Source organism: Rutilus rutilus, assembly GCF_951802725.1.
Source record: "Rutilus rutilus genome assembly, chromosome: 19".
In the NCBI taxonomy this organism is placed as follows: domain Eukaryota; kingdom Metazoa; phylum Chordata; class Actinopteri; order Cypriniformes; family Leuciscidae; genus Rutilus; species Rutilus rutilus.
The window spans coordinates 26,261,843-26,550,200 of NC_140232.1; the positions used below are offsets into that span (position 1 = coordinate 26,261,843).

At 37.8% G+C, this 288,358-nt stretch overlaps 14 protein-coding genes across 27 annotated transcripts in view; 5 read left to right on the forward strand and 9 right to left on the reverse strand.

The window, feature by feature from the left end:
• Positions 1–39,269: 39,269 nt before the first annotated feature.
• On the reverse strand, positions 39,270–45,802 carry dimt1l (DIM1 dimethyladenosine transferase 1-like). The gene is made up of 12 exons (XM_084389907.1): positions 45,608–45,802; positions 45,062–45,135; positions 44,823–44,909; positions 44,668–44,729; positions 44,487–44,580; positions 43,876–43,925; positions 41,590–41,713; positions 41,312–41,404; positions 41,170–41,234; positions 41,001–41,064; positions 40,394–40,500; positions 39,270–40,291 (listed from the first exon to the last, which is right to left on the reverse strand). The coding sequence occupies exons 1-12, from the start codon at positions 45,663–45,665 to the stop codon at positions 40,249–40,251; spliced, it is 921 nt and encodes a 306-aa protein (XP_084246033.1). The 5' UTR covers positions 45,666–45,802; the 3' UTR covers positions 39,270–40,248.
• pola2 (polymerase (DNA directed), alpha 2) lies at positions 45,750–52,806 on the forward strand. Its single transcript, XM_084389904.1, has 19 exons — positions 45,750–45,961; positions 46,195–46,314; positions 47,346–47,470; positions 47,612–47,697; positions 47,794–47,851; positions 48,098–48,207; positions 48,426–48,619; positions 49,249–49,337; positions 49,466–49,618; positions 49,746–49,808; positions 49,914–49,968; positions 50,050–50,174; positions 50,377–50,415; positions 50,507–50,580; positions 50,673–50,781; positions 51,799–51,905; positions 52,130–52,186; positions 52,318–52,444; positions 52,542–52,806. The coding sequence occupies exons 2-19, from the start codon at positions 46,233–46,235 to the stop codon at positions 52,692–52,694; spliced, it is 1,806 nt and encodes a 601-aa protein (XP_084246030.1). The 5' UTR covers positions 45,750–45,961; positions 46,195–46,232; the 3' UTR covers positions 52,695–52,806.
• A 298-nt stretch (positions 52,807–53,104) lies between these two features.
• On the reverse strand, positions 53,105–55,356 carry cenph (centromere protein H; the record flags this gene model as incomplete). Its single annotated transcript, XM_084389908.1, has 10 exons — positions 53,105–53,475; positions 53,603–53,760; positions 53,980–54,031; positions 54,159–54,222; positions 54,309–54,365; positions 54,451–54,519; positions 54,605–54,641; positions 54,734–54,789; positions 54,958–55,080; positions 55,175–55,356. The coding sequence occupies 10 exons, from the start codon at positions 55,354–55,356 to the stop codon at positions 53,389–53,391; spliced, it is 885 nt and encodes a 294-aa protein (XP_084246034.1). The 3' UTR covers positions 53,105–53,388.
• kgd4 (alpha-ketoglutarate dehydrogenase subunit 4) lies at positions 55,337–59,159 on the forward strand. Of its 3 annotated transcripts, none has more exons than XM_084389909.1 (5): positions 55,337–55,477; positions 56,320–56,388; positions 56,758–56,821; positions 58,282–58,490; positions 58,753–59,159. In XM_084389909.1, the coding sequence occupies exons 2-5, from the start codon at positions 56,338–56,340 to the stop codon at positions 58,768–58,770; spliced, it is 342 nt and encodes a 113-aa protein (XP_084246035.1). In that variant the 5' UTR covers positions 55,337–55,477; positions 56,320–56,337; the 3' UTR covers positions 58,771–59,159. The 3 variants fall into 3 exon arrangements, with proteins under 3 accessions (XP_084246035.1, XP_084246036.1, XP_084246037.1); XM_084389910.1 differs by having other exon boundaries at positions 55,338–55,477; positions 56,323–56,388; XM_084389911.1 differs by having other exon boundaries at positions 55,374–55,476; positions 56,306–56,388.
• A 1,300-nt stretch (positions 59,160–60,459) lies between these two features.
• mier3b (mesoderm induction early response 1, family member 3 b) lies at positions 60,460–71,618 on the reverse strand. Of its 2 annotated transcripts, none has more exons than XM_084389905.1 (13): positions 71,478–71,618; positions 70,734–70,758; positions 70,371–70,516; positions 70,106–70,240; positions 69,902–70,025; positions 69,552–69,625; positions 65,402–65,474; positions 64,588–64,733; positions 64,382–64,463; positions 64,202–64,296; positions 63,310–63,437; positions 63,073–63,224; positions 60,460–62,359 (listed from the first exon to the last, which is right to left on the reverse strand). In XM_084389905.1, exons 1-13 carry the CDS (start codon positions 71,484–71,486, stop codon positions 61,908–61,910), a joined length of 1,641 nt encoding a protein of 546 aa, XP_084246031.1. In that variant the 5' UTR covers positions 71,487–71,618; the 3' UTR covers positions 60,460–61,907. The 2 variants fall into 2 exon arrangements, with proteins under 2 accessions (XP_084246031.1, XP_084246032.1); XM_084389906.1 differs by having other exon boundaries at positions 64,202–64,293; positions 71,478–71,544.
• A 29,698-nt stretch (positions 71,619–101,316) lies between these two features.
• On the reverse strand, positions 101,317–107,391 carry plk2b (polo-like kinase 2b). Its single transcript, XM_084389331.1, has 14 exons — positions 107,127–107,391; positions 106,735–106,842; positions 106,530–106,646; positions 106,287–106,416; positions 106,015–106,198; positions 105,163–105,361; positions 104,926–105,073; positions 104,753–104,847; positions 104,501–104,630; positions 104,199–104,279; positions 103,921–104,080; positions 102,739–102,868; positions 102,473–102,583; positions 101,317–101,919 (listed from the first exon to the last, which is right to left on the reverse strand). Exons 1-14 carry the CDS (start codon positions 107,316–107,318, stop codon positions 101,728–101,730), a joined length of 1,977 nt encoding a protein of 658 aa, XP_084245457.1. The 5' UTR covers positions 107,319–107,391; the 3' UTR covers positions 101,317–101,727.
• A 1,139-nt stretch (positions 107,392–108,530) lies between these two features.
• Positions 108,531–111,854, reverse strand: LOC311278580 (ATP synthase subunit C lysine N-methyltransferase). The gene is made up of 6 exons (XM_084389531.1): positions 111,736–111,854; positions 111,103–111,282; positions 110,766–110,870; positions 109,889–110,029; positions 109,322–109,372; positions 108,531–108,966 (listed from the first exon to the last, which is right to left on the reverse strand). Exons 2-6 carry the CDS (start codon positions 111,271–111,273, stop codon positions 108,805–108,807), a joined length of 630 nt encoding a protein of 209 aa, XP_084245657.1. The 5' UTR covers positions 111,274–111,282; positions 111,736–111,854; the 3' UTR covers positions 108,531–108,804.
• An 870-nt stretch (positions 111,855–112,724) lies between these two features.
• On the forward strand, positions 112,725–118,349 carry rab3c (RAB3C, member RAS oncogene family; the record flags this gene model as incomplete). The annotated part of the gene is made up of 5 exons (XM_084388564.1): positions 112,725–112,876; positions 114,326–114,547; positions 115,215–115,333; positions 117,137–117,261; positions 118,159–118,349. Exons 1-5 carry the CDS (start codon positions 112,859–112,861, stop codon positions 118,347–118,349), a joined length of 675 nt encoding a protein of 224 aa, XP_084244690.1. The 5' UTR covers positions 112,725–112,858.
• A 3,399-nt stretch (positions 118,350–121,748) lies between these two features.
• pde4d (phosphodiesterase 4D, cAMP-specific) lies at positions 121,749–241,946 on the reverse strand (the record flags this gene model as incomplete). Of its 8 annotated transcripts, none has more annotated exons than XM_084388525.1 (15): positions 121,749–122,249; positions 123,003–123,185; positions 124,354–124,476; positions 124,704–124,858; positions 126,348–126,447; positions 126,566–126,730; positions 126,840–126,938; positions 127,546–127,721; positions 128,137–128,230; positions 132,921–133,033; positions 136,515–136,564; positions 137,170–137,246; positions 137,348–137,384; positions 137,554–137,745; positions 241,762–241,946. In XM_084388525.1, the coding sequence occupies 15 exons, from the start codon at positions 241,944–241,946 to the stop codon at positions 121,758–121,760; spliced, it is 2,241 nt and encodes a 746-aa protein (XP_084244651.1). In that variant the 3' UTR covers positions 121,749–121,757. The 8 variants fall into 8 exon arrangements, with proteins under 8 accessions (XP_084244651.1, XP_084244649.1, XP_084244650.1 ...); XM_084388523.1 differs by lacking the exon at positions 241,762–241,946 and adding an exon at positions 236,186–236,882; XM_084388524.1 differs by lacking the exon at positions 241,762–241,946 and adding an exon at positions 210,870–211,361.
• Positions 241,947–259,504: 17,558 nt separating this feature from the next.
• On the reverse strand, positions 259,505–267,398 carry elovl7a (ELOVL fatty acid elongase 7a). Its single transcript, XM_084388559.1, has 8 exons — positions 267,226–267,398; positions 265,064–265,152; positions 264,022–264,212; positions 263,244–263,324; positions 262,920–262,976; positions 261,453–261,558; positions 260,703–260,839; positions 259,505–260,504 (listed from the first exon to the last, which is right to left on the reverse strand). The coding sequence occupies exons 2-8, from the start codon at positions 265,134–265,136 to the stop codon at positions 260,274–260,276; spliced, it is 876 nt and encodes a 291-aa protein (XP_084244685.1). The 5' UTR covers positions 265,137–265,152; positions 267,226–267,398; the 3' UTR covers positions 259,505–260,273.
• A 515-nt stretch (positions 267,399–267,913) lies between these two features.
• Positions 267,914–278,339, reverse strand: ercc8 (excision repair cross-complementation group 8). 2 transcript variants are annotated; one of them, XM_084388555.1, is made up of 12 exons: positions 278,013–278,339; positions 277,478–277,573; positions 277,232–277,333; positions 276,988–277,111; positions 275,877–275,958; positions 274,546–274,614; positions 273,630–273,696; positions 272,088–272,191; positions 269,893–270,017; positions 269,497–269,694; positions 269,259–269,354; positions 267,914–268,035 (listed from the first exon to the last, which is right to left on the reverse strand). In XM_084388555.1, the coding sequence occupies exons 1-12, from the start codon at positions 278,087–278,089 to the stop codon at positions 267,973–267,975; spliced, it is 1,203 nt and encodes a 400-aa protein (XP_084244681.1). In that variant the 5' UTR covers positions 278,090–278,339; the 3' UTR covers positions 267,914–267,972. The 2 variants fall into 2 exon arrangements, with proteins under 2 accessions (XP_084244681.1, XP_084244680.1); XM_084388554.1 differs by having other exon boundaries at positions 274,546–274,638.
• A 52-nt stretch (positions 278,340–278,391) lies between these two features.
• ndufaf2 (NADH:ubiquinone oxidoreductase complex assembly factor 2) lies at positions 278,392–280,409 on the forward strand. Its single transcript, XM_084388565.1, has 4 exons — positions 278,392–278,617; positions 278,902–278,991; positions 279,296–279,336; positions 279,520–280,409. Exons 1-4 carry the CDS (start codon positions 278,503–278,505, stop codon positions 279,763–279,765), a joined length of 492 nt encoding a protein of 163 aa, XP_084244691.1. The 5' UTR covers positions 278,392–278,502; the 3' UTR covers positions 279,766–280,409.
• Positions 280,410–280,504: 95 nt separating this feature from the next.
• Positions 280,505–281,649, reverse strand: smim15 (small integral membrane protein 15). Of its 2 annotated transcripts, none has more exons than XM_084388568.1 (2): positions 281,587–281,649; positions 280,505–281,109 (listed from the first exon to the last, which is right to left on the reverse strand). In XM_084388568.1, exon 2 carries the CDS (start codon positions 281,078–281,080, stop codon positions 280,856–280,858), a length of 225 nt encoding a protein of 74 aa, XP_084244694.1. In that variant the 5' UTR covers positions 281,081–281,109; positions 281,587–281,649; the 3' UTR covers positions 280,505–280,855. The 2 variants fall into 2 exon arrangements, with proteins under 2 accessions (XP_084244694.1, XP_084244693.1); XM_084388567.1 differs by having other exon boundaries at positions 281,564–281,641.
• A 447-nt stretch (positions 281,650–282,096) lies between these two features.
• depdc1a (DEP domain containing 1a) overlaps positions 282,097–288,358 on the forward strand; it is a 10,178-nt gene continuing 3,916 nt past the window's right edge. Inside the window, exons 1-10 of one of the 2 annotated variants that reach the window (XM_084388521.1) lie at positions 282,097–282,349; positions 282,833–283,098; positions 283,200–283,332; positions 283,413–283,534; positions 284,747–284,877; positions 284,974–285,021; positions 285,260–285,397; positions 286,310–287,194; positions 288,046–288,218; positions 288,331–288,358. The exon at positions 288,331–288,358 is cut by the window's right edge and continues 146 nt beyond it. In XM_084388521.1, coding sequence (XP_084244647.1) covers positions 282,302–282,349; positions 282,833–283,098; positions 283,200–283,332; positions 283,413–283,534; positions 284,747–284,877; positions 284,974–285,021; positions 285,260–285,397; positions 286,310–287,194; positions 288,046–288,218; positions 288,331–288,358 — 1,972 coding nt within the window. In that variant the 5' untranslated portion in view covers positions 282,097–282,301. The remainder of the gene's footprint in view (positions 282,350–282,832; positions 283,099–283,199; positions 283,333–283,412; positions 283,535–284,746; positions 284,878–284,973; positions 285,022–285,259; positions 285,398–286,309; positions 287,195–288,045; positions 288,219–288,330) is intronic. The other variant, XM_084388522.1, reaches the window with a different exon arrangement.

The following is a 288,358-nucleotide window of genomic DNA, read 5'->3' on the forward strand; positions in this document are numbered from 1 at the left end:
AAAAAGTGCCCACTCCCGTGTGCTCACTGCCTCACACAGACCAGGTTCCCATGGCAACGCGTCCAGAGCGCTATCTCTTAAAGCGGAAACTTTCCGCTCGAGCATCAAGTGTAGGAAATGTGCCCACAGCCCTGTGCTCACACCTGCCCACTGCCCGCTCTGCCAGACAGGTTGCAAACCTCATAAAGCCCCCAAACACTGGCCGTGTCATAAGTGCAAATCCCGCGCCAGCTCACGAGCACGCGCGCCCACTTTCAGACACCATAATCCCCACGCCGCTCTCGCGCCTGGGATGTTTGACAGCAGTTCACGCTCCATCGTCCGAGATCGAGCTACTAAATTCTGCACAGTCGGCCAGCCCTGTTCTTCTGCCCTCGTGTCCGAGCATCGGCGGCGCGCGCGCCGCCCCGTCTTCTCTGATACAGGTTCCCCATCCCGCGCAACGCGGCGATCTGAACCCAGAGACCATTCGACCCCTAGCCATGCATGCAAAAGCATGGGAGGCTATTCAGGGCGCGTCAGAATGGGTGCTCAACACCATAAGACACGGTTATTCGCTCCAATTTGCTCGTCGCCCTCCGCGCTTTCTAGCGCAGACGGAAACGAAAGTGAGTTTGGAAACAGCACATCTGCTTCAAGCAGAGATAACAAAGCTGCTGCGAAAAGGGGCCATAGAACAGGTACATCCTTCCCTGAGCGAGTCAGGCTTTTACAGCCGTTACTTCCTCGTTCCCAAGAAGGACGGAGCATTAAGACCTATTTTAGATCTGAGACATCTGAACAAGGCTCTCATGAGACGGCCGTTCAGGATGATTACAACCAGACAGATCCTCGCGCAAATTCGCCCAGGAGACTGGTTTATCTCTCTCGATCTGAAAGACGCTTATTTCCAGATCCAGATAACTCCCCGTCACAGGCCATTTTTGAGATTCGCCTTCGACGGTCGAGCTTATCAATACACAGTCCTGCCGTTCGGCCTGTCTTTAGCACCCCGTACATTTACGAAATGCATGGACACGGCTCTCGCTCCCCTGAGGAGTCAGGGAATGCGAATTCTGAACTACTTGGACGATTGGCTCGTTCTAGCGCAGTCAGAGACAGAACTTGTGTCTCACAGAACAGCGTTACTCAACCACCTGGAGGGTCTGGGTCTAGCGGTCAACTGGACCAAGAGCTCGCTCTCGCCCCGGCAGTCGATTTCCTTTCTCGGAATAGAACTGGACTCGGTGGCGATGACGGCCAGATTGTCGGAGCAGCGCGCGCGCCGCATCCAGCGCCTCGCTGCATCCTTCAAAGAAGGCAACCGGGTTCCCCTGAAGGCATTCCAGCGCATTCTGGGGCATATGGCCTCAGCTGCAGCGGTTCTTCAGCTGGGTTTACTGCGCATGCGCCCGCTTCAACGCTGGCTGAGAACGCGCGTATCCCATCGAGCCTGGGCGACCGGCGGCTCGCTAATCAGAGTGACTCAGGTCTGTGTCTCAGCCCTGCAGCCCTGGCTAGCAGCCGAATGGTATCACACAGGAGTGAATATGGGAGTGGTTTCACACCGGAAAGTTGTCTCGACAGACGCGTCCAACCTAGGTTGGGGAGCGCTCTTCGAAGGCAGACCGGTCTTTGGCCACTGGTCAGACCAGGAGAATCTCCTACACATAAACTGTCTAGAGATGCTCGCGGTCGAGAAAGCGCTCATGCACTTCCTCCCTTTCCTCCATGGTCACCATGTTCTAGTCCGCACGGACAACACTTCAGTAGTGGCCTATGTGAACCGCCAGGGCGGTGTCAGATCAAAGCAACTCTGCGCCCTGACGGAACGCCTCCTCGTATGGGCTCAGCACTCTCTGCGCTCTCTGAGAGCATCGCATGTGCCTGGCCATCTGAACGAGGGCCCCGACAGACTGTCCAGGGACAATGTTCCCCCTGGGGAGTGGTCTCTACACCCCCAAACAGTCCAGTCGCTGTGGCGCCGCTTTGGCAGAGCGAAAGTCGACCTCTTTGCGTCAAAAGACAACGCGCACTGCCCAGCGTTCTTTTCAAAGAGCGAGGACGCGCTGGCCCAGTCTTGGCCCAGCGGCCCGCTATATGCCTTTCCACCAGTCTCTCTGCTGCCTCAGGTTATCGAGAGAGTCAGGAAAGCGCGCCACACAGTGCTCCTCATAGCCCCGTTCTGGGAGAACCAAGCTTGGTTCCCGGAACTCATACAATTGGCAGACTCAGCCCCTTGGCCGATTCCGGTGCGGAGAGACCTTCTCTCTCAAGCCCGCGGCTCGATTTGGCATCCCCACCCAGAGCACTGGTCTCTGCATGCGTGGAGCCTCAACAATTACATGCTGATCTACCAGAAGGGGTGATGAACACGATCATACAATCTAGAGCCCCCTCCACGAGGCGGCTCTACACGTCTAAATGGTCTGTGTTTAACAAATGGTGCACTACCAAAGGGCTCAATCCACAGACATGTGGGGTCTCGCAAGTATTGTGCTTCCTTCAAGAGCTACTGGACGCGGGCAGGTCCCCCTCCACGCTCAAAGTCTATGTCGCGGCCATTTCAGCGCTCTCTGTTTCAGAGCCGGGCCGCGCATTAGGAAGGAACGAGTTTGTCATCCGCTTCCTTAGAGGAGCGAGGAGGATGAACCCCCCGCGACCCCCTTCGGTTCCTATGTGGGATCTTTCACTGGTCTTAGACGCACTGAAAGCACATCCCTTTGAACCCTTAGAAACTGTGGATATGAAATACCTCACGCTCAAAACCGTTTTTCTGATAGCACTGTCTTCAGTAAAACGTGTGGGAGACCTTCACGCGTTATCCACTAACGCTGCGTGCCTCGAGTTCGGACCCAATGACTCTAAAGTTATTCTCAGACCGAGGCATGGGTACGTCCCAAAAACTTTGGGCACTCCCTTCAGAGCGCAGGTCATTTCCCTTTCAGCCCTGCCGAATACTGGCTGCGAGGCAGATAGTCACCTCCTCTGCACAGTTAGGGCACTGAGAAGCTATATTTCGCACTCCGCCGCCTTCAGGCGTTCAGAGCAGCTTTTTGTTTCGTTTGGTGGGCGCACCAAGGGTCTCGCCGCCTCGAAACACACTCTGTCCAGATGGATAGTCGATGCTATCGCAGCTGCTTACGCATCTAAAAACCTGCAGTGCCCCTTGGGCATTCGGGCACACTCCACCAGAGGCATGGCCTCATCGTGGGCGTGGTCCAGTGGGATTCCCATTCATGACATTTGTGCAGCGGCAGGCTGGGCCTCCCCCTCCACATTTGTTAGGTTTTACAACCTGGAAGTTCCCGCCTTGCAGGCCAAAGTGCTATCAGTCTAAGTCTCGCGTAAGCCAGCCCACTGTCTGTGCGCGGGCTACGCTGCTGATTTAGCTCTACTGGTTGAGCTGCACTATATGGAAGTGTTAGTTGGACCGGCTGTGCCGCTCCCTGCCCCATATTATGTGCTTGTGTACTGTGGTATCTTGGCCGCCCAGCTCCGCTTCGCGTTCCCTGGGCTCCCCATGGGACTCATTCAGGATGCTGGGCGCGCGCACGGCGTTGACAAAGGTGTTCCCGCAGCGTAAGCTAGCTTACGCAATACGAGAGAACCTCTCGTAAGAGAACGTACTCGGTTACTAACGTAACCTCGGTTCTCTCTAGAGAGGGAACGAGTATTGCGTAACCCGCCGTGCTCTCGCCACGAGCTCATTTTCGCTTCATGCGACAGAAACCAGCGAAGCAGCCTCTGTTCCTTGCTTATATACGCTAAGCCACACCCCTAATGACGGGCTGTGACGCACTAAGCGCGCCAAGCGCGCTCATTGGACGTGACGTCACGCGCAAGGCTCAGCCATAGGCTGCTGCAGTTGCCGCAGAGCAGCCAATGGGCACGCGATTCGCTTGCCCTAGGTCTGCAGGCTGCCGCACTGCGTTGACAAGTTTTAAAAAATTAGGATAATTTTTGGCTTCAGTATCTCGTGAAAGGAGACTTTCCCGCAGCGTAAGCTAGCTTACGCAATACTCGTTCCCTCTCTAGAGAGAACCGAGGTTACGTTAGTAACCGAGTACGATTTCTGCCATATCAGAATAGCATGCTAGCATGTTACTCTATTTCTGCCATATTGGAATAGCATGCTATTATGTTACTCTACTTCTGCCATATCAGAAGAGCATGCATGTTACTCTATGTCTGCCATATCGGAATAGCATACTAGCATGCTACTCTATTTTTGCTATATCGGAATAGCACACTAATCTTACTATTTCTGCCATATCCGAATAGCATAGGCTAGTAATCTTACTATTTCTGCCATATTCTAATAGCATACTAGCATGTTACTCTATTTCTGCCATCCAAATCGGAATAGCATACTAAGCTATTTTTTGTGAATGGATGAGATTTCCACTCCATTAGCCGCTATAGGTAAATAACTAGAAGTATAACAAACTGCAGTGAATGATAAAACCATTTGCGCTACAAACTAGTGTGTTTAGAATTCCGTCAATACATTTAAATAATATAAAGGAATACCAGTTTGCAGTATCAAGCATCATAACGAGCCATTTCGTACAGATAAAAATAACATTTAAGTTACAAATATGCACGTATGCTAAATAAGTTAGAAAGGAATAGCATAGCATTATAATATGGAATTTCTATAATATGGAATGATCAGGAAAAGTAGATGGTTAGATTAAACTAGACATCCAGGAAAACAAAGGAAAAAAGAAAGCAAGGGATAAAAAAGAAATATGAAAGAGGATGGTTAAAATGGCCTGTAACTGGGCTCTCTCTGAAACTCAGAGCTGGATCCCACTGTGGTGTGTAGGGTAATGTGACCCAGTTGACCCTGCAGAGCTACAGCAATGATCAATAATAAATGAATGTAATTTCATCAAACAATGACAGCGCATACAGAGCTTCCCTTTCTCTCTCTGTATGCCTGAATGTCCATTTATACTGCTCCTTATAGACCACACATAAGCGCCAAGCAGGTGTGTTCTTTGTGCACACACAGGCAAACCGACTTTCCCCTCTTTCATCTCTCTTGCTGCCCTTGAATGCAGAGGTAAGGCCTATTAATCCTGTTATGCAAATGAAAGTGATAAATTCCTCAGTTTTCCATGCATACAATTCCCAGCCTCCCCTAGTCTCCCCTGCTATTCAATTAACACAAGGCTGGATGGGGGTCCATGGGGGTAGCGCCAATGTTTCAGTTCGGTTTTAGTGGCAAAGCACCGGCCATGACAGATTGGTACATTCCCTCCAGCAAACAAAAACACAGTACCAACCATTTTTCTTCTTCGCAAGGATTTTGGACCAAACAACAGAAAATGCAAACACAAATTAGGCTATACAACCCCATTAACTCAGCGTCTCAATAAAACGAAGAGCTACGTCATCTACATACCACAACCATGATTTTACATGTGATTTGTTTTGGTTTAATTTCTGTGAATTAAAGTATTTTAACTTAAGTAAACGTTTTTAACAAAGTAAAAGTATTTTAACTTTCAAAATACACTATAGTAAAAGTGACGACACCTTTCAAAAGCTAGCTTAAAACACAGCTTATATACATACAAAGACACTTATTATGTAAAAAAACCTAAATAAATAAATAAAATATCACTTGGTAGAGAATGGCACTAGCAATGCCAAAGTTACGGGTTTGAGTCCCCATACAAATAATAATAAAATTGTAGCTTTGTTTGAAAGTGTCTGCTAAATACGCATCTCTCTACTGTGCCACGTTTTATTCCACATCTAGCTTAACAAATCTTGTTTATTATGAACATTTGTCATTGTGGTAATACTAATATTGCTGTTTCCTTTGTAAGTAATGCTTTATGTTTTTCCTCAATTGTAAGCCACCTCGAATAAAAGCATCTGCTACATCAATAAATGTAAACATAAACTGTATATCAGTAAGCTTTTAAATTAATATTTTAAATTAAGGTAAAATATCCTGAAATCTGCTCTTGTGTTATATTTAAATAATAATAAAAGCATTTTAAATCAAACAACACAAGTGACGTACAGTATGAACAAATGCATAAAAGGGTGGCAGTGGGTCCTCTCACAGCCTCATGTTTGTAACACTGAACGAGGGTGTGTGCTGAGGACTTGAGGTTTAAGTTCATATCTCTCATTAACTGTATACTAAAGAAAACCCATAACTTTACTGTATAGAGCAAAGCCATACACTCATCAGTCTGCCATGTGATTTGTGAGCCGCAGATAGAGAAAGAGTGAACGTAAGAATAAGACTTCTTACTAAAGGAATGTACTGTAGTATCTCTCTTCCCTCCCCTCTCTCTCTCTCTCGGCACGACTCTAGCAAAGACCCAGATGGTCGTCACGGTGATTCACCATGTCATGCTGTCTGTTGCCGGGCAGCACAGTAGAGTCTAAGCCCATAGTGATGGTGGTGTGTTTGTGTGTGTATGTCTTTATTTTTGCAATTAATTTTGCATTGAAATACCAGTGTGAAGTATTGCTTTAATAAGGGTCATTGTAAAAGGCTATACTGTTGTATGTTCAGTAAACTGTATTCATTTGAATTGACATTCTGCTCTTACTGAAAGCAATAATTTGAATGAATACAAATCTTTAAAGTAATAGTTCTCTCAAAAATGAAAATCTTGTCATTATTTACTCACCTTCATGTTGTTCCAAATGCATATGACATTTCCGTGTTCTTTTGTCTCAAGAATATTCACATCTTTTCTATATAATGAAGGTGAAGGAGGACAGGGCTGTCAAGCTGAAAAAAATAATTATACTATAAAAGTATCATAAAACTGGTTGATATGACTAATGCATTATACTCCAAGTCTTCTAAAATTATAGGATAGTTCTGTGTGAGGAACAGACCAAAATTGAAGCCGTTATTCACCATAAACATACACTTGCCTGTTAACCGTTGTGACCAGATCATTGAACTAAACTCAAGAATGAACAAATCCTTCTGACAGGCTTTGTGAACTGGATCAATGCAGAGGTGTAAAGAGTACCAAAAAAGCCATACTTGAGTAAAAGTACAGATACGTTAGAGCGAAAATGACATTACGAGTTGCAAGTCACCAATTCAAATATGACTTGAGTAAAAGTCTTACCCCCGGTTTCACAGACAAAAGCCTAGTCCCAAACTAAAATGCATGGTTCAGCTGTTTTAACTGAAAGCAACTTTTAACTGAAAGCATGTTTATAAAACCTACTTAAATGTCCAAATTAAAAAAAGGTCTAATACGGGCTGAATCTAATAGCCTGACTACGTCAGACTTCGTACTTCCGCTCAATTTCAGTTCGCTTTTGTACTCAGTCTGAGATAGCGCCCTATCTCTCAGTTTTCCTCCGGCCTCAAAGCAGCCGGGTCAATCAACGAACAGAGGGCGGGCTGAGAGCCGTGACGTAGACGCTGATTGTACCGTGGATGCGTAGATTTACTTCACATAATCTACAAAAGTCGTTCACAGCCATGTTCACTCCGGTATTTCGCTCGATGGTTTTGTTTTCGCATCATACATGTGTTTACAGTGGAAGTTTGATGCGGCTGAGCATGCGCATAACACACGCCATAACCAAACGTTATGTGATTGGCTTACGGGTAACCAATGATTTTAAACTTCAGACAAGCGCCCCCCGCGAGAAAGAAAACACTTTTCAATTACGCCCTTCCAGACTCTGTCTACGAAGCAAAGCGAAGTAGAAGAGTTTGGTATTACCAGGCTATGAATCTAAGCCCTGTCTGTGAAACCAGGCCTTAAGAGTATCTGATTTTAAACAGTACTTAAAGGGATAGTTCGCTCAAAAATGAAAATTCTGTCATTTGAAATCATTCTTCTGTTGAACACAAAAAACATATATTTTGAAATATTTTGGTAACCAAACAGTTGACGGTAGCCATTGACTTCCATAGTATTTCTTTCCAATGGCAATCAATGGGGCTCATCAACTGTTTGGTTACAGATATCATATTTTGTGTTCAACAGAACAATGAAACTCATACAGATTTGTGGGTTAGTAAACTTGTGAGTGAGTAAATGATGACAATGTTCAATTTTGGGTGAACTATCCCTTAAAGTATTTTACTCATAGATGCACTAGTCCTCACACCTAGGAGACATGAGATTTTGCTGCCGTACCATGAGTCCAGCAGGCGTAATGATATGACGCAGCGCCTGAAAATAGTCCCCAGCTCGGTAACCCATGTCGGTAACTTCCAACGTGACCTGGACTAAGTTTGTCAAACCTATTAGACCTATTTTCAGGCGCTGCGTCATATCATTACGCCTGCTGCACTCATGGTACGGCAGCAAAGTTTCTTGATTATTACGCAGGAATGAGAGTATAGTTCCTAGCCATATCAGCCTAGAAAATCGCAACTTTTAATTTTCCGTCGGTCTTAGTACACGATGTAACTACAGAAGAGTCAAGTTTTAAATAGGAAAAATATCGAAACTCTTTGGTCATTTTTTTGAGAGAGATGCTAATGGTCTTGTCCGATTCAATGATCTATGCTAAGCTATGTTAAAAGTGGTACTGCCAGACCTGGAGATCGGCTGAATGGATTCGAAAACGGTAAAACTCAACTGTTTATCTCTGGGGGAATTGTAAAATGAGCCTATTTCCAAAAAAAGTGTAGTATCCCTTTAATGCCCTGTAGATTGTGAAATTGGCAGCAGAAATAAACTGTTGCAGAAAAATTTAAGTGCCATGCAAAATGTAACGAGTAATAGCATTACTCATCACAAATGTATTGGACTAAAGAGTACATACGTATTCAAGAATGTAGTCAAGTAGAGAGTAAACGTCGAACTACATTGAAGCCAGAAAGATAGGGTACAACGGGGCTAAAGGCGCATTTGACTTTATTCTTTTAAACCTCTAGATGGCAAAAAATTCAGCTCTTCAGCACTTTTCTTAACTCCCGCTTTTGATGATGCACGTGGAAATTTGGCTGATCCTTAACGCGACCGCGGACAGCAATGCAAAGTTGATGGGTTTTTTTTATGTTGTAGATTTATGTAGTGAATGAGAATTGATAGCCAACAATTAGGCCTATATTATTACTATATTTTGAGACAAATTGTTAATGATTTTCAGTTTTGTTCAATGTAATTAAAGCAACAGTTTTTCAATAATGGAAGAATATGTAAAAGTGCGGTATTTTGGATAAAAGCCGCCCCTGCTGTTGGGGCGAAAGGCACAATAATTAACATGATAAGAACTAGCATCGCTGACTTTTCCATTTGTTGACATGACATGGTTAGATTCAGATGGTTAGTATCATAGGCTATATCCAGTTTGGTGTCCACCTTAGAGATAATCACCATAATTATAATGCAACCATCATATTTAAAAAATATGATATTAATGAAAATATAATTTGTTACTACTGTAAACCTATAAATTATTATTAAATTATTATGGGATCTCATTCAATGCTTTCATAATCTTTCTTATAAAAAAAAAAATCTGTATTTTTAAACTGAACATTTATTTAACAACAATTAATTATTCTATTTATCAAGATAAACTGAAAATAGTACAAACTTTGCTAAAGTGATTGTTTTGAACAAGTATTAACTTAGACATTATTAAAAACACAGTATTTGTATCAATACTTTTGCCCCATGCTGGTGAGCCTTTTACCCCACACCCGCCTTGCCACCTCATACATTTATACGATTTTTAAACAAACAAACCACTTTTATGATTTATTTTCACACAAAATCTGTCGCTCCAATGTTCAATAAATAATTATTTTAATTTTTACATTGTGGTGCTTCACAGCCACAGAAAAATTCCAGAAAACATACAGCAGCCTTGTGTTAACTTCAGAAATTCACCTTTTGTGTTCCACAGAAAAAAAGAAAATGTTGGCTATGTGTTGTATTTTGAGGGTTGATGAATGCCTAATGTGAGTGCTTTTGTATTAGATAAAGTAGGCTGTGTGGGGGGTATTTGGAGGTGTTGTTTTGTTTGGGTTTTCGCATTTTGGATAGACAGAAGCTGTGTCCGGATTTCAGAGCGATTTTCAATGGATTAGGTCTTAAGGGACCTGTGAGATGGGCAGATCGCAATAAGAGTTTTAGACCATTGTGTGTTGCCTAAATGGGTGCAGTGTGTGGGGTATGATGGGATTGCGTGTGGTACTGTGAGGCCTATGGCCTGGTGTCAGACCTGCACCATCAAGCCGGGGGGCTGGAACTGCGCCAAGTCATGACATCATCTCCTGCTCCACGCTGCTCGGGGCCGCACACTCTGGAGCGATAAATCCTGCGCAGGCACTGGGCTGCGCACAGGCATGCAGGAGAATACGCCATTGTCTCACACACACACTCTCACAACCACAGCTGCTACAGTCAAATGGCACGACGGCCTCCTTCAATGCAAGTCCCATTTCCAAATGTTTATAGCCTATATAATAACCTCTTCTCAACAAGCTGCATGATTTGAGGCATCACTCATGCCCATAGCACGAACGGCGTGGATTATGTGCCTAAGTTTTATACTTCGAGGTTTGTTCAAATGCTTGACTAGAGCAACCGTAAAAGTAATTGTAAATACCACTAATTACAGTTTAATGGTAATAATCTGCGTCCCTTTTAATAAGGCCATACTTTTCACAGAAGTAAATAATGACTGAGGTCGGTGTGCATTCCCGCAAAGGACTTCCCTTTCGCATTATGGCGTATTCACTAAAATGCTAATAGGAGTTTTAATGATTTTAGCAGTTAAACTTTATAAACGCAAATACCTCTCTGGTCCAATATGCGTACGTGTGTGTTTTTTACATTAACACATCATCTGTTGCCATGGTGATTGTACAAACAGTTTCCCTTGACCTGGACACTCCAAAGCAATAATGTTAGCATGGAGAGAGGCAGAGGTTCAGACCTTTCTTCAAAAAACATCACTTTCTATCCGAGTTGTTGGCAAGCTCGCTGCTTATCCCTACAAATTGTGTTCTAAGTATATAGTTACAGTATACTGTAAATATGAATTTGTTGTGAAATTGTTCCAAAGAAAGTGATGACACGGGCCAAGGAAAATCTATTGTAAAACACTGTAGGCCTACAAGAAACAAGTATGTATTTGCAACAGTGATCTTCTACAGAACTTTTTAAGCCAATGGCCTGAACTGTAAATGCCATGTGACTAATCATTCTGGAGAAACAGGAAAATTACAACACCGATTTGCTGATGGCAGCAAAAGAAAATGCACACAATCCACTAGTGACTATCCTGAGCTCTGATGTGAAGGCAGCCGACAAGGAAACATGTCCCACGTCAAGCCCTGAGAAGGGTAAAAGAAAACGAACACTGGTAAAACATCCACTATATTACATTGAAATATTAACAGTATATGTTTGCAAACAATTAAAATGCACAGCTAATTTTAAAAGGCCATCAATCAAGAATAACAAGGCAAAAACCATTACACCGTGTCTACACCAGCAACAGTTGACACGCAATTAATTTTGAAGCTGTCTGCACTGGACGCGACAATGCAACCGTTGCAAATCCATTTGTCCTTCCTATGAGAAGTATCGCCAGTGCTCAGAGTACATCATAAATGGAACGAGGCATCAGTTTACGCTCTGCGATTTGTCGCGTCGCACCGCACCATATCTAGTGTAGACAACATCACTGATTATAATGGGTTCTTTTGTCTTTTGTCACATCACGCTGCTCACGTTCGGTGTAGACAGGGTTAGAATAACTAACATAGTAACATTATTTAAACTACATTTGTCAATAGTGTGGTCAGCATCATGACATTACCATTCCAAAGTTTTGAGAAAAACGTTTCTGAAAAAGTTTCAAAAAATATTACTGACCACAAACATTTAGGCTATATAATATATTTTTCTTAAAAAATTTTTTTTTTAATCCAGCTTTTCTGTGAAAAAAAACTGAAGATTTTTTTGGCATGAGTATTTAAGTATTTTTCTGAAAAAAAAAGAAGACGAAAACACTAGCTACGGTTATCAAACAACGTAGGTAATTTAACTGATGTGAATGTGGCTAATCCAATTAGAATTTAGAGTTGCAACTATCTTTTTATAATATAGTTTTTATCCTGTTAAATCATCAGCAGATTTCAAAACATAATGACATTAATGTAAAATCCATGTCAGACTAAGAAAACAAACCCCCACGCTCTGTCCTTTTGAATTAATATAACAAATGTTGTTCCCTTGGCCCACTTTAAACTTGACATCTTGGCACAGTTCATGTAAAATATTAAACTCTAATATGTTTAACCACAGCAAGTTCTAAGTAATCTCCTCTCTGTGCTTTGAGACAACGGAGGTGATATATTACTGAATTTTTAATTTCAAGCATGTGTTGGGTCAAACTGCAGGGTTAAACTCACACAGACGTTACGCTGCTCCTACTGGTGTGGATGCATTAACAACTCAGTGTTATTTGAGCAAACCTGACTGTGGCTGATTAGTAGGCCTGTACTACCCATCCATCACAAACTCAAATGCACCACTGACCTAAATTCAGTGCTACAGGTCTTGTGACTACTTGTTCAGGTACAATATACTTTTCAGCCACTTCAGAATTATATGGGATCACTAAAAAATAACTACTGTCTGAAACATTCCTCGTTTCATAGTCAGCATGGAGAACAGTCAGGGCTGTTGTTTGCAAAGCTCACCGCTCTGTGTTATTGCATGTGCATTTAATATTGGGGTGTTAAGTCGAATAACACCCGGTGGAGAGCTGACCCAATTAATCATGATCTAAACGCAACTGCTTGAGTTTGATTATAAAACATTTCTGCTGCAACCCCAATCTCAGATGGAGGTAAAAAAAAGAGCAGGAGCTAGAGAACAGTCCCTGTCTGTTCCACAGTGTGAATTTCCTACCCCAGGGGACAGTAATGTAAATGGAGACATTAAGCAAAAAGGAAAGCCTAGTAGTTTCATAGCATTAGTTTATTGCACGTTCTAGTTTTATAGTGTTATCCTGATGTAGCAAATAACCAGCACACATGCAGCTCCCAGAACAATCAGTGCAACAGTTGCACACATTTATAGCTGATATTATGATATTTTGAGTAATCTGAGCATATAATATGACCAGTTCTATTCAGTAGCACAATTTGCTCATTGTAGGATTTAGCATACGCAAGCAGTTTTACATTCGGCCAGAGTAGGAAAGGTAAATTTCAGTAGTTTTGAGGAAACTACATTAGCTTGTCAAACTACAAGCTGCTCATAAAGTCAATGTATCAGAATGGTAATGCGTTTTATGTATCACACCTGAATAAGCTAGTCAAGGTTCTCAGGGTTACTAGTAAAATTGCAGGTACAATTTGTTGAGTTTGATCATGGTCTGAGCTAAATTTTGCAGTGGCCCTCCAGCCATTGAATTTCCAAAGCTACATATGAGAGAGAATTGATTCACTACTTGAACGTTTTTTTTTTTCCCGTAGCAAGATTTATGCTGTTATCCTAATGGAAATACTCATAGTTGTTTTAGTACAAAAAATATCATCCAATAAATAATAACAATATAAATAAAAAAAAATATTGTCCCCTTAAAAACTTCAATGAAGTTAGCTGCTTTTTGTTAGAATCTTGTAGTGTAACTAACTTTTTAAAAACATCTTTACTATAGCTTAACTGTTTTATATTACGAGTAGCTTGTTCCCTTTCCAGCTATTTTGATGGGTTGCTTTTTTTTTTTTTTTTTATTACCCACAAACATTAATAAATCATCATGCATAACATTCGTATCTGTTTATGCTCTCCCAGAAACTGTTTCATATCAGAAATTGCATGTAGCTCCCTAATTGCATTGCTGAAGGTCCATCTGCAAAGACTTGAAGCCCTGGCGCCTCTGTTGGTTCTGTAACTCTCAAGCTAAAACTGCCTCGTTCCTCCCCCACGATACCTCCAGAGACTTGGTGTGCCCACAAAGCCCATCTGCATGCGAAACCACAGGCCCGTGATCTTAGCATGAATACGTGGGGAAACAGGAGTCTATCCAATCCCTAAAGGCACAAGAGTGTCTTTTCTAGAATAAATACAGACGCTGCTAGGGGCTTTTAACATAGTTCGAGAGAGACGCTGGGAGGCTGATGGATCCAACCTGTGTTCTCAGAAAGCACACAGCCATTTTGCAAAGCTACTCAAGCTTCATTCCCGTGAATGCCATCCGGGAGACGTATTGTTCGCAGCCTCCGTCTGTCAGAACGCTCCGTGTTCGCCTTCTGCAGCTGGAGAGCATATTTCATACTTCTGAGTGCAAGAGGAGAAATGCAGGAGGGAGAGATGGGGAAAAATGCACACAAACAAAGAAGAGGAATATACAACAAAATCCCCCCTTTGGACCGAAGGCCCATTCACTGCATATACAATATGACGGGTAGCTCTGAAAGTCTGCTTCTCTGTCTCACTAGGGCCCCTCAGGGGAGACTATTCTCTTCATCTCCTTCAGGCTTAGGACAGGCAGCGAGGAGAGGGGGAGAACGACAGGAGGCAATGGCTCGGAGAGCCTGAAGAAAGGAGAGGCCCACTGTAAACAGAATATGTAGATTCCTTTTAGGGCTGCTGAAAGGGTGAATCGCTCCAAAGGCTTGCAGATAGCATGGGGTGCCTAAACTGCAGGTAAAAGGTTTGGACATGGTTGCTGCAGTAACGTCTTACGTAAGTTCTCCGTGATGAACCTGAATCTGTCTGATTTACATGTAAGTGAGACCAGGAGAGAAAACCCAAGTCTTGTGTTGGTAAAGCTTTCATAGTTCACTACCCAAAAATTGAAATCCTTCACTCAACCTCATGTCGTTCCAAACCCATATGACTTTCTTTCTTCATTGGAACACCAAAAAGGGATGGTGCTCTCTTCCATACAAAGAAAGTGAATGGTGACCATGCAGGCTCAAAAGTAATCTATCTCAGATGCGATATGTTTTTCACTGAAAATCTTGCTTGACAGCAGTGGTCACCATTTCATTTTCATTCTATGGAAAAGTGCTGTTTGGACATTCTGCCTAACATCACCTTTTGTGTTCTACAAAGAAAAAAGGTCATCCATGTTTCAAAAGAAATGCGGTAAGTAATGATGAAGAAAATGTACACTTTTGGTGAACCATACCTGTGATTGAGTTCTTAGTTCGGCTACATTCCTTTGAGGATCAACTTTACCATCATTTTCCTTAGGATAAATAAAAACAGACATAATCTCAGAAACATTTTGACATACAGTGATTGAATAGAACTATTAAATTAATGTGGATGGCATAGGCAAAATAATTCGGTCTTGGTAGAATCTGTGAAATGTTGAAATATATGAAAAGTTGGTATGGTTTATGGTTTAAGGCACTGTTGAAATGTTTTCTGAAACTATGTGACACACAGTACAAGATTACCAGTGTCTTACCAGTATGCTTAAAGCGATAGTTCATCCAAAACTGAAAACTGTCATCATTCACTCACCCTAATTTTGTTACCCAAAACTATATGACTTTCTTTCTTCTGTGTAACACAAAATATATTTTGACTCTCATTGTGTGGACTGAAAAACACAAACATTTTTCAAAACCTCCTCCACAGTGTTCCACAGAGGAAAGAAAGTCTTACAGGTTTGGAACAACATGGAGTTTTTGAGTGAACTATCACTTTAAGTAAAAGCCAACCGCATTGCTGCCTAAGAGATGTGATTGAAATCTCAGATCTCATTTATGATTTTTCTGTCCTATGGGTATGGTGAGAGAGTGGACAAAAACTCTCCTGTTTATCCGTGGTGTTTAAGAACAGCACCAGTTGAATGTCTATGACACCTGATGTGATGCCACAGAATCAGTCACGCTGTCAAAGCCCATCTACTCCAAGAGGAGCTCTGCAGAAACCCGATATTTATCACGTTCATGAACTGAGGAAAGAAACTTTTCCTCCACACATCTTTACTGCTCTCCAGGCCCTACACCTGCCATCCACACATTGCATAGTTCCTGCAACTTGTCAGCGGTGCAGAGAATCCCTAGAGATAAATTCATAGCTGTCTCGCATAATGTCATACACACGCACACACACACACACACACAAGCTCTTACACATGGAGCCTCTGGAAAGTGTTAAGCCCTGGTAGAATCCCATATGTTATAATGTTTGACTTTAGATTGTGCTTTAACCATTACATCATATTTGAAATATGTGAGCTGAGACTCTACATCTCTCCCCTTTCCACCTTCCTGGTCTCCTCATCTCCGTCATTCCTTCTCAGCACACCTGTGGGTACGTATTTCCCTAGTAGTCGATGGGAGAAAGCTTTTCCTTTCAGACTTTTTTAAGGAGGCCTTTTCTCCTGTGTCATTGTGAAAGTGCTCTCCCCCAGAGACGCCGACAGGCAGGGGGTTTTGGGGCCAGATTTACACTGAAGCTATTGTATGTTTACCTATTAAGCTAGTTTATGGGGGGTATATTGTTCTCTCTGATGGATTCCAGAAATGGGCATCGCCAGGAAAAACAAGGCCCGACATAAAAACAGATTTATTAATGAGGACCATGCATATTTCCCCCCCTTAAGGAAACAATTTTATATCCCAAGAAAACATTGTGCACCTTTCAAGGTAATTAATGCTGCCTTAACGGTTACAACAGACGGGATATACAAACCTGACTTGTTGAACTTTTTCGTTGTGGAAACCACCCGAAGCAGTTCTGGGTATTTACAAATCTTGTCATTGACACTGTGGAACATTAGACACAGTGTAATTGGAAAAGTGAATCATTGTATTGGAAATAAACATAGTCATCGCCACATGATCTAAATGTTGCTCTGAGATATTTATTCGCTTTCTGGGCTTAGTTTTGTTCATCCCTTGAGCTTATCTGTTTAAAAATAGCACTTATTCATAGGGTAGATGATTTGAGAATGCTCATCCAATTCAATAAATATGTTGAATGACGTTTAGTATTTATACAATGAAACTGTTTTAAAAAAAAGTTGTTCTCATTTTAGCTGTTATATAAAACTAAATTTGTACATGATGTGGGTGTTTGCCAGTGCTTTGCTATACGGTAACCATCAAGCCTGTGCACCATTCAGAATTGAATTAGGAATGTTTTTTATACTCAAAGGAAGCAGAAATTGTAAAATTCAAATAAAATATTAACTGTAAAAGTGTAAGAATTGTTAAGAAAAAACATCATGGCTTGACAAAAGTAGTTTAAACATTCTCAGAATTGTTTTAGATAGAAAGAAAGACCTGCTTGAATTTACATATAATTTAAATTTAACTAAAATTTAACTAAATATCAACGTCTTATGACGTTGTGTGCCTGAGAGAGATGGCTTTTATAAATATTTCTTTGTATGTATCGTATGTAATTGTTCATTAAATTCTAAATTGTGCTTATCAGTGCTATAGCGTTCTGGATGGTTGCTTACATGCTCAAGTCACATATGATATTTGTCCTTTGACTTGCGTCTTTCCTTTAATGTATGTTTATGATGAAACTCAACAGATGGAAATCATATATGACTCATCTCTCCGCATTCAAACTACACAATTTGAGTTAACATTCATGTCAATAGGGCAGCATGCTGTAAAAAGATAATACTCAAGTGCAAAAAGAGAACTGTGGACCAATTGTAAAAATTCTATTGGATGCGATTCAAAACCAGTAAGACAGTGCATAGTCAGCATGTCTTTAATTAAAACAATAAATGAATAAAAACACAAATTTCTGTTGTCAAAGTTTACTTTAAAAGGTTCTTCGTAGAACTGCAATGTTTTGACGAAGCAATGAGTCCTTCTCAAAACTGTCTCTCTAACCAGACAAACCACTAAGCTGAATACAATCAATAATGTTGTCTTATAATCTCAGCAATTCCATACGTATAGATTGAGCTCTAGTGGTTTGCTTTCAGTAAATCATTACATAAATGTTTAGCGATATTTGTTCCATATTGAGCTGCCTTCTGTTTATGGTCTACTCATAAATCATTAAGTACTTGAGTGCTTTCTGTAATCCATTACATTTCATATCGTCACTGACAATTAACGTAGCATGATCTCCGTTAGCTAATGCTCTTTTGGGTTGAATTCCCCAGTGTTGCAGCCGAAGAGCAGTGAATTCTGGGTAAATATTCCAGACTCAGACATATACAGGTGGGCATCCGCTGAAAGGCCATTGAGCAGGTTTGCGGGGCGGGTGTAGCGAGGTCGCAAAGCAACACTAATGAGGTATTTAAACTTCAGCTCTCCCACTGCGGCCAATCTTAATGAACACAGCCTCTAAAGTCCATAAATTTGAACCCTTCAAAAGAGCTACAGCACGTTTAGCTCAAACGTCAATCACCGTACATACTCAGTATGAAGTCATCGCAATTGTGTGAGCCTTTTCTCTCAATGACCCTTTTGTTTAGCGGAGAGGTTCCCTAAATTAATTGGATCAATGATTAAGAGGTAGGCCTTGCACTCCATTGAGCAGAGACAAAAGTGGCATGGAGACGCCTATGCAAGGATCAGTCACAATCTGACACTTGAATCAGGCAGACAAGAATGGAGGGCATGGACATAGCGGACTGTGTGCGGTCCGTATTGAGCCCTCCGCTCTGTCCGACACAAGTGTTGAGTGTAAGATTCACAGCTCTTAAAAACAATCTGATATTGATTTGTAAAAGTAACAGTATGTGAGGGCTTTTCAAGCACAATGGACTGTTTCTCTTTTCAACCAGGAGAATTCATCAAGAACAGAAAGGTGACTAAAGACTCGACTGCCATCCACTGTGCCTGTGTGTTGAAATAGTTCAGCTGCACTTTGTGGAAAGATGAATTTGAAGACACAATTCTACTTATTGCACACTGTCTGACATTTTCTGTCGGTCTCTCTTTTCACTTTCACCTGACATTCTACTTTGAATTCCAGTCCTCCTTGTTACCCGTTCTTTGCTGATAAAACTGCGCTGTACGTCGATACCTTGAGTTGTCTGTGGGATTCTTTGAAATCAAAACAAAGCTCTTGATATTATAGGTTCTTCAGGTCAACATATTAGTTTCTGGGTTCTTTAAAGCTTTAAAATGTTTTGATCCCAAAGAACACCAATGACCTTGTGAGGGAAATATCTTAAAATATCCTTGAAAGTAAATAGCTGCCTTTATAAAAGACCCATTTATACTATAAAAACAAATATATATATATATATTTATCTGGAAAATATGTATTTATTTATTTATTTATGCTATAAGTTTGGGGAGATTTTTTCTTTTGAAAGAAATGTATATTTTTATTCAACAACGGACGATTAAATTGATCAAAAGCGTCAGTAAAGACATTTATACTGTCACGAACGATTTCTATTTCAAATAAATGCTGTTCTTTTGAATTTTCCAAAGAAATATTGGTTACACTTTATTTTAAGGTGTCTGTGTTCCAGTGTAATTATACATTTAAGTATTGTGTAACAATAAATATCTACATGCACTTACTATAGGGTTAGGATTAGGGTGTGGATAAGGTTAGTTGCATTATACATCATTTATAGTTACAGTATTACTACAGTAACTACATGTACGTGTAACACGGACACTATAAAATCAGCACATCAGCATATTAGAATGATTTCTAAAGGATCGCAATATTACTGTATTAAGTTTGCTGTATTTTTATCAAATAAATGCAGCCTTGGTGGGCATAAGCAACCTGAAAAAAAGCATATGATTATTAGAAAAAAGTAAGCATGAAGGTCCAACCTTAAACATGCCCGTCACTGGGGCGTAAGCCGATTGTACGAGAATGTATCCGTCCCCAAACTATTAGTGTATTTATTGGTAACACTTTATTGTGATGGTCCACTTTAGACATTCTACTAACTATAACTTGTCACTACATGTCACTAGAGAGTAATAGTAGATTGTCTGCTTAATATCTGCTAACACTTTATGTTGATGGTTCTGAACAGACATTCCAACTTTACAACTACGTCAACTTATTGTACCAACCCGAACCCTAACAACTAACCCTAACCTAACAGTCTACTATACTCTAGTTTAATGAGAAGCAGTTGACATGTAGTTGCAAATTTACTTATAGTTAGTAGAATGTCTAAAGTGGACCATTGAAATAAAGTGTGAGTTATTTATTTATGTTTTTACTATTATTTTTTTATTTTATTTTTTTTATTCTCTGAAATTTCCTTGCAGCCCCTGAATTGAAAACCTCAGCTTTAAGGTCCCTGTCCATCTAGGCGGTTATCTACTCAGTTTCCAGCACCAATTTCCCTTGCTCCCTCAAAACTGCACTACTCTACAAATACATAGATACAGAATTATAAAAGTCTAGTGGATTAAGTATCAACACTCTTGTAATGTCTCAAGTTTGAAGGCTGTAACTAACTGCATAAACAAGGATAACTTTACTTAGCTGAATACACTTGTTTAGTTGTTCTTGGTTAACACAATTCAAACCTGAGCTGGCAGCGCATGCTGTGTGAGTGTTGAAGGAGGAAAGATGTAGGAACACGTCGGTGCCTCTGTGTGCCCTAAGGCTGATAAGTCTCTCAGTGATTAATTTGCTCTCCTTTTCCCATGAGCACTCTTAATTATGCACTGCTTTTCCAGTCTGGATGACATGCACTCCAATAGCATCCTTTGATGTGAAACTCCAAAGTGTTTCATGACCCAACTATGGAAAATGACAGTTCAAGATAAAGAATATACAAAACTAAACAAAACAAACACATAAGCCAAAACACTCAATACTGAAAGCAAAAAGAAAATGCAAAAACCAATCCTGTAAGACAAAAACCATAAACACAATATTCATAATATAAAAAGAAAATGAAAAAGGTTTTCCAATTTAGTATGGAATGTGATTAAAAAATGTCTAGCCATATCGTTCACATAACTTAAAATATTGCGTTTGATTTGATCAACTTCATGCTATAAAATACATATAAAAATGAAAAAATATTATGTAATTAAATTACAAGCAGTACTTAGGAATTTAATAAAACCATTATGAATTAGTCATGTTAGTGACCGAAGGGTAGAGTCGGTGATTACCGCATTTTGCTGTATTATGTCATGCTACTATGTTAGATTATATATAACAACATTTCATTCATATAATATCAGGGACAAATGGGGAAAGATGATGAGCCTTTGGTTAACTTCAATTTTTCTACCACCACTTTGACCCAAAAAAAAAAAAAAAAAAAGTGGCTATGGTTAGATGCAAGTTATTTTTAGTCTCTGTGCTGACTCTAGTTTGCGCATTATTCAGGGTGCAGATAGGAGGAGGTGATAATGGTGTCATTTGTGTCAGCGGCTTTAATAGGAGCCATAAAGGGAACCCAGGGGCAGGGTGACTCGGTAGCGTGTTTTTCAGAGAGGTGAGAGTAAAAGCGCAGCAAAATACATTTCCCCAGCTGCCATTTTCTTCACCTGGGCAAAGGACTGAATTGAGTTTGATTGCAGGTGGCTTATTAGGGGGTAAGGGAGCATCAGACCGAAGCAAGGCACACACGGATGCAGAGAAAATGATCTATTACAGATACAATCAAATTGCACAAAGTAGCTTTTCAAAAACTTCAAAAAATATTTTTTATATATAAAAAGTTATTGATTCATGCATTCATTAGAAAATCAAATGTTTATCATAGAGTGATTATTGGTTGAACTGCCTCTGTGTAATTGGTTGGACTGGTCTCTGTGGACCTGCGTGCAAACAAGGACAAAGAAAAATAGGGAATGAGATAGAGTCCAGGGATGTGGCCCATATGGACTTCATAATACAAGAGTCATAATTTATCATACAACAAAAACAGAAAGACAAAGAGCACAAAAGAAAGCACAAAAGAAAAACTAACGGGTTCCATACAGCCAAAAGAATCAGTTGTGTGCTATTCCAATTGAAATGAAATGAAAATATGTAAGTTGGAATCTTCTGATACATGTATGTTTTTAGAACATGTGTGGTTGTAGCTCATTGAATATATTATATAATTAAACATTTAAACAATGTTTATTTTCATAAAATTATCTCAACGTTAGGGGTGCAACGGATCACAAAATTCACGGTTCTGATCATATTACTGATTTTAAGTTACGGATTGGGTTATTTTTTGGATTGGCAAACTCCAGACTTTGCTTTCCATTTACTACTTGAACACTTTTCTTCGATACCCCATCAAAAAACTACTAGCCTAACTAATAAAGTTCAATTTTATTGACAAGTTAACAGTCATTAATAAAATAAGAACAAATAGGCTACACAAATTACAAGCATAGATAAATACAATAGATCAAAGTTACAAATTCTAACAGTACAAGTATGGTCTAACAGTAGTATTCAGGTACATAAATGTAATAATTAAGTGTAAAATAACACTGCATAGTGTTCACTGTATAAATTAAATATTGATTATTCTTTGTTCAAGCTGGGTTTTGTTGTTTGATTAACATTAATGACAGACAGCAGCAGGTATTTATGGGCTACTCTCACTTTAAAGTGTTAGTTCACCCCAAAATGAAAATTCTGTCATTAAAGGATTAGTTCACTTTAAAATGAAAATTAGCCCATGATTTACTCACCCTGAAGCCATCCTAGGTGTATATGACAATCTTCTTTCAGACGAATATAATCAGAGTCATCTTATTAAATGTCCTGGCACTTCCAAGCTTGATAATGGCAATGGATTGCAACCAACAGATTGACGCTCATAAAAGTGCATCCATCCGTCATAAACGAACTCCAAACGGCTCCGGTGGTTTAATTAAAGGCCTTCTGAAGCAAAACGAGGAGTTTGTGTAAGAAAAATATTCATATTTAACACGCTACAAAGTAAAATTCTAGCTTCCGGCCAAAAGGCTAGCTTGTGAACTTATACAACTTATGACGTCGGAAGTAGCGTAGTGCGTCATGGCGTAGCATAAATCTCAGGAGTACGTTGCATTACTTGCATAAGCTGCGCTTTACACTTAAGTCGAATCTGTATGTTTGTTTGGCCGGAAGCTAGTTATTTTACTTTATAAAGTTCTAAATATGAATATTTTTCTTACACAAACTCATCACTTTGCTTCAGAAGGCCTTTATTGGAGACCTGGAGATGTTTGGAGTTCGTTTACGATGGATGGATGCACTTTTATGAACTTCAATCTGTTAGTTGCAATCCACTGCCATTATCAAGCTTGGAAGAGCCAGGACATTTATTAATATAGATCCGATTGTATTCATCTGAAAGATGAAAGTCATACTAGGATGGCTTGAGGGTGAGTAAATCATGGGCTAATTTTCATTTTAAAGTGAACTACTCCTTTATTTTTCTCACCCTCATGTCGTTCCATACCCGTAAGACTTTCGTTTATCTTCAGAACACAAATAAAGATCTTTTTAAAGAAATCGGAGAGCTGTTTTGTTCCTCCACTGACAGCTACACTACTACCACTTTCAAGCCGCAGAAAGGTAGTAAAGACATAAGTAATCCATGTGACTTCAGTGGTTTAACCTCAATTTTATGAAGTGATGCGAGATGCTTTGTTTGCGAAAAAAACTATTATTTACCACTTTATTTACAAAATATGAATCTCTGATGCAAGTTAACGAGAGCACCACGATGCGCATTTTGAACATTTTGTAAATAAAGTGGTAATAAAAAAATGTTTGCAGAAAAATTGGTTTTAATTGAATTACTTCAAGTATCCAACTCAAGAATGGAAAGAGAGTTGGTATTTCAGATGCGTTATGTCATTGTGTGCCTGTGTGTTTTTCATTTACATTACTTTTGAGGTTGTGCAACATGAGCACCAAAGGACAGTCAATGAGAACAACATGACCAAATAATTACTGATCTTAAGACTAACCAGGAGTCTGTAGTCTTAGTAAGACCACCATGGACATAAACTGTAAATGCTTTCTCTCTTTCCACACACACACACACACACGTTTGAGCATAGTAGATGAGCAAGAGCTGAAGGCCCAGTGGTTACCTTCATATCTCATTTAAAAGCTATACATCGGCAAATATGTGACCCTGGACCACAAAGGCCAGCCACATGGGAAATTGAGATTTATACATCACCTGAAAGCTGAATAAATAAACTTTCCATTGATGTATGGTTTGTTAGGATAGGGCAATATGTCTGAGATAGAACTATTTGAATCTGAGACATTGAGAAAATCGCCTTTAAAGTTCTCCATTTATGTTCGCGATTGTGCTGCATTCACTCACAATTATTATTTTTTATATATATTTACGGTATGAAATGTACAAAATATCTTCATGGAACATGATCTTTACTTAATATCCTAATGATTTTTGGCATAAAAGAAAAATCGATAATGTTGGCTATTGCCACAAATATACCCGTGCGACATGTTACTGATTTTGTGATCCATGGTCACATATAAGTAAATGCTTGCTCTTTAGGTTTGACCATATTTTGCTCTGGATCAGTCCCTGCTTAAGGCGAGACACGGCAGGCAAAAACATCGTTTTTTTTTTACTGGTCAATTTTGAGATTTGGGGATATTTGTCTTCAATAACACGTCTTCTTTCAGACTTGTGTTGAAAAAAAGTCCGAAATACACATTTAGGTCTTTATTTTATTACACTTTGTCTGTTTGCGTCTGTAGATTTCTCATAAATTCAACAAAAGTTCGCGTTCTTAATCAACGTGCTGCTCCGCGATCTCTGCCGTCAGCCTGTCATCAGAAGCACCGTTAGGAAGCTCTCTATGTTGTGTACAATCCTGTCGGATCCAAATATGGTCATTTCCTTTTTATCAGCAACCAATCGTGAAAGTAAAAGGGCTGAATGCGCAATCTCATTGGCTGATGAAAAATCTTTAAAGCCCGTTTTCTCAAAATGACTTTTCTCTCATTCTCCAAGTCCGAAATCTCCACTTCAGTAGCACCTATATACACCAAACTTTCCAGACTTGTACCTAGTTATATTATGAAGACATTTACAGAGGGATTTGTAAATATATTATTCCTAGCCTGATTTATATAACATTTTATTCCAAAAAACATGGCGAAAATCTTTTTTTTAAGGCTATTGACAGTATTTTCTGATTTACAGGATAACAAAAGTAGATATCCATAAATCCCTCTGTAATTTTTTTCCCATCTAATATGTGAAGACAATGAAAAAATAATTTTTAACCTGGCTTTATCCAATACTGAGATATCGTTTTTTAAAATATATGCAAATTAGTGCATATTTGATTAGATATTGCCTGATTTGCATATTTAAACATTAAATTACAGAAAACTTGTAATACATTTTTTTCTCATCTTAATGTAGGTAATCAACTGGGAAAGTTTTATGGTGATATCTGCTAGTTAAAATTTTTACCCTATTCACCTGTAGTGTCTCGCCTTAAGAACCATAAATTCACACCAGAGACTGAATTTGAGAAGTTTAGCTGCGTCTGCCGAAAGGCTGACAGTACGAGTTCACTGGTATGGGAGAAATCTGCTCAATTGTGCAAAAACATGTCAGAGGTCGGTGGTTTCAGTAAAAATGTACTATAGTGGGAGTGTTGTAAGTTCAGTAAATAAACTGCATAATATGCACAATTACAGTTGAAAAAAATGCTAATTGTATATCTGAATGCCCATCAATCGAATACATCTTTTTTAACCCAACCACTGTAACCATGCAAACTGCTTTTGAAATCTGAATTAAATATAATATGTAACACTGTAATTTAAGCACTAAATCCACTACACATTTTAAGCACTAACCCACACTACACATTTTGCACATTTTCTTCATTGACTTCAATGAATAATTGAATAATAAATCATTCAAAATAAAAGTTTTTGCAAGCTATATATACAGCTAATTTTTCATTACATTACAGCAGATTTTTACCAGTGCCCATTTTTGTTATGTGCGGCTCTTAAAAGCATGAAATAGATAAAAAATTTTCACTGCTCTGATTTGGGATTGTACATGTTCTTGTGGTGTAATCAGCCAATCAGCAGTATCATGCCGGCAGGGGCGAGCAACACTTCAAATTAAATTGAGTTTGCTTTTTAAATTCTGAATCAATGATTAAATTTGAATTGAGGTACTAAACAGGATGCAGAATTAAAATTCAAAATTAAATGTTAGGACGTAGAAATAAAATGAATAAAAAAATTTAGACAGGACAGACAAACAGACAGATAGACAGACAGACAGACAAAGAATGACAGAAAAAAGGACAGACAGATAGGAATGACAGAAAGAATGAAAGTTAGATGGATAGACAGATAGATAGTGCAGACAGACAGACAGACAGACGAACAGATTTCCTAGCAGAGTTCCGAGGGCAATGACCGCGACCATCTGGCAGTACTATTTTATCAACCCGCAAATGAAACATTTTATAAGCTTCAAATTTATGTTATGCTGATGCACGTCACACCTCATTTACAACAAGGGCATTTCAGCGATGAATCAAACCTGAGCGCTGGCTGCATTACTCCAGCTAAAGCCAGGTAAAGAACAAGCACGGGCAGGACAGTGTGATGGGCACAGAGTGTCTTAAATGGCAAGCGGAAAAAACATGGCCCATTAATTTTTATTTTACATATCAGCTTTACTGGAACTGCTTTTGTCCTTAGTGATAAAAGACTTGATGTCAAAGTCATGGCTTCTGTGTGGTCTCGGCTTCTCTTCTTTCTTTTTTTTTTTCTTTTTTCACTTTCTGTCTCCCTCTCTCTCCCTACAGATTAAATGCCATTAACACACAGCCAATTATGGTTGGAAAGTTGTGAACGAGACTTCACGCACAGACCGATATCTGCCTCAACCTGCCTGCCCATCCCCACCAGTTTATCTGAGCGTCACGCAAGGCCAGATGTCTTTGTGCTGAGTCTAAAAGACTCTTAACAACATCAACTCTTTCCATTCACTCAAAAAACACTCAGAACAAATTATCTTGACAATGCAAAGACACATATTTTAACACAGTTGGACAAGAAATCATGCAAGACAGCAATGCAAAACTTTTGCCTGTATCAAAACCAACCAAGATTTCCACAAAGACATGTTCACAGGATCATAGCAGGTTTTTTCAAATCCAGGATTTGAGGTTGACAGCAGGTGAGTATCGGGGGAGGGGAAAGGTGAAGGAGAAGATGGGAGAAGAAAGAGCTCTACAGATGAGACGGTGTGACCTTGGCTTGATGTTCTTGGAGGGGATCCTGTCCACACCCACCTCATAAATTCAAGGCTGGGGCCTCCAGATAGTTTTGATGATCAATAAAACATAATTGAATTTCTTCATAGATTTTACTAAATGTGTTATAAAACCCAATGGAAACAGTAAATTCCTGGTTTAAATGCCAGTCACTGATACCCTATACTAAATAAATCTTCCAAAGTAGCTAAAAATTCTCACTCTTGATATTTTTGATACTATAATCAATTTCACATAAAGTTCTATATACCACTAAAACAGGTGATCTGAGAAATCACACAAAGTCTCATGTGACAGCCCTATAAACAGCAAAAATTTGTCTTAGCCAATCAGAAAATCATTTTGTGCATTAGGGATTGCTGACATGTATTTGGTGCGTGTAGCATTCCTGTAGCTCAAACAACTCTAGCAACACCAAGGTCATTGGTTCGATTCCCTGGGAACGCTTGAATTGATCAAATTCATAGGTCTACCTTGAATGTAAAGTATGTGAATGCAGTTTGGATAAAAGCTTCTGTCAAATGCAACTACATGACTGAAATTAAGCAATATTTTCTATATTGTAGCTGATTTTAGGTAAAGTAGCTGATTTTTTGCTGAGCCCCACCTTAAAAACACCTTACTGACTACTTTACCAACTATAGAGCTCCGGAGGCTGACGTCACGTAATCTAATCTCTGCCATTTTGGCGCCAGAGCGGCTGTATCGTATCGGTACTCGTATGATCGATAGTACTCGAATGATAATTTAAAGGGTTAGTTCACCCAAAAATGAAAATTCTGTCAGTAATTACTCACCCTCATGTTGTTCCAACCCCGTAAGACTTTCGTTCATCTTCGGAACACAAATTAAGATATTTTTGATGAAATCTGAGAGCTGGCTCACTCCTCCATAGACTTCTAGGTGACCGAAACTTGCTGGCCCAGAAAATGTATTAAAGAGATCGTTTCTCTTTCCTTCTATATGGGCCTCGAGTCTTTTCACGTAGTGTTTTTGCGCAGCGCGTCTGTGTTACATGTCACCACGTAGGCTCACTATTGGCCGACGCTGGTCATGTGTGTGATGCGTGTGACGTACAACACAGACGCGCTGCGCAAAAACACTACGTGAACTCACTCGAGGCCCAGAGAGAAGGAAATGAATAGTGGAATAAAGTCGTTATTTTTGTTTGTTTTTGCGCACAAAAAGTATTCTCGTCGCTTGATATACTTAAGATTGAGCCACTGTAGTCACTAGGACTAACGATCTCTTTAATACATTTTCTGGGCCAGCAAGTTTCTGTCACCTAGAAGTCTATGGAGGAGTGAGCCAGCTCTCAGATTTCATCAAAAATATCTTAATTTGTGTTCCGAAGATGAACGAAGGTCTTACGGGGTTGGAACAACATGAGGGTGAGTAATTACTGACAGAATTTTCATTTTTGGGTGAACTAACCCTTTAAAACCAGACTGTTTAAACCTTACTATCTCAACAATCAGCCATCCACAATTTTCTCAGAAAAACTTTTGTTGTTTTCTAATATATTGAGGATCAGTGAGTTTGGATAGAATTAAATACAATTTTACAGAAATTCCAACATATATAAAAAGTAATTGCTGGGTCACTCATAATGACTCAAGGTAAGTAGACAGGTAAGTAGAGGACCCAGGTGGTACTTTTTTTATTCTGCTTGTTATCAGTTGCGATCACTTTAACATTAGGCTTTTCTTGGTTTACTCTGGCAAGTGTTCTTTTTTTCTCAATCCTGATTTGCAGTGTTTGCGATTTTTAATCATGTTAATTCCACAATTTCTCTCATGAAAATGCCAGATAAAAATGCTTCACAGTTCATTCCAGCCCACAAAAGAATGTCAAATCCAATTTGACTACTTCATGAACACTAAAATCACTCTGTTCACAGGACTCTCCTGTTCATAAAGCTGGTCTACAACAGTAGCCAAGGTGGGCAGAGCTTAGATAAAGGTCAATCAACTTTTTGATTTAAGAAAAAAAAAGAACTGTCAGTTGCTTTTCCTTTCACTGCAATCTGCAGATCCCACGCATTAGGCCTTTTATAAGAACGGTGCTACAAAAACTCAGACATCCCCCACCCCACCACCGACAGCGAGAAAGAGAAAAAGCAGCTCTGGAAATCACATCTGACATAGTTTGCTGACGGAACACAGTGATCAGAGACAGTAACGATGTCTGCGTGTGGCGGCATGCTTAGTTTTTGCTTGCATGCTTGAGCGTGGGTTGAGACGCGCCTTAATGAAGCACCCCTGTGGGACAGACATCCTTCAGAAATGGCAGCTGTCTGCGTGTCATTAAAAAAATGGAGTCAATGGAGGCAAGAGGAAATTAGCCTGAGGTCAACATCCTCCCCACGCACACACACACACACACACACACTCACTCACTCACAGACCAATGACGCGCAGTGATGGAGAGTTAACGAGGCGGCTTAGCATGAGTTTGACCTTCAGTCTTTGAACCTCCAGAGAAAAACTCTGATTCGAGGCTTAGCAACCAAACACCTCTGCTTGACGAACACCTGCCTTTGAACTGCACAGCCTCCCAGACGGCAGGCCTGACTGTAACAGTCACCTTGGAGTGATGTTTCTGTAGTCTAAAGGGTTGAACTGGAATAATTTTACATATTTATACCTTGCATTAAAACTATGATCGAAAACCATGCTTTAAAAGGCACCATGTGGGCATACATTAATGCAACATGAAATGTTAAAACACTTATTTAATTTTAATAAATGTTGTAAAACTATTCTTGATTGCTAGTTACAATACATAATGCATGCTTTGTGTTAATTGTAACCCAGGAAGTTTGGGCAGGACATATCAAATGGAATTTATAGGTATTTGGCATTAGTTACACGACAGCTATGAATTATGATTTTCTACTTACTAAGGGGAGGGACTTTCTCAAAAAGCATTTGATTAGACAAAAACTGTGTAGTGCAGCATAAGTCAAATATTTTTGGTCCATTTTCCTGGAAGAGAAAGAATTTACATTCGAAATGCATGCAATATTGTTCAAACGTTTGGGGTCAGTCATATAAAAAAAAACTAATAAAAAAAAAAAACTAATATTTGTATTACTTTTTATTGCTTATCGAGGAAACATTAAATTGGACAGAAAGTGACAGTATAGAAATGTATAATGTTACAAAAGATTTCAATTTCAACTAAATGCTGTTCTTTTGAACTTTCTAGTCAAAGAATTCAGAAAAAAAGAAAAATTTAGCAGCAGTTTTTAACATTGATAAGAAATATTTCTTGAGCACCAAATTAGCATATCAGAATGATTTATGAAAAACAGAAGACTGGATTAACGGCTACAGAAAAAAAAAATATACAAAAAATTATATTTTAAATTATATTAATTTCACAATATTACTGGTTTTACTATATTTTTGATAATATATTTCAGTAAATGCAGAGATCATAAGAGACTTAATAAATCTCTAAACTTTAAGAGATGGTAAACACTGAACGGTAAGGTTCATCTGTTAAACGTTAATTTAGTCAACTTTTAGTAATGTGCTAGCATATAAATGGCTTCAATGCTAATATAAAACACATGGAGCAATCTGTGCAATTTACCTCAAACTGGCCCGCTCACGATCTGCGGGACGCGGAACATGTCCGATTACAGTAAGCACACACGCCGCAGCTATAGCAGTCTGACAGTCAATTAAATGAGCGAGATTCCCTTCCACTTGCTCTCCTGGAGACATTATTGCTAACTAACAGCCTATAGGCCTTGGCACTCAGCTCTCCCGGAGCGGATTTAATGGTGTTATTCAAGAAGAGAGCTGACATTCCTTCACACCTGGATTTTATATTATCAAGAAGATATGCCTCTCATAGACAGGGAAAAATGACTGCATTTTTGTTTGCTCAAGTACACTTACCTCAAGACAGAAGATTAATATCATAATGAGATGCATAGCATGAACCTTTTACAAGTAAAGTACTATGCTGAGAGCGCTTTATATGTAGAGAATGTTGTAACAGGCCTACAATGTCTCTTTCTTTATCTAATATGTTTGTGCTTCTTGTTAAAACGTCTGCTAGGGTCAAAGAGAAGATTCACAGTGAATAACAACTTAAACATTAGCCTTTTCTTCACACAAAGCTACAGTATCAAATGACTATTATGTGACCACCAAGTCATACTATGTTGCTTAATTGTCATTTTTTGAGCTCGACATCCCCTGGTCACCACTCACTTTGATTGTAAGGAAAAGAGCAGCGTGAACATACTGCATAATTGTCTTTATGTTCAATGGAGAAAAAAAATAAATAAAAATTATACAACAACATCAGGGTGAGTAAATGATGACATTTTTCATTTTCTCATTATTTCTACGAAATAATCTCAATTCTAGATCTCTCAAATCCAACTGTGAAAGATGTGTCCCAGTTTTGGCCGAGCTGGGCGCAAGAATTTCAGAAATCTTAATATGAATTTAAACTCATCTCATCTTTGCCACAGGGGAGAGTTTATCCCCCTTAGTCAGGCATGAAATGCATACCCGGTGGCATTCTGCAGCATTCTAGAACATTCTAGACGACAGTTCTAGAACTTGTATCCGGGCGAGTGGGGTTGTTCCGGCTGGCAGAGCGCGGGCTGCTCACCCGCTCCCCAGACGCCTGTCCCATCCCCTCTGGAGGTTCAGAGGCAGCCTGCATTAACCACAGCCAGGGGCAGCTGGGCGTCTAGAGGACAAGCTTTCAAAGCTTCTCGCCATCAAAGAGGGAGCTAATTCATTCAGAACCACAGTGTGAAGAAGAGGAGAGAGAGAGAGGAATTGAGTTTACATGGCAGGTTCAATTTTATTGCCAATTTTAAAAGCTGAATCCTGATTGACTGGAAGTGGAAATTGTGTAAGTAAAATGAATAGTGAATGGAAAAAAGTGCTATGTTGAAGAAAAGTTGATAGCTGCTAAAATCTTAGTACATTAAAATGGAATCTCCTTTAAACTTCTAAAGAAGCTTTCAGAATGTTTCTTTCCTTTTTATAATTTTTTATCACAGTGGCAGCTTATACCATAGGTTAAGCAATAACTGTAGCATTTATGGTATTTTGACAGAAACTACATGCTCACAAAATGCACACAAAAAAGACATCATTTTGAGTAAACAGTGGTAAATGGAAACTATAACAAATATATTTTTTGCATTCGCATTTGCTCGGAAAGAAAAAAAACAAAACAAAAACATGATAGCATTTCTATTATGACTTCTCAAAAGAGGGGGAAAAAAATATTGCGAGTTTGATTACAGTGGTAAATTGACAAATTTGGTGTCACTCCCTCAGACGTTCTACAAGAAACACTGACGCTAGTTTTCTGAAATGTAATGCAAAGGTAATGTAACAAAGTACTGTGATAGAAATTAACATTAAAATATATTTTAAAAAAACGTAAAGATAGATTTACAATGTTAATAACTCTGGAAACACGTCATCAGTCTGTGAAAAGGGTCGATCTCCATAACTATTATTTTGATATGCTGGCCAGCAAGACTGACAAGAAGTAGACTATGTTGGGAATGGCATCCCAGCAGTAATTTTAGGCTGAACAACTAAACAATAAGCATTATTCCACATTTCAAATGTCACATGGCCTCATCATGTTACATTATTGCCATCCAGTTATCATCTTCAAAATAAAATAAAATAAAAATAAACTATTTTCTATTTTGAATTCACACTGATCAAACAATCAAACTTGATACAGAGATTGCATTTGTAATGAGTTCTGGTTCTGGAAAGGTGAGGTCAAGTTGAGCACACTGGATTGTGGGAAACAATAAACTGTGCAGTGTTATACAGAACACATTGCAAATGCATCTGGGTATTCTAAGCATGAGAGATATTTGCACTCTGTGCACAGTATGCATACTATGCACTGCAGAAGTAGTAAGAGAAGTTTGATAGTATGCTATTCCGAACAAAGCTTGAGTTTATTCTTGTGCCTAAAGGGTACTGATGTTTAAATCATGAAAATGGAAGTTGCAGGGTTGAGAACGAAAACACTATTTCCATGGAGTGTGTGCTCTAACTGATTGAGCTTCACGGTCTCATAAAAAGCGTGCCTGTTATAGTCAGTGAGGCGAGCGCAGGAAATACGGCTCTCCATTCAATCTGTCTCTCTCTCTCTCCCCCCCCTCCCCCTCTGAGAGACCGCCATGCCATAGCCTCATGACATCCCTCAAACCTGCTTGAAAGGGGCTGCCCTGACAGGTTGCTGTGGAGAGGCCTGTCACAGCAAGGCTGGCTCTCAAAAACTCCAGATCATCGTCTCCCATGGGGAAAATCTTTCTCTCTCTCACTCTCGCTCTCTCTCTCACACACACACACCTGTCAGGATCTCTTAACTGGTGTCTGGCTAACCTTGGGCAGCTGAAAAGGCTGAACAGCATTTTTTCTCTCTCTCTCTCATCCCTCCCTGCGGACCATCAATAATGCAGCGTGAATCCCTCCCTTATATGATTTATCAGAAGCAGGAGGGAATGAGGCTGGCCTTTTTGTACGTGAACATCTGCAGACATCAATATCCGACGGGGGGCCCAGGTCAGCCCCCCAGCCGCGCTCCTGTGCCACGTCCCACTGAGCACGCAGGGAATACCTCAACGTACTGTACATGCGTTAGACAGAGAGAGGAAATGTATGAAGAGAAGACAGACAGTTGCAGGCTTAATCATCAGTGTGAAAAAGCTCTTAAGAAATGAACTTGTCACAGGGGTATCATTAATTCAAAGGTCTAGTGTGGGATCACATTAAATTAACAAGGGAGTAATGTCAACAGCATTTAATATTAAAAAAAGTGAAATATTTAGAAAGAGAAGAAATTCTCACAGTAGTTCAATACATTGCAAAAAAAGACTTCTTGATGGGGTTTTAATTAGTCTTGAGTGACTTGAGTAAAAATCCTTAAAACAGGATAAATTTACTTAAGAAGATGAGCTGCATAAGATATTGCAAACTTGTTCTCATAGAGTATCTTTATTATTGGTGTATTTTTGTCTTGCTGCGCTGGCAGACTTTTTCACTTGTTTTTAACTAGATTACAATTAAGCATTAAGACAACATTTAATCGTATTAAAGATCCATTCTCTGAAAAAAAATGTAATTTTAACTAAAACGTGGACAAAAAAAAAAAAAAAAAAAAAGTACAATGTTTTGTAGTGTACAATGATTTATCTAGAATAATTGATGTTATGCACAGGGGGGGGGGAATTGCTTCATTGCTAAGTATTTTTTATGTTTTCCAGTAAAAATACATAAAACCAAATAAATGTACTTGATAAGCAAAAGTGCACTAGATATTACAGCCCCCCTTGTGGTGAAAACCAAGTTTTTATTAGGCCTACACTATTTAACTTTTTTGTTCAAAATCTACAAAATTTATATAATGAGCAATCCATCTTCCAAACCGTGTTTGCATAGTTACATAGTGTACCTTTAATGTTGTTTATGTCTATGTGGTGTTTTTAATATGCTTTAAAACAAACCAAGTGAAAATTCATTCATTGCTAATTATTTTCTCCTTAAAACTGCAGTGTACCAAAATACGGTACCAAATACGCAGTTTGAAACCGCCCCTAATTCCTACGTCACAATCAAGTAACCAATTCCATCAATGTGAGGGAAGGGCTTTTCCACAGTGAGCACAACAACACCTTAAAGAAAGGACAGGAAAGTTATGATGAACTATATGCCATTCTCCACTGACTTTCAATGAGGTTTCAAAGAGTTTCTAACGATGCTGATTTTTAGAAGGCAGCTACTGACTTTGAGATGGCGAACGGGAACATGGTGTAAAATTAGCAATACATTATTAGCTGTACAATAACGTAGTCAAACCAGAAGGCTAATCATATGAATTACCGTTACGTGTACAACGTTGTAGAGAGCGATACATAAAATGCATCACCATTCTGATACATTGACTTGTAGACTACCCTGTATAATTCGCTCTTACTCTTCTTCTGAATCAGTTTCTGGTTCAAACATATATGACTGAATTAAACCGATATTTCCACTTGCCACTGTGTAGCGTTTACTACAGTTGACCAAGTGGATCAGGTAGTCCAGGCTGGTGTGAGTGAGTTGAGGCGGGGTCTAATTTACATATTATGGATCCGTGTATACTAAATGAAGCAAGGGTGTAGAGTTACATTCAAGCTATTTTAAAGGCCCACTGAAGTGCCTTGAAACATGCAGCGTTATTCAAGATTTATGCTCAAAACAATAAAATTATTTGCAAATAACCTGCCAACTTGGAAGTCACCCAAATATGAATAGATATTTAGTTCACTCAAAAATGTAAATTCTGTCACGTACTCATTTCGGTCCTAACCTGAATTGGCTTTCTCCTGTGGGACACAAAAGAACATATTGTGAAAAATGTCTGAGAGGGTTTTTTTTTTTTCTTTCATACAATGAAAGTCAATTTGCTCCGATGTTTTTTGGACCCCCAACATTCTTCAAAATATCTTCTTTGGTGTTCAGCAGAAAAAAACAAAAAAGTCATACAAGTTTGGAATGACATTTATAAACAGAACAAAAAAACAGACAATTATACAGCTTTAATATGTTAACACAATTTTAAAAGAGAAAAATATGAAGAAACGTACTTTTGCGCCCATTTCAACGTATGTGAGCAAAGCGAGTTTTAATCTGATTCATGTCTTCATCATTCTATGCACTTCTCCACATCATTTCCTTTTCTCTCTTCCCTCCTAAAAATAATTAAAAAGGCCAACTATGAAAAAGAGAACTTTCACTCTCAAGCAGTACTTAGGGACTATATGGCTACCTAAAAGCCACCTTGCTAAATGAGCTTTACAGATAATATCAGTAGCGACACAAATTTACAAAAGCACATTTTGACACATCTAAGACGGATCCCAATATGATAGAATAAAATCATCACTGGCAGCCAGGAAACAAATTCAATACTGTGATGGACGTTTCTTAGTGAACCCTATGATGGAGACCCCTGTAAGACAAGCTTATTATGGCATCATCAGTGTCCGGGGGTCGTAAGGACCGGCCCCGCACCATTGACCCTGACAGGCGCTAAATTCTACAGTGAGTATTTATGGGACACAACCACACCAGCCAATCAAAAATAGCCACTATCATCTGGCCAACAAAACATTAAGGTCAGCGAAGGCAAGAAAAACTTCTTTAACTATAACAGTAAGCAATAGTGGAGTTGAGTCATCAAATGAAACCCTTCAACAACAGCTTGACCCACAGGTCAGATATTTCCCATGGCCTCCAGTCGCTCAGAGTTCTGCTTTATTCTCTTTTAGAGACCGTGATCAAGAGAATCCAAGCGTCTGCCTCAAGTGAACAATTTAACAGGATAAAAGAGACAGATACAGTAGCTAGATAGATAAATAAATAATTAAATCTCAAAGTCAAACACGTTTCGCAGGATCAATGTGTAGATACGACTGGCGTGTCCTCCGGGTGTCAGACTCAAAAGCTCTCTCGCTTTACTTCAAAGAAGGAAGACATTTGAATTTCTAATCGCGATCCTATCAGCTGGCCCAAGGCTCAGCGACTGGCAAGAACCTGCGTATACAGGAAAACTAGGACAGTATCTGGGCTACATGAGAGGGATTCACACCTAAAGCCCAATTAATTATCTTCATCAGGACTTTAGCCAAGCAGAAAACAGAGAGTCTGCGCTATAGGATAATGGAGGGTGTGTGACTCAGCCGGAAAGTTTGTAATACCGCTGAAAGCATTTTGCCGTAAGGCCACATACATTTCTCAGACAATTCAGTCACACCTGCAGACAAGATAAAGCGATACGCTGTGAAACAGTTAGACAGGGATCTGAACAAATGAGCAGGTGTGATGCAAAAAAAAAAAAAAGCAAAGTTGCACAGCAGGACGTCCTGCAATAGGAGATACACCTGTTCATGTGACATTTAGCTCTGGAAATGTCAAACATGACTGTTTATGCTTCATAATTTCATGTTTTATGCATCACTTCAAAATGTGTGCTTTGTGAAAAGTGTTGAGTCAATGTGGGAAGTTTCTAGAGTTTCATAAAACTGAATATTCATCTGCATCTCCGTCTATGCACCACTGATGCAAACATTTTAAATAAGAGATGGAATTAATACTTTTAGACATTTCTTATGTTACAAAAGATTTCTAATACAAATAAATTCTGTTATTTTGACCTTTCTATTCATCAAAGGATCTCGAATAAAAAGGTATCATGGTTTCCACAAAAATATTAAGCAGCACATCTGATAATATGATCATTGATAATAAATGTTTCTTGAGCATCAAATCAGCATATTAGAATGATTTCTGAAGTATCATGTGACACTGAAGACTGGAGTAATGATGATGCTGAAAATTCAGCTCTGCCATGACAGGAATAAATTAATTTTTTTAAATATATTTAAATAGAAAACAGTTATTTATTATAGAAATATTATTTCACAATGTTACTGTTTTTACTGTATTTTGATTAAATAAATGCAGCCTAGGTGAGCTACTTTTTTAATCCTACCAACCCAAAATGTAATGTAGATTAATAAAGTACAATTCTGTCTTATCCATCGATTCTTCCACAGACCCTTACAATGATTGACAGTAGAGGCCATTGTCACTCATGTGAGGCTGTACAAGAGTGACGCTCCAAATCTTAAATCAATTTCTTCCTGTTCCCTGTAGAGCAAGACACTTCTCCCTATAATACAAGTCCCTGCCAGATATCAATAAATAGGATCTGTCAATACTTCTACGGTAAGAAACTTCAGCCCAGACATGCAGTGGCATTTTGGTGTTGGTAGGAGTGAAAAGAGCCACTCTTGTGAGCGGAAAAGATGCAGAATTTAATTTCGTTAAGTTCAACATCAAGTCAACATCTTCTAATTACACTATGTTGTGACAAATCTACTTCCCTTTTATCTTTATTTATTTTCTACAGACATCACTGTCTTGTCCACATTTTGCTTTCTTTAATCATGTACAGTAAAGAGAGAGTAAATCATGAAAAAGCTAGAGAAAGAAAGAAAGAAAGAAAGAAAGAAAGAAAGAAAGAAAGAAAGAAAGAAAGAAAGAAAGAAAGAAAGAAAGAAAGAAAGAAAGAAAGAAAGAAAGAAAGAAAGAAAGAAAGAAACTGGGTTTAGCTGTCATGTAAATTATGCTGTACATAAAATATCTGTGACGGTACTCGAGAGCCATCTAGTGGTCAAATAACGTATTGACAAAAAAAAAAAACTGGAAAGGGTCTAAACAGCCACAGGAATAATCCACTCATTTAATCCAACAACCACACAAAACAAATTCCACTCATTTAAACTTGGCATGTGAGTGACCACCATTAGCATTTTGTAGTAAATCTATTTAGCATTAGCAGTCTGGAGAGTGTGCTTGACTGAAAAAAAAGAAAGAAAAGGGTTTAAACGAGTCAGACCAACTAAAATGTGCCCAAAATCCTTTCAAAACTGTCCAACAGACCAGATAAGACCAGGTCCCAGTTTCATAAACATAGCCACTATGTTAAGACTAGACTAGCCAAGAGCTAATATGTCTTACTTTTGGGATTCAAATTAGACCAGTCTAGCTTATGGTTTATGCTGTTAGATTTTTTTCCTTTTTTCAGCAGGGTACGCTCAGTATCTGAGGGATGGTCCACATTAGTATGGAGCACAAAAGGGCCTCATTAAAGTCATTCATTTGTATTCATACACAACATAACACAGAGTATGCTTATAGACTCCGCAAAAGGTATTGGTCAGCCTAACATAACGTAAGCAAAAGCTTTGAACTTTTTCCTCTGTGAGAACAAATCACTGCACCAGTAGTGTATTTAAGATTTTACTGTCAACTCAAGTGTTGCTTATCATCATAGAGCAGCAAGAAAAAAAAATTTGTTTAATTGTTGCTTCAAAGCAAATTTTTCTGTTCAGATTTCTATCTTTAACTTTCTTCCCAGACCAAATCGGGAGGATCTGAAACAACAGTTCAAAGTGATTCATAATAGAAACACACTACTGAAAAGTCTCACATAGACTTTCTCATTATTTTATATGATATTATATTTAATATCAATATATTTAATACTCATTATTGATATTTCTCATCACTTTTACATTTATTTCATGGATTTTCTCACATAGCAAAACATTTTTCTCAAGTTTCTTTTAAATTTGAAAGCAACTTTACACAAAACACGATTATTCATGGTTTTATTGAACTTGTACAGCTAAACCTTCCTAAGAAACATGCCTTAAATTAATCTGAGAATAGGTCAATCACCTATTACATAATTAGCTATTATATTTACACATCAAAGTTGACATAGTACAGTAACATTAACCGTAGGTAGAATGTTAATAAAGATTTATCGGCATCTTGGCAATAAGTTTCAACTTGTTAACAGTTAATGCAATAGCTAACATGAACTAACAATGAATAATACTTTTACACCATTTATTAATTTAAATTTTTCATAAACAAACTTGAATTAGCAATTAGTATAATTATAAATTAACATTAACCTAAAAATGCTGTAAAAATAGCTGCTCTTTGTTAGTTGTTAACAATGAGTTCATGACACTTAATACATTATCTAATGTTAACCAACTGAACTTTATTGTGAAGTATTAGTTAGCAGTTTATTTCTCAATTTGACAGTTCAATATTGAGCAGTAGTGGGCAGGATAGCGTTTTGTGTGTATACTGCTGAGATTGATGGGGATGAAGACTAATATTCTTTACAACAGCATCAGTTATATCAAAAGTAAACTGGTGTACTCACAACTGATGAGTGCATATAAATGAAAGTTGTAAGAAGCCATTACATATGTCCTCCTTAAAGCTGAGGGGAATAAAACAAAAGTTTTACCTCAGAAAGAAGTCCGGAAATATTTCATCATTCCGCAAAAGGCACAAAACATTGCCAGCCTGAGAGATTAAGTGTCCCACTGCATGTCCATTGAAAAGAAATGCCATTCATTTCTTCACATGGATGAAAGCATTAACCAGAATACGAGAAGACTGTGACATCACTTCCTGTCAACCTAGTAGCTGTTCACTGTTCCTTAAGTCTTAGGAGAAGTGTATCCCGGCAGAGTTGAAGGCATGAAGAAGCCTACCATAAAATATGGATGCAGAAAAGAAGCTTAATGAAACGCCCTCCTAAAAAACAAACATTTAAAAGCATTTTTCATGTAGTGAAGCACGTCATACTTACACCATGAAATCATCAATATCCATGGAACGTGCCCTCTTTTCATTAAACTTCGACTCTTGAAGGATGCTATCAATTTTCTGAGTTATGCTGAAATCCTGTTGTACTTCCTGTAGTACAATTTGGAAATGTATTTTAATATAATTGTGTATCAGGTCAAGTGTCTAAAGCCTTGTTCAGAATGTCAGTCCAAATCCGATTTTTGTGCATATCCATTTAAAGCTAAACTACATTTATATGTGGTATGATTTCCTATTCAAATCCCATTTCCCATTTCTTTTTTTTTTTTTGCTTTTGTCACTTTCTCACGCCACATAAAACGTATTAACACATCAGACGTTGTTGCAGAAACACATGGTCATATTATAAGACAACATTGCAAACCCCTCCATGTTATTTCTGGCGTATGCCTACTAACACAACATCATTGCCATAGAAACTAACTCAGATTTTCCAGGAAATGAAACAGCGCCACAGGACATACAAATCAGATCCGAACAGTTAGGATACAAAGTGTGGACAGTCAATCATTTAGATCAGATTCCAATCGGATACACAAATAATCGGATTTCGACTGACTGTGAACGTAGTCAAAGAGAAGCAGACTCACTATGTTGTGCACAGAACAGTGGATTCTGTAATTCTTCTCTAATAATTGCTCAACCGCAGAAGACCTGCGTTGAAAACACAAAAACATCAATCCATTATCAAGACTGGCCAGCTTCTTGAATTCATTACTATTTAACACTCAACAAAAACACAATTTAGTGACGTCTTACTTGAAGGCAGCACTGAGCGTTTTGTTCTTTCGGACAAATGCAATTCTAACAAGACCATCCCATTCCTTTAAATGTGGGAAAAAAACTGTTATATAATTTCCAATAACTGCACAGACAGTATACATTTTAATTATACACTTACCTGGAAGTTGACAGGTGGCGGAGGATTTTTGGGCTCTATCCTCACCACGCTGGACTCTACTTTTGGAGGTGGTCTGAAATTGTTCTTTCCCACCTTTATAAGCATAAAATTACATATAACAGTTACAAACTATGCATTCCACACAAACTTGAGGCTTTATCCATTCTCAAGCAGCAGTCATTACTTGTTTTAACATATTTTAATATGCAAAAGAACAGTAAATAAATGAATACAGGCACCAATAGCAGTCAATTAATGAATGTTGGGACTCTCCAAACCTTCATGAGATGGTCCACGCGGGATAGGAGCTGTGTGTTGATGGACAGTCTGCAGTATAGCTTGTCTCCTGGTTTAGCCACCAAACGCATGGCAAATTCCCTCTGAAACATCAGCACGGCACACCTACAGACAGAATAGATACAAAACTCATCACTATTACAGGCATGCCAATAAACTCATCCTCATCTGGCTCTGATTCATGCTTTCACCATTTATGTTCCATTGTAATGCAGTGTGTTTTAACTGGTTTGTAAAGTCATAGGGTCTCATTCATGAAACATTCGTAAATATACGAGTAAATATGTGAGAGATTTGCGCGTAAAGAGAAATTCCCGAAAATCCTTCTCCTGATTCACAAATACTTCATAAACGTCAGATTTGATAGTGAAATGTGTGTGTGTGTGTGTGTGTGTTAATGAATTCCAATCAGTCGTAAATGGGACGCGCGTGCACGCTCATTCTCTCAATTACCATAAATCCCGCCCATTAAAACCGACTGACAACTATATATGGGCATCATATTATGACACCAAACGAAGGATTTCAACATGTCTTCTCAAAAGCGAATGAAGAAGAGAAATTTCTCAGATGCAGAAATTGAAGTTTTATTATCAGAAGTTCATTCAAAACGCCACATTTTATTTTCAAGCGTAGGCTACATAGTGGCGTATCAGGTCCTAAAAAAATGTTTGTTTTTTTTAGGTAATAATAATGCTTTTACCTAAATGCTTTAGGTAAAAATGCTTTGCAGCATATTACAGATGCAGTTAATGGAGTTTCATCTGTTAATCGAACAGTCCCAGAAGTGAAAAGAAAATGGTTCGACATGAAGCTTGGCTGCAACACTTGTGACTTGCGGACTTGTAAAATCTCGGAGTAACGCTTGATGACCAGCTGTCCTTCACAGATCACATTTCAAAGACAGCTCGATCATGCAGGTTTGCACTGCACAACATCAGGAAGATCAGGCCTTTCCTAACTGAGCATGCAACACAACTTCTCGTCCAGGCCCTGGTCATCTCTAGGCTTGACTACTGTAATGCTCTTTTGGCCGGACTTCCAGCATGTGCAACAAAACCTCTACAGATGATCCAAAATGCTGCAGCTCGTCTTGTCTTCAACGAGCCCAAGAGGGCCCACGTCACTCCTCTGTTCATCTCTCTGCACTGGCTACCTCTCGCTGCTCGCATCAAATTCAAGGCATTGACGCTTGCTTACAGATCTATCACAGGCTCAGCTCCCTCCTACTTTCACTCACTCCTACGAGTCTACATCCCTACCAGACGCCTACGATCGATCAACGAGCGACGCCTCGTGGTTCCATCACAGAGAGCCACAAAATCACTTTCCAGAACATTCTCATTCACAGCTCCATGCTGGTGGAACGCTCTCCCCGGCCTCATCCGGAATGCAGAATCACTGGCAACATTCAAAAAACAGCTAAAAACCCATCTCTTCCGTGAGCACTTAACCTTATAAAAAAAAAAATAAAAAAAAGCCTTCTTATCAGGCTTATGCTACTCTGAATAATGCCTGAACTTTGTATTCTGAGCACTTCTTGCGTTGGTGTTGTTTTTGCCTCTTCATGATGACTCGCTTAATTTAGTCCTAATTTGTAAGTCGCTTTGGATAAAAGCGTCTGCTAAATGACTAAATGTAAATGTAAATGTAAAAAAATAAAATAAAATAAAAAATAAGAAAAATGATTCAACAGCTTGAATATAAAAAAAAAAATATATATATATATATATATATAAAAAAAAGACTTGCGGACTTGTGTTCCGTTTGCAGATGCTATAACTGGCTCTCGTAATTAAAAGTAAAAAGAAAAACCGTATGTAATTACTATATATAGCCTACTATTTTTTCAAAATTCTGTGTAAATATGTACCCGATTAAGGTGAATTAAAATGCAGCCTTATTAATGAGCAAACCGTTCGGATGTTAAATGCACTATTTACGCGTGGCTGGGAGCAGGTGTAGATTTCTTTCGTACCAACTAACATTTGGAAAATACGAACATTTTAATGAATCCGAAAATTTACGCCAGAACCACTTTACACACGATTTACACAAAAATTCGTTCTGCTCGAGTTTCATGAATGAGACCCATAGAGAGTACAAGGGGAGAAGACAAGTCACTCTCACTCGCACAAAAACTTAAATTTGAGAAATCATAACACACAATCTGACAGCAGTAGGAATTAAAGTCCCATCGTTTGTTTTCTCTATACTGCACTTACATTTAATGAATCAGCCAAAAAACAGTTTATACAATTTCTTACCTAAAAAATGGCCTGTGAAGTAACAGCTTGAACACAAAAGGTGATGATATCTAGAAGGAAAAAAAAAAAAATCTCAGTGTGATTAGCTGTGATTGTGTAACACTTTACAGTAAGGTTTAATTTGTTAACATTAGTTAAAGGTACACTATGTAACTTTTTTGTTCAAAATTAAATAAATTTAAATAAATCAATACAATATCAATCCTTCTTCCAAAACGTGTTTTTGTCTTACCCTGATTCACTGTTAAGCCTTTTATAGGTGTTTATATTTTAGACCTGTCAGGATGGTTTTAAAGAGAAATTGCGTACACGTCACTGGCCTGTGCGTGTCTCGTCATATACGCAAATAGAGAAAAGTTGCTCAGGCTCGGGTTGTTGTAGCACTGTGCTAGAATTGATCTTTTTTTAAACTGCTAGAGGGCCAAAAGTTACATAGTGTACCTTTAACTACATTAACATGAAATAAAAATGAAAAATACTTCTAAAGCATTTATTCATCTCAGTTAATGTTAATTTCAACATTTAGAAATAAATTATTAACATCAAATGTTGTATCTGCTAATATTATTTAATGAGCTAACATGACAGCAACCAAAGAGCAACCAAAATACCTGATAAGGCAAGTTAGCCACGCACACGTCAAAAAAGGGGAGCGCTGTCTTTAGGACGTCCCCTATGAGGATCTGAAGCTTGTTCTGCATTGGACTGTTCGAGAAAACAGATTTTACAATCAAACAGATGTTGAAGTTGTTGCTGGAGTTTTAACAGTGGTAGCAATGAATGTGTATTTACGTGCACTGGACTCTTTTCTGAAGCTCAGCAACAAGCCTGGTATCCAACTCACATGCAACCACCTTTGAATTGTTTGGGGAAAAAAAAAAAAAGAATAAAAAAAAAATCATCACTGCTTAAACTCTAGCAATAAACATTCAGTGTAAATTATTTACTTTCTTGGCTTTCTCCAGGAGTTTGACAGTCATGTTACCAGTTCCAGGACCAACTTCCAAAACCACATCTGTTGGTCGTAGTGCTGCCTGGAAAGATATTTTTGTATTAACTCAATACAACGATTATATTGTGCCGTGACAATGTGGTCAAGCATTCAGAAAGCTCATTCAGCTGTCACTTTCTTTGAAAAGAAAATGACAGAAATTTGCCAGAAAAAGTCACATTCCGCATTACTGACCTTCTCTATGATGGCATTGACAACCAAAGGGTTTTTCAAAATATGCTGACCAATACCAGTATTGAACATAATTCCTGAAACACATGAAGAAACAGATATTATTTGTGTGTATTATTTATGGGTGGACTCTAACAAATTGTATAGATGTGTGTCAAAACATAATCCCATCAAACGTTATTTTTTTTATCTTTGAAAAATTTAATAAAATTGTGACATTATTGTCTTTAAAATAAAGCACATAAATGGTATGTGTGTGATATTGTTCATAACATCAAAAGTAAAACGTATTTTACGCGTTATAGTGATGAGACTGTGAATGAAAATGTGCTTAACTGTCATGAAAATAATGTCACAATGTTCTATGGTCAGAAAAATAAGCTTCATTTCAATTATGTGATCTGGACGTGTTGTTGACAGGTTTCTAAAAGGCTCTCCCTTAATCCAAATTAGATTTATAACATGTTTAACTTTCACTACAGATCTAAAAGGACAGACTTCATTAAATCGTCAGACAGCATGACTACAAAACATCTCAACGAAACCTACCTTGACTCTTCACCTCCTGATGTTTTCGAGATTTTTTCTCGGGTTTAACCTTCGGCATTTTGATAAGTAATGGCTGAGATTCCAAAAAGTGAAATTTACTGTACAAATACGAGTATAAATTCAGGATATTGTAAACACGTGTAGCACCAACAGGCTTTGGTTCCTTTCAGCTGATCGGATGAAAATTCACGCGACAGTCTCGAGCTCCCTCTGGCGTCCTGGAGGGCGCGGCGGCAGGAAACCGGAAGTGACCTTTCAGTGCTGTTTTGCTGGTACTTTTTCGCGGCAATCCAAACGTGATGCTAAGACTGTTGAGAGGAATATGACAGCTGATTTTTGACGTTAATATAGAAGGTAAACTTTCATATTATTGTATTATCCGTGTTGAAGATACATTTGTTAATTCGAGCTCTATCTTCAGCTGAATAAAATTGTATTTAGAAAGCAAAATATGTTCAGTTATTTATTGTATTTAGCGCCAGTTCAGTGAGACTCTAAAATTTCGTTCTGTTACAATTGCGATTAATGAAATGTGTGAATCGGAAGGTCTAAATCTTCTTGAGAGCGTTTCTGTTTTTATTTTACAGATTTCTTTTATATTTGAACATCAGCGGAAACAACAACAATGGCATCAGTCACTGCAGAGGACATCATGTCTGAACTGGACACTTTCAACATAGCCTTCAACAATGACACTGTGGACAAAAGTAAACGTCAAGTTTCTTATGTATTGTTTTTTGTATATAATATTATAACATTGTTAGCATGACATAATGCTCTAAAAATTAGTATATGCCTTATTGTGAAATATAAATGTGTGTGTGTGTGTATATATATATATATATATATATATATATATATTTACCGGTCAAAAGTTGTACTATTTTTTTATGTTTTTGAAAGAAGTCTCTTATGCTCATCATGCCTGCATTTATTTGATCAATGAATACAGAAAAAAAAAACAGTAATATACTTCAAAATATATTTTATTTCTGTGATGCAATGTTGAATTTTCATCAGTCAATACTCCAAGCTTCAGTGTCACATGATCCTTCAGAAATCATTCTAATATGTTGATTAATTATCAATGTTGTAAACAGTTGTGCAGCTTAATAATTTTTTTTATATCTGTGATACTTTTTTCAGGTTTCATTGATGAATAAGAAGTATCAAAATAGAAATCTTTTCTAACAATATAAATCTTTACTATCACTTTTTATCAATTTAACACATCCTTGCTAAATAAAAGTTATAATTTATTTCCAAAAAAAAAAAAAAAACACTGACCCCAAACTTTTGAACGGTAGTGAACATTGTTACCAAAGATTTCCATTTTAAATAAATGCTGTTCTTTTTCTTAACTTTTTATTCAAAAAAATATTAAGCAGCACAGCTGTTTCCAACATTGATAATAAATCAGCATATTAGAATGATTTCTGAAGGATCATGTGACACTGAAGACTGGAGTAATGGTTGATTAAAATTCAGCTTTGCATCACAGAAATAAAAAGGCTATTTCAAAGTATATTCAAATAGAAAGCCATTATTTTAAATTGTAATAATATTTCACAATATTACCATATTTTCCGTATGTTTGATCAAATAAAAGCAGGCTGGTTTAGCATAAGAGACTTCTTTCAAAAACATTAAAAATAAATAATGTTAATGTTTCCAAACTTTTGACCGGTACTATATATATACACCTTTCAGTCATATCTGTAATTATTCTTTCTTGTAGTGTTGGAGCAGTGTTTGTGTCACAGGCTGAAGGGGGATGAGATTGTATTCGAGTGGTTTGCTTTCAGCGCCTCTAAAAACCAGCTGCTGCTCACTCTTGATAACCTGGACCAGTTTGAACATGAAGTTAGTACAAGACCATTATAAACACATACTGCTGCATGTCAACCGCAACACAGATATTCTGGGATCTCTTGAGATGCCTTAATAAATAAGATACCCAATGTTTCCCTGCTTGATTTGCATACTGCTTATGTACTCTTTCAGATACTGAACAAGAAGAAAAAGTCAAAAGGCTCTTCAAAGGGAAGCCAGCTTAACAAGACTAGAGACATCAACTCTATCCAGGAACTGTATCCTTTTAGCTCAAACCATCACTAGTTTTAATTTGACATAATTTCAATTGGTCCCTAAATGTTCACAGTGGTCTTCTTAACAGAGTCTCACAGAATCCGAGCAGAAGAGGAAGAGGAGAACTTGTTGGATTCCTATTCAACACCTGCCAAGGTGAGAAAAATGGGAGACAGATTAATGGGGGAGACTTGCTGGAACAGATAGAAATGCATTATTGGTTCCCAATGAGAAAGCATTGTATAGCTCACCTCTTAAAATTAAATCAAATTTGGTCTTAACCCAACTTTTATTTGAACTGCTGTAATTTGCAATATATTGAAATGTGCTTCCTTTGTAACTGGATTGGTAAGAAAGTGCAAATGTAAATGTATTACTGTCTTCATCTCTGTGTTACCACAGGGCTCTCAGAAGAGAGCGTTGACCACCCCAGAACATCCTCAGTCCAAGAGAGGTGTGGCCCGACTCGCCAGTCCCAGTCTAATGCTGTCACCTGCAAGCTTCTCACCAAGGTAACCAATTAACCAAACTTTTATTTAGATAGCTTTAAATATATGAGGTCTTTATAAGGCAAATAAACCATTAACAAAATCACCAAGGCAACCAAAAGTTTGATTTCCCAGTAAGTACCCTAAAGACAACATGTAATAATTACCATGACATGTCTTTTCACTTCAAGATGATACAATACATTTAATCTAATATAAAATTGTTTTATTTGTTTGTGTAGTGCAACGCCTTCTCAAAAATATGGCATGCGTGGGGGACGAGGAGAGGTGGTTTCGTCGTTTGGGGCGGTGCAGGGTCCTCGCTGGACGGGTAAAGGACAGACAAGTGTGAGGGTGGAAATGCTGGGAGGAGGAGACAATTCACTCATCAGCAGCTACAAATACATGTTCCAGAGACTGAGAGACGTGCGGGACGGTGAGTCCATGTTCTCATTGCTGCCGTCGTCAGCACTGAATCAAACCTTCATACAAAACTTTGCTCTTTCCAAGATATGCATTGTCATGATTGTTTTACATGACAATTGCTGAAACACTTCAACGTTCATGTCATGAAGTCAATTCAGTTTTTTTTTTTTTTTTTTTTCGTGTGTTGCATGACATACAAATGGTCATATATGTGTATATATATATATATATATATATATGTGTGTGTGTGTGTATATATTGTATATATGGTTGTGAATACTGATGTTAACTAGTACTGCTATTATCTTTTCTTACATTGGATTGATTATATACATATAAATTGTTATTTTATCTATTTGGTTATCTTACAAAATTGTATTGCTTATTATTAGTATAATTTTTAACATTATTTTTACTTATCGTATTATTGCATCTAGTGTGGAAACTGCAAGTGAAATTTCATTGAATGGGTGCAATGACAGTTGTATGCATACAATGACAATTAAGAAATTAAATTAATTGTATATGTTTACAAATTGTATGTATGTTGTACATTTTGTAATTGTATGTATATTACATGATACGTACAGACTGTCTCTTTATATATTCTTATACATTTATTTATGTTCTTGTCTGTAGTTCTGACTGAAAAGATTGAAGAGCTTGGAGAGGAATTGCGGAGTCATTTTAACATAGAGGAATTCTCTCCAGTTTCATTGCCAGTTCAGGTACAAGCACAGATATCATCATAATGGCTCAATAATTCAGTTTTATCAAAGTGATAAAAGTGAACTTATTTATGGCTGGTGTGCAAAAGTTAATTTTGGAGTCTGCGTATTCATGATCTCACTCTCAGGATAGCATCACAGTACTGGGGCAGGTGTGTTGTGACAGTAACGGGAAGCTCAATGCCCAGTCTGTGCTGCTGGAGGCCGGACAGGAACAGGGAGGCAGACAGGTGCCCGTGGATCTGTCTGAGCTCAAAGAGTTCTCACTCTTCCCTGGACAGGTTAGATATACACCTATTGGATGCACATACTGCTTTTTTTCGTTTGTTTTTAACCTATTGCTAAGTAATATACTATTATTAATCTTTATTTTATTTTTTTGGCATTCATTCTACGTTTGTTTTGTAGGTTGTTGTCATGGATGGGATGAACACCTCTGGGGAGAAATTTGTAGCTACCAAAGTATACGAGGTATCTCACTAATACCCTTTTTAGGTCAGACTTGTTTAGGCTAAGTTTACAATTTGTTTCATGAATTATGAATTATATTTATTCGGTGATTTGTTTGTCCACTAGGGTATTCCCCTGCCTTTTTACTGCCCTTCTGAAGTGAAACAGGAAATGGATGAAGGTAAGTTTGGTGAAAATGTATCAAGAACATCTCTGATGAGATCATGGCTCACATTAAACCCTTCATAACACACTTTTTCAGTGTCTGAGCCTGTGATGGTTATGATGGCTTGTGGACCGTACACCCCCTCTGAAAGTCTGACCTATGACCCTCTGATTGACCTCATTACTATCATCAATAAAGATCGTCCTGATGTGTGCATTCTGGTGGGTACAGCGTTGTGCCCATTTCTGTGGTGTTTTGGTCCAACAACCAGCTTGTTGTGATAAAACCTCATTTATCTTTGCAGTATGACTGCTTTTCAGTATGACTGCTTTTAAATATGCAGTATGACTGCATATTTAAAATATGTTTAAATGTATAAATTGGTCATTTTGACTAGTAATTATCTGTTTATTTATCTCATAGTTTGGGCCATTTGTTGATTCCAAGCATGAGCAGATTGAGGTAAACCAGATTTTCTATGCATTTGAAATTCCTGTATTAACAATTTTTCGTCATGGCCACAAATTTAAATACTTTCTACCTTTTTTAACAGAAAAACCAGGTAACAGAAACATTTCAGTCCATCTTCAAGAGATGTGTGGACAGCATAGTAGAAGGAACCAAAGGGTGTGTGTCTATATTTTTTTTCCCCACAGCTTTATAGAAAGTGCTCACCAATGTATGATTGTGTTTTCAACGCTTGCATTCTTTTACTATAGGTCAGGATGCAGGTTGGTGTTTGTGCCATCTCAGAGGGATGTCAATCATCATTACATTTATCCTCAGCCACCCTTCAACCTGACCAACCTCAGCAAAGATGATACAGCGGTGAGATGATAAGCTAAATTCTCTGTTTATTTGAATGCATATGCCTCTCTTTCTTCAGATAAACGCTAACGCTAACAAAGATTTTTAGGACAATAATCTGAGCACATATATTGCAAGTGAATGTCTTTTTCTCCATTGACGCTTGAAAAACCACACACTGCGATCGTGACTGATTCATCCACTGCGGTCGTATGGCTTACAATGTCCAGTGTTTCCCCTACCATTGTTTTGGGAGGGCGGCCCACCGGAATTTACTGTATAACGCGCAATTTCACGAAATAAATAAAAAGCAGTTTAGTACAATTGAAATCAAATCTCGATATAGACTAGTGTGTGTGAATATTAAACTGACTATTTAAATACAAATCCTGCATGTTCTGTGTGAATGAATGGTACAGACGACACACAGTTTCATTTACCACTCACACACACACACTAAAGCACGTGTGACGCTCGTTTTTTGCCTATATGAGGACACGAATGCATGAACTTCATCTCCAGACTCTAGATCCGCTCTGAAAGTCACTTCGTGAGCATTTAACTGCTTATTCACTCGTCACAACACCCCTCTCGTGAATGCTTATATGACAGTGGACTGGAAGCATTAATTCTTAGTTAAAAAAGTGAAAATAATATTTTAAAAAAATGTACGCACACCTGTCGTTTTGCTTCAGAAGACTTTGATTCATCCACTGGGTTCGAATTGATTAGGGTCACGACTCATGATCGCTTTGTGTAGTTTTTCAAGCGTCAACCCGAGCGGCACCATTCACTTGCATTATATGGACTCCGAGATTGATTATTTTCCTAAAAACATAGTTTGTGTTTTTCTGAAGAAAGTAATACTTTAGGTGAGTAAATGAGAGAATTAAAAAAAAAAATTAGGTGATCTGTCCCTTTAATTAGAAAGACATGATTTTCAGTTATATTCTATTATTTTTATATTATCTTATACTGAATAAATTAAACTGTTTCTATTATTTATCTTGTTGTCCAATATTAATTTTCCACCCTTAGCGAGTGACCTTGGCGAGTGACCCCTGCACGCTCCTCATTGGTAATGTGACTTTTGGCCTGACATCTACAGACATTCTGTTCCATATGGGAGCTGAAGAGATCAGCAGGTAATACCACTGAACCAACTGGTAATTATAGCATGAAAACAGCCTACAACTGACATGCACATTTACACTGTGGCTACTTTAGGAACAAGAGTAAATTCACTTTTGTATAAAGTGTACCGTTTTCTGATTCATTATTTAATTGACGTTCATTGAATTTAAAAATAAATACTCCTTCAGAGGGATGAGTGCGCAGAAGCACTGATTTGTCATTACCGTTTTTGCAGTGGCACTGGCACAGAGCGTTTCTCACGGATCATGAAACACATGTTGACCCAGAGAAGGTTTGTAGAACATTTCTCATCTTTAAATGAAATGACCTCGGTCTCGAGTAGCAGTAAAATGTTTGTCTGTACTCTTCTTTGCTGCTACAGTGATATGCAGTTGTAAATCTTTAGTTTATTTGTTCTTTTAGCTACTATCCTCTATATCCTCCTGCGGAGGAAGTTAACATGGATTACGAGAAGTTTAAACAATTCAGCCAAATGAACCTCACACCTGATATTCTTATCGTTCCTTCTGAACTTCGGTATTTCATCAAGGTAATTCAATCATATTTCAGAAAAGTTTATTTAAATACCATGTCAAAAATTTTTTAATTTCAATTCTGACTGGAACAAATTTGCCATTATTTCCTAGGATGTTATTGGTTGTGTATGTGTCAATCCTGGCCGTCTCACTAAAGGACAGGTGGGCGGGACTTATGGACGTTTACTCGTTCAGCCAAACCCTGTGCTGGTGGATGGGAAGAGAGTGACCCCATGTATAGCAGGACAGGTGGTGAAAATATGATACAATATACCTTTCTACTGCTTGAACTTTATTAAATCATGTCTATATTTTTTTGTCTGTATTCAATCTTTTCAGTTAAAGTGGATGGAAAATAAAATGCTTTGTAAAAGGCTGTTTTGTCCAGTTTATGTCTAGTTACAATGTAAAAAAAAAAAGAACCTATATAGAATCAAAACTGATCTTGCACATTCTCTATTGTGAACAATTTATCAGTGCATGTTATTCCAAAATAAATTCTGTAAAATTTAATGAAAATGTAAAAACTTGCTATTCCTTGTTGATGTTGTGGCAGACCACACAAGGTATTGAATAATATTATCCAAAAGCCAACTAGCCATTAAGGCCGTTTTTCTTATTGAAACACATGTTTCACTCAATTGCATGACATTACAGAGATAAAACTCGTGAACATGGTTTCATGTTACTTTTATTAAGCATCAGTTTGAAGGTCATTTCATCTGTAAATGGAGTTGATTTAATCTAATATATCTCATTCAGGATGTTTCTAAAATATTCTCTACAGATTATATATAAAATGAGCTGTTATGAAAATCTTAAATATACATTGTGCATGTTTCAGTGAAACATCTTTGCCATAGTCCTTGACATATATGTACAAGAAACCATTACACTGAACATGGTAACAGGTGAACTATATACATTAATCAGAGAACTGTGTTCAAATAGGTCCTCTTCAGTTAGGTATGTTTTCTAGTCCCATCGCAATGTCTCTTAATTTAGGATCATCCCTCCAGTTGACTTTACTAGCCAGTATAATTCCCTGAAAAACAAGATTTTTATTACAAAGAGGTTCAAAATGCATAGTGATCCTAAAAAACAAAACAAAGCAAGACAGATTAAATAAAAATGAAGACAAGTACACAAGCAAACATTGAGAAGCCACGTACCCGGAGCACATTTTGTAAAATGGTGGTGACTTTCTGGTATTTCTGCAGAACCGCTTCAGCTCTTTCCTTGGCTCTCTGCTGGACCTCTCCCTGATTTTCCTTCACCTGTTTCAACTCATTTATCTCCAGCATTTTTTTCTTAATTCGTCCTTTAAGCTCTAGGAAAACATGAATGAGATATGGTTGTTTTCTACTAACCCGCATACTGAAAACATGAGAGTAGCTTTCTTTTTTCTTTTACAAATTGACCCATCCGATGTTACATCTTGTCAAAATATAACATTAACCAAGGTTAAAGGGCTTTCGTTTGAAAAATCAGAGCAGAAAATACTGTGTCTGAAAGGTCTATATGATTCCATCTGGGCCTTAGTAAGTACCAAGTCTTTCCTTTTGAACATCTGTGATCTGGTCCTGAAGCTCTCGTGTTTCCTGGAGAGAGAGAAAAAAGATCAGCAATTAAGTATTCCATGGCCATAAAACCGTTTAAAAATGGAATTATTCATATATATGAAAATGAATTTTTCTAAAACCTATAGCAGAACATGGAATGTCCCACCTTTAAGATTTTCATGGTCTTTTCACAGAGCTCAGTGTTCTGATTGGTCAGTTCCTTTAGTGCCCTGTATGATGAAAGATCGGCTTACTGTTGGGACAACTGGATATCAGACTACATAGATTCGATTTATTTAAATTAAGATTCACTCACTCAGCATCTGCATCATTCTGAATAATCTTTTCAATGATGGCATTCCAAATCTGCATTCTAGAACACACACAAAAAACATTTTAACATGGACACCATATGAGATTGTATTGCAAAAAGAAGCTTGATACCACAGCATCTTTACCTGTTTAATACCATTGTTTTGTTGAAGTATGAGAGTCTTGCCTGCTCTATTGCACTTTCATACTTGGATCTACAGATTGGTAAAAAGATCAATGTTGGATTATTTTAACACAGTATAAACATACAGATGTATTAATAAATTCAAACACACTTACAAATCTGCATCAGCTTCACATGACTCCTTGTGTTTTCCTAAGAATTATACACAATTATCATTAGGATAATTATTAGTGGTTAATCTTTAGATAAGTGTGTTGTTTATTCACATATAAATGTAAGCTTACCCATGCTGACTTTAACGTTCATTTCAAAACACTGATTTTCCATTATTTCTTTCATTCTTGAAAAAAAACAAGACATACAAGAAACAGAATGAGTATAGTAACATTGTTATCTATAACATGTTTATAATATATAGTACATAAAGTTGTACACTGTTCATTTGTACTCTACGAATTGGTGCAAGACGATAACAACAAACCATACAAATAAAACAATAGAAAATCACTTTAGCAAACGTGTGGGTGTCACTCCATCAGAAGCTGATGATGGATCGGTCAGGCCGTTTATTTCAGCAGGGTCAGGGTCTGAGGAGGGTCCATCATGACTACTGGAACTCATCTTTGTATGTCTGTGCAGGGGGGGGGGACATAATCCCATTCAGACATCTGTTGAAGAGACCCCAGACATAAAACCTATATAAATAAATAAAAATTATCACTTACTGTCGCTTCCGGTTCTTGCTCTGGATGTTTTTGTTTACTAATATTACTTTTTTTGTTACAAGATTCCAAGCCGCGAACCTACAATCATGTCCGAAACTGCCGCCAGGAAGTCTTGGCGTCACGTGACGATCATGTGACTGGGTGATCCACAAAACCCCGCCCACCTGCATCAAACCCAACATGAGCAGAAATAAAGGATTGGCCGTTCACAGGCGACTATCTTGACGGTGTTCACTGTACAGTGTCTCGGAGGTCAACATGGAAAAATAAGGTTATATTGCTCAACTAGATAGCGTATTGATGGTAAGAATGTATGTTTATTGTGCTTATTATAAAGCGTGGATCTATATATTTGTAAATGTAACGGTATTTTAATGCCAGAACCACTTGTAATGAATATTAGCAGGATGAGCTAGGGTAAGGGTACAGTGAATTCATTTTGTGTTTTTTTCTGCAGTAATGTATTATTGATGTGTGATATTAAAGCTCATGAATTCGCATGTATATGTCAATGAATTGACAGACTGTTTCAAGTTCATTCATTACGATTTACTGATGCAGCTAATTTGACAGCTTCTCTGCCACAGAATCGAACATGACGGTTGTTGTTACTTCTGAATAATTAATGCGATATTTAAACATTAATTGCCTTTTATGATAGTCCTTACATGACCTCGTCTGGTTGCCAAATGTCAACTCTTTATTTGGGTCGAATCTTTTCAGTGACTCATTTAAGCCGTTTCGCCAAATTGGTCTGAACAATTCGTTCGTGACTGGTTTGTTTGATAGACCGTTGGCTGTAGCATTATTATTAATATTATTAACATCAACATTATCATAATCATCATTACTACCACTATTTTTAATATTAAAACATGTTTTTTATCGTTAAAACAAGTCAAACGATCACAAGTAGTAAAACCAAATAGATTTTTTTAACCAGTTCTTTGATACGAACTGTTCAAAAGAACCGATTCGCGAAAATGACTCGAACTTCCCATCGCTATTTGTCTGTCGCGTTTGTCCCATAGACTGTAAAAAAAGGTTTGTCCTTTTAAGTTTTAATACAACAGTGCCCTCTTCAGGTTGATAATGTATTCATAATGTAAGTCTGTCTGTTTGAACTCTATGGTTTGAACCGGAAGCAGTGATCGAATGTCGTCATGGGAAGCAAAGTGAGTGGCAAGATGGCAGCTGCCAGTCGGGTCGTGCAGGTAAACACTTGTTTCAGCCTGTATACCGATCTTTATTGATGTGACATCTCGCTCAATTTTGCTCATTGTTTAAACGGTGATCTCTTATCCGCATAGTATTCAGTCATTTTATTTTTGGGTGTTTTTACTTCACCAAAATGCATTGATTTCACTGGTTTGACAGATGCCCTTGTGGACAGACCCAGTTTCGGCTCTGTTTATCGCTTTATTTAACATCTGTAAAACACAATATAATCTCAGCAACACGTTAAGCATTATGTACATCAAATGCAGTCCCTAAATATGACAAGTATATAAGTCTGTGGTTGTAGAGAAGTCACTGCAGAACTGTTTTGTTAATTTTTTCTCATTACATTTATTCCGTTGCAGGTTGTGCGACCTCATGCACCTTTAATTAAATTTCCAAATCGAAACAGCGTCCCTAGGCCGAATGGTAAGTAATAACCTCATTGTAATTATATGTAATGCATCCGTTGTTCTGTGAAATATATCGTTTTTATTTGTGTAATGCATTAACTGCTCCTCGTAATAGGTGGAGTAAATTTAAGACACCAAACTTTTTCTCTTTTGTTTACCTAGTTTCCATTGTGGTACATGTTTAGCATACTTGCATTGGTTTAGTTTAGTTTAGTTTAGTTTAGTTTAGTTTATTTTTTTATATAGCACATTTCTACTGCCTCAAGTGCAGCCCAAAGTGCTGTACAATTCCATCAATAAAACCAAACAAAGAGAATACAAAACACAACAACAGAAAATTTATATATTTAGGTCTCTCCTAGGTCGGAGTTAAATGCCAAACTATAAAAGTGCTTTTTTAAAGCCGTTTTAAAAGAATGTAATGTGGGGATGGAGCGGATGGCAAGAGGTAAGGAATTCCATAACCTAGGACCGGCTATCGAAAAGGCTCGATCACCTTTCCGTTTGAGTCGGGACCGCGGTACCCGGAGCAATAATTTATCTGCCGATCTCAGATTCTTTACTGGCTGGTGCAAAATAATAAGATCAGTTAGATAAAAGGGTGCGAGATCATTTAAAATTTAAAAAATGAATATTAAAGTCTTGAAATCGATCCGAAATTTGATAGGTAGCCATTGAAGGGATGTTAGAATTGGAGTGATTCTATCACTCTTCCTCGTATTGGTCAATAGTCTGGCAGCGGCATTTTGAACCAGCTGCAATCGGTTCAGCAATGACTGAGAGAGTCCCAAATATATCACGTTACAATAGTCCAATCTAGATAATATAAAAGCATGGATGATCGTCTCCAAATCCCTCGATGAGAGCATAGGTTTCATTTTCGCTATTAATCTTAAGTAGTAGAAACTACTTTTCACCACAGCACTCACTTGTTTTGTAAAATTTAATTCTGAGTCAAAAAATACACCCAGATTTTTTGCACATGGGTGAACATTTCTGGATAGTGGTCCCAAATAAGTCGAGATAAGTGGTGAAAAACCAAAAGGGCCAAAAACAACAACATCAGTTTTGCTCTCATTTAAGTGGAGAAAATTCTTAGCCATCCAGCACTTTACCTCATCGAGACACTTTACAAGATTGGAACAAGACTTATCAAGCGGATGTAGTGGGACGTACATTTGAGTGTCATCCGCATAACAGTGATATGTGATCTCATATTTCCTGAAAATAGAACCCAAAGGTAACATATATAAGGAAAATAGAATAGGACTCAGTATGGACCCTTGTGGGAGTCCACATGATAATGGAACTGAAGGTGATGAGTAATTACCAATTTTAACTGAGACAGACCTATTTGAAAGATATGAATAGAAACAGCGTAAGACCAGTTTAGTTTTTAAAGCATGGTAGCAAACTTTAAAGCTGGCGCTACGAGTTTGTTGGTAACTTTTTGTTTTTTTCCTGCTGTATTTCCAGTACAAGAGGCACTGAAGGTGCTTTCAGCCAGTCTCCCACAGATCTCCCCATCCGCACCTCCTCCTGCAACGTCAATACCACCTCCACCCAGACCACCGGCACCCATCAGCCGACTGCCGGGAACCCCTGACAGCGTCTCTGTAGTTAAAGATTTCCCTCAGAGATACCGCAGAAGAACCCTTGCATTAGATGAAATGGACTACATCCAGGTTAGTGTTCATTCGTTTGTTCAGATTACACCATTTGAAAAGACACAATCTTTTTTCATTTCATTGAACCATGATTTCACAATCATTTACATTTGAGAGAATATGAAGAATGCATTGCATTTCACTTTTAACAGTCTTTATATCTGCACTGTTCTGGAGCGTGGAGAAATATAAACACCTTTATAAATGTTGTAATGTTTAGAACAAAAATAGACCAGAATATGAATAAACCACTGACCTTAGCTTGTTTTCTCTTTTGCAGCGAGGCGGACCAGAGTGACTCGTCTGGTCCAGTTTATTCAGACTCCTTATTTGTGGAAAATCTGTTGACTGGTATTTTCTTCTCAGTATAAGAGGAGTTCATAATGTCATCTAAATATAGTTATATTGTACATACAGATTATCATTTAACAATTGCTCTGTATTTACATTAAAATGCAAAACTCTTTGCCTTCCTATTCTTCAATCCATCTGTGTTGTATTGGCCACTCTGTCCAGCACCTCTTCTGACCATCATGAACAGAGTTGATGAACTTCCTCTTCCATTTCATTTTGTATTCTGGATTCAGAAAAGCATTCAGTGCCAGCTGTCTACAGATCTATGAACAAAATAGATCACAGAGTACTGCAAATCGGAACGATTAAAATATGTACTCATTTTTGAAAGTTTTCAGTTGTCTTCTCTTATTTAATCTAATCATAACCACCATCTCTGTATTTTTTTTATTTTTTTTATTTAACTGAGTAGGATATTTTCAGTCAAATTACCACATTTGTTTCCAGAGCTTTTATTTCTGGAGCTTTTTACACCAAGTAATAAAGTACAACAAAAATACAAAATAATGAAAAACCAGCCACAAAGCAATACAATTATATGTACATATTTTATAAACAATAGAGATATCTGAATAATTCTGTAATGTTATGATTGTCTGTGTATTTATATATATATATATATATATATGGATATACATTTATAGGATTTGTTTGTTTTATTCACAAGTTTTACCATTGTCATCCATGGTTGAATGTGAAAACCTCTATTTAATAATTCTTTAAATTTCTAAATTAAATACATAAAACACACATCCACTTTACCAAACTTTTCGCAATATTTTTAAGATGTAAAACGTTTACTTCGATAGGTCAAAACAACCTGTACATTCTGGTATTTTAGTTCGTCTTTAAAATGAAACAATAGGCAAAACATTTGAGGGTGAAATTACTGTCAATGTACTTCAGCAAATCTTGCTGAAGTGTACGGTTTCATTTATAAAAAGTACTAATACAGAATAGTAGGAGCACAGAGACTTTTTAAGTATGAAAATAAAAAAACTTTTTATATGAGCACCAAGTACTACATTTGTTGTGCATGATAAAGTTCTATGCTTGATGTACAGACACTGAAAACATTTTGAACAAAAAAGATTGACAGAGATAAACTCTTTGTAGTGCTTTCTATCCCGTCAAGGAACAATAGCATCTATGGATGTATTTCAATCAGCTTTTGTAATCGCAGCTCCGAACATGCTACCAACGAGAGTACTTCCCGATGTCTCAACTATGTAGATGCACAAAACTCTTTCAACTCAAATTATAATTGGAACTGCAGTGCATTCAATAGAAAATAGACTCTTCACATTACTATTAGCAGCCGGTAGGTATCAAGGGTGTGAGAATCACTGTGAACGAATGAAAGCAAAGAGATGAACAAATGGGTTTAAATGCGAGTGTCCAAAAATCATGTGCCATTTATACACACCTCTCTCTCTCTCTCTCTCAAAAAAAAAATGGTGTGGTATTTTTGCAAACGACAACCATGAGCATGCATGTTTTTGACGTCTCACTGCAGTAAAGAAACAAAGGCAAGAATAAGATATGGATACTGTAAGACTTACAGAAGAATAACAATCTATACATATCTACATATTATTGCCATAAAACAAAAACTTTTCTTTTTTTTTTTGCATTTTTGCATTACCCCAATCAAAGTCAGGGCTTTTAGCATACAAATTAATTCTATGGTAAATTGTTTTAAAACGCAAATAACAGGAAGGACTCGAGCTCAGAGGCAGTATCGGTTTTGATACAGTGCGGCAAGCTGATTGCTTTTTGGCATTTAGTATTAATCAGCTTGAAATATGTCAAAGGATCAACAAGAGTCCAATCTGCTTCATGCATACAATACACAACAATGGTAAAGAACTTAAGATAGAGAGCTTAACATAAAAAAGAGGTCCAGAGTGATTAACAATTAGCTCAATTGACATTCAGGTGTTCTCATTACCCCTGGCAGCTACAAAATATACATAATGCATAGCTGGAAAAAAAAAATAACACTGGTTCAATTGGTACTAAAGCGCCTGCAGTTTAAAGCAGCAGACGTTACTGATGATTTGTTAAAAAAAAAAAAAAAAACCTGTGTAGGTACACTAGCATGTATATAGCTTTGCATGTTCAAAGGGGAATCATAAATGTCCTGCACACTTCTCACAGTTTAATATTTATACAAGATTTATGCTAATACTGTAGAGTGCAGGCAACTGCCCCATAGAGCCAATCAGTCTCATAAAATGTTATTGGAGGTTATATTATTACTTGAGTGCCAAATCTTGGACCAAAAGAAACTTTGGGGGCTGGAAAATCTACAATTCTGAGATAGATTCAATTAATGTTCTTCTCAGTCAATTGTGAAATTTGAGAATAAAGAAAAATGTAAATAAAAGCAAAATTTTGGTAATGCACAAAATATAACAATTCCGCAAAAAGATCAGACCCCCCCAAAAAAAAAAGTTATTAAATGTTCAGATAACCACAATTAATTGAGTTATTAAAGCTTATACTTAAAAAATCCTAACTCGAACACCAACCAATAACGAGATACAAAGTGCTCTGTTTAAACGTAATACTCCTCCTCACTATTTTCACTTACAAAAGCCAGTTTCCTGATATACAAAATGCTACATTTCCCAAGGCTTAGTCTATCTCGGGCGGTGTAAACTCTGGAAAAAAAGTACCCATTTTTGAAACAGACACACATACATGAAAAGCCTAAAACAACAACAACAAAAACGCAGTTTTGGCGGCAGCCATTTTTCCGTGAGACAATAAAACAAAGATGCAGGCGTTGGGATGAGTACAGTAAGAGACTTTAGCTCCAGCATTTAGGTTTAACTGTATATCACCAAAGACAAAAAGGATATTAAATATCTGAAGGACCAGAAAAATAAATGGCTATTTAAACTCTTGAGAAATCAAGATTTCTTAGCTCTGTACAATAAAGACATCACTGATGTCATATTCCAAAAACAAATCAAAAACAACCAAAAGGTATATATATAGATATTTTTTTCTTAATTTAAAAAAGAACTAATAGTCAGTGAGCAGATGAGTCAGTGTCTGGATGGCAGAAAGGAGTCAGTCAGACTGAAGTGCAGTGTGTTGGTGGTGTCGTGAATGAGAGCTGATGAAACCGTTGGCTTCACCGCTCCCTATGCTGCTGAAGTCTGTGACCGACACCGCCATTGTGGTGCCCGTAATGCGATGTGCGCGTCTGCCCTCGAAGTCCACGCCCAGGTTAGTAACAGACACATCGTTCATGAAGGACTCCGAAAGGCCCATCTTGAGCCTCTTGGAGGGCCGTTCGCAGTCTTTGGTGCTGCACACGCTGATCTGACCCAGATCTGAGCGGTAGAAGCCAGAATCCAGCATGTTGAGGCAGCCGCTGTCTCCGCTTGTGGCGTAGCTCAGCTGGTCATCATGGTTCATGGCTCCTCTGTGTAAACTCTCCAGAGGGGGGAAATAAGGGGAGTCCATACAGCTCATGTCTCCTGGACCGTTGCACACAGTTGCTACGCTGTTACTAAGGGCTGCAAGAAAAAGAACAAAAAAGCATTTTTATACATCAGACTATTTATCATTTTGTATCTTGTCAAAATGCATAACTGCATATGTTAGAATTCTACAAATATACACTGGCGGTCAAAAGTTTGGAATAATAAAATTTCATGTTTTTGAAAGAAGTAATTTATGCTTGTCAAGACTGCATTTATTTGATCAAAAATACAGTAATATTTCACAATATTACTGTTTTTGTTTTATTTTTGATCAAATAAATTCAGCCTTGGTTAGTATAAGACTTTTCATAAAACCCCCCAAAAAACTCATTCAAAACGTTTGACCACCAGTGTACCATTATACACATTATACAAAAAACAGTTATGTATGATAAAGAAATTCTTGCTGACAGCATTACAATAGTGTTTTTACAATATAATTTATTTTAATGTTAAAAAAAGTAAAAAATTAAAATAAAATAAAAAAAAGACAGACAGACAGTGGCAAATGTATTTTTAATAACCTTTTGTTATATGAATGAACAATCAGTCAGTAAATTAGACATGATTTAGTAGCTGCTCTGAATGATTCAGTTAACTCAGTGAAGGGCTCATCTGATTCAAACTGCTAACAATCATTTTATCACCTTTTTGAGTGATTCATTAAAAGAACCAGAATAAATGACTAATAAATTCCTAAGAATAAATCATCTGTGAATCATGACAACTGTGGCAGCTGAGCTCACCTGTGAGGTCGCTGGCAGTGATGGAGTTGAGCAGTCCGAGCTGTTGCTCCGCTGACGCCTCCATCCTTCCCCCTGCTCCTGCTGAACACACGGATAAAGAGCTGTCCACCGCCAGACCCTCCGCCTCATCCACCAGCCTGTCCATCAGGTCTCTGAGGACACAACCAACAATTACTTTCTTTGAAACACACATTACTCAACAGGCAAAAAGCACCAATTTCGCATCCCAGCACTTACGTCACACCCGGGTAACAACTGTACTTCTTCTTGCCGAATCGGTTCTGTTGAGCAAAGTAGTCAAAACGTTCCGACTTTTTCCACATGTAATAAAAAGCCACACATTCTGCTACAGTCCGTGTCTGAACCTGAAAAAAAAAGAAAAAAGCTATGAGAATATAGCCATGGACAACAATAAAAAATAAAATAAAGTGCATAATGTCTGCATAACTAACCAGAGTTACTTTTACAATGTACAGTTATCACTGCATACTAATTTATGCATATTTATTGCGTATGCATTAATTAACATAAAAGGGCCTGAAAACTACAAACTACAAAAAACACAAATTTGTGAAAACGGTCATGTCATACGCATGCTTATGTGTTCAGTCTATAGGCATATTATGTTACTTTACAAAGTGACCTCACCAACATGCATAATACAGCGTTTTTAGTCTTATTTGCCAATCTGTGTGAACGGGATCATTTGACAACATTGTTGTCAGTGCGCGAAAAACGCAAAGGAAAAAAAAAGTCTGTTTTTAGTACATCGGTGTCTTTTATTCAGCAATTACAAATTAAATAGATCTAAAGATACTTTTACATTTTTCAAGTCAGCATATTAGAATGATTTCTGAAGGACCATGTTCATGTGACACTGAAGACTGGAGTAATGGGTGCTGAAAATTCAGCTTTAAGGATTTTTTTTATATTTTTTATATTAAAATAGAAAACTGCTTTTACAGTATTTTTTGATCAAATAAATGCAGCCTTGGTGAGCATAAGAAACTTTTTTCAAAAACTTCAACCCCAAACATTTAATCTTTACTAAATTTTTGAACAGTAGTGTAGATAGAAAAAACAACAACAGTTGATGAGCCCAGTGAAAAAGACAACACACATCACTTGCCTTGTGTTTCTGAATAAGATGGAAGTTTTTCTCATAAATCTGCAGCGCATGTTCAAAGTTCCTACATTCATCCTCTGACCATGGTGGGGATTCTTCTATCAAAACAACAAAGAAAAGTGAACATTTATGCCACTACAGGTACAAAAGCTTTAAAAGCTGATACTGTACTGAACAGCCTACCCTTCAAAGTCTTCACATTACTGCGGTATCGCGTCAGTGCCTCGCGGGTGTTGTAATTACATTTTAAAAGCTCAAACAAGGCCTAGAAATGAGTTCATGAAAAAAAAAAAAAAAAAGCAATTAAAACCATAGCAGCAGCTCTCACATGGGCGGAAGATTTTTACATGAATTTTTTTAATTAATGGGAGCTTTTAGAGAGCACATACCTGTTCGTTATCTCGTATGTGTTCAGATGTGGAATCTTGTGTGCCGTCATCTGTAGACTGTGACAGCGCTTCTCTGAGGTAGTCTCTCACTTTACACTCTGACAGCACGTCAGGACACCACAGCAGCTGATCGTCCTCCTCGTACGCTTTAAACAACAACACACATTCAAATTGGTCTCATTCACAGTGATTTATTTGTGATTCAATCATTTATCTAGCTATCTAACAAGTTTATTGACATTGAATGGCTTTTCTGAGGTAAATGTAACATCACGTGACATTTGTTTGAGCTGTTTTATTGATGTCTTTTCACGGTTATAACACTGATTGAGTGATTTCATGAGACGTGATACATTTCGGTAAGTACTATTGTATCTTTCAGCATACCTTCTGATGTTCATTCATGTTTATTTTGTGCTATAACTAGAAGTATAGCAGAAGAGATGATCCTTTCACATGCACTCAGCAATGCCGCTTTGCTTAAACTCTGGGTTAAACAGCGATCTGTCACGTCACATTAAAGAGTGCCAATGCGCTATTTATTGTTCGAATTTCCTGATCAAATTGACAGAATTTGAAAGCTACGACTTTGTGTCGTATCAAAAGTAACAAGCACAAAACCTATTGCGAGTTTTTTTCACCCATCAACTGAAAACAGCATCGATTCTTGGGATTTAAGAGTCAGTATCGGTTCATCAATATAAGAATCGATTAAAATCGAGACATCAATATTTTCAACCCAACCCTGATGATTCATAGTGTTTACTATGGTTTATTTCAGTTAAAAGTCTCACTAAGCAATTTAAACACTCACCCTTTTCATCCTCATTATAGTGGCTAAGCCCCATGGGAACTTCTGCTTGATGCTGAGACCCAACCATTATTTCCTGAAATAAAAATGATTAAAAAGATTAAGACTAACTATCAAACTTTTTTACTTACATGAACCACAACATGCACTATGGTTCAAATGTTTGGGGTCAGCATGATTTATAATACTATTATTCAACTAGGACGCATTAAATTGTTCAAAAGTGACAGTAAAAACATTTATAATGGTTCAAGAGATTTTTTTTTTACTTACAAATATAGTAATGGCTGCTGAAATTTAGCTTTGCCATGATGACAGGAATAAATTGCATTTTTAAATATATTAAAATTGACAGTTCTTTTAAATTGCAATAATATTTCACAAGATTGCAGTCTTTTCGTAGCCTGGCTAACGTCAGACCTCTTTCTCATTGAGACGTGGTCTGGGAACCACATGTTCATTTTCTCGTATTTGAGGCGTGGTTTACGAATGCCCAGAGCTGTTTATTGGGCGATACGAATGTCTATCAAATGCGCCTGCACGTAGCTCATAGCCAATCGTTTCAATTATACCAGATGACGTATGTAGAGCGACAGAAATTCGACGAGGAAGAAGACGCAATAAACTTGCGTTCTAAACTACTTAGAACACTATCTAAGGCTGCATCGAAAGGTAACTTCGCGTCTGATGCCATGTTGGATCCATAGATATAAACAAACTGCTTCGGTGTGTCGCATAGACGTCGTCATCGTCTTGCTGCTCCCTCCCCGTTCTGTGATTGGTTCCCTTTTTGAGGGGCAAATCTGGTCCATGGTGTCCAGGCTGCCTAGCAGCGTGAATAAAACTGCGCTGCGCGCAAGGCAGCATGGGGAAACCCAGGCTAGTCTTTTCGTATTTTTGATCAAATAAATTGTGCCATGGTAAGCATAAGAGATTTCTTTCAAAAATATTTTCAATGAACAATTAACCTAACACACCTGCAAGTACTTGATAGTTGCGTAGGACAAAGGCAATTATCAAAACCCAATTCAATAATAATCTAGAAAAAGAAATCACACACACTATCCCAACTTGCAAAAGTTAATTTATTTAGCGACATTTCAATCCTATGACCTTCATCAGGCATTTACAGTCCAACAAATGCAAGATCAACTAATTTAAATACAACATAGCCAATCCTCACATCCGACTATTATTAAAAGGTACACTATGTAACTTTCACCCCTATAGGAGATGTGACTGTGCGGATGAATATGGTTATCCTACTGCTCATAAATCACCTATCTTAACACTGGTACCTTTCCCACAGCATTTAAGCAGGCTCAAGTAACCCCACTGCTTAAGAAACCCACTCTAATCGCATCGAAGCCTGCCTGACAGACATTTCTTGCTGGACGAAAGACCACCACCTTCAACTCCACCTTACAAAGACAGAACTGCTTGTGGTCTCAGCCAACCCAACACTTAATCACATCTTCTCCATTCAGCTAGGTTCAACAACCGTAACTCCATCCAAGACGGCAAGGAACCTTGGAGTTGTGATCGATGATTAGTTAAACTTCACAGACCACATTTCTAGAACTGCCCAGTCCGGCAGATTTGCCTTGGACAACATTAGGAGGATCAGGACCTTCCAATCAGAGCATGCTACACAACACCTTGTCCAAGCTCTTGTTCTATCCAGACTGGACTATTGTAATGCTCTCTGGCAGGCCTTCCAGCATGCACTGTCAAAACTCTGCAACTGATCTAGAAAGAGTGCTCTTTAACAAGCCGAAGAAAGCACACGTCACACCTCTCCTCATAAACTTGCGCTGGTTGCCAACTGCCACTCGCATCAAATTCAAGGCACTGATGTTTGCTTACAGAACAACCACTGGCTCGGCTCCCCTATACCTAAACTCACTACTTCAGCGTCCTGCAAGTGCCACAGTGCCTTGTGTAAGAAGGTTGCGCTCTATACGGGCAAGAACACCTAGGCTCAGGAACAGTTTTTTTTACCAGAGGCTGTTCGACTGACAAATTTTTGTTCTTCTACTTTGCATGCAACAACAGACTTGCATGTGTAATACGGTTTCAATGTTTTTAAAATAACAGTACTATTTAAACTTTTTATGTGCAATACTGTCTACTTTACAGATTTTTTAGGTGCAATAATATTTGACTATTTATGTTATTTATTACTAATTTATTACTTATTCTTGCATTGTTTATTCTAGTTTTTATTGATTATGCTATTTATTGATGACACTGCTTAGACATATTGGTTAATGTTTTATCTTGTGCTTTTGACTAGGATCTTAGTACGTAGTTTCATTCCTTCATGTAACCGTGTATTGAATGACAATACAAATCCTTGAATCCCAAAGAGGAACAAAATCACTTTCAAGAACCTTTACCCTGACTGTTCCAAGCTGGTGGAATGACCTGCCTAACTCAACTCGAGCTGCTGAGCTGGCTGAAGACACATTTTTTTCCGTCAACACTTGACCCATTAATACTAACACTTACTATTATATACATCTACTTAAAAAAAAAATGTCTATATGTATTGTGCTGAAATAACTGGGACTAGTCACAGCACTAGCATATTGTTGCCCTATTGTTGGCTTGATTGCTGCTTTTTCTCTCCTTGTTTATAAGTTGCTTTAGATAAAAGCGTCTGCTAGATGATTAAATGTAAATGTACTAGTACTAGGCTTAAGAGATATAACCAGTTAGATCTAAACGATTTCAAGCTGACTAGCTAAAGATGTTACTCCAGCTATTCTCATTAATTTACAGTACTTCCTTAAATAAATTCTAGCATGGAACTACAACAACCATAATAAATGACCTTTCACAATAGATAATGCTTTATAAGGAACTGTTAAGAGAGCTACATATGGCAATTTATCAGTTCAATAAAATACCTTACTCAACAGTTGAGTAATAAAAACGCCATTTCCACGTCACTTTTACATTTCAAATCCCTAAGTTCTCTTCTCACCATCTCCAAAAAGCCAAGGCAATGTTGATTGATTCTGTCTTTATTACAAGCTCATGTCTCATTCTTTTTTTGCCAGCAGAGACTCCTCTGTTTGGATGATTTGAGGTGATTCCCTGGAGGTTCTAGATTTAGTGTGCTCTGTCAACCTTTCTCGCTCTTTATGACTACTAACCTATGCCACTCCTATACCATACATGCTGCAAAGTAGCCGGAGCAATTTTTCTCTATTAATGGATATGACGAAACACGCACAAGGCCAGTGACGTATGTTTCAATTTCCAATGAAAACCATCATGACAGGTCTCAAATTTAAACACTTATAATACGCTTACCACAGCGAATCAGGGTAAGACGAAACATATTTTGGAAGAAAGATTAGCCACGTTTCCACCGCAGGAACTTTCCCCAGGGACTAGTGACTTTGGGGTGGTACTCTGTGTTTCCACTGAAGGAACCAGGGTCTAAATGAAGTTCCGGGTAAATATTTCCCCCTCCGAAAATCCCTGCTTGCGAGGAAGTACTTTTTCAAAGTTCAGAAACTTTCAGGGGTGGGACTTGGGCGCTGAACATGCTGATTGGTTGAGTTCATGCCGCATTTTGATTGGTTGACTCCGTTGCGGTGCGTGCAGTAAGAGTTGTTTTCTATTCGAATCAACAATGGAGTTTAAAAAATATGACCGGTGGACCGACGACGAGGTTCACACTTTATTAAGCTTAAATTTCAGAGGATGAAATCCAGTGGGAAGTCCTACTTCACAGGACTAAATTTGCCTAGTCTTCACGGTACTTTGGGCCGCAGTGGAAACGCAGACAGCAACAGGTCTGGGGGAAAAAAAGTTCCTGGGACAAATTGGTCTGGCTAATTTCGGTGGAAACGCGGCTATGAACGATGTATTGACTCGTTATTTAAATTTTGTTAATTCAGAAAAAATACAAATAAAAGTGTACCTTTAACTTCACAATATTCGGATATGGGGATTAGCTATGTTGTATTTTAAATTTGTTGATCTTGCATTTGAAAATTTTTTTTTTTTTTTTTTTTTTTTTCGTACTGACCACAAACCTTTGAACATTAGAATATAAAAAAAATAAACATTTATAATCAAGGATGTATCTATATATATTAAGAGAATGTATACAACATTTGAATAATATGATACTAACCTTTCTAGAATCTTCACTGCTCACACCGTCCTCCTCCCCCTCAGATTCTTTATCACCATCATATGTTGCGTTGGCTGGAGCAAAAAAAAAAAAAAAAAAAAAACCCAACCCCTTTTTTAGTACATTAAATATATTTGCATATACCTTTAAAAAGCAAAAAATATGCTTGAAGGAGTCTATAGAAGTTTAAGAAATGCAAATATAATTATTATGACCCCTTACCACTTTCTATAAGTTTATAATGAATTAAATGATTAAACTTTAAAACACCTCCAGCATTCAGAAGAAAAAAAAATTAACATGTAAAAACCCAAACTGATCTAGTAGAAGATAGTAATGATTCTTCTCACATCTAAGTGTTCTAGGGAAGAAGTCTGTGGCATCATGGGAGGTAACAGAAGGGGTCAGATCATCAGCAGAGGACTGGGTCTCCTCCTCATAATCTCCTGACAAGAGATCTTTCGCTATCTCCTCCTGCAGCAGAAGACAATTAGTGATTTCATCTTGTTGGAAATTTCCCCTGGCTGGCCCTGAAGCAAAATCATGTTAATTACCTTATCAAGGGTCATGTCAGGCAGATCATCAGCTAGTTCAACAGAAGAACTGTCCATGCTAGAGCCTGCCCCTGTACTGACAGATGCCTCATAACGATACATAGCCAACAACTCCTCGATCGGCATGTTCCCCTCCTGTTCGTGTTAGAAAATAAATGTATCTCAGCAGAAATATGACCCTTATCATCCATTGATTGTAACAGTTAACACAATGCATACACTTTCAAATGAGTTAAAAAGTGAATTGTTATGAATGCATCAATACCCTCTCCAAGTCTGACAATTCTGCACTGAAATTCTTCTCTCCATCCAACTGCTCTTCCTCCTCCAAAGTTCTCTCGTCGTCATACTCATGAATTAACATCTCAGCTGTTGGATCAAAATCGTGATCCTCTGAGGACAAAGAGCCAACTGGGAAGAGAAATGAAACACTGTTACTGATTTAATGTATATAGAAATAATGTATTCCAATATCTACCAAAAACTGTCAATTGATAATGCAAATTTTCTGATTTTAAGTATTTCTTAGCTAAGACAGCAGTATGGGAAACTTAAAAACCCATATCTTATTAATACTAACAATACTATAATAAGAATAATAAACAATTCACTAAAACAATGAACCTACCAGGGCTCGAACTCCCAAAGGAAGCCTGTACAGACAGATATAAAGAAAAAGAAAGCAGAAAAATAATGGATTATAACATGATGCAAAATAAATTATAGTAGCCTACATTTACCAGCACAAACATCTGACACCGAATGAATTTTCAATTTTAGACCCGTCTGCGTGCAAATTTCTTTTAAATTAAAACCCGTGACAGCAAATGTACATCAACGTAAATTCAAGACGATGTCCCCTCTTATAAAACATCATAACACTTATCTATTTATTAATGCAACAAAATTACTGACACAAACCAAAAAGCTATCATCTATCGGATGCTGTCATCCTCTCCAAACACTGCAAAATCCCATTTTGCACACACTATAAACAAACCTTTCCTGCAAGTTAACAGCCATATGCATTCCCACAATATATTAAAACACGATTAAACCTTTAAAAAACAGTCCAATGTGTCATGAAAACGATTTTTATATCGAGCAATGTATCAATTACAGCCGACGATTTCTTGTTTGTTTGTTTTTTTCCTGTGAGCTAACGGGGATGAAATTCAGAGGCCTCTCCGATCCTGATAGATCACTCTTCAATTAAACCGGTTTACCATCGTCAGTTTGCACAATTATTACTAAAACTCCAGCCGTATACACATGATGCTCTAATATATATCAACGAAAGCCATAGCTATCATACCGAATCGTAAAAGAGATGGATTTAAAAACGAATACTTTTTCCAGCTATCCAGCTTACCTCCGCCATATTGGTGTCTTCGGCCTCATAGGTTGGCTGTGTGCTGCAGTACCCGGATGCGCACAGGGAGCCAATGATCCACGCAGAACTTTTGGCACACTTTTCAAACAGATTTACAGCAAACAGGGGTTTAGATATGGCCTGTTCATGGACCCCCATTAGTCTGCATGGTTTATAGCCTACTAAATAATTGGCATAGACATTCACACATTCATACGTTTGTCACTTACACATTCTTACAAAGGTGTTTTCTGCAAGCCCCCAGACTAAGCAATGCGAAATATAAGGCTAAGGTAAATGAGAATAAAATTAGTTAAGCCTATATATTAGTTCTAAATAAAAACAAGCTTTATCATACTATTAAAAGATGGAAACGACCTAATATAATCAGAGTACATACAAGTTATAATGCAAACTAAGCAAGTCTGTATGTATGTGTGTATTATATAAGCTATACAGTATGCCATATATATATATGCCATACATTTACTTAGTGCAATAGTATGTACACAATAATAGCATATAAGTTTATTATTTGTACTGACAATTAATATCGTTGATTGACCTCTGATGACATCAATCACAAGAATGACCATTTCATAGTATTCTATCTAGAAATGTCTACATTCTTTAAAATTTCTGATTTCTCTTTACACTGCCCAAGTATTCAACGACATAACACTTATAAAACCTTAAACCTGTAAAAAGGCTTTGTCAAGCCAATTTTCAAAGTTTGTCTTAATCTTTTTGTAGATTTTACTTTACAGCATGATTAATATAGGCTAGTTAACTAAACCCTATGCCATAAATACATTTCATTAGCCTAAATAATAACTGAAATAAAATATATATTTTTTAAAACATTAACTTATTTTTATTTATTATTTCAGTTTTCATTTATTATTTAATGTTTTAAAATAACTAAAATGTAATAAAATAAAAAGTAATAAAAAATGTAGGCTACAGGCATATTATAAATTGAATAAAATGAAAAAAAAATTTAATAAAAACCTTTAATCAAAATAAAAAATATTTCATAATATTATTAAAAACTAGTTTAATCAAACAATGTTAATTCATGTAAGTGTCACAGCAGAATTATTCCATGGGGTGGCAGTAGTAGCAAACACTCAGAGGCAGTTTTTCATGTTTTCATCTTATATTTCATATGGTCTTCAAGAAGAGAAGCACTTAATGCATTTATTCGTTTGACAGTTGTCCTTTACCAGTTTCTTCATCTGTAAAATCTGAACATTTGTCATCTTCTTGAGAAAGGGCACAGCGTCACTTCTTGTACCATTGTACTGTTTTAAAATCATACCCCTATAATTAATCTCTGCCATGACTGTTGTCTGTGATTACTCTGACCCTCAGTGCACAGGAACTGGCTTGATATGTTATTTTGTTCTGCAATGACGTCAGTCCAAGATTGTATAGTACAAGGTCATGCACACTTAATACAGATTTATTGTTCCGTCGAGCATGAAATGTATTGCTGAAATCACATTCTTATAACTGTATGAATATAAGCATTATTACATGTACAGTAGTTAGACAAAGAAGTGTGTGTCAAAGAGAGTGCATTTAATGAAAACATCCTGGCCATCTAATGCTGGCATCTAATGAAAACATCCTGGCCAATTCTTCCATTTGGACAGATTTGTATTTCAACCCCAACAAGATTGATTGATTGATTGATTCATTAATTCATTCATTCATTTGTTCATTCATTCATTTGTTCATTCATACATTCATCCATACAAATTGAAATGCAAGAAACTTTCAAATATTTTCATTTCCTATTTTTCAATATATTTTAGAATATTTTTGTCGAAACATTCACTGGATCAATTCAGGTTTTCCATGGAACTTAAAATGACCAATTCATCTGTATCAATGATCCCGTATCTGCATAAAACAATTGACAAGGACAGAAAGAATTATAATCAAGACCCGGGTATCTGCATATCAGCTTGTGATTTTGCTTCAGACATGCTAAATATAGACCATGCCCTCCCTTATCCGTGAGAAACAGGAGGTCTTTATTTTAGCAACACGTTCCCCTCACCGGGTTTAGACACTAATTGCTACTTTTTGTGCACATTTCCTCTCTCAGTATTTGTTTATATAAGCGCCACTGTAATAAAAAAAAAAAAACTGAAAATATATAAAAAAAAAACCTGTTGAAAAGACCAGCATCAACTGCAATGTCAGTCAAGGCTACTTTAGGCTGGTTAGTGCTGTTTTGGTACTGGTCTAGCATGGTGAACCAACATAGCCAAGCTTGTCTTCCTCTGGTTAACCAGTTTGGTTGACCAAAGGAAGTATTGCTGGTTAATCCTAAAAAGCCTGGTGAGGGCACCTGCACATCAGCATCCCAAACACAACATGGTATTGGAGTTGAAAGTCTTTTATGCTCCCCAAGGTTCCATTTATTTGATCAAAAATGTTTTTATATAGATATTATTTAAAATGTAATTTATTCCTTTTATGGCAAAGTTGAATTTTCACCATTACTCCAGTCTTCAGTGTCACATGATCCTTCAGAAATCATGCTGATTTGGTGTTCAAGAAACATTTCTTATTATTACCAATGTTGACAACAGTTGTGTTGCTTATTTTTGTGGAAACATGATAATTCTTGGAGTTCTTTGGTGAATAGAAAGTTCAAAAGAACAGCATTTATTTGAAATTATATTTTGTGTAAAAGGCTTTACTGTCACTTACTGGACTTGAAAATCACTTCAATCACTTGAAAATGTATAAACAGCTTGGCTCACTCATGAATTGTGAATGCATCCAAAGCACAACTGGATGCTGGTTACATTCCACACCACTGTGCTGTTCCTTGCGGAAGCTAGGAGGTCTTGCTGCACACTGTCCTGAGCTTGGACCCCACTGTCTCAGGACACCTCGCCCAGCTTTTGATGAGCAGGGAACGGCAGAAAGACCCCCGCCTCAGCTGAGGTTATCATCACGCATGTCAAAGTGTCACATCTGTTCTGTCAGGCTCTCCGGTAAGACTACACCAGCCCCTTTATGTTCCTATTATACCGGTATACCACCAATATGTCACAAAAGATGTATTATTTATGCATGTAAAAGCGGTAACTATAACGATTAAGTGCACACCCCAACAAACAATAAAGTTTCCTTTTAAATTAGAACAATTATTAAACTTAAAGTTGTAAGTTGTTATCATCCTTGGAGTGAATGGCCCTTACTCATCCCACATTTGTTGTGAATTGCATCTCAATCGTGCAGCTTATTGAGGAGACATGTTCTATTACTATTCTACGCGATCAACCTTATGATTTTCACATGGCAATAGATAAAACAGGCAATACATCCCGTATACTTTCAGTGAAAGATCTACGTTAAAGTACCAGGATATCATAATAGGCCTTGTGGGTGAGCTCTTTTGACTTGACCCAGTTCAAAAAATTACCCAGAAATCTAGAAATAAACTAGTACGATCGTTTTTCAGTCAAGTATTTCCATTCCCGTTGTATAACAGCATATTATAGCAAAGGAAGTAAGGTACAATTTTACCGCACTTTCTAGTGACAAGATGACACAATGATGATTTGAGGTCTTAACACTCAGCGTTCTGAGCTTAAAATAGGGTCTGCCTCACAGCGAGAAAACATCAACAGATTGTCACTTGCTTCCTGTTTGACAGTTTCCCATCCCTTATCCTCCCAAAGCTGTCTAAATTTGTTGAGTTGATAAATGAGACTCTGGCCTAGATCGAGCTTTTGTGTGACCATTTTGCCCCAGTAATGCTTATAAACAACAGAAGTCCCAAGCCAAAAAATATCTCAAAAACAATATGAAAAATACATGCATGTACACAAGAACATTTAGTCACATAACAAAAATATATAGATAGATAGATAGATTTTCATGTCTGTTTTGCTTTGTTTTGCTGTTTGCAATTGACGTCCTCTCTTTGGATTCATCACATGAACTTCCTCCAGGTTTCCGTTCGTCTGTTTCCCGGACAATGAGGAAGGATGCCACACAAAATTACAAAGTTCTGCAGATGCTTCCAGCTTCCTTTACTCCCTGTGTGTGTGTGTGTGTGTGTGTGTGTGTGTGTGTGTGTGTGTGTGTGTGTGTGTGTGTGTGTGTGTGTGTGTGTGTGTGTGTGTGTGTGTGTGTGTGTGTGTGTGTGTGTGTGTGTGTGTGTGTGTAAGAAACACCCACTTCCTGTCATCAATGCATAAACAATGTCTAGAACACAAAAGCATCCTCATGCATTTTCCCATACCTGTGTTCTTTATAATAGGCCTGTGTTCATTCATGTAATCAAATTACAAATAGAGTCGTGATGTCAGTTTGTAGCCCGCCTGAAAGGGTAATTCAACACAGCTTCTCCAGAATTGTTAATGGGTTTATAGAACAGGAAAATAAATTGGGTCTGAGGTTAATATACCATGAAGAGAATTTTGTGCTCCAATATTTTCTCTTTTTTTTATTATTATGCTCACCAATACTGCATTTATTTACAATAAAATACAGTAATCTTGTAAAATATTATTATAATAAAAAACTGTTTTTGTATATTTGGGGGTTCAAGCATGAAATGCTGAAACCCTATTGTAATTGTAAGGATTTGTAAGGCCTAGAGACTTGAAACCTGGCCAGATGGTAGGCCTCAATTTGGGGACAACCTATCAGAGTATGACCCCGATTGGCAAATTTGCATACCGGAAATGAAATCGGAGATATACGTTTTGTTCTTCATGAGGTCTGGATTCCAATGGTATAAGCCTCTTGAGTCTATGACATACGGTCTAGGCCTCAATTTGGGGACAACCTATCAGAGTATGACCCCAAATGGCCCATAGGTGGGCAACACTATGGCTACAGCAACCAAAAGTACAAAATCGCTCATAACTCTTAGACCGTTTGTCCGTTTGGGTATCAACAAGTTCATTTGTAAATTGCCTTATCTGCTTAAAGGCCTTAAATGCTTGAACCCCGATAAATGCTGCTTGCAGCTTTAATTTAAAATGTAATTTATTCCTGTGATGTCAAAGCTGAATTTTCAGCATCATTACTCCAGTCTTCAGTGTCACGTGATCCTTCAGAAATCATTCTAATATGCTGAATTGGTGGTCAAGAAACATGTCTTATTATTATCAATGTTGAAAAGAGTTGTGCTGCTTAATATTTTGTGTGGAAATTGTGATGCATTGTTTTTAAGGATTCTTTGATAAATAAAAAATTCAAAATAACAGCATTTATTTGAAAGAGAAATCTAACATTACAAATGTCTATACAGTCACTTATGATAAATTTAATGTATCCTTGTTGAGCAATAGTATAAAATTCTTTTAAAAATTCTTACTGACACCAAACTTTTGAACTATAAACAGTTATATTGTTACTGTACAAACTGCTAATTGCTCTCTGGGTTTAAGGTGGCCCTCTCACAAATCTTGTCCCGAACCCTGTGAATTTCAGCGACAGCTGTGATGAAGCAAGAATAGTTGAGACTACAGTACATAAAGAACTGAGAAGAGAAAGAGTAAAATACTGTTGAGGGTTACTGGGTTTCTCATCTGTTTCACTGGAACATCAGAGAGAATGTGGGCTGGTGAATCTCCCTGTTGTATCCATAGAGATCAGATCCCTGACAAAGCCCCAGTTTACAAAGATTGCCTGCAGTCTCCAGTGTCCGCGCTGCTCCTCTCAGCCAGTCCTTTATGAATCACAGCACTGCAGGCTATAGAGCTGGGAAATTCATATCTAGATGAACTGTGATACTATGTACTCGGCTAGTGTAGGTGTAGGAATGCCTATTTGTACATGTTGTGCCAGTTTAAATCATTTTTATGCTGTGAGTCGTTAATGTATCCCCAGGTATCTCAATTAAGGCAGGGTTAATGTCTGTTTAAAGGAGTAGTTCACTCCAAACCTGTACTTGGAACACACAAAAAAAAAGATATTTTGAAGAATGTTTAAACCGTTTTTGTCCATAAATGAAACAGTGGGGGTCCCAATGTTGTTTTGTAAGTATTTAATGCATTAAAATACATTGCAGGTACACAGTCATCAAAAATAGCTGTATACATATTGTAAGACAGACAGACAATTTGGAAGAAATACCCATTTAATACTCTTTGAGATATAAGTTCAAATGAACTTGCTGCTGAAGTTTAAAAACATTTCTAAAGATCAGCCATCTGTGTTCCTGGTGTGACCTCACATAAGTGGGAATGTCTTGAGAAAGCACCGTGGAGGAACGTGTGACTTACACATGAAACTGTGCGCACACTGGTTAGTCATCATCACTTCCCGAGCGCAAACGGGGAAGCCGTTAATGCGCTGATGTCATCTTTTCATGCAAGCTTGTTGTCTTGCATATATTTGCCTTTGGTTGAAAAGAGAAGAAAACATGTCTAGCTGAGACACTTACGATGAAAGTTGAATAACTACTGAAGTTTTTCAATGAATTGACTGAAGATCATAGAGCAGTTGATCAGCATTTCAGCTCTATACCCAAAATGGGAAATGAAAAATGACTGTTGCACTCATGCCACAATCTATGCCATCACAGGTATGTTCTCACGAGGAAAGCTGTGAATGACTCTTCTCACAGGCCAGGAATGTAACTTAACTTGATTAAGAGTAGTTTGCAATCCATCCGATGAGTTTACGGTAACCTTTAACAATGCATTGGTAGAGTTGATTTGTGAGTAAGCTACCGACTGAGGACAGAAACTAGCGTTTTTCATTTTTCAGAGAATTGTGATTCCATACATTTTCTATTTGACAGAGGAATCCGGTAAACTCTTTCTGCTCTGTCCGCTTCTGTTTCAGCTAAAACAAATAATACATGCAAGTCTGACATGTACAGCATTGTGAAATCCTATTAGTGTATTTTATAATGCTAAGTATATTGAGTCATTGTGAAGTCTTTTGTACTGTAGAAGACTTTAGCCCTGCGCACATCTGTTTTAATATATTACCTGTTATAAATGAATCTTGCAATATTGGTTTGTTTGTTTATTTATTTTTACAATTGCACTAAATGTAGCTACTTACATTGGCTGGTATGACAGGAAACATGTCCAGTTATTTGCACATCATGTCTCAGCGTTCAATGTATTTCAATGTAAGGTCGAACAATAGGTGAAGTCATCCCTTCGAGGCAATGTTCTGAGTGTGCTGGGAAAAGAAGGCCAGGCCGTGGTGAGACCTCCTGACCATCCAGCATGACCGGCTGCTTCAGCAAACAATGATGTGAAATGAAAAAGGGAAAACAGGATCCAGAGTTTGGGAACTCCCTTTGCCTGCAATTAAAACACGGTTATCTGGGTTAGAAGCCTCTGGTGGGAAAAAACAATGACACCAGATCACAGCAGGTCATAGTCAGTGTTTATCACAGGTTTATCTTCTGCATATTTAAACCCTTTCCAGCAGTGACTGTATGATTTTGAGATCCATTTTTGCACTAAGAAAAACTAGGGACTTATATAACTATTACAAAAGCTGGAAACATTCACTGATGCTCAGGGTGACAACACGATGCATTAAGTGCCAGGGTTGTAAATATTTCTTTTTTTGTTTAAAGAGCTTTTTCTCCTCTCATTTAGTACTGCCCTTCAGAAGCTATTTCCCAGAACACAAAAAAGTACAATTTACCCATAAGTTTATATCAGTTCATAAGGAATGTTAATAAAGACTCATTTCAGAATGTATTCTTCCTTTTCTTCCTTATTTTGTCCCGAATGAAACAGCTTCTCAAACACGAGAACTTCTTTATTTTGTCCATCAGGAGTTGATTGGATCGTTGGATGGTTGTGGTTTGCTATTGCTGTGAGTGATGTCATGTGATTGACAGGTTGTCTCGCCCTCACGCCAAAATGTCAATCTTAATTTCATGGTGACTTTAATTATGGTTCAAGATACAAAGCATAACTCTCCATTCATGCAAATATTTCTAGATCTGAAAACAGAGATTTCTAGAGACTGAAACAATAAAACTCGCTTGATAGTTTCCACTACATTAACCTTCAAGTTAGAGTGCCGAACGATGCATGACGATGTGTAGTTCACACATGTTCCTCATTGGCACTTCTTTCTCACACTGGCATTTCTCTCTCACACACAAAGATCTATGTGCAATTCAACTCTGACTCAGTGCCACTGAGCTAAACTTTTTCTCCCTCTGTTTGTTTTGGCCTGCACATGGTGAAGAACACCAACCTCAAGTTATACTTGAGTTATAGGCTACTTGAGTTATACTTGAGGTTGATCTCACAAAGACGTACTGTTTTGGTACTTTGGTATGATGCTGTCAGATGGTGATATATACCATGATACTGAATGATTACTGATTCATAGAGAATTTACTCGCAATACTAAAAGCTAATTCAAAGACTGTCAAAGTATTTCAACGGTACATATGAAATATCTCATGGAGGTACAAAATAACGTTTTTGCAATTTAGGTGGCATGCACAAATTGAAATTAAGATTGACATATACACTCACCTAAAGGATTATTAGGAACACCATACTAACACTGTGTTTGACCCCCTTTCGCCTTCAGAACTGCCTTAATTCTACGTGGCATTGATTCAACAAGGTGCTGAAAGCATTCTTTAGAAATGTTGGCCCATATTGATAGGATAGCATCTTGCAGTTGATGGAGATTTGTGGGATGCACATCCAGGGCACGAAGCTCCCGTTCCTCCACATCCCAAAGATGCTCTATTGGGTTGAGATCTGGTGACTGTGGGGGCCATTTTAGTACAGTGAACTCATTGTCATGTTCAAGAAACCAATTTGAAATGATTCGAGCTTTGTGACATGGTGCATTATCCTGCTGGAAGTAGCCATCAGAGGATGGGTACATGGTGGTCATAAAGGGATGGACATGGTCAGAAACAATGCTCAGGTAGGCCGTGGCATTTAAACGATGCCCAATTGGCACTAAGGGGCCTAAAGTGTGCCAAGAAAACATCCCCCACACCATTACACCACCACCACCAGCCTGCACAGTGGTAACAAGGCATGATGGATCCATGTTCTCATTCTGTTTACGCCAAATTCTGACTCTACCATCTGAATGTCTCAACAGAAATCGAGACTCATCAGACCAGGCAACATTTTTCCAGTCTTCAACTGTCCAATTTTGGTGAGCTCGTGCAAATTGTAGCCTCTTTTTCCTATTTGTAGTGGAGATGAGTGGTACCCGGTGGGGTCTTCTGCTGTTGTAGCCCATCCGCCTCAAGGTTGTGCGTGTTGTGGCTTCACAAATGCTTTGCTGCATACCTCGGTTGTAACGAGTGGTTATTTCAGTCAAAGTTGCTCTTCTATCAGCTTGAATCAGTCGGCCCATTCTCCTTTGACCTCTAGCATCAACAAGGCATTTTCGCCCACAGGACTGCCGCATACTGGATGTTTTTCCCTTTTCACACCATTCTTTGTAAACCCTAGAAATGGTTGTGCGTGAAAATCCCAGTAACTGAGCAGATTGTGAAATACTCAGACCGGCCCGTCTGGCACCAACAACCATGCCATGCTCAAAATTGCTTAAATCACCTTTCTTTCCCATTCTGACATTCAGTTTGGAGTTCAGGAGATTGTCTTGACCAGGACCACACCCCTAAATGCATTGAAGCAACTGCCATGTGATTGGTTGATTAGATAATTGCATTAATGAGAAATTGAACAGGTGTTCCTAATAATCCTTTAGGTGAGTGTATATACAACAGTTTGTTGTTGTTGTTTTTTCTTTGTTGTTGGGTTTTTTGTTGTTGTTGTTTTTTTGTTTTTTGCTTCTCTCCGGTATTCAAATAAGTGATGAATAACAATATAGTGAATGTGAACTTGAACTTAAAGCTGTTTAAATAGCAGTAGGGCAAAACAGGAACCAGCTGCAGTAATGCATAAGAGAGGAAGACAATGTTATTGTTGAAAAAATATATGCGTCATCGTTACAAGGCAAAAAGAAACATAAGACTGTTTTTATGAAAGATTTCTGCAAGGCTTTGTTTGTATAAAAGCTAGGGTAACACTTTATTTTACAGTGTCCTTGTTACATATGTTACATGTACTTACCATAGTAATAACAGTAAATGATGCATAATTACATGCAACTGACCCTCAACCAAATCATAATCCTACCCTAACCCTATAGTAAGTACATGTAGTTGCTTAATATTACTCAGTACTTAAATATATATCTACACTGTAACAATGACACCTTAAAATAGAGTGTAACCAAAGCTTGTATGAAGTAATTACCAGTATAGGAGCAAATCACCAGCATGAGCTAATCTGCATCAGTTGTCTTCATACTCTCTGAGTCCTACCAACACAATAATGCAATCCAGAAACTAATGCTATGAAAGTACTATGCTGCTTGAACACCGACTACTAACATCAGAACATTTTGTTCCCTGGACTTGTTAATGGTATCAATACTTGAGACACAGCAGCTGGTTGGTTCTGAAGAACATTAAGGATACAGACAATCTCTCTCTTGTATCTCTGGGCTCAGATTTTCTCCTACTTGTGAAAACATCACGTTTGTATTCAAGTGGAGCATTCTTTGGAAGAGCACAACATAAAGGAGTCATTTTCGTTGCAGGCCAGTGATTAATGGATCTGTAAGAAAGCTCCAATCTGATATGCTATAATTAAAGCAGCAGAGAGTGAAATGGGTCACATCAGGTTGTAATCCAAGTGGTACTACTTTAAAAATATGTATGCATGTGTGTGTGTGTGTGTGTGCCTGTGTCTTTAATTTTACGATTGCAATTTTATTTATCATAATCATGACTTCATCTCACAATATGACTTTACATTTCTAATGCAACTGTTTATTTCCCACTTGTGACTTCTTTGCACTTTTGACTTTGTCACAATGTAACTTTATCATTTCAAACCTTACGTAAATGGGCTTCCATACTTTTAAGTCAAAAAAATTATTCCATTGATGATTGCTCATAATATTAATATGTGCAAAGGCTGTTTCTTAAAAATGTTTAAGACATTTAAACTTAATTTGCAATCACAGTTTATTTAAAAGTCCATGAAATGGAATGCCCAATATGAATATCATAATTTTCATATATAGTGCATTTTACAAGTTCCACCTGTTCATCTACGCCTTGAAATACAGACTTGCACACTGTAATGTAGAGACTTGTAATGACATTTAGAAATGTATGATTTAGATATTAAAAACAACAAGAGGGCACAATATATATATATTATATCACATATTAAAAATCTACACAATACTGTTGTAAGAATGAAAGATAAAAACATCAATGTGACATATGAATTGTTTTTTACTGAGCCGAATAGAGATATTAAAAAAGGTGTGGTTGTGGTGGTATTGTCTCAGAAGTAAAGTAGCTGCTTATATATTTCTGTTATGATTGACAGGAATAGGTAAATAAGTTAGCTCTTCCCAACTATTAATTTAACTATGAAATATAAAAATAATAATTTTGAACATGAGCATTAATCAATTAGATAGCAAGACACATATTTTACCAGCTAGGTCAAGTGAGATTAAATACTTCCTATGTTTTATTAGTCTTGTCCCAGATAAACACTTCTCAATTCACCACTTTCCTCACCTGGTCCTCGATAAGTAGGCCAAAATGTTTCCCAATAGCTTTACTGCTTATCCACATAATGGACTACACAGGAATAATTAAAGGCTGGGAATCTGTGCTGCTCAAAGGAGTCATTAATATGGAAGATACTTGAAAGAGAGGTCCATATTAATGACTGTTGAAGAGCAGGCCTATAATGTCTTCTTCATCTCAAACTGACAGACGCACAAACAAAGCTCTCCATATTTAACGAGATTCTTCCTGTCTCTTATATAACGGACTGCAGCCAGGTTTCAGACATTACGTTCTTATGGAAGGATGGAAGGAACGGAGAGACGATTGGAAAGGACTGCACAGATCTGCCCTGTACCCATTCCTTTCAGTTTTGATTATCAATTTAATGAGGGTAAAGACAAAGCACATAATTGCTATGAGTGCAGGAAAAATGTGTTCAGTTTGGTGTTCAAACACTTGGAGACACTTTTTAAGAGCAGATCTGTGTCTCATTATCAGTAGTAGTAATCTTGTTCTTGTTCTTCATGAAAGTACATTTGGTTCTTATTTTGACGACAAAATTGATTTGAAACTAAAACCTATAATATATCTATTATAGGAACAGTTCACTCAAAAAACAACAAATAATTTGCTTGCTCTCATGTCGTTCCAAGACTATTTCTTGTCTTTTCTGCATAAAATAGATATTTTGAAAAAGGTTCACTTTCAAGCCCCATTGCAATTGAATTGGCCACCATGGAAGTTCAATTGGAATATGAATCAGAATAAAAGAAAGAGAAGAGAATTTAGGGTGAATTCCAGTCTGAAATGCTTTAAAATTAATTACGAAGACTCTGGGTCACATGACCATATACGATAAAATTACTTTCTTGAAGTGACCATAGCATGTACCCTTCGCTAATGAACTTGTGCAAGGGCCCTTTGTGAAGGGATTTAGTTGTTCCCTTTGGAACGCCCCTACAAATGCCATCCCCTTCTCGAAGTGCCCTATAAGGGTGCAAAATTGCCATTTGGAATTCACATTTTACATTTACATACATTTAGTCATTTAGCAGACGCTTTTATCCAAAGCGACTTACAAATTAGGACTAAATTAAGCGAGTCATCATGAAGAGGCAAAAAACAACAACAACGCAAGAAGTGCTCAAAATACGAAGTTCAGGCATTATTCAGAGTAGCATAAGCACGATAAGTGAGGTTTTAAAGGGAAAGGTTTTTTATTTTTTATTTTTTTTATGAAGTTAGGTGCTCACGGAAGAGATGGGTTTTCAGCTGTTTTTTGAATGTTGTCAGGGATTCTGCATTCCGGATGAGGGTGGGGAGAGTGTTCCACCAGCATGGAACTGTGACTGAGAATGTTCTGGAAAGTGATTTTGTGGCTTTCTGTGATGGAACCACGAGACGTCGCTCGTTGATCGATCGTAGGCGTCTGGTAGGGATGTAGGCTCGTAGGAGTGAGTGAAAGTAGGAGGGAGCTGAGCCTGTGATAGATCTGTAAGCAAGCGTCAATGCCTTGAACTTGATGCGAGCAGCGAGGGGTAGCCAGTGCAGAGAGATTAACAGAGGAGTGACGTGGGCCCTCTTGGGCTCGTTGAAGACAAGACGAGCTGCAGCATTCTAGATCATCTGAAGAGGTTTGGTTCCACATGCTGGAAGTCCGGCCAGAAAAGCATTGCAGTAGTCAAGCCTAGAAATGACCAGGGCCTGGACGAGGAGTTGTGTTGCGTGCTCAGTTAGGAAAGGCCTGATCTTCCTGATGTTGTGCAGCGCAAACCTGCATGATCGAGCTGTCTTTGAAATGTGATCTGTGAAGGTCAGCTGGTCATCAAACGTTACTCCCAGATTTCTGACCGACCTTGATGGGGGGATTGATGATGAATCAAGCTGGATGGTGAAGTCATGCTGTAGAGATGGATTGGCAGGGAGGACGAGCAGCTCAGTCTTTGCCAGGTTGAGCTGCAGGTGATGTTCCTTCATCCATGTGGAGATGTCTGCCAGACAGCTCGAGACCCGTGCAGCTACTGTGGGATCATCTGGTTGAAATGAGAGGAGGAGTTGTGTGTCATCAGCATAGCAGTGGTAGGAAAAACCGTGTGCCTGTATGATGTGTCCCAGTGATGTAGTGTAGATGGAGAAGAGGAGGGGACCAAATTCACCCTTAATGAAATACAAAGTTCTGTCATGAAACTCTAGATGGTGCAAGCTGATAGGTCCTTAACTCAAACTGCTTGCAATCACATCATTCTCTATAGGGCACAGCTGATTGGTTCCTTAGCATTTACTTTAGCAGTGCAGCGCGCTTTCAGGAGCCCTCCACCTTAGATCTGCTACGGGTAAATCATGTACACTATATTGTACAGCAGCAGCATGTCTTACTTGTTCACAGCAGCGTGTCATGTATGTATTGACAGTAGCAAGTCCCTATCAAAGAATTTTGATACAAGAAAAGTACACATTGATGGCCTAAGACACGAAACGAGCGGTTTGTGTGAGAAAACGAACAGTATTTATATCGTTGTTATCTCTTGAAAACAGCACACGTCCAAATGATCTGACGGCGCGGGCGGGTATAGATATATACATAGATGTCGCCTTGGCTACGGTTTCGTTCCAATGAACTGCAGTAGCCAAGGCGACATCTATGTTTATATCTATACCCACCCGCGCCGTCAGATCATTTGGACTCTGTGCTTGTGTTTTGAGACAATGACCATCGACCTGCATTATATGACTGACAGACAAGAACGGTTTGACCTAAAAATATCAAAATTGAAACTACTGCGGAAACAAAGACACCTACATCTTGGATGCCCTTGAGGTAAGCTAAAACATATCAAAAATTAATTTCAAAGTGAACTATCCCTTTAATGAAATTCAAATAAACTTAATCCTCCCCTCTAGCCTGGATTTCCCCATGCTGCCTTGTGCGCAGCGCGATTTTATTCACGCTGCTAGGCAGCCTGGATTCCATGGACCAGATTTTCGCCTCAGCGAGGGGACCAATCACAGAACGGGGAGGGAGCAGCAAAACGATGACGACGTCTATGCGACACACCGAAGCAGTTTGTTTATATCTATGGATCCAACATGGCAGCAGACCTTTCGATGCAGCCTTAGATAGTGTTCTAAGTAGTTTAGAACGCAAGTTTATCGTCTTCTTGCTCGTCGAATTTCTGTCGCTCTACATACGTCATCTGGTATAATTGAAACGATTGGCTATGAGCACAGTACAGTACGTACAGGCGCATTTTTGATAGACATTCGTATCGCCCAATAAACGGCTCTGGGCATTCGTAAACCACGCCTCAAATACGAGAAAATGAACATGTGGTTCCCAGACCACGTCTCAATGAGAAGAGGTCTGACGTTAGCCAGGCTGCCTCCCCTCAGTTCTAAGCAGCGAGTGTGGCAGACCAATAAATGGAGGGATGAGATTTCAGTAACAGTCTCTAAGGAACAAACAGTCCAGTCTTCATTCTCTCAACTTCCTGTGTGACATGTTTACTTCCTTTCATGTCTTGTTTAGAGTGAGAATTCTAATTTCATAACACCTGCGAGCGTTACATCAATACAAGCCATTTTCTGACTAGAGTAAGACAGAAGTGCCTGAAAATGTATTCTAATTATGTCTCTGTTCCCTCTGTGACTTTCTCAGTCGCTTAAAATTGCTGGTTGCCGTGGAGCCATGTCGTCACTGTGATGTGGTGGATGACTGCAGGAAAGTGAGGATGACTAACTCAAAAATATCACAGCTGTATAAAAAATAAATGCTCAGAGAGATCTGGTCTTCTCACGTGATCACATTAGTATTCTGCTCATCCAGTCACCGTCTGATCCTGAGACCTAAACGTAAATCCTCTCTTCTCTCATCCCTCCTCCTCATCTCGCTTTTCTGCTTGGACCGGAAGAGCTAGAAAAATGACAAAAATCTAAATTTTGAATTCATCTCCAAACTTGAAGCTTACAGAGAAAGATTACAGCTCAAATAAAATAAAATATAATAAAATGTAATGTCATGTAATGTAATGTAGTATAATATAATAGTATATATAATATGATATAATATAATATAATATAATATAACCTCTAAAAAAAATCAGAACCAAAAAAATATGCTATTTAAAAATACAAAAACATCTGAAATTCAAATGAACAAAGGAAAAATATGCCACTACAAAATATAGTTAAATGAAAAATATCCAAACTTATTATAAAAATCCCAATCTCTTTGTTACAGCTCCATAGAGTTTGTGCCATTGAGTTTGTGCAAGAAGGTTCTATTCATGCCTGAATAATTAACAGGCTCTCTTGGATATTGGGTGAGACACGAATCAAGAAACATGCTTGATTATAATGAAAATGCTTCTCTGCTTTTGTCTGGCAACTGGGCCAGCAGCTCTACCTTGAAACCTATAGTCCAAACAATGCCAAGTCCCGCGGGACTTCTGGTTCTGACAGTATACAGACACAATGGCAGAGCAATAAATTGAACATGTTTATTCTTGTTGAACAAGTACGCACGAACACAAACTCCCCATGCTTTCCTTAGCAACACAATTATCCGTCTTTCCAGAACCCTTAGATGAACTGCAACATTTTATCTTTTAAAACCCACGAACTCAAAGGGGTTGCGTCATGCTGGTAACTTCAAAAAGCAGCCCGGCTTTGCATAATACGTTAAATAATGTGTACAAGAATTATGTTCAGGCATGAGGAGACGGTTTTGATTATCTACCGTATAAAAAGAATGGTTAAAAGTGCGTACGTCTTTGTGAAAGACACAGGGAGGGACAAAGGCCAGAGCAATAGAGAGAGTAATCGGGAGCCCTATTGAACAGCAGCACAGTGTGCTTTGGAGTGGATGCTGGTTGTTCTGATGAGTCACGAGAAGAGAGCGAGCGAGAAAGCACCACCCCCAGTCGACTCTCTTCCTGTTAGACTCACAGAAGGAAAATATCCTGGCCATCCCACACAAACAGGAAAATCGGAACTCGACTGATAATGGCAGCGTGAGTGGGGCAGCACATTTACCTGAATCAACAGACAATAACAAGAAAATACCTTTTATCCACAAATTGCTGCTAGACTATTCTTGTGTGTTTCATTGAATCCTTTACTGCTGTGAGTATCGCACGTATTCAGTGACACAGAATAACCACGAAATGTCCTCAATTAATGAAGCCCATGTAGGGACTATGGATGCCAGTTTCCGCCTCAGAAAAAAAAGAAGTTGAAAAAAAAAGTCACATTGATGGATATAAAGTTGCAAGATAAAACTGCAGGATATAAAGTCACAGAAAAAGAATTAGGGCCAAGACCTATAACTATAATGATAACTAAGCGTCCACACCAATGGACAATAACGCTCTGCTTATTATAAGCAGTTATAGCCTACCATGGTCTGTATTTTGATAGGCTGGAAGGTGTGCATTAAAACCGTTTAATGCACAGGTAGTTCAAAGTCAGTTTAATAATCCTTCTATATTAATGCGCAGTTTTCATTGAAGCACACACACGCTTTGACACACGCAAGATCGCGCTGCGCACACAGAAACATTCAGGAGCACGGAAACTTATCAACGCTGCCCTGTGGCTTCAGTATTGTATTTCTTGGCAACGAGGGGTAACATCGCTGGTTTTAAAGGAATTAAACTCAAAGCTTCGATGTTAATAGAGAGACGATAAACAGACGCAGCTAATTCACACACGCATCTCTCACCTCTCTCTCAATAAAGAATTCATTATATATAACTGTATGTTATTTATGTTGTAGATTTAAGTCGTGTTAACCACATTCTATAAATCCAAAAGGAGCCAAAAGCAAATAACTGATTTGACCAGCAAAATGACAGATCTGTTAACTAGACTTTTACAGTAACCTAATTGAAAATGTGAGTGTATGCCCACGCCATAATCGCAGCCACAATGTTGTAGCTAACTGTTGCTGAGTATTCTGTGCCGTTTTAAGCACATTGCTATGCAGTTGCTATAGGGATTTCTGGGTTATTGCTAAGGATGCTTTTGGTTGCTATGTGGCTGATTACCCATCCTCAAATCTCTATAATATTATGTTATCTACTCAAGACTCTTCTCCTTAAATGTAAGCCTATGGGATTTTTCCCCATATGTTATCATTGAAAAGTCATAAATTTGATGGCTTAGAAAAGTAGAAGCCTATGATTTGAGGTGGCCACAGTTCAAACGGTATAGGACAAGTTTCTAACTTTGATTCTAGGGTAAGAGGTTTGTTCAGATCGCTAACCCTACATATGAGCAATAGAGACGCTTGCTTGAGCAATCGCCACCAATACAGTAATATACAATAATACATATTTTGTTGATCCTGGAACAACATTGCTGTCTAAAAATGTAGTCCTAACCATTATGTCTATCTCTACCCCTAAACCTAATCATTACTTATCCCTAAAACCAGAGGGAAATGATAAGTGAATAACACTGCATACTGTAAGCATAAACTTGACATAAACTGTAAACCCTCAAATCTGATTGGTTGATTGGAATGTTGTTCCAACAAAGATGTTGATCCAGGAACATGTTGTACTTGGTGAAATCACATTCATCAGGGATGGACTAAGGTTGGCTTTGATGGACTAATGACAGCTTGAAGACAGGAGCGTTGATTGCTGTTTGTGTGTGTGAGTGAACATGTGCTCGTCTGAAGTACTCTCACTCACTCTCTCCTCTGCGTCATTTCTGACACCTGTTTCCTGCCCCTGCCACACTTCTGTATGACCCTTATCCACCCACTGCAATCCATAACAATCCACAGCTCTCCAGCACTCAGATCCTGCCGCCCTGCACTGCTTCACGCTGGGACTCACTGACTCACGGTCTGCCGTGGGAGACGCATCGGATTTCTGCTGCACATTGCGCTTCTGAGCTCATGGAAACGAAGAAAAAAAAACGTGCTTTAGCACGAGGTGTGATTATGGAGAAATTTACATAGTCAATCACGGCTTAATTAGAATCACACATAAAAGGAAATGTGTTCCTGAGAGGATTATTGCTGGCAGCTACCCTTCTCACACATGACTGGCACCTTGCTACACATTGCTGTCATTTCATTCAGAAACACTGCTTATACCATTACAATGTAAAAACATTACCATATATAAAAAAAAAAAAAAATATATATATATACATTTATTGCATACCATACCCAGTTTTTTTTTTTTTTTTTAAAGAAATGTGATTGGTTCTTGGCACGTTGCTATGTGGTTGCTACGTTGCTATTTGGTTGCTAGGGCGTTGCTATGCAGTTACAAAGGTTTTCTGAGTGTTTTTTAACGTTTTTGTGTAGTTCAGGGTGGTTTTTGGTGCATTGCTATTTGGTTGATAAAGTATTCAAAGAGACTGTTGGCACACTGCTATGTGGTTGCAACAATTTTTTACATGTTGCTATGTGGTTGCTAGAGTGTTGCTATGCAGTTACAAAGGTTTTATGAGTGTTTTTAACATGTTGCTGTGTAGTTCAGGGTGGTTTTAATGCATCTCTATGTGGGTGATAAGGTGGTCAAAGTGCTTGTTAGCACATTGCAATGTGGTTGAAATGATTTGTTTTTACATGTTACATGTTGTTGCTAGTTAGTTACAAAGGTTTTCTGAGGGGTTTTTGAACATTTTGATGTGAAGTTCAGGATGGTTTTAATTCACTGCAATGGCTGTAAAGGTTTTTTAACATATTGCAATGTGGTTGCTAGGCCGTTGCTAGGGGGCTCTGAGTACATCACTCCACAACAAGCCACACGATTTGACAAACACAAAGCAGTTACCACAGTATCAGTAACGTTATTTTGATGAAAACTTGGTTTAACAAGGTAACGGCATTCTCACACAAACACAATTGAAGGGTTTAGTTGCTCTGAATGCCAGAGGAACTGCAGCTTTTTACTGTAACAAGTTAACATCCCATGGCTTCCTAAACCAGAATTGTCTTTGCTTTTTTTATTTGTCAGCCAAGCCAAATCGAACCATATATGCTAAGACTGTAACATTGCTTGAGCCCTCCAAACACAGGGAAGATAAATATTTCATAAACGTGCTTACACAAAGTGTCTCATTATTTAGATAAGGTTTATGAAGTACATAAAGTTGCTGAACCCGCTGCCGGTGCTGTATGTTTTGTTCTTTACAGTTTCCAAGCACCTGGGCTGGCACACCAGAGTGCCAGCCATAAAGTATTTCATAAGCACGGCTGTGAGAAAAGTTTATTGAAAGATAAAGCCTCTGGCCACAGCGTCTGAGCTCACAAACCAGATGTGACACACTGACACTGCACCACAGCTCCCGGTGTTTTTGCAGCGTTTCAGCTGCTGTTTGCGTTGTGTGTCATTTGAGGGGGGCTTCAACATGTCTGACATTCCTGACACATCCTTCCCAGACCTTAATGAGGAAGATCCAGTATTCTGTCTGCCTCCGTTAAAAGCTCAAACAGACATGATAAATTTCTGCCCACAGACAGAGAGCTCTGTATGAATCACATACGCACACACACCCACCCCCTTGCGTCAAGGTAAGAGCGATGTGCTATAAGCAATGATGCATAATAAGCATTTTATTTACCTAAATCCAGTTTTCTATTAATATTGGCCAGATTTGGGGTTGTACATGGGCAACAAAAGGTCACATCTTCAAAAGCTTCACAAACCTGCCAGGGGCACCATGTTGTCCACAAATCAGTGAGTGGGCTAAGCATCATCTGTGCTTAATTATAGAGCTTTAGCCCTGCAGATCGCCAGATCCAACTTGTAAAATTTGAGCTATCAATATGCCCTCAACCAACATTTCAGTAACGAGAAACTTCCCCACAGGACAAAAAGTGAAACCTAATGAGAAAGCAAAAAAGCTAAAAATCTGTAAAATTGGGAGATCTGAATAACACTGTATGCATAACAAATGCATACAAGACAAAATTATCCTGAAACTAAATGTACCAGCTGAATGCCACACACACACAAACACACACCCACGGTATTGTTCTCCCCTCCAACTGGCAAACATGGGATATCCACTAGGATGCATGTCCAGGATTTCACAGAATAAATACACACTTACATTGTTAGTTCTGCCACTGTTGACAAAGACTTTCCAACTAATATGTTTGTCTTGGGTGTATCCAAAGCTGAGAAGTGAGTGGTTGCGCACAAATTCTTCATGTTAGGCATGTTTTCCAGTATTTCAGTGAGAATTTTATCTAAGCTGGCATGTGTTGTTGGGAACTTTCTTCTGTAAGCTAACACAGTTTGACAACAGGAGCAAATTTATAGCTCAGAACTAAGATCAGTCCAGTGTAACCATTCATAACAATTAAAACAAGTTTCAGAATCCACAACATTTTGAAAGTATTTCAGATTAAACATTCATTCTGCAAACATTATTGCATTGCGCTGCAGATTCCCATATATGCTGCATGATTCCATCCTTTTTTGGTGGAATGTGGCAGCTTTTCTCCTGTGAGCAACCGCTGGACCTTCACTGGTAATTAAATGGCAATCCTCTGAGATGTGTTCAGACCACAGTTGGCCTACGGAGGATCGCTTTTCCCCAAAGCCCTGACAAAAACAGACACACATTAAACTCTGTTCACTGATAACATTTGAAATGGTATTTCTCTGAACTCATATGGTTCAGAAAGTCAACATGCCTCTGGGATTTGGAAATCTAAGGTATTTTAAGAGTGAGGAAGCTAGAATAGAAGAAAAAGAATAGTAATAGTAAGTTTGTTTGGTGCTTGTTCCACTAGCAAAAACATCTGTTTTGTACATGTAGCATATAATACAATTGTATTTTTACCTTGTTACCAAATTATATGGTAATCACTTAGTACCATGATATGCATTAATGTACCATGGTATTACCATCATTATACCATGTTTTTTGGACATTATACCTTTACAATAGGCCTACCATATTATTTTTGTAATAATAATAATAATTCATTACATTTATATAGCGCTTTTCTCGGCACTCAAAGCGCTTTACATAGAAGGGGCAACACTACTTGTACACTACTGCATGTTCAAATGTGTGGGGACAGTAAGATATGTTTATAGCAATTAATACTTTTATTCAGCAAGCATGCATTAAATTGATTAAAATGTAAAGACATTTAGCTACAGTGTAACAAAAGGTTTCTATTTCAAATAAATGTTGTTCTTCTGAATTGATCAAAGAATCCGAAAAAAAGAAAGAAAAAAAATATCACTGTTTCCACAAAAATATTAAGCAACTCAACTGTATTAGATTGATTTCTTAAGGATATCTGACACTGAAGACTGGAGTAATGCTGCTGAAAATTCAGTTTTGCCCTTACATGAGTAAATTACATTTTAAAATATTTTAATACAATATTACTGGTTTTACTGTATTATCAAAAAAATTAAACTTTTTAAAATAATCTTACCAACTATCATGTTTGGTTTTGGTTTTTTTATCACGTTTATGTTTCATGTTTTTTATTTTGTAATTTGGCTAAGTCTAAGTTCCTGTGTCATGTGAGTCCATTCCCGTCATGTGATCATGTCATGTGTTTCCATAGTTTCATGTGTTATGTTCCTATTGGTTTGTTTAGTCATGTGTCCTGTGTTTTCATTGGTTCATTGTTTGATTGCGCACAGGTGTTCCATGTTAGTCATTGGTCTCTGTGTATATATAGCCCTCATGTTACCATTGTCCCTTGTCTAGTATTGTCTGGGGTGACTGTTAACTGTTGGTGAGGTTGTTGTGCTGTTTAAGGTAATGTTTTGTTCATGTTTGGAGTTAATAAACTGCACAATGGTTCTTCTGCAACTTGCCTCAGTGGACTACTTACACCAACCCTTAACTTTTAAACATATATAATGAACCATGGTGTTCTTGAAAGAGCAGTTGATTACCATGGTAAATAAATATGCTAATCATTCAATAACAAGATATATGAAGTAGCAAGCACAACATAATTTTTTGTAAGGCTCCGCTCTCTTTTAACAATGAAACCATGTTCAGCAGTTTATTAGGTTAAAGTAAGACATGACATCATGATGTACAATTTCAACAACTGTTCAGACATGCCTTATGTTGAACATCCTTGACAATGTGTTAAAAAGAAATGTCAAAAAAAAATGTGTCCGTTTTATAAATAAGTTACTTCGTTTTTTCAAAATATGATTTCAGACGTCAGCAACTAGATTGGGCTTTTAAGGCAAATGGGAAGCCACTGTGTGTGCGTATGTGGGCAGCTTTGGCATTTTCAGAGACAAGAAAGTTATTCATAGTAAGACAATGTTGCCAATTGGGTTGGTTCCACATGGAATACATGTGATTTTTGGCCCAAAGGAATTCTTCTCCCAAAACTGAAGGCAAAGGAACCAATGTGAAATGTTGAAATCCTTTTTGAGTTTTACAGCACTGCTTGTATAAACCTATTTTCCTGGTATCTGAGAGCATTTTCCTTTGATCGAAATCTCAAGTATGTTGTTGGAACTGATTACTCGAGTGATTGCAATCCCTTGTCCGAATTCAATTTGAAAATGTTTCATCTTCCTACATCAGATTGCTTTAATGTATCCTCCATGCACTTTTAACTCTTTCTTTACCTTCCAGTCACATGATATATCTCCCTAAAGCAAACTCACAGTGTGGTATAGAGTGGGCTTGTGAATATTTTCAGTTGAAGTTCAAATGCCTGAACATTTCTGATTATTGATTTATTTCCCCTTCTGCTTTCCTTTCAAGATGTGTTCCACCCTTACAGGGTCAAATGTGAAATCTGAGGGATGGATCGGTTTGGGAAATCATAGAGAGCTTGAACCAAACAGTGTTTCATTAGATTCTCTAGCCTGCAATGAATCTGTGAAGCCCACACATCAGCGCAACACATGCGTAACCAGCACAGCTGTGTGACATGACTTCAGAAGGTTTATCGCACACATGCACATAAACGCACGCCAGAACGAATGCTGGTGTACATATGCGCACACACAGCAATACACATGCAAACACACATCTTAAAAGCATAATTGGCAGAGAATTTTTAAGAATATGTGAGTCATCCATGCCAAAGATTTGGGTTGTTAAAAGTCTGCCAGATTTATTTTTTGCAAAGGTCAGTGAGTAACATAATTTAATCCTTTAAAAGAGAATGCATGGTGAAGAACCAAGAAATGAATTCCTGAAGGACTGTAATAATGCTTGAGATGCTTGAAATTCACAAGACAGAGAAAAGTTTGTAGAATACTGCTGATGTCAATTTGCTTATATTGAGATATGTAGTGAGCAATAACTTTCAGTTTGTACTGTATTTAATTCTGTACAAACATCTACTGGGAGTATGTCGAGGACAAAAACTAACCTATTAGTTTCAGTCTATTTTTAATATTTTATCTGTAGTTTTAAATTTACCTTTAATAGCTAATTCATTTCCTTTTAAGATAACATGTCAAATGGGCTGATAAAAGAATTTCACATTATCACTGGCATCAAAACATTGGGTTTTGGGTTGTCTTTCAGACAACGGCTTGATTGTGTAGTTTTGGATCCTAAGATAAAAGTGTCTAAATATACTCCACTGACATAAGATGTGCCAGTAATATTCTTGATTCTCTGTTTGAGGTGTGGCTTGGTAATATCCTTACTCTTCCTGGGAGTTTGCCTCAAAAGCTTCCTTTTATTGTAAGATGGAAGTAGTTTATTTGTTGTGTAATGCCATGTCATTCATTTGACTTGTTTCAAAATAATAGTGTAATGTTTCCACCTTTCAATTATCCATCTGATGACTATCTAGAAAGTTGACATCATAGTTGTTTAGCATGTGCTTAAATAGTCCTTTTGATGATGGGCCTTGCCCTTTTTATCTATGTAAACTGTCTAATTATGTTACTTAAAGGGTTCATGGAATGGATTAAAAAAAAAAAAAAAGGATTCCTTATAATGTTAATAAAGTTTTTTTGCTATATCCAGAAAATCACATTGTATGATTTTTAAATAATTAATTTGCATTTTATTGCATGACATAAGTATTTGATCACCTAACAACCACTAAGAATTCTGACTCTCACAGACCTGTTAGTTTTTCTTTAAGAAGCCCTCCTGTTCTCCACTCATTACCTGTATTAACTGCACCTGTTTGAACTCGTTACCTGTATAAAAGACACCTGTCCACACACTCAATCAAACAGACTCCAACCTCTCCACAATGGCCAAGACCAGAGAGCTGTGTAAGGACATCAGGGATAAAATTGGAGACCTGCACATGGCTGGGATGGGCTACAGGACAATAGGCAAGCAGCTTGGTGAGAAGGCAACAGCTGTTGGCGCTGCGCAATTATTAGAAAATGGAAAAAGTTCAAGATGATGGTCAATCTCCCTCAGTCTGGGGCACCATGCAAGATCTCACCTCGTGGGGCATCAATGATCATGAGGAAGGTGAGGGATCAGCCCAGAACTACACGGCAGGACTTGGTCAATGACCTGAAGAGAGCTGGGACCACAGTCTCAAAGAAAACCATTAGTAACACACTACGCCATCATGGATTAAAATCCTGCAGTGCACGCAAGGTCCCCCTGCTCAAGCCAGCGCCTGTCCAGGCCCGTCTGAAGTTTGCCAATGACCATCTGGATGATCCAGAGGAGGAATGGGAGACGGTCATGTGGTCTGATGAGACAAAAATAGAGCTTTTTGGTCTAAACTCCACTCGCCGTGTTTGGAGGAAGAAGAAGGGTGAGTACAACCCCAAGAACACCATCCCAACCGTGAAGCATGGAGGTGGAAACATCATTCTTTGGGGATGCTTTTCTGCAAATGGGACAGGACGACTGCACCGTATTGAGGGGAGGATGGATGGGGCCATGTATCGTGAGATCTTGGCCAGCAACCTCCTTCCCTCAGTAAGAGCATTGAAGATGGGTCGTGGCTGGGTCTTCCAGCATGAGAACGACCCGAAACACACAGCCAGGGCAACTAAGGAGTGGCTCTGTAAGAAGCATCTCAAGGTCCTGGAGTGGCCTAGCCAGTCTCCAGACCTGAAGCCAACAGAAAATCTTTGGAGGGAGCTGAAAGTCCGTATTGCCAAGCGACAGCCCCGAAACCTGAGGGATGGGTCTGTATGGAGGAGTGGGCCAAAATCCCTGCTGCAGTGTGTGCAAACCTGGTCAAGAACTACAGGAAACGTATGATCTCTGTAATTGCAAACAAAGGTTTCTGTACCAAATATTAAGTTCTGCTTTTCTGATGTTTAAAATACTTAAGTCATGCAATAAAATGCAAATTAATTACTTAAAAATCATACAATGTGATTTTCTGGAATTTTGTTTTAGATTCTGTCACTCACAGTTGAAGAGTACATATGAAGAGTTCGGTTGCAAAACGCGATAAACGCCATTTTTTGACATTTGGATTTTATTATTGGAAATCACTGTTCAGATGTACCTTAATCTATGTGTGAATTGCTGCCATTAATAAGATTTAAAAATGTACATTTTAAGCCTACTACAAAATGTATTTTTTCACAAAACGCGATATCCGCCAGCCCAGTTTCTTTACAAAGTGCGATATAACGGTTAGGCTATAGAACGTTCAGGATGCTGCGCGAGCTCAGGATGTCAAGCGAGGAGAGAGTCACCGCCGGTGAAGTGCTCCGAGTTTGCTCAGTGATTTAAATTAACGATAATATCAAAACATAAAACATATATTTTTAAAAAGAGGATTCAATAGGCTAACTAAAAAACGTTTACCATTTAATTGTTTATACTGTAGGCGGCGAGCTGTCAGTCACGTAGGCTACGTCACTGATCAACAGCTGTCTGTCAGTCAGAGAATCAAAGCTTCAGAGTCAAGCTAACGTTATGGATCTGATCATACAGGTTTGGTTTTCAGCAGCGGTGTGGAAGGAGCCTCCACTCTTTCTGTAACAAGCTACAAGTCGTTTATCTATAACTAACTTAATCTTACTTATCTAAATTGTAACTAATCACGAAGCTGTTTAAGGATGGTTGAACCTGCAGTTTGTTTGCTCTGACAGCTCAGCTAGCCAGGCAGCGCAACGGTGTTTTTTTTTATTTATTTTTTTTTATGCCCACTGTCCCTATGTGAAGCACAAGCACACAGACGTCCGTACGTTGTTATCCGACCTTTTCATTCAGGGACTGCCCTGGATTACTGGCACACGCCATAGTCACTCACATTATGTTTATTATGGCATTATGTTTTTGAATATTATGAATATTTACGATTAATTGATAAATTATTGTTAATTTTCCCACTGATGATCCAAAAGATTTCTTCAATGGTATTACAGTAGTAGAATATAGCCTATGGTGGATATATAGCGTTTTGCAAAAAAAAAAAAAAAAAAAAAATGTTATGTTATGTTATGTTGTGTATGTTCTGGCCAAAACTAACTCAGAATCGTATTATTATTAATCAATCTTTGTATATACTATTCCATATATTTATGATGTATTTTTTTTTTTTACCAATTTAAGATGTTTGACAATGTTAAGATAATTATGTTGCATTTTGGCATGGTTTTTGACTTATTTATGATCTATTTATGGACATAAAATAAAATAATAAATATCCTGGATTTGAAGAATATTGTGTCCCTGGCCTTCACTGAGCTCAAGTAATAGTTTAATGTACAAAAAATTGTGAATGAACTTGACTGTTGATGTCTTAAATAATAATGTCAAATAACCAACATTTCTCAAAATGGATATATCTCGTTTTGCAACGAAACTCTTCATATGATAAAAATTACAGACTTCTACATGCTTTGTAAGTGGGAAAACCTGCAAAATTGGCAGTGCATCAAATACTTGTTCTCCCCACTCTCTCTATATATATATATATATATATATACATACATACATACATACATACATACATACATACATACATACATACATACATACATACATGTGGAAAAACATTCAGACCCTCCGTCTGAAATTATCCGTGTTTCCTACTTCAAGGCTTGTCAGTAAACAGGCACTATTATGATTGGCCAATGTCATTGCATAGGAAACAGTATCAATGCCTCCTATTATGCACAACTATTGCACATAAGTGTTTTGAAAACATTTGCCATAAAAAAACATAATTTACAGACAAAGCATTATGAAATCATTAACTTACGGTTTGTGATGTAGCTACTGTCAGATCCAATCCAGTTGCTGCTTCATTTTTCAACAAATTTCTTTGTGAACTCGCTATTACACTGTGGCTCATTTACAAAACAAAATGCTCCAAACAAACATATAGTCCTCCGACATTATGAACACTATGAACGTTCTTTCACTCTTTCATTCCTTTTGTTGACAAACTCAAGTGCGTGGAGTAGCTATGTCAGAAACTAAACACGTATCTGTATACTGTATCCAGTGTAGACAGTGTCAGTGATTATAATGGATTCTAATGAGGACACTGGCAAAACCAGCAATGCAAGTTTGAGAGGTGGCGCCTCGCCAAATCTCGCGAGAATCACAACTTGCTTTACGGCACGATGTCAAATACATCAACAACATATGAAGCAGGCTCTAAGACACTAGCACGCATTTCAGGCGTGAATCATGGCAGAGTCGATGAAGAAAGCGCGGTCAGTAGACATCTTCTGAGTCTATCTGTGCCTGTTCGATGTCCGACGCTTCCATCCTACTGAACAGGTACCGGTATACAGGGGATCAGGCCGCGAGTGCAGAGACGGCTCTGTGTGAGTGGTATTTACGACAGTAACATTAAATACAAGTACTCCACAGCTACTCTAGGGGTCGCTGTTTGACAAAAAACGGAAACTGCATAGTATGCCTTTAAAGAAATCGTTTTTTAAGGACTACAACAAATGGCTGGTAGGGACTACACGACATTACTCCCGGGTTAGTGACATCACGAACCCTAACATTTACATTAACCCCGCCCCCAGAACACGATTTATAGATGATCAAGACAGAATATGCTAATCAATGACTAGAAGATAACTACAAATAAGCTACATAAATTCATCAACTAACCATTCAGAATGTTGTCTACATGTTGTCACTTCTTCTTGAGTTGTCACTTCGGTTTGAATATAAAAGGCTAAAAGTTTTTGAAATTTTCAGTGCATGTCTGTGTGAGGTAATTAAAGCTTCTAAGAACGAGCTGTTGTAGCGCCGCCCTCTGTGCTGGGAGCAGCAGCTCATTTGCATTTAAAGGGACACACACAAAAATGGTGCGTTTTTGCTCACCCTCAAAAAGTGACAATTTGAACATGCTATATAAAAATATCTGTGGTGTATTTTGAGCTAAAACTTCACATACACGCTCTGGGGACATCAGAGACTTATTTTACATCTTGTGAAAAGGGAATTATACCACCCCTTTAAGCAACTGAATGTCAGTGGGTGGGGCCTATGGTGCAATGCTGTATAACTCTTCGTCAATGTTTTGCTCATTGTTAGGAGACACATGACAAATTAAAAGTGTTCTAAAATCGGCTTAAAAGCCAAAAATCTTTGATATCCTACTACGACATCATACACTACTACCGGAATTTATGTGAAATATGTCTGACTGCCCAAACACGAGACACAAGCGTTCATAGCGCACAAAAAGCCGCACTGATAAGTCGCGTGTGTATCAGTCAAACTGAATTCGGAATAGAATACAATTCTTTCTATTTATCCATGCCATCTCTCGCGACCGAATTTTGCTTCGTATACCTTGACCCTGCGTGTATGTTGACATGGTTACTTACGAATCATGAGTTCTTTGTCATTTTGCCGTTATTTTTATAGAAAACTAAATTAACTCAAATTTCCCAGCAGTCTGAGAACACAGGCTTACTTTTCTGACCAAGTGAATGTGATGTTCATTCTACTACAGCAGTGGCAGTGACGTAGCTTACTTGTTGAATGATTGGCTGTGAATATCTGTCACTTAACTTGACCACACCCACTTGAGTAAAAGCCCTCATAAATCTCTAATATGATTTAATAGAGTGGTGCAGATATGACGTCAGAACCCGGAAATCTAATTCGCCACTGGTTCCTTCAAGATTTTCCTATAGGGTTTTTCAATTTATGAGTAAAATAAAGCCTGTGGTAAACATAACTTGAAGATACATAGGCCTAGATGTTTTGTTCTACAACGTATACTGCACACACTCCAAGCTGTCTTATCTAGTTACTTATTAAAAACTTATATTTTCAAAAAAGTCTAAAGAAAAAAAATCATAATGTTAGAATTTGTTTTTTTTTATTAATTAAATAAATAAATAAATAAGGAAATATGTACACAATAAATATTCTGTAATGACAGGGGAGAAAAAACAATAATTTTTGCAGATTATTACATGCATGTGTGTTCCATAAACATTTTACCACACAAACACACAAGAAGTCAGTTTCTTGTCAAGGTATCCCTGGTCCCAGCCCAGATTTTCTTTCCTCCTTATAATCTTTTCATCACATCATTCCTCTTCACTACAGTCTCTGAATTTCAGCATTTGTAAATCTACAGAGTCTGTCTCAGTTACTGAAGACCTTTCCATAGCTCCATCCAGTTCACATCCAGTGGACTTTCAGTTCAACAACTCCTCTGTGCCCTTGCATTGAAATAAATCATAATTTCTTGCTGAGTCAGTGGCCAACTGTTCTCCTCATCTGTCAATCTCAGTTGCTTCGCTGCAACAGCATGTTCAGGGCATACTCCAGACGACTGCGCAGGTCCGCGGTGCAGCCCGTGCCGAGCAACGTGCTCAGTTGGAAGGTGGTGGAGGTTCGCTCCTCGTTGATGTACGTCAGCAAGTATTCGTCCTGCTGTGTGCACAGGATGAGCTTGGTGTGGTCGTGATAGAAGTTCACCTGTTCGGAGATGAAGAAATAACTTTTGTTATTCTTGAACTGACGTGAAACACTTACATCCCGTAGCAGGATGTTATTACAGCAGGGTTTGTGACCTTCTTCTTCCCACAGTGCTATAGTGTACACAGCTTTTTATCTGAACAGACAGACCTGACTGATAACTACCCAGGGCTTTTGATGGGCGTAGAGAGCACTAGGCAGTAGCTTTTTACATGGGGAATAAAGCTCTACCAACGTTTGCAGGAGTATGTGTTATCTACTGCTGCATTAAAGAAATAGTTCACCCAAAAATTACAATTCAGTCATCATTTACCCTCATGTTGTTATTTTTTGGTGATGTTAGGCAGGATGTTCAAGCTTATCTTTTCTATACAATGAAAGTGAATGGTGACCAGCTGCTGCCAAGCTCCAAAATGACAAAAAAAAGCTAAAAGTTATGGTACTTCGATGATGCTTTTTGCTAATCGTCAGAATGATGAAATAATTTTAATTTATGGGTGAACTATCCATTTAAAATCTGCTTTGTAGTAAATATAAATGACCATAATATTACCTGGAATGTGCCATCATTGAAAAGCATCAATAAAGCTCTGTCTGATTTCAACCACTGCAGAAGATATATTCTGGTCTTCTGTGTATCTGGTTCACTTATCACATCCCCTCCCTGAATGAAAAATAAGGATAAACAATGCATATTAACACAACAGCTTCTTGTACAGCCTGAAATCTAGACCAGAATGTCAAGTCTATGACTTTAAGACCTGTAACAAATTCAAAGCTAAATACAAACAGAAGGGGTTCAACTAAGAGTGCACTCACATCCATCAAATTCTCCTCCATGTAGTGGGCAAAGTACTTGAGGATGGTGACCTGGGCCACAGCACACTCGGGAGCCTCAATAACAGAGAAAACAGACTTCTGGCCGAGCGCAGCATATTGATGAACAGTCCTAAAAATGAAGATAACATATTTATCAAAAACTACACAATCAATGCAACACAATCCTCACTGTTTGATTCTACAGTTATATATACATATATATATGGTCTATGACTAATGCTTGCTCTTGATGTGTAATGCAATTTGTCATTCAACTGACATTTCCAGGATATTGGTGCAATTGTTCTTCCTTTTAGAAGATCATCTAGAAACTATGCTGAAGACTATGGATGGAAATCATAAGGAATACTATTGGGTATATTAAATATGCACTAGCGTTCAAAAGTTTTTTAATGTTTTTTTTAAAGAGGTTTCTCATGCTCACCAAGGGTGTATTTATTCGATAAAAAAAAAAAAAAAAAAAAAAAAACAGTAAAACAATAATATTGTGAAATATCACTACAATTTAAAATGATTGTTTTACATTTAAATATATTTTAAAAAATCATTTATGGGCAAAGCTAAATTTTCAGCATCATTATTCCAATCTTCAGAGAATTTATTCTAATATGCTGATTTGGTGCTCAGGAAAATATATTATTATTATCAATGTTAAAAACCATGATTTTTTTTCCACAGGATTCTTTATTGAATAGAAGTAAGTAAAAAAAAAAAAAAAACAGCATTTATTTGAAATACTATCTTTACTGTCATTTTGATCAATTTAATGCATCACTGCTGAATAAAATTTTCAATTTCTTTATTTTTTTTTATAAAATATCATTTTATACTGAACATTATAGTTTTGTGATGTCTATATTGACCAGTAGCATTTATTTTGAATTTAAATATTTTTTTATTCATTTGATAAAATAAAGTGTATATATATATTTTTTCAAATATATATATAAAAAAAATATAAAAAAAAATATTATAAAATATTGGTGCATCCCTAGCTTATGCATATTGGTAAGCACCTGCTTCATGAATATGTATTGCATAACGTTTGCCTACTTCAGATATGAATCAAATTGGCATTACACATGAACACTAGTATAGGGTTGAATTTTTTTTTAATTTGAGCGGAAGTGAGTTAGCGAACAGTCAACTTGAAGCACCTACTTCTTGTCAGAGAGGAGACTCATGTGCATTCCGTTGTTGAAAAGGACGCCCACTGTGTTGTCAGACAACTGATAGCCAAAGCCATATTTGTTAGAGTAGTCCACCCACTTAGTCACCCACTTCAAACTATTGCAACCATTTCCTCTGGGAAGGCTATCCGCTGTAGGGAAAAAAAGTACTTTTAGATGCAAAGATCACACATTTTCTTTACTCTACAGAATGGATTCGGTATAGAAAATCCTGAGTGTGAAGTGTGAAGTGTAATATGTCTTATTCACCTTTAGGCATGTGTTCAAGACAGCCTCTCAGAACACTAATAACAGCCTCCGCCACAGTGCCAGTGGTGGTGTCTTCAAGACCTACAGAGAGACAGCGGGATACATTGCATCAGCTAGCGATACTAATGAGCTGGAATCAGACCAAACAGGTGAAACACACACACAGACACACACACAGACAGACAGACACACACACACACACACACACACACACACACACACACACACACACACACACACACACACACACACACACACACACACACACACACACACAGACAGACACACACACACATGCTTACATTCACTGCTGCTACTGCAGCTGCCCAAGCTGCCTCTAACAATCAAATGAATGGTATCTCGTGTCTGCAGCCTTCCGGCAGTTGCCTGGGTAACAAGCTTTCTTGTAGGTGCTGACGGATTTCCTCCTTCCTAAACAGGAGAAATTGCAGCATATGTGTGTCATGAATGACCGAACACTTAACCTTCATTAATATCTCTGAGCTGGTGATGAATTCCTTATTATAGTCTGCTATAAAGAGAACAATGCTCACCTCGGATAAGTGTGTAGTAATCTGATGACTGATGGCAGTCTTTCTGAAGTCTTGACGGAGCTTGAATATGTCTTCCTCTTCTTTGGCCAAGCGATCTGTCGGAAGATAGCAACAGTTATTAATAGGTTCATCTGAAAAGAAGGATGCTATAGTTACATAAAGCAAGCACTTACTTATATTCTCATAGTACTTGGCTTTGTCCTTCTTGCCGCCGAAAAGAGCCGCCGCTGCCTTTTTGAAGAAGCTCTTGGCTGGACTGGAAATGTGAAAGTCTGGGGCAGAATGGCAGCAGCTGACAGGTAGAGTTTCTGGCATGAAGCCCTGCGGCGAAATCAAGACAAAAACATTGACCAAAAATCCAACTACTTGGCCGGATATACTGAAACCTGCGCTGTGACAAATAAACTTACCTGGGTGAAAAATTCATGCTGAATGATGCCGTCCAGGTGCGGGCGGTCCACAGGGTTCTGTGCGAGCATGCCGGAAATGAGCTGTTTGGCAGGGAGAGAGAGGGAGGCCGGGAGGGTGTACCGGGCCTCTCGGATACAGTGGTACGTCTCCTTCAGGTTCGTGGTCTCGAATGGAGGTTTTCCCAGGAGCATGGTGTACCTGAAAAGGAAAATGAATGTAAGATTAATAAGGGTTTGGCTCTTAAAATAATAGTTCAGTCAACATTTACTCAACGCCATGTCATTTTTCATGTCAATAGGTTTTGAACTATTTTTTGATAATATTAGGGCTGTTCTTTTTAATATAATTAACTGAATAAGGAGGACTGGGGCTGTCAAGCTTAAAAAATTATGCAAAAGCACCATAAAAGTATCATAAAGGAAGTCCTCTTTAGTCATATGATAGCTAGTCTGGCAGACAGAAGTTGTTATTCACTTATTTAACAGTAAATAACAATATAAAACACAACTTAAATCTTCAAAAGACTTTAAATATTGCCAAAGACCACTTTTATGGTGCTATTTTAGAGCTTGACAGCCTCAGTTTTCATCTTTTGTGTTCACCGGATGACAGAAAGTACTCGAACAGTACAGAACAGCTCGACACTCACAGCTCAAACTGTGCTACATGTGCTGCTATTATGATATTCAATCAATAAGCTAAAGCATGATCACCAAATACAATCCTGAACAAAAGTAGACATTCATTCATAGAGAGTGAGTCTGAATCGGCAATCAATGCCTATTAATACTGAGCAGTTTCTAAATATATTGCATAGAGGAAACCCTCGGATCTGATGGTGACAAACTCACATGACGCAGCCCAGAGCCCACACGTCAGACTCCCAGCCGTGGCCCTGTTTGTTCAGCACTTCCGGGGACAGGTAATTGGGTGTACCGCAGATCGTTTTGCGTCTGTTGCTGACTGGCTCTAGTTTGGCTGCCAGCCCAAAATCTCCCACTTTCAGATCCATTGAGTCACTCACAAACAGGTTGCCTAGAATGATAAAACATAAAAATTGTAACTACTTATGAACTGATGGAATGTTAATATACATCATACGAGTGCGTAAATGCATGCATACCTAGTTTCAGGTCACGATGCAGGATCTCTAAATCGTGAAGGTATTTTAAAGCAGACACTGTCTGTTTCAGGTAATACCTGACTTCAGGTTCTGTTAGGACTTTTCGTGCCTTCAGTATATGGGCCAATGACTAAAAAACAATACCAGGAGTCAGTTAGGGAGAACACAATCATTTGCATTATATATTATGATAGAATTCCTCACTTTAAAACACTTTTTAAAAAAAGAAGAAAAGATACTTACTCTTCTACTGCAGTACTCCAATAGAATATATATGTTGTCTTTGTCTTCAAAGTGGTGGTAGAAATGCACTATGTGTTTGTGGCTGAGAGATCTGTGCAGGTCAATCTCTCGGTTTATCTGGATTAACACAATATAAAACATCAGTAAGAGGTCTCGATCAGTCACTCATGCAATCGTATTTACATATGCAATGTGTCTGTCCTACCTTCTCTCTCTGGTGCGGTTTTGACACGCGCGTATGCGGGATGATTTTGGCTGCATAGACTTTACTTGAAGACAGGTCGGTCATTTCATAGCACTTTGCAAAGCCTCCCTGTGGCATATAGAAAGTATAAGATAAGTATAAAGTTAACCAACTCCAAGAAAAAGAGATTTTCAAGAAGCAATGCAGTCATAACCAGTGCACCGATAGATAGATAGATAGATAGATAGATAGATAGATAGATAGATAGATAGATAGAAAAGCAATGCAAACATGCACAAATACAATGAATAATGTTTTTTCCCCCACATAAAATAATACAATACTTTTATATAAAAAATAAAATAATTAATTAATTAAATAATTAATATCAGGATTATTATTGCGGCTATTACCTTTCCCAGAACTTTTCCCCGGCAGTAACATTTCCCAGTATCGGGGTCTGTAATGATTCTGGAATACTCTGTGCCCGTCCGACTGTTATCCTCTGGCTTTTTCCTTCCTTGCTCACTTATATTATTGAGCTCACACATCTTTTCGTTGTGTGCCGTTATAGTTGGGTAAGAGGTATTCCTTAGTGTCTCCATAACTCTGTAACTGTGTGTACTGTCACAGTGCTGCTGTACCGGCGTGTCTCCTCGCTTTTATACCTCAGCACCGGCGCGCGCCTCTCCTCTAGACGAACTACGTCACGAGAGGGGAAGACCCTATATGGCGCGTGAGGTCTGGTGTACAGTCATCTGTGAACTACCTCACTCTATCCATTATTAAACATCCTAGACACTTCGCACTCGCAGGCACCTACTAGACAAATATTATAAGAGAGAATCTGGTATATCTGTGCACTGGTTCATATAGTCACACTGCAATCTCTCACAGAAAATTGTTCTACAGATCTTGTTTTTCGGTAAAGGGTGTGCTATTTATAGCCTACACAATACAAATAAGCATCGGCGAGATATTGGCAAAATATTGATATTCAATAAATTAACCATCGTAAATTCATTTGTACGTTTGAAAGAACTAAATCCCATGCATTGGTTCATAGAGGAGTGTCAGAGCATCACCATGTGGTCAAAGTGACATACAACATCTGGCATGTTCCATAAAAAAAATGATACGTACAAATTCCATGTTGTGAGAAATATTATATGTTAGACACACTATTACCTAACATAAAATTAATATAGTTTTAAACATATCAAATATTAGTATTTCCTCTTTAAATTGGGATTTTGACCTGTCCGACATCAGAGGTCTTGACCTTCTTGACTGTATTTAATAATTAAAGTCATGCACAAATGGTTTCATTTTAACATACTTTTTTTTTTTTTACATTAATATCAAAGTAGTTCCAAGCACTATTAGCTTTTCATTTTAATTATCAAAACATATTTAGCTGGGTCCCACATTTTGTGTGCAACCTGTTACTGCATTATTTTTCCTCACTAAAAAAGTGTAACATCCTTTAAAAATATCAAATGTGACACCCAAAAAATAACATTATTTGCACCCTTTCTGCAGCATGATAGGAATACAAGAAAAATATTTTTTTGCATTTCCCTAATTTATAAAAAACTAAGTGTTGACTGCAGTCATTATATATATATATATATATATATATATATATATATATATATATATATATATATATAAAGTTAGAGTTATTTAGTTATTTTTCTTAATTTGTGGGAACTATAATGTAAGACTGAACTACATGTGATGGAGAAACATGATCTTATCCTCAAAATCCTGGAGATTAGATTAGCTATTCTAGGAGATATTAAAAGACCAAGATTATAGGATCAGTTTATTGGCATTAAGGCAATGTTGGCTCTTTATTTCACAGTTTAGTTTAGTATTTTACAACACACACAAGCCATTTGTCATCAAACCCACATGTGGGAACAGAACAGGAGGAAAAAATGTTGTGTTCAATATAAAAACAAGTAATTATTATATGCTTTATACTTTGCATATACTTTGTCTTCTAAAGTGACAGGTAACTTTCAGGTGGAGCTCAAACATAAAACAAATCTTTTTGACACAAGGAAAGGTGCTTTTCTCCTTATCTCATGATGTTGTATGTATGGCATTCATATCATATGCCCAGGCCTGCTCTAGTCCGTCACCCACTGTGGCTGTAGGAGTCCAGTCGGGAAATGGGAAGCGACAGGCAATCACACGAGCCTCATCTGGTAGCTCCTTCTCCAGTTTCCTACCCAACACCTCCATCTGTAGACAACAAAGCACATTGTATTGACCAAGGCTATTATTGGCAAGTCAAACAGGTGATTTTGTTGCATTAGTGTTTTCCATTGAGAAGTGGGACTGTGTTCATCCCCATCTGTCTCACACACCATGTTGTTAAAAAATTACTCGAAAACTCTCCATGGTAACCTAAGCTTATTTCTTCTCCAACAAATCCCAATGATCAGACCAAAATCATTGCGCAATTTAGTAGAATACATGTCTCTTTGTGCTCCTTTTGAAAAGATACTGTACTATCTTTTCTATTTTTAAAACAGTCCTCAAATTGTCTTTTTACCAGCTCAGTATAAATGGAGCAAGGACATCTGCGCATACATACCACTCCGGGTGCCAAGAATACAGTCACATTGTTATATTTGGACAAATTGGTCTGTGAAAGGAAATGGTAAAATTGAATCATCAACACTTGGACATGTGAAATCAATTCTGAAATAAAATAAGCACACGATATGTGTAATTTTTCAAGCAGTTCAACCAGCAGTTTGAGAAGAAGTAATCCATCTCACTTTTCTGTTTCAAACTAGACCAATCTACCTTTCTATGTAACTGAATTGCTGAATAGCTAGGCTCAGTCCTAAAAAAAAAAAAAGATAACTAATTTTTAAGACTAGTCTAAGCAGTTTATGCAATTTATCACTGCTCTGAAGACAGTTCCTTGTGGAACTAAGCTTTCCGATAAAATTCTGATCTTGTTTTTCCCCTTTAGGTTGATTGGTAAACACTTTTTCAACACTGTTGTAACTATGTTTGCTTGAGCATCGCAAAACAGCATCATTTACTCAACCAATGGCATGAGTTAAGGGCAGGACTAATTATTTGACTGGCCAATGGAAGACCAGTTGAAATAGCACAGGAATAACATACTTTACTTTTAACAACATCTTACCTTCCAAAAGTCCTGGTTTATGAAACTGGCAGTGCTGGATGGTATTCCCTTCAACTTTGCTTTGACTCTGGCATATCCAGTTAGGATAGAATTGATTTCAAAGCCAGTGCATTGGAAACCCTCTACAGTGGCAGCAAATACCTACAAAACACATCCAGACCAACACTCTGAGAACCAGGTTCTGGGATATTTATGTCAGTTACAGTCAAACATAAACCAGACTCATATTGTTTGCTCTCCGTATATAAAAAAAAAACACACACAAGGAATATTGTCAAATGCAAGACCAATAATTCTTGCAATTATAAATATAATATATTTTCATCCACATTTGAGCCTCGTAGAGTGTTAATGGGATCTATTTTGGAACGCAAAAGAGGCAGCTCCAGGTAGACTGCCCAGTGGCCATTATCATGGTGTGAAATCACCATAAAAATAGCCCATAGATTAGTCATTTCAGTTCAGAAAGCCAAGCCCCTTGAGCAACATCTAACAGCAAAGTTATAAATAGCCTGTTTTCAAATTATTTTAAATATATTTTGCTTCACTTTCCATATTTTCTCTCCCATCCAGTTGCTAAGCATCTCACCATGTATTGTGGTGAGAAAGTAGTCATCTGCAGAAAGCCATCAGAAGCATCTGAAACAGAAAGTGCTTACAGTAGAAGCAAAAAACTTCATCTGTAAGTCTCATTTAGCACTTGGAGATTCACATTATTTACATTAGCATGTTAAATGCTTTATTCATTATTAGGATTTAGATGTCCAAGCTATGGAAGACAAATACATGCATTGTTATTATGCAAAATGACTAGTGTTAAGCACAATATATAACATATAATTTATCATTAATTATCATGCAAGTGTTAAAGACTCACCAGTCGCCCATCACCTGATCCCAGATCTGCCAGACATCCTGCTCTCCCATGCAGGAGTTTCATTACATTCTGGGTCTGTGTTCTGCTGGAGGGCAAATAAGGCACCTGGACAATATTAATGTAACTTACATAAGTGTTTAATTGGATTGATTTTCTCTCTCTTCTCTCCAGTCTAAACAACAACTGTATCCAGGCACATGGGAAAGTGCAGATTGTTGCCATCTAAAAAGATACCACCCAGGGTACTGAACGAATACAGTGCTATTGGCAGCTCTTTATTATGTATAACTGAGCAAATATATATAGCTGCCAATATATGGTATATTACTTGCAGTACCTTAAGACATGTGGGTACTTTCCGAAAGCCAGGAAGTGCAAATAATGTCCAGAGCCCATAAACCCCCATGAGCAAAGCTCCAGATGCTGCTGTGAAAAGTGACTTTTCCTGAGTATGTTGGGAGAGCTTGTAACTTTTATGCAGAAGCATGACCTCTATTGAATCCTCCATGATGGAACACTAGTGGGAAAAGCAAACAAATATAATATCCATGACTCAGTATAAAAATGTATGTGATCAATGCTGACATGCAAGTCGAAAGTCACATTTTATATAACACTTTTTCTTCTCCACGTGCATGTGGTCGTTGTTCAATAAATATACAGTCAAAATGAAGTTCTGGTGGAGTTCTTCAGCCACTAGAGAACGCTACAAATCCATTGTTTTTAATAGAAACAGCGCCTAAACAGTTTATTTACCACAATAATTTATTATATAGCAGACTATGTAACCTTAAGCAATATAAAGGAGTGTTTTACAACCTGAACGCGTATGTTTCTGTTTACTTTAAAAGCTGTCCACAAAAGCGCGAATGCGTTTTCTTCAAATTTCTTGGACAAACAACCAACCCCTGCACAATCTACCAACAACACATTTAAAGACAACATTTTACACAATTAAAAGTCGGTTTACCTTTTACATGTCAATGTATATATTGCGTGTTTTAGTACGAGGACTACGTGACATTCGTGTAAACAACACAGGCGCATGCGAGAGTGGGATGGGCACTAGTTCTACCAAGCTCATTAATATTAATTATATCATGCTGCCGTCCAATGGCGAGGGCTTATCCAATGAATATTTTTTACATGCAAGCTTCAATATTGAATTGAGTGCATTTTTAATATTAGTGAAATAAATCATCATTAAATTTAATCAGAAGTTACCTAGTGATTTTTTTAATTTGTAATATTTAGCAGATAATTTATTATATCGTCCTGGAATCCAGGAATAGAATAGGCATTTTGGGAGACACAACAAGTGAATAGGGAAATAAATGTTATATCAATATTCCTAAGAAATATTAGATATTAAAATGTTGCCAATTATTACTCCCATTACTACACCTCATTATATGTTGTTTTGTTGTAAATTAGATTAGATACATTGTATTGAATGGGACCACCCATGTATGGCCATTTTACCAACATATTGCAAAAAGTAAAATGGTATATCATTTAATTCCATTATATCTTTCATAAGTTGAGAATCATCTTTATACAAAGTTTGGTGGGCAAAAATAAATAAATAAAAAAATAAAAATAATTATGAAACCTAAGAATTGATTGATGAATGAAAGAAAAATCCCATTGTTTTTGCCTGTACATGTCATTTCATGTCTGTAGTCTTGGTGTCCACTACAGATGACATAGCATAACATTAATTAATAAAATATTTTCAATTAGTTTCTTATGCTCTAAAATAAATAATGTAATGAAAAAACTAAATTCCCCAAAACTTTTCTTTTCTGAGTAAAATATATTGTACTATTGTTTCTTATCTGTTGTGATCTGTCTGAGAGAGAGAGAGAGAGAGAGAGAGAGAGAGCAACACCGCCCCCTGCTGTCGGCAGCCCGCACTCACACTTCAAATGGATGAATGGGTGGAGAGTGTCTGCTGACGTCCATTGCGAGCATCACTGCATCCAACCCAAACAGCCGACTCCACCTCTCCAAAACGGGGAAAAAACTATAATTTATTAGGACTAAATCAGAATCAAGCTCCGTTTATTGTATTGGTTTTATTGTCTGAAACAATGGAGTTGTACGGGAAGGTAAGTGTGCAACGTCGTTATATAAATTAAATGTTTGGTGACCACTTTGGTCGTAATGGAGAGCCACGCAAAAAGAGAAATAAATGGCTAATTTAGTCATACTGGAAAATAAATAAATAAAAAAGATGTAGTTTAAAGAGATTTGCCTTTTGACAGCGAGCATAATCGCCTACTGACCGGTCATGAAATGTTTAGGCTATTCAATTTATGAAACGCAACATCAGTGAAGAGAAAAGCAATCAGCCGTAAAAGCTAATTTATTCACAGGAGCTGCTAATTCAAACATTCTTGGTTGTTTATATGAAAGAATATTGCCAATATGAGTCTATGCTCTCATTTACAGATCAAAATGCTCTTTGTCTATGGTCCACATCAAGTATAGTCATTATGAGCATTAGGTGTTTGAAGACTATTAGCCTTTAATATCCAGGGCTTGGCTGAAAAGAGACGGACCCCTTTAAAAACACACTAGAATGAGCCACACTATAGGCTACGTCTCAAAACCTAGTGTGCTGCCTACTTAGACAACATTGTGGGGTATCATCTGCGCCTTCCGAGTTTGCACGCGCATATTACACCAATTAATCACACTGGTTTCCCAGCTAAGTGAGCACATAACATTTCTAATAACGTAAAGTTATGTTTTATTCCTGGTTACAATTTGAACTGGAGTGTCAAAAGTTGTTTATTTGCTCAATACGTTGACCCAATAGAAAGTTGTAAACAATAAAGTAGGCTAACATAATTTAATATTTCAAATGAATGCATATTTCTTCTAATTTTGACTTTGTTTTCTTTAATATTACAGTACTTCAAAATTGTTTTTAATTAAAAACAGACATTGTCTTTGATCATCATCACATCTGGTCATGTCTCTGTTTGCACCAGCCATGCAAACATGTAAAAAGGGAATCAAGACAGGATGCACATTCATTTATAGTTGACAACTCTTGTGCAAAATATATTAACATTTAAACTAAAATACATTTTGGTTACAAAAGTTAAAGGTGGGATTAAATGCAAAAATGCTGTAGGACATTCACTGGGTTTAAGACGCAGCCATGGACAGCTCCTGGTGCTGAATTTCACACAACCAAATACATGGAGAGGACTGAGTCTTTAAAGAAATACTAATTTATAATTGGGTAACACTACATCTAGTTACTGTAGTAATAACTATAAATTATGCATAATTGCAATTAACCCTAAACCAACCCCTATTCCTAACCCTACCATATAGTAAGTACATGCAGTTAATTATTATTACTCAATACATATAATTACACTGTAACATGGACACCTTCAAATAAAGTGTAACCTATCATTTATTTATACTATCATATAACCATATATGACATATTATAATTATATTTTTAGACTCGCCTATTTTAAGAGTTAGGCTGTAAACCTTTGATCTATTAATCAAACTGTGGCTTTGTGTTCTCACAGATGGCTGCTACACAAGACAACAAACAAAAGGAGAGCTCTGATCAAAACTTTGATTACATGTTCAAGCTGTTGATCATCGGGAACAGCAGTGTTGGAAAAACATCTTTCCTCTTCCGCTATGCCGACGATACTTTCACATCTGCCTTTGTCAGTACAGTGGGCATCGACTTTAAGGTCAAAACCGTTTATAAGAGCGACAAAAGGATCAAGCTTCAGATCTGGGTAATTTCTGCCTCATTCGCGTCATAATGGCCATGGTTCAAAAATGACACAGGCTTTAAGTCTTTTTTTAACTCGGCATCAATGTGTCATGGTTGGTAAAGCACTGAAGAGCTGGATAATCACACATGGAGCAATGTAAACACCACATGGGGTGATGATTAACACTGGCTTATGGAAAGAGAACATAAGCCATTGTCACCTTATCTAGGCCTTTAAGTCAGCATCAGCAAAACTGTTCTGTTCATCAGATCATGGCATGCTTTTCTATTTTAGTCATGCCGTTAAAGCGCTGCCACTTGTAGAGGTGACAAAGCACCGTCTCAGACTCGAGCGCTCATTCGTTCACACATTTGCTGTCTTGACTCCATTTGTCTGTCCCAGACTCAATTGACTCAATTGAATTTAACGTGATTCTCGGTCAAAATATAGGTAGAGATGCACCTCTTTTTAGACTAATTTACTACATATTGGCCTGGTTTCACAGACAGGGTTTAGGATTAGGATTTAGTGAAATTAGGACATTTAAGTATCTTTTTTTAAACGTGCCTTCAAAAAAAAAAGCATTACTGGTGTGCATCTTGAGACAAAACAATGGCACTGACATATTTTAGGCTTAAGCCTTGTCTGTGAAACCGACCAATTATAATGCTGCTCTTGTTATTTTTAGGACACAGCTGGGCAGGAAAGGTACAGGACTATCACCACAGCCTACTACAGAGGGGCCATGGGCTTCATCCTAATGTATGACATTACCAACGAGGAGTCTTTTGCTGCTGTTCAGGACTGGTAAGTTGTGGTAAGGAGTGTTGATGAGCTTTCAGGATCACTGCTGTGTGGGTTTACAGAGGTGATCCTGCAGTTTCCAGCGTCTGCCTTCGTGTCTGTCGATCCCGGAGTCAAAATCTATAAATGAAAGTCATTAATCATGTCAGGGAAATTACTTAGACCTCTTCTTATCTTTCCAATGCTGTATACACAGAACAAAAAGTACAGAGAAAGTACACAAATATTACTAAAGGAGAACTCCGGTCAATTTTAACATTGAGCTCATTTTTTTGTACATTTGGAGTGCTGTCAATACAGAGAACAACGACAAAAATCGGTGTTGCCTACACCGAGTTATTCTATTTTTAAAATTTGCACCCTGTTGACTTCAATGGGGCAAGTTTTAAACCTGCTTTTAGCCTCTTAACATCCTTGATGTGTCATTACAAGTGCACAGGTCATGTGAGTGATTCCTTCAGAGTGAACACGAGTGAATCTGACTGCAGTAGATGTGAAAGATATGTATAAAAATGATGTTATTTAAGCCAGCGCAAATACCTGTGTTTACATCCTGTTTTCGGTTGAAGTCCAAAGTAGTCGATTGCCGAGTTCACGCGCGTGATCATAGGTAGCTAAACCTATGCGCGTGAACTCGGCAATCGACTACTGTGGACTTCAACCGAAAACAGGATGTAAACACAGGTATTTAAACAGGTATAAAAAACATTTTTTTTCTCAGCTCAGCAGATACCGACTTAAGAAATCATTTTTACTGAATTATCTTTATTAAAGACATTGTTGTTTCAGTGCTCAAAAACGGTTTCAAATGATATTTTCAAAATAATTGTATTTTAAATTAAATGCAAATTTTGTCATCATTTTCTCACCCTCATGTCATTTCAGTGACTTTCTTTCTTCTGTGGAACACAAAAGGTGCATCATTTTACATAACATCATAACATTTTACAGTAAGATCTCATTTATTAACTTTAGGAAGTTAGTAAACTAACATAAACCAGCAATGAGTGATATATATTTTTAAGTGTAGTTAATAATGTTAGTTCACAGTGCATTAACTAATGTTAACAGATACAACTTTTGATCTTAAAAGTGTATTTGTAAATGATGAGAGTTGCATTAACTAATATTAATAAATGCAGTAGAAGTATTTTTCATTCTTAGTTCATGATAACTAATTTAGTTAACATATGAAACCTTATTGTAATGTGTTACCTTCAAGTCGTCTGAAGCCATACAATATTATTGTGTGACTACGGAGCCCCTAAAGGGACATGGTCCCTATACGCAAAGTTTCTCGGGGGAACGCAAACATTTTGCGAGAGAACGCAAAAGCATTGACTTATTATTTTTCCTCCCATCTCACGTATTCTCTTTCACCACTACGTCCCTTGAGGGGCTTCGTAGCACGATAAACATTTTACTGTTCAATTAAATTACATTGGAGATTGATTAATCCTGTTAGTTTAGTAAAATAAAAAATACTTTTTGTAAAAGAAAAAAGATTTATGTCACGATGACCTGTGAAATACAATACTTGAAGGGCCATTACATCTCTGGATTAGAGAAAACAAAAAACATGCTGCTAAAGAGATGAGAAAAAGGAAGAGAGATGGACAGAATATAAACAAGTCTGTCTGACATGAAGTTCCCATTGATTTTCTGTGGCATGATGACATTCTCATACAATAAAACTGACAATGTTTTGGTTTGACTGAGTCTTTCACATCTTGTCCTGGAGGATGTTCCAGGGCATTTGCACTGACGACAAGCATGTCTGCTCGCTTTTGTCTCGTCTCGTGTCAGGGCGACCCAGATTAAGACATACTCTTGGGACAATGCCCAGGTGATCCTTGCAGGAAACAAATGCGACATGGATGAGGAAAGGATAGTGTCTGTGGACAATGGGAGACTGCTAGCGGAACAGCTGGGTGAGTATATATATATAGTATTGGCCAAAAGTGTTGTCTGGAAAAGTCACATTTTCACCTTGATCTTAAAGATTTTGTAAGCGTATTGCGTTGTCGTGCTTGGAGACAATTGTTTTATCTGTGATAATGCACTGAAACATGGCAAATTGTTTGGATGTAATTTTGGCCAGGCTGTCATATAAAGAAATTATGATCACAAGCAAAAATTAGAGAACCAACAAAATATTAATTACTGATTATGTTGTAGTCAATGCATGCTTTTGCTCTTATTTACCCTCCTATTTTAAATATTTAAAAAATAAAAAATATTTTCCTCGTATTTTGATTGTTTAATCAAACTTGTAGGGTTATTAAATATATATATTAAATATAAATATTTTATGTATATATCACACTACTAGATTTATAATTTTTTTTAAAGAAATTAATACTTTTATTCAGCAAGGTCACATTCAAGTGATCAAATGTGACAGTAAAGACATTTATAATCTTACAAAAGATTTATATTCTAAATCATCAATAAATTAACTTCTAAATCAAAGAATCCTCCCAAAAAATATCACAGTTTCTACAAAAATATTGAGTTTTTTTTTAACATTGATATTAATAAGAAATGTTTCTTGAGCACCAAATCAGCATATTAGAATGATTTCTGAAGGATCATGTGACACTGCAGACTGGAGTAATGATGCTGAAAACTCAGCTATTCATCACTGGAACAAATTACTTTTAAATAAATGACTATTATTTTAAATATATTCAAATAGAATACAGTTATTTAATTTGTAATATTAATTCATAATATTACTGTATTTTTGATCGAATATAATCTTCAACCCCAAAACATTTATACTTGTATTGTATATTTCATTTGCTTACCTCTCTCTTTCCCAAAAGGATTTGAGTTTTTTGAGACAAGCGCAAAGGACAACGTCAACGTCAAGCAGACATTTGAGCGTTTGGTGGACATCATTTGCGACAAGATGTCAGACACTCTTGAGGCCGACCCAGCCGTTTCCACGGGAACGCCCACAAGCAGACTAACTGACAACACGACGCCACCGCAACAATCTGACTGTAGCTGCTAGTGTTCACCGTCCAGGCCGTTCGCTTGTGGCTCGAGCGCTGTTGCCAAGCTTCTGTATTCTGAGACAGAGAATAAGTTACTGAACCCCAAATCTTTGACCTGGCTTCAACTCCTAGTTTTTTGGTGTTAATGACATAGCAAACTAGCAAGATTGTGCCAAACACAAGTGTCAAACCTTGTCCTTTCTTTATGCCATTATAGCAGTATACAGGTCTTATTTCAGGGGTTGCTAGTGTACCTGTATCCTTTATACCGCAATATCTCTTGTATTAGTAATCCGCAGTTACAGTATAAGCATCGAGTCGAACTTTAGATTCTCCACATCATTCCCATGTCTCTCAGGGGAATTATAAACTTCTGCAAATTTATAAATTCTATATACTTATCTAACTTGTGTGCAGCGTGAGAGGAAGTTGTACTCGCATTTTGCTGATGAGTTGGTTGGATATGTTTGTGTGCAACTGTGTGTACGGATAATGAGAAAGTATGAGAAAAAAAATAAATGTGGCCTTGAAATGATTCTGATGTCTAGATCCAGTCTTTCTCATGGTTCTGTCCAGACAGCTGCTGTTGAATCGGTATTTATTTTCAAAAAATTCTAAATAAATAAAAATAATTCAGTCTGATCCAGGGTTAAAACTAAAAAACTTAGTTTAACTTGATATGCTAAAATTACTACAACTAAAAATAAAAAGTAATAAAAACTATATTGACATTTAAAATAATAAAAATGACAAAACTCAAAATTATTAAACCTTGAACCAAAATTAAAACAAACAAAAAAAACATATTTATATATAGAAAATATAACAAACACTATAATAGCATTTCAATGATACTAAAATAAAAAATCTATCCATCTAAAAAAAAATTATAAATAAAGAAAAAAAGAAAGCAATAGATTCTTAACTCAGAGGAAACAAGAGACATCATCATAGAGTCAACCCATGCTTTTATTTTGGTGCATATAAAAACATTTTTATTGGATTTTACCAGTTTTCGTACGTAAATTTTATTTCTACAGTTCTATCCAATAGACTGCAATAAACAAGGAGTCCAATAAACAACTACACAGTCTTGTGAAACCTCCAGACAATTTTCTCATTCAATTCACATAACAAAAGGAAAAAATAACAAAAAATAAAGTTATCCCTAAATATCATTTGTCAAATTCTGTTTGTGTATTTCTGTCATGATTTAAAAAGAGACGAGAAGGACACACTGATTCCCATCCATTCAGGGTCATTAAGAATCTACAGTATACGTGTCAAAATGAGTCCCAAATTGAGCGTTTGGGTTTTTTGTGAAGGATGCTTCAACCCCTCTCTGGATCTGGAAATCAAAATGCCCTGTTATTCCCCAACAGAAAGATGTTTTCTCTCTCATATTGCATGAAACGCAAATGATTTTCAATGTTTCAGTCAGACGAACACAGCATAGACGGAAATATGACGGACTTACAGTTGTTCGCGAATCCAAACCCACCACACTGGCCTGCTTTTACCCTGCCCAGTGAGGTCTGACAACTTTTGTCTATTTTTTTCTTTTCTTTTTTTTTCTTTCCTTGGAGCATTTATGCCACATAAACAGGAGGAACACAACAAACACATCTAGGTCAGTTTCCAGCCAGTAGTTTCTTTAGTGCAGCAAGAGGATAAAAACTAAAGAGCTATCTGTAAGGCACAACCCTCAGGCCACAGAACCACTTTCTTTTAAAAAGAAAGAATGTAAAATAAACACAGTAATGACTATAATTTGGCTTTCCCCTTTCTCTACGCAATCTCTCTAGAGACACATATCAATGGGATCATTACATACTAAGAATAACAAACATTCTCTCAGTAAGAGTTCCATAATACAACACCATCACCAAAAGGGATGATATAATCATTTACAACATAATAAGAGTGACAATATGTACTGTACAGCACAATAAATACATGTATGTAAACAGATAGAAATGAGAAACAATGTAGTGAATGGAGACAATACAAAAAAATATTAAAAAAACAAACTTGGCAACAGAATGAGTTTTAAATAAAGCAATGAAAAAGGGCTAGTTTCAAAAGGCTTCAATATCATACATAACATTTGATTAGATATATTTACTGCATATGTATAATTAAAACAATTTATTTAGGAGAACTGACTGATAAGCCTGCCTTGCTGATGCTACAGTTTGATTAAAATGATTTAATATGCTAGAAGCACATCAAAGAGCATTAATAAATAATACTTGTATGAAAACAACAAAAAGAAGAGGATACAGTAGGACACTTGACAGAGATGAGTAAAGCGGCAATTAAAACCATTACCACTGGAAATGTTTGGCGATGTCAAAAATTACCAAGATAAATACAATCAACAAAAAACAAAATGACATGAAAACGTACAGTGCGCTTTGCACTAAAGCTGATTGTCCTGTGATCATGTGACAACAGAAACCAGAACATTGAGCTTCATCATTAATGTCAGTTGTTTTATGTTTAACTGGCCAGAGACATATGGCACCAAACAGCTATTTTTGAGCAGGCCAATAATAATAATAATTGCTATTATCATTATTATTTAATTACAATACAAAATCTTATTGTTAATGCATGAAGTGATACCCAGGATTCATTTGACTCCATTATTAGCATGTTTTTGTACATTTTTGGTTGGCACCAAAAACATTTAAGGCTTAATCAAGCTATTGTTTTATAACAAAATTATTAGATTTTGTTCTTGGGGGAATTTTTAAGTTGAAATATGACCATGTATTATCAAACTGAGGAGATATGTTTGAACTCATGCATTCATTTAAATAAATTATTTTCATCATTTTTGCATATTTACCCCAAATATGATCATTTAAATTATGTGGAAATTGTGTTTTTATATGTTTCTTTTTCACTTTGGTACCATATCTGTTTGATACACAAAAACAAATAATGCTTGATACACAAAAACAACAGCCAACTGAATTCAGATTAATAACACATTCAAGGCATCAGGAAGACGTGAAGTTCAAAGCATTTGTCTGCTAAAATACTTCGAATTGCAGGAAAAAATAGTGTCTTGTTGGTGAAAAACAGCTGCTTTCTAAGTTCAATGTTTCTAGAATACTGCTTCAGTAACAAAAAAAAAAAAAAAAAAGTACCTCGAAATCGGGAATAAAAGACAAGCTTCATAACCTTTCTTTTGTTTGTATGAATGACAGGTGGGAGTGGAAAAGATATTCCTGAGTGTAAAATGGTTGAAACTAAAAACAAAAAAGAGTGAGGAATGAAAAAGAAAAACATGTTAAAGGCGGACATTAAAAAGCACTTCTTATATGCAAAATAGACAATGAAAAAACTAATATCTTAACCATAAATAAGTGTTTCTCATCTAATATAAAAAAGTTCAGGTGCCGTTTCATACTGTGTTATGTGTTGGCAGTGTCCTCTTCTTCCTCATCCTCTTCCTCCTCCTCCTCTAAAACACAGGGTTCTGATAATTCCCGTTCCTCCTCGTGTTCGTCCTCCTCGTCCTCCTGTCCGTCCCCCACCTGCTCGTCCAGGGGGATCTCTGTACATTCGGAGTCCTGTGTGCAAAGGGTTTTAGAGTCACTGCAGCTGTTTTCCTCCTCTTCCTCCTCCTCCTCCTCCTCCTCTTCATCAGGAGGGCTGCCGCTGTCCTTCTCGGTGTCGGATTCTCCGTCCTCCTCCAGAGTCAGTTCAAACTGGAACTTCTCCTGTCCGGCGGCGCGCCTGCCCTCGCTGCAGGTGTCCAGTGCTGGAGAGGGGCTCTGTGGGATGGTGCCCTGGTACCACTCCCTGTTGTCCTCCAGCGTGTCCAGGATGTCCTGGGCGTCTGGATGTACAAGGTCGGCCCACGTCTCCCACAGTGGGTGCACGATGTAATCGATGAAGCCCACCTAGAAAAAAAAGATTTTGAAAGTTTTTGAAAGATGCATATTTATCAGAAAACAATATGTTTTTTTTTTTTTTTTTCATCTATTGTGCTATTTGAAAGGATTTATAAATTAGCTGGCATATACACTTCCAGTCAAAAGTTTGAAGTCAGATAAAAAAAAATATATATATATATTAATATTTTTATTCAGCAAGGACATTAAATTGTAAAGACATTTACAGTGTTAAAAAAGATTTCTATTTCAAATAAATGCTGTTATTTCGAACTGTTTATTAATCAAAGAGTCCTGTAAAAAAGTTATCACAGTTTCCAAAAAAATATTAAGCAAAATATTTCAACATTGATAATAATGAGAAATTATTCTTGAGCAGCAAATCAGCATATTAGAATTATTTCTGAAGGATCATGTGACACTGAAGACTGGAGTAATGATGCTGAAAATAAAGCTTCGCATCACAAGAATAAACTACATTTTAAAATATATTCAAATAGAAAACAGTTATTTTAAATTGTAATAATATTTCAGAGTATTATGTTTTACTGATTATTGCTAAAAAATGCAGTCTTGGTGAACAGAAGGAACTTCTTTAAAAAATAAACAACATAAAACAACAAATTTGATTGCTAGTGTACATCATCAACATGTTAACCATTTTATGCATGAATTATTAAATCACAATATATATAAAAAGCTTGATATATATTCAGTGTTTCTTTATTTTATTCCTCCTTTATCCACCCTGAGCTGCCTTACCTGTGACTTCTCGACTGAAGCGTTGTGCTTGTCACACATGGGGCTGATCTCCATGCCGCGCTCACGCTCTCTGTCCCCCTGGCTGAAGAACTCTTCCATGATGCGGTCCGTCCACTGCTTGTACAACTGCAGAGGCTTGGTGGGGTTACTGAGGTCTGCACAGTGCACCATGTTCTGCAAGACCTGAGATCAGCCAGTTATGCATACATATTAATATTTACATTCATTTGCACATTCATAAGTGTATTATCATATTCAGATTCGGGTGCTGAATACTTCAGAGCAGAGGTTGTTAACCTTTATAGACCCAGACTCTCAACCAACCCATGTAGCCACATAAAAAGTTGTAGATCCTAGCTGTAGCAATTATTCTTTATATATATATATATATATCTCCATACACATATATATACACACACTCACTCATCGGCCAATTTAATAGGTACACCTGTTCAACTGCTCGTTAACCCAAATATCTAATCAGCCAATCACATGGCAGCAACTCAATGCATTTAGACATGTAGACGTGGTCAAGATGATCTGCTGAAGTTCAAACTGAGCATCAGAATGGGGAAGAAAGGTGATTTAAGTGACTTTGAACGTGGCATGGTTGTTGGTGCCAGACGGGCTGATCTGAGTATTTCAGAAACTGCTGATCTACTGGGATTTTCACACACAACCAACTCTAGGGTTTACAGAGAATGGTCACTGAAAATATCCAGTGAGCGGCAGTCCTTTGAGTGAAACAGCAGCAGAAGACACACCAGGTGCCACTCCTTTCAGCTAAGAACAGGAAACTGAGGCTACAATTTGCACGGCCTCACCAAAATTGGACAACAGAAGATTGGAAAAACGTTGCCTGGTTTGATGAGTCGCAATTTCTGCTGCGACTTTCAGATGGCAGGGTCAGAATTTGCCATAAACATGAAAGCATGATCCATCCTGTCTTATATCAACGGTTAAGGCTGCTGGTGGTGTAATGGTGTGGGGAATATTTTCTTGTCACACTCTGGGCCCCTTAGTACCAATTTGAGCATAGCAGACCATGTCCATCCCTTTATGACCACAGTGTACATGTCACAAAGCTCAAATCATCTCAAACTGGTTTCTTGAACATGAACATGAGTTCACTACACTCATGGTGTACCTAATAAAGTGTCCGGTGAGTGTATGTATGTATGTATATATTTTATTTTTTTTATTAACATATTAATTTATATATTTTACTATATAATTACATAATCAATCAAATTTAAATAAAATTGAATCAAATAAAATCCTTTTACACAGATCTTCAAATCATAACCTTTATTGTGATATCTACAGTGCAACATGAGCATTAAGGACGAACCTGTATCCTGTCAGAGTAGTTGTCCAGCAGTAATACCCCTGAACTGGTCACCTTTTTGGTCTCCACCATGGTTTTCAGATCCGCCAACAAATTCATGTGCTTAGACATGTCTGTGGCCAGAACCTGCAAAAAAAAAGAAAGAAAGATGAATGGTCATCCATTTTGGCTGGAGAGAAAAAGGGTAATTTATTGGCCCTTAAATGAATTTACACTTATATTCACATCTGTAAAATGAACGTTTAGTTCCATATTACAATTATCAGTGAAATTAAGCTGCAAAAACAGTCGAGTGTGATGAAGGACAGCAAACTTATAGACCAATGATACATCATTGATACATCATGACTCACAATGTCAATGACCATCTTGCGGAGTGACTGTCTCTGTTTCTTGGTCAGGTTCTGGAAGATGTCACAGTTCTCTTCCTGCAGCAGTTTAAAACCTACAGCCAGGTGATGATTCTCCAACACAGACGAATCGTTGTACATGAGGGCCAGCTCAGAGTCTGAGAGAAGAGATTGAGAGTGAGGAGAAAAGAGGAAGCACGATTAACTATATACTGTACTAACTATATTTCATCAGCTCTTTTATTTGTATCTCTATGTGGACGCCCTATGAGTAATAACCTAAATTTTCAGTTTTACACAAAGCTACAGTATGGTTTCAGAAGTCTTATGACCATTTTCATGAAACTTTCATGGGGCTTTATTTTTTTGGAGCTTGACCTTTCAGAACAGCGCAAAGGTTCGTCAAAATGTCTCATTTAGTACTCCACGGATTAAAACAGCAGCATGAAGGTATGGAACAACCTGCATCCCTCCTCGTGTTCAAGTTGTGACAAACCCCACTGGCCCCTCAATTAGTCACTGAGGGGATTTTACTGGCTGTGTGGGTGGGACACGTGAGCTTTGTGAATCACAGACACATGTAGCCCACCTAACACATGCATCGATAGCATGTGAAAATCGCCCGATTGACCGTTTGCCGCACGTGACAACAGCTTAAACACGTATTGATTCGTCTTTGAGTGAGTCCGCTACTTTGAACAACGTGATTAAGCTAAAAGTGGTTCTGACAGCTGTGAAAAACATTGCACAAACATAAATTCTAGGAAGAGCCTTTTGGAAGCAACAGTTGCTTTACGGATACAACAGGAAAAAGATTAGCTTTTTTTTTTATGTATGTACATTTTTCATTTTTAATAATTATGTTTTTGTTTTTTTAATAAGTCTCTTATGCTCGTCAAGGCTGCATTTATTTGTTTAGAAATACAGTAAAAACAGTAATATTGTGAAATATTTTGAAATATGTTTTGTGATGCAAAGTTGAATTTTCAGCAGTCTACAATGTCACATGATCCTTGAGAAATCATTCTAATATGATGATTTGGTGCTCAATTATTAATAAAGTTCTTGTTATTAAACTTTTAGCTGCTTAATATCTTTGTGGAAATCTTTGAAATATAAATCTTTTGTACCATTATTAACGTTTTTACTGTTGCATTTGATTTATTTTACGCATAACTGAATAAAAGTATTTATTCTTTATCTTACTAACTCAAAAATGTTGAATGGTAGTGTATCACTGTTTCCACAAAAATATTAGGCAGCACAACTGGTTTTTCAACATTGACAATAATAAGAAATGTTTCATGTGACAATGAAGCCTGAAGTAATATAGACCAATAATATAGCTTCTGAAAATTTGGCTTTGCCATCACAGAATAAACTACATTTTAAATTATGTTAAAATAGTAAAACTGTAATAATATTTCACAATATTACTGTTTTTACTGTTGATCAATATGAGCATAAGGAATTTAAGTAAAAAAATCTGAATTATCCCAAATATTTTGATTGGTAGAGTAGACTTTGCCCAGTCCACTTAGACCATGTATGGCAACTTTTCATTTATAATAGAGAGGTAGAGACTTACTAGTCTCATTTATTTATTTATTTTCATTTATTCATGTTGGTAGAGAGGTAGAGACTTACTAGTGTTAATGAGGAACTGGTTGGAGACGCCAGGATGGTCGACATCATGTATCGCACTGGCAAATATGGCAGCAAGAATTTCAAGGTCTGTAAACACAGCCTGAAAATAACAGACAGATTTTCTAAAATCTCAAATCATTATCCACTTTCTTTAATACTCAACGATCAGAAGAAATGGCATTCTCGCAGCACTGCATACTGGGACAGCCGTATCGTACCTCAAGGGCAGGGGTTGATAGCAGGACGTGAGTGGACTGTGTGACATCAGCAGCGTGGATGTTGTTGTGATAGGCAACGTCAGCATGGTAATGGTCCTCTAAAGTCATCAGATAAGTGACAAACGTGTCGAGGGGAATTTTAAACGTCTTTAACAAGTCCCTCTCCTACAGTGGAAAAACAACCCACATGGTTTGTCCTTGTTAGCAGGAGCATCTTATAAAAAGACACAAGCTAACTTGAGCTTGAGTGAGACAATACTGTAAAGAAAAGTACCTGGAATATTGTGTGCATCATAACCGTTAAAGGTCTGTTCCCAGAAAATTCTCCCACTTTGAAGACATTAAGGCCCCATTTATTTACATCTTCAAGCTCCTGAAATGACATAAAGGGAAACACATGTATTTAGATGTCCTATATTGCAGTTTTCTGTAAATCTCTTATTTATAGTCTTTTAATTATACACACTACCGTTCAAAAGTTTGGGGTCGGTACGATTTTTTCATGCTTTTGAAAGAAAAAATGTAAAAAATTGTATTGTAAAATATTATTACAATCTAAAATATCTGTTTTCTATCTGAATGCGTTTTAAAATGCCATTTATTCCTGTGATGGCAAAGCTGAATATTCAGCATCATTACTCCAGTCGTCAGTGTCACATGATCTTTCAGAAATCATTCTAATATGCTGATTTGGTGCTCAAGAAACATTATTTTCTTATTATTATCTTATTTCTTATTATAATCAATATTGACATAATTTTGTGTAAACCATGAGACATTTTTTCCAGGATTCTTTGGTGAATACAAAATAACAGCATTTATTTGAAATACAAATTTTTTGTAACATTATAAATGTCTTTACTGGCACTTTTGACCAACTTAATGTTTTCTTGCTGAATAAAAGTATTCATTTTAATCTTAATTACTCACTTAAATCTTACTGTCCCCAAATATTAGAATGGTAGTGCATATTTACTTACCTTGGCCAGCTCATCTTCTGTTTCAGTTTTAACCCCAAACCGGGGGATGTTTGAGTTGGTAAGGCTGGAACTGTGCGTTAGTTTTTTTACGCCGCTAATCTGGGACATCGGCCTTTTCTTCTTCTCCTTGTCTTTTTGAGACTGGGGTGATGGCATTTCCACCTCGTGTTGCTTGTCTACAGAAAAACAGAAAGTGCTCAGAGAAGGTTCTAGAAATCAGAGGTGCTCATGGGTAAAAGCACAGCATGTGTCATTACAGCCACTGATTTGTAGTTTTGTGAATGAATGGTGGGCTATGGTCATTTAATGGTCTTGCTTATGGCCTGATTATTCAGCTACACAGCCGTCAGGCTACAGAGCTGCTGTTGGCCTGCTTTTTTGCTCATAATCAGCACTTCATTTGTCCTAGTTCTCCGAGTTACCCCCAAAAATCCACATAGTTGCCCTCCTCTAGTCAAAACGCTATTCCTCTTAACTCCATTGTGCATTTAAAAGTGCAATGTATGTTCCCACATTACATTCAGTGTAGATTCATTTTGTCAACATCAATATTGGAAAAAAATTTTTTTTTTTTTTTTGTGGGACACTCACCTAAGAATGTACTGGAGATGAACTCAGATACCTGGTTACCAGATCGGCTCATCTCTGAGAGGTGAGTCAATTCTCTGTTCAACATCCTCTTGAACTGTTGAGAGATAAACAATTCAAATGAATTTTTTTTTGCCATTTAGATCTATTTTATGCAAAAGGAAAAAAGGGGGAAAAAATGATTTCATTCAAAGTAAAACTATCTTGTGTGGAGGTGTTGTGTAATATGTTTGTGCTATTGTTTGAAACACCCCCTCTGAAATTCATTGCTGAACAAGTCACCATTTTACCTCTTTTTTTACGATCATTTAATGGATTTTCCCTTGTCAGCTGTGTCGCTATCAGTCGGCAGATACGCCACGATTTCAAGGCTGAGTCCTCCAAACAACCCAAAACATATGCATCCTCTCACACTGTTAAGAATGTCAGGTCAAAACAACCTGCTGGGTCACACCAGATAGATGCCACATTTCTAACAAGATTTGTTAGAAAAAAACTGCTGCATGCTCGAAAATGAACTCGCTAATGTGCGCAAACAAATAAGCGACAGCACATGTTGTGCTGGTGCTTTTTATAGTAGTTTGGGTTTAAATAATGATACAGCCTAGATGAAAATGGGGAAGCAAAAGAATAAAGAATAGTCTTTTTCATACAATAATTATGATGAATTCTGTATTATAAATATATATATATATACACACACATACACAAAAATGCCATTAATTAACAAATCAATTCATTTAAATATCTGCCTGTCATAGTCTGTTCTTTATGCAACCTTTTTTCTTTGTGCAACCACATACTGAACACCAATAATAAACAATAGCAGCCTGTCCAACCCCATTCCATTATAAGAATACAGTATTTCATGATTAATTAACTCACCTTTATGTACCCCCAAGAAACTGACAGCAAATAATTTGCCTCAGGCATTTTGAATGAGTAAGTCCAGATAGCAGATGAGATTAGAAAACACTGGCTGATAGGGAAGACAAACACAAAATGCTCAGTGCAGATGGTCTCAAAGCTCCATTTCTTTTTTAATCCACCTGAACTAACATTGCGATATTAGGCTAAACCCCATCCGAAAAGTCCAGACATTCCAGGGCATTCCTCACGACGGCGTTTTCCATTGTTAAGAAACCTGTCAAGATTCCATCTACGACAGAGGAGGGCGTGAAGAACCCACGGCTTTGTCTGATAGCATCTCTTTCTTCTCGTACGTTGTGCACTCTTCAAACTAAATAGACTGAAAAATGCCTACGCCTTGGAAGGAAAATATGCCCAGTTAACAGCTTCCAAATAAGGCTGCGTTTCACACAATCACTCAGGTGAGAGTGTTTCTGAGTGCAGCACTACCAATCAGGCATCTCCGGATTAGAATGAGCTCATCGCTGCAGCCGATTGGCCGAGCTGAGCTGGCATGTAAATCCTCTGGGAGTGCTTCGCTCCCCGGGACCCCTCCCACTTCACCCTCTGGATGTCTACAGCTCAGTTGGAGGTTGTGTTTTTTTGTACGCGAGCTCTGATACAGCAGATAGCTCCCCAAAAGGGCACACAGTCATTATGTGTGGTTTGTATTAATGCGTATTCACGTCATGTTCCACTATGTGCATGTGTGTGCGGACAGATGCGCCTGTATGTGTGGATTGGTGAGGTAATCTTCATGACATGACGTGATGTTTGGAAGTGAACATTGTGTCAACCAGACTCATAAAATATTCAGTAAAGTTTATTCACATAAATCCACAGAGGGGAGTCAATGGAGACCATATGGGATATGAACAAGAACAAAATAAACTGATGACGCCATTATATATTTGTCCTGGTAAATTGGTAATGAGCCCTTGAATAAAGCAAAAAGTGTGCTGGGAAATGTGCCATTTTATTCTCTTATAGACTTGTAACTGGAATAAATAAAAAAAGGCTGGCCCAGACTTTTTACTGCCCTGCCCTATGCCATGATCACAAAAATTACAGATTTTATACACTTGCACATTAATTAATACATATATTAAATATAAAATAATATACATTTTAAATGAATAATATATATATATATATATAATATAACTATTATTTGTAAATAAAGTATATATATGAATTGTATATGAATAAATTATTCATATATATATATATATATATATATATAAATGATATTAATTTATATGAATTATATATATATATATATATATATATATATACACATATACATACACACACACACACACACACAATTATATAATTAATTAATTAATAAATAAATTCACAATATATGAATATATTCACACAAATGCATGACCGAGGACTGAATTATTTGGCCAAATGTATGGTAACTGAATTACAGACTTCCAATGGCCAACTATCCACAAAACACACTGTGCCCTGAGAGCAAGTGACTAAAAATGTACCTGTAGACCATGTACATTTTTAGAAATGTCACTGAGGTATTGTAGCACAACCTGTCTTTAAACTGAGCTGGACAGAGCTGGTGGCAGAAGACCGTACAGCACGGCAGCAAATAAAGAGCTGAGGCAGTGGAGCTGACAGAACATGGTCAGGGATTATTTCACACTTCTGGTCCCTGTGTACCACTAGTGGGATGCCGAGTAATTTGCAGCTTTACTGGAGCAGATGAGCCGACGGTAATAGGCTGTTGAGGGTCCGTACGGACAGAGGTGACTGTGTTTCTATTGTTGGAACATCTAGAGGGTGTTAAAACACGTCTCCGAGCTAAAAATGGGAAGATATCACACAATTTGTAGCTGTGATTTCTTGAAAATGTGTTTTCTGGGACAGGCCTAAATAATTCTTTGTTCCTGGATACGTCCCCCTAGTTTAATAATACGCCTTGTAGATCAAAAGCAACATTCATTCATTATTTCTTCTGAACTTGCAGGGGGGCTTTGACATCTATAAAATATGATATAATAGGTCCAAATAACATAATCCTTATTCTAATATGAATTGCACATTACCACTGCAGCAGACTAAACTGAACAAAGCCATTAAGCTTTCTTTGATGCATCACTATGGTGTATCAAGATGTGGACTTTTTCCAATATCTGTAACACTGTATACAGCTTTAAAAAAGATGCAAATCTCAGATTCAAAGATGCAAATCAGATAAGCAAATAATCATCAATAGAAAAATAAACCAAAATAAAATGACTAAATACCAGATCATCTAGTATATAAACTGTACTTGTTTCTAAAGTGACAATGTCCATCATCCACATCAGCAGATCAAATGAAGCACAATTAAAACAATTTTTTTTATAATTATGGTATAGTATTAATGATAATATAGTATTAAAATTATTGTTTGTTGTCAGTGCAAGGTCACGTGCATGTTAATGCATGCTAATGTTTGAGTCTCTCGAAAATCATCCATATTTAGCCTTAAAATACACATAAATGATGTATCTGGCCTAATTTGCTACCCAGATCACTGCTTGATCAAAACAAAAGTGTAGTTCTGATTGAAACACTATCTTACAGAGTAATCCCCACATATAATAATTACATTTTAGAGTTATAAAGTTAGAGTTATAAAACATATCTAAATTGACTTCTTATGGTGAAATAGATTTAATGATTTCGACAACTGAAAAGGAAGATGTATTCAAGCACCTGGGCCAATATGAACATTCTGACAGCTAATAAATCATGAAAACAATGGCAGCTGGACATCTATACACAACCGAACCTACACACAAAATATAGGTACTACATAACATTTTTTTTTTTTTTTCATAACAGATTAGCAGTAGCTATTTCTGTTCTAAAACAGCATGAAAACAGAGTTATTTATATCAGTCGGATAACACTTGCGTGGCGACTGTGAGGCAGTTTTATACAGGATACGCCACTATTGCTATTGAGCTAAAGCAACAAAGCAAACTGACAGGCCTTGTGCGTTTCCATGGATACTGGGAAATGGGGGGGTGGGGGGGGCTCGTTCAAGTGAGACATATGAAAATGTGAGTATTAGACTCTTCTGTTACTTATGTCTGGTCACCTCTGTCGGACCTTTAGAATGGTTGCGTAAGCAATATGAGAAGCATCTCGTATTTTGTTATTTTAAGGGGTGCTGTGGCCAAATGGACTGGACGAGAATAGATACACACTACAGGCTGATTAGCATGCTGTATGTGTACTAGGGCCTTGCTGGAGACTGTGGGCATGCTCAGTGCAGCCTGAATGACGATTCTGCTGCTGTTATTGCAAACAGAGCACTGGTTAAAAGACACCAACTGATCTGAAATCAACTTCACTTCAAAACAACTAAACGCTTTAGTTGTTTATTACTGATCTGATTGCCATTTTAGAATATTAATCATCTGCTGCTCATGTTTGAACCAATGCACAACACAGACATCTAAGGCTACAAACACAGTATGATGAGTACCAAACACAGTCAGATGTGATGCGTATTTATTTACTGGTGTTCAGGTCTACTGGGATTCAACAAACAACAACAAACATTAGTGATAACATAAACAAGTCTTAAAATAGTAATTTGATCTTGAGGCATTATAGCACAATATAATATTGTGCACAAGTGAAAATGATTCAAATCCGAAAACTGTTAAAATAAAAATAAATCACAAAAAAATAAATAATAATAAAAAAGTTATAAATCTACAACACAAGCCCTAATTGTGATTGTGAGTGGAATATGAACACCTGAGATGTTAATAATTGCACTTCATCAACTTGCAGAACCATCCCAGGGAATCCTAAACAAGCAAAAGCGCAGATAAAGACACCTAGAGCTTTTTTACCTTGTTGGATGCCATCTCGCTGACCGAATGCCTGGTCTGTAGGGTCTCGAGCTGGTCGAGGCACCAGTCCAGCTCCTCCAGGGTCTCTGTGGCCAGCTTCTGGTAGGCCTCCTCTGGAGGAAGAGAAGGAGGCAAGGAGTCAGATCTCAGATGCTTTAGGTGTCTAGTTGAGGCTCCCAGCAGAGGGCCCAAACTGCTGTAGACCGCCATGTTGGGATATCCCGACAGAACGCATGGGTGATTCTTCATGCTGTGCTGAAGCCCTCCACAGTGAATGATGGGGCTCCAAATCGAGCCAAAAAACAAGGTTTCCAAAAACAGCGGAGCTGTAATCCGACGAGGCACGAGGAGTGGGAGTCAGATCTCGTGAGAAGCGGGGAACACTAAATCCCTTAAGAAAACATACAAAGGGGCCACACAAATCAACACTCTCACACTGCTCACAAACAAAACGACAACACGCGCTCGACTGCAGAATCTATGGTCCTAAATGTTCGAGAAGCCCGGAGTGAAAGCTCTCATCTCGGGACAGAGAGAATGTCATTACTGTGGGCAGGCCCATCTCTGCGTGACAGATGCCGGTCTGCATCCAAGAAGCTGAGTAGTGTGCGGTGGCCCTTAGGAGCACGTGATCCGGCCCATAACAAAGCATACAGGCATAGTGTCATAACAATAACACACACGTACACTCGCTCATACACGCATACAAAGCACACAGAGGGTTGACGCCAACAGATGAGTGACCAGTCCCTGTCTCCAGTCCTCAAGCTGAGCTGCCGCACAAAAGAACAAAGGTGATCGCATCTGCCTGCCCTCTTTTCTCAGAGCGGTGGATGCCCTGCATGAGCACGGGGCAGCCGTGGAGCGTCGCTAGCCGAACGTGAGCCGAGCTTCCTCTTGAAACAGAAGCCTGAAGCCTGCCAGTGCTGCTGCATGCAGGAGAGAGAGGACTACAGCTAAAACCCGGCATGAACTTTACGGGATTTCGAGCTGAGGAGCTTGGGTCCTTCACAGCTGACACTTTGAGAAGGCTGGTTGTGCTTTGGCTTTTAAAGAGGATGCTTTGTGATTTATGTTTATAAAGATAGCAAATCATTTCCTAGTGAAATTGTGGTCAGCATCTCAAGATCACTGAGATGAGACCATTTATGACCTGCAAAATTTGTGCAATCTTATATCATACGCTTTTTATGGTTTATGGAGTTTATGCAAATTCGCAAACGTTTGTTGCATGTGCATTTTCGAAAAGGTTAAGGATGACCATATGAGGGCATAAAAATAAGTGAAACTAAATAACAAAAGACTGACAAAACAGACGTCAGTGCAGCTATGCTAGACATGTTGCTTACTTGTCACTACTATGAAAACAAATGCCACATGTACATTGCTTCAACAAAGCACACATTATCTTATTCATTGTCTGTCTGTGTCTTTCTCTCTCTCTCTCTTTCTGCATGTGTGGTGAAGTACACAGGGCTGGGGTGCCACTTTCTCTGAAAGAGACTGCACTGACGTCAATGACATTCTTCTCGTGCTTAGCGCGACATCATACACCAGCCCATGAGAGGGCACGGGCTCCATAGACAGGAGAGCTGGGGTGAAAAGCAGGACTGGAATCCTTCAATCTGGGTCACAGGCTCTCACTGCCTTATCAGCCAGAAACTCCTCACCGAAACGTCAGCATTTGCTTGTGCGAGAGACTTTATTTGGATACACCACAAAAAAATACCTAAAAAAGGCCTTATCCTGTTCAATCAAGTCTTTATTCCCCCATTGTGAGCAGAATTTGTGTGTTTGTGTGAATTGCTACTCAGAGGGCAAACAGATGAGTGCAACCGAATGCAAGTCAAATTATGAACTGAGATTTTCTGGAAAAAAGTGATTGATACCTGTCGGTGCAAAACTGCAGTTTCTAGAGTGTTCCTAACATGTTGCTATGAGGGTTCTAAAGTGTTCTTAGTGGTTTTAAGTACTTTGCTAAGCGGTTTAAGGGGGTTCAGCGTGTTTTTTAGCGTGTCAGGGTTCAAACAAGGTCATAATATACGGTCTGTAGGAAATTTCAAAGAAAAGAATTTAGGAGAAAAGGGTTTTGGACCAATATGTATTTCACCTAAAAATGTAAATGATCCCATGATTTACTCACCCCCACGAACAGAGATATATTAAAAAAATATCCTAGCTCTTCCAAGCTTTATAATGATAGTTAATGGGGGGCGAGATTTTGAACTAACTTTTTAGTTTGGGATTTTTAACCCCAAAAATGCATCCATCCATCATAATAATCCATAAATTATCCATACCGCTCCATGGGGTTAATAAAGGCCTTCTGAAGCGAAAAATGGGTTTTTGTAAGAAACATATCCATACTGTATTTAAAACTTTATTAGCTATAATAACTAGATTCCGGAAGACGGCATTCCGGCCCCCATTCACTATCATTATAAAGCTTGGAAGAGCCAGGATATTTGTTAAATATATCTCAGATTATGTTCGTCTGAAAGAAGATAAACATTACATAGCAAGCCCCACTGATTAGTCATTTAGTTGGCTCTTTTATCCACAGAGAGATTTACAACACGCTTATTGGAGAGACATTCTCCCTGGTGCAACGTGTCTTGCTTAACCATCATCAGAATGGTGAACTTTATCTTTAGCCACTGGTGCTTCCATCCTTATCTACATTATGGTATATGGCCATTGGTCATCCATCAAGTCATCCTACACTCAACACCCATCAGGGTCACATGACATCTAAACTCAGCATGGGGAGTTAAATTGTATAATGTCTCCATCTGCTCACTGCTTCTAGTACAAATCAATATTATAAATCTATAACACTGGTGCTTTTTATCTCTGCGACTGAACATTCTGCTCATGCTAAACATCCAGCGAGTGCTCGGTACTACAGTTCTAGGTCAAACACCTGCATCTCAAAACAAGCTTTTCTTTGCAAACCTTATAAATAAACCACAAACAGCTGCTAATCAATATAATGAGCAGTGCCTCATGATTATGGCAAAGCGACTGTCATATCCCAGGATGCCCTATAAAGCTGACATATGCATGAACAAATGGGTAAAAGTGAGTATAAAATTATCTTTAAAGCCTTTGTGCATAGAGGGTATTGTGACATATTTTTTCCTTATCGGCTTCAGAGTACATGACATGCACAGTGCGTATGGGATGTCTGGAGGCTGCCCTCATGCTGGTTTAGACAAAACGGAAGGTGCCACACAAGGACAACGTCATCCCTCATATGACAAACAGTGTCTAACAGTTCTCCACAAAACAGATACAATGTGATCTCAATGATAAAGATCGGTTACGCAGTGTTGAACTGAAAATAAATCATTTAAAATTGAAGTACTAAAATTACTGATACTAAAATACTAATAAATTAAAGCAATATAGAAATATATAAAAAACTAATAAAAATGACAAAAGCACATAACAAAATGACTAAAACTTAAAATAAAAATTGAACATGAACAAATAAAAGTGTTTACAAATAGCCTAGTATAAATCATACTGAAATAGCACTGCTGTTAAGATGGTATGACAATATTCAAAGTATAAAAAGCAAAGGTACGACACCTGTGTATGAGGTTTTTGTGATGGGAGGTGGGTTACACATTGGGGATCTCCTGTTTGAGAAAAAAAGGGAAAAAAAGAAGGTGTCATTGTCTATGATGCAAGTAACAGATTGACTACTATTTGCACATTTACAACATATACAAATTCTGTCAAAGATGTGTCCACCAAAGCATTTTTAGCCAGCTGAAAAAGCCAACACTCTTCGGCGGGGCAATATCTGTGGAAGTGTTACTAGTATCTGATTTCCCAGTGAGTTTGTTTCTGAATATAAAAATGTCAATACAAATATTAAGTAAATTGCACTGGCTCTTGTTTTCAATGATTTTGTTCCGCTGTTGTGCTTGTTGTTGTCGTCTGTTGGTATTGTCCCGCCCCTCCTCCACTGTGATTGGACGGCTGGGTAAAAAGTGACAGTGATGAGCGCTGCATTTTACACAAAGTTGAACACTCTTCAACTCTTGGTGACCGGAAAAAAATGCAGAGCATTCAGTGTGAAATAGACACTCGGCACCTAGTCACGCTGCTGCCGTTTAAAAAAAACACAGCGCTCCCATTGAAAACAGTTGGAAAAAGAAAACCGCTTTGGTGGACACACGGCCTTAGTGTCATGATAAAAATGTGTGAATTTGAATATTTTAAATTGAAAGCAACATACTTGTTATTGGCTCTTTCCTGTTGTACATTTGTTAAAGCAGCAAAATTATTCCGGACAGTCCTTAAACTCGCCAGAACCTGAGAGAAGACACACAAAATTAGCTCAGTGGTGTTATATAATTGTATTTATTTTGTCAAACCATCTCCTTTTAAACTTCACATATTTAATATTGCAATACCTGTGCAAAAGGGGTAACAATCATGTCATCCCCGTGTCTGCAAAAAAAAAAAAAAAAAAAAAAAAACATAAATACTAATTGCAACAGCACTGATGATTTATAGAAATGTTTTAAGAACTGTAGTTTAAGGCTATACATTTGTTTTACTATTTAAGAATAAAAAAAAAACTACATGCCACTAAACATATAAAAAGACTTTTGCTCACATGTCACTGGCGATGGAGGAGTTTCTGGACATAGACTTTGGTGAGAGGTCATAGTCGCTGTCCGAGCGGTACAGGAAGGACTCTCTCCTCTGGCTGTGCACAAAGTTGGCCTGGAGAATGAGACCTGACCCCGGACTGGCCATGGGATCCAGCGGACTACGTCCTGATGACGTGCCATTGTCCACATCAAAGCTAGGGAGACAAAACAACAAGACAGTTAGCGCTGATGTCGAATGTGACAACTGGACCACATAGAGTCGAATATTACTCAGGTCATTTCCAATGAGAGTTGCCCATTTTCAGCAACGTGGGCATGTTGCTGACCAATTTTATGTTAGTAACTGGTCATTAGGCATTTTTTTCTAACAATTCTTTCTCTTTTTACACCAAGAACAAAAACTACAAATATAACTAACGATAACTATATTAGCGTCCTACGTCATACGCCGGCATCCATCTCGCGTGAACGCGCGTCGACCGTTGCCGGAAGCCAGTTATTGTCGTTTATAAAGTTTTAAATATGTATATTTTTACGACAAAACCGCACGGATTACCCTCAGAAGGCCTTCGTTTATCCCCCTGGAGCCGGATGGATTACTTTTGTGAAGGATGCATGCACATTTTTGGGACTTGAAGGAGTGGACCCCATAACTTGACATTATAACCACTGAAAGATCTAAGACATTTTCAAAAATAACTGAAAATGTGTTTGTCTGAAAAATGATTGACATATGCATCTCGAATGGCTTGAGGGTGAGTAAATCATGGGTTTAATATCATTTTTGGCCGAACTATCCCTTTAACCTTCATCTCCTTAGTCCGTAGATCCTACCAACTGTGTTTACAACAACAAGCTGACCCATAATCCCCAGGGAGCATTAATATAATTGCTCTGGCCTGGGTATTTTCCTGACGTGAACGGTGACGTGGCAGTAAGTCTTATTCACCGTCATGCAGTGAGTCGAGTAACGTGGTGCGGATGGATAAATCCGTATTAGTGGGTCAGCCTGCACCTTGGTGACTTCAGCAGACAGTACTGTCTCGCACATAAAGGGCCAATGATTCATGACTCACGTAAATCAGGGCATTGAGCTTTGTTTTGACTCAGCACAAATGTCAGCAAGTACGAATCTCAGGCATACAACTTTCCTATAACATTTGGAGTTTGATTCCTGTCCATCTTCAACCCAACACATTGTGACTTTATTTTTGTGTTTCATTGAGAACTGACTTATTCACAGAGCTTGCGGCGACTCGCCCGTGGATGTGCTGCCCTCATCGCTCTCGGGTCATATCACAGGAATGCACCGGCTTACCGTCTCACACAATGCAAACTCTAGACATGCATTATGAATGAAACAGTTCTCCTTTTACTGTAACCCACACAAATGCTTACACTACAAAGGGGAAAATGGGCTTTTATAATATCCATAAATAAGTTTAATGAAAATGAAGACACCACCGATTCTAGAGAGATTGGACAAAACATGTCCAGCGATTTTACCTGCTGTTAGTTTTGAAAACAGCAGCATTTCCACTTTTTGAGATTCATAAATACATATTGCATTCCTTTGAACATATTCTATCTTTAAAAAATATATATTATCACTCACTATCCCTAAAATCACCTAATCAGACAAATATTTTACAGACTTATATATACTGTGTAGGGATGCACGATGATATCGGCACAACATCGATATGATCATTTCTGCCGATGAGCCTTGCCGATAGGGTGGCGTGTTTCCTATGTGCACGTGACGACCGTGCATGAGGGCCAGCAACTTAACATGTGGAGGCATTTCGAGCATGGGCGTCAGTCTGGTTTGAAATGTGCTGGGGACAGAGACGCTGGGGACACAGACGCGAAATACACATTCGCCAGTGTATTTTCAGAAGTGCTGGGTACAATGACGTAGTAATTTTTTTTCTCTTTCGTGCAGGTCATGTTTTGAAAGCCGATGTCCTGTAGCTTACTAATGTAAACTCTCCAAGCTACTATGCTCTCCACAGAGCATAAAATATTCATTTTATTTTATTTTTCGTGTTCGCATTTATGAGGAAAAACAGTGACAGCTCTCGGTTACGGACGTGAGCGCTCTGAAAGCGGCACTAAAAGAGACAGCTTTAAAACTTCCACAGAGACCTCAAACAGAAAGCACAAAGCCTTTCTAAGTGAATTTCGTTTTGTATTAATTGTATCTTAATTTTAATCAATGTTTCATCAACCAATTGCCTGGATTTAATAAATAATAAGTAAAGCAGATAATAGATAATAGATATCACGACACGGAGGCGCCCGCGATTGAACTGGAGCTAGTCTCATAAATGAAACGAAACTCAGCATAGCCTACTTGCCTCACAGACCTGAGAAATATATATATTATCTACAGAACGCTTGAAATCATATTTTTAAACAGAACAATTCAAAACGAAAGAAAACTATATAATCCGAAATGTGCATTTCTCTCTGGCGCGTTCACTACTGCGAAGTTCGCGAGTCATCGTCAACTTCATCTTTGCAGCCGACACAGAAAACACTTGTTTATTAATAAACAATTAAAATGTCTCCTTGCTATATTTGACATATTCATAATCATTACTTTTGCGGCTCGTTGTGACTGCTTTTAGTTGCTTTATTGGCAGCGCCACCCTTACATGTTACATGAACGGGTCGCCACTGCATCAGCACCGAAAACAGGGGAGCGTTTGGTAGACCTGTTCAAGTAGAAGATGTACATGTACCTAAGGACTGAAGTTTGAAGTCTGAACTTAAAAATAAAATGTGGCACTGGCATATCATTTATTCTCCAAGTGAAATAATCTGCCTATTTTTCAGGGGTGAATGTCTGTCTACATTTGTAAAATTATACATTTATGGTAGAATCAAATGTTGTTTTGTTTGTCTTGTGTATTGCCTTATCTACAACACATGAGTGTAATATGGTAAAGGTAGTACAGGAGAGAGACTTGGATTTCTCTTCAGTAAAATTAAAGTGTAAATATATCAGGGGGAAAATGTATATATGTATCGGTATCGGTATCGGCATCGGACAAAATTAGTTTGAAAATATCGGCATATCAAATATTGGCCAAAATGCAATATCGTGCATCCCTAATACTGTATATATGTATATATATATATATATATATATATATAACAGTGTGTTTTTCCATGTACACCACCGTTCAAAAGTTTTTTTTTTATTTTTTTTTTTTAACAGTAATATTTTTAAAATGTAATTTACACGAAGCTGAAATTTCAGCATAATTACTCCAGTCTTCAGTGTCATATGATCCTTTAGAAATCATTTTAATATTCTGATTTGAAACATTTCTTATTTTCATCAAAAGTGCTGTTTAAAATTTTCTTGGAAACTAGGGGTGGAACTGATCACAGTTGATCCGTGATCCGTACAGACCAGGCCCCACGGTTTGGCACACAAGTGATTGACTGCTAAATTTAAATAAGTTTATAATTTGGACATGTTTTGTCTTGGCAATTTACACATTCAAACCATTTCAAACGCAAATGAAGCGGCGAAAATCGTGACTCGCGCGTTATCACTTTTGATCAATTTAATGCATCCTTGCTGAATAAAAGTAGCAATTTCTTTAAAAAATTTAAATAAATGTATTGACCCCAAACTTTTGAACGGTAGTGTGTATTAGTGTATGCATTAACAATCAATATTCTTGCATATCAAATCTTAGATTTTCCCAATTCTGCCATTAAGATCTTTTTAATTTCAATTCCTCAAAGTAAGACCCCTTAAGTAAATGACCAGCCCATCAACAATCAGCAGTGTTGTGAGCAGTTTGCTTTGTCTAATGTCTTCGGATACAGAGGGGGAAAAATACACCACTCCCATCCTCTCTCTTTCCTCCTTGTCTTCACTTTGCTAGTGCTCTCATTACATTCCCTTGATTTCCCTCTATCAAATAAGCAGTATGTGAAGGTTTCCATCTGTTCCCTCCCTGTACAAGTATCACTGTTAAACTACACTTAACATACATACAAACACACATACAAGTGCACACACACCACCACATCCTATACAGTAGGTCCAAACACACAGCACTGTGTTTTTGTTCCAGATATACAAACACTCGGCACAGATGCAAAAGCAAAACAATGAAAACCAAAGAAACTCTCAAAAAAATCACCTCTGTAAAAACCAACTGTAAAAATGACCTTTTTATGTTGCTAGAACTGGATAGAAACTCTTTTGACTCAAAACAGCGCTGTGTGACGCAACACACACAATACATTACAGCCATTTCTAGATAATGGTAATGACTTCCAGTTATTTTATATAATTATGGAGTGGGTTGGGTTGAATCTCTCTGGACAGACACCACTGATAATATCAAAGAATGCAAGCGGAAATTCTTTCCAAACTTGTCAGGGCTTCTGGAGAATTTACTGGAGAGTTTACTTTTATTGTTAATTAGTTTTATTGTATAACATACAAAGGACCCAAAAAGTATTTGGACACTCATATGAATGTATATGAAATGTAAAGCAAACCATTTCACACATTTTTATTTTATTTTAATTAATAAAACAATATGTATAAATAAATTATAATTATGATAAATATAAATATAAAAAAATAGCAAATAACGCAAAATTAAATAATAACTGAGAAATTAGAAAGTGAAAATCACTGCGTGGAACAAATAATAAATCTATTAGGCAGTGTATTAGCGAAAGTGCATTTCTTCCTTCCTTTTTCTTCAAAACAAAAAGTTGCATCGTAAATGATGCCCCTCGTGGGCCATCGAATTTCATCAAAAATATCTTCATTTGTGTTCCGAAGATGAACGAAGGTCTTACGGGTTTGTAACGACATGAGGGTGAGTAATTAATGACAGAATTTTCATTTTTGGGTGAACTAACCCTTTAAGTGCAATGTGAGTGCAGGCCAGTGGGGGAGGGGGGACAACAAGACAACCGCACCTAGTGTTAGTACACCCTAACTTAAATTATAGTCAAGATAAATACAAATCAAAGTGGTTTGTTATACTGTACAAGCATGCACTGTGTTATCCTTTCACAAACCACATAATGACTACGGACGGCGGTCCAATTAGTTCAATAGCGCTTTAGCGAAACGATTAAGTATGTCTGTCTCTTTAAAATCAATGGGATAATTAACTGTAATCACCACTACACTATCTATGGCATCAGATGTCCAACTGGCTCACTCTTTTGTTGTGGACGACCGTGAGTGATAACAGATACCGGCCTCCCCAATCTCTTTGGCTGTGTAGTTGAAGTCATTTTAATTGAGACTGGCTGTTCCTTAACTTCTGTTTTTTGTACTAAAACAGATTTTTTTCCTGATTAGCATGGCAGTTAACACTAACAAGGCTCAGAGAGTTCAGAGAGTTCCCCCAGAAACTTGATTTACTAAAATTTAGAACGAATTCTTAATTCGTGGCCACGATATATGTATATTTTTATCAGCATGTCATATGCAGGGCTCTGTACCAACCTGCATACTGTATATGAAAATAATACAACAATAACACAAGATTATACTGTGCTGTACTGATTATACAACATAATAATTAGAATACTGTTATAATTAAAATAGACTTTTTCCAAGTAATACATTCAGAATCACAGAAGTTCTGGTTGGCTAAAGTTTAACATTGATATCTAATGAACTGGTACATGACTGCCTGCTCTCCTAAGCTCTACTTAACAGCATGTGGTCCATTAGCGTATTAGGCAGGAACAAAAAAGCATATGAAGTCTGACCATGGGTCATTCAGAAAGTGGAACCCGATTGGTTTGAGACACCATGCAAAGGCAATGTACAAGACATCATGTTTCCTCTGGTGATCTGATCACATGAGGCTGTTCCCAAAACACTGCTGGTTTTCTTGTCAATCATGAGATAGAATAGGAATATGCTTAAAATAGACAAATAAAAGAGATGCGCAGATAAAAAAAATAACATGCAGGAATAATTCATGAATCAAATCAAGCTTTGTCAAAAGTATTAAAATAACGGTTGTTAAAATGCTGAAGAAAATATGGCAAAGTGAATCAGAAAAGAGAAGTGACTTTTCAATTGTTTCAGTTTCAACACGAAATGCAAATATGGCACTTTGACATCACAGCCACATTATAACACCTTGATAGATAAACACATCAAGAGCCATCCAATTAAAACTGCTTTATGTGGCGAAGCTTGAACGACAAGAGAGGAAATGGTCCATCTATTACATCAGATTAAGTGTCATACAAGACATAACAAATGCACAACCTTCACTTTTATATAGAAGCACAAAAATGCACATAGATTTACACACACTCCATGAAAGATAAAATACCTCTCTTAAAGGGAAAGTCCACCCAAAAATGGAAATTCTCTCATGATTTACTCACCTTCATGCCATTCACAATGCATATAACTTTCTTTCTTAGGAAAGATTTTTAGGAAAATGATGAATCACAACTTCTCTCGCATGAACGCTCGTATGACAGTAGACCGGAAGCAATGATTTGAAAAGTTAAAAAAGAATATAATTTTCTTACACACACACACCTATTGTTTTGCTTCCGAAGACATTGACTCAACCACTGGGGTCATATGGATATTGGATTTTCAAGCGTCAACAGAGCGGCAGCCATTCACTTGCATTAAATTCCTTACAGAGATTGATTATTTTCCTAAAAATCTTCTTTTGTGTTTGTCTGAAGAAAGAAAGTCATCTGCATCGGAGACGGCATGAGATAATTTTAATTTGGGGGTGAACTATTCCTTTAAATGCATTGTGAAACCACAAATCCATTTTACTGTTTTGATTTGTGCGCTTAATATAACCATGCAGTTTTTTTATTCAAATTATGATAATATTTTATCAGAGTAACCCAAATAGCAATAGCATGAATGACAGGATATGAGGTGGCAACTGTCAATTAATGACTGGTGTGTATGACATGAGCTGAGTCACTGTCATGCATTACAATAAAGCAAAACAAACAGGAACCGCAGACAATAGGGTCAATATAAAAGGTGAAGGAAGCACATACTGACACACGCACATTGTCCTCCTCAAACTGATGACATCATTAAGATGTCAGTGAGATTTCCTCCATCCTGACCTCTCAACCTTTTTTTCATACACACAAACATACACAGGCACACACAACCATACACTTGAACATTCTCAAAGCAAGGTCGTGTTTGCTTAGCTGAGAGCTGTTATTCATGGAGACCAAATGGAGCATTCCATGAGCAAAGGGGGGTAACGTAACCTGCCTCTTTTGCTAGCCTACTTTATAAACGTTCAGACAAAAACATAGCACCAAAATACCCCAAATTAAGCCTGTGAATCATCAATATGCAATATCTCACAGTTCGCATGCAGCGACGGATAACCATTCAAATTATACTTTGCATGCGCACTTGTTCAAACAGACTGAAAACTGTTGTACCAAAATAATCAGTCCTTTATAAACTATTATCACCCATTTCTAAAATAAGCATATACAAACAGAGAACAAGATGGGACAAGAGAGACTAGGGTGAGGTATCTGCCCTTTGGCACTGTTTGCAAATGTGTGGAAATAATGTTTCACTCTTTGCCATTTTACTAGTTTTTAAGGTGATTGCACAAATGTTTTGGATATGTTACTGGTCGACATGCTGTACTTCTTTTTTCAGTTATGGGTAATGGCTAAAATGAGCAAATCCAACCAAATTTCATATCACATAATAATGTTCATTCTACAAAATGCATACATTAGGCTACAAATTAAAAAATTTGCATTTGTTTCATGTTTAATGCACTTATTTGCATCTACAATAGGAGGTAGATGCATACAAGCAACTAAATTCTACAAATTTTACAGCCCTTATGATTAAATAAAAAAATTATAATAATAAAGAAATCTTTTTTTAAATTAAATATTAATTATAGCCTACATAAAAATATATAGGCCTATAACAAAATGCTTTAGTAAAACGTTTTGGAATCAAATTTGATAATCAAATTCTCTCCCCATATCTGACAGGCAACAAATTCATCAACAAATGTTTAAATCTATCCCACAGTTAGTTACACTTTAACAAGCCAACGAGAGACAGAGTAAATGAAAAACCCAGAGGAATGGCACTAGTGGAAGGGAATGTAAATACAAGAGAAATTCTTTAGGAAGAGTGGAACTCAATTTATGGAAGGTGAGTGAAGAAACAATGGGGGTTAAAACTTAAGAGGAAGCAGAGAATTACACAAGATGTTAAAAAAAGATATCGGCTGGTGTAAGACAGCAGAAGGAAACAGCAAGGACAGGGATCTAACAGAAGGAGATAGTCAAAAGTTCTCCTTTACCCATCTGTGTTCTTAAGTGAACTGGTGGAGCGAGACCGGGGCTTCATGATAATGCTCATTCTGGACGTGGATTTCCCTCTGCTAGCGGCTACAGCTAATCCCAACAGTGTGCATTTGTTTTCAGTCCTCATGTGCGTCTTCAAGCGTGAACATAACTCGGTCGAGACGGCCCTGCCTCTGTTTGTTCCACTGACAGAAGCCCCTCGTGGTCCGGGACTCTCAAACTGACCGGACAGGAGTTCCAGAGTTTGTGTCACTCAGCAACCGGCTGCTATAATGCAAGACAATCTGTCTCTCCCCCTCTCACTCTCTCTCCTGAAACTCCCACCCTATGTACTTTTCTCCCTCCCTCCCTTCCTGGCTAGGGCTGCAAGACTCGTTGCTCGGACTCGTGTAGTAATGACGTAGTTGGGGGTAGGGTGTTCCTCGAATGGATGGGGGAGGAAACTTACACCTCAACTTGAGAGGTTTCAGATGACGGGGAAAAATTAATCCCAATGGATGTATATACTCCCTAAAAAAAGGGTGGGAAGGATTTGCCCAGTAGTATGAATTCAAGCTGAGTCAAAAGCACTTAGTGTGAAATTGCACATCCAGTGTAGCCTGGAAATTTAAAACCACTTCATCCAAGCAATCATTTATTAAATGCGCTTACAAAAAAAAAGTATTTTCTTAAGTATACTTAAGAAAAGTTCAAGTATATTTTAAGTATACTTTATGTAGTAAGTATTCTAATATCAGTGTACTAGAAGAAAACTAGTAAGTGTACTATTTCAATACTACTTGGGACTAAATTGGCCCACTTTTTAGTGTGTAAATGTATACTTTTAAGTATACTTTAAGTCTAACAGTAGTACACAACTAGTTTACAACTAAGTTTTTTGTTTGTACTGCAACTATATTGCAAGTGAACTTATAGGTATACTGATAGTTTACTAGTCAAATACTTGTAACACATTTTTTTGTTTATGAAAGTACACTTTGAAGTATACTCTCCGTAAAGTACTAGTTTAGTCGTTAAGGTAAACATAACATCATACTTATAGTTTATTATTTATCTATTATTTTTGCACTTTAAGTATACTATGTTTATTTTTACGTATACAGTTTTTTTTTATACTTGAGATATACCTTTAACTGTACTTTAACTCTTTCCATTTTTAAAACATTTGGTAACATTAGGTGGTTTTGATTTGTTTTGATGAACAATTTCCACACAATGTAAGTTTATAAGACAGTGAAAGAAGTATTTAATAGGCTACTCAAACAAAAGAGTAAACACAACTACAAGCCAAGTATACTTAATTATCCTTTTAAGTGTATCTCCATGAAAAGATTGAATCCAAGAATAGGCCAAATACACTTAGACTTTTCTGTCAGTAGTCAAGTACAGTATAGGCTACTTCAGTCAAGTATACTTAAGTGCAATTTTCTGGGAAGTAAATTAAGTATATTTCTGAGAAGTACATAAAATGCAGACTGAAAGTATACTCATTTAGAGTTTAAAAGAAGTATACTAATAGCAAACTTGAATGCACTTCTTTTTCATAAGGGTTCATATACAGTCCATGTACAATGACCAACATGCAATAATATACTGTAAGAGGTGAAAAAATAACTAGTACTCAATGTCATTTAAATTAGAGAACTCTTCAACAAAGAAAAATCTAACACTCATGGCAGTACTTGACTAGATTGTTTACTGCTGCGATTAACGGTTCACACATTAACCCATGCCAAGGGCCCTCAGAGGTGTTCCAGTGACGCAAGACACGCGCCAACCAATGACAGCAAAGCAGAGAGTATCGCTTACAGCTCTGCCCACTTGATGGTTTCAATAAACATTTAGACAACAGGCTTGATTTTATCTTTAGTGAAAAGATTACAGATGTCTGATTACGAAGCAATTAGTTTGGGTGAGAGATCCGTCAGTTCTAAATTACAACAAACTGAAAAAGACGTGAGTTTGTCTTATTAGGTAATATATCACATAGTATGAACAGCTAATCTATGTTTGTGCACATCGTTGCCCCCCTGTGTTCACAAGAGATTAAAGCAGATAATAATAGACAAAATCAAGAACATCTCCTAACAAAGTCATTTACTCAGTGAAAAAACAACAACACAAAATCTAAAGACAATTAAGTAATAGATAAACACATTTATATTCACTGGGCCAAGATTTTTACACTCTTTTTTTACTCCAATGAAAATTTCTCAGGCTTGGGTATTTTTATTTTGCTATGTAAACACATACATGTATATTAACAGTGATACATTTTTGAATTGTCTTCCAGACTAAAGCTACTTAATGGCCTTTCACAATTTATTTATTTATTATTGCCATACCCGCAACAATGGCTATTTTCATTGAGCACAGCACAGCACAGCACACACACACACACACACAGCATTTATATATATGCTTTAGCCATTGTTTTAAAAAAATACAACATATGAAACCCAATGAAACAACGTGACCAATTTGACATTTATATAAAAAAAAACATTGAGCCAAGGTTCAATTATATAATGCATCTCAGTGGAGTTTTATATAGATTTCGAAATTTAGCTTGGAGGATCTTTTAGACAGTATTAAAAGACCACTGCCAACAAACAAACAAAAAATGTGTGCACTAAAACAGTTACTATCGCAACTAGTGTAAACTGTTAACAGGTTTAAAGAGGCATTACTGTAAGCCATATATTTCTTTAATATGCAAGTCTGTTTGTACCTGTGTGACTTGAACCAGCGTTACCTTTTCTTGCCTTTTAGTGAGTTTATATCAAGCTTGCGGCCATTCCAAGCAAAAGTGCTAAGAAAGAGAGAAAGAGGAGAACCGCCTGGAGATTCACTAGCCATGGTGTCCTGATGAAACTGACAGCTTGACTGACCACAAATAAGAGAGCTTCAGCTTTGTGCGAGGAAAATGTCCACGTCACTACTCATCCCATAATCCAATAACACCTGTCTGGCCTTCTAGCATTCAACTGCCATGTCAGAAACACAAGCTTCAGTGCTGGTAAACTGTACATGAAACTATGTCACCAAAAAGCAATCAGCTTTCTGGTCAAGAGCTTTATCCTCCAAGCATGCAGTAATTATTCTGACTAGTGTGGTTTGGAATTAACTGAATTTCAGCAAGAGACGAGAAAGTGCTTGTTTCACAAGACACAACTAAATGTCTAAAAATGTAACAATTTACATTGTTTCACAAACATATTCTGAAATTGCTAAGCTGAAATCAAAACATATTTGAATCCTTATTGATATTTTAAGTTGAAGTTGTTGTTCTTGCACCCAGTATTCAAATGTAACAGAACTAATGCTCTGTTACAGGGCCATAAACACCAACAACGTTTAATATTAAAAAAAATATATATATAAAAAAGTGGTTGTCTCAAGTGTTGCTGTGCAAGAAGCTCACGAAAAACTAAGAATACAAGAATACTACGAATTGACTTTATAACTAACACGCAGGATATACACTGGAGAAAATGAAACACAAAAACTTAGACGAGATTGGACAAGGACTAGAATGAAACTCAGGGTTTCAATACACAGGAACTAATGAAGACCAGCTGAACAAAATTACTAATTAATGAGTTACCTAAGAAGCAAACAAGGAAATCATACAAAACAAAACTAGTACATCCAGTACTGGCCCCCACCCAGTAATGAGAGAGACGTAAACGGTGAGGGGCAAACAAAACAGTCAATGGGGGAGTGGAGGGTGGGAGGAGCCAGATTGTAATCCAGAATCCAGCCAAGACAAAGCCCCAGGGCAGAGTCGAGGGAGGGAGGAGCCATGGTGGATACTTGGATGACCGATGGAGATAGAGAGATGCCGGAGATGGAGATGCAGGTGGAGCTGACGAGCCCACACAACATCAATGGCACTAGAGACTGAGGTGGAGCCGCAGCGACGAGCATCCGAGGTGGAGCCATGGAGCCTGAGGACTGAGGTGAAGCCAGTGGGACTGAGGACGAAGGCGGAGCCAGGGAGCCTGAGGACTGAGGTGAAGCCAGTGGGACTGAGGACGAAGGCAGAGCCAGGGAGCCTGAGGACTGAGGTGAAGCCAGTGGGACTGAGGACGAAGGCGGAGCCAGGGAGCCTGAGGACTGAGGTGAAGCCAGTGGGACTGAGGACGACTGAGGTGAAGCCAGTGGGACTGAGGACGAAGGCGGAGCCAGAGAGCCTGAGGACTGAGGCGGAGCCGGTGGGACTGAAGACAAAGGCGGAGCCAGGGAGACTGAGGACTGAGATGAAGCCAGTGGGACTGAGGACGAAGGCGGAGCCGAAGGTGCAGGCAGGATGACGTCTGACCAAGCGATCATATATATATATATTCACCGGACACTTTATTAGGTACACCTGCACAACTGCTCGTTAACACTCATATCTACGCAAATATCTGTCTGGTCTGAGTATTTCAGAATTTGCTGATATACTGGGATTTTCATGCACAACCATATCTAGGGTTTACAGAGAATGGTCCAAAAAGTGAAAATATCCAGTGAGCAGCAGTTCTGTGAGTGAAAATGCCTTGTTGCCAGAGGTCAGAGGTGAATAGCAACACTGGTTCAAGCTGATAGAAAGGCAACAGTAACTCAAATAACCACTCGTTACAACCGATGTCTGCAGAAGAGCATTTTCTGAACGCACAACACATCCAACCAGACAAGCTACAGCAGCAGAAGACACACCAGGTGCCACTTCCTATCAGCTAAGAACAGGAAACTGAGGCTAAAATTTGCACGGCCTCACCAAAATTGGACAACAGAAGATTGGAAAAACGTTGCCTGGTCTAATGAGTCTCTATTTCTGCTGCAATATTCAGATGGTAGGGTCAGAATTTGCTATGAACAACATGAAAGCATGATCCATCCTGTCTTATATCAACGGTTCAGGCTGCTGGTGGTGTAATGGTGTGGGGGGTATTTTCTTGGCACACTTTTGGCCCCTTAGTACCAATTGAGTATTGTTTAAATGCCACAGCCTTCCTAAGTATTGTTGCTAACCATGTCCATCCCTTTATGACCACAGTGTACCCATCTTCTGAGGGCTACTACACGATAAGATGCATGTCACAAAGCTAAAATCATCTCAAACTGGTTATTGACATGACAATGAGTTCACTATACTCTAATGGCCTTCACAGTAACCAGATCTCAATCTAATAGAGCACCTTTGGGATGTGGTGAAACAGGAGATTCGCATCATGGATGTACAGCCAACAAATATGCAGCAATTGTGTGATGCGATCATGTCAATATAGACCAAAATCTCTGAGGAATGTTTCCAGCACCAATCAATGCCACAAAGAATTAAGGCACTTCTGAAGGCAACTACTGGTACTAGTAAGGTGTACCTAATAAAGTGGCCGGTGAGCATTTATATTTATAATATTTATCATTTCAGCAATTAATTACTTTTTCAAGCCAAGAGAACTTTCCATGCTGTCTGTCTAAAAGTACTACATTGATTCCAGATTGTAAGTGTCGGATAATGTCCTGCTGCATCTCCATATGCACTCATCTCCATATCACACTCCCACTCGCCTACAACCAATTATTGATGAAAATAAATCATCAGGAGTTAATCTAAGAAAAACGAAGCTATTTTAGAAGTGTTGAATATGTCCTAAATATGATAAATGTGTTAAACCACCGACTCATAATTACTTGGATGAAATAAAATCATGCACAGACAGACGCAACTATAGTGGGCCGATGCCGGAAGAATAACGAACACAATGCAGACGATCTAAATGGGTCCGTCCCACTATTCTGGGCAAAATCCAGGTGGATAAATATAACTTGATTTTCTTTCTTCACCTGCAAAGTTTGAATCTATACTGGAATTGAATTTATACTTCACGTTTTCTGACCTGTCCAGTCTAAGTCTGGGTTTAATGGTAGTGTGTAAATAAGAGTGTGTGTGTGTTATAAGTGTGTTTGAGAGGGTGTGTGTGTGTGCTTTATTGGCATTAGCATAAGGCACATATCTGATAGCGATTCTCTGTTGCCGAGCATTTGTCTTAGGCCCAATACACACTGACCTACTCTCTTCCACTCACACACACACACATTCAAATTTCTCTCAATGTGTACTGTAGTTATTGACACACCTGCTCATTGTTGGACAGTGCAGATATCAAAACAATGACATTATAGTGTATTTAGTAGTAATACTACTAATATGAATCTTTTTATAAATGAATACACATTTGTTATGCAAGTTCCCACAATATCTGACATTTGCACAGCACAGGTCACGATTGCCACTCAATTCAACCTATTTATTGCCATTTACCTAACAGATCTACAGATAGGTTTATCGGTGGAGAGAAGCATTAAAGGATCTTTAAGGAAATCAATGGGCTCATAACCAGCTGGTTATCGCATCCTATCATTAACCACAGGCTATATTTACATGCATTTTCTTTTAAATAAAAAATGTAGTAACAAGCTGAAGTATAATCATAGACCATCAGCAGTCACATAATACGTGATCCAAACTGAGTCAAAAAGAAATTGTGTTATTACTTTTAAATCATGACTTAAAACTCATCTTTTAGTTTTAATTTATGGAATTAATGTTAAACAGATGTTGCTTTGTATTGCTGTCTTGTATTTTATGACTGGCATTAAATTGTAAGGTGAGTGTTTTGAAAGGCACCTCTAAATAAAATACATTACATTTATATTATACATTTATATTATTATTATTCATTAATTAGTCTAGTTTATAAGGATGAACAGAACAAAATACGGAACATCTGTATTTCGTTCCACATAACTCAACAGGGAAACATTTAACAAGCACGACACATCTTCCAAATTATGATCCAGTCCTACAAAAATGTAGCAGCTGACTATTCTGACACACATCACACATATAAAGCTTTACCATTTCCTCCTTGGCTTGATGTCAATGGGTTTGTTGATGGCATACGGTGAGCCATTGATGCAAGCGCTACGATAACGGGCAATCCTCTCCAGAGAACAAAGTTCTGAGTTTGCTGGCAAACTCATTCTCGACTTACAATCAATGTTGAACGAGACCAACTACAGCTGAGCAAGCCTTCCTGGGTCAGTTTGACCAAGCTTTCAGTACTGTGAGGATAAATGAGAGAGGAGAGATTGAGTGAGGACTGGAGGATGTGCAGAAAGGAAGAGGAGGGAGAAAGAGAGAGAGAGAGAGCAGGAGGTGGGTGAACAAGAAGCAGGTAGGTGCTGAAATCATTGGCGAGATCAGTAAACTCAATCAGCCATTAATAAACTTTAATGAAGACCAACCAGAGTCAGCGTGTGAGTGTCTAAGCGTGCAAAATCCCACACGCACCTTTCGTAGAATTCTCCTGATCTGCTCCAATCATACTTATATTGACTCTGTGCCATTTCTAAAAAGCTTTTATGCCCCGACTCTCTGCCCTTAATCAGACAGACGGGGCTGACGCACATCAAGAACATAGTCTCGCAAACAAGAAGATGCCACAGACACTATATTTTTACTTACAGCCAATTTAACCTATGGTGCAGTGGAACAGCTTTGGCCTGCTAATGTAGTCTCTCCTGTGTACTACACCTAATGTCTTGTTATACACTGTATGTACTATTTCATTTATTCATTCTGTGTTACAGAAATCTGTTTAGCATCTGCTTGTGCATTAAACTGCAGCTCATTAGTGATGCTATTACTATCACTCATGGGTTTGTGGTTCATTCTAAACCTTAATCCAGCCCCAAACTATTAAACTTTGCCATATAACCCACACCATCCTGTAATGATTACTCCTATTTATTATCTGCTGTGACTTTTCTAAGCTATCAGATTTATGATTTTCCCCTAGCAGATAATACAATAGGTGCAAATCCCACAGACCAGGTGTCTTCAACCTTTTTCAGGCCAAGGACCATTACAATAATAATTATTGAAGAAAAGAAATGCACTAAAATACATTCAGAAAACCTTAGCAACTGCATACTTTAACTTCAACCACATAACATTGTGACCATGCACTAGTGACAATTTCTTGACAGAATGGTTGCTAATGTTGTACAAGAATAGCTAAATGTAAGAACTTGCAGCATTAATGATCACTGAATAATCCCCTCTATTGGAACTTAAAGGAGTGATAATACTGAAAGTAAATACAACTGACAGAGCAGTGAATTACATTTTTAGAACATACATATTCCTCTCTTAAATCTCTGTCACTAAAAATTCTACTTTATCCACTAGATGGTAGCAGACTAACATATTATATCTGAAGACCGAGAGATTTCTGTATCTTGCAAGGTCTCAAGTTTTGTCTAGTAAGCCACTGTTGGGAGATGCTATAACTACACCACAAGGGGCAAAAAACACCTTTCTCCATTAACGGCCATTCAAAAATAGGGACTTTTTATGCAGGCAACATTTAAATGCAAATATTTATTATATAAAACACATTTTACCAGTTAAACATGGTGAGGTTGTCAAAAGGGCTATGGTTTTGTAACTATGTGTAATTTGTGAATTCTGTCAACTATATAATGAATACAGGTTTTAATTGAAAGATTAAACTGTGTTCATGTGGCACACTGAAATTACAAAAGAAAAACACTTGACACTAAAACAACACGTAAAATCCATTAACCTCCTTAAATCAAATCAAATCATTATCTAATACCAAAAGCCCATATGATTTCCTCAGCTCTACATGAAAAACATACATGATAAACTAATATCCTACAATATATACTCTAAAGACACAACATAATTTGTTTTTAATGATCATAAAACACCTTCGTATTTAAAAGCTTATTCTTAAAGGGATGTTTCACCCAAAAATCTGTCATAATTTACTCACCCCTAAGTTGATCCAAAGTTTCTTTCTTCTAATGAACACAAAATATGATATTTTAAAGAATGTTGGGAACTAGACAGTTGACGGTAGCCATTGACTTCCATAGCATTTTTATTTCTACTATGGAAGTCAATGGCTACCGCCAACTGTCTAGTTCCCAACATTCTTTAAAATATCATATTTTGAGTTCAACATTAAAAACATATTTGAGTAAATGATGACATAATTTTCATATCTGGGTGAACTATCCCTTTAAAGGCTTGATAATAGTTTATTAGACAAATATAAATACATTTTTAATGGATTAGTTGTACCAGACAGTGCAGAGCTGGAACGTAATAAATTGTGTAAATATATAGACAATTTATTTTTATTAGAAAATAAATAAATAAAGATTGATATAATAATTATATATAAACATATAAATATATATTTTATATTGTATAAATTCTTTTAGTTACCACTAGGGAGCACTCTATCACTAACCACACGTACTTTAACACGAGGGTCTCTCACTCAGACTCATCACAACAGGAGGCCGAAAAAAACGCAGTCACAGCGATTGAAAATATGTCCAAGGCCAAAAACCCATTACCACATGACTCTTATGTAATGATCATGGTGTTTCATAGCAAAAATCAAATTTGCCACAGAGTACATGAATATATTATATACACATATATTGAGAGATGAAGCTGTGGAATGAGCTTCAGGCATCCAAGTGTAGCGAAAGCTCCATATTAACATGCGCATCTATCGTTCATTACCATCAAACGACAATCAAAGCTGCTAGTGATGAATATCCCTTTAAGCTCTGCCAAGTATAGCCTATAATAAACTCAGCTTATCCAGGCTAACCTGCTATATAATGCCATTGCAACTGCCCTTCCTGAAGACAAAGTGTGGGGCTTTTTATGCAGGCAGGGAGGTAGTTCCCATCATCCATCACTGTTCTTCAGTAGAAGGCGAGAAAAAGCCACGGCATCTCTCACTGTCAGCGAGCATCACTGACGTCTTGTGTATCTGGCAGCAACACTGTTCTCCCGTCTCCTGGAAGCAATGCCTAACGTTATCTTGAACCTATTTTCCCGAGAGATGACAAAGATCTGGTCATGATTCCTGCACCTGTATGAATCATTCAGCAATGGTCAGGAACAGGAACTCCCTCTGGAGTATCTTAAAGCTAAATAACTCGCTCAAAGGCATGGAGGTAGTAGAACGGCATTGTAACATCACTTGTAACATCACTCAACGCTTGCTAATAAACTCTCACTTTTTAGTGCCATTGGAGCCAAACACCCAAATTTACAGCTGGCATAGTAGAGCTTTTAAGGTGATGTGTGCAGTTTCTGTGCCACTACACTGTAAAAACATAAATAAAGTGTTTGTAGTATATACAAAATTAAGGTGGAAGTTTGCACAGCATTTTTAGGTTTAATTCATTTATCTAGATATTGACATGACATAAAATCTGCCATTATTGTAATAATTACTCTGCCTATTTTAATTAACTTTAAAAGCCCATTCAAATCAATAAGTATACTGATAACTGCAATAGGTAATTAATCGAAATGCCTATTGCCTATTCAAGTCACATGTGACCCTCGTTCACAAAATCACCCACCAGGTGGTGGAAAGGGACGGTTTGCAACATTGCTCAGTAAAGCTGTAATTGTGATGTTTTTACTTGTAAATGACAATAAAATAATTAAATAAATTATTAGTAATAATAGGAGTATAAATTAGCGTCAACACAAATGCACAACAACTTTCTGTGAATAGTATGAGAGTGTGCTGCAGTACGTAGTCAGCCACTTTAAATGAGTGAGCCACTTTAAATGAGTGAGTCCTAATATGCCCTTTTACAAAGTTTTGATTTAGTTTTTGGGGTGTATTAGAATTTGCTAGCTTTCATGCTTGATTGTTTAAAAAAACATTATTTTTCACATATTTTACATTATCATTGCTCCTGTCTCCCCAGTCTGTCTCGAACAAGTCTTTTTCGATGAAGCCCCTCCTACGAAATGTGCTATGATTGGTTAGCTGGCCCAGTGTGTGATTGTGATTGGCAGCGCTTAGCGTGTGTTCAGGAAATGTCCCGCCCTTCCATAATAGCGAGTATAAATAAAGGATGGTGGCAATTTCAAACCAATTCGAGCCCGATTAAGACCCTGACAATGTTATTGTTCACAAACAAGAGGAGCATCCAGAACGGATTTCATGAACAGACTTTGCAAGCACGGATTTTACAGGACGTTTCAGAGTGTTATGTTTTACTTATAAATGATAGATATGATGTTATCCACTATTTAATCATGATATTTTTTACTATGGTTATAACTATTGTTATGCAAACAGTAATTGATCCCAAAAACATTTGGAGGGGCAGCAATTTCCTAAGGGGCAGTGAACACTCTTACAAAAGCTAAAGTAAACACTACTTTAAGTGTAAACACTAATGTTGGCTAGAAGGAGAGCGTAGCAACAACATAAAACTTATAATTAAAACTGTTAATAGAAAACGCAACTACAAATAAGAAGTAATACTTACAAGTTGTGATCCAACAACAGATTGTCCCGACAAAGTGGAAACTGCTCCGTTTCAAGAGATGATTTAATGTGTGGCCTGCATTGTGGTTCTGGAAGCTGTTCTCCGTAAAATGTGCAGCGCACAGATAAACATCGGGATTATAATGTTCAGGAACAGTATTTAAAATAAATGTTAACCACTATAAGTTCGTCAGCCTTAGGAAGGTCAAGCAAATGAGTTGTGGAAAAAACAGCATCTCTTTGAAAAAGCAGCAGCTCAACCAGGCCTGGTCCGCTTTTTTGCATAATCCGTGGGTGGAGATTATTTAAATGAGTAACATTATGACTTTATAAAGCCTGGAAAAATCGCATTGTAGTTCAAATGAGCTGTTTGTTGTAGTTCTTGAAAAGTGGGTTATATTAGGGCTGCACGATTTGGGGAAAATGTCATATTGCGATTATTGAGGTCAATATTGCGATAGCGATATAATAAACAAATGGTTTCATGAATCAACTTGCTTGGTTCTCAAGGAACCTTGCTTGGTTAACTTTAACGACAGATTATAATCAGTGACTACTGTGTACTGTCTCTTTAAGACCAGCCGCTGCTGACAGAGACGCGGATCTCACACACGCCTCATTCTCTCACAAGTCACAACTCTTCACGTTCATCATAAGACTACTCTTATGTCATGAAGATACTCGACAAAAAGACATTTTGGCATAATTGTGTGTGTTATTGTTCGTTCAAGCTCGAAAGAGAACTGTACTCTGGCGTGCTGTCCTGTGCGCACGCGATATTAGCGCGAGTCTTTCTGTGTGTCACAGTCAGGACATTCACAGGCAGCGCGTTCTTTTTTGTCTTAAAAGCATTTGCATGAATAAGAGCGGGATCATGTAACACTAGCCAAAGGATGCCAAAAATGAACAGATGCTGCGTTAATTGCGTTAACAGCGCTAATTTGTTTATTTAATATAAAATCGCAGCATTTTGCGTCATATAATCACGTAGGCTTGACATTGCGATTGCGATATGATTAATCGTGCAGCACTAGATTATATTAAATAAAATATCCCCCTTTGGAGTGGACTTTGAGCTATAACCTTGCAGATCTTTTTTATGCTCAATCAGCAACATTACACACTAACTAAAGTTGAAAAAGTGAAAAAGCATAATAGGACCCCTTTAAAGTCAAGTGGATTCTGATTGGTTGTCAATATATCGATCTTCAGCTGGAAAAAAAAAAACTTTCTAAAAATGATTCCAACGATATTGTTCCTCTGTGTCGTTATAACTGTAGTGGACTTCCCTATTCTCACATAATTATAATATTAAAACTTTACAGTTATCGTACTTCCTGGTATCTTTGTAGAACTTCAAAAAAAGAAACAAAAAGATGCTGCAGCCAGTGAGCAGCCGGCGGGGGCTGGCTGCAGGACGACCCAACCTCCACGGACCGTTTTTAATGTTTTATCAGACAATAACTACTCATGATTTTGCCTTAGTATAATTTTCGGGACAATTAGGGCCGGATTCTGGATTCGGGACAACAGCATAGATTTCGGGACTGTCCCAAATTCTTCGGGACGTCTGGTCACCCTAGTGTGAGCGGACCTTAAGATTTGAATCAACTTTTTTTTTGCAACTTGCAAATATCATCATTGTAGGGGCAATAACCTTGTATCTCCATATTTTGTCATGTTTTTTTTTTCTATTCTTAAATCATTAATATTGGTCACCATTACATCTGTTTGTTGGTTTTGAAAATAGTTAACCAACGAAAAGTATTAAAAAGAGCTTCTGACTAAAACAGGAAAACATTTTATCGCAAATATCACTTTTAAGCAATAAACTTTTAGTAAATAGCAAGTCTTAAGTTTGTTTGCAATGAAAAATGCATTAGCCCTCATCCCATGAATTCATTAAACCGCACAGCTAACAACTAGGTGTGCATGTCTAAAGTAAATTTTCCAGCTGGTGCAACTCAATCTAATTCGTCTTCTCTACAGCCTCAATCAGCTTTTTCTCGATATACACAACTCTATCGAAACAAACACAAAATGCTCATGCCCTGGGGTTGCAAGTAATGCCCTGGCTTGTAGACTGTGCAATACCTTAGAAACATGATGGATTTCATGGCCTCCCGAGAGGAGCAGAGGGGTTAAACGGCTTTCTCCTAAGTCACCAGGTGTTCGCGCAGGCCGGCCGGGCTGCTCACACACAGCCAGACAGTCGAGGAAGAGTGATCAGCTAATTAGCCTGTCTGCATGTGGCCAATTGTCGCACACCTGGCTGGCTTATGACGTACCTCACAGTGCTGGCCTTTGGCCAAAGCTGTGTGGGAATCGGTTTACTCTGTAACCTGTGTGTGGTGGGATGTGATTTGTGCTTTGTGTATGTGTGAGAGGCATCTTAGTCAATAGGCTCATTATAAGCAAAGAAACATTTCCCTTGAGACTGGTTATATACAAATTACTAGCACTTCCATGTCTATTACCAAGATTTAAACAAACAGTTCATTATTTGCTATATTTGTAACTTATGAGGAGCACAAAGGGAGAAATGGAGAAAATAAATATATATCCTTATTATTTATTTTTTCATTTGTATTATATATCAATTTTGACAATGAAACAACAACAATGAAAATAATAAATAATAAATGCTTTTAACATACCTACATACATATATACTGTACATACAAGACACAAACATTCCCAAAAAATCAATAATTATTACATATACTTGAGGATACTTATATATACACATATATATATATATATATATACACATACACATACACATACACACACACACACACACACATATATATACACACACACACACACACATATACACTCACCTAAAGGATTATTAGGAACACCATACTAATACTGTGTTTGACCCCCTTTCGCCTTCAGAACTGCCTTAATTCTACGTGGCATTGATTCAACAAGGTGCTGAAAGCATTCTTTAGAAATGTTGGCCCATATTGATAGGATAGCATCTTGCAGTTGATGGAGATTTGTGGGATGCACATCCAGGGCACGAAGCTCCCGTTCCACCACATCCCAAAGATGCTCTATTGGGTTGAGATCTGGTGACTGTGGGGGCCATTTTAGTACAGTGAACTCATTGTCATGTTCAAGAAACCAATTTGAAATGATTCGAGCTTTGTGACATGGTGCATTATCCTGCTGGAAGTAGCCATCAGAGGATGGGTACATGGTAGAGATGCACCGATTGATCGGCTGGTGACCGGAATTGGCCGATTTTCACGTGATCGGCCATGACTGGCAACCGGCCGGTCGGTCTGACATATGCCGATTTTATGCCGGTCAAATGCACTCGGGCGCCGCATGATTAACCTTTTGAGCAGTACGGTCTCATATATGGGATTTTTATCTCTGTGCCCCTGAGAGTAACGTTACGGCGCCACATTTAGAATGTTCAGTGACGTTGCATAACTGCCAGATTCAAACTGTGCTTTCGCGCGTTGGCTGGCGCTGAGCCAGATATGTTCAGCGCTGTCATATATCACAACTAAGCAGTGTTTTCAACCTCATAATGTTTATTTTAGGTTTCAGATATTTAAATACACACAAGCACGAGTAAAACAATACATCTGGAGTTTGTAAAATACACACTGATGTCTGTGGAAGCAGCAATAACAATCTATTCAAATATAATTTGCCGACATGTGTTATTCATATCAGACAAACATAGTGGAAGTAACGTCAACTATAAAGTTGACTCTATTCTTCTCAGTTCACCGGCCACTTTCTTGCATTTATTTCGGGTGAAACTGATGAATTCACGTGCTGTAAATCCGACTGACAGGACAACATTGCGGCGCCCATCTCATGTTATAGATCAAGATATTTATAAAGGTTTTTAAACGACCAAACACACTCACTTACACGTATTTGAGAATCGGAATATCAGATAGGCTAGTTGATGACATGGTAAGCAAGTTTGTGAATATTTTGAATAAAAAAGGAAAAGCGAAATAAAAGCGACACATCTGTCATACAGTATTATTGTGGCTGCGGTGTATCGCGTGACGCGTCGCCATGGAAACATTAAAGGGAACGTTCGCCTTGAAAAAACTCACTCTGGGGGTGGGGGTGTCAGTTAGAATATTAAAAATTTACGCGTGAAAGGGTTAAAGAAAAGATTGAAAATAAATATTTGTGTGTGCTGTTAAGTGGTTAGAAAAAAATTTAATCGGAATCGGCTAAAATCGGTATCGGCAGGTCAAACTCAATGAAAAATCGGAAATCGGAATCGGCCTAGAAAATTGTAATCGGTGCATCTCTAGTACATGGTGGTCATAAAGGGATGGACATGGTCAGAAACAATGCTCAGGTAGGCCGTGGCATTTAAACGATGCCCAATTGGCACTAAGGGGCCTAAAGTGTGCCAAGAAAACATCCCCCACACCATTACACCACCACCACCAGCCTGCACAGTGGTAACAAGGCATGATGGATCCATGTTCTCATTCTGTTTACGCCAAATTCTGACTCTACCATCTGAATGTCTCAACAGAAATCGAGACTCATCAGACCAGGCAACATTTTTCCAGTCTTCAACTGTCCAATTTTGGTGAGCTCGTCCAAATTGTAGCCTCTTTTTCCTATTTGTAGTGGAGATGAGTGGTACCCGGTGGGGTCTTCTGCTGTTGTAGCCCATCCGCTCTGGAGCTCAGCCACAGTGATCTTTGGGTTCTTCTTTACCTCTCTCACCAAGGCTCTTCTCCCCCGATAGCTCAGTTTGGCCGGATGGCCAGCTCTAGGAAGGGTTCTGGTCGTCCCAAACGTCTTCCATTTAAGGATTATGGAGGCCACTGTGCTCTTAGGAACCTTAAGCGCAGCAGAATTTTTTTTTTAACCTTGGCCAGATCTGTGCCTTGCCACAATTCTGTCTCTGAGCTCTTTAGGCAGTTCCTTTGACCTCATGATTCTTATCTGCTCTGACATGCACTGTGAGCTGTAAGGTCTTATATAGACAGGTGTGTGGCTTTCCTAATCAAGTCCAATCAGTATAATCAAACACAGCCGGACTCAAATGAAGGTGTAGAACCATCTCAAGGATGATCAGAAGAAATGGACAGCACCTGAGTTAAATATATGAGTGTCACAGCAAAGGGTCTGAATACTTAGGACCATATGATATTTCAGTTTTTCTTTTTTAATAAATGTGCAAAAATGTCAACAATTCTGTGTTTTTCTGTCAATGTGGGGTGCTGTGTGTACAATAATGAGGGGAAAAAAGAACTTAAATGATTTTAGCAAATGGCTGCAATATAACAAAGAGTGAAAAATTTAAGGGGGTCTGAATACTTTCCGTACCCACTGTATATATATATATATATATATATATATTTTTTTTTTTCAATACACATACATTCCCCAAAAGTAAATAATTATTACATATTACAACTGAACTATTAAATGCTTTAAAATTCTCTTTTAAAATGCCCATGGAAAAAGAAAACCATAAAGGTTTGTAAAAACATAAGTGTAAGTAAATTGTGAGTTATTCCTTAAATTAACTGTATTACAGAGCATAAAGGAACACACCTTGGTTTCACCTTGTGTGTCCAATGAGCTCAACATGCTCTACCTTGATCAAATCCAGCAGCAGAGAATGAGATTCATATTTCACAACTGCTTGTAGTGGGTTTAAACGAACAAGACAGCTTGAATGCCATATGCGTCTGACCATGAACTCAACAAACAGATGAATTAATTATGGCAGGCACAGTTGAACTGAGTCGTGCATGACAAAACAGACAGATGAAACAGTCACTAACTTCTGTCACTGCTCGATGAACATTCCTCCAAGGGGATATTTGTGAGATAACAAGGATCTGCTTTGTCTCACCAGATTCAGCTTTTCAAGACAACATACTATAACCAACCATGTAAATAAAACCTGGAGCATTTATTTAGAATTCCTATTCATTTCAATGGGAGTTGCTCAACTGATGCAGGTGGTTCGAACCACAGACATTTTTGAACCAATCACCTCAGCCGTAAATGCCATGTAAGTAATCAAGCTGCAAAACCAAGAAATCATGACTTATCAAGAATGTGCACCAGGCCCTCAGTAGCAACTATCCTGAGCTGTGATGTGTGAAGCTAATTTAATCCATGTCTAATATCTAATGATCGTCAATAGAGAAAGAAGCTGTTTCGAACCTGATAGTGTGGTTCTAATTGGGCCGTACTAACCAGCAAAACCTTGAGCACTTGTGTATGCTGCTAAGGTTTGAGTAAAATTTCTTTCATTTTTCATATATTAAAGATGTATTATGAGCCCTAAAAGATGTGATTCAGAAGATCAAAGTATAATAGCCGGCTGCCTTGCATGTACAATTACATGACTCATTTAAACATTAAATAATCAAAAAATGTTACAGGCTTGTTATCTCATTGGGTGGAGTCAAGAGCTCTCAGCCTCTGTGATAAATCGTACAGTACACTTGAGGAGCTCACAGAGTCTGAAACTTAGATAAAAAAAGATAAAAGCTCATTTCAATAAAAACATATTTCAATCATCTTCCTCAGATTATGCACCAAGAAAACGCACAAAGCAATATTTCCTAAAGTCCAAAAGTTGTTTTATCAATAAATATTCTTGTAAAATGTCATTTTTACAACCAAAAAGGCCTTTAAAATTGAAGGCAAATGTTATTACATCTGTATTCAAGCTTATTTCATAATCTTTTAAAGACTCGAAAGCGAAAATTGTCAAACTCTATTCAATGTTACCAAGGTTACTGGAGTTGCTTTCATCAAGTAAAGTCAAATGCTATGTCTCTGAAAGCACAGAAACAAAGTCTTACAGAGAGACATAACCAAAGACAGATGAGAGAGCAATAGCCAGCACTATTTGTACTCACAATACTATTAGGGGTGGGCGTTATTAACCGGTTGAAATTTTTTGGACTATTGTCTCTATCGCGGTTACGCGCTCACGTGACGTTGTTTATCACCCACCCCTAATATATGTTGCACATAGGTTCAAATATTCAACCTGCACACCTCAACATAGCCCACATTTCTGTATCTATTTGATTTGAAGCTAGGATACAAAACAGAACACTTATACAGTGACAGCACAACAGCAGACTATACAGTGTCACAAAGCCTCAAATAAGCAATCCAACCAAAACTAAAGCATATATAGTTTGACCTGTAGTTTGACTACAAGACAAACTACAGGTGTTTTCATGTGAAGATACTAGTGGCATGTGGCTGTGGTAACAGGATTAGATTAGACTGACACACAGCTGAATGATGTCACACCCGTGATAGTACGAAAGCATAATGACGTCATCAGCACATGCTCTAGAGCAAGACTCTGCAGCTGAAAGACATTTAATAGAGGCTTGTATATCCATATGGTTCTGCCATGCCAAACCATGCACGCAATAGCCTATGCTTGCTTTTCTGATAAAATTAACAGTGGTTTGTGAATGTTGATGCTTTAATAACAAGTCATTTATCTATAGCGTTTATGCTGGGATGTATAGGTTGTGGCTAGGCGACAAATAACTTCATGGATGTATTGAAGAAAAAAATCTATTTCTACTTTTATGCAGGCTTTTTTTGCGGGCAGGAGCAGGACAAAACATGAATATTGCAGGCGGGAGCGGGAGAAGTTAACATATTTTTGCGTGAGCGGGAAAAATTCGTCCCATGCAAAAACATGCACGTCCCATGCAGGCGAGCATATAGAGAGCCTAAGTCCCTCCCCTCCGCTTCCGGTTCATGGGACCTTATTTCGGAAAAAATATGTATGGTAGTCAATGGCGAGAGACAACTTATCTTTTTATTCCATCTATACTGTGCCCTGAATTACACATACTGTATGATGTTTGTCAATTTAAAAGATAATTATGAAAGTCAAGAAAGTCGCAGTTTGTCATAAAACAGAAGAGTAACATTTAGTTTTATGTGAAAATCGCTCAGTGAACTACATCTCTCGTCTCGCACTATGTACATCACCACCCGTTGCTCGTATGTGTGCAGTCTGGTACAAAACACTCAAGCATGACGGCGTAACGTTACGATTATAACGTAAGACTATAGAAAAAATGACAGACGTTAGCTTCAGTAAAGTTAGCTTCATTCATTGAGAGAAAAGGTATGACGTCACACGTGCGCCTTTTGGGTTTGTAGTCATTGTAATTACGTATTTTCACAGTCTTATACCTCAACAGTTTTACATCAAACTGCTACTTTCTTGACTTTAAAATGTATCTTTTAAATTGACAAACATCATATGTGTAATTCAGGGCACAATTCAAACGAGATCAAAATATTTGTTGTCACTCGCCATTGACTACCATACAATATTTTTCTGAATTAAGGTCCCATGGTGGTCCACCGGAAGGGGAGGGACTTAGGCTCTCTATATGCTAGTGTACCAATGAATGTTAACAAAATCAGATTTAGCAAACATTTTTCTTGCTGGAAAACAAAACAAACCAAACCAAAAATAGTGATGACTCACCCTGCACTACACAGATTAAAGTAAAATCACTGACTACAAAGAGTTAAACTGAGTATGCGAATACAGATTGCTTTGACTGGCAAATATCCAGACATTTAAAGATACATCCCATTCATTTGCAGAACTTGTTGTGACATCTTTATTCTTCTTCTTTAAAGGGACAATGCACAATAATTAACATGAGCACTCAAGGCCATCATGTAAATGTGCCAGATTTAGCCATACAGGCTAATTTTCATCTGTAGTCCCTGGCAGGTTGATGGTAAAGAAAAGTCCACAAGTCCATACAACATAAAGAAATCATGTTAAAACACATTCCAGCAAACATAGCCATAACCAGAGCATATTAACACAAATACAAAATGACTTTAAATAAGGAGACAGAAACAAGCCACTACTCCAAATTATGAAGACATGATTGATTATCCAATAACCACTGTTTTATCGATGCAGAAAAAGAAGTAAACGATATAATATTTCTTAATTCTGTAGGTATAGTATTCCAGGTATGTGCAGCTATAAGAAAAGGCTGACTGCCCAAAAGCAGTTCTTTTATGTGGCATTATACAATCCCCACAACTAGTGGCTCTAGTAGATGATGACGAGTTATGATTTTGTCTAATAAACTCATTAAGTGGGGGTGGGGCCATATCATGCAAAATTTTATACACAAGTAAAATATCTGCAAATGTAATCATTTTTCCAGTAAAAAAAAAAAATCATATTTAGTTAAAAGTTTACAATGATGATATAAATTAGAACATCCCTTGTTATCAGTTATTATATACAGTATAACAGATTCAGATACAATATTCTTGCCAGCAATTCAGTGTATTGTCCAGAGCAGCATGTTTTTTTAAAACAGGAAAGGCATGGTGTAATTTGATAAGTCCAGCATGAGTTTGTTTTGAAGCGAGAATGACGCAAAACATGAAAACGGGTTGACAGAAAAGTTAACAATGGCATAATGCATCTACAGCAAGGATAAACTTCCAAAATGTTTTCTTTAAGAATCTGTAAATGTAATAAAACCAGACTTTCACTCTTCTGTTAGATATTTGGTCAGCTGGTTTTATGTGAAAGCACAACAAGTCCTTAGACAACATGCTATCTTTATCTCAAAGCTGCGCGTAACAGAAGGTTTGGCAACACTAAGTGAGAATGAAATATGTAGGATTGTACTAAATCATAAACATTTGAATGTGAGCGTTGCACATTTATTTCCTCATGCAGTCTTTTGCCAAAGCCGTTTTTAATAATGAAAATACTGAATGTTTCATTTCAACTGGTGATGCCAAATGTTCCGACTGTAGGATCCAGAAAACAGGATTAACTTGCACTGTAAACTGTAATTTCCCATTGAAAATCCTTTGTAATTTGTTGCTGCTTGTAATCTGTGTGTGGGAAACTCGCCCTAAAATAAAGCTAAAACGAAACCAGTATATACAGATAACACTGTCTCTTAACCTCTCCGGGCATTGCAAATCTCACAGGCTATTCAGATGAAGTGACTGAGTTGTGTGGACCTGGATGCTAAAAGGCAGCATCAAAGAGGAAGGACCAGATCAGAAGAAACACATCCACAGAAACGTGTCATTGAATGTAAATCTCAAAACAAAGGCTTACAACTGCTCCTTCCCTCTCTGGTGCTCTCTGTTGAAATGCTTCAAGGAAGTTCTTTCTGAGTCACGTCACACTTACGCTTTATATGCATTGTTATGCCATAAGCATTTCCACAATAATCACACTGCAGTACTGACCTTTCTCTCTCCCTACAGATTAAATGGTCTGAGGGAGGATGTTGTGGGGAAAATAGAACACAATTGAAGTTGAACATGTCAAGGGCAAATTGACATTTCCTGTTAAAAGCTGCTGAATAAAAGTTATATGACTACTCTACTGGGCTTAGACAAACATATATGAGACTTGAAAACTGTATATGATCCGGCTGATATTTACATATATATACACACACACCCATACATACACATACATGTTTCTCCCTGATAAGACCATGACTTTAATGTGGACATTAATGTACTGTAGCAAATCTTGAACAATGGTTGAGCATGGGCAAAACATGAAACTGTCATGACTCTATTACATACCTGTCAACCCTCCCGTTTTTCTCGGGATTCTCCTGTATTTTACCTTGCTATCCCGCTATCATCCTGTTTAAATATTTTCCCGTATTTCTCCCGTATTTTTAATCTTTCTATAAAAAAAATGTTTTAAATCCCACTGGGCGCAAACCAGTTAAGCAGAAATCTCGCCCTGCAGCTAATTTCATTGGTTAAGGTTACTTAACCCCGGTTACTTAAAGGTCCGCTGAAGTAGTTTGAAAAAAATAATAATAATAATAAAAATCGCACAATGAAGAACAGCAGCATCCCGAGGATGGACGAACATGAGAGAGATAGCATTGGAGACTATGTATGTAATGTATTATGTTTGTAATACAGAGATTATGTATTTATTTATGTTAATATCTGGGCAATTAATGTATATTTAGCCTGCCTCTTCCCATTAAAATTAGAACTTTGCTACTGCAACTGTGTTGGTCACTGGCCACACATCCATGCAGGAAAATTATTTCACAGAATTTAGTAATTTTTATAAAATTGTTAACATGAGATAGCTTATTTGCTACATGGATTGATACATGGAAAGCCCTTAACCAATGACACGCTTCTCAAACTGAAAAATCAGTCAGGAAACAATGTTAAATATTCTTTGTATAAAAAATGTCAATAAAGTTGAACTTATACTTTCCCTATTCCCAATAGATATGGGTTTGACTTGGTGTGTGCCAAATTTGGTGTTATTACCAGGGATTTTAAGGTATGGTTGGTAGGTGATTTTGTTTTGGGACCTTCAAAAAACTTTAACAACATTTTTCTCAAAATTGACTTTGCTGACTCTATCGACTTCAAACAGGTGTAGCTTATTAATTTTTTGTCAGATTCCAACCAATTATACATCATTTAGAATGTTTTTAAAATAACAAGAACTCACGGGTCACATATATCGTTATCGCAAAATAAAATTACTCATATCATGATAAAAGACTTTATGAAGATAAAATAATTGTGACACAAAGGCTCTTGGTATAGGATTCACACATGTAAACCACCAGTCCCACTCCTGCATTTGTAGAGGGACTTGGCTCTTACAGTCAGGTGGAAATGCTTCCAAGGACAGATGGCACCTTGGAAAAGCAACAATATTTGCCAGGGGGTGGATGGGAGCAAACTCCTCATAAAACTAAGAGAACACTGGAAGTGTTCCCGTTCATTATTTCAAGTCCATTGGCAATTTTGGGGTTGTAGCTTATTTGTTCCTGACCAAGATGTTCTTTGGATTACCTCTATTGCTATGTGAATTGCAACTTAAAAGAGACACTGAAGTGCAAGCTGTGAGCTCACAATATGCCATTGAGCCAACCACTCAGAAGCATTATTAGCATTATTACAATTACCCTGCAATGATGTGAACAACTTTGTGTGCCTAAAAAACAACTATCGCACAAACAACGTAAAATTAGCCCAGACAAATGAATACGATTGAAAAGGTGCTGTTAAAAAGGGGTGAAAGTTGGCCTTTTAAGTGACAATGCTGTTATTTGGGTTGGTTACGCAACCCCTTGTCCCTTAAAGGAAGCTTTAGCGCACATCCTTAGCGTATTTGAAGTTCCCGTCGCATCCGTTAAGCTATCGTCAATCGCACAAACAGATTGTGTAAGCCTGACTATCCATGTATGAAATGTGGCAGCCCACACACTGACATGAGAGATGTTTTGAAACGTACAGGAAATATGACGGCAGCAATGAATCGGGTTAGCATCGGTGGGCCGCTAACTATGCTAGTCGCTTCAGGCGCTATTCTTCCCGCATCAACAGGGCTGGAAATACGGATGGAGCTGATTGCCGCCCGCTGACTGTGCTGACACTGTGTTCTTATTGTGAACTAATAGCGAGACACCCACTCGTTCCTCACTGTTGTCAAGGAGCCCAGCGGCAGATTCAATAAAGCATCTATCAGCCAAGCCCCTCTGCTAAACTAAAGGGAAGTGCTACACAAGCGCCTGTATTTCCAGGGAAAATCAGAGCCTTGGCAAGTCCACGGTCAGGGATTATGCAATGGGCCTGCAGTGATTCAAGAAAAAATTTTCCCTGTATTTGAAATATGAAAAGGTTGCTGTAAAGCCTTCATATTTGTATATGAGAGAAAAGGAAGCGGAAGCCAATTCCATTTTCTAAATGTTTGTTTTTGTTATTGATTTTTGCCACAAGAAATCCAAAACATTAAATCTATTTCATTCAGTTCACAATAAATAGCCTAGTGCTGTCTATTTACTTTTTTGTAGTGAATAGTGAATAAATAAGACATAATTCGTCAAATATGTAACTCCCTTCTCAAGTTAAATGTCTATACACTTTGTGCATAAACTTAACATGTAAAGTTTTGACAAATATCAGTAAAATATTATAAAAATTACTTTTATTCACACACATTGAACTGATTAAAAGTGACAGTAAAGAGATTTACATCGACACAAAAGAAGTCTATTTCAAATAAATGCTTTTTAACTTTCTATTCATCAAAGAATACTGAAAAAGAATGCAGGGTTTCCACAAAAATATTTTTTAACATTGATAATAACACATTTTTCTTGAGCGTCAAATCAGCATATTAGAAGGATTTCTGAAGGATCATGTGACAATGAAGACTGGAGTAATGATGCTGAAAATTCAGCTTTGCCATCACAGGAATAAATTACATTTTTTAATATATTAAAATAAAAAATGTTATTCTAAATTGTAATATTTCACAAAATGTTTTACTGTACTTTTGATCAAATAAATGCAGCCTTGGTGAGCATAAGAGACTTTTAATATCGTAAAAAAAATTCTTACTGACCCCAAACTTTTGAACATAATATAGATATGAGTGTGTGTGTGTGTGTGTGTGTGTGTGTGTGTGTGTGTGTGCATGTGTGTGTGTATGCATGGATGTGTGTGTGTGTGTGTGTGTGTGTGTGTGTGTGTGTGTGTGTGTGTGTGTGTGTGTGTGTGTGTGTGTGTGTGTGTGTGTGTGCGCGTGTGTGTGTGTGTGTGTGTGTGTGTGTGTGTGTGTGTGTGTGTGTGTGTGTGTGTGTGTGTGTGTGTGTGTGTGAAAATAATTATGGACAGTGAATAAATACAAACAGTGTGTGTCTCACCCTTAAGACTATGAACTACAAATTAACTACTACTATAATCATATTTGGCTGCTAGAGATGTTCTAGGCTCACAACAATCACCATTCTGATGAAATTATAACCACCTTCCTTGCTAATCTGCTTTTGATATACACCCTCATCTGTGAACCTGCTCAAGCGTTTAATGCTGGATGAAGCTGCAGGAAATGAGTCCACCATTAAACAGTAAATTTACTCTGAATGGCAAGCTGATGGATGAGAGCCCGGCAACCTGCGACAATTTGAATCAATTCAAATAACAGGCACGCACATACACACACAAACAAACTGACATGTGCTCTCAATCGGATATGACGCATATGAAACAATTAGCATGTGAAAAGCGCAATTAGGATGTTCCTTGACATATTGCTGTGATGTGGATGCCACTCCCCCAGCGGTCAATCAGCTTCACAAACACACAAATACATACATTACATGCTAAAGGAAGCTCTCACCATATCCATGAGTGCCTCCGGAAAGGAAGGCTGCTCAAGCGTATCATTCTCTCCTCGCGAATCCTTTGATTGCGGCCGGACTTCATTGAGTGACAGACTTTCAAGAGTTTCTCAACAAGCACTCCACGAATCCTTCTCATTGAGAGAAAAGACTATGTGACAACTGTGTCCGTATTGTCTCTTTTACTTGTTTGCCATGTTTGGTTTTGCCTACTTCCATCTACAGTAGGCTACTACTTGACCCCACTTTAATGCTAATAAAAATATATATAACATTTAACAAAGCTTGTTAACAAAATTCCAATAAGCGTTTAAGGGAAGACAAATGAAATCACCCTGAAATGAACAGTGGCTTCCAGAACGTCCAAATACGACAGCCTCTGACGGAGTGTGCCGAGCTGTTCCCGTCTGACGTTCATTGTGTTTATCTGGAAAACGCTTGGCCACATTCCTCCTTCCTATCCACATGACGATATCAAGTCTTTGTTTTTTCCTGTTGCCAGCGATATATTTCCTCTCGCTTCACAGAGGGCAGGGCAGTAGAGTTCGGCAAGTACACTGCCCTAAAACTGCCTTTCAATCAATGTTCAATCAGCTTTATCCACCTTTTTCCAGAACATTAAAGTTGTTGAAGTCTATTGTTGTTTTCTTGGTATGAAATTGTACACCTGAGATTCGCGTACCACAGGGTAGGGGTGGGCAATATGGCAATTTTTTTTTCAGGAAGGATCATGATCTACAATCTTATAATTCTTTTTCATGTTAGCTTTCAAGACTTATTTTGCAAGTTTTTCAGCAGTACAGCCGAACTAAGACACCACTGACATTCAAAACATTTTCTTTTGTGTTCCACAGAAGAAAGTCATACAGGTTTTGAAATGACATGAGGGTGAGTAACTCATTTTTGGGTGAACTCTCTCTTTAAATTAAAGAGAGACATCAGGGCAGTCAACAGAAGAAAAAAAAATTGTATTTCATAGTCAACCCCTCACTTTCACACTATCTGATCATATATTTCATTTTTATTTCTGCACTATAAGTCATTTTCTTATCTGATTTTTGTTGCATAGGCAACGTCTCCCTTGGACAAAACATCCCTGGTTTATGAGCGTGTATGTGTTTGTGTGGGAGGAAAACACATTGCAGGACCGAGTGAGACTACTGTTCTTGCGTAGATCTCTTTCCCTGTCGGCATGTGGTCATCCCTCTTCAACCCCATAACGAGAGCCCCTGCTGCCCTCTTCGTTCCAGCAATAAAGCGTATCGATTCTGTCAGTGCAAGCTGTACTCTTTACGTAGCTTTTTAACACAACAAATGACGCCTCAAACTGAGAGGGAAAGACAACAAGGCAACAGCGACAAGACACTCATGGTCTGATTTCTCTTTCTCTTTATCATAGACCCACACAGACACACACAGGCATAGAATATGCAGGGGAAGTGTCCCCCGCACTTTTAATAAGAAGTAAATTCAAGTGTGTTCGCATAGAGGTTGTCATGGGCCAATGTGAATAAATCTAGATTTAAATTCAAAGAGACAAGATAGTCTATGCATGACCTGACGCGCTAAACTCTCATGTAATGTATGTTTCATTAATACTGGAAGCCAGGGGGCTCCCTTGCGCAGAAAGTCCAAAACAGACTCGAAGAAGTAATAACTTATGATGTTCCAGGAAATCCCTTATATGGCCAAAGGCATCCAGCTATTATTATATTTGTGGAAACCTTAATTTAATAATTGAAAAAAAAAAAAAAATGTTTTTAACAAAAATCAATTCAATGAGACTTTGCTGAACAAAAGTATTAATGTATTTTTTTTTTATTAACAGTAATGTATTTATTATAATGCATTTACAACCTGTTTTGCATGCCACATGGTTTGATATTTTTATTATCTAATCCAATGAAACATTCATGTATTTTGAAGTGTCTCAATACTTTTGGGGGCCACTGTAGACCATCTTCCGTAAAGCAAGATGAGCTATTATAAATAAATAAGTGAGAATTCACTGGTTCTGATGCATGCACTTTAAAAACACTTGATCGAAAAAAGCAATCTGTCAACATCAGCAAAAACAGACCGAAAACAAGCATAGTAGACCATTTTAAAAAGTCTCCAGGGAGAATATTAGCATTAAGAACACATCCAACGATAGTTTCTTTCTTTGTAAAAGAAAGCTTCAATTATCTTCGACATGTGTAACTGTTTGAGTTTTTGGTAAATCACAACATAGCACAATTGTGCTAGTCATTATAGAAGTGAAGTACCAAAACCTGCACTCTTGTTTTAACACAATGGTTCTCAACTGATTTAACATTGGACATCAACATCAAGTGGCCAACCAGTTTAATGAACAAAAGCAAACAAAAAAGTGATTACACTCAAAAAAAAAAAAAAAAAAGGATTAGTATTATCATGAGCTGCATAGAGCCACAATAAGCATCTTCTGAACAGCAACAATAAAATGAATGTCACTCTTTCTTAATTGGAAATTTGACAATTTTGCACAAACAATAGCAAAAGTGTGATTTGAAAGCATAACATACGAAACAAACACTCTGCCAGCTAATGCATTAGGCTCCTGAACATACGTACAAACTGCACAGCATATTGCATAATATTTATCAATGATGTGTTTATTGCTGGTTTTATGCTCTCTGCATAATTCACCTCAAAGCACGGTCAGGCCAAACAATGTTTTACATCTTCATAAGCTTATTTATTGTTTTATCTAATTATGCATGATAATATGGTTAGTTTAATTGTTTTCCCCCCCTGCAGTCCACAACCCTAACATAATAGACCTACACCCATTATCGGGTCACAACCCCACCACTGCTCAGTGCTCAATGCCATAATATATCTGCTGATTTATAAAACTGCTTAAAATCATCTCACTGTTCTTCCCTTGAAATGCATTTACAGCAGGTATGCCAGGAGTCACATTTTATACTCTTCATTGCATAACATCCGTTAGGATAAAAGCTTTTAGTGTTAAAAATCCACAGAGCATAAATTTATAGATGCACTACTGAACTGCAACCTGGTTATAGTGTATTATGCAATAGCTTCTTTCCTTTTTTACACATGATCTGTGACCATTATCAATCTCCACCATTTCCACTTCATTCACTTGTTAATTCGACGCACTTACTGACAGTGTGAGCTAAATGAAATGCATTCTGGTATTTGCATTGGGTGTGATCACCGAAGAGTGAGAGGGGGAGACGTTATGACTCCTGAATGAGGGTCTGACTGGGGCTGCTCACACTAGTCGTTCTCCCAGCTCCCAAAATAGACTTTCTGCATTGCGCTGGCGGTCCTTATCTCACTGTCTGATGTTTATGTTATCTCTCTATGGGGGGATCTTTCTCTTTCTTTCAACGCTGCTTTACACATTTAATTTTCACAAACAGGGCCACCAGAGTCACATAGCAGCATCTGAAGTCTTAAAGGGGACATATTATGCAAAATTAGGGGTGGGCGATATGGCAAAAATATCATATCACGATTTTTTTCAGGAAAATCACGATTCACGATTTTATCACGATTCTTTTTTATGTTGGTTTTACTATTTTGTGACTGAGCATTACAGCCAAACTAATGTCCATATTTTAAAAACAAAGCCTTAGGTAACAAAATATAAAATAAAAAAGACTGGCAGACGGGGCGAAGATAAAAAAAACAACAACATTATTTTCTTTGTTATTAAATATTAAGATCAAAGATACACAATACACAACTTAATATACAAATTAAATAAACAGTGCTTTATGTTTTCAGCTACAGTAGGTGTATTTAACAGTAGCATTAAAGAAAGTAATTAAATGAACAAATATAAAAATAAAACAAAACATAGACTTCACTGTATAAATTATACATTGATACTTATTAAAGCTACTATTAAAAGTTATCAGTCAAAGGCAGTGAGTGATTTCTCTTTGCATTTTGTTGTTTTAGGGATAGGGATAGGGGATAGTTCTCTTAAAAATTCTAATTGTCATAATTTACTCTCTCAAGTTGTTTTAAACTCGAATAAGTTTCTTTCTTCTGTTGAAAATCAAAGTTATTTGGAAGAATGTGGGTAAACCAAACAGTTGATGTACCCCAGTGACTTCCATAGTATATTTTTCTCCAATGGAAGTCAATGGGGACCAGCTACTGTTTGGATAGCCACATTCTTCAAAATATTGATATTAGAAAAATATTAGAAAATATTAGAAGGAAATTAATACAGGTTTGGAACAACATTAGAGTGCGTAAATAATGAGAGAATTTTTATTTTTGGGTGAACTATCCCTTTAAGGACAAGCGACAGCGTGTTTACTATAGAGCTGGTAAGTCCCGCCCCTTCCGTAAAACCCCGCTGGACCTCTAGGTTGAAAAATCGTCAATGCAAGTGAATGGGAGAAAATAATTATTTTCTGGTCCCGTTTGAATTGTGCCATGAATGTGAACACATGTTGTCTGTGAATTTTTTATATAATCTTTCATGTTACGAATTTGACAGTATATGGTATGATTCTTCGGCTAGCAGTTGTGGAAAAGACATAACGAGAAAGACTACATGTCGCCTATGTGACGTCACCCCATAAAGTTGACTTACCCGTGGTTTTCGCCAACCTCAACGATTTTGTCCTCTCCTTGAAAGAAGGCGGTGAAGTGCACCAAAGACACAGTCATGTCCGTGAGCTAGTGTCCGTGTGCGAATGGTGGTGACGTTTCAAACGCGTCGAAAGCAGCGAAGAGTTGTAGTCCACAAAGTGCTCTCACACAAAGTCTAACCGTATCAAACTTCTACCCGCTAAATTGTAGCATTCTTCACACGAAAGATTATATAAAAAATTCACAGACAACATATGTTCACATTCATTCGGGACCAGAAAATTCAATTCAAACGGGACCAGAAAATAATTATTTTCTCCCATTCACTTGCATTGACGATTTTTCAACCTAGAGGTCCAGTGGGGTTAGCGGAAGGGGCAGGACTTACCAGCTCTATTACTACTGTCTCTTTAAGAGCTGCGCGCGACGCGTTTTGTTCTTCTGCCCAAACACGCATTTGACAAGCAGATTTTCTCAAAATTTTCTCAAGTTTGCTTTCATTCTAGACATAACCGACTTATGTCGGTATGTAAACCTTGAGGAAAAAAAGGTTATGTAAACCTTGTGTGTATTTGACAGTTTTAGCACAATAAGACTCGAAAGATAACTTAGTCCAGTATCCAGGCGCTGTTAGACAGGCTTTTAGTGCATGTGAGCTTCACGTGTACGCGCTGAGAAACGCACACGTTAGAACAGCGCATCAGCACGCGTCGCGAATTAAATGTTTAACTGACAAGGCATTAAAGCACATGCAAATTATGAACTTTTGTGAACTGCAGTGTCCCGTTCCACTGCGTTAACATTTTATGTGAATATACGTCGCGTTGTTCAGTATGTTGGGTCAGAGGCGCCAGAACAGCAACTGTTCATGATACTTCTTCAAAAGCAGATCGTGGAGACATTTTAATCGTCCACGATCAAAAATCATCATATCGCACACCCCTATGCAAAATTCACTTTTACATGGTGTTTGAACACTGATGTGTGTCCACAGTGTGTGTAAACAGCCAGCCTAAAATGGTAAAAATCCACCCACTCCTTAAAATACACTGACGTCACAGTAGGGACAAGCCCCACCCATGACTGGTGACGATCAGCCCTATAGAGTGGTGCAGGTATGATGTAAATTTGTAGGCCAAAATGTGGAAACGAGTTGGTATTTTAGCACTACCGGTTTAATCGTCCTGAAGTCAATGGGTTCACGTTTTTTTTTCTAAGACATAAAATACATTAGTATTACCCCACTTGTGGTTTTCTTAAGCTGTTACGTGTCTTGAAAAAGGCGGTTTTACTTCTGGCGACTGCATTTAGGCTTTAAGATTCAGAAACGTTGTGTTCATCTGTGAAAATTATCTTGATGGACAAAACGTGCAAGTATCATAAACTGTTGTCGATCACAGAGCTTATTTTTTTGCGCTAAATCCAAAAGCCTATGGAAAATCCTATTGGGTTTTTGTCGAGGGAACCAGTCTGATGCTAACTGCCGGTTAGCGTACAAAGTGACGTCATACCTGCACCACCCTATTATCATTAATCCCACCCTGAGTGAGCCCCACAGTCTGTCATGGATATCCTCGCTATAGTACCTATTAGCGTGTTTCCACTGTCGGGTCAGTGCGAGCCAGGGCTTTAAACGAGCCGTGCCGAGCTAATAGCCTCGGGCCAGTAGCACTGGGCCCAAAATATTTAAAACCCAAGCATCAACGTTTTACTACAGGTTTACAATAAAAAGTGATACATTGATCATAATGAATTAATTTGTGTCAAAATTGCACATTAGTGTCACAGAAATAAAGTGGTTTATAAACACATATTTTGACACAAATTCATTAATTATTATCAATGTATCACTTTTTATTAGCCTACCGTTAGGTCTATTTCACAAAAGAAAGAGGACACACTCGCGTCTGTTTCTGTGTATTTGGTATTTTAGAAAGAATGATAATTTCTACAAATATGCCACCAAAAATGCGACCTGAAGAGCTTTGGCACATTCAAGCCCCAGAAGTGACAGTGGAAACAATCAATTGCCTTGATCGGCAACTGAAAAAATGTCTTAAATGACACATTTTCTGTTTTTGGATGTACCAATGAACATAAGAGTCTCCATAGACTCCCAGCATCTGAGCCACTGAGAACACAGTGGATGAATTTGTGGCAAAGAAATTAGGTAGATTCTTATATGTTTGTGCAAACTTCATATCCAGAACAGTAAGTATCACACTTCATATTTTGTGAATGTTTCCAAAACAAGTTTCTGAAAGTGCTTGTTAGCATACTGTACGGCTAATGTGGCTAAAGATGGTTATATAAATTATAACCATAATTAAACAAAGCGATACCTGTTCTATGTCCATGCAGCATATACTCTCTGGCTCTGTAGGCATTCTTCAGTTTCCGCATGAGCACCTGTACAACAATTTATAGATGATCATGACAGAAAATGCTAATCAATAAGTTGAATAATGTAATAATGTTACATGTTGTACAATGTTACTCCACAACAACTACATAAATTCATCAACTAACCATTCAGAAACATCCTGTTGCATTCTAAAAGTTGTAACTTCTTCCTGAGTCTCCCCATCAGTGTCCGGCTCCGTTTCGAACATATAAGGCTGCTACTAACCGATACTGACAATTTCTGATATATTGGCTGCATGAGATTCTCCATTTATGTTGTTGTCAGAGTCTCTGAAGAACAAGCTGTAAAGGCTCCGCCCTCTTCTGGAAAGGGTACTACACACACGAAAACTGTGTGTTTTTGCTCACACCAAAATAGGGGCGAATTGAACAAGCTATAATAAATGATCTGTTGGGTATTTGAGCTGAAACTTCACAAACACATTCTGGGGACTCCAGAGACTTATATTACATCTTGTAAAAAAGGGGCATAATAGGTAAAAACAAAACAAAAACAAAAGCACTTCATAAACTGAAGCAGGGCGCCACAGAGGCCCTTAAAAGCATCATCACCGCAGGGTGATCTATTTGACTCTTAGCTCAGGTTTTAAAGGTTCATAGGAGTCTATAAACTACTTCATGGTTTCAGTAAAGTTCCTAAGAGAAATACAAATGCCAGTGCACACCATGTGCTTTCTAACATATCATGGTCTAAAAATCACCCACATCAACACATATTCCTCAATGACTTATTCATCATTGCCGAAACAAAGCTACTGAATCTACAGTGCAAAATAGACAGTGTGAGCAATGTAGTTTGATTACAAATTCACTTTTAGTGAATCTAACAACATGCAGTGTAACCAGTGTAGTCTGATTTTTGAGCAAATGACTCTTGCGCACCTGTTCTTTTTAGTGAATTGAAAACAGCACAAACAATCGTAGTCCACTTATCGAACATACGACTCTAATGAGTCGGTTCGTTTTAGTGAATCAAACACATGCAGCTGTCTAGTTAAATATGCACATTATGCATTTTGTCAATACTTTATGAAAATAACTAAATAAAATGTGCTTGTTTAATTTTGTTTTATAATATATGGCCAATTATTGGGTAAAATTTATGCTGATTCTCAAAAGACCCATTAAAAGTCTGCATGAACAGATACGTAAACAAAATAATTGTTTTAAAGGTGAACTAAGTAACTTTTTTACCTTAACTGAACAGCTTCGGAGTCATTGGAATGGTTATATTACTTATTTCGGGTTGAATGGTGGTCGTTTCGCACCCCCCTGGTGCCCGTGAGCGGAAAATTCGCACTTGCAACTTTGAAACGGTGGGCCGCCGGCCGCCGCGTCAGGAAGTCTCGCGTGATATCAGGTCTCGCGATGTAAACAATTGCTTTACGGCCAAAAGAAATCTGCTAAAATGCTGTCATTATTGCGCTCCCTCACGCTGTTCGAACCCGAATGAAGAAGACGTTTTAAAGAATGTCCCATCTCCTTTGATGTCGTTGATCTACTAGCCTCTGGTGTCTGAGAGTCGCCAACGAGTTTTTACAACAGTGTTGTCAAATATCTATTCCAAAGCTGTGGGGGGAGCTCTAGAGAGAACCCTGCGAGCAAAATGCGAGAATACAGCAAAGAAATCCCGAAGCTACTGAGTGCTGCTTTAAATTGATTTATTATTGAAATTATCTCGTTTTTTGGCAATGGAATTTAATTTATCCAAATATTTATTCCTTAAAAGTACTAGGAGTCATTAATGGAACCATGGGACAGGAATCATGCGGAATTGGAACCAGAACCATTAAATTCTTCATGATTCCCATCCCTAAATGAGACTCGTTTAAATTACAAAGGAGGTGTACTTGCACTGAATGACAATTACTTCACAGAAATACTGACGACACTATAATACCCGTCTTGCATATCTGAACATTTTGAAATTGTTGTTCAGGAACAGAAACATAAAATGCTTTCTCATACTTGATTACAGGCGTTCAACTTGACTCATTAATAAAAATAACCACATTTACATATGCACAGGAAACCCAGGTATGAGTCAACCTGTAATGACAGGAATGAGCTGTAAAACAAGGCATAATGTCATGTTGCAAATGAAATTCATGTAAATGAGCTCTTAAGTAAATCGCATGAAACATAACCTGTCTTCAAAAGTTATAACCCAATTTATGTGCCTGAAAGAGGCAGCAGCCGAATATCTTTGTTATATTGCAGGCGCTAATGAATTACTCACGTCCAGAGACTAATTTGCATAATTCCAATTCTTACCCAAAGGCATTGTTCTGGCTTTTTTATGATTCCTGAATTCTATTACTGTTGTGAAAACAAAACCCCACTGTGTAAAGAAGGTAGGTGATGGTGAGATAAATTCAAAGGGCCAGTGGAAAGAAAGGGAGGATAATATCGCGGTTATCAATGTCATGCGAGCCTCGTCTGGTATCTGTCCTCAGGACTGTGTAATTACTGTCACAATGTAATTAACCTTCACCCTGTCTCGATGGATACTTTGGTGCTCACAGCATATTGGCGCCGACAATGTAAGCAAGTGTATAGTCATGTCCGATAACGGTCTGGGAGAAGATTTGGTGAAGCACAGGTGGCATTTAAATGTCATGGGTCAAAATGCTACATGGGTAAAGAAATAAAGCATCATCCTAATATCAAAGAAAAGAATTGGAACCAAAGAAGACAAAGGAGAAAAAGAGGCTTTGTTTACACAAAAATCTCTTCAATATATATATAACTAAAACTATTAAATATATAGTTACATATTGACATTTTAAAATGCAAATAAATATGTACATTTAAAAGGTGGAAGGAAGGTACATACGCAAAGTCTGCTTTATGGGAAAAAGAAAAAAGAAAAATATATCCAGTAATGGCAATACATCCAGGAAATGATTGTTCTAAGCACTGTGGAGGTGGAATAATTCAAATATTTCAAATGCTCTTACTGAGAAAATGTTTAGCCAGCACTCCATTTATTATGCTGTTTATCACGACTGCTATTTATTTTTTGTGTCCTACAGTGACATGACAGAACAATTACCACCATGCAGCGCTGGTTTGCATTTTTCAAATCATTCATGTACATAACCAAACCTGGGACACCATGACACTAGACATGCCGATATACAGTAATACGATATATCATTATAATGAACATGCACGGTATTGTTATCGTGGGCAATTTAAAAAAGCGGGAATTATTTATTACGATTTATTCAGAATAATTCGTATTCCGAATTATTTTAGAATTCATTTTAAGAATACTTTTCCATTAACCGGTTAAAATGTACAATACTGTTTGTATGATGCATCAAAGAGGCATGTGCACTCTGATGGAAACAACACTAACAGGCATGAGAAGCATGGCAGAATGCGTGAAGGAGATGCGCTGAATGAAAATGCATTTTCGCTCTGACAGCAGATAGCACTTATGAGCACAGATAAACTTAAATGTTTTAAACAGTCATTCAGATTTTTGTATTCGCAGTGGTGTTCATCACAGCACTAAACACTTAATAGGTTGTTTATTTTCAAACTTACACATTTTATTCTGGACTACAACATGCCCCTAGATATTGACTGAAAAAAACATTCTGATTATTTATTATTGTTCGGTAACATTAGTTAATTGATTAGCTAACATTAACAATAAAAATACTTCTAAATGCATTAATTAATCTTAGTTAATGTTAGTTTCAACAATTAATAATATATTATTGTAGCTATTGCTCAGTGTTAATGTGAGTCTACCGTCTGAGGGGGTTTTGGGGCCCCTGGAGAAGTTTTGACATGCCCTGACATTTGTGCTTTTTTCAGTTCATTATAAACATATTAATGTATTAGTTACCAGGAACGCATCAGGACAAGCAGGCAAAATCAGGACGTGCCCATTGTATCCCCCTCCTTACGGATGGCTTTGCTTGGAAACAGATGCCGAACCCACACGTTCGCTGCTCGACACCCTGGAAACAAGCCCTCTGGTGCTACAAGAAGAGTCAACCACTGAGTTTTTCATCAGACTGTCACTTTATCTCACCTCAGTCCATCAGTCCCATTTATTCCAATTCATTAGCTATAATCGCACTGAACAACCCTTTATTGAGTTTCCCGCCTCCAGCAGGAAAAACAGGGAGAATTGTGGGTATCTTGTGGAAAGCCCGAAAACAGAAGTGATATAAATAGCAGATGGAGCAGAATTATGTAATAGAAGAAAGACAAAGAGATGGGGTGTGCATTCAGGGTTCAAACCCACTTGCTCATTGTTATTCGTGCTGATGCGGCTCTTGCTGTCTGTCACCTCATCAACTTATGGAATGTAGCCGAGTTAACAGTAAAGTTAGTATTTTAAAGGTCATACAATGCTATTGCTTCTACTCGCAATAACAAACTGAGATGTGATGTGGTAACTGAGAGGACATCATCTAAACACAGGGGAATTGAGTCGTGATGTAGGGCTCTGTGAATGTAAAATCTGCATTGACAGTACAAATGAAAAGCGTACCATATAATGCCAGCTCATACTGGAGCGTTAGCTGTGAGGAAGACCCTGGTAGTCGTGGAGAGCGATTAATAATTCAGTGCTTGCCTCACACAGATCCTCGTGGCCGGTGTGAATAAGCTGTTTTTTAACTTAGGCTGGGTGGGATGTGAAAAGAGATTTATTACTGATCTCTTCTGTGCACACAGGTGCTTTAATTGACTGGAAAGTACAAAGCTTTCTCTCTTCCTTTCTTTAAAACCTTATTTAAAAAAAAAAAAAAAAAAAACGAATAAAAAAATGTCCCTAATACTTAAGTATAAACCATAATACATATTAATATGAAAACAAATATAAATTTATATAAAATATAAAATAAAATAAACATATTTATTAATAAATACATTTTATGATAAAAATATATAAAATAAAAATATATTTATATGTAATAGATGTACACTACTCTTCAAAAGTATGGGGTCAGAAAGATTTTTTTGATAGCAATACATATTTGTATTTTGCAATTTGCTAATATTCTATTCTATCTCTTAACACTCTTAGCAGTCAGCGATTCAATGGACTCTTAAGCACAGCTATTAAACCAAGAAGGTGCACAGGGCCCATTTCTGCTCCAAAATGATTGGAAATAGCATCAGTCAGGGAATTTCACCAAGTGTACAGTGACTTACAGCATAAAGGGTACAATTAGCACAGTGCATATGGGCAGCAAAGGTGATAAGTGGCTTTCTTTCTCTCTCTCTCTCTCACCCAGTTACTACTATCAGACAGACAGCCCTAATCACCAACTACTCTACAGATGAGCTCTACAGCTCATTCTCTCATCTGCTCTCAAAAATTAGATTAAGAACCAAATTCAAAGGTGAAGTGTGGAATTTCTATGCCACTAGTGCCACCAAATGGAATTGTAAAAATAATAACTGTTACTAAACAGATAGTCATAATGCTGTGTCAAGCTTCTCAAAATAAAAATAAAACAATATTTTGATATATAACTGTGATATATGTAAAACACACTTTCTGGGGGTTCATTTACACTTTATTAGGATACTACATTAGGAAATTCCAAGTTCAGAACAATTTAAGCTTGTAATTTAAACAAACATTTAAACAATGTTTACCTATTTTAAAGCATTGAATAACTATCGAATAGTGATTCATTCGATTCTTAGCATTTTAAATCGATTACTGGCAGAAACAAACAATTCACGATTAAAAAAATCATGTTTTAAGCTATAGATCGTTAAATTACACATATGTGACCCTGGACCACAAAACCAGTCACATGGGTACATTTTTTTAAATTGAGATGTATGCATCATCTGAAAGCTGTATACATTAGCTTTCCATTGATGTATGGTTTATTATGATAGGACAATATTTGGCCGAGATACACCTATTTGAAAATCTGAGGGTGCTAAACGTTTTATATATTTACGGTAGGAAATTTAAAAAATATCTTCATGGAACATGATCTTTACTTAATATCCTAATGATTTTTGCCATAAAAGAAAAATCAATCATTTTGATCCATACAATGTATTGTTGGCTATTGCCACAAATATACCCGTGCGACATGTGACTGGTTTTGTGATCCAGGGTCACAGCATCACCTTTACAAAAATCAAACAGTGAGAGGAGAGCCACTGTAAGCATTACTGTAAGAGGAGCAGATTAAAAGATCAGGAAGAGATAGAATGATGCAGTGGAGTATGAAAAGAAAACGGAGGTGAGAAAGGGCCACCGCATACCCAATATAGCTGCAAGGCCATTAAAACAGTCCACATTCAGTGCTATGACAGACTAGTGGACACCAGGTGCATTAACGACAGCACACAAACAGCACACTCCTGATTAAATAATGCAACTGGCTCTAACCGTGCACTCGTTGCATAGAAGTGAGTGCTGAAGAGGCAGATGAGAGACTCGACTCTTCGCTGAGAAGGCAGCATTGTCAAAGGGGAACATTCAGCGGCTGTTGACTATCGATCTGTTGATCTTTCGTGCACTGAACCCTCGCACCTCAGTACTCGGCATGCAGATCTACGCTGAATCACTGCCTTTACGAGGATATTTTTACCACAGCATGATTAACTAAGGAATGACATCTTCCTACTAAACATTTACAAGCTGCAAAGCAAAACACCTCACACTCATAGTGTACTTATATAAAAGCCTGCATATAACATTTTAAACATGTTCCATGACTGAAGCATCTGCCAATTTCTGTTTGCTATTGCAATTGCAAAACCCACCCGATGCACACAGAAATATTAAAAAGACTAAACCACTGATGCACTCCGAGGTGAATTCGCTAAACGGTTGTGTTAATAACGCTATTACGGCAACAATTTAATCCATTAAGAGCACTATTTGTTGAAGAGCCCTTTCCCATCTCTTTTATAGGAACTTTTTCATCTTGACTGTTCAATTAACTCATCAACCATTTATAAAGATCAATAGTTATCCAAATGTCATACTGTACATAATTATGTAGTGATGCCTTATTTCATTTCACCATCACAACATTGATTTGAAATTTAAGGGAAAAAAAACAATGACTTGATTACAAACTATTGATTTTATTATTGAAACAACTATAGACTTATCAGTAATTGCCATAATTGTAATATTGTAAGGAAGTCCACTGTAGTGATGTTCGGTTTTTGAACGAATCGTTTATTTGAGCCAGTTGAACCTGGTTCATAGGAAGTAACCGGTCGAGCCGATTCATTAATCGAACTGAATCGAACTTTTGATTTCGGGTCGATAACGCAAGACCCACAAGCCGAAGTAGCGTGTCCGACTCAAAAATAACCGAATTAGGCGGTTCAGCCAACTGTCAAAATTTGCCGAGGATTACCACGAGACTCACGAGATTTCAGTAAGCGAGGCTTCATAACAGGCTTGTTCGACTTCATGCAGCTCTGCGCAGACCGATCGGTGGTTGACTTGAAGCAATGCATACCGGTTAGAAATTTTGTCCGACTTGTTAAAGCGCCGACGCCACGTGACGTATGCCATCAAAGTACCGCGAGAGCGATTCGAGAGCGGCCTAGGACTCAGCCAGCGCAGCTTCTCAAGAGCGGCTGCACAAGCTCTGATGACGACACAGCTGTTCCACGATTGGCCGGATTCACCGCATGATAACAATCACGTGTGTTTCGTGTTTATTCTCACGCCTATAGTTCCACTAATGCTCACAAATCAGTTTTTTATAACAGTAAACGTACTTGGTTACTTACGTAACCTCGGTTCCCTTAGAGATAAGGGAACGAGTACTGCGTTGCAAACGCTGTGGGAAAACTCCTTTTCTCGAGAATATTGAAGCCTTTATTTTAAAACGCATTGCTGCAGCATAAGCGAGAGCATCAGGCTCGCGCGAGCTAGCTGATAGGCTATGCTGCATGCAACTGCACGAACCAATGGCGAGAGAGCAGAGGCGCACGAACCAATCAGAGAGCTTGGCGCCCTGCCATACTCGAGCGCGCCAAATAGGGCGTGGCAGAAGAGTATAAATACAGAGAAATCTCGCCATAAAACAGGTCTAATCGACTGAACGAAAATACCTGATGTTCGAGGATAGCACGGCAGGGCAACGCAGTACTCGTTCCCTTATCTCTAAGGGAACCGAGGTTACGTAAGTAACCAAGTACGTTCCCTTACGAGAACGTTCTCTCGTACTGCGTTGCAAACGCTGTGGGAACACTTTTTAAAACGCCGTGCTAAGTCTCGTGGCTACTCTAATCCAGGAATTTCCGGGATAGAAAGTAGCCAGAATACCACAGACCAGAACATCGGGTCTAAAGATACTTGGTGTGTACATAGGCTAGGGCGAAAGGGGCCAGCCCATGTAAAGTTCCCATACAACTTAGAAATTTAACCCGGATCGGAGAGCCGAGGTTAGATTGAGAGAACCCGTGCTTGTAAAGCAGGGACCTCTAAGTTATAAAATCTCGCAAATGTGGACGGAGCTGACCAGCCTGCCGCCGCACAAATGTCTTCAATAGAGACACCACTAGTCCAAGCCCACGAGGAGGCGATGCCTCTCGTGGAGTGAGCTCTGACACCCATGGGGCAAGGAAGGCCCAGTGAGGTGTATGCTAAAGCAATAGCATCAACTATCCATCTGGATAGCGTGAGTTTCGTGACCGGCAACCCTTTGGTTCGGCCCCCGAAACAGACAAAGAGCTGTTCGGACTGCCTAAACGAGGCCGAACGCTCCAAGTATAATCTCAACGCTCTAACAGGGCAGAGCGTATGAGCATCACTGTCTTCTCCCGAAACTGGGAGGGCCGACAGCGAAATTACCTGCGCTCTGAACGGAGTAGAGAGCACCTTAGGCACGTAACCGTGTTTTGGCTTCAAAAGGACTTTAGAGTCGTTGGGGCCAAACTCAAGACAGGAAGCGCTTATGGAAAGCGCATGTAAGTCCCCTACTCTTTTGACTGACGCCAGTGCCAGTAACAGAGCAGTTTTCAGGGAAAGGGACTTTAGGTCCGTGGACCCCAAGGGTTCAAAGGGGGGTCCCTTGAGGGCCCGTAGAACCAGAGAAAGATCCCAGGCCGGCACTGAGGGAGGCCGAGGCGGGTTGAGCCTCCTGGCTCCTTTAAGGAAGCGAACAATAAGGTCGCATTTTCCCAGAGAAGAGCCAGCCACCAAAACGTGAAAAGCCGCGATGGCTGCCACGTAAACTTTGAGTGTGGACGGGGAACGTCCCGCGTCCAACAGCTCCTGGAGAAAGGAAAGAACCAACGGTACTTCACAAGAGTGAGGGTCGAGGTTTCGAGCCTGACACCAGCTGGAAAACACTGACCATTTAAGGTGGTAGAGACGTCTAGTAGACGGAGCTCTAGCCTCCAGAATAGTATTCAGGACGCCCTCTGGGAGGTCCTGGGGTAGCCGTTGAGCGGCCAGGCATGAAGGGCCCACAAGTCGGGACGGGGGTGCCATATCCTTCTGTTCGCTTGAGCCAATAAGTCGCTCCTCAGAGGAATTGGCCAAGGGTCTGAAACTGACAGCTGCATCAGCTCTGGGAACCAAGATTGGGACCGCCAGAGAGGAGCTATCAAGAGGATCGCACACCCCGTGTTCCTGATCCGTTCGATGACCTGAGGCAGCATCGAGACCGGAGGAAACGCGTAAAGGGGACGATTGGGCCAGTCGTGGGCCAGCGCGTCCTTTCTCTTCGAAAAGAAGATTGGGCAGTGACAGTTGTCTTCTGAGGCGAAGAGGTCTACCTCTGCCTGTCCGAAGATTTCCCATAATAGGAGAACTGTCTGGGGGTGGAGAGACCATTCCTCTGGGGGAACGTTGCCCCGAGAGAGCATGTCTGCTCCTGTATTCAACGTGCCCGGCACGTGAGCTGCTCTGAGCGAGCGCAGATTGGTTTGAGCCCAAAGTAGCAGCTGGGTAGCTATGGCGAGCAGATTGCGGGATCTGAGACCGCCCTGGCGATTTATGTAGGACACCACTGACATGTTGTCCGTCCGGACCAAGACATGGTGTCCTGCCAGGTGTGGAAGGAAGGTTTTTAGGGCCAGAAAAACTGCTCTCATCTCGAGGCAGTTTATGTGTAGGCGTTTCTCCGAGCTCGACCAGAGGCCGGAGGCAGGCCTGCCCTCGTACAGGGCTCCCCAACCTGAGTTGGAGGCATCTGTCGAAATGACCCTCCTTTCTGAGACCACTCCCATGCTCACGCCCTGCTGATACCAGCTGGCGTTCATCCAAGGGGCCAGTGCTAGAATGCAATGCTGGTCCACCCTGATGTTCAGGATACCTGTACGCCAAGCGTGAGGGGGTACCCGAGGTGCTAGCCACAGCTGAAGAGGACGCATGCGCAGTAGACCTAGTTGGAGTACTGAAGCTGCCGAAGCCATAAGGCCCAAAATCCTCTGATACGTTCGAAGGGGTACATGAGTGCCCTTCGTGAACGACGCGGCGAGCTGTTGGATTGAGAGAGCGCGGGTAGAAGTGGGCCACGCTCTCATAAGTACGGAGTCTAGAACTGTTCCCAGGAACGTAATACGCTGACTGGGGGACAGAATACTCTTGGAGAAGTTCACCCTGAGCCCCAGGCATTCTAAATGACTGAGAAGCCAGGCTTTGTGAGTATTGGACTCCGCCTCTGACTGAGTCAAAATGAGCCAGTCGTCGAGGTAGTTCAGGATGCGCATTCCCCGCTGTCTCAGGGGGGAGAGAGCTGCATCCATGCATTTCGTGAACGTACGAGGTGCCAGTGCCAGTCCAAAAGGTAGAACTGTGTACTGGTATGTCTGCCCCTCGAAGGCGAATCTCAAGAATGGCCTGTGGTGGGGGTTCACTTGGATGTGAAAGTACGCGTCTTTTAGATCCACTGAAAAGAACCAATCGCCTGGGCGAATTTGCGCCAGGATGTGTTTGGTTGTAAGCATTCTGAACGGCCGTGTCATGAGGGCTTTGTTCAGATGCCTGAGATCTAAAATGGGTCTTAAGCCGCCGTCCTTCTTCGGAACGAGGAAGTAACGGCTGTAAAACCCTGACTCGCTTAGTGCAGCGGGAACTCTCTCGATAGCCCCCTTTGCCAGCAGACCCTGTACTTCGGTGCGGAGGACATGAACTAGTGTGCTCCTTACTGAAGTTTGAATAACCGCTCGAAAGCGTGGTGGTCTGCGGGAGAACTGAAGCGAGTAACCGCGCTTTATGATGTTCATTACCCACTCTGAGACTCCGGGTATGGCCTGCCATGCCAGAGCCCGATGAACCAGAGGTATGATCATATCTGAAGACTGAGCGCCCGGAGACGGGGGCTCGACTAGACATGAAAGTGAAATTTTGCTCGATTTGTGCTTTTTGTGGGTCGCTGTTAAAACAGCGTTTGTGTGCAGAGGTGCATGACAGATAGCAGGCCCTATTTCTGCATTTAAAACTACTCCAGCCGCCTGAACTGAAGAGGGGGCTGTGAGCAGTGTTCGAGCGATCTTCGGGGCTGGTCCGGCCGCGGCGGGACATGAACCCCTCTTTCTGCCGGTTAGGACGGCTTCTTCGGCTCGAGGTCGAGCGTGAGCTTCGGTCTGGGTCCCTGGCGCTTAGGGAAAGGGTAACGTTTCGCTGGCTTTAAGCGCTGACCGGTCTCAGCCGCTGGGCGGGGCTGATGAACCTGAGGAACTGACTTCTCTGGCCGCGGCGCGCTCTTGGGACGCTGTGAAGCCGAGCTGGAGCGTTTGGGGAGAAAGTGCTTCATAGCACTAGAAGCCTTCTGTGCTTCGGTGAAGCGCTCCGCGAAGCCATTGACAGATGGGCCGAAGAGACCAGATGTGGAGATCGGAGAGTCTAAGAAGGCGGTTCTATCTGCGTCCTTGATCTCCGTCAAGTTAAGCCACAGGTGGCGCTCAAGCACAATCAAACTGGCCATGCTGCGGCCGAGAGCTTGAGCGGTGGTCTTCGTGGCCCGAAGCGCCAAGTCTGAAGCGCTACGGAGGTCTTTCAGGGTGTCCGGGAAAGGGCCTGACTCATCCATGGAGCGGAGGAGTTTGGCCTGGAACGCCTGAAGTGTGGCCATGGCGTGAATCCCCGAGGCAGCTTGGCCAGCGGTGGCGTAGGCACGGGCGGCCAAAGCTGAAGTGGCCCTGCAGGGCTTAGACGGCAGCGTCATCTTAGACCTCCAACTGCCTGCAGTGGGAGGACATAAATGGACGGCGACCGCTTCTTCGATGGGGGGAAGAGACACGTAGCCCTTCTCTTCAGCGCCGTCGACAGAGGAGAGCGTGTGAGAAGCGGAAGCGCGCGTTCGCGCTGAAAAGGGCGCGCGCCAGCTTTTAGTGAGCTCCTCGTGGACCTCCGGCAGAAAAGGAGCGGCGCGCTGACGGGGGGCCTGTTGGCGGCCCGGCAGGTACCACTCGTCGAGGCGGCCTCTTGCAGGTTCAGCTGGGGAAAGCCAGTTGAGTCCTAGTTCGTCGACAGCGCGAGACATGACACGGAAAAGTTCGGCGTCGATGTTCGCACGTGTGTCAGGACGATCGCTCAGAGAAGAGGGGGCAGGGTCCACAGAGCCCGACCATTCCTCGCTCTCGGATGCCGCCACAGAAACAGCGTCATCCTCATCCGCCGATCCGCCAAAAGAAACGAGTCCCGCCGCTTCGAGAGAGGGGCGTTGGTCGCTTCTCGCGAACAGAACCGGGGATTGGGAGGCGGGTGAAGCACGCGGGGAGAGACCCGGCGTGAGCTCTTCAACCTCACCGCTTTCGGGGATCCTCTGATCTCGTCGCTTCTTCCTACAGGGCTCGTGGGGCGCCGAAGACGGAAGTGAAGCGGGTTCGCCCTCTGAAGTAGCGAGGGCGAGACGTGACCGGAGAACCGCCATGGTCATGCTGTCGCAGTGTGGACAGCCGCCTTTAGTGAGCGCTGCCTCGGTGTGCTCAGGACCGAGACAGACCGCGCACAGTGTGTGTCTGTCAGACACATGCAGGGAAACCCCGCAGGACTCGCAAACAGACATTTGAAACAACGCTGTTCGCGCGCTGTGAAAACAGCGGTATGCTCTTTTAGATAGTGCAAAAAGGATACTCGTCGGATGCCACAGGGAAACGCTCAGCCGGCGATCTGCGAGGATGATCTGCCAAAACCTGAAGCTGTTCCGCTGAAGGGCTTCTCAACGACGAGCGGCTTCTCTCTGGAGATTTCAGCGAAGAGGTGAGTCTCGAAGCTGAAGGAGATTAGATCTGTTTTATGGCGAGATTTCTCTGTATTTATACTCTTCTGCCACGCCCTATTTGGCGCGCTCGAGTATGGCAGGGCGCCAAGCTCTCTGATTGGTTCGTGCGCCTCTGCTCTCTCGCCATTGGTTCGTGCAGTTGCATGCAGCATAGCCTATCAGCTAGCTCGCGCGAGCCTGATGCTCTCGCTTATGCTGCAGCAATGCGTTTTAAAATAAAGGCTTCAATATTCTCGAGAAAAGGAGTTTTCCCACAGCGTTTGCAACGCAGTACGAGAGAACGTTCTCGTAAGGGAACACTCTTTTCATGTAGTCGCGATGTTATATTGTGTCATGTTTACCAAAATAAAACTGATTAAAAAACGTAGACTCCACTTCATTGATAGTAGCCTAGCTATAGGCTTATGTTGAACTTTATTTGAACTTTTATGTGAACAATGTCATGTTGAAGAAACAATACCTCAAGCGATTCTTGAATGTATGAACAAGAAAGGAACAATGTGACAGATATTGAAGATATGAAGAAATGACGGAAAATGGAATTCAATAATTGAATTTTAAGGTTTTAATAAAATGGTCAAGTGAAATAAATAGTAAAGCATTCTTTGATTTTATTAAGGAGACAAGGCTGATACATAAATATAAAACTCTGTTCCTCACTCCGGAGCAGAAGGTTGCGGTAATGCACCTAATACGCTGGTTGCCAGCCGCCGTTAGATATGCATCCCTGTATGTCTGTGTACATTTACTAGCATTTTCACAACTTGCACTGTGAAAAATTAATTCATCATATTTTGAGCATGTTTGCACCATTAGCTTATCGGCATAATTCCTTTAGCGAATTGGGTGCTAAAACAATGCAAATGGTGCCCTTAAATTCACCTTCAGTCTATATTTATTTTCAGGTAATAATATTTTCTCATAAGCTCAATAAATTACAAAAAAAAGCATGTTTGACAGATATGAGGCTTTGGATGATATCAGTGTAATAAGTAATTAAGGTAACACATGGTGTCATAAATATTGTAACCTTGCAGGACTGAAGATTCATACATAATACATTCATCTCTACGATGGGGTCTAAAAATAAGGCTCTTTCCTGGCAGTAATAATTCATTGTGGATTCCGTCCCTCTTTATGTTACCAGACAGCTCCTTTCCAGAGTGACGGCCCCTGTCTTGAAAGGACAATACTATTGGGGAACTATTCAAATGAGTGACATTTTCAGGAAGAAACAAAATATGCTGGACGCACCAAGAAATGTCTGGTGAAATCTCTTTGCACCTCTTGTAAACGTCTTTCATCACAGTAGTTTCTGCACTTTCTCATGCAACAGGTGTGAGGACAGCTTTGTGCTATCAAACTGGGAAGATGGCATGGGGTATCTTCACACGGCCGACTGTTGAGAATGCCACAAGACTGCTCAATTATTTGTTCACTCCTCAGTGGCTTTCATCCTGACTGCAGGCTAAGCTACAGTTTTTCATTTTCCTATTTGGATTTTGGGGCCCAGAATTTTTTTATGGTTTCCTGCCTCCTAAAGTGCTAGAAAAAAACATAAAAATCATCCATATAAAATTAAGGAAAATAAAAAAAATACCAAACTGCTGGGGCTTTTTTGAGGATGAATCAAACTATATGACTGGTTTTACATGTTTAGTGTGGTTTTCACCACAACTGATGTGTTTCTGACACCAGACCGACTAAACCACCTTAAAATAGTAAGGATACCTTACCATTCAAAAGTTTAGGGTCAGTAAGATTTTTTTTTAAAGAAATTAGTACTTTTATTCAACAATTATGCATTAAAGGCACAGTCACAGTGAAAGCTCTTTCTGATTATGCTGTTAGCCACTTGACAAAATAGTGTTGTCTCTGAGGCATGGTACAAACATGTTACTTGCGGTAAATCAAGAAAACAAGAGATTAAAACAAGTATCCAAACAGTAGCTCACCTGTCTAATAAAACACATATTAAAGCGTCTTTGGTGTTAATTGGAAATTGAGGGTAACGCAGAAATGACGTCATTGACAGGTGACGCAATGACACAGTCATTTAAAAACAAAAATGTATTGTGCCTTTAAATTGATCAAAAGTGACAATAAAGACATTTGAGCTGTTACAAAAGAAATCTATTTCCAAATAAATGCTGTTCTTTATATCTTTCTATTCATCAAAAGAATCCTGAAAAAGAGATATCACAGTTTCCACAAAATATGAAGCAGCATAATTGATTTCAACATCGGTAAGAAGAAATGTTTCTTGAGCAACAAAGCATATTAGAATGATTTCTGAAGGATCATGTGGAGTAATGATGCTAAAAATTCAGCTTTTCCATCACAGGAATAAATTACATTTTAAAATATATTCAAATAGAAAACGGTTATTTTAAATCATAATATTATTTAACAATTGTTCTGTTTTTACTGTGTTTTGGATCAAATAAAGGCAGCCATATATATATTTAGATGTTTAATATTGGCACATGTTAAAATATCTGTGCATCCCAGTAAAGCAGCTGCCCAACATACATGTAGGCTCAGGCTGACTCCCAGCAATGTCCATGAAAAATCAGAATCTATGGTATTAATCTAACTGACCGGTCAATGTAGATTTTCAACCATATGAAAAACATACATTTTTCCTCTCTCTGTCTTTCTCTCTATACATCTGACTCCCTCTCTGCACAGATCTTCTTACGAATGATAAATACCATCCATAAGCACTAACAGCACTCTTGGGGCTGCAGTCTGGCCCTCTGTTACACTAAACACAGTAATTCAGTGTCTTCAGAATGTCTAATAGGGCCAATTAGGAATCCAAACCACGTCTGCAACCAACAGCACACAAACAGTGTAAAGCCTGGGACACACCAAGTCAGCGTCAAAGAACAAACAGTGATGAAAATCGACTGTGTTGTCGCCTCTCGTCGGTTGCGTCTCGGCCAAAAAGCTGCGCTTGAACACACCAAAAAGACTTAAGGCAACTGTCAACTAGCACATGCATTCTGCGCCTGCGTGTAAGTAAATATCTGCCTATATCAGCAAGTATCAATAGTCTATTTCCGTCATTCAAAAAGGGAAACCGAAACTAGGACTGCAGATATATAAACCATAAACAAAGCAGTGCTTGCTTACCATTTTGAATATCAATCACGCTGATCATTTTCTTCACTCCAGTCGGATCATGTTATTATTAAAAAATATTCGTGCATTCCAATGCTCAGGTAAGATGACGTAAAATTATGACAGCCTTCTGTCTGTCCCATCTTGACTTACTTGCTCGCTTTCATCACTTTCGCTTTTATTCTTGTGCACTGACTTGTTCGCTAAGCTGAATAGCCAATCAGAGTTCTCACTCTCACTGACGCATATTCTACATGCTAAAAAATGCTCAAAAACGTCCAGATGTTGCCCGACGGCCAACCGGAGCCTCTACGCTGTAGGCAACGCGTTGGTTTTCATTTATACTTCTGTGTCGTTGTCCGCGTTGACGCGCAATTACACATGCAGAGGGAGCATGTGAAACCCGATGGAGCGGTTCTAGCAGACCAATCCAGCGTTGTTACATTTTTGGAGAGGTACACGTCAGGGTACGCCGAAGGGTACGCGTGCTACACACAGCCTACGACGTAGCTACGGCGGGAGTTCGACGCAGAAGTATAAATTGGGCTTAAGACCTTCATCATGTAGTCTTGTATGCAGTAACTCACATTGACCACTAGGCTTCCCAGTAAACTCATTATACATGGCGGTTTGGAATAGGCTGAACATATATTTTATATATACATTAAATATTTTTCCATAGAAAATGTAATTAAGCAATATGTCAGACAGCACTTATAATATTGGATTACATCCATTTCTGATGGCATTAAACAAAAAAATGTAATGTATTAATAAATTGTTAATGTCTTTAATACATAGCTCTAGCCCAGTAACTGTTATTGGTAAAGGAAAATATTTTTTTCTTTCCTCTCTCACTTTCGTCCGGTCTTTCTGTCTTGTGTCTTCTGTTAATTCCTGGGCTCATCAAGATCAGTTTAGAGTTCAAAGCAAACGAAGACATAATTTAAACCATCCCTTACTCAACAGAGATTCATTTTCCTCTAAAAACTTTTGCTAATTTACTGTACTGAACACAGTGCATACAGGAAAAGATATTAATACTAATCCAGCATGCTTAAATGAGATCTTGCCGTTTCTGCGAGTGGCCACGAAAGATACTTCATCACAGCTAAAAATAGCCAGACGGCACATTTTGTCCGTTATTTCTGTTCATCATTACTTTGTTTTGATTCGATCTGCAATTAAATTAAGCACTCTGGGATTATGAGCACTGTTGCTGCTCACCATGGAAACCAGAGTTAATTCAATATGTGAAGGTTGCTTAAGTCAGTGCAACACTTCTGCAAAGCACATAGCAACACCAGACTGATGGGGGGGTGATGCGGGTCTGTTATCTGTAACCACTAACCAGTAATCTGTGGAGAGGGGGGGAAAAGAACGAATCAAGGTGATATCCATTCTCTACTGTGAAGGCAGGCCAACTGCAAACAGATCTAAATGAATTTCTATAAATAGACTTCCTGACAAAAGCGGGGTCTTGGACCTCTACTATAATGGTATGCTGGTGCTAGGAGAGGGGCAACAATTATTTCTGAGCAAATATTGACTCTGCCACGCTCTGGTGCATATTTATTTTGTTCAAAATGTCTTGCATAGTTTTGGAATGTAATATAAAAGGCAGTTTGAGACTAGACTATTAAATAAGGGTTAATAAACATTACAAGTCTATTTTTCAAGTTGAATTTCATTAAATGCAAAGACATAAAAGTCAAACAACTCAGGTCCAAAACATACTCAACGCTAGCAAGCACTGAATTCTCAACACTGCCACAAGGGGCGCCAGACCTTCTGCTATAACATGGTTTTGCACATTTTTAAAGTCACCATGAAATCAAAATGATAAATTCTTATTTTTTTATGGAATATTGCAGGGGTTTTTAAAAAAACGATTTATCTGTGCACATTATTATTTTTTTAAATTCAAAATAATCAAAATAACTTCCCCTTCCTCTTGCAGCAACATTTCTTCTCTGCTGACGTGTTGACTGGCGCAAGGGCGGGACAACCTGTCACTCATGTGACACCACACCAATAGGAAACCACAACCATCCAATCAATTCCCGATGGAAAAAATCTAATCCTGCCTTGCATTTTTTTCTGGTTCAAAAAGCCATTCTTCTAGGATATACAGAAGAAAAGACTATGGCAACTTCTGTTTCATGCCAACTTTAGTGCCAAGGACAAATATATTCAAATATTAAGACAAATATTTAATTTGCTTAGTTATTATTTACATTTTATACTGTGTGAAAAAATGGCAAGTGTTAGCCTATATTATAAAGACAACATGTTATTTACAAATTAACTGGGATTTGTTTAGTCATTGTATTAAAGCCTCAAGAAATAATTATAATATTATCTGGAAAATACTTATCAATCAAAATTATTTTGTACATTTTTTTTCTCTGATATTTTCCCTATACCACACTTTTAAAAACCCTGGTCTAGACACAGTTCTTGTTGCAGTACATGCGACTTTGTCGTTACAATGTGTCACATTTTGTTAACAAGAAAAATATATTTTCTAAATACTAATGTTATAAATACAATGTAAATACTAATCTACAATGTTAAAGACATCGACATTCTTAGCAGTTACAGTCTTTCTCTTGGTGCCTTTCATCCTGAACTAAACTACAGCAAATATAGTTGTGATCTGGATCCCATTTGCAGCATCAATCTTCATCCATTTCCCAACTAATCACTGAATAAGAAAACCACAAGTGTAGAGCACATGTACCTCAAGGCAATGGAGCCATTGCTCAGTTCTGACATAAATCTAATGTGGTGAGCAGGCAGGCAGTCGTAAAGAAGCTGTGATTTGTCAGCGCAAAGGTTATTCTGTCACCCCTCCCTCCCCAAAAAACACATAAGGGGACAGACAGGTTGACGTTAATGTTGTCTCTATTCTTCCTGGATGAGAGTGTCAGTCCGGCAGGAGCAGAAATAAATAACCCACAGCACTAATGCAGGGGGCTAATTCTGTGTGTGCAGAGTAATGTAGCACCACACATTTATCAGCTATTCTGAGACAAAAACACTGAAAAAGACTGAGTTGGCAGAGGCCATGAGCTCTATACGGACAATTTCAGGTGAATTTCAGCCTTCCACTATTGGTTGAGTGGGAATACAAAAGGGCACTGGGGAAATAAATTACTTTATATGGCATCTAACAACCTGGGGTTATCTGGAAATGTGAAAACACACCTGTCAATTCGATTCTGATCCTGCTTTATATTTCTTTTTGATTTGATTTCAATCAATTACAATTCATTTGGCAAATGAGTTGTTTGTGAGTCGGACTGCACTGGTCACGCTTTATGTTACTGATTCACTAAAAAAATCAGTTCATGAGAGTCATTTGATCGGTAATCTGACTGCGCCACACTCGGAGGACAAGAAGATAGAAAAACAAGCCTTTTTGGTCTACCTTTTTGGTACATTCAGCTTCAGGGGCGCGACGCAGCAGAAAAGAGTAAAAAAACAATCTTGGCATTTTCTACTATATACTACTAAATGGCTAAGCATAACCCTCACAGGCCGATTTATGTTTCACAAACTTTGTGAAGTAACACCTGACCTTCACAAGTATAGCCAAATAAACATATGATTGATTACATATGCAAAAAACATATAGACTGTTAAAAAAAAAAAAAAAAACGGCGATGAAACGCAAATACACAAGTACATTTCTGGTTATTCAATCCAGTCAATATAATGAGATCTCAGCACATCTCTGATTAATGGAGTGATAAAAAGAGATATCCAAAATCCCCTCTGTAAAAACCTTTGACTCTAATGTCAACAAAATGAAACAAGAATTTTGAATCTGGCTTTATCGAATGTTCAGATTTCTCTTCTGGAAATATATACAAATTAGTGCATTTTTAATGAGATAATACCTCATTTGCATATTTAAACATAAATATTCTAAAAACTTGTAATACAAAGATATTTTAATGTCAGTAATCAACTGGGGAAGTTTCATGCTGATATCTATTAGTTAATTTTTTTTTCCTATTCACCTGGGATGTCTCCCCTTAAAGCTGGAGTAAGCCATTTTTGAAAAATGCTGTTGAAAGTGGATTGGACTGAACAACACAACAAACTTGTAGCCAATCAGCAGAGTGTAGACGGTAGCCATTGACGTCCATAACATTTTTTTTCTACTATGGATGTCAATGGCTAACGGCCAACTACGTTACCAACATTCTTCAAAATATCTTATTTTGTGTTCAACAGAAAAAGAATTTTGTACAGGTTTGGAACGACTTGAGGGTTAGAAAATGATGACACAATTTAAAATTTTGGGTGAACTATCCCTTAAAGGGGTGGTTGATTATGATTTCACTTTTTTAACTTTAGTTAGTGTGCTCCAAGGTTGATACAGCTGGGGTGGAAGTGGGGATAAGCGCCCACTTCTCAAGAAATGAATTTAAAGGGACACACACAAAAACTGTGCTTTTTTGCTCACCCTCAAAAAGTGACAATTTTAACATGCTATATAAAAATATATGGGGGGTATTTTGAGCTAAAACTTCACGTACACACTCTGGCAACATCAAAGACTTATTTTACAAAATGGCATTATACCACCCCTTTAAAGATGTATATAATGCATATAATAGTCTGTATTTATTACAAACACAGATTTTTTTTTTTTTTTTTTTTTTACAATTACAATTAATTTATTGATTATAAAAAAGAAAAGAAAAAAAAAAAGAATTATTATTATTGTAAAGCATTGTGAAAAAAAAAACATTAATACTTTATATTACCAAGACATTTAAAATGTATTACAAGCTTCATGGGAAGGGAGCATTTCTAAAAACTTTTCTTTTTAAAAAAAATTTCAAAAGATCATTATTTAATCTAAATTATCTGCAGTTTTAGCTACAATATAGACTAGTTTCTCCAACTGACATAGCATACGGACAAGTATCATTTGTAATCTTGTAAATTCTCTATGGTTGTAAATAAAGGAATAAAAGGATCAATCTCTAAACATTTCCAGGAATGAGCATTTGAGTGTTTTCAGAAGAAATCGAACATTTTAAGTGTAAGATATATTGCATTCAAAATGTCATCCACCACATAGCGAGCACTCAGAGAGCGGAGAGGGTGCCGTCTAATATATGACACAGCACGTACTGAGGCGGCGGGCACAGGTCTCATCTGCTGCATTGCTAGAGGATTTTTCCTCTTCAAGCGTCACCCGGTGCTCCTCACAATAAACTTCATTGAGCCTTGACTTTAATTTTATGGGATTCTCAAAGCACAGCTGCTCCCATCACTGTTTCTTCTTATGTGCAGCAGGGAGGAGGTCATGATTTTATTTTTACACAGATATTTGTTTTAGTCATACAATGTTCTTTAAATGCAGTCATTATTTAAATATTTCACATTGGGCAGTTTAATCAACAAAACATAAAATTTTAGTTTACAATATTGTGGATTTTTTAAAAAAAACATGCATCAGGCTCCATAGTATTTTCATAAATATTTAATTTAAACATGTTTTAAATATAAATGAAATAACATGAAAACTGTCCTTCCTGTGGATATACTGGCAAAAAAAATTCTCAACATATTTTCACCAACAGTTTGTTTTAATTTTAAAACATTATCATTAAAGCTACACTACAATCACAATTTAATTTACCTTTTTATCATTATTTTCAATCGATTAACATGAATAGGCCATGACAAAAAAAAAATGATGCACTTGTTGCATCTGCTGTCAGAAAACATCTAAAACTGCAAAAATGTACTAAATTATCATTGGGCTAAAAATTAAGCCGTCTCTGTTCTGTATTCAACACATGTCCAACGGAACCATATTCAAAAGGTCACGAAATGAATAACTACAATCAAAGACTTTAAGTCCTCTCAAGAATGTGGCTGAGTAGGTTCTTCTGTAAGTACTTCTGAGTATTTCATCTGAAATGAGTGGAAAGTGGTCGGTAATGAGATGTAGAAAGTGATCTGAGAGCAAAGATGAGGGTATATTTGTATATTTATACAGTGCAGGGAAAGACTAAAATGTAATGTCTCTGCGAAGGATGACTAACAGGTTTCAAGTGCAGCGAGAAGCATGAAGATTGGACGATTAATCAATACCGCAGGCAAAGGATTTCTCAGAGATTGTACATCCCACATGCACAGGGATGTCAGCATGGAGCACCAAAGAACCACTGTGAAAATGAAAGTGGATAAAAAGGAAAACCTTCTCAATCTGTGGGTTTGACACGTGATAGAATCCATGTTTCACCCCATACATACACTGCAGCATTTGAATTTGAAACAAAAAGCTTGTTTATATGTTTGTTGCTTAGGCTTACATCTACAGCTGTACAGTTTGTACTACTAAAACCTGGAAGAGACTTTTTCAAAGCATAGGCTCCATAAAACAGTTACCAATATTGGTTTTGATGTATGAGTAAAATAGAATCTGTAAAGTAAATTTCAAAAACATTTTTTTAAATACTCACACTCTAAAATCTCTAAAAAGCAAATCTCTTATTTATTTGAAGACATTGGCATTGGTTTTCACCTCTCACAGAACTCACAAAGTCATCTTTGAAGGACACTAAATGTCACACAAGATGTTGACACGGTCTTGACTCCCAGAGATTTACTTTTTAGGATAGCAACCTGGATGTAGGAGGACTGTGTGGGCAAGTGTGTTTTATTTATTTTTTTATTCCTTGCGAATCTTGAATACATGGGCTAGTATGAAAATAGCACCAACACTCCTGCCCACTTTCAACTAAAAGAACAAGGAAGAGTATATGTTCTTGACTAGGATTGTCACTAAAGATGCACCGATACTACATTTCTTCACTGATACGATAGCCGATTATTCAGAATTACATCTACCAATAGTTTTATTTTCATAAGGAACCTCAAACCAATGCCGTAAACTATACCGGGAAGTTCACTCATTTGGTACACTGCTATAATATTAGAGGTTAAAATTTACAACAGAGCCCAAACTATTATATTGAACTGCCATTAATATTCAGATAAAATAATTACATGTATACACACATAATAATATATATAATATATAATGTGTGTATACAACTCAGTTGCACATATGCACAATGTAGTTTTCATAAACACTTGACTTCATGACAAATATAATTAACAGTAAATAAACTCCTCTTTATAGTGTTTTTTATACCTAACTAAAGAACCGTGAACATTAGACAGCTTTCCTATGGTAAATGCGAAGCTTTTTTATTGACGTCTTTCTGCGGTTGAAACACTGATTGAGCGATTACATGAGATATGACACATTTTGGTAAGTTGTGCTGCATCTATCAACATACCTTTTTATGTTCATGCAAAAAGACTTGCGCTCCACACTGCCGCTTGAACTGAGGCGCTACAGCGATCTGTTATGTAACATTTAAGAGCATCAAAAAGCCATTTATCGTTTGAATTTCATGATCAAATGGAATGGAGTTTGAAAGCTGAGAAATTGTTTCTTATCAGAAGTAACAAAGCACAAAGCTCTTTGTGATTATTTGATAAGAGGCGCTAACAAATAATATTTTTGGGAAAAACCTGGCAACCCTGGCTTGATCTACAGGTAATTCATAGGGTCAAAAAGAGCCTACTGTAACCTCATTATTTTTTTTAAACTGTTAATGCGTTATTGTCGCAATGACTTTCAGTCTGACCTGTTTTCCGGCCCTCTTTTGATGGACAGGATATAACAGGATACAATTGGTTGACGGCTGATAGTGAAAATTATTGCTTTTATTGGCAGATGCTGATTATTGGTCAATACATCACGAAAATTTCAGTAGTCCATACCAATACCAGTAAAATTTAGCAGTTCTCAATACCAATTTTGGTACCAGAGTAAAAACTGTTGAAATAAGTGAGTACTTTAGGTACTGTCTCGTCCGTTGGTTATCACTGCCAATCAAGTTTCTGTTTCAAACGTGCATTTAAATATGGTTGTCAATCCAGAAACTTTGCTGTGTAGTTAGCAGCATGAAAAACTAAACTTGTATTCAAAATTGTGAATGGGTGATAAACAGAAAGCAAGAGAAGAGCCCGCCCTTTAAATCCACTAAGGCTGTCAATCTCTAAAGTTCAACCTCACTGAATTCTGCACTCAAAAAAAGCTGTCTTAACCCTTTCACACGTAAGTTTAAAATATTCTGGCTGACCCCCCAGCATGAGTTTTTCAAGGCGACCGTTATTTAGAATGTGTCACTTTATGGTTTCCATGGTGACGCGTCATTGTTTGTCACGTGACACACCGCAGCAACAACAGAGCTAAATGAATGATGATCTGCTTTTATGTCATTTTTCCTTTTTTATTCAAAATATTCACAAATTTGGTAGATACGGCATGAAATATCTGATATTCCGATTGTCAAATATATGCAAGTGGAAGTGTTTTGTTGTTTAAACACCTTTATAAGGGTCGCGTTAGTTGAGCTGTAGTGTATGCGCGATGGGCGCCGCCATCTTAGTTTAGTAAAAGTAAGTGGCAGGTGAACTGGGAGAAGAATAGAGTAAACTTTAAAGTTACTTACACAATGTGTATCTGATATGAATAAAACTAATTATAATGGAAAGGATTATTATTGCCTCTTCCTTTGACATCAGTGTGTATTTTACAAACTCTAAATGTATTGTTTTTTTAGTACTTATATGTCTGAAACCTAAAATAAACATTATGTGATTGAAAACGCTGAAAAGTTGTGATATATGACAGCTCTGAGCGCACCTGTCTCTGGCTCAGCGCCAGCCAACGCACGAAAGCAAAAATTTAGCAGTTGATCACGTCATGCACTGACCATTCTAATCACACTGGTGTGATCGTACGCTCCAGGGACCAGCCTAGACTGATCACACCGGTGTGATCGTACGTGCGAAAGGGTTAATTGTACAATGAATCTCTTATTTACATTGTGTTTACACTGTGCAACTCACATTGAACAAAACAAAACCTTTCAGCGTTTTCAGTGGTTAAGCGGATTCTGACTAACTTATTGACTAGGACCTTTGATAGGCCATTGCACTCGCGCACTCAGCAGATATGATTGTGATTGGCTACAATACTCAACACTTGTAAAAACACGCTGTAAACAGAAACCTCTGACGCTCAGAGTGCGCTCAAACAAACACGAACGAGAGTGTTTGAAAGCAGTGTCTTTCAGCACGTACCGAATATACCCAGTACTCCATACTACCAGTACTGCAGAAATGCTGGCACCGTCAACTTTTTTTTTTCTAACTAGTAGTGGTACATTTGACATCCCTAAAAATTCTTGTGGTGTTTTGCTCTGTTCAAAAACTACTGAGGTAACTATATGGAAAGCATTGTAGAGCATCATTCAGGTGAAGCTTACTTCAAAAGGTAGGGCTAATCAATATAATATATGATTACATTTTAAAATAGTACATATAAAATATGCTAATAAATCATGTGTAAAAAATGTGTAACCAATCAAAAGCCGCTATTCGTGAGGCAAATTATCCCTCTGGGTTGGCCTGCAAATAGACATTATCATGACTGAAGAGCTCTATAGCAAAATCTGGTTAACGAGCAAATGCTGCAACAACTCCCAGGCGCAGGATACCATGACACGACTCAGGAATGATGACCAGTAAGCCCAGAATCACTTATGCATCATTTCCATTTCAAACAAAATTTTACCTTCATTTTAGCAACCCTGTTCAGCTCTGGTCGGTGCACGGGGATAAATAAGGAGAATCTCTAGCAGTGAGAGGAACAAAGGTTAGATTGGTTTCAATCAAAGCCTTGCTTTTCATTTTTGAAATGAAAAGAACAAAGGACAGTGGAGGGACACAGCAGCTCATTAGACCACGGCTTAATCAGTTCTCTAAAAAGCTTTGAAAGCGCAGCGGAGCATCTTAGCTGCCAATGCCCTTCCTTTTTCCTGCCCACATTGATTCATTATTTTCTCTTTTCGGGCAGATCTCAGAACCCCAATCTCGCGACAAGCCCAAACGCGCGTACATAGCCTCACAGTTCCTTCAGAGAGACCTTCAGCTTGTGATAACCACACTGAAAATCTAAATACAGTTTAAAGATCCTTAAAGCACAAAGAAGTGGATGGCGACCTCACAGAATCAATAGCGTTGTTATGGTGTGGCCATGGAAACAGACTCAATCTCAGACTGTAGTTCATTCCCCTCTGTTTGTTTCAGAATGGCTTTAATTCTATTTGGGATTAAATGATTGGTCTGTGAGTTAATTCAATTGATAAATAATTTAGAAGAGATGTAATTTAGTGTTTCCCTTGCTCAAATCCAACTTGCCACTCATTAATGAGCAAATTACACATGCGAAGAGAAAGGGAAAATGAAGGAAAAGTAATTTGCATAATTACTGCTAATAAACACGTTGCACACTGCAGATGTGTGGAATGATCAGACCATGCTATCGCATCTGCAAATCAAAGAAACACGTGTCAAAAGCAATTTCCATCAGATGTGACATTCATCAATACAAGTCCCTTCTTTCCATCCTTTGGAAATGATCTATCTATCTATCTATCTATCTATCTATCTATCTATCTATCTATCCAAGTTTTTTTTTTCTGCTTTTTTACATTAAAATTTTAATTGTAGGAAGGTAATTTAAATTTAAAAGGCATTCTCAATCAAGTCTGAATAACAGACCAACCTGCTCAAGAAAAAGCGAAATAGTAGATTCTTGTAAAACTTACTCTCAATAAACTTTGAAAAATCATTATTTACAGTAACAATTAACATGGCATGTTGGTGAAAAACAGAGCGAAACAAAATAGAATTGCTGAAGTTGTGCGTCTGCGTGTCTAAGGACCAACATTTAAAAAATAACAGACTGACAGATATTCAAACAAATAGCGAAATATCATGTATTATTAGCTAAAAGCATTTTATTGGACAAGTAAGTAAATATTCATATAACTCACCGAAAAAATTAAAAAGTCTTATGGATTGTTCATAATAGCAGATACATCGCTCACAGCAGGCAATTTGAAATCCATCACTATTGTTTAGATTTTTTTTTCTGAAGCCTGTGGATTTGTTACACAGCTGGTGCTTTGCATCTGTGCTTTACAAGGTGCTTCTTTTCATGTAAAAATATCCATTTATACTGTTTATAGCGTGTGCGTGCGTGCGTGTGTGTAATATTATCTGGAATAAAATACCCTAAGTTGTATTTTGATGTCAGTCAAATTGAATTTGAGATGATAAAAATCCCCAAAATAGTTTACTTAATTAATATTTAATTGTATTACTTTTAAAAAGTTTACTTTATTCATTTTTATTTTCACTAGACATTTTTATTTTCATTTCTCCAGACTCATTAGCACCCCCTTGCATCCCAGTGCAAATTTCCCGAAACCACAGAAATCCTTGAAAATTTGCGGCTCTTAATTCCTTCCCCTTTAATCCACTGCGGCTAAAAATGACTAAAGCTAGTTTACCTTACTAATCAACTAGTCAGCTGATGAGTGACTATTCAACCCTCTTCCTGACCCATCGCTAACATGCACATGCACATAAGTGTGTGCATATAGAACAAAAAAAGCAGCTGTGTGCACCGACTTGTACTCGAATCAAACAGCTTGCTAGAACAAATCTGAAGTGCCTGTCTATGTAGCTATGCATCAGTTCACACCATCTCTCATCTGTGCAAAGGTATTCAGCTTGTCGTTAACATGACCTTCTGTTGTCTCTGGCTGGAAGTCACATCATTCCATCTCCAGAGAAAACAATCGCTTTGATCAAGTTATTGCCTTCTGTGAGTAGAAGCTCAAGCCTCCCACGCATCACTGTACTGCAGGGTGGCTGGCGGAGAGCACTGCAACAATGTTGTGAGCTTGCCTCTTTTTTTTTTTCTAATACCTCTGTGTTGCATGTACGCCTGCTATCTGCTCGCTGCTGGTTGACTCGGGCACTTCGGCTGAAGTCCATCTCTTCCCACCCACACCTTTTTTCCTGCCTCTTAAGCACTTTTCAGACTTTCCTCCAGCACGATGCACGCTCAACCCCTCATACATATGGAATCAACGTTCTGGGCGCTGCTGCTGTGAAAGCTAACAGTGATTTCAGCAAAGCTTCTTCCGGTGAAATGAGATGCAGGATGAGAATTGGAACATACGGCAGGATAGAAAAATCTGCGTGTGAGGCACTGCAGTGGTCGGTATGGGAGCTAAAGCTGTGGGAGGGTATTATGGGTGAGCTGCTGGGTTGATTGTGGATCTGTTATGGGAAAAGAAGGAGTTATAGGACTGGGAGAAGGTCACCTCCCCCTCTCAACCATGCTGGGAGTGGAGGAAAGACGTCACAGAGTCTGATTTGGGTTCTTTCAAAGTACATTAAAAGCAAGACACTTCACTCAGTCATCTTGACAATGGCAATTTCTCTCAATATTTTCTCTATAGTGGTCCTTGTTTCTGGTTCTCTCTGTTCTGCATGCACTCTTTCTATCTTATCCGCTCAACTTGCTTACATCACTCGCATTCTTCATTTCAAGGCCACTGGAATTCTCTCTAACCTTTTTTTCTAACTTATTACTAAGGTAACTCACGGCGCTGGAAAGCAGGAAAGAAAGGGAGGTGATGGAATCGTGACTGTGTGTACTTCTGTGTGTTTGTTTTTTGAGCGTTCCTGTGTGAGCGAGAGCATGACTATGCCGGAGTGTGAGGGGGAGAGGGAGCGAGCGAGAAAACGAGTGCACAGCGTGCATGCAGTGGTGCTGATGATCTGTATCGTACATTTGTAAAAAAAAAAATATCTCTAGTTTGTTTCAGTGTTAGTGAGAGGAAATATAACAAGGGAATTTGATTTGAGGACTGTTGTAAACGTTTCATGATCGCTCATCTTTTCAAACACGTACCATGGCTGTGCGAAGTGCTTCTTTTTATCACAGTGGGCATCCAGGCATATACAATGTAAACCATCTCCAGTCCAAATTACTTCGAATGAAAGATTCAAAAGCCCACTGCGAGCTATATTACTCTGACCATATCTGCCCTAACGAAATGTAGAAAAAGAACAACATTCGAGGCGCACAACCTTCTCCGCCATGATTCATAAGAAACATGAATTGCCACCTAAGTCTATAAGGATTACCAGCATTTGCTAATAAGCGGTAAATTATTTCATTCTATCACCTGAACGTCCTCTGTTGCAAACAAGACACATGTGGGTATGCCAGACTTAACATGTTTACAAAATAGCAAAAAAGATACAGAATGAAAATAAAAAGCTTTGTAATTGCTCATCGAAGGATTGAGTGTCAGCTTACATGGTGTCAACGTTTTGCTGGAAATCAAAGTTGTGTGCCAAATGAGGTAGCAAACAGGAAACAGAATTGCAAATGGGATTTGATTGTATTTAAGTATAATGTTTTTTTTTTTTTACTACAAAAGCCAAGTTGATCAAGACTGGATGGATGGATGGATGGATGGCCAACAATATAAAAAATATTTTGATTGAAGTAAGGGAAAAAAAATTAAGAAACACCTGGAATATTTCCTAAAAAAAATTCCTTTCACACTTAACGACATGGAAAAAAAGTAAAATTATTTCAAATTCACCTTATGACCACTTAAATGTAATATTGTGATAAAAGTAACAAACTTCACTCATTAAAAATTGTGTTTAATATCCAATATATGAAGACATAATGTGGACGTGAAAATGTACTTGACAAAAGAAATAACCCAAGTCAGAGAGATTTCTATCTGAGGCCATCCAAGAGATCACCTATCAAATGGCGAAACCTCTGGCTCCATTTCACTTGATTGATGGAACCATTTTCCTGTGCAGGGGCAAAATAATGGTGTTAAAAAAGGCATCTGAATCCAACAGCTGTTGAGCAAAGTGATCTCGTATTCTACCATTTACACAAAACAGCTCCCACACCTCTCAAATGTGGGCCAATTAAATCGCATCTAAAACACAGCAGGGATTTATCCTCTTGTAGATGGGTAACATTTACAAAGGGATATCTGAGAGCAAAAATACAGATACATCAATAATGTCTAGCTGTCTTAGTCAATTGACAAAAGAGAAGCACTGTCTGCACAACAAGCACTACCTAATTGCAAATGACAAGGGAATATTTCTCATTATTGTCAACACCTTGTAGCTTTGACTTTGGATTCTGAGTATGCATGTTATCACTACAAACTATATCTGCTGAAAAATTACATATGCTTGAATTATGAGGGCAAATGCACAGCCTTAAAACAGCTTTAATGAGCATAGACGCTGACACCTTGATTACACCCCTGCGGTTCTGAATGATGATATTCTCTGGAAAGCCGTCTCTAATCAAACAAGCTGATAGACTTTGGATGAGCGCTTTCAAGAAATTCAGAGGCTTTCTAGAACGGCCAGAGCGTTTCTCTGAAAAGAAATTCTCGAGGTTAGGGATCAATACAAATTATTGCAAAATCAGTGAGAATGTACCCTATGTGTGATTTCATTTTAATTAAAGCCACCTTGAACTCAAATTAAACGAATCTTTTTTGAATATTGTAGTGTTTATTAAAAATGATTTATCCGTGCACATAACTATCTTTTTTAATTCATGTGCCCTTGTAATTTTAAATCAAAATCTCCTTCTTGCAAAAAAAAATCTCTTCTCTTCTCTGATGATGTGTTTACTGGCGCAAGAGAGGAACAGCCTGTCACTCAACAAGTTACAGAAATAGCAAACCACAACCATCCAATCAATTCGCGATGTACAAAATCAATATGTTTTGTTTAATATATTTTTGTTTAAAATATGTCAATATGTTTAATATATTTTTTTCTCATCCAAGAAGCCATTTCACTCAGATATACGTCACAATAGGTAAGATATGTTGATCGCTACTTCCGTTTCATGCCGACTTTAAAGTCAGCATGAAATAAATGCATGTTATAGATCTTAAAAGTAAACAATTCATCTTTACATACCTTATCAGTGCCTTATCAAAATATGATAACTGGATCTTCCGGTGAAAACGACAAAGTCGGCTTAAACCCCGTTCCTGCAATCTCACGTTCATCTGCTTCCATTTTTGAGTGCAATGGCCACATTGAAGAAGAAAAAAGATAAAACTGATTTCTTTTCCGATAATCCGTTACACAACAGGGAAGAAAATATCTGTCACTACTTCGGTTTCATCGCAACTTGTGACAAGGCCCTTTATGGCATTCTTTACATATGAAAATGGCACTGATAACTGTTTCCGCTTGGAACATCTCTGTGGTGTTGGATCAGAAATGGTTAAAAGGCTAAAGAACGCTACTGAAACTCTGTTAAATGTATTTCAAAAGTGGCTTGTGACAGTAATCCGGAAAGCGAGGGGGCAGCAGGAAAGGAAGTGTGAAATTAAGATTGAAGAAAGGAATGCAAAAATCCTTCCTGGAGCCCAGTAATCTGACATATTCAACAACAATAACAACAAAAAACTATTATTTCCATCATTTTCGCTGGCAAGAAATTGGAAGATTAGGATATTTGAGGATGAATTGCAATATGTAATTCTTCTTCCCTCAGTGTTCGCCTTGAGAGAGAAAGCTTGAAAGCGCGTTTATGCAGTTATGATTTATTCAATAGTGGCCGAGAGCATCTGCCAGGTGTTATGGAAAGATCAGTAATATCAAAAGAGAACATGCACATTAATATTTGTTTGTTCGCGCACCAAAAAGAAAAGCGTGCCGGCGGGCTGAAAACGGCAGTCACCACTCAAAGTGACGCAGAAACCAGCAGGTGACAAGTACGAAGCGTATGGAAATGATTTCGAAAGACACAACGAACAGAACAAAACTTCTCACACATATCAATTGTTTGACAAGAGACTACAACATACGTATAAGCACACCTTTTGCAACTGTAACGTCTGACAGCATCCTATAATAAGGCCAAGCCACAAATAAAAATACAAGGACACCCCAAAAAAAAAAAAAAAAAAAAAAAGAATTCCCACATTGACAGCAGGCAAGGTCCTACCAAGTGTGTGCCACGGTGAACCGCCTCTGTTTATGGCTGTTGTTGTTGATAAGCATCCGTCGGAGGAGGCGCGGGGAGTTCCGTGGCGACAGCCGGGGCGAAATGGAGGAGGGCGGGCGGCGGTGCCCCCGGGGTCGCTCCTGCTGCAGGAGGTTCTCCCTCAGGATCTTCACCAGGTCCTCGTTCAGCCCGACGTGCTTGGGCATGGGCGGCACTGCCAGCGTGTCCTGGTGGCCCACGGCCGCTTGCTGGGCCATCCTCACGCTTCGCCCTTCCTTCTCCCGCTGCTGGGGGCAAAAACAAAAAAATGTCCACTAATCCGGCGGAAAACTCCCCAGGGCAGGGGAGAGCAAGAGTGAGCGAACGAACTCTGGGCGTCTCTGCGGACCCCGCACGGGTTGCTCGCCGTACAAACGAGTGACTAGAATTAATCTGCGAAAAAGCAGGAGAGCAGAAGATTGCGTGCTCCTGTCAGGACAACTGCCGAGCTATGATGGTGTGCTTTTGAGAGAGAAGAGGAGCGAGAGAGAGAGAGAGGGGATGGGAGGGAGGGAGGGAGGGAGGAGAGACGGAGCGAGCTGTCGATCTGCAGCGCTTCACTAACTGCTGACTGCAAGCCACCACTTCGCTAAAGAGCCATTCAAATTATGTGTGTGTGTGTGGGGGGGGGGGGGGGGGCATGGAGCAAGTGGCCACTGCTGCCAAGAAGCAACTTTTCTCTTTTTTCCTCTCTCCCTATTTGTCTGTGTAAATCCCACAAATTTATGACAAGGATGTGTGCATTAATGCATGTGCGTGTCCAGAGGAAATAGTGTGTGTATTTGCTCATCCTTTGATCACTGAGCAGCTGTTCTAAATATGATTTTATTATGTAGACTTTGTGCTGCCAAACATTTCACAAGAAGAAAAGCCTCACAAGCTAAGGATACACAAAGATTAATGAATCCTGACAGGAGCCAGCTATAAATATTGCTTATGATCATCACAGCATGATTATTTTAATAACACTTAGCTGTAGGAAAGAAAAACAGTCTCTGTAATATTTCAATCATTTCTCCTGGAAAACAATGAGATGGAGAGCAAACTGAGACTTTTGCTGAAAGTGACAGCTAATCCACCCAAAAAAAAAAAAAAAAATCTGCCTTTATTTTGTTCCAATACTGTATTACTTTTTCTTCTTTTGAACATAAAAGAAGATATTCTGGGCAATGTCTCAGTAGTCATTTTCTCCATAGAAATGGAAGTCAAAGGGCTCCAATGTTTATTGGTTCCCAACTTTCTTTAAAATATCATTTTGTTTTCTGCAGAAGTCATACAGGTTTGGCTTAATGAAATAATTCTAAATTTGGGGTTTTAATTTTCCCTTTAATTTTCCTCAGATCTTCAGAGATCTCAAACTGTAGTCTGCGATCAAAAGTCATTATTGTAAATACTTCTTCCAATACCAAATATACTATCAACGTAAATTTAATTTGTTTATAGTTTGATTTTTGTTTTGAGCATTTCTGTAGAGCAATGCTAAGGTGATGTTCGATCAACGTTATCAACTCGAAAAAAATGACACAGAAGGGATGCACCCTGTGCATTAAAAAGTGACGCCAAGGGGTCCTAACTAAAAGTTCAAGTTGGGAGTGAGAATATGTTGGTTCAATGAATGAACGGATACAATGTAATGTAACTTTCAATGCAATGTAAAGTGTCTGCCAAAAAAAGTGTCTGCCAAAATGCCTAAATGAAATGAAAATCTCTTCTTAGGCGAGATCCCAACATCTGAGACAAAATTTATATTCAATCATAACTAGGATCTCCATGTCTCCTGAGCGAGAAAAGAGCAAGTATTAGCATCTCTGTAAGATCTCTTTACCATCTATTGCTTTGTATTAGTGTGCAAATGCTAGTAATATCCAAAAATGACAATTATTTACAAATCCCATTTTTGTATGCCTACTTGCATTTTTTCCCAAACACAGAAACTCATTTAGTAATCCCAAACATAATCATCATCATAATAAATAGACATCAAATGCAACATTGTTTGTGACAATGAGGTCAACAGCACTTCTCTGCCCGTCCATTTCACTCACCTGAACTGGTGATACCATCATTAACCCCTATTTAGTTCTAGTCATTCAACAGATGCTGTTACCCAAAGCACTTCTAACAGGGAGAATCCTCACTGTAGAAGCATCAGGTTACTGTAAGTGTTTTGCTTAAGGGCACAATGGTAATTCAATGGGTGATTCAAAGGCTTTCAGTTTGCAGCCTACAGATCTTTAATCACTACAGGACACCACCCCCTGCCGACTGCAACAGACTGTCATTGGTTTATAAAAACAAGCACCACATCACTAATAACTGATAACAAGTCTGCGCGGGACCCTCTGGGCTTTTTGAGAAGAGAAGCATTCAACATGGTTTCATTAGTTCACATCTGTCTCTGTGCACACTGTCAGCTTGCCAGCTGTTATCAGAGAAATATGTATTCACCTTTACTTTACTCAGTTAAAAGAATATTGTTTAAAAGCAAGAGACCATTTAATAACAAAACAAAAAAAATATTAGACCTATAATATAATAAATAATCAACTTAGAAATTGTCCAAGCTACTCTTTTCCATACAATAAAAGTGTTCCAAAAATGGCAAAAATCACCATAAAATATTATAAAATAGTAGGCCTACAGCATTCAAAAGTTTGGGGTCAGTAAGACTTTTTTAAATAAATTGGTATTTTTATTCAGCAAAGATACATTAAATTGATTGAAAGTTACAGTAAAGTCTTATGTTATAAATGATTTATATTGTAAATAAATGTTGTTCTTTTTAACTTTATATTCTCCAGAGAATCTTGAAAAAATTATTTATGGTTTCCACAAAAATACTAATCAGCACAAAGGTTTTCAACACTGATAATAAGAAATGTTTCTTGAGCAGCAAATCAGCAAATTAGAATAAGTTTTGAAGGATCATAATATGACATAATATGACAATAAAGGTTTTCCATCACAGGAATAAATTGCAATTTAAAACATTAACATAGAAAACAGTCATTTTAAATGTAAATAATATTTCATTACTGTATTCAAATATATCAAATAAATGCAGGTGAGCATAATAGACTTCTTTCAAAAACATCTTACAAATGAATGGCAGAGGGCGAGTAAAATATCACAAAAATATGACTCACATACACTGCAGTGCATACTGTATATTTCACATGTGTTCAGTTAACCCAATGCCAAAGAGATGTTCATAGGTCTTACTTATTGTGCAGTATAAAAAAACTTGAAAGCCAAGAGGAAACACTCAAAGCATTACAGCCAATCAAAGTCTAAAGTGAGTAAGCATGCACTTAAGTAAAGTCTTCATGAAATCATCTCCACGTAATGAGAGCATGACATCAGCGAGCACTTCAAACTGCCCCCCGAGCTGAGAACCGTGCTAAGAGTGACTAAACATAGCCGCTTTCCGACCAAGTAGTTACAGGAACTTAGTTATAGGAACTGTCCACTTCTAAACAGTTCTATGAACTACTCTCCCCCAAACTCGGTTTTGCTGTTTGCGTTCGCACTGGCCAAGTGGCCATAGGAACTGGTAGGAGGGGTAAGGGAGTGACGCAAGCACGGTGACTTTTATTTTGACGGCGCTGAGAACGCCAGAGCAAACAATGCTCGCATTCTCTGTGTTCATTAGTTAGCGATCTGTCTAACAGTACTGTTTAACATGTTATTAGATAGAATTGTTATAGAAAGTACACAGTATATGAAAAAAAGGTTATTAGCCTATGCTGTGTGGTTGATGTCCAGTGTTGCTAGCTGGGCAGATAAACATAATCATGTTTGACTTGGTCCCCTCAAAGTTGTGTTGGATTTTCTCTTCAGCATAAAGGTTTAGAGGCCCATCTATCACTGTTTTCCATGTTTGTATCTAGTTTCTGGAGTAAATATATAGGCTATAATCTGTGTGTTTACATATAGCTGTTTTAAAAATGGCAGGTGCTGGTGTTTTGCGTGCGTTCGCTCATCAGCGTACACTAACGTCACGGGTAGTTCCTATAGTGCTGGTTTAGACCCTACTCTGAAGTAGGAGCTAAATTAGTTCCTCCAAATGGAGTTCCTAGAACTAAAGTCATTCCTAGTCGGCGTGTTCGCATCGCAGGCACATACGGGTACTTTAGCCAATAGTTCTAGGAACTGTGAAAAGGTTCCTCCGGTCGGAAAGCGGCTCATGTCTGCACCACAGGAGGAACACCTTACCTGGAGGATCTGAGAATTAACATCCAAAAAGACAGACAAAAATAGCTAAATGGAAAGGAAGATTGGTGGCCGCACAAAACCTGCAATTTGGTTGAAATGTGAGTAGTTCATTGTCAAATAAGATGTGTTTTTCCCTCTGGTTATGAAAGATGTGACTTCAGATCAGTAGATTTTGCAATATGAGTTGCGCTCCAATTAAATCTCTTGATATCATGTAATACCATAGAGCGCACGTCACACCTCTCCTCATAAACTTGCACTGGTTGTCAATTGCCGCTCGCATCAAATTTAAGGCACTGATGTTTGCTTACAGAACAACCACTGGCTCTGCACCTCTATACCTAAACTCACTACTTCAGACCTGTATGTGCCATCCAGAAGCTTGCATTCGGCAAGTGAACGGCACTTTGTGGTGCCATCCCAAAGAGGCACAAAATCACCACACAATAAAATGTCCAAGCTGGTGAAATGATCTGCCTAAGTCAAACCGAGCTGCTGAGTCTTCAGCCATTTTCAGCATTTTTTTCGTCAAAACTTCTGAGCCTCTGGATTTCAGCTCATTACTTCAAAGACATAGGACATAAACTCTCACCAGCTCTGGTTCTGGGCTGTCAATCTCTCATCTAGTATATAGTCCACAGAAAAGGAGCGTAAAACATAAGAAAAGACAATCAAATACACCATCTAGCGAGATATTTGATCTCTGCTTGCTTTTCCTGGCTTAGAAAATGTCACTATACACTCAAGGGATATGATTTATCAAGGGATATGGAGATATTATGATTAACAACTGATTTGGTACCCCTCACCATCAGTATGCACATTCGGCATCAGTCAACCTCAAAGCGTGCATGTTCTTTGGATTGTGTCATAGTAACTGGTAGAACACTGCATTGTGTGTTCACTTCCCCCTCCCCACTTCTCCCTGCATGACGTCTGTGTGTGTTTTTCCACTGTTACCCTTGGCAACATGGATGGAGAGAGACAAGTGTGTGTGTGTGGTAAGAATTGACTCAGAGCAAGAGATTTAACGGAGGAATGAAAGGAGACTAATCCGCAGAATGCAGCTCCAAACCCAGTGATGGTGATATGCATACATGAACGCCTCATACAAACACTCTCTAGGTGAACCACACAGAACCGGTCGAGAAATGTTTCCGATGGATGGATGGATGGATGGATGGATGGATGGATGGATGGATGGAAGGATGGAAGGAAGGAAAAAAAATGAATAATACTAATAATATAGTAACAATAAAACTGTTATACTAATAATAATAATTATTATTATTATTTTAGTATTACTAAATAAAAGTACTGTTTTTATAATAATAATTATTATTGTTATTTATATTTTGATGTTAATTTAAGTTTTTATTCATTACCAATATAATACCAATACATAATCATACAATATAATAATAATTATTATAATATTTTTTATATACATTATATTAATGATTTATCTTTTAATGGTATTTATTTATCTTTTTATTCATAATATTTTATATATAATTATAGCTATTTTTAAAGCTTTAACTTGTCTATAGTGTGATGATAAATTATATTATATAAATTGCTAAAAAATATTTAAATATTGTATTGCATCAATAAGAATCAAATGAAGAATCAAAAATAAACTGAAAATCCTCAAACCAAACTGGCTCCTAATCACTATATTTTATTGCTGTTCTTTCTCAGACTTGAATCTAATGAAATCACTATTGGGAATAATTTCAAAATGACATAATCATAAGTAATACTTCTGGATGCATTATGTAATAAGAATTTGGGAGGAAAATGAGCTTAATAGTTGCAAAAACACATTTAATTTCTTATTTTTGTGGTGAAATGTAACCTAAAAATGTAATCGTGATATTTATTCCTCTAGCCCCGCCAAGTTGAACACTCAGAAATATATTCCTGGCTCAAAATGCATATACAGTCAAGTATATATTGAACATCCATAAATGCAAAGTGTCTCTTTGTTTGCAGAGTTGATGAGGCTGCACGACCTCTATGGCCATTTAGCAGTTAATTCACACTGACTGACTAACTGCCTTCCAGCTGATATGGGAGAACTCGGTTCCAGAGCACCTTGTGTGAATAATAGCTGTGGCACCCTTCAAACACAACAGTATAAAAAGACCCTTTTTAAAGTCTGACATACTGAGAGAACGGGTGTATAAAGGATGTCCTCAAACACTTTCAATCAAATGTGAAGAAGTGACATATCTTTTCACACACATTGTGATTTTATCATTATTGCAGCAAGGCTGTCATACCTTTGTGTTGTTAGCACTTTGAAAATCAAGGTATAAAAAAACATCAACTAAAATTAGATTGCACTGTTGTGCGTTGGCAGCCGAGTATTTTAATTGATAAATGGAGCAACTTTAGATTCTAAAATAAACTGTTTCTATTTTAGAAACAGCGAGAACAAAGTAACAGCGCATTTGTATATTGATGGACTAAAATAAAATGTCAGAAACGGTCAACTTAAAGGAAAAGTTCCTCCAAAATTTCAAATTCTGTTACGTCATTAGAAGCCTAACAGATGTGGTCACGTAACCGTGGCTGTTTCATATTTCTAAAATGACACATTTCATTTTTGGGTGAACTATTCCTTCTGAGCTGCAGGTCTCAGTGGTGTACACTGCACACACAGGAACAGCATTAGAAAGCTTGAGTTCCATGGACAGAACACCTACAGTGAAACATCTCCCTCTACTGGATAACTGGATTCAAACCATGATATCTTAAGGTTTACTGTTCTTCACTTTCCCTTTAGAGTCCCAGGTGATGGGAATCCACTCTACGTTGTGTTTAGGTCACTGAATAAAGATACTTCAAACGTCTTTGTTGCCCAGCCATTTCTTTATTTTCTGCCTGCATAAATGAGAAATAAATGTAAACAAACATTTTCAGTGGCTTTCTCTGCATTTAATAGCACCATTCAATGGCTTGTTGAGCGAGCTATTTCATATACGAACGCACATTGAGTTAATCTGCTTACTATAATGCTAACATAACATAAAATGGAACAAACATAACACAAAATTAATCACAGTGTCACAGAGTCAGCCACAGCGTCACAGCCCCAATCACCAGAGAAGGCAACATCCTCACAAACTCCCCGATTCGACCATCATGCCCAGCGTTGAGTACTATCCAGTTTCTTCCAAAAAAATAAAAATAAATAAATAAATAAATAAATCGCACCCCTCACTCATACGCCTGTCAAAATCTCAACCCTAAATTTCTCGTTTCAGCCCAAGCGCTCATTGACTCCGGGTCCACAGGGAACTTCATCTCTCATCAACTTCACCAAAATCTCAACCTCCAGAAGAAATGCTGGACTCCCAGAAACTAGTAGCCATCCACACCATTCTCTGCAAACCGCTGGGCCGTGGTCGCATTCATCACTTCTCCCCCACAGTAACGCTCCGCGTAGGCTGCCTGCATGAGGAGATCACGTTCATGGTGCTGGAAGGATCAACCGCTGACCTCATCCTGGGACGCCCCTGGATGAACCAACATGAACCCACCATCAATTGGAACTCTGGAGAAATTCCTGCTTCAAGGTCTGTCTGTCATCTGTGCTCAAACCGTCTACACGCCGGACCTGTCGACACCCCTCTAAGTCTTCATCCAGAATCCAGATGAACTCCACCTACGTTGAGAGCCCAGAAACCGGGAGCAAAACCGAAATTCTTCCAGAGTACCGGGCGTTCCAGGATGTGTTCAGCAAGCGGTTGGCGACCCGTCTACCACCTCATCAGCCATGGGACTGCGCCATTGACCTGCTGCCTGGGGCCACTCCACCGAAGGGTAAGGTCTACCCTTAGTCCATCTCGGAGCAGAAGGCCATGGAGGAGTACATTCAGGAGGCTCTCAATCAATGTTTCATCTGACCATCAACGTCCCCTGCCACTTCCAGCTTCTTCTTCGTGGCCAAGAAGGACGGAGGCTTGCGGCCGTGCATCGACTACCGGGCACTCAACACTCAGACCGTCAAGTTCAGTTATCCTCTTCCTCTGGTCCCTGCCGTGTTGGAACAGCTCCATGGGGCTCGCATCTTCTCTGGTTGTCAATTGCCGCTCACATCTTCTCCAAACTGGACCTGCGGAGCACCTACAACCTCATTCGAATACGCGAGGGGGATGAATGGAAGACCCCCGACAGGCCACTACGAGTACTAGGTGATGCCGTATGGCCTGTCCAACTCCCCCTCCCTATTCCAGGGGTATATGAATGAGGTTTTCCTGGAGTACCTCCAACGTTTCGTCATCGTCTTCATAGACAACATTCTGATCTACTGAACATCGCCAACACGTGACACAGGTCCTCAAAAAGCTGAGAGAACACCACCTCTATCTCAAGTTGGAGAAATGCGAGTTCCACACACCATCCGTCCAGTTCCTCGGATATATCATCGACCAACAAGGTATCCAGACGGACCAGAGGATTCCCGTCACTATAAATGAACTCCAACGCTTTGCCAACTTTTATCGAAGATTCATCCAGAACTACAGTCTCCTCAGCTCACCACTCACCTCACTCCTCAGAAACCGGCCCATGTCTCCATCCTGGAATCCCTAGGCCACAGAAGCCTTCCAACGCCTGAAGAATGCCTTCATCACCGCTCCAATCCCGGTACACCCTAATCCAGAACTCCAATTCGTGGTTGAAGTTGATTTTTATAATCCCACATCGCAAAGTATGTTTAACAAACTAAGAAACAGTTTAAATTCAAAACATATCAAATATCAGCAATACCATTCGGTAGCTCGTTGAGCCACAAGACAAACTCCTCTCGACTCGGCAGGAAGTGAACTGAGCGAGCGGAGCGAACGCCAGAACGTCTATATTATATATACACTCTTAAGTGACAATGCACTGCTTTAACAAATCTTTAAAAAAAATCATACATCTTGACTTAAAACAAAACAAAATAATCCATAAAATTATATCAAAGAATCGAAATTACATTTAAATTCAGAAAAAGAATGATTTTGAGTGAAAATAATTTAGGGGCTCCCATCGTGGGATCATTTTATGGATTTAGTTAACTAATTAATTTTGTTTTTAATTATTTTTAAATGTAAATTAAATAATTGTATGAATTAAGCAGCTTGTGAACATACTTTATCACTAGAAAATAACCTAAATGCCTGTAAAACAAAGTGCAATGCAATTAAGACATTTCTCTTTATATAGAACCTTTTAGGCATAACTGTATTTGCCATGGCATAGTTGAATAATAAGAGTTATGTACATGGAACTGACATACCGTGAGCCCCAAACACCATTGTTTCCTCCTTCATATGTAAATCTTGTGTTTGCAAAAGACCACTGAAAAACGGGTGACTGTGACGTTGCAGTTAGGATCATTAATATTTACGCCCCCAAAATGTGCATATTCCAGCCTATGTTCTAAGCCAGGCAGTATTAAAGTGGACCTGCACAGCTGAATCATCAGAAGTTCTGCAGGTATTGTGAAAAAGCAAGCAAGGACAATAGTGAAAATGGCAGATCATGGATATAAATGTTTCGGTTCCAGGCTGGGCTGGGGATGTGAGCACTTTTCATACCCTTCCCACAGAACAGAACTGTCAACAGGCATGGTTGATGTTTATCTACAACAGGATACTGCACCATTTTAATTCAAAGTTGTTAGTTTGCTCTGCCCATTTCACCACTGACAGTTTTTCTAACCTGGGACAATATCAAACAGGCTTTCGCTCAGTGTTTGATACTGAAGAAGGATAACGTTAACCTTATCTAACTAGCAAGCTCCAAGTAACACTAAATAGTATGACGACCTATTTACATGGAGGTTAACATTATTTCCAGCCTGTGCTGTCATATAAATACAAGCAATCTACAAAATACAACTGTAGATACATTTGTCAATCCCTTTTGTCGGGTAGTATTATAATTTAGCCTATATTTCATTAACACATAACTCAGGAGCAAACTAGGTTAGTTTGGTTGCTTACAGATAGCTCACTCACTGCTTCAAGCTAACGTGACTTTCTCCACCACTTAAGTTAAAACGATTGTCATTTGACAATGCATCTAGTCAATTTGTTAAAATATTTTTCTGTTTGAGAACTTAAGTTTGATTATGTTTCAAGTTTGTATTTTGGAGTACATCACAGCTCCTGCGTACAAATCTGTGAAACAGCCAATCAGAGCAGAGCTCACATTATTATTCATGACCCTTCCAAATAAGGTAATAACAGCCCATCTCATTCTAGGGACAAATCCTAGGGTTGTAAATGGACATGTAAAACCGTATCTGGAGAATTTTTGCCCTTACCTAAGCCACATACCTTAGATATCAGAGAACAATTTAAAATATTGTATCAATGCATTCTATGACACCTTTAATATAAATTATAATTTATTTATAATAATAATAATAATTTATTATTATTACTATTATTGAATACATTTTGGCATGAATGAATTACAACAGGACTATATTATTATTCTTATCAAAGTTTGCTTTGAAACTATACAGGTTGTAATACTTGACAGAGCTATAACTTATTTTTAACTTTTAGATATTGTATATTGCAATTAGACTTCTTCCTCAACTATAATTTAACCCTAACACAGCTAAATATCCACAACAGTATGACAAAACCGACAAAAATATTGAACAACACTCCGACAGAGACCTACTCATGCTCTCCTTGAACACAAGAGGGCATAATAGTATCAGAAACAAATTCCTCTACAGCTACAGCATTTCTGATGGTGTTTGCATGGTAAAAACCATCTCTTTTTTATATTCCACATTCAAAATTATAATTTAAATAGCACTGTGCATTTTAGGCAGCTATTTTCACTTCAAAATTATAATTTAAAATAGCACTGTGGCTATTGTGGCTATATTAGGCAGCCATTTTTACCTATATCACCTGAAACATATAAGAAGGGGCCAATTTGCACTAGCAGTTTATTAATGACCATTATTGGGTTGCAGGATGAATCACTGCACAAGATAAGTTTAGAATTTTAGAAAAAAATACGACCTTTAGACACCTCAAAATGCATCGTGTTTCCGCTGTTATCTCTTAGCACCATCACAAACACGTTTGATAGTTCTGTGGAAGGTGTGGAAGACCAAAACAAGGCATCGCATTCCCTTATATATCACAGATAATAGAGTTTGCTTTGCACAATTACTTTTCTCCCTCCACCTTTCCCCAGAGCATCATCTCCTCTGTCCACCAAAACCCCAAAACTCCTCATCTAATATCAGACCCTTGAAGCAAACTTTCTTTATACAATCCGTTTTAACGTGAAAATGCTTGACTCATTTCTGCTGTCACCTTGGAAATGTTTAGGGAGCTTGTCCTCACCAGAGAGTAACCTTTGGGATCCAGCAGCTGATGTCTTGGTCATACAGGTTGTTTTTCTATCGCAGGCCTCGGCAGGGCTTATTGTCTCCTTAATGATGCATCTCGCAGCTTTGGCACGGCTAATATTTTGGCTGCGTGTCAGATCTGCTTCTGTTATTCAACTTTCTGAGCCTCACAGTGCCTAGCCTCGTTCACGCTGACACAGTCGTTTCATATAATACTGTCAGACACTCGCGACAGGCTCCAAGGGTAAATGCAAAAATCCTGATATTGACAGCTCTTTTACACACCCATTAATAATGCAAAACGGCACACCTGCCAAGGGACATGCAGCTTTAATTGCAAAAAAAAATGCTGTCTTAAACTAAGACGACTTACAAAATATGGTGCCAATATGGCTGAAAATATTTTCCCATTTCCACACAAAAAGAAGATCGTAAAGGCAAATTGTTCAAGCAGCTTTTTCTTTCATACTGAGAAGCTCAGAAGACATGGGAGTCATATTGACCAATTTTATGATTCTTTTTGATTGTGCTTTTTTGTTCATTTTGGAGCTGTGAGGCATTAACCATCATGTTGCAAGGAAAATTGCAGCACAGTCGCCATCTAAAATCTAATAAAAGGGTAAGTAAATGATGACAATATGTTCATTTTTGGGTGAACTGTTGCTTTAAGAGCTGCTCTGCAAAGAATTGTCAAAGATAATTCCTAATGTGAAGGAAAGAAGTGAATAGAGAAATGTTGAGGAATAAAATAATAATTAAACTGTAAAAGTTCAAATAGATCTGATATTTTTTATGCTTTTATGTCACATTTAACAGGGGGTTGAGTCATCTAGACCAAATTTTAGATGCTTTTAAATGTTGATCTCCATGCAGCGCTCAATACAAAATGCATTTGTAATCAAAATATTCATAGACAGGAGCATTTTTTCACAGCAAGATATGAGCCTTAATGCAATCAAAGTGACAAATTAAGATGACAGTCAAGACCAAGGAAGTGTTTATGTTAATTCACACGGTGGAACACTCAATGACTTCTTACAAGTGTACTTGAAAAAACAACAGTAAGCTTCACTACAGCCAACAATAAGGTAATGGATGTTTAGGGTGAAATACAATATATCACATTCACTGGCATTTCACTATTTAGAAAAATGTTCTCTCACACAAAAATAAAATGAAATAAAAGGTTAGTCTCCTTGATGGAATGACCCAGATATGTCAGCAGAACAGGAACAACATTCATGCACCCTGCAGAAATACCTAAACGCTACATAACAGACAGCAGCAGGGTTCACTGTGACCTTGTGACCTCATCAGGATGAGACAGCCACAGGAGGAATTACAAAACATCAAAACCTGAAAAAGTTTCTCATTAGACACCATGTTCATATGCAATATAAGCCTTGATTTATTAATAATAATAATAGTAATACATATATTTTTTCAAAACATCAATAAAATAAAATTATATTTTTCTACATTTAAATACTGCCCCTTTAATCAAATCAATCAATCAATCACTAAATAAACTCTATGCTGTTGCTGATGATTACTTTACTTTATAATTTATTGTCCCATTCCTGGGAAATTTGTCTTGGACAACATGACACAGCCAGTACACAAATTCGATCACACACAACACAGTACATAGCATACAATAATTAGAATATAACAACAACATTCCAATAATAAAAACTAGCACCATCCTACATCAATTTTGAAAATCTCTATTTAAAATTTTGACCGCAGTTGGCACAAAAAAGTTTTTATAACGATTAGACTTACACATCAAGACCCTGAATCGTCTCCCTGATGGTAATAAATTAAAATTCATATGTAAAATGTGTGTGTCATCAGAGACAATTATTTTAGCTTGCTTTAAAATAGATGGTTTGTATGGTTTGTTTTTCCTCCCACCCTATAATTTTTTGAGCACAGTATGCACCAGTCGTGCTAGTTTTGATTTTGATTGAACAGTCAGATTTCCATACCATGCAGTGATACCATATCTTATTAAGCTCTCAAAAACACACTGATCAAACAGAAACAAGATCCTCTGGCTGTAACCTACGCAGGAAATATAGCCTCTGCTGCAATCTAGAACAAAGAGTGTTGATGTGACAAGACCAGCATTATGAATTGTTCATATAAACTCCAAGTATTTAGATATAGGATAAAAAAAAAAAACATTCAACAGTCTTCGTTTAATTTACTGAGTAAAAAAATACTGCAAGGGTTTTGTTGTCTTATTCAATAAACTCAATATTGCTGTATCATCAGAAAATTTGATGTCATAGGCTATATCTTCCTGACTAGAGACACACTCATTAGTATATAGTGTAAATAAAATGGGTGAGCAAACACAACCCTGCAGGGCCCCTGTATTGGTAGTTTTCACCTCAGAATAGGAGTTATTAACTCTGACTTGTTGTGTAGGATTAGTTAAAAAATAATAAAACCATTTAATGCTAAATTGATTCACTTTTAACTCTATCAGCTTCTTAATCAGTATCTTGGGTGGAAGTATATTAAACGCTGAACTAAAAATCTATATAAAGTAAACGAGCATATGCTTGGGAATCTTCTAAATGAATATTCACCAAATGAGTGATACAGTTAATAGCATTCTCAGTGCCCCATCCAACCTTATATGCAAACTGAAATGGGTCAAGGAATGATTTAAGACCGTTACAACGAGTCTTTCAAAGCATTTCATAACATTTGAAGTCAAAGCCACAGGTCTAAAATCACAATTCTCAACTGGGCAAGTTTCTTGGGAATAAGTGTAATTATAGATTTCTTCCACAAAGATGGAATAATATGCGAGTCCAAAGATTTCTGGAAGGGGCAAAATGCTGGAGTAGGTTCATTTGCACAAGTCTTCAGCAAAAAAGCTACCTCTAGCCTGTGACCTGAATTACATATAATATGGTCCAGAGTACACATTTGCTCCACCGGTGACTCAAACCTGAGAAAAAAATCATTCAGGTCATTTGCTCTTTGTTGGTCATTGCTAGTTACAAGCCTTTTTCGAGGGGGTGCCATATTAGTTACTACTTTCATAGCATCCCACAATTTTTTGGAGTCCCCTGAATTAAAGTTTTGTTTTATAGTATCTCTGGTATGTTTTTTCCTTGCCTCCTTCAGTAACAAATTTAATTCCTTTTGGATTGATTTTAGTTCAATTTTGTCTTGATTAATTATTTAAACACTTCTTTTGTTATACAAGCACAATTCGTGAGTACAAATAGAATATATCAATTACCCATAGCAGATCTATACAGGTGGAGCTGGGGAAGGTTCAGGGTTTTAGACAAACTCTGAAACCATGCTGCAAACTGCTATAGTGAATGGTAACCAGCCATTAAAATGTTGAGCAGCAAGCTCATTGGCTGCAGATGCGACTTGAACCAATTAGCTTGTGCCAAGTGGTTAACGCTGTATAAATCATCAGCTTGTGTTAGGGACCCATCAGCCTGCGCCATCTAGAGTTTCATGACAGAAAAAAAAATAGGTAGGTAGGCTATAAGATTTCAAAACATACAAATACTCTGATTCAATAGCTCCTGGTTGATCAAAACAGCATTCCACCCCTACATTATTAATGCATGTACATGATGCTTGGATGCTCATAAAATACAACAAAATTCAGATTAATAGCCAATGCTCTTTTTTTCTCCAAGCTTTCAATGTGTTTCTACATTGGCTCTCATGCACTAATTTCTTGGCCCAGGCGTTTGTCCACGCAAAATGAACAGTTGTCTAATCTTTGTTGCTGCTCCTCAATCAAGAATTGGTGTTTTGGAATTTCAAGGTTTGGCACATGGTCAGTTCGGAGCATGAAGATGGGGCCGAGGACAGAGCTCTTACCAGAAGAGAAACAGGTCACGTTTTACCCGGGGAGGTGTGTATAACCCATGGGGCAAGAACTCCTAAAATAGACTAATGGCCTCCACTGTAATCATCATTCAGAACACATGCACCAATGGCCTTCATTCTGTGCCACTCGTTGACCAAGAACGCATGAACACAGATTGCAGAACTAGGGCTTACATCTCTCGTTTGCTATTGTTAGTTAGGCTTTTGCACATTTGTTTACAGTTTGTAAATATTTAATAAAATGCACATACTTGTCTTAATAATCGTAGTATGTAAGTATTAGTATCTTAGTTCGTAAGATTAAAATAAAAAACTATTGCAAAATGGCGGCGTTTCCATTAACCGATGTTATGCCAATAAAACGTCATTTTTTCCTCTCGCGAAAAGAATCATGGCAACGGATGTTAGTAGGTTTACGTATATCGCAGCCACTGCACTAGCCATTATTTTTAATCAAAGGAGACATAGGCATGTTATCCAAGCATTAATAGCAAGGAAAGCCCCTTATACTTGTGAATTCTTTAGTCTCTTATGAGAAGAAGTCTCATCTTCTGTCTAAACATACCGTGCCTTCTTTAAAGAATGATCGACTTTTACATAGACCAGGTGACCTGTAAATGCGTAAAAACTTTACATTGCACTTTTGCAAAATATTACTTTTTCAAATTGTCTGAAAAACCACCTCAAGCGAGCGTAAAAACTTTTTTGCGATACATGGGAGTTTTTGCAAAATTTACGTTTCCATTGGGCGCATTTTCAATTTGCACAATTTGAAGGGTAATGGAAAGGCAGCTAGAGAATCGATTTTTAAAATAATAATAATTTTTAAATAATATAATGCATTTAATAAAGCATTAAAAATAATAAAAATATAACACACACGTTACATTTTTATTATTTTAAGATCATATAAAATGCTAATAATAATTCTAATAATTTTTTTTTAAAGTTTAAGTAAACCATTTTATTTTATTTTATTTTTATATAAAAATGTTATATAAAATATTTTTTAGACTCATTTTAGGACAAAAAAAAAAAAAAGAGTCAAATAAATGACAGAAAAGGTGAACAACAGCAGCAAAAATATCTGCCACCGCTGGTGAATTGAATGTGAGGGTGTGTAATATCCTTTTATCTGATGTCCTGTGATCTATTCCTTACCCTTTCCGAACACATAGATATGTCTGCAGGGCTGCAGAGCTGAAAGATTCCCTCTTCAGGGGGTCTGACACTTCAAGGAGATGGGAAAACCAAGGAGGCTAGCCGTGAAGTTGGCCTATCACTTCCCTGGAAGCCATTTCTTCAAAAGCCTTTAGGAGTCACCACAACAAACAGCCGCAGAAGCCAATAACAGCCCGATGAAAACTAAAACTCAGCAACAAAACTTCATGCTTCACTGTGGGTTCATTTCCTTCTAAACAATGAAGCAATCTATTAGTCACCAACCTGATTTACGACACCAATATGGGCCAAATGTGAAAACTAAATATTTTAGAGTTTTTGAGGCACGTCTGTTTTGCCTACCCCCCTGGCATGAAGCAATATTAAACTTCATGTCCAGCAATTAATCTCATATACACCCACGTTTCAATGAGACACAGAGGCTGTGCATTGCCAGAATCTCCAGTAGGGTCCTTTTACACAGCCAAGCAAAACTGACAAATAAAGACATTTGTGCTTTAATAAAGCAAGACAAACTGAAGTAAAAGACATTTCATTGCAATGCTCTCTCCCAGTGAACAATTCTGTGAGCCACACCTCCTGACGTAAATTAGGATGTCAGCATACAAGGAAACAATATAAAGGAGTCTTTATTTGTGTCTGTCAAAGAATGGTCTGGAACTTTCAAACCATGACATCTCATTACGGTAGTGAATCCATTACATACCAGAACAGTCAGACAGCCATTTATTGCATAGGAGGGACCTTCAGTTCCATTTATTTACATACATTTAATTCTTTTATATTTTAAAAGGATATATTATGCAACATATATATTGGAGATACCCTAGATACTGTTGCAGATCTCTAGGGGAGCAAGAACGAATAAACAAGACAGGATTCCTGAACGAATCAGCATTCCAAAGAAAGCTCAGGATGCACATTGACAAGGTAATTGGTCATCAGGGAAGGAGAGGAGAGAATTGTACAAGAAAGGGCAGAGAGGAAAACAGCAACAACAAAAAAAGCCAATTGGCCATTTTTGTGTGTAAAAGATGGTGAACATTCAATTCTGATGTTCTCTTGCTTCACTTAATGCCACTTTATAATTTTAGTCTGCAAACTAGAGTATTCTCATTTATATATTTATCTACAGCATTGACTATATACAAAAACAAAATAATAGAAACATAAAAAAAATGTAAAAATTAATATATATAAAATTATGTGTATATGCATATATACAATTAACTAGGTATCATGAGGTATCATGATATTTGAATAACTAGAGGTATCATGATATTTGAATGCTACAAAAGTTGTGATGATGTTGGCGGATGTCTTGAGGACTTAAGTCTATGTATAAGTATGGATGATTTAAATAGGAGACTGACACTGTAACTGTTTGTGTATGAATGTATACAAAGGAGTAAATACTGTACAATGGGTTCCAAAGGTCTCAGAGCACTTTTGAAAATGCTTTAATTTTTCTAAAACAACGTTTTACAAAAAATATATATATTTCAATTTGAGTGGAAATTTGAACTGAAAAAAAATATCAATATTAAATTTCAGAATTTCTCCTTTTGCTTTGATGACTAAAGCTGCATGAACTCCACATGATTGTGTGTAACCTGATGATCACGGTATTCAGGATTATTAGAGAATGATCCAAAGAGCAACGTGTGGTTAAATGGAAAAACATCTGACCATCTGTACAAAGAAGTTCACATGGTTAATGTCTCAAATTTGATTATTTGATTAGTGACCTAGAAAAATTTCTTCTTCTATTCATGTCGTAACATTTCTTAGTATTTCGGAACATTTAAAACAGACTTTCCATTGATTTCCATGGTTAAATTAGATTTTAAATCCTGTTTTTCAATGCGTTCAGACCATGGGACCACGCATTTTGCGTGAAAACAGGCGGAAAAGACTGTCCAGCTTTCAAATGTTCTGCACATAAAACATCTCGTACATCCATTTTATTATTAAACAATATTATAGAACAAAACTTACACAGTTCTAATCCTGACAGAACTATTCTTAATTGACAAACTGACTGCATGCGGATAAAACAGTATCGAAAGTAGGATATAATCATTGTGGGTTGTTTGGAGGAATGAACACTATATTCATGCAATACTGGAGGCTGCAGTTCTAGGACCATATTTCTAAGACCGTAGTTTTTTACTCTGTACTCCAACAGAGGAGACCTGAAATAAATCCCAAACAAATAGATGCAAAGACTAGACCCATGTAAATTATTACATTTTTATCATCTTTCTTACCACCTTATTTTTAACATAAGAGCAGGCGCGGCCATTTAAAATTTGAATGTTCAAGGCTTTAGGTGTCATCCGCTTATTTTAGCTGTGCAAAAACACTTCATTATGGTACTTAATGGTGCAAACTGGTATTTGTGATCATATTACTTTAATTTATTAGTATACTTATAAACTAGGGATGCACTGATGTCAAAATTTTGGCCGATTCGATAACCAATTATTTATTTTTTTAAAGCCGATAACCGATATGTTGACTGATAATTCTAAATTCAAATTGCGCACATCTGAAGTGTCTCAGCTGAAGGAAATAATACATTATTTATAAGCTTTAAGATATCGGCCAAATTTTCTTATAGGGCCGATAGCGTTAACATAAAAAATTAACATATATCGACCGATACCGTTATGGTGGCAGATATATCGTGCATCCCTATAATAAACAAACTACTTTGTAGCACTTTATTAAACCACACATCCGACGAGAAGTGCCATGAAAAGGAAATCTTGTACATGCACAGAAAATATCTTTCTTGCATGTTAAAAAATAAGGTCTTTCTTTCCAAAAGAATATAAAGGCTCATATATTGAATCAAATTAGGTTAAATATTTCAAGAGAGTTACCAATGGTATGTTTAGGGTTAGGGGTTGGTTAGGACAATTAAATTTAAATAAACAACTAAATCTTTCCTGACGATCATGAAAAATGCAAATACAGAATTTAATATAAAATAGAACATATAAAATAACAAACTGCTAGTAATAAGGTCCTAGGAAACTACACCCTACTCAGTGGAACACGTAATTGGAAAAAGACATAGCTAGCACAATAAAAAACATAAAAAAAACATTAATTTGACTAAGCCTTTTAAAGTAAAAAAAAAAAAATATATATATATATATATATATATATATATGTTAGGGTAACAGTCCAATTTTCTAAATAAATCAATATTGTAATTGCCAAATACATCGTCTACCTCACACCTCCCTGTGACATTCCATTGTGCTTTAGGCCAAGGTGACCGCTGAGGCGAACGCTGCACGCAGCCAGGCAACCAATCAGAAAGCAGCCTCTCTTGAGGAGTCCCCCAAGTAATCCCGTACAATATTACCTTGAGCAAAAGTAAAAGATCTCATTCTGTTGCATTACGACGCTCAAATGGGCATGTCTATGTGTGTTTGCTCAAATTATGCTTTGTTCTGACACCAAGGTTTCTTGTCCTACACCTTCAAGCTGTTTTCTTTACTTTGACGACGAATTAATATTCATTCGCAAATGAAATAAAATAATTTCAGCAATTTCAGATTTGGTGATCTAATTTTCTCTGGTACGTTTCATTATTACCTCTCTTGAGCCTCCTATATTAGGTGTGTGGGTTTCTTAGACCATGCAGGAGATTGTGTATTCCTTTATAAATTGCATGAAGCATACGCAAACAAACAATAAGCATACAGATCTCAAATATATTGCATTTCAGTCACTAGTCCTGTCACTAGTCCAGTCCTGAGCCAAGATGATGTATGTTCTATTTTGTTGCCAGGGAAAGCAGAATAGTAAGCCTAGCGTGAGTCATAAACACAGGTACAGGCTGCAGGTAGTCTAACCCCCGGGATCAGAGCATTGAGCTTAAGAGAATGGACATAATCCTCCAGAGGTGTCGTGTAACACCAACTCAAAACCTGGGAGAGAAAAGAACATGATTGCATGCATTTGGTTCAAAAACGTCAGTAAGGTTAAAAAAACATTTATTCCTAAGAGCAGTATGGTGGTATATACAATTGAAATGTGCCAACTATGTCAGCTATACTGGTTTATAAAATGGCATACTATAATCAGACATACAACTATCTATCTGTCTATCCATCTATATATCTGTTTGTCAATCTATCTATCATCCATCTATATTTTTTGAAGAGGTTTCTTATGCTCACCAAGGCTGCATTTATTTGCTCAAAACGGTAGGCTAATATTGTGAAATATTAATACAATTTAAAATAACTTTTCTATTTTGATACATTCTAAAATGTTATTTATTCCTTCAATGTCCAAACTGAATTTTCAGCAGCAATTACTCGCCATGGATCATTCTAATAATAAAAATTTGGTGCTCAAGAAATATTTCCTGCTATTATCAGTGTTGAAAACAGTTGTGCTACTTAATGTTTTTGTGGAACCATGATACATTTTCTCCAAAATTCTTTGATGAATAGAAAATTCAAAAGAACAGCATTCCTTTGAAATCTCTTACTGTTACTTTTAATCAATTGAATGCATCCTTGTCAAATGAAAGTATTAATTTCTCTCAAAAGGAAAAATAAATGTAGTGTGTGAAAAAAATATAATAAAATGATATATATATGAAGACTTCAGATGCAAAAGCCTCTAAGTGCCATCTGAAATTTCCTTCTAGAATGATCATTTTTATCAAGCTTGTATGTGTATGTTCAGTTATTTCACTTTAATGGCAATGAAAATGACCTATTAATTGTCATTAAAGTGAAATTACTGAACTTAAACATACAAGCTTGAAAAAAATGCTCATTTTAGAAGAAAATTTCCGATGGCACTTAGAGGCTTTTGCATCTGAAGTCTTCATATATATATATATGTATATATATAAAATGTGGGGGAAAAAAAAATCTTTAAATATTCATCACTATACAAAAACATTACTAGATGGAAAATTTTTGTCATACCGCCCACCCCTACCTCAGAGAATCAAAATAATTATTATGTGTATTCTCACCCAAAAGAAACATTTGTGAAGAAAGATAAGTAAGTTTCCATAAAACTGAGAATTGTGGGAGGGATGACCAGCATACGTAAAAACTAGAGCAACATTGGTTCCCCTGAGCGCCTCTGTCCTCTTCATTTCTGACAAATTTCTTTTCAGCGCCACAGACCCCCTGAAGCCGGTTTTTCTATGACTAATAATGTTATGTTTGTTTTTACGGACCATGGGAGTGAAATTTGTCCTTTTAGGAGAAGTGGGTCTGATTATTTTTTTAACAGTGCCTATTCATAAAGTAATTTACTGATTCTTGTGCAGAATAATTTAGGAGAGAACAGGTCAAATTTACATTTGAAAAGGGCAGCAGCATATAGGTTCTGCATTGAGATAAGCCTATGTGAAGATGTGAATTGAAACCTTTGGAAATTATGGATTCACCAAAAATTCTCTGATATTCCCATGACCATTTACAGATTTTTCACGTTAGCACATGGCACCACAGTTTGATTCACCACATCTAAATTCAATGTGAACACCGATTCTTGCATAAATCAAACCAGTCATGGGAGAAAACCTATCCCTGTGTTTAAAGATAGAACGAATGCTCTACCAGCGACAGCACTCTTCGTCACGGGTGAACGAGTCGTGCCAGGCATCAGTTGTCACTGCAATCAAATCTGAAGTGTATTACAGAACTTAGACTTACAGAGAATACAAATCTAACAGTTTTGATGGCAGCTCACAAAATGTAAGGGATGACGAAGCCATTTAATCTGCTCTGTAGCATGGATGGATGGATGGATGGATACAATCTTTCCCGCCCCCAATCATTAGCTAATCAGACAAGGGCCAGATTTACTAAAGAGGGCAAATTAGCGTGAGAGCGCAATCCCATAAAAGCCCCGATGGGAGTGGAAAGTTCTGCACGTTATCGACTGAAATGAAAGAACACAGACGCAGCCGGATCATTTCCATAATAACCAATGCAGTCACACAGCAGCGCACCAAACACGTTCACATCTCAGGTGTTTCCAGGGACCAGTGCGACAATGAGCTCTTGGGATCAGCCGGCAGACATGTGCACAGTGTTTGCAGGTACAGTATTGGATCCTTTCAAGTCAGTTCCTCAAAGCAACGCACAAAGGAGGCAATAAGCAAAAATGTCCAGTCATAATTCACAAAAAGACCTTCTTACACACTTCAAACAAATCAAAACAAGCAACGCACAATTTACAATCCATTTTACATCCTTTAAAATAATCATACTAAATCATTCTTGAGCAGAAAAATGGCATTAAAATCAGATCTAATATCATCAAAAAGCATTTCATACATTAAAAGGTAAATGCAATGAACGTTGCAAGTCTAAAATCCTAGTCAAGCAGGCACAGATTTGTTCCATAAATGTTGCTATTTTTGTCCATGCACCTAAAAATCTATATAACCTGAACTTTTCTTGAAAGCACAAAAACATATTTGCTTGAAGCTACTCGCATTCAGCCGCCGATCTTAAATATCATTCTACAAACACTGAGACTAATTTGCTCAGCATGAAAAAGTGGCCCTGGATATTAAAATTGTAATAACATTCACAAAAGTGAGTCATACAGTCTGGTCGTGGTCTAAATGTGTGGGGTTGAATTTCACCCCCTCCACGAGTATCATAGGAAATCCATGTACAGTAATGAGAAAGTGGATTTAAATTGACCTGATGAAGCAATTATCCGTTTAAAGTATTGGACTTACTTTTCTTCCATTTGTGTTTATACTGAACACTGACGTCAGGTTTAAGACACAAAAATGTATTTGTTTTTGCATACATTGTGTAAAAAAAAACATACAAATGGTTTAGAGAGGAAGGAGGGGGCATAGAGGAAAAAGGACTGAAGAAGGGTAAAAACATCTCCAACGTCTGTCAAGGTGAATGATATGACCTTTACCACTGTTTATCTAAGGGTGGGTTCACACTTATAATTCGGTTCGCTTGCTTATTTTGGTCCGGACCATAAAAAAAATAAAAAAATAAATGTTTAGCCCTGGTCCGCTTAGCGTTCACATTGGCATTTTTAACACCGAACCTAAAGGCATAGGGGTGTGTTCACAACCTGACTGGTTAGCTTTTATTACAATATATAATATATAAGTGCGTGTCTTTGGTCCGTTTTGCTTATATATTTCATTTGTACTGCACACTTATTCAAATGAACCGAACTAACAGAGCAATCGCACCAGGGTTCGTTTTAATCAAACCAAACATCCCAAGTGTGAACAAGGTAAGTAGATACAGCAAGTGGCAATGTGAGGACAAAACAAAAATACATAAGGTAAGGAAATATTTCATTGCTTTGACTGAAAGGTATGAAATCTGTGACTAATGGTCTATTATTAGCTTGATTCAAGGGAATCAGCATATTTAAGCCTGTATCTAAGGCTCTCTGATAAACACTCGTCTTCCTTCAGGGAATATTTGAACCATTGGTCTTCTCTTGCCAAGTACTAGACCAACAGGGACTGGATGTGAACGTCTGGTGTTCCACTTGCAATGAATTAGTCTGTGATGGGTGTAAACAGTCTTATTTCTCATTCGGTCAATGAAGAAGGAGCCGTGAAGAACAGCAGTTCTCCAGAGGGCTCTCCAGAGAGCAATAGACGTGAAAAGTACTTATGCACGAACTAATCAGGAGAAGCCATGCCTCATGCTCTGGGCTAATTAGAAATATTGATTAGAATTACCTGAACATTAAACTTTTTGCTTGGCCATTTGCCAACCTGTTTGTACTTTAACTACAGGCCATTTATACTTAAACCAATTTATAATATTATGCCCCATATCTATGTCAGTCTGTTCTGCAATCCATGTTCCAATATTGTGTCCTAACCAGGAAGAATACAGCGACAAGCCTAATTTCTTTCCAGACTGAAAGCAAAAATGCGTAACAAAAATCAGCGCCAGCCAATTAGAAATGCATGTGGATGAATTATCACTTTCACTCACAAAGCACTGCATGGTGTAAAGCACATACCTTGTACTTGCATGACTTCTGTGATGCATCTCAAGATGGCATCCTATTTACTTCTTTTTTTCTTTTTTTTTTTAGTTTGCATAATCTCATAATTTAAAGTTTAAGACTTTAGATTTATATACTTTTTTTCAACATTAAGGCCCCATGACATCAAAATGAGGCAAATGTTATGTACTCAAAAGCTGACAAAATTAACTTATTATTAACTAAGCAGATACACAATTTTAAACTTGCAATCTATCTTTCTCTGTTACGAAAACTAACAAAACGTTATTCCCTACTGTTAATACGTTAATACCAACTGTAAAAGTAAATCAAGTTTCACAGCTTTGAAGTAAACAAAAGACTTGGATATTTACAACTATGTATTGTTTCACTGAATTATGTATATTATAGGTTAATTTGATAAGCAATTTCATGAGGTTCCTGTAGAACTCTACAAAGTAGCCTATAGTATAATCTATATGTAGCCTACACATACATATTTAGAATTAAGGAAATAGAATACATTTCCTACTACATAGTTCGAAGTATTTATAAAGTAGGCCATTTGTTTTGTTTAGTTGGATTGAACATGATGGAAAAAGCATAGTCTTACCGTTTAAGTCCTTGAAAGGATGATGGCCATGACATTCTGGATTTTTTCAAACCGGGACGGTTACCGGTGTCTACGGCATATGTCCGGTCCATGGTCCTGGGTTTCAGGTACTTTTCCGTGTCGGAAAAGCCTCTCTGTCTCACTCGGTAGTTCTTGCGCGAACTGAAAGAGTTCTGGATCTGAAGAGGAACCGGGTTATGTTGCCTCCAGAGATGTTTTGGGGCATTATCGGTACCGGAAGAAACCAAAGTTGATACATCGCTTCCCGCGTCCATTCTTGCAGTTGTATCCACTCACTAAAATTCGTTAATCTACTTTGTGATAGAATTATTGCAAATAGCTTTGGCGCGAATTGTCTAAAACATGGATAGCATTAATAAGAAAGCATGGTGTGAAGTGCACTATTAGTGCTATTTCCAAGAAAACAACAATATTCTACGTGAAATCTGCAAATGCATATACAGAAAAGGTTTTTTTTTTTTGGTTGGTTTTTACACTATACTGTATTGACCCATCTGGTCCAATATTTCATCGTCTGCTCTAGACATAGCTGCTCGCTTCTATCATAATTATGGTCCATAATAGCACAAAAACTCCGCTTGTCCCGTCGAATTGCATCCCATATAAACCAGCCATGCAACAATATAAGCATCCCAGTTTCGCGCCTCGACTGGACGGATAACGCATCCAAGTGCGTCCTCTCACTCTCATGTGCACTCACAGAAGTGATGCTGGGAGGAGATCGATATTTATTCAGCACAGGTTGACTGACAGCTCAGGAGGAGGAGCCTAATGCTCTTTGCACAATGCGGGAAACAACTTTGGAAAGACAAAACTCATTTTTTTTTAAAGAACTCTGTTATGCTCACCAAGGCTACATTTATTTAATAAAAAAATACAGTAAGAAATGTAACATTGTGAAAGATTATAACAAATGAAAATAACTGTTTTAATATGTAATTTATTCCTGTGATGGTAAAGCTGAATTTTCAGCATCATTACTCCAGCCTTCAGTGTCACATGATTCTTCAGAAATCATTATAATATGCTGATTTAGTGCCCAGGTAACATTTCTTATTATTATCAATGTTATCATCAATCTTGAAAAGAATTATCTGATTAATAGAAAGGAAAATGAACAGCATTTGTTAAATGTATTTATTAAATGTATTAAAGCAGTTATTAAATATAAATATTTTGTAACATTATAAATTGTCATCATTTATTGTCACCATCTATTGTCTTTGTTGTCACCTTTGATCAATTTAATGCATCCTTGATGAATAAAAGTTAATTTCTCTCTTTTTTCTTACCACAAATGTTTGAAAGGTATCATTGTTTCCACAAAAATGTTAAGCAGCAAAAACTGTTTTCAACATCGATAATAATATTTGTTTAATATATTGAAATAGAAAAAAAACAATTTTTTAAATTGCAATAATATTTCACAATGTTACTGTTTTTCGTGTATTTTTTTTGATTAAATAAAAACAGACTTGGTAAGCAGAAAAAACTGTAACGTTTCCAAACTTTTGACAGCTACTGTGTATGCATATGAAGTGCATATGCATATATATATAGATATTTTAATTATATTTGTATGTATATGTGTGTGTGTGTATATACAGTGGGTACGGAAAGTATTCAGACCCCCTTAAATTTTTCACTCTTTGTTATATTGCAGCCATTTGCTAAAATCATTTAAGTTCATTTTTTTCCCTCATTATTGTACACACAGCACCCCACATTGACAGAAAAACACAGAATTGTTGACATTTTTGCACATTTATTAAAAAAGAAAAACTGAAATATCACATAGTCCTAAGTATTCAGACCCTTTGCTGTGACACTCATATATTTAACTCAGGTGCTGTCCATTTCTTCTGATCATCCTTGAGATGGTTCTACACCTTCATTTGAGTCCAGCTGTGTTTGATTATACTGATTGGACTTGATTAGGAAAGCCACACACCTGTCTATATAAGACCTTACAGCTCACAGTGCATGTCAGAGCAAATGAGAATCATGAGGTCAAAGGAACTGCCTGAAGAGCTCAGAGACAGAATTGTGGCAAGGCACAGATCTGGCCAAGGATTCCTAAGAGCACAGTGGCCTCCATAATCCTTAAATGGAAGACGTTTGGGATGACCAGAATCCTTCCTAGAGCTGGCCGTCCGGCTAAACTAAGCTATCGGGGGAGAAGAGCCTTGGTGAGAGAGGTAAAGAAGAACCCAAAGATCACTGTGGCTGAGCTCCAGAGATGCAGTCGGGAGATGGGAGAAAGTTGTAGTAAGTCAACCATCACTGCAGCCATCCACCAGTCGGGTTTTATGGCAGCGTGGCCCGACGGAAGCCTCTCCTCAGTGCAAGACACATGAAAGCACACCTGAAGGACTCCAAGATGGTGATAAATAAGATTCTCTGGTCTGATGAGACCAAGATAGAACTTTTTGGCCTTAATTCTAAGCGGTATGTGTGGAGAAAACCAGGTCACTGCTCATCACCTGTCCAATACAGTCTCAACAGTGAAGCATGGTGGTGGCAGCATCATGCCGTGGGGGTGTTTTTCAGCTGCAGGGACAGGACGACTGGTTGCAATCGAGGGAAAGATGAATGCGGCCAAGTAAAGGGATATCCTGGACGAAAACCTTCTCCAGAGTGCTCTGGACCTCAGACTGGGCTGAAGGTTCACCTTCCAACAAGACAATGACCCTAAGCACACAGCTAAAATAACAAAGGAGTGGCTTCACAACAACTCTGTGACTGTTCTTGAATGACCCAGCCAGAGCCCTGACTTAAACCCAATTGAGCATCTCTGGAGAGACCTGAAAATGGCTGTCCACCAACGTTTACCATTCAACCTGACAGAACTGGAGAGGATCTGCAAGGAGGAATGGCAGAGGATACCCAAATCCAGGTGTGAAAAACCTGTTGCATCTTTCCCAAAAAGACTCATGGCTGTATTAGATCAAAAGGGTGCTTCTACTAAATACTGAGCAAAGGGGCTGAATACTTAGGACCATGTCCTAAGCCCATGTGCTATTATGGACCATCTTATATTCATATTCAATACAAATATAAAAGTAAGGTGACTAAGTCTCCTGACAGGTCATCATATTTCCTACAGGTTTCCTCACATGTGCTGAGCAGTACTGACAGCAGCCTTTAGGTGTTGATTCAACCTGAGCGAACGATAATCACCAAACAACCACACAGAATCCTGAAGTTACAAGCATGAAATTACTTTTGACAGCAAATCTGTTTTTGAGCCTTCTCTCTTTTATCGAAGATAATTTTTCACTCAAATACAACGCGGGTCAACCCTCAGTTCAGGCACTAAAACAAAAGCCTTGTTAGAATGACTGTCCTGCATATGACACAGCAATGACAGGAAGGCAATTCAAAGACAAGTGTGTGTAATAGAGAGGTGTCTGATAAAGCACTCTTAGCATTAGAGGCAACGGGGGGAAGAAGAATTGAGACAATTTATCCACTAAAGTTGTCATATTAGAATATTCACTGAATTGTAAAGAGGGGAGGCATGACCTTGTGAATTACAGCCTGGCATAAAACAGGAAAATGATGCATACACACAATCAAGACCCAAGGCTTATTCAGAGAAGACGACCCAATTGAATACTGGCCAGTGTGACACTATAGCAACAGTTTCTACAATACAAGTCGAAATCTTCATTTGTGAATGTCTGAAATTCTGTGGTCTGAACTTCACAGTTGAAGACTGAGGCCTCCTGGGGTGTTGAAAAAAAAGAAAGTATTTACCATAATCAGATGGGGAAAACAAGCCTTGTGTGCATTCATAAAGTCTATGTGCTGTAGACGGGAGCTGATGTTGCATATCACCGAGCACTTGATTGACAGTCATGTCAGCTAGAGAAAGAGAATCTGTCAATCACCCTTTGCTTTAGTTTAGATGATAATTATGAGAAAGTTGCTAGCTATGATGGATTTGTCTTCGGTTGGACTGTATTCCTTCTTTGGACCGCTGAACTCCTCCACCATGTTTCATCAAACATCACGAGGCTCAAGGCCATGTAAAAACCAAAAACGTAATAAAAAAATGTGTACATCTTTGTAAAACTAAAATGTCTAACTTAAACTAAAAATGTCAATTTATCCATACGTCATGTAGACAGTGTCTGTTAACACTATGTGCAAATAACCTTGTTGGCAGAGGCTCTTTTTACTATTTTCTATTTACCTTTAGTACAAACAGTATTTCACTTCTATTTACCCTGTGTGAGTAGCATCTAACACTATTTGCATTTAGTTTAAACAAAATGCTGTTTGTTGATATTTACACTTGGTGCAAAACACTATTTGCAATCAGTGCAAACTGCATAATGATTTTAAGGACGTTTCTTATCAACTTCGGTTCAGTGTTGGGTCACCGAATTATTTTCTCTTTTCTCCAGCAAAATCAGTGGAGAACTTCTGATCTGAAATATTTATATTAACTACATGCATTAAAATGTATTTTCAAAAATCATGACACAATATAAACCAAAACATATTGGCTACCGTTTAGAATAGCAAATCACAATCAAAGTACATCACTGACTTTGACTAAAACAAATGTTCTTGTAATAAGTCTCCAAAGCAAGAGGGAATAAACAGATCAAAAGTCCAATTAGCTCCAACACATCTAGATCAGACAATCTAGATCAGACGATTTACACAAACGAAAATTGGCTTTTTAGTTCTGCTAATGTATAAAATCCACTTATAGCAAACAGTGTTGGGGAAAGTTACTTTTGAAAGTAATGTATTACTCCCAAAAAAGTAACTAATTATGTTAGTTACTTTTAATGGAAAGTAATGCATTGCACAATTTTTGGATTACTTCTTCTCCCCTGGCTGAGACTCACTCTCTCCAAGGCCTTGCAGGTGTAATGCATTCAATGCAGTAACGCATTTAACATTATAGCCTATAAAATATACACCATTTAAAAAAAAAAAAAAACACAAATTTAGAATATTATAATATTCTGACTGCTTAGAATATTACCTGACCCATAGAGCCATGTATAGCATACAAAAATGGCAGTAAAAAATAAATGGTTTATCCTTTTGATCTTTCATTCAACCTTTCATTGAAGATTCAGTAAAATAATTGAAAGTGTGTGTGGGGGGGTTCTCCAAAACACGTTGGCCACCCTTTTTTTAAATACTTTTTGCAATCTCCTTTTGCCAAGATAACAGCTCTGAGTTTTCTCCTATAATGCCTGATGAGTTTGGAGAACACCTGACAAGACCCCTACATTTTTTTCCCTTAATCATATATACACACACTCTCAGAAAAAAAGGTACGAAAGCTGTCACTGGGGCTGTACCCTTTCAAAAGGTACACTTTTGTACCTAAAGGGTGCATATTGGTACCTTAATGGTACATATTAGTACCCAAAAGGGACAAATTAGTACCTAAAAGGAACAAATTAGTACCTAAAAGGAACAAAAGTGTACCTTTTGAAAGGGTACAGCCCCAGTGACAGCTTTCGTACCTTTTTTTCTGAGAGTGCATACACACACACACTGTATATAAAATCTCAGCTGATTACCTGCTTGTATCTGCAGAAGTGATGGCAATGAGGGGGGGTGCTCTCAAGGGGAGGCTGGTGGGTCGAGGCTGAGCCGTCTCTGTCTCCGGTTTCCTCTCACAGTAGTACTGCTCTGCCAACCTGAAGGCCAAAGGGGGCAGCTGGACGGTCCGACAGGAAAGCCTGCGGACCGTAAAGGGCTCCATGCAGGATAGCGAGCATAAGTCGGGGGATTCTGGGGAACAATCTGAGACCTGAGAGGGTGAGAGCTTGATTAAGTCTTTGTCTCAAATGCATTACAGTTTTAGAGCACTTATATGAGACTTTTACTAAAAAATAAAGTCCACTGATTTAAGTAGATCATGAGTCATATATATGTTAAATTGTGAGAATGAATCAGTATTCAGATAAAGTTTCAGACTAACTTTTACAAAATACACAAGTACAGATTCTATTCAACAATTAAGATTTTACAACGATGATCCATTTGTTATCCGATATGTTTTAAGTGCGATTTTTTCAGCTTTGCACAAAGGTAATCTTAAACTTAAAACAAGTTAATTTATTCATATAATCTTAATGGACCATTCGCTTTTAATTTTATAATGAATGAGTCACCTGTGTCCATTAACTTTGGCCTAATTAAGTGTTTGAATATATAAGACATTTAAATAATTAAAAACTGGAATTGCAACATTTAAAATATATGTGCTCTAAAGATCTCAAACTAAAGTAGATCAGCCCATGAGACCATAGGTAAAAAGGTTTACAGTATTCGTATTTTGAAAAATAAAGTCAACAATAACAAAATAGTGTGTATATACAGTATATATATATATATATATATATATATATATAGCAATAACAGCAAAATAGTACATAAGCGATTTGCTATAATTCATACAAAAAGTCCTGGAAAAAGTAGCATGGTTACCACAAAAATATTAAGCAGCACAATCTTTTTCAAAAAGTAAAAATAATAAGAAACAGTACTTGAGCACCGAATCAACATATTAGCAGCATGATTTCTGAAGTTTCATGTGACAAATCCATCAATTCATTCATCATTCCTGTTTGTTGCGATCATCAGTCCACTCTTCTTTTGACAATTTGCTCTGAAGACACATGAGAGAACCATCACTCCCTCTGGATACAACAAGGCGATATCGATTTGAGACCAGGCTCTCTCCAAACAGCCTCAGGACAAATCACCATTGATTCACACAAAGAGGCTCCATACTCATTGTCCTTCAGGCACTGATTTTGCCTCCCAAAAATGCAACGAAAAAGTTAAATTATCCTGAAAGATAAATTATTTAATAATTAGTCAAAACCCCACTCAGATCTCTGACTGAAGGGGAAATGAAAGAGTACCTTTGCTCAAAGACCAGTCTTCAAAGTATTTGCTTCTTTTCTGACATTGACATTTTCCTTTGTGTTCCGTTTTATAGAAACATCTCTCATGAGGTTTACACTCACCTTATCACCTCATACATTATTAATTACTTAATTGTGTTCACTTAGATAGTGCTGAAAGCGAAAACAAGGTGTCCAATGTGAACTGAAAGAGTTTATGAAAGACTGAATCGTCTTGGCCTTCAGGTACAATGAATTTACCTCTTCAAAGCAAGCAAGTTAGATGCAATGCATTTTAATGCCATTGTAGGTGGTTTTGGGGGGGGGGGGAAATAAATATTTATTCTGGATATTTAAAAGACTCATGCTTTTTTCGCACAGTCTCACCAAAATTGGACAATAAAAGATTGGAAAAACATTGTCTGGTCTGATGAGTCTCAATTTCTGCTGCGACATTCAGATGGCAGGATCAGAATTTGGAGTAAACGACATGAAAGCATGGATCCATCCTGTCTTGTATCAGTGGTTCAGGCTGCTGGTGGTGTAATGGTGTGGGGAATATTTTCTTGGCACACTCTGGGCCCCTTAGTACCAATTTGAACCTTGTTTAAATGCCACAGCCTTCCTAAGTATTGTTGCTGACCATGTCCATCCCCTTATGACCACAGTGTACCCATCTTCTGATGGCTTCTTCCAGCAGGATAAACGCACTGTCACAAAACTCAAATCATCTCAAACTGGTTTCTTGAACCTGAACATGAGTTCACTATACTCGAATGGTCTCCACAGTCACCAGATCTCAATCCAATAGAGATATGTGATGTGGAGGAACAGGAGAATCACATCATGTTTGTGCCTCCTGACTGTGAAATAAGAATCTTGAACAGAAAAATAAATGTCTTTCGAGAGGTGAGCGCAATAAACAATGTCTCACCTGTCTACTCGGAAAAACACTTTTCTTTTTCGTCCTGTGAAAAACACATTAACCACAAGGAAACAGTCGCACTCCCTTTCAGGGGAACACCCCAATCTTATTCCACGAATTAAATTCAGCAAACCATCGGCCAACTCATAAATAAATAAGCGAGTAAATATGTAAACCTTTGATCCATTTACCAGTTTTTTCACAGAGGCATTGAATATATCAACATTTTAATTATCGTCACTGATGCTTTGTAGCGCTCCACTGCATTGAAAGATTGGTAAATGTGATTTCAGAGGGGAATGATTAAGGTGTCACATGGGTAAAGACCAGCACACAAATGAGGTACTTTATCAAGAGAGATTTGATGATATTTAACGAACAGACTTCAAAGCAGACGTTTTTCCTCTCTTCTTTTACTGTAGATTGAAATCCAAATGTTCAGAATTGCTCTGCGATTCAGTCGGCGACTATCTGAAAGGGTTCATAAGAATTTCAGGGAAGGTAACTAGCCTAGACAGTTTAACTTGTCATTCAAACACTAAAGAAAAATTCATTGCTCATTTAATGAAAAATATTAATTGTGAAAAGGCTGTTTTGAAAATTAAAACAGACTAAACGAGCTGTAACTCATAAAGGCACTTCTAAATGAGTGCCTTAAATGAGTCCATAAAACAAAACACATTTTAGACATCATTAAATCCTGAAATACAGAGCTAAAACACCAAAAATAAAAGTTCTTAATGGCGTGCCAATGGAGCCTCAGCATTGCCCCGGGCTTTTGCGACGTGAGCAGTAATGCGGGTTACACAGGTGATGACAAGTGATGAGTCTCTCCTATCGTGTAGCCTAGAGCTACATGACAACAGGTCAATGACAAATCTCAATTCATTAATCTTTATGATGAAAGACTACACTTCATCTGCCTCCTTGAGACTAGCTCTGTAAGGATATATTTTAGAGACATATTTCAGATATAAGGCATTGGGACTGCATCAAAAAGAAAAACATTTGAATGGCAGTCACTGTAAAAATGTGGTAACTTTATTTTGATGGTCCCTTTTGAACCTTCTGTTGACTATAAGTAACTTTGCAACTGCATGTCTGCTTACTCTCATTAGAGTATTAGTAGACTGTCTGCTTAATATCTGCTAACTCTTTATTGTGATGGTCCACCAACAGACATTCTACTGACTATAAGTAACTTTGCAACTACATGTCAACTTATTCCAACCCTAACATTACCAGTCTACTAATACTCTACTAACACTCTGAGTTAGTAGACATGTAGGTGCAACATTACTTATAGTCAGCAGAATGTGTAAAAGAGACCAAGATAAAGAGAAACCAATAGTTTTCTAAGGGTGAATGGATTCATTGTGAAGGATATGCAACGTGGGCCCAGAATGAGAAATGTTTCTGTTCGAAGATGTGCATCGTTTAAAAGCAGAATCATTTTGAAGTTAAATACTTAGTTTTGAGGTTCTGAAAATACACAGAAATTTATAAATATTTTACTTTGTTTGAATAAATTAAGCCATCAGCCATTACTCCAGTCTTCACGTGATCCTTCAGAAATCATTATAATATGCTGATTTGGTGCTCCAAAAAAAAAAAAAAAAAAAGTGCTGCTTAATATTTTTCCTGCTTAACATTTCCTCTGGGTTCTTTGATGAATAGAAAGTTCAAAAGTAAAGCATTTATTTTAAATGTAGTTTTTTTTTTAACATTACAAATCTCACTTTTAAACAATTGAATGCACCCCTGCTGAATAAGTGTATTCAATTAAACACCAAAAAAAAAAACCTTCAGTTCATGGGTCACTGCTTCTGGGGTTTCAATCTTGGACAACCACTGCTTCACTGCTCAGATCATTAATCACTGCCACAAACCTGTTTGTAAGTACTAAATAACCCATTGGGTGCAATTCCATTTTACAAGTTAATGGGTTTTTTAAACCAACAGTCTCAAACCCTTCTGTAGACAAGGTTTCAGATGACTTTGTACTATATCACAGGTGAAAGCAGCAATGATTTCCAGTACAATAATGATAAAAGTTACACATGTTGGAAGTTAATTGTCTGTGCATTTGTATGGCACGGATGATTTCAGTGCACTTACACTCTCCAGTTGACTTTCTCCACTGCAGGCATTCTCTTGCATTGTTTGTCCCCCAGATAAAAGTTGATGTTTCAGTCTCAAAATGTAGAAAGTCCTAGAATAAATCAAATAAAAGGAGATGAAATCCTGCTTGATATCACACAAACCATGAGACATGATGACACACACACAAGACCAAATGTCCACATTTTGGCTAAAATCCCATTTTGACTAGGAAGGAAACTACCAGCATACAAAAACATCTTGTGCAGTTCTGGCATCAGAAATTGCATTTGAATAAATGTACTATTCTTTTCATCAGTGAGTTTGTGGTCCTTGGGGACAAGCTGATAATCTAGGAACCAACGGTTCAAGAGCCAGTTTTGCATGAAAAAAGAAATAATTGCTTTCAGAAGCATAGACTACAGCATGCCACACGTACACTTGCATACACTGAGCTGTGTCACATATCTCATTACGTTTATGATAATCATTGCAAGTATTTGATATGACCTTGGAATTGCGTACACTTCTTAAATTAGTGCTTCATAAATAATTCATGAGGCGAAACAAACTCTGTCCTATTTAAAGTTGGCCAGTTCTACAAAGTCACTTGTTTTACAAAGTCACTTTCAAATAGACAAAAACCAAACAGAATATTTGACACATGCAATAATCTAAAATCTTCAAGTTAGCATTTCCATATTTTCTTCTAGGCATGCTCTGTTTAAATATAAGCATGTACATTCATCTTTTTTGAGATTCCTATAGCTGTGAGGTATTCAGGAACCTAAAACAATTTTTTTTCTATTATACGGGTGGGTGATTATTCATGTCAATGCATTATTATTTGGTTAGGAAAGGCTTTGTTGCAGTATAGTGACATCAGTCAGAATATAATTCACAAGTGAAATCATTATTTTCTCTCACTGGATTCATCCTCTTTTTCCTGCACAAAACTGAATATAGGGCACCTATATAGGGTCCAATGGGCTAAACGCCCCCCTCACGGAAAATATGGTCCCGAAATATGTCAATCAAAAATAAAGTCTGAACTTCTGACAAATTTTGTCTCAAAAGAAATGCTTTACATTAAATATTAGGCATCTAGGAGGGCATTTTACCCCAAATGTGGGGCAAAAGGTTCTCGGAAGGAAGGACTTATAGTGATATAGCATAAAGGCAATATGGATAATAAAAATCAAAGGGCTCTTTAACACTGTTGTACACACAAACAGTCAAAATAGAGTGAAGGAGGGGGAAAACATTTGTTTTCAGTTCAAGTTGAAGTTGAAGTCAACAGACTCAACATAAATATACAGAATGAGATAAGCTAAACTTGCAAAATGAAAACACGCTACATACTAAAACCACATTTTGAAAGAATGCTATAAACAATATTTTCTTACAGAGAATTTCCTTAGTCATATTGCAAGTAGCCGTGCAACATAAAACGGAAATAACGTCCATGGAAGAATGAAAATGTACTTATAAAGTCTCTATCACCATCTAGTGGCTATAATGTGGCAGAATCAACTCGCACACTGTACATTCCCATGTGTTTAGCATGCTGAAAGTGCAGCTAAAAGTGCTATAAACAAATTTTATAGTATGATTTATAATGAATAAACTAAACCTCATTATATCAAATGTATTCATTACATAATATTGCTATGCTGTTAATCATGTAAATTAACAGCTATAATTATTGTGCTACATGCTAATTATACTAATTTATCTAGAAACTTTAATCATAAAACAACTACAGCTCCCTTTACATGGTACTATTTACAGTGGATATTTGTGTTTTTAGAAAGAGGCCCCATGTCTCAGTATCTGCTGAAAATGTAAACTCTCTCAAACAATTATTTCCCCAGACAAATATTTGTGAGTGTCACAGGCTAAAATAGGCATATGTCAATTATTGTTTACGGAATATGTTCCATGGGAAGCACAACATAACCTTTTCCACATTATTTTCGGCTAAAGTTCGTCAAAGAAATCCATCAAGCACTGGCAGCTGATATGATCACTTACAACCCACGGCATCCTCTAGAAAATAAATGATGAATGTTGATGTTTATAATCAAAAGTTCTTCTCCTTGTGATCTCCACGAGGAAGAAGGATATTTGGATGCCTGGGAAAAGTTTACATTGTGAAGGCAAAAGCAATGTCATTTCCTATACGTAATTGATATACAAAGATAACCATCAACAGGAAACCAGAGGGCTTCATATGTTTAATTTAGCAAGATGTGGCTCACATAAACCCACATTATGATCATATATATTCATTTTTGTATATCAGCATTGCCATTACTACACGTTTAAATGTCAGTTATTCCCATGATGCCTTGCCATCTGCGTTTCTGCTGAGGTTATTGAACTATTAATGTGTCATGAGAGAGTTTGAGGGAAATGGCTGCACTGTTTTCCTTTTAATGCCGTTCAGAAAAGGCTTTTCAGCCTCTGCGCACAGGATGTTTGAGGAATTATATTAAAACAATTATATTAAAACACAATCTTAAAATGGAAAATGATCAAAGGTTTTTCTTATTCCAAATATAATGTTTGGGAGGAACTTACTTTAAGATGTAAGATCAAAAAGCTGTCAAAGAACAAGACGGCCTTGACATACGCTAATAGTAATCTGCCTAAATTTAGCCTGTGACAGATTGTCTGGTAACGAATTAAACGTAAGGGCCATTTCTTTTTGTAATACATGTTAGTCCACAGTTACTATGATGTCAACAAACTTTTACCATTATAATTTGCAAAAAACTGTTGCATTGAGTTATACTGACACCTAGTTGCATGGATGCTGAATCATAAAAAAAAGATTTGCTGACCATATGCCATTTTAAAATGAATCAGCCATGATTTATTTATTTAGTGATTGAAAGCGTCTGATTAAAAAAAGGGATTAAAGATAAAGAGTAGGTCATATGACCTGGGACATTAAAAATAAAACAGCTTTAATTAAACTACTGATATGACTAGAGTCCTCATATTTTGTAAGTGTACAGGATAAGACATTTTAAGAGTACAGAACAGTATTTTCTTGTAAAACATACTGCAATAATTCAGTGTGTTACTTGCTTTTTCTTTGTAAATGAGTGAAAAAAAGCTTTCAAGTCAATCCTACTCACATTTTTTTCAGTGTATTAAATTCATGCATTTGACATATTGATGTTTTTAATCAAAAGTTCTTTGTGATCTCCATGAGGGAGAAGGATATTTGTATGCTTACATTGCAAAGGCAAAAGTCATATTTCATATATGTGATTGCAAATCTATTGTATACACGGATAACCATCAACAGGAAACCAGAGGGCTTCATATGTATGATTTAAAGAGCTGCGGCTCACAGAAAAAAAATGGAGTGCACCTTTAACATAAAAATGAACATACTAGACTCACAGAGATCGTGTGGCCTGTCATAGTTCATTTGTTCATGCCGCCGCCTGAGGGTCCCTTACTGGTTCCTTGCACTGATTTAACAGATGAGGATTATCCAGGTAAATTCTGGTCTGGACATTTGCCCTCAAATAACATTCACAGGACACAGAAACAGCAAACTGTCAGCTTTGGCACACTGTCAAGAGTTCAGATTGACCTTTAAAGCATGAATTTATTTAATTCATTTCTTGGCAAGAAACAACAGCGTGAACTCGTGTTTGCCTTGATCCCCAGACATGCCTGCACACTTTCCGACCATTTTAATATGCCTCAAATTATAAAATATACTAACTTAAATGCACTTAATGCGGACACAGACTGCACATATAGCAAACTGATGGCAAAAGGAGAAGAACTACAAAGATTTGGATGGGAGATGTGTTTAAATATACAAAGCAACATAGGGAGTCAGACAGCCAATGAAAGGTTAGGTTACCTCTGCACGCACAAACTTTTGAAGTATTACATTTACAGTTCGCGAGGGAGACGTGTTAGAGAGCAGCAGTGGTCTGTACCTCTTACAAACTTTAAGGCTGTGCATTAATTAAAGCATGGCTATAAATGCAGTGATATTGTGCTTTAAAATGTCATAAGGAACCAATTAGGAGCACAGATGTTTTAGAATGGGAAAGGGTGGTGTCATCAATGACATCATTATCTGGCCTCCTTGACATCATATGTCATTTCACGCCCTTTTGAACGTTTTCTTGTTTCAGATTCAGCATTTTTGCACATCGTAAAAGTGCATGATGGATTGTTAAACTTCCCATTTGTGAAAAATACTGGATTGTAAAATGAACTTGTAATGGTAATCTTGTTCAAATGTTCCAGTACACATTTGATTATTATTATTTTTTTTATAAAAACAAGTTGATGTTGCATATGAAGAAAATTAGGTATGAAATTGCTGATAAACCAGTGGGATTTTTACAGATCTGGGAATATTTTTCAGACATAGGCTTGAAGGCGTTCATTTATCAAGCTCAGGTTGCTTTGTATATAATTTCTATGGTGTAAGAATATACAACATGTAATGGCAATATTGTATGCACTTTTTTAACTGGGTTATCTACTATAATATATATAGTTTGTTTGGTTTGTATAATGTGAAAAGTTTTAAGTACCATTTACCATTTATCATTTTGATACAAAACTTCATCTCTCTGCAAACAATGGCTTTTTAGTATGCAAAAATGCTCACTTCATGTGACAAAGTCAGAATCACTCACACACAGCCACGGGCTCGATTTTACACATGACTTCATTTATGAGGGGAAACACTGACATGTGGAAGGAAAACGGTATTAGTATCATCAATTGGAATAAACCCAATAAACAAAAGCGCATGTGGACCATTATGCCTCACTCTTGCCTATGATTATGATACAATAAGACATTCCAGTTCACTGTGAGAGCAGGCTGCTTTGGGTGCTCTATTTATAGATTAAGGATGCAAATGCCATCAGAAATGTCTCTCTTCTAAAAGAACCCTTTGCATGCAGTGCAACGATGAGTTAGCTGAACGGGTCAGGTGCCCAAAAGTCACCTTGCACCTGCCTATCTTTTTCTAAAGCTAAAGACGACACACGCTAGACCAGATGGATGGTGACGAGAAAAGCATGAGCAGACACGCTTGTAGGGTACAGAAACATTCTTTCTATGCCTTTGGGAAGTACATAGAGAAGAAAAAGGAAGTGAATAAAGTGTGAATTGGAACTTACCCTTCTCCTTGGAGAACGAGAAAAGAAACAGAAATGACAGATGCAATCCTCCAGAGACTGATCCCGGTTGTTACTGCGATACAGTCCAGCTGAAACAGAATGAAACATTTAAGTCCCCTTTGCTTCCTGTGACACTGTGCCTCGTGCTGTGATGCTCTTTGGTTTAAGGACTGAAGAATATCAGAGTTCCCAGCCTCTCAGCCAATCAGAGCGCTCTGCTCCATCTCCCCCACCCCTCCCTAAAGTTCCTCCAGCAGAGAGATGTTTTAAAAAGCAGGGGCAACTGCAGCATCACAGCAGGATACTTATACATCTCAGATTATCAAACACAAGAGCAATAGAAGGGTTTATGTGAACGTCTACCATGGGAATATGCAATCAGCTGAGTGTTTTCTTTTGGAAATGAATCGTCAAAATTGGACGTCAGACGTCAGTTGTTCTGCTCGCACTGTTTACCTCTGTAGGAGGCTGTAGTTCTCATTTCACATGCCCTTTGACTGGTCCCTGCCTCGTCGTTAGTGATCTGGGGAGAACGGGGCTAGTTTTCACACTTCATACTTCTGAAAAATGCAGAAGACAATTTTTATATAAGCAAATACCTTAAAGTCACAGCCACAAAAACAAGCTTTTGAGCATTTCCAGCATCATTGCCCTGCGGGAAAAGATACAGTTCACTGAACACAATCTTTTGTGACAACGTGCCCCAATGGCAAAAATCAAACCGTGAAGTGTTATGAAACAAACCGATTCACGAAAAAAAGAACAATGCAAAAAGGTGTTTAACCAGCAGCTACAGCACAAATAAGACAGAATTTACCAAATTTAAAGAAATATTTATTTGCCATTTGAGGTTTTTTTTCTCCACAAAATAAATGAGGACAGGACATTTTATCAGAGTAAAAAAAGATTGCAACTCAATTTTCAGGACACACTGCAACAATATTAGCCTACAGCATGACTGATTATTAGCAATAACTTAGGGGTTGTAGATGACAATTAATGATATATGCTTTTGTTGAAACCCTCATTCCGCATTATTTCAATAAAAAAATCGTGTTACTAAGAAATAAACCTTTGTCCTGTATTACCTTTATTATATAATGAATATTTTTTGCTTCAAATCAAAGATTTTAATGTTGTGATCCACTTCATAGCCAGTTGGTTTGGTTTGGTTCGTGGCTTACTCTTTAAGGAAGACTTTTATTAAAAATCCCAATGGGAAAAATACTTTGGGAACCAAGGCCGCTGAATAAGTGGGCTGGCCATGGCCAGTTGTGGAAAAATCAGACCACTGAATGCCAAGATCGACCAATCAGAATCAAATACTAAAGAGCACCATATAATAAAACAAACGAATGCCCAAAAAGTCACACATATGGAGTTAATCTGCTCTATATCGTCATAGTCCAGTTATCTCGCCCCAGTAGTTTATGTTCTCAGGGTCTAGCCACCTTCTAGCGGGCAAGGGAAGCAAACAAATCATTTTGTAAAAAATTACTCTTGGATATCTAGCTTGGACGCACTTCAGATAAACTCATTACCAACATTTTTGTGAGGCACTGTCTGGAGTTCCTATGTGATATGTTTGTTATTGTTTATGAAATGTTTGAAGGGAAATTGAGCTATCAGGAATTACATTTACGCACACAGCAAACGTATTTATAAATATTGTGGACCAAGTACCAAGCTCTGTCTTTCTGACCCATGTCTGTCATGATTTCCCATCTGCTTGGAATGTTTGGACACACAAGCAGCCCAAACACAAACATATTAGACAAGTCCAAATGTATGATGCTGATCTCACAGTATGTCAGAGGCGGTTCAAGTGTTGACAACACCTTTATCCAACTTGATGAGGATCAAATCAATACACAAAAACAATTATCTATGGTGAGGTTTAGATAAAAACATCACGATTTTCATTTGAACGGTACTAACAGCTCAGCTGTTCTTTAAAGTCAGACGTTGCGATAAGTCGTTTCCAGAAGAAAATAGCATCACAGTTCAGCTTAATTAAGTTCAGTGATGTTTCATTTTTGTTAAAAAAGTTATTTAGTTCATTTAACATGGTTGTGGTTTGCTATTGCTGTGATGTGATGTGAGTGACAGCTTGTCCCTCCCTTGCACCTTTAAACAGCTCAGAGAAGAGATGTCATCATTGCAAGAGATTATGAGTGTACATTAATTAAAATTCATTTAAAACCATCTATACGCTATGTTCCTAGTTTTTAGAAGCCATTAAATAGCTTTGTGTGATGAACAGACAAAAATGTCATCCATTATTCTCTAAAAATCTTCTCCCATGCTGCAGTGCTCAAATATCATTCACATTACAGGTTTGGCGTCAATGATGTTCTTATGCCTTAATTATTTGCATTGTGACCAAATTTGAATAGAAGACATCTCTATTAGAAGGTAAGATTATTAATGACTTGACTTAAATTTTAGTCGTATAGAAGCTATTATACGGCTACAGAAGACTTAGTTCATAACACATGAGTTAACTTCATTTTTTCTTTTTCATCTGTTCATACTTCTACATTTTGGACATAAACTGTTGCATTGAATTGAACGAGACGAGTGTGCGTAAGAGTGGATTCATGAATGATTTACACAATTTGTTTCTGCTTGTGTTTCATGCAATGAAAGTGAATGGTGACTAGGGTTCTATTATGACTAAAATCTGCTTTTGGGTTCTACAGACAATGTCAAACAGGTTTGAAAATGTCAAGAGGATTAAATCATTTTTATTTTCACATCCATCATGTTAATAACATTACTAACAATACATTTTGTACTTTGCATATATGCTGAAATACAAGTTTTAACAGGAATGAAAACCTCGTTTAGACCTGATTAAATCAAGTGCCAGAACCATCTACCAGAAAAAAAAAAGAAAAGAAAAAAAAAAAAAGGCAAAAAGAAGCCTGGCAGACAATGAAGCTGCTGCACCTTTTCACTTTTCTGACTCGTTAATTACCTCAAATGTTGGTTGTAAAGATTTTATTTATATTGATTGTATTTTATGTTGCAATGGAGTAAAGGTGTGGTTAAATGTATCTAGGCCAGCACTCTTAAAGTTGACAAGTATACACATTGAGTGAAGCCTGCTCCTATCCACATTTACTTAGTGGTTAAATTTGTGAAATCTCAGTGAAACTTTGTTGGTAAAAAGGTCTATTTGTCCAGAGTACAGTGTAGCGATGTAATGTATGAAGCACAGCTCACACAGAAGTCACTTTCAAGCCGCTTTCTGTTGGTCAATGCAGTGACTTGAAGTGACCAACTTTTTCTTATACCTCCACAGCCCCATAAGTTATGGGGCTGTGGAGGTATAAGAAAAAGTAGTAACACCCCTTTAAAGGTATAGTTCACCCAAAAATTGTCAATTTACTCGCCCTCAAGTTGTTCCAAACCTGCATGAGTTTCTTTTTTCCGCTGAACACAAAAGATGATATTTTAAATAATGTTGGTAAATCAAACAGTTGACAGAAGCCATTGACTTTTATAGACTTCTATAGTAGGCTATAGTATAGTATTTATTTTTTATAAAATATAAAAAAAAATGATGGAAGTTAATGGCTACCGTCAACTGTTTGATTCCCAACATTCTTTAAAGGGGACATATCATAAAAATCTGACTTTTTTCCGTGTTTAAGTGCTATAATCTGAGTCTCTGCGCAGTAATGAGCGTGAAGTGGAGCCGCGATATCAAGGTCCCGCCCTCACTCTCGCAGAAACTATTAGTACAGTTTACTGCAGAACAACTCATTATGTCAGTGTGAAAAAAAAAAGAGTTATGGACATGTAGAAATTAAAGCTGAAGCTCCAATCTCCTCCCGAAAATCCCACAAAAAGTCCGTTGGTGCCTCAGTGACTACTTCGTTTAGAGAAGCTGTCAATCATGACTTCACATTCCCGTTTATATTATAGCATCAAAAAACTAACGAAGACCAAACTTATTTTAAAAGAAACGAACACCTAAACTTACATCAGCGTGATAAAAACTACCTAAAATGACAGAAAACATCTTTTAGAAAATTGTTTAGATTGTTTAGTTCACTTTCCATCGCGACCAGACTTCATGGGGAGGGCGGGGTTTATGACCTATACTGGGACCAACCACCGGGGGGCGAACGAGACGCTTTGGCTTCACTTTTACATGTGCGGCACGCTTGGGTTCTAACCATAATCTGTAAAAAAGGTTCTAAGGCAGTGGCAAAAGTTCGAGCAAAGCATGCACATGTTCTTTCCTTGGCTGCACAGAACCCTATATGACCAACAACAACAAAAAAAAAAAGTCACAGCTGTCTTAGAAAGACTTCAGGGTACTATGTAAAACTTCAACATAAACTTAAAGGTAGGCCTACATGCAAGTCGATGAGATGAATCAATTCAACTCCACAACTAATGTAGGCTACAACATATGTACATAAATTAGGGTTGCGCGATATGCTCCATTTTCATATCGTCCTATCGTCAGCCTGTGAGATCGGCGATACACGATATTATCGTGAGGGGGGCGGGGCTTACTTATTTGATTATTAACTTGCTTATTTACTCATCAATTTGCTTGTTTTATTACTTCGTTTTAAATGAGAATCTTTTTCTATTTTGCTAGCAAAGGTGGAGTGTTTATTAATAGGCTAAATCAGGTTGTTTCCTGGTATAGTGAGGTAAAAAAAAAAGATCCTAATCATTCTTGTATCTGACCATTCTTGTATATTTCAACATGTCAGCGGGAAATTTACGGACACACATGATCCCCTCATGCCGTTACTGATGCAGCATTTTGACTGTAGGCTGCTTCTGCACGAGATCATGAGAACACGTTTTAATTTATTGGGTCAAGAAAGAGTCGGAGTCTGCGATATGTCCTCCTACCAGTGCTCTCTCTGTCTGGATGCACTTCACTTATGCGCACCGCACTTCAATAAACCGAAATAACGCGGGTTTTAAATGCCGGGAGAAATCAGAGGCAAAAATCTAAAAGTCGATCGGTACTTACTTATGACTTGACTCTGATAAAGGAAAATGGGTTAATCCGTTTACATGACCACATGCATTGTCAGTTTATTCAGCATAATCGAGTTAATAACGTGCATGTAAACGCGATCATTCCCTGAAAACGAAAGCAGAAACGGACTGCGCTTTCACTGCATTAACTGCGCGTTCTCTCAGAGACGACGGTGGATATAACGGTAGGCTACAGCATCTTAATTTACTGGCTTAATATTTCTCTTGTGGACTTACATTATTGACAGTGAAAAAAATAGAAGAATATTTCTTGTTAAACAAGTTTGAAGTTGCTTGTGATTTTCACAGGCAGAGTTTCACAGATGCTTCGTGTAGCCTACTAAAGACTTTATTAGGCATAGGCGGCCTATATAATTTTATTGATATTATTATTATTATAATTAATATTTTGTAATTGTAGCCTACTGTTTTTAGTGTTTTTACTGTCATTAAATATTTTGTTAATGTGCTATGGAAACAAAATACTGACGAACAACGATGCCGCGTCTTCATCTTGGCTCTGTATAAGAATATGCGTCTGTTAAAACAAGCACTCTTGGCAATTTGTGAATGGATCACCTTGCAATTCAATTTCGTTGTGGGATGTAATTTTTTTCTGTTTTAAAATATTTTCTTTGAGGAGTCCTCATACGCGCGCGTCGGTGACGTTGCATGTGTGGTTATGTGATGTCGCAAGTGTGGTTATGTGGTGAGATGTCGTTATGAATTTAGGCAAGGCAAATATAATTGTAACTATACTAGCTTCATAATAATAATAATGATTTAATACATTAATAGGAAAACGAGCCAATTATCGTATTGATATCGTCAAAGGCATCTGCCATCGGCGATATCTCTGTCTATCGTCGATACACGATACTATCGTCTATCGGCACAACCCTAACATAAATGTATCCACTAACCATTTAGAAACGTCCAAGCGCAGTCGAAAAGTTGCAACCTCTTCCTGAGTCTGCACTCCACCACTGGTTATTTCTGAGATTTTGCATGACTGAGATTATTCGCCTGTTTTGTTATTGTTACTCTCTGTAAGGATCGGCCGTCGTCTGAATGGATGCGGGGAGCAGCGGCTCATTTGCATTTAAAGGGACGCACTTAAAAAACGGCTGGTTTTTGCTCACACTCAAAAGGGTGCTAATTTGACAAGCTATAATAAATGATCTGGGGGGTATTTTGAGCAGAAATTTCAGAAACACATTCTGGGGAAACCATTGATTTATATTACATCTTGTGAAAAGGGGCATGTCACCTTTAAAATATCTTCTTTTGTGTTCAACAGAAGAAATAAACTGGTAAATGGGAAAGGGTGGGTAAATGACACATTTGTCCTCAGCTTGTTTGTCTTTAGGTTTCAACAGTTCTGGGGGCAATCGTGAATTTTTTTTCCCTGAGAAACACCTAATGGCAAACTTATTCATGAATCAAACAGCAAAGTCAAGTCATTTGTAGTCTTAAGGTGGAACTGAAATAGCCTCAGAAGGCATGAAATATCACAGCAAGGACACATTTATTTGTAAATTCCCTCCACATACCTCTAAACCACTGGCCTACCACAGAGGGTTTACAACCAGATTAAGGTTACATTAACACCTATCAAAATGTGCACATTTCCTACTTATACATTTTTTTGCCTCCAAACTGCAGCTGTTGAATCTAATGACCATGCAGCTGTGCAGTTGCAACGTTGGATCACCATCAGTAAACAATTTACCACATCTGTTTGACAGTCCTTCAGTTAACAACATTCTTGGCTGCTAAAAAAAAAAAACTGGTTTGTCTTTGTCTAACTACATGCTCGTCCAAGTCACTCAATTCCACACAATGATGTCCAAACATTAAAAACTACAATATTAAACATTGCAGCATCTCTACAACAGTATTAAAAAGGAACAAAATACCTAAATGTAGCTGATTTGATTTCTCTAAATAACACCGCTTGATGAAGGGAGCTGTGCAGCATTTAACGTGTTCATTAGAGCAGTAAATGTTCCCTGCAGCGTTTGTCAGTAGTTTTTATTTAATTCTTTGCTGACATTGAGAGGGGTTTCACTTGGCAAATATATCTAATTAGCAGATCCCACCTCAAAATGACAAAGTGCGAAGTGTGGGGAAAGGCAGGAGTACCAAACAAACGTGAGCATTCTTCACAGCAATCCAAATTTATTCTGACCTGCTGTAGTTCACACATTCTGAGAACCGTGACCTACTTCTAACTGCTAGACAAAAATTACCCATGAAGCACCAGTGAACATGCTTTAAGGAGAATTCAGTTTTTCTGTTTTATGCAAGCACGAGGCAACCACTCATACATGTTTGTTCTACTACAAAAGCCTCTCAAACAAATCTCACTTACCATGCTTAAGTTTTCCATTGCATAAGGAAGCAGTTTTAGTTGAATGCACAAGCATGGAAAACATTGTATTTTAGATTACACAGCATCTCAAGACAGACAGAATTAAGATGCATTTACATGGTAATTTCAAATATAAACACCATTTGATATTGGTTTCCAACAGTACAGCTACAATAGGACATCATTATTAATACATACCTGCAAATACAAATATGACAATATATGATTTCAAATATTAAAAAAATATGTAAAAAGCATAATTTAGCCATTATTACAAATTAGCTGACTCCATTTGCAAGGAATTAAGCCATTGTGACTTCATTCTTCCTTGCAAAGATAAAGCAAATTGTGTATTTTTTTGCAAAATAAAAACAATGCCAAAAAAAATGAAGGTCTCCAATTTCAAATCATGAAAAAAAACTGCATTACAGTGTCAAACAATGTAAAGAAAATATACAAAATAATTAAGGGGTTAAAAACAAATGTTCAGAGACTGCAAAATTCCCAGACGCTTTTACCCGTTGATTGTTACTACAACATTTTACTCCACATGGGGGAGCTGTGATCTTCTGGTAAAACTGATAATTGGGTATTTTTTAAATATTTAAGGATGCATCCACATTTAAAACCAACACAACTCTAAATGGACACACAACAGATTAACCACAAACTGAAAGCTAATATATACAATTATTTAATTTTTCTCTGGATGCCCCCAGGTTTTGTGAAGTTTAGTTCACGTCTTGGGACAAATTCCCCAAAGTATAGTCAGCCCATTAGAAGGTGCAGTTATAAAAAATAAAAAACACACCAACATAAGTGAATACAGCATTTATTTATTTTTTTCATAAATATTTAAAACGAGTCGATTAACATTCTAAATTTATACAAAAATTGCAGGCTCCTGTCCTGGACAATAAAGCCCAAGACATTCATTACGATACGATGTATAAAATAAAAAGATAACCAAATTCCAGTCCTTCTTCACCAATAGTGCAAGATGAGATCAATGCATCGGTTCCTTCAAGGACAGTTGCCGTACTTGCTACCATTCACGCAATGTCACATGTAGAGGGTGAAAAGCACATAAATATGCATTACGGATATAGCACCTAGTGTTTGTGGTAGAATTGTCTCCACAGTTCTGATTTACGAAGGGAGAGAAGAAGAAATAATTCCAACACTTCTCCATCTTATTTACTGACATGGCCAAAAACGGGGACATAAAAATCTAAATATAGCAATAAAAAAAATGGCAATAAAAGTGAGGTGACTGACATGAGTGAGGAGCTGGGAGGCTTCTGACTCATTCACATCTCATTAAACAGGGAGGGGAAGCACATCAGTATGCAGAAACATAAGCAGCCCTTAAGGCAATGACCTAGAGTTCAACTCAAATGCCCAGCTGAGGTTAGAAGGCAAGATCCAGCCAAGACTGAAACACACAGTCTGTAAAGTAAAAAAAAATTTCCTAGGGCATCAAGATAAACTTTATGGTGTACATATAAATATGCTTATAAAAATGTAGCCAAAATGCTGTTTTAGGTAGATTGTCACTGCTGATTGGTTTGTCACACTGCACCAGTTATTCTTTCTTGTGGTGTATGTCATTGTTGTTCTGTAGCATGGTTGCGTTTTGCAGGACTTTAGGAAGCCTTTTGCCTTTTGTGTATGCATGGTACCAGAAGTTGAGGAAGAGGAGGAGGAAGACGACGCCATACAGAGTAATGAGGTAGATGAAAATGGGGTAAGGGTAAGGACATTCTTTCATGAAGTAGTACTGGCTAATATGAGCGGTTACGATGACAAACTGGATCTGAGAAAAGAGAGCACAAACAAAAACACAAATTGTGTCAAATCCGATTCAAATCAGTTAAGCTGTTAGTATGAACACCAAAACACCACAAAACAAGATTTTTAAATCCAGATCTAAACCACATCCATATGCAATTTTAAATGCATTTCTATAGCCACACACACACACCAAAAATAAATGAAAAATGCTGTAATATACCAGCTGTATTGAAGTTAGATGCTTCTTCCACCATAAAAATTTTTGAAAGGTAGGGCCGAGGGCTGAGAGTCCGTAGTATGTATACATGATGACATGAACAACACAGTTTAGGGGGGCGTGAAATGTCCCCAAACCACCTGAAACAAAAAAGGAAAATCATCTTTTAACTCTTTCCCCACCAGCGTTTAAAAATCATTTTCACAAAAATGCCATGACCCCCAGAATATTTGTCAAAAGAAAGTACAGAGTCTCTGCTTTAAAAAAAACAAAACATGTTTATTCTAGCTTCATGCATTATGTTTTAATCAACACTTGAATGTGGGTAAGTTTAATAAAAAAAATTTTTAGCAAAAAGCTGAGAAAATCTGGATCATATTCAGAACGATGGCCAAAACATCCATCAGTCCATCAACTCCCCTAATGCATGCACAGTCCTATAGCTCATCCTGGCTCGACATTTCATTCAGTAACATTAGGCGGTTTTAATGTTGATGATCGTGTTATTTTACATATGCATATGATCTCACTTGTTTCTGATTCTTCTTCACACGTTTTTTGATCAGGAGATTCTGTACTCTTTCAGTAGATGTGTCATAGCACCCCCTAGCTTATAATAGTGAAAACATGGAAAGCTAAAAAAAATTATATCAATGCGGGGAAGCGTTCTCTCACAAATGACAGAACTTTCCGTCAATGGCGGGGAAAGAGTTAAGTGTAGTCTTGCAATCAGGGGAAAAGATAAAGACATACCTGGAGAAAACCTGACTCCAAACCACCAAGTGAAAGGCATGATGGAATGATGAAAGACGTGTAGAAAGGACACCTGATTTTGCTTTTTTCTTAGTACAAAGAAGATCTGGCCAGAAAAGACAGATAAAAGACCCGGTATTGACATTTGTTTTCTGTGATCTGAACACAAAGGACAGCACTAAACACTGTTCATGTTTAAATGGAGTGATCCAGTGTTAAAATGTTTCTAATCCAATCACTCAAACAACATTTGATTGTAGTCAGAGGTATTTTGCATGTATAGTTTCAATAAAAATCCAATGCAACTGCCCCATGTCTATTAGAAGCACTTTTACTTACTGACAAATGAGTCTATTTTCTGTGTTAATTGACAGCATGCCATAGATGATTTAACCAGAGCTTAAGTTATATTGCTTCTATATAAGAAAAGCAAGCTTCCAATTTTCCACCCAATAGATTTAGTTTTGTCTCTCTGACTCACAATATTTCCATTTTATACCATCTAATAATATTGCTGACTGACAGTGTAGAGTGCCCACCACTAATATTGGCACCCTTGGTAAATATGAGCAAAGGTGGCTGTAAAAATTATTTTTCCTTTTAATCTTTCATTCAGAAATTCTAACCTTTCATTGAAGTGAAACAATTAAAAGTGGAGAGAAACTCACATTATGAAAAAGAAAAAAAAACTCTAGTTCATGATGGCCACAATTATATGCACCCAATTATTGCAATGTCCTTTTCCCAAGATAACAGCTCTGCTCGCCAGCTCTGAACACCTGACAAGAGATCAGAGACCATTCCTTACAGAATCTTTCCCCAGCTCCATGTTGGTGCTTTTTCTCTTCAGTTCATCCCACTCATTTTCTCTAGGGTTAGGTTAGGGAACTGGGACGGCCATGGCAGAAGCTTCATTTTTGACTCAGTGACACATTTTTGTGTTGATTTTGATGTTTGTTTTGGATCATTGTCCTGATAGAAGATCTAACCATGGCCCATCATAGGATTTCTAGCAGAAGCCGTCAGGTTTAGATTTTTTACCTGTTGGTATTTTCTAGAATTCATGATGTCATGTATCTGAACAAGATGTCCAGGACCTCCAGCAAAAAAAAAAAAAAAAAAAGGCCCACATTCAAGATCCAGCAGTATATTTAACCGTGGGCATGGGGTATTTTTTATCCCTGTTTGTCTGGTGAATTGCTGAAGTTTGTTTTTGGATGAGCAAGGAGAATTTTTCTTGAGGACTACCCTGGACCAAACACTATCCTGGTTTGGACTATCCTCCTCACCGTGCATTAGGACAATATAGACACGTCCTCTTCCAGGCAGATTTCTAACATCTTTAATTGATTGGAAGTTAATTTAGTTGATTCTTAATTATTGCCCTGATGGTGGAAAGGGGGATTCAGTAGCAGTAGCAATGCAGATGTCATGAAATCAAGGTAATAAGTAGGAAACATCACTCACTGTGTCCAACATCTCAATGAACTTGGAGAAGTAATAGAGCCAGCAAGTCCATGCCATCTGGAGAGTGAGAAATATAGATCAAGCACAAATGCCCGACAAACTATTAAATACAAAGCAAATTCATCAAACAAGGATACAATAATATCACTCAGAAATAAGTGTATTGCAGGAGGTCTGAATGGTTCTGTGTAACATTTAAGTCAAGTGACGCCAACCACATCCAAGCCAAATACCTAAGCCTGGTGCCAGGTTACATGAGAAAAAAAAAAAAACAGGGCAGAGGTTTTCACACGGCAGGTAAAGCAACATTTCTTCTGCTCTCACCCTCATGGCTTGTGGCGATCGAGAGGGGTCTAACAGATCACAGCCGAATGAATATCCTGTTCCCCAGCCTGACATCACAAACTGCAAAGAAAGAATACACCTGTAAGAGGCTTGATTGAAATTCAAGAACTTAAGAAATGTACCTTTGGCCATACCATTTATATGGAGATAGACTAAAGAAAAAAAGAGCCCATTATAAATACCTGACAAGGCAAGAAAAAAAAAAAACTCATATTTAGCCGAATGTCTAAACTGATTTTTTTCTATACAACAAAAATGGACTGATTCAAACTAAATTTCCAAAAGGGCAAAAAAGCTCTAAAGATTTTCACTAAACAACTGATATTTTCAGATTGTTCAACACAACACTATCTACATGGCTTCAGAAGATATAGAATACAGCAAACAGGTTAATTAGTGCCTGGCAATATGAATCACATCCACTTTTATTGTATGGAAAGGAGCTGCTTTAGACATATTGCAAAACATCTTTTGTGAGCCACAGACAGACAATTGTGGAATAACATGAGGAAGAGTAAATAGTAATTTGAGTAAACTGAACTAGGTAGGTTCTAGGTACTGAACACTGTAGGTAAACTCATTCCACCCATTTACACATTAGCTTTATGTGCGAACAGCATGAAACAAATTGAAACGGCAGCATAACTCAATGGACTCTAACAATACACGTTCATCAAAAAAAAAATTATCTTTGTAATCTCTCAAGCAAAACACGCAACAGGTTTGCCTGCCAGCAAAAATAATTATATTTATTTACCTCATAACACATGTAAAGAGAAAGAGCCACAACGCTGAAATTATAGATGACGAGGACCGGCTTCAGATTAAACGGTTTCCTGTTCTCCATTATCCTGGGCCCCAGTAACGTCACAAAGAAAATGTAAAATAAAATAATAGCCGTTTGCAGGATAGGAGAGGGCATGAACAGCCAGTCTTTTGTCCTCGGGTCTGAAATCACATCACAAGAATATCTGAACTCCGTGTAATGTCTCCATGCACAGCAACATCTATTGTAACGGTTGTGCATTAATCTATCTCCGATATTGCTGTTGTTGTTGTGCACCATAATTCTCTGAGATCAATAAATTACACTGATGTATGAGAAACTGACGTTTCAACAATCTCAGTAACAGAATCAGTCAACTTCTAAAAAAATACAAATAATAATAATTTGATGCACTAATGATTTTAAACAGTGTAAACCACGTTTACCAACCCCTTGTTTTTCCATTAATTTACCATTAATAATTAATTAATTTTTACAATAGAGATCTCAGTTATAGAGTTATGAGCCATGAACCAACACAATGTTTTTTATGACAAACTTAAAACTATTGTTTTAAATATGTTGATTATGTATATGTGTATGTATGTATGTATGTATGTATGTATGTATGTATGTATGTATGTATAATTAAATAAAAGAAATAATATATACTTATTATAAAATAAGATATAATATATTTGTTTATTTAATTTAAGTTTAAATTAAGTTGACTCTGCTTCATGGGAGTGGTTGGGCACTAGAGTTCTTTTGGCATGAGGAACTCCACTGTTAAACGTGTTTGTCAAAAATAAGATGAATTAATGCAGGCTGATGGCTTCAACAAAAGCATATACCATAAATAAACAACCTCATAGCTCACAGTAGGTCTGTCTATAATGATTTAAGTTATCGCCCAAAATCAATTCCCCTATGGACAAAATTATTTTTCAATGAGATTTTTACTTTCAGAATCTGACTGTTGCAGGTCATACATTGGTGTTTTTTTTCCCTCTAATGTCAGAAACCTTCTTACCTGCATTTTCAATCAACTTGATCCACTTGTCATACAAGTGTTCAGCTGTGGATGTGAACTCAGAGAATGCCATCACCGCCAATGAGAGCCTAAGGAGACAATTACAAAGAGTAAACAGGAGAGAACCCTCAAAGACCAACTACTGTAAAATCTACCATTTTTATCCTTTAAATCTTTCATTTAGCCTTGAACGCCACATGTCATTCAGACTGAATTTATAATTGATCAATTGAAATACACTTTCACAGTACTGTTCCCTTCTAGACAGTGTGACATGATGTGATATGGAACCTCAATGTTGCAAAAATGATGCAAGAATGGCTTATTTATGGTGGCAGCATGAAAGGTTGTATTGTGCTTAGAAAACACAAAAAGTTTAAAATCAGCAGTTGGACCATCCTCCATCCACTCCAGCAAACTCGGAGCTGAACAAGAGGGTGAGTGTTGGGACACAATGGTCAGCAGTCATTGTACATTAAGGACACAGAAGCCAGAACAGCCCATAAAATCATGGGGGTGGATAAACGAAGAAATGCAGAGCCCGAGAACAATGTACAGTATATATCACATAACGGTTCAACTCAGAGATGCATACAATGGAGAAACTCAGTTGTTCTTGATACCATTACCAGAAAAGTTCATTTCAAATCACATTATTCTGTAATAAATGTACACATCTGTGGCTGTGTATTCGGGGCGTAGCCTATAATTTTTATTCATTAAAGGGATTGTTCACCCAAAAATGACAATTCTGTCATAGTTTACTCGCCCTCAAATTGTTTCCAAACCTGTATACATTTCTTTCCTCTGCTAAACAAAGAAGATATTTTGAAGAATGCTTGTAACCAAACAGTTGATGGAACACACTGACTTCCATATGTTTTTCCCATACAGTTTGGATACCCATATTCTTCAAGATATCTTCTTTTGTGTTCAGCAGAAGGAAATTCATACAGGTTTGGAACAACTTGAGGGTGAATAAATGACAGAATTTTAATTTGAGTGAACCATCCCTCAAAAGGACAAATCAGATGAAGAAGAAAAAAATTAAAAGTGCTGAAATTGCAAATATGATTTGGATACTTCAAAGATCCATATTATTAATGTTGCTTATGCAGTTACAAGATAATTCAAAGCAAAAACCAAACAAACTTGTATAATTTTATGTCTGAAAATAAATAAATGTATTATACTGATATTTAAAAATATTATAACAATTTGAAAAACTGAAATAAATACAAGAATAAAAATATATTTTTCAGCTGCATATAAATGTAAAAAAAAAAAAGTAAAATGCCATCATTGTTGGTGAGGGTGAATATCAGCAGGCAATTTAATCAAATAAAGACCACATTATCACATTTATAACTGGATTTCATACATTAAATTACAATAATTATGTTAAAAACAGTTTACTTTAAGCTAAATGGTCCCTAAAAAAAAAAAAAAAACACTAACTCGAAGGCTGTACATGAATTCAGGCATCATTCTGGAGAAGCATCAATCAACCCAAGCGTTCTTTGCCTCCCTTCAATGTTTTATGTCGAGAAACTAATCAAACATGTGTTTCAGGGTATACTGGTCCAATTATCTGGAGAGAGTTGCCCGCCTAGATACTGTAATCTTTAATACAAGCCTCGACACGCCTGTTGCCATAAGACAGACTGATTACAGGTGTAAGAGGAGGACACTACCTTCCCTCCACACAGGTGCATTCAGGAACCGCATGGGCTCTTGACAGCTGAACTGGAAAGCCCAATACTAGCTAAACCTAACATAATATATTAAGTTTTACGTTTAAGTGTGGGATATGGATAATGGATAATGACATTTCAGACAAAAAAAAAAAAAAAAAAAAAACCTTAAACATATAAACACACACATTATATATTATATTATACACAGACAGTCGTCAGTATTTCGGAGACGCCACCTGAGCTCTAAAGAAGTAGCCTAACCATACCCACATCATAAAAAGTGTGATATCAACCTGAAAATAAATAACTATAATTAAGTGACTCAAAATACTGAGAGAAAATACTGTAACTCACTCCGACGGTTTTAACAGGGAAGGCAGAATATCCTCATTATTACAAAGAAATTCACAGCATGTCACATACGGACTTCACACAAAAAAAGGCAAGTGCAGGTGCGCGTCTTACCGTGACAAAACAGACGGAAAATCGGATATGTGTGTATTTCCACGCACACCTCGAGGTCCTCCCGGTCCTCCGTGCCAGGTAAAGTAGTTTAAAAAGTAAAAATCTTAAGGTTTGAACACACGACCTCCATCAATTAACCTTAAAGACGCGCGAGTTCCCTCTTCATTGCAATGACCGAGCGGTGGGCGGAGACGTTCACCTGATTCCGAGACTGAGGGCTCTGATTGGTCAAATGTCGCATCAGGACTTGTAATACCCCCACGCGTGAATTTGTAAGGACAAGTATGGAGTCAAATAATTATGACAATTAATGATGCCACAATAATGATTTATAAAATGTCCCAATAGTTCCTTCACAGTAAAAATTATATAGTCAGCATGAATGTTTTATCTTACTACATTCATTGTTTAATTAATAAACACACAAAAAGAAACTGTTCATTGATCATCACACAAAAGTAAAGTAAAAACAAACATGTTTATCATAATCACAAAACATACTTTTTACACCAAACCATTGGTTCTAATGATATGAGAACTTGTAGTTCAAGTCAAGTTGAAAGGCAAATCAGCAGGTGTCAACCAATGGAAATACTTGACACCCATGAGACTTTTTATGTACAGTGACTTTATAGGCACTGATTGATTGCAGTATGCAACTGTATACAAAAGCACTTTGACTCTGAAGGAATGTACATAGTGGTTTATTTGGATAATAAAAAACAGGTTGCTGGTTTCCTTGCTCGGTCAGCCTTCATCACTGCTCCAGGCATCTTCAAAAGCAGGATTGACGGCAGCTTGTGTTCCACCCTGTGAAAATATGCATTCAGAAACATTTGAACATCATAAAAAAGTCACCATGAATTCAAAATGGACAATTCTTGTTTTTTATGGAATATTGCAGTATTTATTATAAATTGTTTATCCGTGGACATCAATTAGTTGTTTTTTTTATCATATGCCCTCATAATCTTAAATCAAAATATCGTCCCCTCCCTCCTGTAGTGACATTTCTTCTCTTCTCTGGTGACGAGTACCGGCGCAAGGGCGGAACAACCTGTTACTCGCATGAGATCACATCAATATCAAACCAGGGATGGACAAAATCAAGTCCTGCCCTACATTTTTTCTTGTTTGAGAAGCCTTTTCACACAGATATTCGTCACAATGGAGAAGAAAAGACAGTTGCAACTTCCGTTTCATGCCGAATTTAAGCCTACATGATTCAGTGATGTTTGATTACTGTTTAACTTTAGATGATACAGCCAGGGCACAACAATAAGAGCATGTGGTGCATTATCACTATATTGTATGTTCACTGATTTGCACATATTCAAATGCCTTTCAAATATTTGGTTTTATATATTTCTGATTGAAACCAGAATGGGCTGAAAAAAAATTATATATATATACACACATGGAATTATAGCCGATAATTTCCAGCTATAAGTGCGAATTAAAAACCTAGTGATTTATTTTTCCAAAATGTTTTTTTGTGTGACACATTGGTAAAATGAATCTTTTCCACAAAACAAAATGTATATCACTAAGCCATGCTAATAGCCAAGTATGTATCAGTGATGCGCAATGCAATTCCTTAAACGTATGCCAGATTATCTACCAGAAAAACTGGTAGAGCAGGATGTTAAACTCAGCACCTGCTAAACTACAAGCCATCAAGACGCGCTACTCAAGCTAATCTGTACATCTCATGTAGACCATGACTGACAGTAGCCGCATCTGAATATATGCCATAATGGGCATAGTGTTTGTCAGGTTATCTGATCTTATCTATTGGCTGGGGAACGTGAGCAAGGTAAGAAAATGTTTACGAGAGCACAAATATAGATTCACTTTCTGCCCCACCTAGTCCAAACCTGCAGATCTGTAAAGATAAAAACACCTGATCCACAGGACATTGTAGTAGTCGCTAAAGCGCACCATTAACTGAATCAACCTAATCTTTTCTGAAATCTGGACAAGAGTAAAAAAATAATAATTTTGTATTAAAAAAATATGTCTTAAAAGTTTACCCGTTTAGAGTTGGTTTCTTCATCCTCAATGTCAGGCTGTCTTAGCACTGGGACCCAGGCCAGGATGTTACAGTCTTTACCTCCACTGTACAGCTCCTAATGATGCACAAATGAGTCTATGAGTCAATTCAAATCTCATTAAATGATTGTGAGAACACTGATTTTACTTCCTGGTTTCAGTTTGTTGTCTGATTAGTAAAGACTCAATTACTAAGCAAATAATCAGGAACAACATTACCTGATAATCTGGGTGGAACTCACAGCAGTCTACATTATTATAATGTCCTCTCAACATAGTGATCAGCTCTCCCGAGTGAAGCCCGTACACCGCTACCGAAGTGCCACACGGCACAAACACAAACTCCGGACTGCAGCCCCTCGATACGGTAAACTTGAGGCCTTTGCGGCTCTCGTTGACGACTTTTCCATAATTCACCTGTTGATGAGAATTAAGGATTTCTGAACAGCTCCATGAATTAAAATGAAAAACGTGATCTGTGTGAATGGCCCCTAATTACTTCTGCTGCATGAACACCAGCTCAAAATATAGTTTTTGACATAATTTTTTACAAAACAGATATTAGGAATTAATTCTAAAGTGTAAAGTCTTCAAACATCCCTAAGAGCTACTCACTAATGTGTTTTCCCCTGTGGCACTATTCCACAGGCGCATTCGATCATCTGTACCAGTAGTGAGGAGATGGAGTCCGTCAGCTGTGAAGCACAATCCATTTGCTCGCCCATTGTGTGCTGTATTCACTGGAAGAAAAGTAGAATTTTATATTAAAGATTGTTACATTATATACAGTTACATATATTCAGTACAGTGCAAAAGTCTTAGGCACGTTAGTATTTTCACAAAAATGGTTTTAAGCCAGTTATTTATATCTTTTGCTGTATTGTGTCAGTAGGAAATATCAGTTTTCATTTCCAAACATTTATTTTGCTGTTAATTGTAATAATCCAGTGAGATTTTTGTATGCACGAAGAGTCTGACAACAGCTCCACACAGAGATCTGATCTCACCATCGTCGAGTCCATCTGGGATAACATGACGAAACAGAAAAAACTGAGAAAGACTAAATCCAGAAGAACTGTGGAAACGTCTCCAAGACATATGAAGAAACCTGCCTTCAAAATACAAGTACTGTGAAAAGTTTTAGGCACTTGTGTAAAAATGCTGTAAAGTGAGGATTCTTTAAAAAAATAAATGTCATAAATAGATACGTTTTATTTATCAATTAACTTCTATTAACTAAATCAAATTAATATTTGGTGTGACCAGCCTTTGCGTTTAAAACAGCTTTTGTACAGGTACACTTGCACATTGTTGTTCAGGTAGCTTTGCAGGAAGGTTTTGTTGTAAAGTTTTTCTTTCTTCAAAGCAGACCAGGAGACGTTGGGATCACGTTCAAACAGAAGAGTTTCTTTATTTGAGCGCGGCTGCGGTTTCGTCCAACATAATCTGACTGAGGGCACTTTACATGGTATCTTATAGGCAATTCAGTGGGCTGTCCTTAAAGGTGCTGACTTTACACACAGACTTAGGGCTGACCACTACATCTAATCATCTAAAGACAATAGAGGCAATTACCCCCAACTGAGCTCCCCAAATGGTATAAACACAAATGGTCACGAGAACTAAGACTATGTAACATTCACACACAGTTCAACTCTTAGTTGGAAGATCAAAGACTAACAAAACCCCTGACTATTACAATGTTTAGACAGCTGACTTACAGCTGACTTCTAATCAGTAAATTGATGCCATCATGTTCACCTTGAATGCCCAATACAGTGTAGTTCACCTTAGTGTTTCATGTGATATTATAAAGCATGTAGGATCAGCAGATCTTAAACATATTCTTAAATTTGAATCCTTCAGTTTCTTCATATGTCTTGGAGACGTTGCCGCAGTTCTTCTGGATTTAGTCTTTCTCAGTTTTTTTCCTGTCTTTCATGTAAACACAGACAGACTTGATGATGGTGATATCAGATCTCTGTGTGGAGCAGTTGTCAGACTCATTTTGCATACAAAAATCTCGCTGGATTATTACAATTAATGGCTAAAGGAATGTTTGGAAATGTAAAAAGATAAAAAAATTATAGATATAAAACACTGACTTTAAACCATTTTTTTGCGAAAATTCTAACATGCCTAAGACTTTTGCACAGTACTATATATATATAAATAAATAAACATACTGTATGTGTATACCTATATATAAAAAAAAATTTATACCATATATAGTATAATATTAATTGTCAAATATTGCATAATATTGAAATATTATAATATTATATTATATAATAATAATCCTACCACATTATTATGGTAAATTAACAGTTATGTATTATATATATATAATTTATACAGTTTCTTCTGTGACAGAAGAGGATTAAAAATTGTAAGTATAACGAGGGTGATTACAGACAAGTTTATAAAGTATATAAACAGCTCTTGTCTGATGCAGAAATATGAGCTTTCAGCATCTTTTACACACAGAAATTATTGCTCACATTCATTTCTGCTTGCTGCACTCAGCACTATGGAAAGTGTCTGGTATCTCTGAAGAACTTATCATCTAAACTTACATATCACTTTTTATACACTCTTTAAGTACCAATATTCCTGTCATGCATAAATGCATTTTTTAGAATGCACATGATAAAACAAATATTTTCAGTAAACTACCTCTCAAATGTTTTTCAGTTCAAATGTACCTGATTACAACACACTGCAGTTAATTTTCCAGAGTATCGTGTAAATATTAAATCACAATTATCCTCATCATGAAGCTTGATGAAACATGCTAAGTGTGATTTCACCTGCTTCAGATGAGGCCTTGGATTTGTCCCCATTGTGTTGGTCCAAAGTAAAAAGACTCCCCGAGGCTCTTCTCACATCCCAGACGCGGACCCTGCTGTCAGTGCTGACAGGGAAATCCATTGCACAAGAGTTACTAGCAATAATGCAAGATGAACACGAAAAAATCTCTTATAGATGGTCAGATCAGATTTAGAACTGGCCTTTAAACCAGTAAGATTCCTCTGTTCAGGTAATGCAAACATTATTCATCATTCCTATGCAATTCTTAAAGCTGCAGTCCGTAGTTTTTCCTCATTGTCGCCATCTCTGTTCGAAATCTGCAATTGCAGTTATTCGCGGAATTATCAACTTTACGTGGGTTGTGCCTCGGCACGGCACAGCGCGGATGAATCCAATGTTTTGAGGAGAATGTGCGGCTGTCAGTCACCGCGCCGGTGTGGATACTGTCATTCGCAATCACAGATTCTACTTTTTGGAAGTATGACAACATAAGAATTTTCACCGGAAAATCATCTGCACAAGTAAGTAAGTTCAGACCAACTAAGGGAAAAAAAGCATTGCAGTAAACCGTGCTTATTAAATCTAACGATCGCTTATCATATCACGTCAAACCGTGCAAATTATACTTTGTTCTCAAATTGTTAACGTTAACAACATCAGCATTGCGTGACTACATTGAATGCCCTTCTGATATTATCCTTGTTTTCGCATGGGCCCGGTTGCAGTCTCTTTTTTCCTGTAGCCACTCCGAAGTCCGAAGTCTTTTGGTTGTCTAATCACCGAAGTTGTCACTGGTGATTGTCGTTTGAATCTTTCTGGATCCGCCATCAAAATGATAAGTTTTATTAAATCAAGTGATGTGAGAAAATAAATCTCCACCTCCAACATCCTCACACGCAACATAGCCTACTAGCCGAGACACCTTCTTTATGTGTACAGATGTGACGTAATGACGCAAAGACATGCTCGAATTTCCCGTGGAAATCCACCAGTACCACTGGATTTAAAAACATTATTACAAGCTTACCGTTTTGAATTGAGCTAAGGCAGGCAGATAGTTTTGAACACTGGCTGGTTATGTACTTGCAACAATTTTTATTTTGGATCATTTTTAACCCAAAAAAGTTACGGACTGCAGCTTTAAATAGGCAATATTTAGCAATCTCATTTGGGAAATGGGATATGGTAAGAAAAAACAAAATAGATGCCAAAATGCCTGGATTTCTTCCAACAATCTTTTATTTTTCATGGAACTTCATGTGCTAGAGATTCTTGGATCAGATTTTGAGCTAGTTTTCTGCAGTTTACTAGTAAAATAGATTTTCAGCCTATATTCTTAATTGTTTTCCAGGCAGGAAGGACAGTTTCAAAAGAATATAGAACAACTAAAATATATAAAGGCATCAAATGACTGAAGAATTCACAACTGATTAAAAAAAACAGCATCAAATAACACAGGATGTGGCTGTTTCTTGTTATGGTACTCCTCAGTCAAAGAAAGGTGAGTGCATTAACATTTGTGCAGGTGTGGAAGTGCTTACCTGGCAGTGGCCAGGATGTGCTCATATCGTGGAGACCATCTCACTGAGAGGATCTCGCCCCTGTGGCCTGCCAGGGAAAACTTGTTTCATGATAAACTGATATAACTCTGAAAGTTAATACACACTACCATTCAAAAGTTTGGGTTCAGTAAGATTTTTTTTAATACTTTTATTCAGCAAGGGTGAATTAAATTAATCAAAAGTGACGGTAAAGAAATGTATAATGTCACAAAAAAAATTCTATTCATCAAAGAATCCTGAAAAAAAGTATCATGGTTTCCTCAAAAACATTAAACAGCACAACTGTGTTCAACATTTATAATAAGAAATGTTTCTTGAGCAACAAATCAGCATATTAGAATGAATTTTGAAGGATCATGTGACACAGATCCACTTGTGGTATCTGAGATGACCAGAAAAATCTGACAAAATTCCAAGGCAAAATAACTACTAATATGGTCAGGATTCAATAACCCATGTCTGCTCAAAATAGATTATAGAGTCTTTGGCTTTTAACGTCCCCCTGCAGTCAATAATTTAATCCCTTAAAACTCATCTTTGATCACCAAAATGACATATTTAAAAAAAAAATCCTTGAAAAACAAAATTCTTCATGCCTTAAAATAGCTTGAATTCAACTCTACACCCTTGCCTCATTTCGTATACGCGGTTCTATGAAATATGCAAATTAGCCCTGCCTCCACTCACTCACACCAGCTCAGAGATCCACTCGTTGACCTGATTGGTTACAAGGTAGTTGGTGACATCAGAAACACCAGCGATTTCAAACCGCCATTTTGAGACTGTCTTTGGTTCACTGCAGTTTTTAAGGAGAAAATACTCTTATGAATTTGCACATGGTAAAATATCCCTCCACCAGGGCTGTCTCCGTTCAGAAACAACAGGCATTACTCACCCTGTAGGATGTGGATGCGCGACCCAGACTTCAGATCACAAAGCTGCACTTTAGGGTCTTTGGTACCAACTGCCAACACAGAGTACAATAGAGCTAAGTGAGAAGAATAACAAAACAGCTCAGACACACTGTTGTTGTAGGAGTTTAGAGCCCATGTGTTAGGGGCCAAACACATTAAACACAAATCTTATATCTTACAAATTGCCTGGCTGTATAAAAACTTTGTTTGCAAGAAGAATTGCCTGATGTGAACCATTCATCAAACAAAAGAGATCTAACACCCAAGATTAATAATTGTTTACTTAAAGGGATAGTTCACCCAAAAATGAAAATTCTGTCATCATTTACTCACCCTCAGGTTGTCCCAAACCTGTATGAGTTTCTTTGTTCTGCTGAACACAAAGGAAGATATTTGGAAGAATGTTTGTAATCAAATAGATCTCGGTCCCCATTGACTTCCATAGTAGGAAAAAATATATACTTAGAACAAAGAAACTCATACAGGTTTGGAACAACCTGAGGGTGAGTAAACGATGATAGAATTTTCATTTATGGGTGAACTATCCCTTTAAATAAAGTTGCACAATTCCATAAAAAACTTGACGTCACACTTGATGTAATTTATCTTGCAATTAATTACTCTGTAAGATAATTCAGAGAAGGAAAAAAAAAAAAAAAAAGATCACATGTGATATAAAAGTACGTGTGACAGCAGATTCCAACTTATGATAAATATGAGATTATAGAAAAGATTGTATTGATTAACTGGATATTTAAACCCAGCATATAAACAATAACATTTTACTGCTTACTGTACTATGGAAGATTATTAAGAAAAAGATTCCCTAAAATCAGCATGTTTTTTTTCTTTCTGAAAAGATAGAGGCGGGGGAAATTATGAGTTCATTGAAAAAGACAAAGAATGTGTGACAGAAAAAAAGAGACTGAGACAAAGGGGCATTGAGGTGTTCATAACCTGTCGGTCCTGATTAAGAAACGAGTGCCTGGATTCCTCACCTCTCATTTTTAAAGCAGGAAATGTTTAGCTGTCTACCCATTGAGCAATAATGATGATTAAGATCCTTCATATTCTTCCACTTTAACCAAAAGTATATTCTAGAGCAGATATGAGGATCCATATCTCTCTTTTTTTTTAAGGCCATCTGCAGATGTACAAGCTTTGATGTACTACTCTAAAGCTCTAGGAACTCTAGATTATTAATTGCTGATTAAAATAAAGATACAACAGAAAGACATCAAAGAGTAATGAGTGCTCAGAAGTTTAAAAGAACAGCCACATGCAGAAGGGTTGGTTTGGTCAGAGAACACACCTGCTACAAGACTGTGCTTCCTGGCTACAGGAGACATGTGATGACAGTAGACATTACCATCAAACTGGAACTCCTCAGCTGGCTGAACAAAACACAATCAATCAATCAATCAAACAATCAATCAATAAATAGAACCTAATGTAAAGTTTACGATTTTAAGGAAATGCACAAATATACGCCCATGTTAGATGTGCTTAATGGCACAATATGTACGTTTTTTGGATTAAAATATTAAAAAACCACTAGAACAATGTTATACATTTAGTTGACTTGTGTACTTACATTATCCCAAATGTTTCCAACAATGTTTAAATCTAGAGAAATCAGCTATTTTACCCACGAGTAACATGTTTGTACCCAAAAAGTAAATCAGACAACACCATTTTGTCAAGTGACTAAATTAGCATAAGCAAAAAGACCTTTAATTGTTGCAACAGTAATACAGCTTTTTTTCCACCATGTTTTAAAATGAACTGCATGCCATTTAGCAACACAAGTCATCCAGTGTCTCATACCAGCCACCAAGTAACGTTAACGTTAATGAAGTAACGTAATGTGAATTTAAGTGATCAAATGTAACTGCAACAAAGTTCAAGTTCAGGAAAGAAGGAGGTGAACGTTAAATGTAACTTTAATTGTAAAATATGCATAAACAACTAAATAAAAGTCCCTGAGTCCCGTCAGATTGCTTTCCATTGGCTGTGGAGGTGAAGATGGAGATGGAGGTGTCATAATTTCACGCTCATTCATGGCGTAATCAACCTACGCCCTTGTTATTGTTTTGACTAAGCAACCTCTCCCTGCTGTGCCTTTAAGGGAGCACTTAGAAAGCATTGAATGTTGCTTGGGCACCATTCTTGTGTGTCAGTTACAATGCAAATACCAGATGCAAGGCCAATAGATAAGGGACATTTGACACCACAGAGCCTGTATTTAAGCAGACTGGTAGTTCCACAATGGCTTGCGGCTTTCAGTTGTTAGACATTTTTGAAAAAAACTATGGGAGCTAATGAATGCAGACCAGAAGTACATTAACCCAAAAAAGAAGAGAAAGAAGTCAATGAGTGATCATTGTGAGAAATGTGGTTTTGGTTGAAGGACGAACACGCACCTTCAGAGTTTCTGTGTCCCAAACTTTCATGGTTTTGTCAAATGAGCTGGACACAAACATACCGGTGTCATGCGGGTACCACTGCACCGTTTCAACGCTGAATTTATGCACATGCCGACTGGACCTTCACAGAAAACAGTGAAAGTCACACATAACCTGACAACATATCTTATCAATCAGAAAATATCATACTGCCATCTTGTGGTCACCGGATCACTGTGAAAGAGAAGGGAGCCATACTGACCTGCCCACTGTGCAGACTGTTTTGCAAGAGTATTGAAGCTTCTTGCTGTTGTTTTCCAAGTCATAGATCACTATTACACCATCAGATCCACCCGATAACATGCTGGAATGCAAAACGGGCCAGTGAATTACTGTATTTACTTTATGGGGTCATCACAAGAAAATGGAGTATTAAGAGCATATCAATGTAATATGTGAATTCTATGATTGCAGAATTCTAGTATTCTTGAACGAGGAGTACACTTACTATCTTCCATCAATAACCTCAATGTCCAGGGTGTTAATTCCATTGCCATGGACACGAGCCACATCTCTGTTGTGGTTTAACTCCAGACTAAGCACCCTAAAGACGCAGAAAGGAAGAGAGAGGTAAGTTGTGCCACTTTTTAAATAATTTGATTTGACATAACATTCGTGTTATGAATTTCAAAAAGTTTTAGCAAAAAAAATTGCTGACAAAAAATGCTGTTTGCTAGAATTCTCCCCTCAACGTTGATGATGATACAGAATGTAACACAAGAACAAATTATGGTTAGTACATTATAGCATTACACAATACCTAAAAAACTATGTTATGAACAATGTTTGAACATTTTCTGAACTTTACAAAATTTTAATATTTTATTTAACTGTTTATTTAGATCTTTTAATTGTATTAATTAATTAATTTATTGTTTATTTTGTTTATACAAATGTAACGTACCACATCTATATTTGTAGAACCAATACAAATCTCCAAGAAGCATCCCCGTAAATATGAATAAAAATATATATATTATTACCTTCGTGTGGACTCTGCACGTCTCAGACGAATAGGGTCGTCAAGCCCCGACTGCCTGGCATAAAGAAAACTCAGCATCTTTGTAGAGACATCGAGCTTTTGTTTATTTATGTATTGTATGGTATGTTGTCAGAGTGAATGAACTATATCCGAAATCTGTTTACAGTCTTTAACCCTAGCTTTAGAGCGGTGATTATTAAACATGTAGAATCGCGTTTTAAAACGGAACAAATTCATTCTGTACAACACACTAAATGTAATATGATCTATTTCAGCTTTTAGTTGTGCATTTTGTTGGTTAGGGGGCAGCCATGTTGTGACGTACTACAACCGGCTACAACGCATACTCTGATTGGCCTGAGCGGGCGCAAGGGCCAATCACATGACAGCATTATTGCTGCGTAGTTGTAACCCGACGGCTCAGTGAAGTGAATTCGTCTGCGTGTGCAATAGGAGAGAATATATATTGACATTTCACATATCTTATAGTGATGAGCCGTATTAGCTCTCTGTTGCGAAGAACATTTGGAGTGGTAAAAGAGCATATCGGCACAGATCATTTAGGAAATAAATATTACTTCATACCCGAGCAGAAGTCATGGACAGGTAGGTCATGCATAAGACTTTGACTTGATGATCATATAATTATGTTTATAAACTATTATTATTAAGAATCATAGATGTATTATCTAAATATTTCAAATTAACCTCTTTAAATACATTGAAATATAGTAAACTGTAGCCATTCTGTACAACAAAACCCAACCAACCTCTTTTCTTGGCCATTGGTTATAGCAAACTTATCTCGTTCTCTCTTTTTTTTTTTTATTTGGTGGTTTAAATTAACCAAATACACTGATCTCATCCCGATTCTTCCTTGTCTTTTTCAGGACGGATCATGCGGCCAAGGCGCCTTGTAGAAGCAGCAAATCCAAAAGAGTTTGAGTACCTGGAAGGAAGCATTCCTTCTGAATGGGATGGTAATAGAGAGTCAGTCATGAACCTGACTGTAAACAAATATATATAAAAAAATATGATAATGTGAACCTAATATTCAAATCCATATTTATATTCTATTCTGTATTAACTGTCTAAATTAAAATTATGAACTGTTTGTTTTTATAAAAATTGGACACAGTAATGAAGATATTTTATATAATTAGATATTTTAGCATGTTGTACTTCAATATCTAAATGTTTTATACCATGTTATCATCAAATGATCTATTAACTTAGCTCCTTATTTAACAAATCAATATTTCTTATCTTTTCTGTTTCTTTTAGCTTGGATCAGAGGCAGGCGGAAGCAGCCACCTACTATAGAGGTATTATTTCTAATTATATCAAGAAAGCCACTCAGAATATAAACTAAAATCTAAAAAAAAAAACAGAAATGTTTTACATTTTATTTTTATTATATCATAAAATGATCATTTCTATACCTAGAATGATGTAATAAAGTCATCACTTTAAGTGTTATGTTAACACATGTGTCTTGCCCTCTACAGGAGTTGCTAAAGAATGAACATTACAGGGAGCAGATCAAAATCAAAGCTGTAGAGTCAGGGGAGAGGGATAAAGCCCTGCAGACCAAAGAGTACGAGGAAGGTCTGGTGGCCCAGCCTGTTCAGACTCAGGTCAAAGGTCATGCTTCTGCCACACAGTTTGGGCAGACTGAAATCAGTGAGGACCCCATAAGCACTGCCAACACATTTCAGCCAGGGTCCTGGACACCTCCAGGAACCAAAAAATAGGATTTTATAAAACCCTTACTTGCCATCTTCAAGTCAATTTTCAGTTTAAATGAATTAGTAGTTGTGCTTGTTTTCATTCTTGACAAATATTCAGTACTGGTTTCCTGGAGGCAATTGAGAAACATTGCATGTAATGATTTAGCATAATTGAAATGGATTGCACTCAGGATTTTCAAAATCAAATCACCAAATGTAGAACATTTTGTGCATTGTTTAATTGAAATGACATTTCAGAAGTACTTTTGAACAGTCTATGCATATGGAAAACTTTATATCATTACAGAGACTATTGTAAAAATATTACAGTGTTGTAGATTTCCTTTGCACTTTATTTATAAAGTAGGTAAATAAAAGTCGCCGCTGCAGTTGATCTCAAATTATTATGTCCTGTCAAAATATTATGTTTAAACACCTTATTTTTAGCATAAGAGTGGGCGTGGCTACTGCAAGGCTTCTGGTGTCAACTGCTTTCAGTTATTTTAGTACATTGTGCTGCTTGATGTTTCAAACTGGTATTTGCTATCATATTACTTGTATTCTATAACATAATTTATTAGCGGAATCATAAACCCACTGGTTAGTAGCTAAAATAGTTTTACAGTTTTCTGCACTTTGTTATTCTTCTAGTTATTTACCTATAGTGGCTGAGTCAAAAACACATTAGGAAATAGGTGTAAAAAAATAAGGTGTATAAGATTCAAGAATACTGTAGTGATCGCACAGACAGTTTGAGTCAAACTTCATATTAAGAATTTTCTTTATTATTAAAAAAATCAATTTAAGTGATTTGTGGATTCAACTTCAACCCAGTAAAAAAATGGAATGCAGAGTACTGCACAATAGTGGATAGCACAATAATGCAGTGCATTTTCCACTGTAGTGATGATATCCTGGAAAAGTACTGCAGTCCTGCTATTGAGATCACTCAATCAACCCTCCCATTATATGTTCCCAGCATCCCACTAAGGGTTTACTAAGGCTTCCTTCAAGGCCAGTCTTGCTCCAGGTCCCATAAGAACTGTCCAGGGTTAAGAGAAGAGCAATATATCAGGGGGATGGACTATTATATTGACCCCTCTCTGTCCCAAGCTCAATCCTTCTTGGCTCTCTTGGCTTTGGCAATGTTCTCTTGTCGTTTTTGTTTCTTCTTCTGCTCACGTTCCTTGGCCTCTATCATCTTAGCGAGTTTCCATGATAACAGGGCGCTGGCGATAAACAGAGGGGTCAAAGCCAGGATAACCGTGGTGAGAAAGCCATAAGGATCTTTGGCTGCCCACTCCACCACATATTCTGCCCAAGCTTTGATATCAATCATCGTCCTCGGACCGTCTTCAGCAGCAGATCCTAGGAAGAGAGAGTTGTGAAATCAAATGACATCACTAGAAGATGCAGGAAGTATAAACAATTTTAAACCATATTCTAAAGTTTACATTGTAGTTCAGACTGAGTGCCAATATAGCTGCAATTGTCTTTTATGCTTATATTGACTCATTATATTGTTAGCTATCTAGTTTATCAAGCAAATGTTTTTAGAGTAAATATCTATGCTTGTTAATTATGTACAATAAATATATGATTTTATCACTTGATACAATGGTAACACCAGTTAAGAGTTACAGTTCTCTAACGAAGTTTGATAAGCAGCACTGACAGCTATAAGCTAGCAACACAAAGCTTATAGCGACTCTTCAGCACCATCAATATTGAATGAAAATCATACAATAATAACTTTGTGTACATATCAGTATATAGAGCATGATGAGCAGTGTGATCATTTTAAACAAAGACGATCACCCACCAGATAAACCGTTCTATATTTACCGAGCAGTTATTAGTTGGTAACTCTCGCCGGACGCCGGAAACACCTAAAAGCAGTAAAAGCGGAAGTGAAACTCTTAACTTTTGTTTGCACTGCAGTTTGGGAATTGTAGTCATTCCCCCTCACGTCCTCTGAGAACGTATGTGACTGAAAAGGAAACCGTGAACCCAAAAGTAATAACTACAAAACGTTTAAATATTTCCAAATATAGGTAAATTATAATTTTAATTTTATTTCACCATTATTTACCATTGATATTTTATCGCTGTGAACTTCTCTGTATTTGTATTTGTTTTCCATACATGTTGTGTTGTATATATTCCCGTAGAGCATGCAATGGTCATTAAAAATACATAGTGTTGTGAATTAACTTTTTTTGATCGTTTCTTTTAAATAAAAAGTTCATCATAATTCAAACCAATATTTTGACAGCCAAAGCCGTCATAAAAAAACAACCAATGGCTGTCGCCATATCAATCATGTGACCAAACATACCATCCAATCATGATCGTCGAGACGTTCGCGTCGTAATTTCAAACGTGTGCGAGGATCCAAACAACCTCGGATTATCTATAGCCAGCGACTTTGCCTGTCGATATATTCATCTTATTAAATATAACCTACGAGCGCCTTCAATAAATCAAAAGTAAACTCGCCCGTATATGTAGGAATAATGAAAACGGCTGTATAGGCTGTGGATACATCGTGTTCTTTTCAATGAGTTCTCACATCGTCACCCCAGGTCCATACAGGGCCACTAAACTGGTGAGTCTCTTTGCCTTATTTGGTCAAAATGACAGCGGTGATGTTATCAGAATCAGCTTTTATTGCCAAGTACAACTTGTACAAGGAATTTGTCGTGGTGCATAAAAATAATAAATAAAAACAAGGAATAAAAATAGACATCTATTGGTAACGTTACTTGTTAGCTCTAAAAGTGCTTTGTTTATTATTGGGTGTTTCTTCATCTTAAAAAACGAGCAGATTTGTTTGGTATATGAAGTTCGCATTAAAACTATTTAAAATGCCTTCATTTATTTTTCCTGTTTATGTATATTTAATACTAATTGTTTATGCATTTTAAACAAAAAAAAAAGTGACAGTTATAAACTTAGAGAATAATTTTCTCCTGTAAAGCTCAGTTGTTGTTGTTTGTTTGTCTTGGACTGTCTGTTAGACATTTGGTTTTGAATAAACTGATTGTAAGCTCTTCATGTGACATTATTAACTTATCTGTTTATTTCCCAGTGGAATGAAGTGACCAAGCTTTTCCGGGCAGGGATGCCTTTGAAGAAGCACAGGCAGCACTTGAGGGTTTACTCGAGCTGCTTCACCGCATCAGCAGCTGTGGACTGGTTACATGAACTCTTGAAGAACAACAGCAATTTCGGACCTGAGGTCACCCGGCAGCAGACAATCCAGCTGTTGAAAAAGTTTTTGAAGAACCATGTTATTGAGGATGTGAAGGGTAGATGGGGCATGGAAGACCTGGAGGACAACAGCCAGCTTTACAGGTATGATAAAGTGGATCTTTTAATAAAGTTTGACTTTGAAAGAATTTGAATGAAAAATTTAGAGAGAAGCATAATGTTTTCTGGTTTGCAATGCGTTTCAGGTTTCCATCTTCATCTCCACTGAAGCCTATTCCTAACCATGCCCCTGTTTTAAGGAAAAAGAGCATGTCTATGATGGACAGGGAGAGTTTCTTCAAATTCAGAGGGTCTAAGAAATTTGACAAAGAAATATTGGTAAGTATTGTTGCTCCAAATGTGTTGTCAATGAGAAATTTCATTTCAGATGTGTAATATCCACTTGCTATTTCACACAGGAAAATGTGGATCCAGAAACTCAAGAATCTCAAATGGAATCATCCTCGGGTGATACTGAACGCTGCAGGGAGCTCACAGAGGAGGACATTCAAGTGATCTGGAAGAATGTGACACTTACACAGTAAGCCGGCCTCCCCCCACACCATGTGTCACATGTAGTTTGTATGCGTTGAAGTTTGCAGCTTTGCACCTGAAGCACTTCCTGTTTGCAGTCGCTTACAAAGAAGTGAGGTCACTAACGGTAATACTTTGATATATTGTTTGGTTTTAAATGACTGCAATGGCATTTACATGGCACATAAATATATTTAAAATAATTCTTTGGTACATGTCCAGAAATTACATATACACTGCCGTTCTAAAATTTGGGGTCAGTAGAATCTCTTTTTTAAAAAGAGAGAGAGATATAATACTTTTATTCATGCATTAAATTATGGAAGCTTGTTTTTGCCACAGAATAAAAAAAAAATGTAAATGATAATTGCAACTTGATCTCGCAATTCTTACTTTTTCCCCCCACAATTGCAAGAAATAAACTCGCAAAGATTTATAAGGTCAGAATTGCGGGATATAAACTTTCAATTGTGAGAAAGAAAGTCAGAATTGCGAGATATAAACTCTATTTTTTCTTGCAATTGTGAGTTTGAGATGTACAGAATTGTGAGATATAAACTCGCAATTGCGAGTAAAAAAAAGTCAAATTATGAGGGGGGAAAATTGTGAGTTATGCAGTTCTAACAAAAAAAAAAGTCAGAATTGCGAGATGTAATGTTGCATTTGCTAGAAAAAAAGTCTGAATTATGAGAGAAAAAGTCACAATTACCTTTTTATTTTTGTCAGAGGCAGAATCAAGCTTACATATTAAATTGATCAACAATGACAGTGTAACATTTCTGTATCAAAGAAATGTTGCTCTGTTGAACTTTTATATTCATCAAAGAATTCTGAATAAAATGCATCACGGTTTCCACAAAACTATTAAGCAGAACGACTGTTTTCAGTATAGATAATAATAAAAAGAAATATTATTGTTTTTACTGTATTTTCTATCAAATAAGTGCAGCCTTGTTGAGCATTTCTTTTAAACATTAAAAATGGTAGCACAGTACTTTTTTGTAAGTGCACTGCTTGCTTGTTTTTGAAGTGATTTATATAAGATTTATCTAAATTCAGAATGATTAACAATAGTGTCAAATTGTGAAGGCTGAAGCTATATTGTCTTTTTTGCAGAATTGCATATGTCTGTTTTATTTGAGGGTGTATGACACAGATGACCCCAAATCATAATCAATATGATGTTCTACATGAATTTGATCATCTTTTGAATGCTCAGTTTGCAGAAGTTGGTGGGATCAGGGTCTCTTGAAGATGTTTTGGATCCAGCGCAAGTCAATCCTCAGTTCATAATGGATAATATGACCAAAGTCAATAAACATGGAGTCGTTTCGTTGGAAGATAAGACAGGTAGGCTTGATATGTGTCATTTCAGTCTAAAAAACATGGCAAACATCAGATTTTCACATTCTGATTATTTTCTCTTATTTTGTCCCCCCTCCGTAGAAGATTTACCGCACTGGGTTTTGTCTGCCATGAAATGTCTTGCAAACTGTAAGTTCTGTTACATGTGAAATGAAATGAGACAACTGAAATAAGTATTTAAAAATATTAGATCACATTCATATTGTGGCATGTCATGGCATTTATAAGAACAAATATATATATATATATATATATATATATATATATACACACACACACACACACACACACACACATATATACATAGGTATTTTAATGGTTTAATTGATTTTATAATAATGCTTTATTTTCCATCCAATTCATCAAGGGCCAAAGTATGACTCAAACCAGTCATCTTACCCAGGATTTGAGCGGGATGTGTTTAAAACAGTCTCTGACTACTTCTATGGTCTTTCTCAGCCACTGCTTACTTTTCAGTACTATGAACTCTTTGTCAACATCCTAGGTATGTATGAAGCACACGTTTGGTTGTTTTCCCCACAAAAGAAGAGACACATGTTTTGTCTTCGAGTCCCATTAGTCATTACAACAGAAAATATGTTTGCTTTGATTATTAAATTACATGTACGCTACTTTTCAAAAATGTGGGGTCAGTTAGATAATTTTTTTGGAAGATGATTATTTTATTCATGCATTAAATTGATCAAAAGTGACAGTGTAAAATTTCAAATAAATGCTTTTTTTTTCTTTTCTTTTTTTTTTTTTTAAATGCATCATGGTTTCCACAAAACTATGAACTGTTTTTTACATTGATAATATAATAAATGTTTCTTGAGGACCAAATCGGCATATTAGAAAAATGTGACTGAAGACTGGAGCAATGATGCAGAAAATTCAGCTTTGCCATCACAGTAATAAATGGCATTTTAAAATACAGTATATTGGAAAAGAAAGCAGTTATTTTTAATTGTAATAATATTTCATAATTCTGTATTTTTGATCAAATAAATGCAGCCCTTGTTGAGCATAAGAGACTTCTTTCAAACATGAAAAAAAAATCTTACCAACCCTAAACTTTTAAACGGTAGTGTAACCTTTTTACAGTTTACTTAAGTATGGGTCAATGTGTCATTTGAGAATCAGGCTTGGGTTGTTTTAATACTCACATGTCATCTTCTCTGGGAAATGCCTCCTAAAGGATTACTTAAACCTTTTGGCTGTGGGTCTTATTTTATAAAATATTGATGAAACAATTTGTAGAGTCACACAAAGCCATTTCTACTGACTGCACTGCTTTTGTGGTGTCAGACGATGTTGAAAACTAACCCTGTCTGCTCTGTTTTAAATGTCTCACCTCGTTCTTAAGTCTTTGCCTGCCTGTTTGTTGTTTATGTTCTGTTGTCTGGTCCTTTGCTAGTTATGTGTGGCTACATCACGACACCTAAAACTCAAAGTGGAAAGCGTAAAAGCCAGGAGGAACCCAACTGTCCACATCCAGCCAAAACCGCTGTGAATGCAGCCAACCTGTTTAAATCGACTGAATGCCTCCTGCTGAGCTTAATAAGAAAGGAGGCCTTTGATGAAGCAGATTCGCCCATGAAGGAAGTTTTCAGTTCAAAAGCAGAGACTAAGTTAGAAACCCATAGAGCGCAGCTGCCCGTTTTTAGGGGTAGAAGGGCCAGCGATGGAGACGGGCTGGACGGTAGCTATCTAGAAATTCCTCAGGCTCAGAAAGCAGAAGTCCCAAATGGGAGGCTTCGGTCCAGAAGTTGCTCTCTGGAGGGAATCATTGATAAATGTTCAAAGAACAGACTTTTCAGATCATCTGAAAGCCTACAGTCCTGCAGCAGCGACAAATCATCCTCTCAAACTGATTCTCCAGTAGACCCAAACCTCAAATTTGAGCTTCAAGATTCTTCAGTGTCCAAAAACCCTTGTGTTCAAAATTTCAGCAACGACACAAGCTCCCAACTCCCTTCACAATCACATCTTCGTCGAACCAACCAGAGGCCCGCCAGGGCCCGGCCCAGAAGCATCGGTAACTTGCTTGACATAGAGGAGAATAGAGAAATGTCTGCTAGCAGCTTTAGCATCCACGCTCCAGTGGCTGAAATTACCATGAGACCAGATTTCACATCCAGCATTGGCCTTAGAGGTCCTGGTTTGCACAGTTTGCATGGAAGTTGCATGGATGTTAGGGCAGGTCCGAGCATTAGCAGGCGCTGTCAGAGCTCTCTGGACCTGAGCAAACCTGCTCCCGCTCGGCCCCCTTCGGCCCTGTTAAAACGCCACCCTGAGAAAAGTAAGAGCATGTGCAAAGCACTCATGAGCTTCTCTGTTTGTGATTGAGCATGTGTTTGCTGTGCCTGCCAGACTAACTAATTCTTAAAGGGACAGTTCACCCAAAAATGTAAATTCTGTTGTGATTACTCACCCACATGTCTTTCTTTTTGGCGTGGAATTCAAAGGAGATACTTGAGAGGAAAACGAAGCTACTCTTTTTATTTTCTTACTAAGTATCTCCTCCTTGTTTTTATTTTGGGGTGAACTATCACTTTAATGCTAACTAATTCTATAGCACACTTTGGCTACTAATGCATACTTTTGTTACATTATACAATTTTTTTTTTTTTTTTTTTTTTTGTGCTCATTTTGGGATAAAAAGTCACGGTAGACAGGTGTAATGTATATATATAAACTTAAAACATATGGGTAACAGCTCCTAACCTCCTACAGATCCTACCTCTATGTAAGTAGATTATTTAATTGATAACATTTAATTTCAATTTGTGTTTAGTACTTACTGCTTTAAAATAGCAAAATATAAAAAAATGTAACTTCAGTTTTAATGACCCATTTAATGGAATCAGTGGGATGTTTTAGTTAACATGTTTAACTGAAATGTAAAATATATTATGTTTTAAAATAATGCAGTCATATATATGTGTGTGTGTGTATGTAATACACACATCACTAGTCACCGTAATAGAATTCCTTAGAAATTCCAAGTAAATGCAATTTATGTGTTTGATTTGATTACATGATGTTTAAGCTGATGTGCATGATGTTCATTTTGTTTGTATTTAAGTTATAGGCTGGTAAGTTCTGTGCTGTGGTTTATTTCGGTTACATATGGGTCACATCACATTCCAGGTTTATTGCAGCCTTCATTGGAGCGAGTGGCCATCGAGGCCCTGCAGCTCTGCACATTACTCCTGCCTCCCGCCAGTCGCCGCAAACTACAGCTACTCTTGCGAATGCTCTCGCGCATGAGCCAGAACGTGGACATGCCGCGGCTGCATGACATCATTGGAACACGGACTCTGGTCAGAAAGAGTCCAAAAACCTTTTTATCATCATACTCTCATTCACATTAAAGCAAATACATGGTTTTATTGTTCTTTTGTGCTCATTCTTATGTCGTGTATGTGTGTGCAGTTGGTGCAGACGTTCTCTAGGTGTGTCT

Bases quoted from the DNA above. Each gene is read 5' to 3' on its own strand.
- pola2 (XM_084389904.1), top strand. From the start codon at position 46,233: ATGGCATCAGTCACTGCAGAGGACATCATGTCTGAACTGGACACTTTC. The intron at 48,620-49,248 runs GTGAGTCCATGT...TCTTGTCTGTAG, and splicing joins ACTGAGAGACGTGCGGGACG to TTCTGACTGAAAAGATTGAA. The intron at 49,809-49,913 runs GTATCTCACTAA...TTTGTCCACTAG, and splicing joins TAGCTACCAAAGTATACGAG to GGTATTCCCCTGCCTTTTTA.
- dimt1l (XM_084389907.1), bottom strand. From the start codon at position 45,665: ATGCCGAAGGTTAAACCCGAGAAAAAATCTCGAAAACATCAGGAGGTG. The intron at 41,235-41,311 runs GTAAGTGTATAA...CCACATTTAAAG, and splicing joins CGCCACCTGTCAACTTCCAG to GAATGGGATGGTCTTGTTAG. The intron at 40,292-40,393 runs GTAAGTATGACG...ATTTTATGGTAG, and splicing joins GATATTGATGATTTCATGGT to GCTTCTTCATGCCTTCAACT.
- mier3b (XM_084389905.1), bottom strand. The intron at 69,626-69,901 runs GTGAGAAGAATC...TTTTTGCTCCAG, and splicing joins CTTCCCTAGAACACTTAGAT to CCAACGCAACATATGATGGT. The intron at 64,464-64,587 runs GTATGTGCTCTC...ACTCATTTCTAG, and splicing joins ACATACGAGATAACGAACAG to GCCTTGTTTGAGCTTTTAAA.
- elovl7a (XM_084388559.1), bottom strand. From the start codon at position 265,136: ATGGCATTCTCTGAGTTCACATCCACAGCTGAACACTTGTATGACAAG. The intron at 262,977-263,243 runs GTGAGAGCAGAA...CTCACTCTCCAG, and splicing joins GATCGCCACAAGCCATGAGG to ATGGCATGGACTTGCTGGCT. The intron at 260,505-260,702 runs GTATATTACAGC...CTCTTTTCTCAG, and splicing joins ATCTAACTTCAATACAGCTG to ATCCAGTTTGTCATCGTAAC.
- plk2b (XM_084389331.1), bottom strand. From the start codon at position 107,318: ATGGAGACACTAAGGAATACCTCTTACCCAACTATAACGGCACACAAC. The intron at 105,362-106,014 runs GTGAGTTTGTCA...TTTCCTTTTCAG, and splicing joins TGGGCTCTGGGCTGCGTCAT to GTACACCATGCTCCTGGGAA. The intron at 101,920-102,472 runs GTAATATTATGG...ATCTCCGAACAG, and splicing joins TCAATGATGGCACATTCCAG to GTGAACTTCTATCACGACCA.
- ndufaf2 (XM_084388565.1), top strand. From the start codon at position 278,503: ATGAGCCGTATTAGCTCTCTGTTGCGAAGAACATTTGGAGTGGTAAAA. The intron at 278,992-279,295 runs GTAATAGAGAGT...TGTTTCTTTTAG, and splicing joins CATTCCTTCTGAATGGGATG to CTTGGATCAGAGGCAGGCGG. The intron at 279,337-279,519 runs GTATTATTTCTA...TGCCCTCTACAG, and splicing joins AGCAGCCACCTACTATAGAG to GAGTTGCTAAAGAATGAACA.
- smim15 (XM_084388568.1), bottom strand. From the start codon at position 281,080: ATGATTGATATCAAAGCTTGGGCAGAATATGTGGTGGAGTGGGCAGCC.
- kgd4 (XM_084389909.1), top strand. From the start codon at position 56,338: ATGGGAAGCAAAGTGAGTGGCAAGATGGCAGCTGCCAGTCGGGTCGTG. The intron at 56,389-56,757 runs GTAAACACTTGT...ATTCCGTTGCAG, and splicing joins CTGCCAGTCGGGTCGTGCAG to GTTGTGCGACCTCATGCACC. The intron at 56,822-58,281 runs GTAAGTAATAAC...CTGTATTTCCAG, and splicing joins CAGCGTCCCTAGGCCGAATG to TACAAGAGGCACTGAAGGTG.
- ercc8 (XM_084388554.1), bottom strand. From the start codon at position 278,089: ATGCTGAGTTTTCTTTATGCCAGGCAGTCGGGGCTTGACGACCCTATT. The intron at 269,695-269,892 runs GTGAGTAGCTCT...TCTCATCAACAG, and splicing joins CCACAGGGGAAAACACATTA to GTGAATTATGGAAAAGTCGT. The intron at 269,355-269,496 runs GTAATGTTGTTC...GTGCATCATTAG, and splicing joins AGTTCCACCCAGATTATCAG to GAGCTGTACAGTGGAGGTAA.
- LOC311278580 (XM_084389531.1), bottom strand. From the start codon at position 111,273: ATGGAGGATTCAATAGAGGTCATGCTTCTGCATAAAAGTTACAAGCTC. The intron at 110,871-111,102 runs GTACTGCAAGTA...AATATTGTCCAG, and splicing joins AAGTACCCACATGTCTTAAG to GTGCCTTATTTGCCCTCCAG. The intron at 110,030-110,765 runs GTGAGTCTTTAA...TGTGTTTTGTAG, and splicing joins GATCAGGTGATGGGCGACTG to GTATTTGCTGCCACTGTAGA.